The following is a 280395-nucleotide window of genomic DNA, read 5'->3' on the forward strand; positions in this document are numbered from 1 at the left end:
CCCAGTCCATATTAATGTTTTTGTTTTTTTTTTTAATATTTCTTTTTATGTTGGGCGGTGGTGGCACACGCCTTTAATCCCAGCACTCGGAAGGCAGAGCCAGGTGGATCTCTGTGAGTTTGAGGCCAGCCTGGTCTACAGAGCGAGATCCAGAACAGGCACCAAAATGACACAGAGAAACCCTGTCTTGAAAAACAAAAACAAACAAACAAAAAGATTTCTTTTTATTTGAGTGTATGCCACATGCGTTTGTGGAGAACTGCCACAGTCAGAAGAGGGGATAGGATCCTGCAGCGCTGGAGTCACAGGGGGTGGTGAGCATCCTGACGTGGGTGCTGGGAACTGAACCTGGGTCCTCTGGAAGAACAGCAAGTACTTTTAACTTAAAAGCCGTCTCTCTGACCCCAATCATGTATGTGTGTGCACCATGTGTTCTGTGTGAAAAACCTGACCATATTTTTGGAGGAATATGGAAGACTTTGGACTAGAAAAGCAGTTGAACTTGTAAGCAGGTCCTAACAGGTCCCCCCAGTGAGATCCCAGAAGACAGTTCTGAAGCAGTGTGGGCTCTGGAAGAGAGAAGGAAGGACTGGTTGGCTTGTCTTGAGACAATCTCTGTGTAGTGCGGCCTTGGGACTCTCCATGTAGACCAGGCTGGCCTCAAACTCACAGAGACCCACCTGCCTCTGCCCCCAGTGTGTGTGTGTGTGTGTGTGTGCGCGCGCGCGCAGGCGCGCGCGCGCGCGCGCGCCACCACACCTAGATAAAAGCAAAGACTTTTAACAGTAACTGGGCCAGAAGCCAATCTTGTGATATTTTGGCAAAGAATGTGGCTGCTTTCTGTCCTTGTCCTAAGAATTTGCCAGAGGCTAGATTTAAAGTGATGGACAAATTTTTCTAGCGGAGATTTCAAAACAGCCTAATACTGACTATCACATGATTATTAGTATGCAGGTCTACTATGAAAAGGAGCAAGTGGGGCAAAAATTAAGTGGAGACGTAGTCTAAAGTGGAAAAGGGCACCCGGAAATGTAATGTTGGAGCCAAGGCTGTGCTGACAGAGATGTAGAAGTAAAGGAGAGCCAAACCCAGGGCAAGACCCCACCCAGCTAAACTCCAGCTTGTGAAAGGAAAAGGCCTTAGGAATAAACAAAAGCTGCTATAAAGGTGATTCAAAGGGGCCGGGGCTCATCCGAAGCAGGCAGCCAACTTGGCAGTGTCGTCCATGTGATTCTGGCATCATGAAGGATATATGTGTAAAGAGATTATGGAATCTTCCTCCAAGGTTAAGAAGAGCCACTGAGACCAGACAGTATGTGGCCGGGCAGTTCACACATGAAGGCCCTGCGAGGCCATCGCATGAAGCAATGAAAATAAAGCCTGGGCTGTTAGAGCCCCCCATGTTGGAGGTATAAGAGTAGTGGGGTACCTGCCAAGAACTGTGGGGGAGCAGCTTAAAAGATGGATCTGCAGCCAAGCAAAGCTGGAGGGTAGGGCCATCCAAGTCCTCTGACGTTCGACAGGGTGTTACAGGACTTGAAGTTTACCCTGCTGGGTTTCAGTCTCGCTTTAGTTCAGTATTTCATCACTGTGCCCCCCCCCCTTTTGGAATGGCAATGTATAGTCTGTGCCTTTATGTGTTGGAAGTATGTGATTTGCCTTTTGAGTTTACAGGGGTTCCACTAAGAGACTGGCTTGAATTTTGGACCTTTAAACAGTGTTGAAACTGGGAGAGTATGAGGACTTTCTACATTAGACTAAATGCTTTATGTTAGGGCCACAACCCTATGGGGGCCAGGGAGTGGAATGTGGCAGTCTGAATGAGAATGGCCCCCATGGGACCACGCCTTTGAGTAGTTGGATCCCAGTTGGTAGAACTGTTTGGGAAGGATCAGGAGTGCAGTCTTATAGGAGGCAGTGTGTCACTGGGGGTGGGCTTTCAATTTTCCATTTCCAGTGTGCTCTTTCTACCTTCTGCTTGTGGTACAAGATGTGAGCTCTCACCGGGTGGTGGTGGCACACACCTTTAATCCCAGCACTCGGGAGGTAGAGGCAGGTGGATCTCTGTGAGTTCAAGGCCAGCCTGGTCTACAGAGTATTTCCAAGACAGGCTCCAAAGCTATAGAGAGGAACCTGTCTCCAAACAAACAAACCACAGAAGATGTGAGCGCTCAGATGTTCCTGCTACCAGGCCTTCACTTTGCCATCATGGACTCCAGCCTTCTAAAACCATAAGCCCAATTATTATTATTATTATTATTATTATTATTATTATTATTTTATTATTATTACAGAGTCTCACCATGTAGCCCTGGTGCCAGTAACTCACTATGGAGACTCAGAGGGATGGACTAAAGGTGTGTACCACCACACCTGCCACAAAAGCTTTTTTCCTCTTTTTTGTTTTTTTTAGACAGGTTCTCTCTGTGTAGCAGTCCTGGCTGTCCTGGAACTCACTCTGTAAAGGCGGGTGCCACCATGCCTGGTTACTATCACTTTTCCCCTTAGGACATGAACCCTGGACCCTCAGCTTAGAAGTCTGATAGTCTGATGCTCCTCTGACAGAGCGCTCCAGGATCTTTTTTTTTTTTTTTCTTTTTTTCAGTTGCCTCTGTCACGGTATTTTATCCCAGCAACAGAAATAAGTAACAAAGTAACTGAGACACCCTGTCTCACAAGAAAAAAAAAAAAAAAAAACAGTTAAGTACAGGAAACTGACTTCCACTTCCACATCAGATGGAGTCATTTAAGGCGAAATCAATGCTCCAAGAACCAGCGAAGCAGACACAAATGTAACAGTCTTCTCTACAAAAGCACCAGGCATGGCAAACGCAGGAGATGGCAGGTTAGAGCCCAGAGGGGTGGGGCACAGAGAGCAGAGCTGACCATCTGCAGCTGGCACTTGCCAAGTTTTGTCACACTGGGTTTAATGACAAGCCTAAGGTTTGAGGGGTATTTGACAGGAGTGGAGACTGGGCTGAGCACGGTGACACACACATTTAATCCAAGCCCTGGGGTTTTGAGGATAGCCTGGACTACAGTGAGATCCTGTCTCAAAAATGAAAGTGAACAAGAGTGGAGCCCGGAGGACTAATCTCTGCTTCAAGACTGCCAAGCTTCCCAGCGGTGGGAAGTGGCAAAAGGGCTTTCGCCCGCTGTGGCAGACCGGACGCCCTGGTTCTCAGCACACACGAGACTCAGGGGCCCACAGCACGTGCACTGCTGGAAGCCCTGGAGGATGGGTCACAGGACAGAAGGCAGCCACCCCTCCAGCCAGCTCAGTGCTTCTGGCGTGGAGTGAGGCAGCCAGTAGCTTTCTACAGGGGCAAGCTCGCCCACCACCAACCCTACTGGAATGAATGTTCCAGGGGTGTGGTCTGTCGTCTCTGAACTCTGTAGTGGCAGGAAAAGTCAGCAGAGCTGGTTGTGTGCACAAGCAAGCATGGTTAGGATCTAACACAACTTATTTACAGGGCCTGGGGAGGTGACTCAGCTGGGAGAGTGCTTGCCTAACACGCAGAATGAGTGCCATCCCCAGCCCTACATGAGCCAGGTGTGCTGGCACACAGCTGTAATCCCAGCATTTGAGAGGCAAAAGTAAGAGGGTCAGGAGTTCAAGGTCATCCATTCACTACATAGCGAATGTGAGGCCAGCCTGGGCTACATGTATTGTATCCCTGTCTCAAAAACAAAGGGGCTGAAAAGATGGCTCAGCAGTTAAGAGCATATGTTGCTCTTGCAGAGGACCCAGGTTTGGTTCCTAGGACCTCATGTGTTTAGAGGACCTGATGTCCTTTTCTGGGCTCATGCGGTACACACACATACACACAAGCAAAATGCTCAAACGCATAAATAAAATCTTTAAAAAATGTATTTTTAAAAACCCCATGCCAGAGCAGTTAACTCTGCAGCTCACACACGATTGAGCCTGTACAATAGTGAGTATTCAGAGACCAGTAATGCCTAGGCGGCACTCACCAACCTAAGACAGAGTGCCTGTGTGGCCTAGGCAGGCGTCTGAATGATGGGTAAGGTGACCTGCTGACGTCCCACGCAACCTAAGTCAGAAGTTCATTTCTAGTAAAAGGGGGACCTATTTTGGGTAACTGTTGTCTTGCTTGCTGACCTTGATATCCTCCCTATGCCAATTCCCTGCTGGGTTCCACTCTACTGAAAGCTTAAGGGAAGTTCCTTGTCTGTGTATCCTGCATAATGGGCGTTAACAGCTTAGATGCATAATTGTAAAACATCAGTAATTTCTGCCCTCTGGGGTTCTCCCATTGTGCTGTAAGCCTGTATTTAAGACCTCCTCCCTCCTTCAATAAATGGGAAAGAGAGAAAGAGAGAGAGAGAGAGAGAGAGAGAGAGAGAGAGAAGGAAGGAAGGAAGAAGGAAAGAGAGAAAGAGAGAGAGAAAGAGAGAAAGAAAAGAAAAGAAAGAAAGAAAGAAAGAAAGAAAGAAAGAAAGAAAGAAAGAAAGAAAGAAAGAAGCCAAGCTAAGGCTGGTCATTTATAATAAAAAACAACAACAACAACAACAAAAAAAAAAAAAAAAAAAAAAAAAAAACATGCCAGGCAGTGGTGGCACACACCTTTAATCCCAGCACTCGGAAGACAGAGCCAGGCAGATCTCTGTGAGTTCAAGGACAGCCTGGTCTACAGAGCGAGATCCAGGACAGGTACCAAAACTACAGAGAAAGCCTGTCTGGAAAAAGCAAAACAAACAAACAAACAAAAACAACAACCCACAAATACAACTTTGTAAAGACCTGTAGTGACCCAGAGGCTGCAATGTGGGGGCCCCTGGCTTCGTGTCACCAGTTTATCCCGTGACAATCAGCCCTGGGAATACCGGACGGAGGATGGAAGCTGCAGTGATAACAGCGATTTTCAGCTGAGAGCAGACTCGGAACTGCAAATTTAAGGCTGCACACTGTAAGCTCTGCTGGTGACAAGTCTGAGCTCACAGCTGGTGACTCAGACCTGGTCACCTAGGAGTGCAGCTGCTGTTGTGGCTCAGTGTGGCCTGAGGCCTTGGGGCCTTGGTGCTGGAACTGGGAGGGAGGGAGGGAGGGTGGAAACTCCCTCACCTTGGCCGGAGCTGGCCACAGGCATTCCCTTCCCCCAAAGCTGACGAGTTCTCAGGAATGACTGCCTGAGCCACATCCCTGCAGTCACCACAGCTTTGCAGGGACAGCATCTCTGCCAGGGCAGCAGCCCAGCACCCTGCCGCTCAGCCTCTGAGTGCCATCACCCTTGCTCACTTTTGTGATAACTGTTTAAAAATAGTTGATACTGTCCTCATTTTAGCTCAAGAGCTCAGGGACTTTTGACAGGATGAGAGTGGAGACTGGGTTGGGCGTGGTGGTGCACACCTTTAATTCCAGCACTAGAGGCAGAGGCAGGTGTGGATCTCTGAGTTCAAGGCTAGCACGGTCTACAGATTGAGTTCTAGGACAGCCAGAGCCACACAGAGACCTTGTCTCAGACAAACACATGGGTTGGGGATTTAGCTCAGTGGTAGAGCGCTTGCCTAGCAAACGCAAGGCCCTGGGTTCGGTCCTTCCACTAGGCCTGTGAGACAGGTAAGTGGTGGAGGTACTTGCTGTTAGGCCTGAGGCCTTAGTTCTACGCTTGAGACCCAGTGCTAGGAGAGAATCAACTCACGCAAGTTGTCCTCTGACCTCCACTGAAGTGGGAGTCAGCGGAGTCCCCTGGAGGCAACCCAGGCAAAGCTCCCTTGCTTATAGGAACAACCAGGCGGAGGGGTTGTGTGCAGGGTGTGGTGACAGCAGCAGCCCCAGGGGAGTAGTGGCTCTGGTGTGAGGGTGACACTGGGCTGCTGCTCTGCTTCTGCTGAAACTGCCGTCCTCATGCAGGACTGGAGGCTGCAGCTCTGTTTTCTGGGCCTCTCCCTGATGCCCACTCCTATTGGGAAGAGGCTATCGACTACTCCACCCTCAGGCTGGTGCCTGGGGGGGCCCACCCCGTCCAGGGCCACTCTTCTCCTTCCAGCACCCAGTGAGTAAGGCTCAGCTACTCCATTCCTCAGTTCCGGGGTGCTGTCACCTGGCAGGGAATGACCCGGCTCCCTGGCTGCTGCCTCTCAGCCCTGTCCATGCTAACCTGAGCTCTCACAAGTGTCTGTAAGGAGCAGGTGGGGACTTTTCCCCACCCAAATCATATGGCTATGTCAGTGGGCATCTGCCATGCTTCACCAGGTTTTGAGCTGAGGTCAGGTGCAAGCTGGTTGTCCCGAGGCACCTGCAAGCTCCCTCCCACATGAAGCGCTGGAGCGAAGGCTGTGGCTCCTGTTTAAAAAAAGACTCGCCGGGCGGTGGTGGCCTACGCCTTTAATCCCAGCACTCGGAGGCAGAGGCAGGTAGATCTCTGTGAGTTCAAGGCTAGCCTGGTATCTAAAGTGAGTTCCAGGAAAGGCGCAAAGCTACACAGAGAAACCCTGTCTCGAAAAACAAAACAAAACAAAAAGAGAGGACTCTTGTCCAGTCCCAAGTGGTCAGCCCTGGACATACGCACACAGAATCAAAGCTAAATGGACTCAGTGGGTTAGTTCTATGTGTGTGCACATATGTATATACACACATTAAATATATGGGTGACAGTAATTAAAGAAGAGATCGGGGCTGGAGAGATGGCTCAGAGGTTAAGAACACTGACTGCTCTTCCAGAGGCCCTGAGTTTAATTCCCAGCAACCACATGGTGGCTCACAACCATCTGTAATGAGATCTGGTTCCCTCTTCTGGCCTGTAGTCAGAACACTGTATACATAATGGAGTTGGGGTGTGCACTAGGAGTCATGTAGATGCATGCTCATGTATGAAGTTCTCAATGGGGTAAAATCAACAACAAAGGAGACCCGGGGGGAGGAGAGGCTGACAGGCCTCTCATCAGCCACCAGGGAAGTGGTAAGGAAATCAATGGCTCCACTCCTGCACACCAGGGTGGTTATGGTCTAAAACAACAGGGGGAGAGGTGTGTTGATGAGGACAGAGGGAACCTGGCAGCCTCTTGGATCCCTGAAGAGTGTAAAAAGGCAGCCAGCTCCTTGCAAGTTAAGTACAGTTACCACAGCGATCAGTTCTGGGCTGAGGACGAGGCTCAGCTAGGAGCGCGCTTGTCCATGCTGCTCAGCAGGCCAGGCTCGGCCCGCACTGTGTAAGTGTGCTCCATCTTCGATCCCAGCACCCACTCCTGGAGCCTGGGAGGCGGCAACAGGGGCATCGGGAAGTTCAACTACATGAGACCCTATCTCAAAAACGAGGGGACAACCAACCAACCCAAACGCAAACCAGCAAAAACAAAACCCCAAGGGAAAAGAAGAAAAATGATTTTGAACTTGGTAGACAGATGGTGGTGGGAACAGGCTATAAACACCCTGCCTGCCACTCAAAGGCACAGAACTGAACACCTTAAGAGGTTTATTAGTGTTAGGTGATTTACCTCTCTAATAGAAGATGTCACTGGGTCCTGAGAAAAGAGCATGAACAGTATTTCCCAGAAGCACCAGATTCATAAGGGCACGAGCTGCTCCCATGTCCCCTCTACAGGCTGGGGCACAGCTGCACGCTTCCTTTCTCCTCAGCCTGAAGGGAGGGTTTAGTGATCCTCTGGAGACAGGGCAAGCCAAGGGTCTGTGATTGCCCAGGTCACTCACCTCCTAGGTGCAGCCTGGTCTCACAAATCCCGAAACCTTGCACTGCACCTGCTAGCCACCCACCCGTGAGCCTGTAGCCTCCTGTGATGCCCTCAACTTCTGCCAGCCTCTCTCACCCGCTCCATGCCAAGGCTCCTTTCTTTGACTTCCCACCAGGGGGCAGTGAAGGGAACCTTCAGAAGGATGGAGACATTCAGGGATTCCTCAGCAAGGATCCCAGAAGCTTCAGTCGAACAGGCTCTGCTCCATCTGCTCTCAATGCCAACAGCAACAGTGGACACAGTGCTCAGTGTGTGTGCGCGTGTGTGTGTAAACTGCCAGGTAACACAGTTCAACTTCAGGGTTCTAGAGCTCTGGGCCTGTGTCCTGTTTAAGCCTCTGGAATCTAGAATATAGGGTTTTCTCCTTGGGAACTCTGGGAGCCCAGGCAGGCAGGGAACCACCACCAAGTTCACCGATACCAGCTCCAAGGCTCAGAAAGCCAACTCCTCAAGCGGTGTACAAAGGGTTTTGTTGGCTCTGCAGAAAACCCCTCCAGCTTAGGGTGGGAGTTAGCAGAGTCCACAGCGCTTTGGCAGCTCCATGTCTCTGCCAGCAGTGGCTGCAGAGTGACATTTGGAAAGGTCGTACAGCCGACCTTTGGGTGGACAGGGGGTGAAATGTCACGCATATCCTTTTAGAGCCATACTGGCAGGGACAGAGTATTCCTTTCATCCGGACAGGCAACAGCCAGTTTTCTACAATCCTCTTAGAGCTCTGTCTCCGACCCTGAGAGAAGAATCGAGCCTGCTGGAGACAGGACATTCCCAAGCTCCACACCCCGGCAGTGTCTGTCTCACAGTCCTCCTGACCAGACGTGCCAGGAACACCACCCCAGGCCTTCACACGGTCCTGTTAGAAACTCCCTGGCAGGGTCTGCAGATGGCTCTGGGTGAAAGCAGCACCCTTTCCTCTCTTGGCCTGGTGGCGAAGAGGCAGAGGTGGGTACGGGAACTTGGCCAATGTCTTAGAGCTCCCTGTGGCTTCCCTAGGTGCACACCTTCCTCCTGGAGCTGGTGCCACCTCAGCCCTTGACCAGTTCCCTCAAGAGTGTTCCTTTTTCACCAAAGCCCTTCTAGCACATTTCAGGGTAGCTGTCTGTGTGTCATGCAATGGGTTCATCTGTCTCTAAAGCATGCACCATGCCAGGGTTAGTCTTCTAGGTCCCAGAGTCAGGGCAGAGTTCCACTGTGTGTATCATGACACTGGGTAGATAAGACATGGGCAGTGTCTGCCTGAGAGCAGGACAGTGTTGTGTCAACATACCAGCCAGCGGGACTCGCATCCTCTACTGAACCCTAACCAGGAAGAGCCCTTCTAGGTGGACTTGATGTCCCAGAAAGCAGGAAGAGCCTGTAGGTGGCTTTCATGGGTAAGGGGAGCTCTGAAAGCCCGAGAGACGACTGGGGGATTGGCACTGGTCCTAGATACCTGGGCCACCCCAGGCTCTGCTGCAGGGCTGTGGGTAAGATGAGTCACCGCTGTCCCAGTCCGCTCCTCCTGCAGCACCAGGCGGCAGGGGAGCCTCTGGCCTCTGATCAGACACTCCACACGGCTTCCCCGTTTACATGGAAACACCAAGCATGTTCAAGGGATCTCCTGAGCTGACGCAACAGCAACAGGGTTGCTGTGAGGGGCCCTGGCCAGTTGTTCAAGCCTCCCTACACTCTGTGTCCTCTGTGTGTGTGTGTGTGGGGGGGGGGGGGCTCTGCTGCAAGAAAATTTCAGATTTCAGAGTTGAAGACAAGACTTCAAAATCTAGCTTTAAATAAACATGGAATTAAAAAAAGAGAGAGCACACACGGAGCCTCCAGCAGCCGAAATTAGCAGCAGCCAGCCCTGGGCAGGGAAGCCATCTGTGAGCATGAGAAGCAGCGTGTACATGTCTGGGCTTCTCACTCTGGCAGGACCAGCTGGGGACGGCGGCGGTGCAGTGGGGAAGGACCTGGAGGAACACACCGGGGCTCGGGGTTGGGTGTCTTTTGACTTCAGGGTCTGGAAAACAATTTCCTCTGCCACAACCGGAAAACACCTTTAGACCTGTTCGAGGCAACTTAATTTAAGAGGCAGAGCAATAAGAAAAACAAAGGGGATGTTTTGTTTGGGGATAAGCGAATCAGTGCAATGAGCAGGAAGCAAGGTTTGGCTTTCACCTTTCCCCAGGGAAGACAAGGGACCACTCTGGCCTATGGAGCAGGCGGGCACAGCCAGGTCTGCCTGTGCTAGGCTGCTGCTGCTGCTAGCGCTGTCTTCACGGAGTGGTCTCGCTCTGACGACAGGTATACCACTTTTTCAGTTTTCTTACTCACCCACTGATGGCACAACCCCACCACAAGCTGGGTATGCACAGGAGGAAGGGGCGTGCGTGCCTGACATGGGGTGTGCTTTCCATGTTGCCAGGGGCACCCGTATCCCAGCACTCTTAAGCCTGGTCTTGTGTACGCTTGGACTGCAGGCTGCAGCTGCACAAGGGTTCGGTGCAGAGGGCTCCACTGCAGCCTGTCACCTGCCCAAGTTATTTAAGTCTGCATTGTCAGTTAATGTATTCTAATAGGCAAGTGGGTGACCGAGCTGGCAGACGCAGAATGACGCTGAAATGTAACAAGAGGAGAAGCACCCAAGGAAACTTCGAGGCTTGTTTGCGCCCCTGCGCTCACCCCCGCGCTGCCTCCCACAGGCACCTGGAGTCATGCCGATGTGATGTGCAGATTACATAAGGGGGAGGGTTGCTGGGGAAGCTACCCCCATACCAGGGCGACAGGGCACGACGGGAGGGCACATTTCCCACATCTCTACCCTTGGCAGAAAGGCTCTGCCTTCCTGGGCCTGCCTGCAGGGGAGGCTCTGTGGGAGGTCACAGTCTGAGCAGACAGAGGCAGGGTCAGGTAACATTCTGGAAAACCAAAAGACCATGCTCACACCCCCATCCACCAGGCGAGTGCCCTGCCTGGTCCCTTCTTTCCAGCCAGGTGTGCAGGGCTGATCTGCCTCCTCCAGCAGGAAGCAGGACACACGTGGCGGCTAAGGAGAAGCAAGCTCTGAATCAGTCAGGTTAGGAGTAAAGCTGAGGTGCAGTCTGGGAGGAAGGAGGGGAGCACCAACATCCGGGAGAGCAAGAGAGATGAACTGCTCCACAGACTTCAGGGCTAGCTAGCAAGGCAAGATGGGCCCTATCCAGGGCCAGCTCCCAGCACCCTCTGACCTGTAGCCCAGGGCCCCGCAAGGTCCTTTGCTCTACATTTCCTCATTCAGAGCAAAGATACTCCACGTCCTTCTCTTTTTTTCTTCCTTGGAGTGGTACCAGGGACCAAGCCCAGGCCTCAGACATCCTGAGTCTGGCCCTGTGTCCACCCCCAGCTACTGTAGTTAGTGTGTTGCCTTAGTGGGATGCATTTACTACGGTTCAGGAGCCAGTGCTGACATATCATTAACTAAAGCCCACAGTTCATTCAGAATTCTCCAGATTCCAGTGTCCTCTTCCTGTCCAGGACCCAGCAGGCCTCCAGGGGACGTTCAGTCTTCCTGTCTCCTCAGGCTCCCCTGGGCTGCAGTCTCTCTGCCTTCAGTCATGATGGGGGACACGGCAGCATGCGGAACACTGGTCAGGGTCAGGGGTCAGGGGTCTACCGTACTGTCTCTGCTAGGCTTGGGAGGGAAAACTGAGGAGGAAGGTGCTCTGTTCAGGGCAGTGCCAGCCTCTAAAGTGTGGTGGATCTTCCACATGGCTCCACATTCCCCAACCCCTCCCAACACTGCTCAGCACACCCTAATCTCTGCTCTGGGGGCTCAGGGAGGCTAGGGGACCTGCCCAGAGCCACATAGTGTCGCCCTACCTTGCAAACTGACTGGTTACTCGACTGGCTTCCTTACACCCGGGCCTTCTCCTCACACTGCACCCTGAGCCTGCCAAGGTCAGGTCTCAACCTGTCCCCCTCCAGTGTGGCAGGCTATGCCTTGAAGGCCAGACGAAACCCAAGTGGCTGATGGCAGCTGAAATAGACTTCCTGCCGATAGGAACGAGCCTTCCACCTGGAGTTCCCAGCACATTCTTGCTGTTCTAGCCACTGAGCTGGCTAGCCATTCAGAGTGTCCTGAAACCAGAGCAGTACGCCCCCCCCCCAAGAATGCTTCTGCCCTCTGGCCTGGCGCAGGCACCTGCCAAGCAGTCAACATGGGCGACCAGGGTGAAGCAGTCAACATGGGCGACCAGGGTGAAGCAGGAGGGAAAAGGCAGGGTTTTCCCGAAGGCCCAGAGGCTCCTGTGCCTTTCGGTCCCTCCTACTAGAACTTTCTGGTTACCTATTACAAAAGCTTGAGTCTGGGAATGAAAACAGAAGCCTTCCCCTGGAGAGAAGAAAAGCTGCCGGGTGGGGTGGGGTGGGGTGGGGTGGGTGGTGGAGAGCTCTCCCTTAACAGGCACAGCTCTCCCACCAACTTGGAGACCTTAGATAATGGCTACCCTCTTAAGCCGAGCTCAGCAAAGTGGCTGAGGATGGAGGTGAAGGTGGGGTGACAGTCTGCTGGGGGTCACTTCCCGAAGGGCAGCTTCTGCTGAGCAAAGACTCCCAATCCGTGTGCCTGCCTTGCCAGGAGAACAGCTTGCTTGAAATGCAAAGGCTGTCATCCTGTAATTAAATCTGAGACCCCCCCCTTCCTACATGACGCCGAGATGAAGCCACTTATATAACGCAACTAAAAATAAGCTTGTGGAGACATACACACGGGCGCTCCCCACCCCCAGCCCGTCTCTACTGCTGCCCACCCTGAACCAGTGACCTGCAGCACTGTGGATCAGAGGTTATTCCTGCCGTGGACCCTGGGCTCAGCATTACCCATGCAGAGAATGGAAGGCTAGTGCTCAGGGGAGTGGACACGTGGATTATGGCTGGAGGGCTGCAGATCGCTACTCCGGGAAGACCGACAGTCCCAAGGGAGGAAAGCAAGCAGCATGTGGACATTGGTCTGTCTGTCTGTGCTTCCAGAGACTCTCCCAGAGCTGCCCATTCACTGAAACCTGCTCCCGTCCATCCCAGAGCTTGGACTAGTGAGCCCCATTCCCACCTCAGCACAGTACAAGAAGAGCAGAGGCAGCCGGTAGGTCCGGGAGGGTATGTTGGCCGGCAGTCGCCACCCTGGGTGGCACTTCTCACTATTTCTCCTGGGAAGATGCAGGAAGAGCCAAAGACAATGGTTTCCTCCGCCCCTGGTGGACGGAAGTGGGTGTAAGCCCACACATGGGCCACCGTTTCCTAGCTACCAGGCTGCCGAACCTTTAGGACCTAAGCAGAGTCCTTGGCCACCAATGTCATGGGAAAAGGTGTAAGATGAGGTTTGTAATGGGCTTTGGAAGAAAGGAGTCAGGGAAAGTGTGGCCTCATAACTAACTCCACACATGGAGCCAGTGTCTTGGCTGATCTGTGGATGCCCAGCTCACTCAGTGCCTACCCACCCAGGAACCTGAACTCTGGCTGTCGGTGTTCTTACTATTAAAGGAGCTGCTGCCTGGGTCAAAAAGGCTTCAGGGAATGCCGCTGAAATATGGACGCAGGCTAGGATCACCCACCAGAGAGCTGAAAGGAACAAGTCCTTGTAGGCTGGACGTAAAGACAGGTCCTGACTGTCTCTTTCCTGTCCCCGCCCCACTCCCAAAGTAGTCCCGTTTGTGCCAGCCATCGGTCACAGTGCCCTGAGCTGCAGGCAGGATGTAGGTCCACTTCCACCCGGGTGTCCTGACACCCCTCTTCCCACTGTGGGCTTCTGCTGCAGATGTCCAACCTCTTGCCACATGGACAGGCCTGAGGCTGCCAGGAAGCCAGCTGGCTTGAGTCTGTCACCATGCTGAGTGTGCTCCGGGGACAGAAACAGGGTGACTGTGGGTAGGCAGGCCCAGGAAAGTGCCTTGGGTTGTTGCAGAAGGGGAGTGGCCCAGGCCATGGGAATTTTCCCGGGGGAGCCACTTCCCGGGCTCCCAGAGAGATCTCCTGTTTTTGCTGCCAATGTCCACCTCTCATTCTCCTCTGTGGCCCCCGATCTTCTGGGGGCAAGAGTGAGGGGCTGCCTCTCTCCCTGTGCACCAGTTCCCAGCTGGCCTTCAGATCAGTAAGGGATCAATGTGTGGCAGGAGGGTTGAGCCGGCACACTATGCCATGCTGGTCTAGATCAGCAGGAACAGGGAGGGAGAGGGAAGCTGACCAACCAGTGGCATCAGTCAATAAAGGCCCCTATCTGACAGCCAGTTTAAGCTGGCTTTCGGTCACTTGTAACCAAAAGAACCCAAGAGAGCAGAAACACAGGGATACACACTAAAATCACACAGACAATTAAAAAAGAAAAGAAAAGAGGACACAGGGCCAGTGGCTGAAAGAACAGGAAACCAAATCTCTGTCCTGTGCTTTCTAAATCCCTCCCTTTGCTTCTTACACATGTAGCAAAGGGAACAGGAACCCGTCTGAGTTCAGTTCTGACAGCCGCGCCACGGATCTGCGTCCGTCCGCCGGGTTGTTGAAGGAGCGGAGTGACCAGCTGTCCAGGAAGCGGATGCTGCAGTGTTATGTTTAATTAAAAGGAAACATTCAGCTCTGGTGTTTTACAATGTAAAGCAAATAATTCCTCTATGTTCGTCTAATTTATGTAAATATTTCTCCAAAGGAACTGTGCTGGAACCCCGTGCGCCAACCTGGTCAGTTTCCTCAGCCAAGCCTTACACGGTACGGTCCTTAAACCACCAGCCGCGGGGCAGCTCCAAGCTGTGCGGGGAGGCTCCTCCCCCGGAGCTTTCCACCCCGTTCCCTACCGCACCACCCCCGAGGATTCTCTCCACGCCCCACGCGCGCCTCTCCTGGCTCCTCTTCCCAGAATCCCAAACCCAACCGCCTACCTCTACCCCTCCACCCTCCGTCCAGCGTCTGCCCACCTCCAGGGCCCGCCCCATGGCCCACCCTGTCCCGAGCCTGCCCTCCAGGGTTCAGGGTCCTCCCTCTAGCTCAGCACCCTCCTCCGTCTCCACCCACTCCCGCCCCGGGAGTCCTCCCTTCCGGAAGACCGTCGGGGTCGACGCACGCCTCGCCGACTCACCTGCAATAGCGCGGGAGCCACCGGCGCACTCCTGCGGGACCCTCGAGGGCCTGCAGCCCGTACCGCTTGCCTCCCGAGCGCCGCCTCCACGCGCGCTAGCGCCGGTGTCCCCCGCGCCGCCCACACCCCGCGCTTGCTCTTCCTGCGCCACCCCGCCCCCGCTTTCCGCCCCCAGCCCGGCTGTCGCTCCGGCCCCCTCAGGCGGCTCCGGGGCCTCAGCGCGCGCCTCGCCTCCGCCTCCCAGCGGCCGGCCAATCGCTGCCCGCAGCCGGCCTCCGAGTCCCGCCTCTATCCCCGCCCTTCGCCCCCGCCTCCGAAACTCACCAATGGGAAGAACGGCGCAGGAGCGGGCCTGGCGGTTGCCTAGCAGCGGCTGGGTTGGGCGGGGGCGGACAGCCGGGGGCGGTGATCCGGGCGCGGCGGGGGCGGGGCCCGGGGGCGGGGTCTTTATGGGGTGGGGCCTTCAGCGACTATAAAGGCTGCGGCCGCCGGGCGCCGCGCTCTGTAGTCCTGGTCTGCGCGCCTTTTCCTGTTGCTGCGGCTGTCGCCTTCCTCACCGTCGCCCGTGCCCCTTCTCTGGTCTGTGGTGTAGCCGGGACCCAGGACCATGTCGCTTTCACGCTCGGAGGAGATGCACCGGCTCACGGAAAATGTCTACAAGGTGAGTTTCCAGCGCGGCCCCGAGTGCGCCCCTGAGTCTTCAGGCCCGAGCAGGGCACCGGCTCCCGGACTGCGGGTGTGGTGGGCCGATCTTTGGTTGGTCACAGGTGGCCGCGCCCGCCCAGGGTCCTTACGCCCGCCGCGGCCCGCGCAGTCCCCGAGCACGAGTGGGCGCCCCCACCCCGACGGCGCTCAGCCCCCGCGCGCTCCCTCAGCACGCCCGTCTGCCCTGGCGTCCGGAGGGACCGAGCGGTGCGGGGCCTGGGCTGTGCTCTGCCACCTAGTCTGTCCGCTGCACCCTGAAGTGAGGGGAACAGGGAGCGGGGGCGGCGTGGGGGTTGCAGACTGCAGCGGTCGGTCGCCCTGCGCTTGCTTGGCGCGGTGGCACTGTAGGGCTCTTCTAGGCGCTGTTATGCCAGCCTCTGGGCACTTTCTCCTCAACAGGCTTTCCCTTTCCACAACTCCTTTACGGGTGTTAATGGACGTGGCCCGAAGTGGGAGGTCGAGCGCGGGCAGGTTGGATGGGTGGACAGATAATCCATCATCTTATGTAACCGCAGAGGGAGAAGACTAATTGTGTAGGAGGCTGACGCGCCTGCTTTTGCTTCTGATATGTGTTAAGAGTCGCATTCACATCCTCATCTGTGAAATGACAGTTTCTCATGGAAGAACTGCAGAGCCCTCTTCCAGCCCCCTCTGCAAGCTCCCTGCTGTCATGTCATGTCTGTGCCTTGGGTACAGATGGACGGGCATTCCCCGTGTCTTCAGGATGGGTTCTCGTAGTCCTGGCCCCCACCTCCAGTGACACAGCCTGGGGCTCCCTGATGGCACCAGGCCCACTGCAGTTCCCAGTGACATTTTTTTTTTTTCTCAAGAGAGAAATCCCTGCCCTGACCGGTCCATGGCAGTCCTCTTTACAAAGCTATGCTTTATTTCAAAACTGTGTCTGAAGGTTAAGGAAAAGGCTTGTGATTAGAGTCACTGGTTTTTTACACGGACTTGCTGGTTCACGGCTGAACGAGATTGTGCTCTCTCTAGAGCAACAGTTTCTGTTTGTATGAACCAACCATGGCTGCGCCTTTCTAGGCAGTGGCTTGTGAAACCTTCTTGCTGTGCTCACTCCGCTGCCGGCAGCAGATGGAAGCTTCTAGGGTGGCCCTTAGGTTTCAGCTGGAGTCCAGGGGGCAGATTATACTTTAATTCATTGTTTAATAAAGGCTTTAAAGTTGTAGTTACCTGGGTCTGGAGGAATCCTGAAGGTGGGTGGAGGGGCTGAAGGAGCTCCCCAGCCATGTCCGAGCTGCCGGCAAGCAGGATTCGGAACAGCCTTTAGGTTTTTATGTTTCCCGTCCATGGACTCCATGGTGTACGTTTCCCTCCTGTTGTTCTGTGGAAGCACATGCTGTCAGGGGAGGGAGGTTTATTAAATTATTAGTCATTAGTTCCATTACAGTTTGCTCCTTACTGCAGGGGATGGGAGAGACGTAATGGTCACAGTCTTTCCAAACTTCCCCATTTTTCCTGCTTCTTCACTGAAACCATTAAACAGGAACTTCCCTGTCGAGAATCATGCAGGGTGTGAGGAGTAGCTTTTGCTCTGGAGAATCCCACAGTCCTCCTTAATAAAGCTCATGCCTGGGCAGTCAGCCTGCACTTACAGCTCCAGGCTTCACCCACATGCTGCTGTAACTCATCTGCATGTCCAAAGTCAGAGCTCTGTCAGTGGCAGAAAAACTCTTGGCACTTGGGGCCGTCCAGCAGCGGCTGCAGGCCAGCAGGCTGGGGGCCCACGGTGGACTCCATGTGGGTCGTTTACTGTTTGGGGCAGTGGTTGGCGCTTCCTCCGGGTGAACGTGTGGTGATGAGATCTTCGTCAGCTTTTGAGGTGTTGGACACAGGTAGGCTGCAGATGTCTGAAGGACTTTCCTGCAGTGTAGGCAGGGGGCGCTTGTACCCTCTGGGGGCCTAAGAACTGAGTCTTTGACTCCTGTGCTCAGTTCTCATTTTGTATTTTGTCACTAAGGAGTCCACAGTGTGTGGTGGCGCTAGTACAGGTCGGGCAGCCTTGGCATGTGGGCCAAGAGATACCCAGCCCACACAGAGGCACAATCAGGGGAGAGCCAGAGCCACCAGTGTGCAGCTCGAGGCTGGCGCAGCCAGTCTGCCATGTTGTCTTCTCCTGGGACATGTGGTGGCTGACTCCCTACTAGGGGCTGTACCTCTTGGGAAGGCTGGGCTGTGGCTCTGTTCAGTGTCACCCGCCATGCAGCTCCGCTGTTTGCTTTGGCCCTTGCATCACTTCAGCTGCAGTTCTGAGTGCTGTTTGCCTTGGCAAAGAAAAATGCTTGTCCTTGGCCCTGCTGATTAAGAATTCAAGAATAAAATGTACAGTTTTGATTTTCCTCCTGGAAGAACGCAGTCTTTGACCTCTTTCCTGGTGGCTCAGTTCCCTTGGGAGCTGTGTCCTCGGGGAATTTCATGAAAGATGAAGGCAAGAAAAACAGGACAGCTTCATGACGTTCACCAGGAGCTTATCCGCAGGCCTTTGGGCCCTGCAGAGAAGGGGAGCCGTAGGCAAAGAAAACCCCCACCCCCACAATGCACAGGCAACAGAAACTAGAGTCTGACTGGTGTCCTCCTGGGTGGCACCTGGGTTGGGCATAGATTCCTGGAGGCAGGGTCTACTGCCCGGGTGAAAAAGTGAGCATGGTCTTCAGAATAAGTCAGGCTAAAGCCTCACAGCCTTTTGGGTCCCTCTGAGTATACAGAAGTGACTTCTTGAGCAGCTTGATGAGCCCCTGCTGGTATGAGAAGAGAGGGTCAGGTCAGCTAATTTGTTGTTGTTTCAAGACAGGGTCTCACGCACGCACGTGCTCATTCCTGTGCCACAGCTCCCATATGGTGATTAGAGGACAACTTATGAGACTATGTGTCTCTCCTGCTAAATGGGTTTTGGTTGAACTCTGACTGTCAGCTTGGTGGCAAGCACCCTTACCTGCTGGGCCATCTCAACAGCTCAAGTAGGGTCCCGTCCCATGTCGTCGTCCCCCACCCCCCCAGAGGGTTTTTCTGTGTAGCTTTGCGCCTTTCCTGGAACTCGATTTGTAGACCAGGCAGGCCTCGAACTCACAGAGATCCGCCTGCCTCTGCCTCCCGAGTGCTGGGATTAAAGGCATGCGCCACCACCGCTCTGCTCAAGTAGGGATATTTGTTGTTATTATTGGTTTTCTGAGACAGGGTTTCAGGTAGGCTAGGCCTGCCTCAACCTCACTATGTAGCTGAAGATGACCTTGAACTCCTAATTCTCCTGCCTCCACCTTCCAAGTGCTAGGATTATAGGCTTGTACCTCTATGCCTAGCTGAGTTGAGCGGTTTCTCAAAGATTGTAGTCCATGAGAAGCCCTGGATCCTGGGTAACCCCTTGACCCTTGAGGGCGGCAATTGCTTCTTCAAGAACAGCACTACCGTTCTCCATGCAGCCCGGCAGAAGTTGCTCATGGAATTGTGGATCCAGGTCTTGGAGCAACATGGGTGGGATTGTTCCCAGTGGCTACCTGGTCACCTTCCTCACACTGTGGTATTGGCAGAAAGCTGGCCTGGCCATGCTGTAGCCGTTGAGCTGAACACTGTATTATGATTGGTCAAGTCTGGCAGGGAGGATCCCCCCCCCCCCGCCATTCCTCCTACATCCCTCCCACTTCTCTGGGAGGATGTTTTGGGAAACTGGAAGTGTGGGACCATAACCTCTCTGCTAAACCAAAGTGATACTCGTCCCTTGTTTTAAGAAGGGTGGCCTGGGTAGTGACAGACAGTGAAGGGGAGTTTCTCAGACACTAACTGGCAGTGTGTGTCTGCTGAGAGGAGAGAGGCCACCGTGCTGTGTTCTTTTCTATGTGCACACGTGTATTATAGGTACTTCCGGGTCCGGCCTGTCGGTAGGGAGGCTGGCTCTGCTCTCACTGAGTGGACGGACCTGTCTGGGCCTGACTTTTGAGCACTTCCTCCATGTGTTACTGTCCTTGTCCACCACAGCATTTTAGGGATGGCAGTTCAGATCTTGTCTCCTTTGTAGATCAGCCAGGGCAACAAAAGGCATCTTGTTTGTCATGCTGACCTCTGAGTTGACCAGCTCTGCAGCCCATGTCCCCAGGCCTTGTCCTGTAGGTCATCAAGAGTGTTAGCTTATATAGTGCCTAGTTCATTGTTGCATGCAGTTGGTGTTTGCTATTGGAGGTGGCCATGATATTCCAGTGGCACCTGGGGCTCTAGGGCATGGTCATTTTTGTGTCCAGGCTGGTTTGGAAGAGTGCTTGCCTGGTCCTGCTGTGTGGTGGGTCTTTCCTGGAGTGTAAGTCTGCGGGGAGGTTGGCTTACTGTACACACTGACTGACAAGCTGGCCCTGAGGTCACAGTCAAGGCTGATGCGGCCCCCAGTTTTTGTCGGTAGGAGGGAGGTGGATGTGTGCTGCTAGGAGCTGAAGTCTTGCTGCCATTGTGTTCTTGGGTTGCAGCTTCTGAAGGGCCAGGCCCTCAGGTCTGCATCCTACCCTTTGGCACAGGGAAAGGATCTTGCAAGGGAGGGCCTAGCTTGAGGAGGAGCATGAGGAGGCAAGCCACAGGGAGGCCAAGGGGCAGTCCATCTTCTCGGTGAGTGAATGTGAGCCCTACACGAGACAGCTAGGTGTCACTGCAGGAGCAGGGGACCGTGTCTTCACTTAGCCCCTCGTGTCCCCTCTGTGCTAAATATCCTGGACTAGCATTGCCTGTGGCTGTCATTGTGCCAACACCCGGACAGTTGATTGCTGCTGACTAGAGCTGATTCCTGTACTCTACCTCAGTCCCCAGTGCTCCTGGCCAGGGCCTCCCATGCTGCCTTCCTGGACTGGTCTAGGGCTCTCTTAAGGCCTCAAGGTAGAGAAGCTGCACTCCCCTGAAAGACCTGTGCTCAGGGCAACTGAGCGACTATCAGCTTACCCCATTTAACACAGCGTTACACTGCGCTGTGTTGTGATCCCTGCCTGTGCCTGGAATAATTACTGACGGGCGTGGACCATTGGCACCTTCCTCCAGCTCCCTGCCACCCCCTGCTCTGAGTCATCCCAAGCCCAATTGTGCAAGTACAGCTGCATGGTGACTTGAGGAGCCTCAGCCTGGGGTGGTGGGGAGGTCGAGGGGCACAGCTGCATCCCTGAACACATACGAGGAAGCTTCAGACTGCAGGCCCAGGGGGCGGCTGGCCTGGCCAGTCTGAACTGCTCATGAATCCGTCCTGCACATGCCGTGCACTCCCAAAGCCCAGGCTTGAAAACTCAGAACCCATTTGGCCCTGTGACCAGGTGACTTATCTCTCCGATATATCCCCAGAGCCTGGAACAGTGGCTAGCTTCTGATGGGAACCCAACAGCGGTTGGGTCTGAGTGATTTTTATTTCTAGGTTCTGAAGAGGTGACATTGGAACTGCCATCTGTCCACACTCAGGGACTGCTCTGTAGCCCTTGGCCTGAGGAGCACTGGCCCAGCATGTGCCGTTTCCCTGGGGGTGATGGCCCAGGTGTGTGGCTGGCAAAGCAGGTCAGAACATTAGCAGCAAGAGCTTTGTCCTGCTGGGCCCTGGAGTCCCGTGAGGTTGGTCCCTTGCCAGAGAGAAAGAAAGTAGAGGGCGGGAAGGGACAAGAGTGGCCACGGTGGCATGGAGAGAGTGAAGAGGTGGGACATTAGCTGATGGTTTCCAAGGAGTCACCTTGAAAACCTGGGGCAGGCCCAGGCTTTGTCTGTGTGGGCGCATCCTGCAGATGAGCTGCTGCCAGCATTGACAGGAACCCCTTTCTCCCTGCTGGTAGGACCTGACACCCAGCTTCCTGGGCTACCCTCTGCCTTCCAGCCCTCGCTAGGGTCTTCTCTGCCTACTCCAGAGTAGGCTGCCGTAAAACAGTGTCTGGTCCTTGGACTTGGACACCAGCAGCCGAAAGCCTTGCTGGCCCTTTTCCCCACTTAACCTGAGCTGTGTGACCTAGGCTGTGACATGAACACAGGGATAATCCTAGGGTCCCTGGATACTCCAGGGCCTGGTGAAGCCAATCTTGGTGTCCTAGCCGGAGGTGAAAGCCCTGGATCCTGGTCCCTCTGGTGGAAGAGGGTGTGAGAAGTTCTACAGAGAATACCTCTGGTCCAGATACAAGAGACCCCGGAGGAAGTGAGAAAGCTTTCCTCTGGCTTGGGATTTTGATTTTCTGTTTACTGCAGTGGTGTGTGTGTGTGTGTGTGTGTGTGTGTTGTTTTGTTTTGTTGGTTGGTTTGTTTTGTTTTTAAGATTTATTTATTTATTATGTATACAATGTTCTGGCCAGAAGAGGACACCGGATCTCATTATAGATGGTTGTGAGCCACCATGTGGTTGCTGGGAATTGAACTCAGGACCTCTAGAAGTGCTCTTAAGCACAAGCTCTTAACCTCTGAGCCATCTTTCCAGCCCCAAATGTGTGTTTTTGAGACAGGGTCTCAGTCTATAGTTCTGCCTGGCCTGGAACTCATAGAGATCCTCCTGCCTTTGCCTCCCCAGGCATGGGTCACCACATGGGCACTGCAGCCATTCTTTTAGGATTATTTAGGTAGGGGCTGAGTATAAAGCTCAGAGGTAGAGCATTTTTCTAGCATGCTCTAGACTCCAGTGTTTCACACAGTGCCGGGGGTGGGGGTGGAGGGGCTGGACACAGTGGTTCATGCCTATAATCCCAGCTCTTGGGAGGCCAACGCAGGAGAATTCCTGTGAGTTTGAGGCCAGTCTGAGCTACACAATGAGTCCCAAGTCAGACAGGTTACAGAGTGAGACCCTGTCTCAAAAAAAAAAAAAAAAAACAGATGGGGTATAAATAGTAGTTTTTTTTAAATGTTAGGATTTTTCCAAAACTTACTTGCATTTGAAATCAGATCCTTTTGAGCTGCATTTTAGCTCAGGGATGTCAGCATCTGAGTATCCCCAACACTCACTCCTGAACATTTAGGGGTATTGATAATACTTTTGGGGTGTCTCTGGGATTGTCTTTCAAGCGTCCAAGGTGCTATCATTTTTGTTGCTGGTACTTTTCTGGTTTCCCGCAGCAGCTGGGTCTCCTCACCCTCTTCGTGATCTTTTAGTGGTTTGTAGCCTGAAATATACACTCATGGCAGGGGAAAGTCACCACAGGGGATGGTGTCAAGTGATCCACAAATGCCCCAACTACTGCTGGTGATGGCACAGAGAAATATAGAAATTGTCCCACTTGACACCAAGTCCATGCGGTAACCATGGGATGGGATGTGGGAGAAAGGCGCCCTACCCACAGAAGCCTTAGTCTTACTGAAGCCTTGTCAGGCCAGGGTAGAGCCTGTTCCTAACAGAGTAAGTGCATTGCTACTTAGCTGCTAGGCTTTTATACTGCAGGGAAAGGGAGCTAGAGGCAGAGGTGCCTGAAATGGACCAAACCTGGGTCCCTCTGCACACTCCACCCCTCTTCGTCTTTTAGACGGGCTTATGGAGCCTGGCTCTACCCTGTTGAACAACTGTCTCAGGTGGGTGAGGCCTGTTGTCCATCTTCACCCATGGTAGAACCATCCTGCCCTGGGACTGGGAATCTTGGGCTTTGATGACCAGGGGGGTAGGGCTGAGGGTAGAGGTGTTGGGAGCCTTGAGCTGTGGTCAGACCAGTAGTCTTGAGTGTCAGCCCTGCTTCTGGAGAGGGCCAGGTGCTTAGGCCTGGAATACTGTGTCCCCACTGGGTCGTGGGGCTCTGTGTTGTGAGAGGCCTCAGCTTTGCTCTCTGTGCGCTGTCTTGGATGCCTTCTTGCCGCTCACCTAGGCACATCTCTGGGAGTTCTGTATGCATCCCTGCTTCCTGAGGGAGCATCAGTGGGGTGAAGTAGCACACCAGCCTTCATTAGCTGGAAGGAAACTGAGCTGGGCTTCAGACAGGTGTTTCAGGCAGGTCCTCGGCTCCTGGGCCACCGCTTTATCACTGGTAGCCAGGGCCATTATCCCATGGGACAGAAGGCTTTTCAAGAACTGTTGGTGCTTCAGGCAGGGTGTGGAGCCAATCCCTGGGCATTCCTGTCTGTGGCAGTATGTGTCAGGCCAGCACGTGATAACTGCTTGATCGGAGGTTGTTGGAAAGAGGGATAGTCCAGAGCATTCCAGGTCTGTCTCCAAGCTTAGATGTTACCAGTGTATCTTCCACCAGTGGGCCTGGCCCTGGTCCTCAGCCCGCCTACTCACGGGATGGATGGACCAGTGAGTGGCCTTTCATGTTCTCAGAGATGAGCAGTGATCAGACCTCTTCTGTAATCTGTAGCAATGGGAAGACTGACTATCCAGCCCTGCCACGCTGGATATGGGAGTGACCCAGCACTGGTCAGCTCAGTACTGAAATACAATATTACAAATTGATGACTTAAGCAAGTCATTGATCCTCAGACAGCCCTAGGAGATGAGGGTAAGGCAAGTGGTTTCTCCTGAAACCTCTCCCTGGCCAGCAGACGGCCCTGGCTTCTCCATGTCTTCACATGGCCATCCCTCTGTATCTGTGTCATGGTCTCTTTCTATAAAGACACCAGTCAGATTGGCCTAGAGCCCTCACTGGTGACCTTGTTTCACCTCAGTGACCTCTTTAAAGACTCTTCAGATTCAGACAATGGGGCCGAGAGGGCAGGCTCGGCACACGCAGCCATGGCAGCACCTGCCCCTCAGGTGGAGGCAGTGTCATCCTGGGGGCTGCTATCTCTGTCATGGTGACCTGTCTTTCTGGGCTAATTGTATTTCTTGTTCCTTCCAATTTAAGCAAATTGCAGCCCTCAGTTTATGTCACTGGATCCCCAGGGCATTGTGTTGTGATATCATTAAGAATTTGGATCCAGGAACCGGGCATGGTGGTGAATGCTTTTAATCCTAATACTAGGGAGGCAGAGGCAGGAGGATCTATGTGAGTTCAAGACTAGTCTGGTCTATGTAGCAAGTTTGAGGACAACCAGGGCTGTGTAGAGAGACCCTGTCTCAAAATACAAAACAAAAAAGGGGTTTGGCTCCAGCTCAATAGTTTGAATTTGTCTCTCCCTGCACTGGCCGCCCCAGCCAAGTGGTGGTGGTCTGCAAAGTAAGTTCCAGGACAGCCAGCTACACAGAGAAACCCTGTCTCAAAAAAAAAAAAAAAAAAAAAAATCTGTGACCCAAACCAGGGTAGCCAATTTTGGGGGCTGTCTGTTGGGAAGCTGTGCCTTTGTGGAGGTTGGCATGAGCAGGACAGTCCTGTCACAGACAGGAAAGACACGGTTAGGCTGTTTGGTCTCCCGGTCAAGCTGCTGGAACGATGGGTGTTGACCAGTTCCTGTCCCACAGGGCAGATGGTGCAGACCTGGCTTCTGGGTTTCCTGGGGACTGTGGACCAAGCCCCTTCAGCACATGCGGACCAAGGACTTCTCTGCATAGGGCTGGGCTAGGTGCAAGGCCCTGGTACAGCTTTTGCTTTGGGGACCTTACCCCCGGGGGACTTTGTGCAGGAGAGGTCAGCCTTAGCGTGCCCAGAAGCTTTCAGAGTCTCCAGAAACAAGCTGGGAAGAGGGGTTCAGATGTCAGAGTTCTCTAAAAGGAGAGCGACTTGGGACAGCTGTGCTCACCTCTGTACCAACTCTCACCAGGAGAGTGACGGGAAGCTCTGGACCCTGTGAGTGATGATCACGGGGTGTAAGGCTAGCCAAAAGCGGCTCAGTGTTTTGGTGCCTGTCATCAGCCAAGAACCTGCTGCAGTCTCAGGTGGTCAGTCCTGGTGCTTCCAGTGCTGGCTGGCTGAGGGAGAGTCGGGGTGATAGGAAGAAGGCCCTTTCTTCTGGCTCTTCCTGATGGGAGGCCACCGTGCCTATCACATCCAGGCACCCTGCCAAGACACAGTCTCTTTCTTAATTTTGGCAGCTTCTCCAGGGGAGCTTTCAGAACTGAGAAACGAGAACCACCATGTTATTGGGGGTGGGTAGGGAACGGACATCTTTGCTCAGACTCTGCTGGAGCCCACTGTGTGACAATTGGGTCCCCTTCCAGCTCCTGGAAGGTACTAGGGTCTGTCCATCTCTTCTGATGCCTGCCCACCTCCCTAGGGAACTGAAGCTGGCCTTGTGGGTCTGGGGGAACCTTATCGCTGCTCCCTGAGGAGCAGGGCCTCCAGCCCTCTGTTCTGGAACAATCCAGGCTTCTCTTCCAGCTTCACAGAAAGATACAAGGTTCCTATATTCCACATGCTTCAGAGCACTTCCACAGCCTGCTGAGGAGCCCGTGGGCTGAGGCCTGTATGCCAGGAGTTTTCTCATTCATCTTTCTCATATTCACATTCACTGTCTCTCTCTCTTTGGATATCTGTTTCTTTTTCTCCTGCCCAGAATGGAGAGTGGTCTGGTCACAGCCGACTTCCTGCTGCCTTGGACAGGGGCACACTGTGTAGAAGTGACTCTGACCAAGCAAGGCAGAGCGCAGAGTCGCCCTCCTTCAGAAGCTCTTTGTGAATGCCTGGAGTTGATTTTATTCCCAAGGACATGACATCCTAAGCAGGCCTTGCTGGTGTTAGGATTCTGTACATGCGCAGCTTGGGTCTAACACCGTACTGCCGCATGGTCATGCAATCCGCGCCTTAAAAAAGTGGGACGCAGACCCCCCACCCCTCTCTTTCTGTGTTTCCTCTCTGCGCGCACTCTCTCTGCTCCCGCCATCTTCCTTTCTCTCCAGGCCTGGCTTCTTTCTGATAAAGCTCTTTCTAACCCTGGTAGTCGTGTCCGTGGCCCATGACTTTTCCACCGGTCATCAGTGCCACCAACCAGCTGGGTCAATCTGCACTGGAGCTACAGGGTGTTTGGGAGGTTCCCTCTCCCCTGGGTAGTGCCTTGGGCTGCAAAGCAGATACCTGCTTGTCTATTGAGTCCTGGCTGAAGGGGTGCAGCCACACAATTGGGCCTGAGCTGGCTGTGGTGGCACACACCTTTAATCTAGCACTCCAGAGGCAGAGGCAGGGGGATCTCTGGACTGTACAGAGAGTTCTAGGCCAGGTAGGGCTACACAGTGAGACCTTGTCTTTAAGGAGGGCAGGGGCGAGGCTGGAGTGGCCATAGGACACCCTGCCTGGGAGAGTCTGGCAGAAAGGCCACTGCAAACTTGACTTGAGCTCCGATCATCTTTTGGTGGTCTTCCTGAAGCCCCGAGCCCTTTTGAGACAGATGTGTTCTGCAGGACAATCTCCCATGAGTCTGCAGGTGCTCCAGAGCTTTATGTGGTGTGTGGAAGGTGTCTCTTATAAATACTGAATGAGCAGGTGAATAAGTAAAAGAATTGTGGTTCTAAATATATATAGTTCCTGGTCCAGAAAAGCTACCCAAGGAGCCACCTCACAGTCCCAGCACATTTTGGGGGAGGTGGGTCACTGACCTGGGTTTTAAAGAAAGTGTGGTGCTTGTTTATTGAGTAGGATTCTGTTTTGGCAGGAAAGAGATAGCCTGAGTTGCCTATCAGGACCTCCCAGCCCTCTTAATGGATTCCTGGCTTTAGGCTTTCATGAAGAAGGAGATTCTTCCTCGGAATCTTGAGTTTGTTTATTTTTACAAAGTCAAAACTTGCAGCTTCTGCTTTTCCTTTGTGCTCCTTGGTGTTGATAAGGAAGACGATCTCTTCCCCAGTGAGCAAGCCCTTCTCCTTGGGTGCTTGCGCTTCGGCCTTGCTGGCCTGGGCCCAGGCAGGAACTTGTTCTCTCATGGGAGCCAGTCTGTAGCAGGTGGGCGGGCACTGTACTCCCCCACAGGGACTGATGAGGTGGGGCAGGAGGGGCAGGCATGGCATACCATGTCCAGATGGCTTCTGCATGAACCCTAGAATAATGAGAATTGAGCTTAGAGAGACCCTGACATACACAAATGTATGTGTGCACCTGTATGTACACACACCCCAGATGGGTTCCCCCCTTTGTGAGCCGCTGCATTTCTTATAAGGTAGGTGGAAGTCAGGTGACCCAAAGAAAGATTGTGACATTGGCCAGGAGCCTGGAAATAAGCCTCCTTCAGAGCAGGGCCACTTTTCCAGCCAGGGCGGGTGTTGCTATGCAGACCTGGAAAGACACTGGCCCTCTATGGCCATAGAGTGTCAGCCCAATGGCATTCCTGTCCCTGCCACTGCCTCAGGCCAAGACAGCAGTAGCAGTGCGTCCCTAGCTGCCTGGCCGCTCCTGAGCAGGTGGGGGCTATAGCCATGCCTAGGTGTCCTAGCTGGCACCTCACCACCCACGTTACATTCCTCCTGAATGAGCTCAGCTGCACTGAGGAAGTGAAACCTTACAGCTGCCCTCTGTGTCCCGGGAGACATGACAGGTGCCTCAGCGGTCTGCCTTACTTGGCCTTGGGTGGTTTCTGGCATATTCTCCTGTCATTTAGGATGTGAATGAAGCTCAGAGGACTGATCTGGACTAAGCCTCCTCTTCCTCCCAGGACCCTCAAGGGTGTGCCTAGATCCACGTTCTTGGGCCTGCTCCTAGACTCAGCACTCCAGCATTTGGCTCATGTAGGGTCCCTGTCTGGTCCCCCATGCTCTTTGGATTACACCCTACCCAGTATGCACCCGGTTCCACCTCAGGGTCCTGTCCCCGTGTCTGCCTCTCGTTTCCCCAGTCAGGTCCCAGCTGTCCTCAGTCACTGCCTGGTGTACAGAACACAGGAATGCAGCCCAGCTAGGCGCCTCCTTCCTCCCTTCATAGTTAGGGTTGAACAGCAGGGAGGCTCCTCGCTATTTCCTCTTTGACCCTTGACTAAAATCTGTGCAGCCAGGGCCTTTCTGGTGTATCCAGCTTGGCTCTGCTCAGATCCTCCCAGCTTCCTGTCCTGTCTCCGGGACATTACTACACTCACTTCCTCTCCTGTTGGCGCCTGTAAGCCTATAGCACAGCTTGGTTTGGCCTGGGGTGTTTACACTGTTCTGGCCTGCCTGCCTGCCTGCCTCCTCTCTCAGTCACGACAGTGTGTCCTCCCTGCCTCTCACTGGGCTCTGCCCTCGGATCCCAACCCTGCTGGAGCCTTCCCCCCTCCCTCCCCAGTTGCTGGTTGTGGGACCTGGGGTTAGTTGGTTGCCGAATGCTCACGTTCTGAGGACTCAGGGCTAGCATGAAGAGGCACCTGGCTGGGAAGGCAGGGCCACCAGCCCTGTAGATTTGCCTGAGAAGTGTTACCATCTGAGGTTCCTGTGGGCTAGGAGCCCTCCTGGAGTGAGGGGTCAGCAAGCCAGGTCCACGTGTGACAGGCTGGGTGGTGGCAGCTTGGAATTGGAGTCCTCATTTCCCCAAGAATGAGGGAGGATCTTGAGGCCCCTTGGTGAGGATATCCTGCCATACCCCAGGGCAGGCCAATGCCGGGTTTTCTGGAACCAAGCCCTATTGTGATCACGGCCTGGTGTCCTTAAATGTCCTTCTTAGTTGTCATGCTGGTCCTTCACTGGGGCCGCAGGTTGGACTGAGTTGGTATAAAGCCAGGCGGCTTCTCTTCCTGTTACCTCGGGAAGAGTCCAGCTCCCAGCATGGCACCCTCCCCACTGGCTTAGGATCTGGTCTGGTCAGGTTTTCTTTCAAAGTTCCTCCTGGGGTCTTCCCTGGCTGGCGTAGGCTGTCGACAGTTTGTGGTACTCTGCTGGTCGATTCTCATTTGGCCGCTGTTTGTGTGCGCCTGTTTTTATGCCATGTAATTAAAACATTTATTTGGCCTTCACAGTGAAAATCTAATTTCTTGAGTCTAAGAACTGCCGATTGGCACGGGGACTGTGGTCCGTCGGGCAAACAGATCCGGAGCCTGTTGGATTATTCATAGTGTGTATTTGTAAATCAGGCTGTGCGCTGCTCTAATCAGGGCTGATGCTGGTAATTGGTGTGTTGAGTTAGGGTGGTGGCGTGGGGGGCGTCGCTGAGCATTTGTGTGTGGCCGACGGGTGGCCTCCCACGGCTGACTCAGCCCTGCCAGCTGAGTCCTGGCGCCTCAGAAGCCATGCCTGTGCGTGCTGCCTGTGCGTGTGGCCCTGCAAAGACCCTTGTTGCTCTGCAGACACTCTGCACAGAAGCCTCTGCCCACCCCAGGGTGTAGTGCTCACAATGGGCAGAGCTGGGGCTTCGACCTGGGGGGGGGGGTGTTTCTGGATCCCATCCAGGCTGAGCCCTCGCGGCTCTGGGTGGACGGTGGTAAGGTGACGTTGCTTTCTCTCTTCCTTTCCAGACCATCATGGAGCAGTTCAACCCCAGCCTCCGCAACTTCATCGCCATGGGGAAGAACTATGAGAAAGCGCTGGCAGGTATAGCTGGCCCCTGTCCTCTGGCTCACAGATGAACTTCCTCTCAGCCTCTTACTGCCTGGGTAGAAGCCACTAGGCCTTTTGTTCCAGAAACATCTGGTTGAGATGAGCAGAGGGTGTGCCCACCCGTGTGCTCTGAATGTGACCCTGCATTCACTGTGACCACAGGCCCTTGCCATGCAGGCTGGACGCCATGCAGGCTGGACGCCATGCAGGCTGGACGCCATGCAGGCTGGACGCCATGCAGGCTGGACGCCATGCAGGCTGGACTCCATGCAGGCTGGACTCCATGCAGGCTGGACTCCATGCAGGCTGGACTCCATGCAGGCTGCTTTTCTTCCACAGCTGTGGTAACAAGCAGGCTACTTGGAGACAAGGATGTAGCTGTCTGCTCTTTAGAATTTTATGCAAAGTACAGTATTGGGGCTGGTACTAAGTGACCCTGGGTCTAGGGCTTGTGTCCTCACGCTGGTGAATAGACATGCTGCAGCTCCTTTGGGGCTGGGGCAGCTGTGCTAGACCCTTGGCTCACAGATTCTTTAGACACCTTCCACCCCCAGCTCATAGAAGGAAAGGACTGAAACCCATCATTGGTCCTAGCATGCATCAAGAGAGCCACTCTTCCAGATCCTGACCCTGGGGTCAGTCCCTGTGACCTCACCTGTAAAGGTGGGCTGCAGTGGTCACCATCTTTGTAAGTAAAGCATGAGGCCATTGTTATTCCAAAACATGTACTACATCCTTCCTCCTCTGCGGCTTCACCATGCTGTGGCCCAGGTGTGGGATGAGCCCCTGGTTCAGTTACAGGTTTCAAGTACAAGGCAGCAGAGAGAGCTATATTTAGTTAGCAGGGTCTTGTTATGGCTCCCTCCCTGTAGCCTGTGGTCGCTTGAGGACAGAGCACCTGACTGATCTCTGGTGGCATGGGCCTGATCCTGGTCACACTGTCCAGTTGGAACTGTCAAGCCACCAATGTTCTTCCTACTTGCCCCACCCAGTGTGGGAACAAGGGCTTTCCCGCTTTAGTCGAACAGTCCTGCCAAGTGGCCTCCTGTACACGAGTCCTCCCAGGTACCCTAATCTGTTCTATTGATGGTTGTTCCAAGTAGGGCTGACCTGTAGCAGGACCATGGCAGCAGTCTCCTGCATATTCCTAGAGGTCACTGAGGCCACACCAAGGCGAGCTGTGGGAGGGGAACATCCAGTGGTCCTGGTCTATTGGAGCTCAGCACTGACCCCAAGCCCTGAGGCCTGGCCTCCGCATTGTGTGAGACTGGCCTCATATTCTCTGCCTCAGCCCCCAAGTACTGAGACTACGTTCGCACCACACCCAGCCCTTGCTCCCACTCTGTTGCCTGCTCACCCTCAGCTTCTTTTGTGTGGGAAGAGGAGGTGACTTTCTGTGTCTGGCTGTGGCTCCTGGAAGAGCCCTGGAAGTAGAAATGCAGCATGGGGACCAACCAGGAGGCCTCTGCCCTGTGTCCCAAGTGCCTGTTATCTCCAGGCACAGCACACGATGCTCCAGTTCTCCCGGCAAAAGAATTTTCTGGGACCTTGAATGTATCCAGCTGCTTCTTCCTGCTCTGATTTTCAGGTGGACTGTGTCTGGTGACATCCGAAGGCTTGGATGGCTCTATGCCATGACAAGTAGGAGAGAAACTGACACATTCCGCACCAGTGATGTCCCCTTCCAAAGCCATCCCTGTGGCGCTTGGTGACCTAGCCATTAGGAGTCTTTTGGGGGGGATTGCACCTCAATTTTATTTTATTTTTAGTGCTGAATGCTCTTTATTGAAGGAGGGAGGAGGTCTTAAATACAGGCTTACAGCACGATGGGAGAACCCCGGAGGGCAGGAGTTCTCTACCGATGTTGTACAATCTTGTATCTAAGCCATTAGGAGTCTTTCTGCCCTGGCACGGCCCTCCTCCATCGGTAGAGTTCTGTGACCCAGTGCCCTGAATTTGAGGTGTGGTCTCCCCTTCTCTGGATATAATGGAGGCTCTAGCGGCCCTCCTCTCTGATGTTACCCTCCAGCTCCTTGACGCTCAGGGACGGTTTCCTTCCAGACCCTCCTGGCCCCCCTGGTGTTCCTCATGGAGTTGTCAGGACTGTGTGTGGACAGGCTGGATGGATGGTTATTTCCTCTTCCTGTTTTCTCTGATTGTCTAGGCTGGGCTCAGTCTCACAGGCTACCCACACCACCTCGGCCGCTCAGCCTCCAAGTGCCCAACTTCTGCTCCTTCATCTTTTCTTCCATTTGTTTTAAGAGGTCCACCCTCCCAGGCAACAGAAACTCCTCAGTCCCCCAGGGACACGATCTCGTACCACAGAACAAATTGTGTGCACTTAATTGAAAACCATATAAAGTTTGATAGAGTGCCCAGTTACAACCCTCTAACGGAATTCCGTAGAAAACAAATTAGAAAGTGTAGTGGTGCCACTGGTGGCTGCTTCTCGTGGCCCTGCTCTCCACACCTGGCAGCCTCTTCTGTCCTCCCTGCTTTGAACAGTGAAGGATAGGTGGTTGGGGCCTTCCCTCCTCAGGTGGAGGAGTGTGCCAGGCACAGCAAAGGAAGTCTGGACCTGGTGGCTGGGGGGAGGAAAGGCAGGTGCTGAGCTTTCCACCCCCAGAAGCCCCTCTTTCTACGAAATGCGGATATGATGCCCTTAGCCTGCTGTGGGCAATGCACCTGCCCCTGGTTAGAGCCTGTTCTGAGACTGAGGACAGTGACTGTCTTTTGACTTGGAATCTTTGGCCTTGCAGAGCTGCCGTGACCTTGCCCAGGGTCTGCAGGCGCTGTTGTAGGCGCTGTGTCTGGTGTAGTACACTTGACGCTGCACTCCGCCCCCTCGTCAGGCAGCACATGACAGGGCGCCACGCTCCGCAGCGTCACTTGAATAGCTCTGGACCTGCACAGTACACTGTGTTCTTACAAATGAAAGGAACCCTCGTGCTGGCAGGGGAATAAGAGCATCAACAAGAAGCCGTGGCGTCCACAGCAACGACGAAGCTAGAGCACTCCTTGAGCTTGTCCAGGCTTAGGTGGGGGTGGGCACCACTGCCATCCGTGTCGGCAGCAGGCCTTTTCTGGGTTCTGTGCAGGAATTAACCCCTCTTTTCTGTCCCCGCAGGTGTCACCTTCGCTGCCAAAGGCTATTTCGACGCTCTCGTAAAGATGGGGGAGCTGGCCAGCGAGAGCCAGGGCTCCAAGGAACTTGGTAAGACCCTTGGCTGGGAAGAGGGCCTGGAGGCCCCCAGAATCACTGGATATATCAGGCAGGTCTGGAGAGCTGGTGCCAGACTGAAAACTAGGTTTTATCTGCTAAATAAGAAAAGTAGTTTTAAAATGTCAGAGCTGGTGAGGTGTCGAGCTCTCCGTTGAAAGTGGCATGTACCATATGGCCTCAGGGCGCTGCTTGGAGTCCCCCTTGGTGGGCTGCCTTCCCTGAAGAGCATGGCTGGGCACCAACAGACACAGGCACAGCCACATCGAAAGGCATTGGGGCCAACACTTAAGTGGCAGATATAGGGGGCCTATGTGGAAGGTTGGACTGAAGTGGTCACTAACTTACTGAGTTGCTTCTGGCATGAAGACAAGTGAGAAGGGTGGGCCCCGGAGGGTGCACCCCACATCTACAAACCTCACAGTACAGGAGACTTAGAAAGTGCTAGAACTCAGGTGCAGTTCCCTGAGTCTTGATTCCTGTGCCTGCCTGTGTTTTCATGCACTCGCTCCTCTGAGGTGATGTTGCAAGCTGGGCGGGCCTTAGGGGGGAGGTGCTAATGTGGCTGAGGGCTCCCGAACTCACAGGGATGCTGGGCTGTGAGGCAGGCTGTGCTGTGCTGGCCTTTGTTTATCTGCAGCTCTCAGGCTGGCCTTGGACACTGAGAAAACTAAAGTGGCCTAGAACCACTTGGTTCTTCCAGTCATGGCCACAGAGCAAGCTTCTGCATCTAGGATCCTTGTCCATGGAGGCATCCCTATGGGGACCATTCCAGAGTGTGGTCCCTGTGTCTAGTTAGCAAGGACACCAGGTAGAGGTGCTCAGAAGGAAGCAGGCGGTTATCCTGGGGGGATCAGGTTTGGGAGCAGTAGCTCCCCTGGACGGACAGGAGGCCTGGGTTATATTGGTAGGTCGGGAACTGGATTTCTTTGTGCATATGTGAATTCCAGCTCGAAGACTTGTCTCCCTCATGCCATGGCCTGTTGACAGAGACCCTGTGTGCACAGCTCTGCCTGCTCTCGCCCTGCTTGTCCTTTTGTGCCTTTCCCAGCCTCCTGCACAGGAGCCAGGCTTTACACTCAGCCATGCCACTGAGACCCCCAGAGTTCGTGAGAGACTGCTGTGTTGACCAACACAACCATGGGACCTGCAGGGTGGCAAAGCCTAAGCTGTACATGGAGTGACCCGTCATAGTGGCTGAAATGGGAGAAGAGAAAGACCGGCCAGCTGACGGCACTAGCAGAGGGAACCTCTGGCCTCTTGCAGATGCAGCACTGCCTGGGAGCCTCTGGCAGGCTGCAGAGTGAGGGCTGAGGGTACTGCAGTGGAGATGCCAGGTGCCACACTGTGGTCAGGCCTGTAGGCTCAGCTGGCTGGTGAGGACAGTGATGTTGTTCAAATCTTAGATGGTCTTATAATAAAAAGCCCGCAGCCAGATATCAGGAGAAATTCAGAGAAGTAGAATTGCCAGCCACTGGTTCTAACCTCTACAAAATCCTCAGTCAGTCTAAATAGAGTGAGTTCCTGTTTCCTCACACCTTATATACCTTTCTCTGCCCAGCTATCACTTCCTGGGATTAAAAAAGTGTGTGCCACCACTGCCTGGCTCTGTTTCCAGTGTGGCCTTGAACTCACAGAGATCCAGACAGATCTCTGCCTCCCAAGTGATAGGATTAAGGGTGTGTGTGCCACCACTACCTGACCTCTATATCTAATCTAGTGGCTGGCTCTGTTCTCTGATACTCAGGCAAGTTTATTAGGGTACACAATATATCACCACACAATGGGGTGGTAGAGGCCTTGCCTGCAGGGCCTCATTGGCAGGGGGTGGCCAGTTCTGGGTTTGGTGGCCATACGGAGGTCCCACAATGGAGCTTCTGAACCAAGGTCCAGGTTTGTAGGTCTGAGAAGTTACCCTTCTTCACAGTCTAGCTTTCTTAATGCCTCAGAGGACACCATAGGAGGTTATGTGAGCCCTTACATGTCTATGTGAAGTTTTCTGATTCTGTGCTAGACCATCAAGTGTTTTCTCCGTGGTCACATGGACGGTGAGCCTATGCTTAGAGAAAAGCCAGGCACTGAATGCTCTGTAGTGAGCAGTGGGTGTACCTGGGACTGCTGGGAAACTCCAGAATTTTTTGCTGGTGTTCCTTGGCCTCACATGGTACTACAGGATGGCGTGAGTGGCAGGGGAGGGAGGCTCAGGGCTTTGATCTGAAGCAGGGAGCTTCTGTTTGTGTGTGGGCTGTACAGTCTCTCGGGCTGATTGTGGAGAGCATCCTTCCTCAGTGTGCTACCAGGTGTCAGCCTGGCTCGAATCTTTGATGTGATTCACACGCCATATATTTATTTCACCCCTGAAAGTGAACAATTTACTAGGTTTGTTCCCGTCTCTGTATCTAGCTCCAACTTTTCCATCACTCCCAGAGAAAACCATAAGCTGTTAACAGCCATTCCCTGTGCTCAGAGCAGCAGCAGCACTGGGAGCCACCCCCCTGTGGTCCCCCTTTGGATTTGCCTGTTCTGGACGTCTCCTGTAATGAACTGTTCAGCTTATATCTGACTCTTTGGCAGAGTGTGTTTTTGAGGTTCATCTGTGGTGGCATGTGTGTAGCAGGATTCTTAAAAGTTCTTATTAATAAAATCAAACCTGAGGCGAGTTATTGGGGTCCATGCTGGTAGATCAGAGAGACAGAACAAGCCACAGCTATCTCACCTCGCCAGATCTTCAGCTGGTCTTGTCTCCTCAGACTGGAGGCCTCTGAGTCCTCATCTGGAATGGGTCTCAGCTGAATTACTGCTCAAAAGCCTGAATGCTTAACCAGCCAAAATCTTCTTGTTTCTGGTTCTCACGCCTTATATATCTTTCTGCTTTCTACCACCACTCCCTGGGATTAAAGGCTGGCTTTCTGGGATTAAAGGCGTGTGTCACCATGCTTGGCTATTTCCAATGTGGCCTTGAACTCACAGAGATCCAGAGGGATTTCTATCTCTGGAATGCTAGGATTAAAGGTGTGAGTGCCACCATTTTCTAGCCTTTGTATCTAGTGGCTGTCTGTTCTCTGACCCCAGATAAATTTATTAGAGTACACAATATTTTGGGGAACACAATACCACCACACATGTGTCACAGTTTCTTGACTGTAGGGCTCACATAACTCCCCTGAGGAGTTAAGAAAGCTAGACTGTGAGGAAGGGTACCTTCACGACCTACAAGCTTCTGACCTTGGCTCAGAAGCTCCATTGTGGGACCTCCGTACGGCCATCAAACTCCAGAACTGGCCATCTACTACCAATGAGGCCCTGCAGGCAAGGTCTCCACCACCCCATTGTCCTTACCAGCCAGCTGAGCCTACAGGCCTGGCACAGTATGGCACCTAGTATCTCCACTGCAGGTAATAGTCCAGTGTGTGATGGACTTATTCTGTTTTGAGCAGCACCTTTTGAGACAGGGTCTCACGCTGGTCCTGGCTGGCATGAACCTCAATTCTCCTGCCTCCTCCTCCCAAGTGTTGGTAGTGTTGAGATTACAGGCAGGTGTCACCACACCTGGCCTGCTCATCTGCTGGTGGGGTGGCTTCTGCCCTGATTGCTGTGGATAGCACTAACTAGAGCATGAGTGTGAAGCATTGGTGTGGGCTTATATTTCATTTCTCTTGGGCAAATACCTGGGAGTGGAATTGCTAGAGCAAATGGTTGGAATTTGTATTAAAGCAGCACTGCTTTGCTTTGAAAATAAGTCGGCCCTGTTCCCACCCCTCCCTGCTGCCTCCCACCCAGTCAGCCGCTCCGCTCCATGTGCTGATTGTCCAAGTGTCTAAAAGACAGGCCCATGCCGTCTCTCCTTTTAACTTCACGCTAAGGAGTTCTTAGGATGGAGTTTGCTTTCTGATCCCATCCTCTTATTTGACCCAACGTAACTCTTAAAATCTTTGCTAAAATCAATACAGTGTTTCAAGGTAGAAGTAAATGTCGTCTTCCCAGCTGAGACCCGCTGTCCGTTGGGACTGCTTGATTTCACTGCTTTATTGGGAAATGAAGCATCAGCTGCACATATTGGAACATACTGCGTGGAGTTTCCTGTGTGTGTGATGGTGAATCTGTCCATTCCTTCTACAGTCAGGCCTCCCCCGAGCCCGGCCGTCTCTAGTAACTGATTGCAGGACGGGGTAAAGGCAGTGCTGCCGTCGGCGTGGCGGGCCCTGTCTAGCCCCTCCTGACACTCCTGGGCCGCACCATGCTGTCGGTGGAGTTTGGCACAGTTCATTATGCCCTCATCTGCCAAGCACTATTCGGGTTGCTCCTAGTTTGGGTTATTTCCAGATTTACATTTCTCTAATTATTGATGTTCAACATCTTTTCACATGCTTATTTGCCATTTATTTGTCTTTAGTGAAGTGTAAATTCAGGTGTTTGCATCCTTTATTTTATTTGGGTTCTTGTCTTTATACTGGTTTATAAAAGTTCCCTATATTCTAGATCTTGTATCAGATGTTTATTTTGAAAATATTTACTCTGAGCCTGGTGGCGGTGGTGGCACACACCTTTAATCCCAACACCCGGGAGGCAAAGGCAGGCGGATCTCTGTGAGTTCAAGGCCAACCTGGTCTACAGAGCAAACTCCAGGATAGCCAGGGCTACACAGAGAAACCCTGTCTTGAAAACAAAAATTTTTTTTTTTTTTAAATTTCTGAAGAGGGCACCAGATCTTGTTAGAGATGGTTGTGAGCCACCATGTGGTTGCTGGGAATTGAACCCAGGACCTCTGGAAGAGCAGTCCGTGCTCTTAACCCCTGAGCTATCTCTCCAGCCCCCAAATAAATATTTTTAAAGATTATTATACTTATTTATTTGGTGAGAAGGGGTGAGCTAGTGTGACAGTCCAAGAATGACTTCTAGGAATTGATTTCTTCTACCAAGTGTGTCCCTGGGAGCTAACTGTCAAGCTTGGTGACATGGGACTTGCTGAGTTATCTTGCTAATCTGGCCTTTCATTTTGTGATTTATTTTTTCGGATACTATAGCCTCATGCATATTATCTTTTGATCTGCTTGTTTTACTATGTATGGAAGATGGCCTTGTCCCACCTGCACCTCTGGAGAGCTAGAATTATAGGAATGCACTAACAAGTTGGCCTAATAGTATTTTTAGGAGGAAAACCAGTTCAATTTTAATTTTGAATTTAATTGTTGACTTTAGTTTGGTAGCTTATTAAATTTTTTAATTTTTATTTACTTTTTATTTTATGTACATTGGTGTTTTGTCTGCATGTGTGTCTGTGTGAGGGTGTTCGGCCCCCTGGAGCTGGAGCTATGGATGGTTGTGAGCTGCCGTGTGGGTGCTGGGAACTGAACCTGGAGCCAGTGCTCTTAACTGCTGAGCCACCTCTCCAGACCCAGCTTATTGATGTTTATTATGGTTCTGGTCACTATTTTTATCACAACTTCCTTTTCTCTGGAATGCATCACAGCCCTCAAGTTCTCATTTGATGCTAACTGACTTGTTCCCTGCCACTGGCTGCCCTGGAGTCTCTTGTGTTGTCCAGTCTCTGGGTTCACACTCCCATCCGTTTCTTCTTCCTCCCTCTTGGAACCTCTGGTCACCCAGCTTCCTCCCAGGTGGAGCCCCTGTTCTCTGTCCCTGTTTGCTCGTGGGGGGTCTTGTTTCTCCTTTAAGGTTCTATGCAGGGAAATGGGAAGTGGTTTTGGTGCTGTCCTATCTCACGCTGGCTTGGCTGGTGAATCTCAGGTGGGGAAGGGTCTTTGCTAGTGTTTGAAGCATCATCTCTCAACGGCTCCCAGTGGCACTGCTGAGCTCAATGCCGTTTCACTTGATTCTGTGTTCTTGGTCTTCGCTCCTTGGAAGCTGTTGAGATCATCCTGGGTGCTCTTAAGTTATCTCGATGCACTCGGGTGGGGCTGGGAATGGTGACAGCCTCAGCAGAGGGGTGGTATATGATCTGCATGGTCAGGCATCCTAGGTGAAGAGGACCAGGGGCCACTCAGCAGGGTGGAAGATAGGCGCAGGGGAAGTGTTTCTGCAGAAATGTTCATAATCTGGAGCAGGGTGGTGAGCCTAAGAGGGGAGCAAAGCTTTAGATAAGCAGGAGCTTGCGATCCTCATGCCGCAAGTCAGCTATAGGGAGATTGATGTGTACAGCCTGCTGTTCTCCTGTCCTCGCCCATCTGTGTTATTGTCAGCAGTGGGAGCATTCATTTTCACTGCTGTAGAATATTCCATAAACACGGAATTAACCATCTGTTTTACTGGTCTTCTCTTGGTTATAACTGAGTTATTCCCACCGGATTTCGCTGTTTTGAGCAGGCTGGTTCATGGAAAATGTAAGACTGCGCCCCTTTAGAAGATAAATGCTCTAAGACACCGTGGCCCTTGGCAACAGCCACTGTGAAATAGGCTTGCTTCCCGGTACCCAATAGTGGCAGCTCAGCTCTTTTTCTGACTGCGTCTCCTACATATTTGTAGGCTGTGCTCTCAATTGCATACATGTGCTGTCTGGTAAGATAGGCCACATTATCGTGAGATGACCTTCTCTATACCAATTAGTCTTATTTGTAGTCGTTTTGGTTTTTCAAGGCAGGATTTCTCTGTGTATCCCTGGCTGTCCTGGAACTTACTCTGTAGACCAGGCTGGCCTTGAATTCACATAGATTCTCCTACCTTTTCCTTCCAAGTGCTCAGATTAAAGACATGCACTACTATGGCCCGGCTTGTAGTCTATTTTTAGTACCATTTGTTTTCTCCTCCTCTTGTTTACAACTTTGCTCATTTCTGACCTCTTGGTCAGCATGTCCAAGATAGACTGATCTAGATGTGTAAGGTCCCCATTGTCTTAGAGGTAAATCAGAGCCCTCAGAGAATGTCGCCCCTTGCAAGGTGAAGGGATCTCTGGTCTGTCCAAGTATGGAAACAGTCTATTCAGACCAGCCTCTATTGGTCTCTGATTGTTTTCAGGGTTTTCTCTTTCTTTTTTGAGACAAGGTTATGCTGTATTGTCTGCCTGGTCTTGGACTCCTGGGTGTAAGAGCTCTCTACTCTCCCACTTCGGCCTGTGAAGTAGCAGGGACCATAGGTGTGCACCATAGGTGATCAAATCCTGACATCCAGCAGAGTGGAGCCTATAGCCTACCCTCTCACTGCGGTCCTCCTTCCCGGCCTTTCTGGCCCAGGCCCAGGCCCAGGGCGGGGTTGGTTGTCAAGCATACAGGAGACCTAACCTGGCTAATTCTTTCCTTCCTCCTTTTTCTGTCCAACCCTCCCCACTTCCTTCCTCCCAGAGCTTCTTGTCTTTGCTTTTCCACATAGAGTGGCCAGGGTAAGCCTCCAGTGGCTCCCACTCTGCTCACTGGGCAGACACCCTTGTTAGGAGTGTGTGGAATTTCACATGCTGTGGACACATCTGTCCCTCCCGCCTCCCCTGTTCCCCTTTGGAGCCCTGTGCTTCATTCATTCTTCTCGTGAGTCACAAGGGTGACAAGCAGCCCCTTCCCGTGCGCGCGCGCGCACACACACACACACACCAGTCTCTGTGGAGAGCACCTCTGTGACACTGGATGCCCAGGGAGTCACTCCTGCTGCAGGTGACCCCTAGAGCCACCTCTTTGTTCCTTTCTTTCCTTTGGAGTGAGTGAATGGCCTGGGCAGTGCCTGCCTTTGATCTTCAGTCTTTCTGTACTACAGACTCTGGCCTCACAGCTAGAGAAGGGCCCCGAGACTGCAGACTCATGCAGGAACCATCCTCTCATCTCCACTTGGAGAGTTATTTTTTCCCTGCAGTGAGAAAGTCTGCAGCCTGTCAGGGCTTTGCTTTGATATAGCGGGCTGCTTAGTTAGGGATGGAGGGCAGTTCTGAGCTCCACATCTTCGCACAGCCCTTCTGATGCCCTCGCTAGTAGCCACCCACCTGCTTGTCTGTGGTTGCCTCCCATCTCTGGATCCCCTGCCTCTGCCTCTGCCAGAGCATTCCCTGGTGCCAGAACCAACTTACAGCAGGTGTAATGGGCAGGTGAGCCCCATGCCGCTTCTGCTCTCTTGGGACTTTTTGGTACTGGGGCTGACCAGCAGCTTGGGATGATGAGAGTATCCATCTAGGTATGAGCTCCAAACTATTCATGAATTTGTGGATATGCACCATTCCCATGGCCAAGGAGCCCTGGATGGTGGTCTGATGGTGGACAGGTGGAGCTGGAGACAGAATCTCTGCTGTGTGCATCCCCTGAGCTCCTACAGAGGCTTACACTCCTCTGCCCCTAACTGAAATCTGGGATTTGCTGAGATGTGACAGCATCTATCCCTCTGATCCACAGCTCTGCTAGCTGGCAGCTGTGGGGCTGGTGTGGAGGACACAGCAGGCCTGAGGGCTGCATGCCTTGTTGCTGGGCCCACCACGGATGTGGCTCTGGTGCTTTGTGTAGGTGAAGGCACCTGTCGTGTCTGTCTCCCAGCAGCTTCACTGTCCATCACAGCTCCCGCAGCGGACGGTAACACCGGTCTGCTGGACAACCATCTGCAGCTCTTCATCCCAAGATGACTGGCTGCATAGAACCAGGCTGGATCTGACACAGGGAGAACACTGGAGCGCTGATGTTCATGGTGGGTGTGCACACCTGAGCCGCTCTACTCACCCGTGTGGAACAAGGGTCGATAACCTGCCTTTGGCCTGTCCCCCGCATTTTACAGTCTTGGGGACCTGGGAAGGTGTGGTGTCTGAAGTTAAGCAGCCACTACAGTGACTAAGGCACAGCCTGACTGAGAAGGCTTCTCATTTCCCTCATGTGGTCAGGAGGTCTGTTTGAGGCTCCTGTGTCCCAGAGCCTCAGCGTGGATGTGTTTGATGTTTGCACAGGGCTCGCTAAGGGCTGTCCCCTGAACTGACTGTTCTTTTCAACCCTTGCCTGTCCCCAGAGGCTTCTTTTATGCTTTCCTTTAAAGGACTGCTTTGTACCTGCCAGGGCCTGCAGCATACTTGTTTGTGATCACAGGACTTGTGTGTACTTGCTGGGGCCCCACTGTCTACTAAACCTCACAAGTCTCCAGGGGGAGCTAGCAGATGCTCTGTGCTGGTCACAGCCTCCAAGTAGGGATGCTCATAGACAGGCAGCTACAACCCTGCCTCAGTGTGGGCCTGGCTTCAGTCATTGAGTCTCTGAGCAAGGTGTGACCCTGTCATGTCCTGCCTGGAGTTAGTCTTCTCAAGTGGTCTAAGACTGTCCTGAGGCTAGAGCATCAGTTATGTGGCCCCAGACATCCAGGTCTCTGGAATGTAGGGGCCCAGAGGCTTTACCCCAAGAGGCCTTCCAGCTGTTCCAGTGAAGTCTATTGGCCTAGGTAGTTTTGAAAGTGCCAGCAAGTTGGGCTCCAGTGCTTTTTGTGAGGCTGTGAGGTGATCTGGCTGCGTCCTGCTCCTCCTAGGTCAGGCAGAGCCCATTCACACCTAATCAGGTGTTCAAGGACATCCATCTTCCATTTCAGGGAAGAGGCTGGGACCACAGCCTCTCCTTTGGGCATGTGATATGTTGCCAGTTGTCAGACCCTAACAGAGCAGGCTTCATTTTAGAGACTGCTAAATCCTAGAGGCTCTGTTTGGAGGCCTTAATGAAACCCACTCACAGGAACTTATGGCCGTTGTACTTCCTGAGGAGCCTGACTCTGAGGTCCTCTCTGGGTTAGCTGCCTGTCCAGGTTAGGGACAATAAAGGAACAAAGGGCTTGGCTCTGCCTGGAATGGGTGGGGCTTCCCTTCCCAGCTAAAGACACCAGCTCCCTTCATTCTTCCATCTCCATGGTAACAAATGAGGACCACAGGGTCCCTTAGACTCCAGCCAGGGTCCCATGCTTTACCCTACAAGTACACTGTGGAAGTTGCTGGGCAGTTATCAGGCACCTAGACTCAACTGAGGCTCTGGGGCTGCCAGCAGGGTGGGCTCAGGTGGCCAGGCCTTTTGTGTGGCAGCCCTGGCTACCCTGCTGAGAGCTCTGTGGGGCCTCACCGAGGCTTTGGAGAGATTAATAGCAGTCTGAATTCGATTTGCCGAATCCTGGGCAGTGGCTGTGTGATAAGACGCAGCAGGTGTCCGTGTTCTTCAGCGCCAGTCTGCTCTGTGGTGGGAATATCAATAAGGACAACGGTGACCGGCCCGGTGACGGCAGGGGCCTCCTTCTGACTGGTGGTTCCATCCCAGCTGTTGAAGAACAGCAGGTCACCTGGCTGGAGTAGGGTGGGCTTAGAGCCCAGCCGGGGCCCGTGATGACAGTGGGTCCCCTTTGCTGGCTCTGTTCCTGCTCTGAGCAGCTCAGCTCTACCTGGATCCCAGGATTGCCCAGAGGTGGGGTTCACCTTCCCTCCCACCAGCCCAAAGGCCCCCAGGGGCACCACCGAGTGTGAAAGCCAAATCATGAGGACTGGGCTGCCCTGGAGCAGGGACAGCTCTGGGAGCCGCTAGGAGGCTCACAGATCTGTGCTCAGCCTTGTGTCCTCAAGTCAAAGTCTGTTTACCTCATCCCATGTTCCTGTGTTGCAGCACCAGCTCCAGGGAGGGTTAATGAGGGAGAGCACCAGCTGCTCACTTTTCAGTCAGCAGTTGGCACAGGGTGCTCCAGGCGTGGCCGGCAGCCTCTGTGGGCAGGTCTCTGTCTTCCCTGGGCTTCCCCAGAGCACTGGTTGTTAGGAGTACGGTCACACCAGGCATCTGCATACGGACCACAGTAGCTGAGAGTGGGGACCCAGCTTCCCCAGAGACCTCCGCACTGAGGAGAGACTCAGTGGTGCTCAGAGAGACTGGGTGCTGTCAAACATGGGCAGGTACAGAGAGGGCCAAGGAGCTGCTAGTAACCCTAGGTAGCAGACTTAGTGCAGGGTTCTTCAGGGCCAGTAGCTGGACTGGTCAAGAGTCCAGTCTGAGATGGGAGAGGTCTAGGTAGCCCTGTCCCCTAGAGAGCAGTTATCACAGGGGTTAGGTCATGGGCATCTGGGGCCTGTATACAGGAGGGAAGTGGGGTGGCCTCAGTCCAGGGACCTCTGAAATCACATTTCTGTGACTTAGTTTAAAGTGGTCTCAAAAATAAAATAAAACAGTCAAACAAAAGGTCCAGAAGGGGAGAGGGGGAGCAGCCAGGCTTGTCTGCTCACACCCACGATCCCAGCACTGGGGAAGCCGAAGCAGGATGATGATCAAGAGTTTGAGTCTAGCTTAGGGCTACATGAGATTCTGTGTCAAAAAAAAAAAAAAAAAAAAAAAAAAAAGCCAGGCTGTGGTGGAGCATGCCTTTAATCCCAGCACTCGGGAGGCAGAGGCAGACAGATCTATGTGAGTTCGAGGCCAGCCTGGTCTCCAAAGCGAGTTCTGGGACAGCCAGGACTACACAGAGAAACTCTGTCTTGAAGAACAAACTAATTAAACTAAACTAAAAGAGGGCTGGAGAGATGGCTCAGCAGTTAAGAGCACTTGCTGTTTTTTGCAGAAGACCTGAGTTCAGCTCCCGGCATCCACATAGTGGCTCCCAACCATCTGGGGGCCTTCATGTGGTACACATGTAAACAAAACATGTGTGTGTATGTGTACATAATATACATAATAAATCTAAAAAAAATTAACTAAAACTAACTGATCCAAACTTTGTAGTAACTGAAGGCTTTTAATAACTCTGTGGGCTTTTGTTATTTGTCCTTGGTGTATGTTGTACATTGGAAGCATTTCATCACTGACCCAGGGTCTCTTGAGAGTAGTCACATCCCTGGAGCATGGGCTGGGCCATGTGCCGGATAGACTAACCAGCTGAAGTGAGCATGTCAGACAGTACCACATCCACACAGTATTCAGGAATCCCAGCTCCATCTCTGCGTGTCAGAGGACAACAAATGCTGGAGAGATAATGTCGTCAGAGAGGCGTGGTCCACGGGACAGCAGCCCTCAGGAAGGCTTTCTCTGAACTGCCCATCTGCCTTTCACCCTCGGTCTATCTGCTGGTCTCAACACGGAACTTTTGTCAGATCCAGAGCATAGCAGGATGGGTTTGAGGATGTTCGGCAGAAGTTTCCAGTGTCTTCCATCTCTGGAGCACATCTTTCTGTGCAGGACACAAAAGTTATGGGGCCTTCATTCTGCTGAGCTTGTGTGGAAGTGCGAGTGGCCTGGGTGTCTGTCCCTGTGAAGGAACTTCCTCATGCCATCCCAAGCCCGGCCAGTGTGTTTCTGGATACCATTGAGCGCATTTCTGCTCTCCAACGCAGGGGTGCTTTCTCAGGACTCAGAGATGGTGCCACACAGGGCTGACAGGAGCATTGCGAACCAGGTCTTTGGGGTACACTTGTTCTTCACTTGGATCAGCTGCTTCTAAGGGGTAAATCTGCTCAGGAGTGCAGTAAACTCTGTTCTAAGCTGTGGGCAGGAGCTCATCCTCTCACACTGAGGTGTCAGACCGCTTCCTTCCTTGCCTGGCATCTGGTTTGCTTTACCAAAGGAGCTTGGTCACCATGAATGGGAGTGGGGACGTGGCAACTTCCTTCTCTGGTCCTCACAGACATCAGGTACAAGAGAAGACAGACAGGCCTGAGGACCAGCAGGTCTTCCTGAGAACACAAGAGAGCCTGTTCCCATGCTGTTGGAGCTATGCTAAGGCTCTGGCCACCCATCTATGTGAGGAGGACATCAGATCGAGCCTCGCCATCTTTGTGTCTTTGCCACGGAGAGTCCCATGTGGCCGCCACCTCAGAGCCTGTAGCTGCTTGTGTATCATGACTCAAAGACGTGGTCCATGACCAACCAGGGCGCACTGAACATTCTCAGATGGGAGCAGTCTCCTGGATGACACTGGTCCAAGGATCTGAGTAGGCAAAATGGGAAGAGTGGCCAGCGACTCGGGACCGGGGGACACTGCTTGCAAGCCTGGGCGTGGCCCTACCTCTTCCTACTTTCCTCAAAATCCCCAGCATCCACAGCCCAATTGTTGACACAACGTGGACAACCTGGGTGGCTCTTTGGACTTGTTTTGTTTCAGAACAGCATGCCTGTAAGCTCTGCTGTCTGCTCTCATCACCATGGCAACACAGCCATCGATTTTCTCTTGGTCACCCCCTGGCCGCATTCCACTCTGGCCTTTCCATAAGTGGGAGAAGAGCTGTACTTCTGAGGAGCTGGTGTCTGGAGAGTAGCTGAGGGAAGGCAGGATTGGTAACTGTCCAAGGGGGGCCCGGACTGTCTCACCTTCTGTCCGCCCCTCTTCCCTCCCAGTGGTTTTCACAGCATGGGGCCCTGGCAGCCCCCTCAGCTGTCTGTCTTCACCTAATGAGAGCTCTATATTCGGGCCTTGCTCAGGCGTATGTTAATTAGCTCTCAGAGGTGCCTTTCCGCTCTAGAAGCCACCAGAATAATTGAGCATTATGGATGTTTGCTTTAGAAGGCTCTGGAAGGTGATGTGTGCTTACAGCCACGTTTGAGCAGCTGACCCCTTGGTATAGAGCCCCTCTGCCACTGCAGAGAGGATGACAGGTCTGGATCCTCCCAGAATGGCAGGGGTGCCCAGCAGTCGAGCACTGTTGTGCCTTAGTACCCATTGATGACACTCCATAGCCACAAGGGTCCTGCTGTCAGGCTCTCTACCATGTTCTAGGGACTGGAGCTAACCTCCAGGAGGGCTATGGCAGCTCGGGTCACCTGAAGGATACAAATGCCCCCTCATAGGCCCTGCAAAGCTCTACCTGGGCTGCTGGCTACAAGGAGCTAGTCTCCTGTTTGCCATCCTTTAAGACTTTGCTGTGGGAGTCTGCTAGAGTCCAGCTCTGACCTGTCGATGGGTTCTTGTGGGGAGGAGAGAGGAATGAGGAAATGATAGAAAGAAAGAGGTGGTAAGAAAGACAGAGGCGCAGGACAGCTTCAGGAGGACCCTGGGTCAATACCCAGTCACCTCAAGGTTTAGTCCAAAGGGCTTTTTATATAGTGCCAAGGGGCGAGGCAAAAGACCTCCCCCTTTCAAGATCAAAGCACAGCGTACAGCCAAGTGCAGACCCTTCCAAACACCTGGTAACCACGCCTGTGCCAAATCTTCCCATTATGCAGCTCTGCTGGGTAAAGCAAGTTCAGAGTCTCTGACCTTGAGTAAGGTCTTACTAGGGAGCCTCTGTGAGCCCCCACACATTGCTAAGGATATATGGAGCATTTCAGGCACTTCCATGCCAAGGAGGGTCTGAGACCTGTCCCTCTTCCAGCATGAGGCACACTTGCCAGTGTTAGTTTCCAAGTCAAACGGTGCTTGTCATGTCTCTCCTTCTGGGGTGGTCTTCATGTGCTGGTAAGGTTGGGCTCACGTGGGCTCTTGTGCTGGGCCCAGTTTCCTGAACCAGAAGGGTTTAACTGATTCCTCATGTTCTACTAGACTGCATTGGCACTCCATTCTGCCATGCTTTGCATTTGAGAGGGTCCAGGGGCAGAGTCCCGGTGGTATGAAGAAGACTTAGCTCTCCTTGATCTTGATGCCTTCCATCTATTGAGGCTCCTCCATGAGGTGTAGGGTGCCTGGCCCAGTGGTTCCATTGAGAGCCAGGACACGGGAGCAGTTCCCCCCCCCAGACTCTGCACTCATCTTTGACTGCATGAGCGTGTCTTGGGGTGGGTCTAGCTGGAATGCCTGTAAGTTTGCCACCACACTCATCCTGGCACCTGGTGGAAGCATGTCAGACGGGGCAGGGCACAACCTCGTCTCTAGGCGAGGGGCACCAAGGGACCTGCTATTTAGAGACCCTGGAGGCTCTTTTTTCTACTGTTTTCTCATGCTTCACCTACTCTGGCTGCTCTGCAGAGGGGGCTGTCCGAGGCCCAGCCCTCAGCAGGGGTGCTGTACCTATGGTAATGGAGGCAAGTATCTTCCAGCCCTTGCTCAGCAGGCTGAGCAGTTGCCTCACCAGCCCTATCCCAGAATCAGGAGACCTAGTCCTAGTGACTCTGGCAACCAGGTGTGCTCGCCATCCATTGCTTGGACACCTGCTATCTGTTGGTCTGCAGCCCTTCCCTATAGGCCCTGTAGTGGGGACAGCTTTAGCCAGCAGGTGGGCAGTGGACCAAAGACCTTGCTGCTGGCGAAGGTAGTCTGCTTGGGAGACGGTGGCCTCGGAAGGACCCTTGGTGGACCACCCTTTGTGTGTGATGTTACATGTCTCCTCACATCTGTCTTGTTCATCCTTTCACACTGCCTGTAAGCCTGGGGTGGGAACTGACTCCCCGTGTCTCCCGATGCTGATGTCCCTCCTTCTTCCAGTTTCTTCTTTCTTGAACAGGGCATGTTTGAAACTTTGATAACCTGAGTGGCCTTCTAAGACCTGCCTGGCTGTTGGCCCGGGCCCAGGGTACAAGTGGGTCCCGGACTTTCCTACTGCACACAGAATGGGATGCATCTCTGGCCTGAGTCTTCCACAAAATGTGCTCAGCCCTGCAGCGATGTGCACCCCAGCCATTGCTTCACTGTGGATTTGCTTTTCCCCACAGAGTCGTCTCACTGACCAGGTGTTTCCTTTTAAGCTCAGGTCTTTTTGAAAGTGTCACTCTCTCTCCATGTAGGATCAGGGGCCCCTCATGGGGCCTGGAGGGGCCTTGGGTGGAGTCTGGTCTTCCCTTGCAGACTCTACACATCTGCAGGTAGCTACTGACAGTGTCCTGAGCCCAGGCTCGTGTCGATGCACCAATCCCTGCCTCCTTCACGGTCTCTCAGGCTCCCATCCCCGCAGCGGCCTGTCATCTGCACACTGAGAATACTGTAGTTCTGAGAGAAAAGAGTAAGACTCAGTGTTTTACATGTTGATTGCATTTTTATTTTTGTGTGCACATGAGCGTACGTCGTGGTGGTGGTGGTGGGGGGGCGCTGTCAGAGGACAAACTGCCAGGGTGTATCTCCTTGTTCCATGTGGCCCCCAGCATCACTCAGAGTGTCAGGCTCCATGGCAGCACCTTTACCTGACGAACTGTTTAACTGGCCCAGGACGGGTATTTTAAGGCACAGTTGTTATGAAAGCACAGTGTAGGGACACGCCACGATCGATGATGAGAGGTTGGGGCTTGGTGTGCTGCTCTTCACAGCTCCATAGGCTCGTTCAGCATGGATGCAGGTGAATGGAGCCTCGGTGAGGCACTGGGCGAGGAGACAGCTATCTGTGCTCTGTGGATTTAAAGGGGACCGGTGCCAACCTTATTCTCAGGGTAGAGGTGTCCCAATGTGGCAAGAAGTCCTTGCTCCTAGGACACAGACTGAAATGATGAGCTAGAAGCAGAGTCACAGTGTCAGCAACTGGCGGGAAAAAGATGCGCACGTGCGGAACCTGTCTGAAGAGGAGAGCTGAACAAATGGCAGCACTAGCCCTGGGAACTGTGGGAAACCAGCGGCGTCCACTCTGCCGTCCTTGCAGCTTTCCCGGGACTCCAGAGGGTGGGGCGGGAAGACTGTGTTGTGTGCCTGTCTTCCTCTCAGCCACAGAGAAGAAACAACAAAGCCGTGGCAGCCCCCTTTTGATCTCCAGGCCACTTCCCACCATGTTGACCCAGCTCTGTTTCTGGGAGCTCCTGGGAGTGGCTGTAGAACCAGCCTGCCCAGGACGCACCCACAGCTGTAGCCAGTGGTGTGGTTGGGTCCCCACTGCCAGCACTCAGTGTCCCAGGAGTCTTCCTGGTGCTTGCCAAGTTCAAATGGAAGGCGAGGTCTGTACCTGGGCTTGGTTTAGAACTGGGAGGAGCAGGAAGGCGGGTCCCCTGCTGCTGCCTGAGGCCTCTGCCACTGTCAGTCACAGGTGTCCCCAGAACCCACGCCCATCCCATCTCCTGTACTGCACTTCTCTCCCATCCCTTGCTGTTCTGTTCCAAGTCTCTACGGCCTTCCCAGGATTCTCTGGGCCTCTCACATGTCATTAGGATGGTTTTAAGCACCTGAATTTCTTTTTTGTTTGTTTTGTTTTTTGTTTTTCGAGACAGGGTTTCTCTGTAGCTTTGGAGCCTGTCCTGGAACTCACTTTGTAGACCAGCCTTGAACTCAGAGATCCGCCTGCTTCTTCCTCCTGAGTGCTAGGATTAAAGGAGTATGCCACCACCACCCGGCTAAGCACCTGAATTTGGTTGGAGATGCCCGAGATCTGCCTCTGCATGAGCTACTCCCTCAATTTGAGTCTTTCCAGAGGTTCTGAAAACAGTAACTCTGTCATCTTGTTCATGTACATTTGCCACTACCAGGCACTTGCCACATGGGAGTATCTGTTTTTCCGTGTCCAGTGCCCTTCCTCTGACTGAGGGCTTGTTCATGACCCTGTGTCCTGCATTGGCTTGGCAGGCTGACCCCTAACTTCACCTTAAACCTTACTTGAGGTATGAGGGCTCCCATAGAGCCCATGTGGCCTTAGCCCTTTCCCTGCCTCCTCTGGACTCACCGGGCACCCAGTGGTGCCTACACTGCTTCTTGAGTCCCACCATGTCCTTCAGTTTTCCAGCTACCAGTCAGCTTCAGACTCCATGTGTAGCTCTCAAAGCATTGCTCCCTCTTCTATGGGGTCTTGTTATACTGTCCATGTTGGTCTTGAACTCCTGGTCTCAAATGCTCCTCCTTCCTCAGCTCCCAAAGTACCAAGTAGTATGACACATCACACTGGGTTTGTATAACTTTGAGATCAGCCTGATTCCTTTTCAGCAGCAGTGGAATTGGTTAGGAATAGAAGCAGGCAGGACTGAGTTCTAAATCTCAGAATCCGAACACTTGGCCATCCCAGTTCAACCACTGGGAGGAGGTTGAACCTCTAGGGAGAACTGTGTTCTTGTTTTATCTTCGAGATAGTCTGGGACTAACCAGGACAGGGACAAGGACAGGGTTCTTAGGGAGAATCCAGGCCAATTCAAACCCCTTACCCATCTAGAAGGGTTCCATCTCTGTGTGGGGAAACCCTGAGTCTTCTAAGCTTTCTCTAGTCTTCCAGATGGCCCTTGTACTGGTAGAGATGTCATACTGTCTACTACCCATACACTAAGTTCTGGCAGCCAGTAACCTGTCTGGTTATATAGCTAAGAGGGCCTCAAAAATGTACATCATGCCTGGCATGGTGGCACACACCTTCAATCCTAGCAGTCAGGAGGCAGAGGCAGGTAGATCTCTGTGAGTTCAAGGCCAGCCTTGTCTACATAGTAAGTTCCAGGACAGCCAGATCTACAGAGTGAGACCATGTCTCAAAACAAGAACAAAAGAATATATATCACAGGCATTGGAGAGATAACGAAGAGGTTGAAGAACACTGGCTGGTTCCTGGCACCCACATGGCCACTCACAACCATCTGTAACTCCAGTTCAGTAGAGTCACCAGCCAGTCTGGCCTCCATGGCACCAGGCACACATGCGGTGCCTAGACATCTGTGTATCTATGTACACATTGAGACAACACACACAATGTTAAGTGTGCAGCAGGGAGACTGAGCGTGTGACTAACACTTAGGGCTGTCATGAACCTGAAGACCTTCCATCACAGCTGCACTGTTTACAAACAGTTGTGCTGGGTAGTTTTCTGTTGATTTAACACAAGCTATAGTCATCTGAGAGGAGAGAACGTCGATTGAGAACATATCTCTGTAAGATTATGCTGTAGGCAAACCTGTGGAGCGTTTTCTTAATTAGTGATTGATGAGGGAGGGCCTAGCCCATTGTTGGTAGGGCCATCCCTGGGCTGGTGTTCCTGGGTTCTATAAGAAAGCAGGCTGAGCAAGCCAGGAAGAGCAAGTCAGTAAGCAGCACCTCTCCATGGCCTGTGCATCAGCTCCTGCTCCCAGGTTCCTATCCTTTTGAGTTCCTGTCCTGGATTCCTTTAATGATGAACTCAGGGTTAGACGTGCAAACCAAATAAACCCACAGCTGCTTTTGGTTGTGATGTTTCATCACATCAGTAATAACCCTAAATAAGATAGAAACTGGTACCAGGAGTAGAGTTTAAGAACAGATCTTATAGAATGAATCTATATATAGAGAGAGATGATGTAAAGAGAGAGAAGGGAGATTTATTAGAATGGCTTACAGGCTATGGTCCAGTTAGTCAAACAATGGCTGTCTACCAGTGAAGGCCCAAGAATCCAAGCTGTCCACGAAGCTGGATATCTCAGCTCGTCTTCAGTATACTCCAGAATCCCAAAGAAGTAGATTCTAATGTCAGTGAAAGGGTGGACTTGCCAGTGAGAGCAAGCAGGCCAGCAGCCTAGATACGTGTTCTTTCCACCCACGGAGTATTAACTGACCACAGAAAAGGAGTGCGTGGTGGTGCACACCTGTGATCCCATTGTTCAGGAGGCAGAGGCAGGAGGATCGGGAGTTCAAGGCTCTCTAAAGCTATGTCGTGAGTGTGCGCCTGACACCAGTATCTCAGAGAAACAAAAGGAGAGGGAAAGGAGGGGCTTTCTGGCCTCTGCTGCAGCACAGGTGGGCATTGCAGATGTACCCCAGTCCCTGTGCTATCCCCTAAGAAGGGGACATTTCCACGTGGACCAGATTGCACACTAACCCTCCAAATGTGAAGCCAGGTTACTAATAGTACCAGAACTCTTTAAAACTGAGACATTGGGGTGACATGCAGGGTGACTCATTGGTGGCTGACCTTTCAGCTACTTGACTCACACTGTACATTGGTAGAAGCTGAGGAGGGTGTGGTCTCCTGCTATGGCTGTCTGTTTTTCAACTTTTATCCCAAATGAAATGGGTTGTCTCTGGCACCCACCATGTGCTTTTGGGGGTCTACCTCCTAAGTTCCCAAATATTTGGGGTTCTGGAATCCTCCTGCCTCCAGCTGTCCCTAGCCCCATCTCACTCTCCTAAGTCACTGCTTCCCTGCTTTGATGTGCTAAGGCTGACTCAGTGCCCTGGTGTGCCAGGGGCTCCCATCCCTCTGTGCCAGAGCCCTGGGACAAGCTATCTGGATGAACCTCTCCAGGGAGTGGAGTATCATCAGGTGGCAACTCTCTGTAAAGATTTACCCTCCCTCATTTGCTGTTTGCTCTGGCACATTGGGCCTCCTTTCCCAATCTGATCCGGTTTTTCAAGTTTAGGGCCCACCTGTGTTGTGTCCCCAGAGCTCTAGGTCCCCGGGGCTTGGGTGGATTCTGCCCTGACTGAGGCTAGATAGAAAGCCTCTTCCTGTGGCTGGAGAGATTGCTCAGTGGTCAAGAGTCCATACTGCTGTCACAGAGGACTCAAGCTTGGCCCTGAGCACCATATCAGTAGCTCACAGCTGCCTGTAACTCCAGCCTCAGAGGATTTAATGACCTCTTCTGGCCTCCAAGACCACCTGCACTCATGTGCACATACCCCCCACCATAATTAAAAATAATAAAAATCTTTTTTTAAAAAGAAAGAAGGCCTTCTCCTCACAGCACAGCACACCTGAGAGGATCTTTCTAGAAAGGGAGAGGATGGGGGATCATAGAAGCCACAATGAGGGCTCAGCCCCTGATTCTCTGTCCCTGCTGGCCTGTGCAGCCCTTCAGATGCAAGAAGTATGTAAGGGCCAACACACAAAACTTCTGGAGGCTTCTGGCAGAAATCAATACCCCTGGCCAGGGACTCCACCTCCGTAGTGGGTGCTCAGGGTGGCTAGGTGTGCTGCTTCTCCTTCATGCTGTGCTCATGGTACTGCAGGGGTTAAGTGCTGGCGGCTGTGCACGCTCAAGCTCCGCTGCACGTGGCTTCCTGCAGCTGCTTGTAAAATGGAGTTTAAAAATTCACCATGTGGGCTGATTTTGCACAGCACCAGCTTGCAGCTAGAACACACACACTCATGCACACACACGTGTACCCTCTTCTGTGCCTCTGCCTAGGTGGGCCCCTGCATACATACTCATTATATGTGGGGCTTATACCCAGCTAGGGCTCTGAGCTGAGGGTTCTAGCGGAACAGGGCACTCTGCTCTGTGTCTGAGTGTTGACACATCTCAGATGGAGTATAACTGCTGCCCTGTTGGATCTGACACCATCACCAGAACAAAATCCTATGAGAAACTTCACACACCCTTGGGCATCACTAGTTCCCCTTTAAGGATTGCTATTTGATTACACTGCTTTCCAAGGTTCTTGAATTGGCGTGTGCTGCTTTTGTGGGTAGGGGAAAGTTTTCTGTTTGGTCTCGACATTAACTTGTAATTCTGGGTCTAAAGTATGTAGCCAGAGAAAAAAGCAGCAACCTAAAGGGAGATTTCTGGCTAAGTGCATAGTTTGGTTGCTACTGCCCCCTTCCTCCTCTGTAGACCTCATGCCCCTTGAGGAGTTGGTCGCATAGGCATTGTCCTCGGGGAGGGTGTGTGTAATCCAAAGCTGAGAGAGTAGGGCCAGTGCTGCCAAGGACTCGGTGGGTTCCCTGCCAAGCCAGACTCCATGCCCATTGTGGTCGCCTGCTTTCCACTTGGGTATAATTATAGCCCATTCCCAGGTGTCTGCAACCTTGAGAGCCAGGAGATAGATCCAAGACCCTCTGAGTCATGGGAATGTGATCAAGCAAAGCCCAGAGTGCTTCCCTGGGTGCTTCCTTGTCTCAAGGCCAATGGGTTTCCATCCTATGGAACTTACAGATGCAGAAAAGCACAGAGGACCCTGGGACTTGCCACTTGTGTACTTATATTTCTTGTTTGCACACTGGTGGCTTTGGGTTTCCTGTGAGCCCTGTTCTGAGCATGTGGGACACTGCCCTGATGACTCGCTGAGTAGTTGGCATGCCTGTGCGTGTGTGCTGGTGGCAAAGCCTCTTCTCCTGGGGACTGGGCCTGTGGCCTTGCACCTCTCTCTCCCCCGGCTTCACCAATTATCTCAGTGCTTCTCCTCAAACAGGGATAAGGGACCAGGCTCCTTCACATTGAATTCTGTCCCCATGTGGTCCCTAGTCCCCTCAGGCATATCAGAGTCCAGGTCCAGAGTGGGCTACAAGTAAGTAGGACTTCATCCTCTTTAGAGGGGTCTGGAAAATCTGAGGCTGCTTGCTCGGTCCCCCTGTGTGTAGGTTATCACTGACCTTGTGACCACAGCTTCCTCTTGGCCATACACAGTTATTGCAGCCCTGTCATCTCTAGGGATACAGTTTCTGGGGTGGTCATCGTACCGTTGCCATGTAGGCTCCATCCAGGCCTGTGGTCATAGACACTTAGGGTGTGACGGTGGGCAGATGCCGGTGCTGAAGTTTCTACCAGGTGACTCAGGTGGTTTGTACAAAGCTCCAGGCAACTGTTGGGTTTGTCCTTTTTTTTTTTTTTTTTTTTTTTTTTTTTTTTTTTTTTTTGGTTTTTCGAGACAGGGTTTCTCTGTGTAGCTTTGCGCCTTTCCTGGAACTCGCTTTGGAGACCAGGCTGGCCTTGAACTCACAGAGATCCGCCTGCCTCTGCCTCCCAAGTGCTGGGATTAAAGGCGTGCGCCACCACCGCCCGGCTGGGTTTGTCCTTTGATCACAAGGATGACCTGCAGGGAGGTGGTAAGCAAGTAGGGTGGAGCTGGTGTGGTAAGTCATGGATCTGGCTGCTGACCACCCTGCTGACTTGGAGAGTCCTTTTCTACTGACTGGGGCCAGTTGGCTGGTGTGGCCTTGCAAACTATGCTAACTGGTGTAGGAAATCTTTCCAATGCCCTTCACTCAGTGTTCAGTGTCCCTGTGGTCATTGGAATTAAAACAACAGCTCATGGGATTAAGAGGATTCCCAAGAATCTGACCTCCTTGGGTCCCAGATGAACTCCCAGGGGAAAGCTGATGTGCTAGAGGAAGATACCCTCCAGCTATGGCCTCTGTTGTCAGAGGATTTCTTCTGGTTTCCAGCTGGCGATAGTGGGTACCAGAAGAGGGGCTCCTGGAGAGAAAAGTCCTGCCTCTGGAAGGACTCGGACGCAGCTTAGTAGTACATACTCCAGCCTCCAGGCAAAGGCATAGCCTCTCCTTCTCGGTTTATGTCTATAGTACCTAGCCAGTGTCCCAGACTCCCCCAAAAGGACTTAGCAGATAGTTGTCAATCAGGCAAGTGGAGCCAGACACGTGAGGAAATGGGAGTTTGCTCTACAGGTGAGGTGGGCCTGTGGCAGAGAGGGCAGGCAGCCTTGTTGGTCTTGGTTAGGGGCATTGTGTACCTCACCCCATTACATGTCCCCTGTGGCCACTGAGCATGAGACTCTGAGCATGGCCTGGGGTCTCAGGCCCCTGAAAAAAGGACAGGAGCTGGGAGTTCATGCTCAGTTGACAACAGGCTGTATGTGATGGTCAAGCATACAGGACACCTAGCCAAGATCCTTGGGGCTGCCTGCCTGGCCTGGAGCCCTCATTGTAGGTGTGAGTGGGAGATAGGTGCTGGGACCCAACTTGATCATTGCTGGGCTTAAAAGAAAGTGTGCCTGGCCCTTGGTCTCCAAGGCTCCTCCTTTCTACTTCCTTTCTGTTGTATCCTTGTCAGAAGCAGGAGGAGGGTATATGGCAGCTCAGTGATGACCCTGCAGACTGTTGGGGCTCAGCTGAGCCCAACATTGAGCAAACCCAGACATTAGTCCAGCCTGGAATGTGTGCCACAGGCAAGTGGGTATGAGCTAGGACGTCCAAGCTGGAAAAGTCCTGGATGGTGTTGACTGCTGAGCTGACAACCTCTGTTGTCTCGGTCTACCCTTCACAAGTAGGCCAAGGCACATCAGTGTCCCTGGAGTGTTGATGTCCTGAGGAAATGCTTATGGAGTCATGGCTATGCCCAGTGCTCTGTGGCATGTGGACCTAGGCCTCCTGCTAAGCTGGTCCACAGCAGCAGTCCACCTTCCTGTTCTGGGCCCACCAGCTCTGCTGACTCCAGAGCCACTGGCATGGCACTGGTCCAAAGGGCAAGTGGTTCTGAGACCACTTTGTCCTCCCAGGGCTAGCGCCAGATGAGGACCCAGGGCCCAGAATGACATTCAGCCTTTCCCTTATTTTCCCATGGGAACTGGCAATGAGGCCTTGGGTCAGAGAGGGTGGTTCCTGTGCCTTGCACGGGGAGGTGTGTCTGCCCTCGTGTAGGGCTCAGTCCATCATTGGCTGATCGGTGTGTAAATGAGTGTGAGGTCTGTGTAGGTGCCTATTTGTGCTGTGCCCAGGTAAAAGCCGGTCTACACAGGTCCTTCTGTCCCATGTCTCTATCCTAAGACATGCTTTTCAGGGTGGACATTTGAGCTCCCCACAAGGATGCCAGGCACTCTAAATCAGATTCTAACCCTCGTCACTTTAGACTTTTCTGTTTCTTCTCCTTCCACCTGGCTTTGTTTCCCAGAAGCTCCTCTGTCTAGAGTCACAGAACTTCTGTGGTGTCCAGGGTTTGGTCCTGGTGTAGGCTCAGTCATTGGAAATATCTAACCCACTTTCTTTTCTCCAGGGGATGTCCTCTTCCAGATGGCTGAAGTCCACCGGCAGATCCAGAACCAGCTGGAGGAGATGGTGAGTGTGGCCTCTGGGACCTCCTCCTTGGGCTCAAGGAACATACATGTGTGAGCAGGGAAATCAGGTGTCAGAGGACTGGCTATGTGCTTTATCCGTGTGTCCATTGGGACTTCCATAACCATGTAGTCCAGGACAGGGACACAGGTCACACGGGTTACAGGAAGATGACTGGGAAAAGAAAGGAAACCAGGGTCTCATGCTCAGTTGGCCACAGGGACCTGTAATGGGTCAGTAGAGTTGGCTCCATGGAAGAGTCACCTGTGCCTTGATGATAGCCCCAGCCAGGTCCCAGTTCTTGCTGCTGATGGGTGGCAAAGTCAAATTTTTCTCTAGACTCAGGTCCGGTTCCTTCAACCCTTGCTTGAATGATCCAGCAGAGGGAGGCTGGTGGAAATGGGATGTCAAGGCTTTGAAAAGCTTCTGTCTAGTCCTCACCTTTAGGAGCCTCCTAGCTCCATGGGGCCTGTATGGCCCTGGAGGGTTCTCCTTCCATGGTACCTCATCCAGGCTGGCTCTGCTCCCATCTCCTGCACCATGCCTCACAACTGCCTAATGGTCTATTTCCTCCCTGCGTCCAGCTGAAGTCTTTTCACAATGAGCTGCTCACACAGCTGGAACAGAAGGTCGAGCTGGACTCCAGGTATCTGAGTGTAAGTACACCCTGTGCCATCCCTGCTGGGCCACCGGTGCCAGGCTCTACCTCTGCCTGCACATCTGTCCCCTGGGCCTGAGTTTATTTTCCCTCTGGACTCCCACCCTAGTGGCCTAGAGAAGAGCCTATTGCATGTGGTGTTCATGTGCAGCGTCCCTGCCTCTCAGCCCCTTGTCATGCAGCTGATGACTTGGCTATACGGTAGAACCCACACAAGGGCCTTGTCCATGCCTCACTGTCCTTGCCTGTTAGCCAAGGCTACTGTAGTATTCACCACATGAGTTATGGCTTTGCACCTGCTATCAGAGCAGGGAAGGAGGACAGGCTGCTTCTCAGGTCTAATTTTGGTCTTGGAGACTGGGGATCTGCCAGAGGAAGACAAGGAGGAGGTCTGCAGCTGTGACCCCCTGCCTCACTCTGGCCAGCTGCAATCTGCTGTGGCTAGGGAGCACCAAGCTGCCTGTGAGGCTCACGGGCCTCCATGGTTGTATCATGGCTCTCCAGGCTGCACTGAAGAAATACCAAACAGAACAGAGGAGCAAAGGTGACGCCCTGGACAAGTGTCAGGCTGAACTGAAAAAGCTACGCAAGAAGAGCCAAGGGAGCAAGAACCCTCAGAAGTACTCGGACAAGGAGCTGCAGGTAGGGCCACGGCTGCATGCACAGGAGCTGTTGTGACTTCTGCCCCTTTCTTAGCAAGGAAAAGCCTCCCCATCTGCCCATGACTTTACTACGTGTCTGTCAAGGGAGGGGGAGGCCCCCAGTGGTGGCAGGGCAGAGCTGGGTTTCTGGAGTGACTTCCCAAGTCCTCGAGCTGGAGGGATGCTTAACTTAGCCAAGATGCCAGGAAGGTTCTCAGCTGCCAAACAGAGGCTCCGGCTGAGCCCTCCCCTCCCCTTATCCCTCTGGATTCTTGCCCAGGAGCCAGACCCCAGACTGCTATTGTAATCAATCTGTGATCACCCATCCAGGCTGACCAGTCAAGGTCATCTGTGGCAGATGGCCCTGGAGGCTTCCAAGGGCCGGCTTCATTGCCATTTTCCCTACAGTTCCACCAGCACGGCGGGTGCTGTGAGCTGATCACGTTTAGGATATTGTGGTCAGACTAGCACTTGCGTCAGAACCACAGGCTGTGTCCTGACACGGAGCAGTCAAGAGACCCTCACCTGCTCTGGCAGCCCTAGTTGCACAGATAAAAAGGTGTAAACGGGACACCCAGTGTTTGTAGAGGAGGCACCGGGAAATACGGTCACAGGGCCGGAGAGGACAAGGCATGGCTCCAAGGCCTGGGGTCTGGTTTCTTTTTCAAGACAGGGTTTCTCTGTGTGGCTTTGCACCTTTCCTGGATCTCGCTCTATAGACCAGGCTGGCCTCGAACTCACAGAAATCTGCCTGGCTCTGCCTCCCAAGTGCTGAGATTAAAGGCGTGCGCCACCACTGCCCAGCCGGGGTCCCCACTTTTTAGCATGAGACAGCACCCATCACCCGAGGCATGTGATGTTCCTGTTGTGCCCATGGTGCCTCTGACTTCCCTCCTGGGCCCAGGAGAGTGGGGAGAACGCCAAGCTGTACTTCTTCCTTCATCGATCGCGGTGTCAGAGCAAGTCAGCAGCTCCAAGGCGGCCTAGGAGAGCTGTCTCTAAGCACATGCGCCTGCAGGGGGATTTCACAGGCCAGTGGGGATCCTGCCATGAGTCCATCTGCCCCAAACGAGAGCGCAGGCCCGACAGCACTCTTGGTGTGCAGAGGTTGCAATAGCAGGAAGCTTAAGGTCCCTGCACCCTGCCCTGCTACCCCAAGTGCAGCTCTTGCAGTGACGTGCCTTCCCACTTAGGTGCATTTTTCTGAGTCCAGGGTCTTTGTTTTGATGACCTACATGCATGTTTGTGTGTGTGAAGGTGCATGTGTGTGTAGACACATACATATTGTGCATGTGTATGTAGAGGTCAGAGGACACTTAGGTCATTCTTTCTTAGGTTCTTTCTACCTTCTTTCTGAGAGTCTGGCTGACTTGGAACTTGCTGAGTAGGTTAGGCTGACTGGCCGGCGAGCCCCAGGATCCCCGTCTCTGCTTCCCCCGGGCTGGAATTATAAGTGCAGACCGCCACACCTAGATTTGTGTGTGGTTTTGTTTTGTTTTATGTGGATTCTGGGGCCCATACTCAGGTCTTCATACTTGCAAGGCAAACACTTTAACAACTAGTATGGCTCACACCCTACTTTAGTATTTTTTGTTTGTTTGTTTTTCAAGACATGGTTTCTCTGTGTAGCCCTGGCTGTTGTGGAACTCTTTTGTAGACCAGGCTGGCCTTGAACTCAGAAATCTGCCTGTCTCTGCCTCCTGAGTGCTGGGATTAAATGCGTGCACCACCACTGCCTGCCTTATAAAAATACTTTAGTATTTTTAATGACCATCTGTGACCCAGGGCTGCTTCCAAGGACATGTACAGGCTGAGGTTGTCACCCAGGGGAGGCTGTGAGTCATCTGGAGTTGTTCTTGGACAGATTTCTCAGGTGAGCTGCAGGATTGAGGAACAAATGCACACCACAGGGTCCACCGCTGTGCCTTCTGTCGTTCTCCTCTCAGAAGAGATGGCCAGCAGACGTCAGCCTGCTGCCTGGGAGGGGAGGGCTCTTCAGGGCAGGTGTGGGCTACGCTGGAGGGATTTCCGTGTGTGAGTACACAACCTGGAGGGACCTCCGGGCACTGGCTCAGCAGCCCGGTGATGGGGTCTGGCTCCCCTTGTTTTCCCCGTGACAGTCTTATTTAGACATCACACACTATGGAACACACTTAAATCCCACAACACAGTGGGTTTTGGTATATTTGTAGAACCGCACAACCATTGCACCCGTCGGCAGCAGTTACCAACCTAAAAAGAACCCCTATCCAGCAGCCTTCACCCCCACCTGCCCCCACCCCCACCCCATCATCTACCTACTCTCCCCACTCAGGAACACCTACCTGCTTTCTGTCTCTGTGGATCTCCATGTTCTAGACATCAGCTGTGACTGAGTCACACCGTGTGACTTTGAGTCTGGCTTCTTGCACAGAGCATGTTCTCAAGGTCTGTCCACGTTGAGCATGAGTGTGTCATTCTCACTGTCGAATCAGTCTTTTCCTACCCACGGTTGATTGGCTTGCCTTTGCAGGGGTGGCCAATCTCTTCTCCTCACTCCCAGGCCTCTCCTTTATTAGCTGGCCCTGCGCTGTGGCAAGATCACTGAGAGACACCCCGTGAGTCTCCATCTAAGACTGTGATATGACTAGGACCTAGCTGAGGGCATCCTCGGGCTCAGGAAAGAGCAGAGCCAGGGGTGAAGGCCAAGGCCGCAGGCTCTGTTTTCATCTGTTTTCATGTGAATACATGTGGCTCAGCGGGCTCATCTCCCCCTTTTCACTTTGCTTTCCTTCTCTTTCTCTCAGGCCTGCCCCTTCCCCACCCCCCTAATGTCAACCGTCTTGAGAAAAGCCCCTGACCCCCTCACTCCAGTCTCTGCTGCTGGCCCGAGAACCAAGGGTAGAGCTTGCTCCCCTAGCTGCCTGTGGCTATAACTCCAGTCTTCTGTATGGCACTGGGAAGGCCTTTTCTCACAGACTGCTGCCCTTTGTTTACTCCGGCCCTTCAGGGGCTGCCCAGAGCTTTCTGGGTTCCTGTTTCCCGTGAGGCTGTAGTGGCCACCTCCTCAGTGGGTCCTGGTTTGACCTGCCAGGCTGTGTGGAAGAGGCTTGGATATCTTGCCCTGCTTCAGCACGTGTGGGCTTCATGGGTTAGAGCAAGGTGAGGCTTTTCGCCTCCTAACCCGAGTCACACCGTGTGTCTTTGTGTCTGACTTTCTGCACTAAGCATGCTTTCAGGGTCTTCCGTGGTTTTCCATTTTGTTGATCGTGAGTTCATCACTCCTTTTGACACGTATGAAGCATGGCTCCTGCTGCCTGTGAGGATGCCGTAGGTACAGGGTGTTTGGCAGTAGAATTGAAGCTGCTGGGGTAGGTCATCCTGATCGTATGAAGGCATCTCAATAAAACACGAGTAACCCCAAATTCAGCCGCCTGCCGCCCAGGCTCCAATGATTGAGTGTGACAGTTTAGCTCTCACAGGATGAGGGTGTTTGTGCCCCTCCAGTAGGTGTCCTTGTAGGTCAGAGCAGATGCTGGTGCGCTGGGAAGGGACAGTGACGTTGTGGCCAGTGGTGCTTGCCCGACCTGAGTTGACTGAGACTGTGAGAGAGCATGGCACTGGGCTCCAGGTGATCAGAAGGTGGCCTCCGGCTGAGTGCTGCCCGGGGAGTCCTGTGCAAGCAGATGGAGGTGGCACAAGCAAGTGCCGTGATGGCACCCCAGACTTGGGGATGTCTCATGCCAACCTAGTTCTGGTTTTGATGGTCAGCCTTATCCAGAGCTCCCTTTGGCCTGTCCCAGAGCATGAGTGTGTAGTTCTGACAGGTCCTTCTCTGCCCAAGCCCAGGGCTCTTACTCAGCTGCCTCTTTGCTCAAGAATTAGCTCTTTGCCTTCCTTAAGGTCACAGGTGGCACTGAGCTGGCCTGTCCTCTCCTGGGCACGGCCTCTAGGTCCTCTCGGAAGCTCCCTATTGGTGAGGTAGAGCCGTCTGCCCTGGCTTTCCCCCCCCAACATGGACAAGAAGGGCCTGCTCCACCCCCCCCCCCAACATGGACAAAAAGACCCTGCTCCACTACCTCCCCCCTGAACATGGACAAGAAGGGCCTGCTCCACTGCCCCCCCTGAACATGGACAAGAAGGGCCTGCTCCACTCCCCCCCCGAACATGGACAAGAAGGGCCTGCTCCACTCCCCCCCCTGAACATGGACAAGAAGGCCTGCTCCACTACCCCCCCTGAACATGGACAAGAAGGGCCTGCTCCACTACACCCCCCTGAACATGGACAAGAAGGGCCTGCTCCACTACCCCCCCCCCCGCCCAGTGTAAATGAGCTGCTCTCTTCTTGGACCCTTCTCCTTCCCGCTTCTCCAAACCTCCTCTTCCTTGCCTCTCGGTGGCAAACAGCACTTTGACCCTTAACAAGCAAAATGTTTCGTATCTGCATCTTCCCCTCTGGGGAAGACCCACGTCCTGTGTCTCTCTGGTCCCTCAGTGGATAGCCTATACCTACCCAGTTGTGTCGGGTTGGATCTACACGAGTTGTTGCTGTTGTTGTCAGGCTGTGTGTTGGGGGTGGGAATTAGAGATCGAACCTAGGGCCTTATGTATGCTAGGCAAGCGCTCTACCTCTAAGCTATGTCTGTCCATCTGTACTTATATCTATAGACAGTCCTTTTGGGAGGCTTGCCTAAGTTGTCCAGGCTAACCTTAAACTCACTCTGCAACTCAGACAGGTCTTGAACTTGGATTCTTCTGCTTCATCCAGCTGTGTGCAGGCCTGTGATACCACCATCCCTGACTGTTTCCTGAGGTTAGCAAGGGAGCACCAGAGACAGTATTTCTGATGCCCAAGCAGACAGGCAGGGGTGTTCTTGCAGTCTCTCACCTGACACTTTTGAGGGTGGAGAGTATTGGTGTATGGCTGCCCTGGTTCCTCAGAGCTGGGTGAAGGCACACTGACTACCATGTTAGAGTAGCTTGTCAGCCTTGCTGTAACCAATCAGGCTACTCAAGAACCCTTATCCCTGGTACAGGTCCTACAGGCTCCCAGAGCCTTTGCAAACTTGGCCAGGGATCCCATCTAACCTATGCATCGGGTGTGGCTGCTGGCGCTAAGCAGGGACCTGGGGCCCTTCAGAATGGCAGCATCTTTCCCTTCGAGGAATGGAAATGCTTGAGCATGTGAGCTGAGCTGAACCCCTCTCCTCTGCAAGGTCCAGACCCTCCACAGTGGCCCCGTCCCTGCTCAGGCCCCATCACTCCAGGTTGGCCTCACAGGGGTTGTTGTGGATCTAAAGACTTTGGCAAGGTGTTGGTTACTAGAGAAAGATCCTTTGCTTCCCATAGTTTCCTATTTTTTAACTCCTTCCAAGCTGGCCTGCAGGTGGGTCTAGTAGCTGAGTCCATAGCCCCTAGTCAGCTAGGGACTCAGAGGTCTTCACTGGCTCTTGTAATGTTATGTCCACTGGCAACATTAGCAGAGGTGCCCACAGTCTGTTACTTGGGTGCGGACAGGATTACAGTCTTTTAGGGCTCCTAGAACTGCTACTTAACCAGGAAGGTGGGGACTTGACTGCCAATAGTGGGAATTGACCCCATGCCCTAGGATGGCCTGAGTGTGTCTTAAGGGCATAAGTGTCATAGGAACAGAGGCCTTGACTCAGTGCCTCAGTTCATCTGGTTGCTGCAGCCTAGAGAGGGCTTCCCTGCTCCCTTATATCTGAGGTTTCTTCAGTCTGCGTGCCTCTCTGTCCAGAGCCAAGCAGGGTCAGACCATGGTAAGCCTAGGGTTCAGAAAGTCAAATGTAGGCCATTGTGGACATCTCCTATGAGGAGCACATCCTGGGACAGGCACAGAGGCCCATCTTGGGATCCATGAGCCTCACCAAAGCCTGGGGCCTAACAACAGCCACTGTTGGAGAAGGAGGTATGTGTATTTGGCTGCCATAATCCCCGCAGCCCTGGTCTTGTCAAGTCTGTACATTGTTGGCCTTAGCGTGCTTGTTGAGTGTGGTCCCCTTCCCTGCCCCTGAAAAGTGAACAGTATACCTCAAGACCTGGTTCCACTGATCTTCCAGCAGGGTCCCTGGTGTGGTTGGTGCCTGACACAGTGGAACACTCCTCAGCCTCATGTGCAGGGGTTCTTAGAGTTCTTGGGAATAGGAACTCACTGAGCGAGCCTGAGGCTACCGAACATCAGGAAGCTGAGCCTCTGGAGCTCATGGTGACAGGCCCCAGCCTTCAGGAGTGCTGACCTGGCATACAGCCCCACCATGTGCTGACCTCTCTTACAGCCTCCCGTCTTCTGGGCTCTGGCCAGGCTGGACCACGTAGGACCAAGGACAGGCTGTGTACCAGAGGGTGGTCACTGAATGCAGATGTTGTAGGAGACAGAACTGCCCGGGGCTAGGGAGGTGTGAGGTTGCCAGACTGGGGAAGCGGGGACCCCAACAGCAGTGTCCAGGTTTGCAGGTGAGAGCTGCCTGGTAAGAACTGCTCAGAACTGAGCCTGCGTGTTGAGAGTGCCAGAGGAAACTAATTTTAATTATAGGTCAGATAATGGGAGCTTAGAAGCATTTGGGGCACTAACTGGGACGGGTAGTTTTACGAGAATAGGGGAAGTTCTGAGAGCCATCGCTCACGGCCTAAGGGTATTGCCCTGACGTGGCCCTTCCCTGCAACACAGTCTGCACCACAGGGTTGCCAGCAGCCATCGAGAATCGCCTGCACACGTGAGGTAGGAAAAGGTGTCCCGTCCCCGTCTCCCCCCCAGAACAGTGGACATGACATGTATCCTGGGGTGTGGCCTCTGTCCCCAGCTCAGAAACTGAGGGGTGTGGCCATCTCTCTGGGATTCTTGCCTTCCTCTCAAGGCAAGGGAGGGGGACCTGTGACTCAGTCCCCCCCCCAGGTGAGGGGGAGAGCAGCTCCAGAATATGAGAAGTACCTGGCTCCCTTTTATCCAGCCTGTATCCTCCCTCCCCTCCTCCAGGGATGAGGTGGATGTGAGTGGTCATGCTGGCCCAATAGCCTCAAAGCCTCTGGTAGTTCTAATAGTCGCCCTACCAGCTGGTATCCCAGGGACTCCCAAGCAAAGAGACTGAGTGGATATGGTGGTGTCTCCCTTTCCACCATGTCACTCACGGGCAGCCCTTACCCCGCACCCTGGGCGGAGCTGGGTTTTTGTTTGGGCCTGGATTCCTTCTGGTTTTGACCCATTTGACTCCTCTCCCAACCTAGCTCTTGTCAGACAAGACAGGCACAAATGGCAGCCTCTGAGAACGTGGCGCTGCCTTTGCTCTTCCTGCTCTGTGACTTGCCATCCCCTGCTTAACCGGCCCTCACCCCCCAGGAGAGTGTGGGGAAGGCCTAGGAGCCTGTGGGGCAGAGGGCCTGCCCGTGCGGTGCCCTTGGGTGTGTGCTAGGCTTGGGGGCGCAGTTTGTCTTTGCTCACGCCGGTGCTCACTCTGAGGGAGAGGCAGCTGGGATGCAGCTTTGTGCTGAAGCCCCAAAGACCATGTAAGAGCCCAGAGAAGCAGCTGGAAGTGGGTGGGCAGGCCCGGCCCACTCAAGATCACCCTGCAACGGCTCTGACCCGCTGTCGGCCCAGGGTTCGACTGCTGGTCGAGAGCTCCCAGGTCCCCTGCTCAGGCCAGCTGTCCTTGGCCCTCTCTGAGAGACATAAGGAGGTGAGCAGGTGCAGACTGGCTGTGTAGAAAGAGGGGACCGGTCAGTGTCCTGGGCGGGTGCCTGCCTCAGGGTGGGGAGGGAGTGTCCACAGCACCCTCCCAGGGATCCCTGGGTCTGGGTGACTGGGTGTCTGTTCACCGTGACACGGGCCTTGGCACCTCTGCGGTTTTCCCTTGTGTCTCTTTGTGGGGTTTGTCTGTTCTGGGGGCCTGAGAGAAGGGAACAGCTCGTTCTGTTTAAAGGGCTGTGTAATCAACAAGGCAAAGATCAAATAACCATAGCTGAGATCTTCATAATAGCAGAGGCTGGCCCGCCCGCAGTGTGACGGGGTCCAGGCGATGTGCCCGCACTCCATCAGACCACACCGAAGCTCTGTTCTGCTCCGGCTCCCGGAGACAACCAAGTGCAGGCCTGGCACCCAGCGGGGCCTCACACTGTAGCATCACCCGGTCAGATGAGGAAGGCTGCCCCGTCCTGTCCTTATAAGGCTGTCCTGGGGACCGCCCCATAACCACGCCATCTCTCGGGGCCTCCCGGGGTCAGCCTTGGCTGGCCTGTCCCACTTGGCTCCATTGGCGGACAGTTTGAAAGTTGAGTTTCTAACACATTAATTTTGCCATGGACTAAAATGTCCCCAAAGGTAATGTGCTAGAAACCATTAGAATAGCTAGTCCTGCCATCTGCCAGTTGTGGGCAAGATAGCCCCAACCCTGTCTACCCATGGTCAGCATCTGCTGGCTCCATGCACTGCCCTGGGCGCCAGGCCCTTCATACTGGGGAGGCTTTTCCTTGGCTTCTGTCTCGTGACTTCAGACAACATGGAGTGTCAGGTGCTTGCTGTTCCCTCCTACCCAGCACAGCCCAGGGGCTCTGAGTTGTCTCCTTGGGAGTCAGGGCCCCCAGTGGCAACAGTGGGACCAGGCCTCCTGAGCTCATTCGTGAGCTGTAGGGACCTTGGGCAGTCCAGCGGTTTGACAGCTGTGGGAAAGCCTCGGTGGTCATTGGGTAGGGTGAACCACAGCAGCTTCAGATTTTTCGAGAACATCCTTCCCCCCTCTGAGTCACCGGCTGGCTCTGGAGCAGAGGAGACACACTTTCCAGTCGCTTCTGTCTTCTCAGATTGCAGGGCTGTTCCGCTGGGGTGACTAAGTGGGAGCGTTTCTCTGTGGGTCTTCAGTGCTTCAGCTGGGCGTTTCTATAGTGCCGTCTCCATAGCACCCAGCTAAGCGAGGAGCTGTGAGGCAACGTGGGGCGGGTGGGGACAGCGGGAACCTGGCCGCCGTGGGGACAGGCTTAATGCCATTTTAAATGGCCCAGTGCCAAGCCGTTGGTAGTGCAGGCTCGGGTTGTGTTCTGTGCTCTGGGCTCTCCAGAAAGTGTGGGTGTTCCACCACTCCGGCGTGCCCTGTCCACTCGACTGATGGAGGGGCTTGGGGACCCGAGGGCCAGCCGCCACCTGTCCCTGTCCTCTGCCGTCTTCCTTGCAAGGGGACACTTCACTTGGCCCAGATTTCCAGGATCTTCCTGGCAAAATTGTGGTCTGTCTGTGAGGAGTCAGTGGCCTGGAAAAGGAGGTCAGGGAAGTCGGTGGTTATTCCTAGACAGAAGTGGCAGCCACGTGTCACTGGCAGGCTTCACTGTGCTGCTGCCCGATGCCTTAGGACCAGGGCTGACTGGAGCTGATGATGTCAGCCCAGATGGGTGTGTGGTCCAGGGCTCTTCCCTGCCTCCCAGCTGGGAATTCTCAACGGTCCCTGAAGTGTACTGCTCTGAGGCCATTTCTCCCTTTCCTTGAACCACCCTAGGTGCCCAGGCATGACCTGTGAGGTTGCTTTTATTCCTAGGGGTACATAAGTAAGTGGAAATCTTAAAAATAAAACACCATGCCCTCCTAACTCACCGGCTGCCAGGCCTGCTAATGAGGCCGGGCCCCGTACCGGTACCCTGCTCTCCGGGGAGCCGAAAGCTGGGGTAAAGGTAGTGCGCAGCCTACAAACCCAGAAACCGCCAGTGGAGGGCTGGCTTCAGGCCTCAGTTTGGAAGGTGCTGTTCTCGGGGCAAGGAGACCCAGAGGGCCCTGTGGCCTGGTTTATACTGCTGTCCTAGGTGACAGTTCCAAGTGGAGCCTCTTTTCTGAAGTCCCCTAGATAATGAAACAATGCAGATCATCACTGGCACTCTGCTGCTGAGCCCTTCTCTGGCTACTGTTGTCCTTGAGAAGTCTCTGGAAGAGAACAGTGGCCCCAGGATCCACCCTAGCCTCAAGAATCTTGGACATTCCTGAGCTGGCCACCAAGCTGAGGTCCGTGTCCGTGTCCATGTCCGTGTCCGTGTCCATATCCCTGTGCCCAAGGTCTTAGAAACTACTTGGACCCTAGTTGCTCCCTGAAGGCCGGAGTGCCCTAGTCCCAGACAGTTGCTGGCCTGGGACGGAATGAGCGAGACCCAGGAGGCCCACTGGTGTTGCCCTGTGTGATGACTGGCAGGTGTGCTCCTCCGTGACCCCAGTATGCCTGGTCTCATCTCACCAGTCTTTCCTAACACTCAGGAAGGAGCTCACACCCTGGCTGAGCCTCCTCCAAAGCTCCCTGGAGTCCTCCCAGCACAGCTCCTCTGGGGACAACAAGGCTGCATGCCCCACCCCCTACTTCCCAGAGGACCCTGGAGTGCATGGGAGGTTCAGGGAGCAGGAAGCCCTGGTAGGCGCACGTTGCATAACCAGAGGAAAAGTACTTGGCGCTGTGGAGGAGAGAGAGGAGGATCAGAGAGAATTGGCCCCGCCATCACGACAGCGGAGCCCAGTCAGGCTGGAAAGTCTCTCTCACCTGGTATTCTGACTTCTCTCTTTACAAGAGAGTCCCACCTGGCAGACCTGTGGCTGGGCCCTGCTGCCCCTTGAGAGGACCACTCACGCTGGTGCTGCCGGGGAGAGGGCTGGAGTTTAATGTGGGGCTGCAGGGGCAGGAGCCTCAAGATGTTAGGTTTAATGACAAGGGTATGGCAGGCCTTGACCTTGGAGGATATGTGCTGGCTGTTAGGCAGAGCTGTGCCTGCTCTGGTAGCCACAGTGAGGACCAGCCCCCACCCAGCTGGGCTTCCCCCTCTTCTGTCCCTCCAGCTGAGCCCTGTGTGGGGAGATGCTAAGGGAACAGCCTGCTCCAACCCCCTCTGTCGCCCACGGCTCAGCCGCCCACCCACGCTGAGTCAGAGCTCGGAGGTGCCTGTGAGTCAGCTGTGAGCACCCTGGCAGCTCAGGCCTGCCCCCTGCTGGAAGATGGCCACACTCGGAAGCACTTAAACAGCTGCTCCTGGGCCCCAAGGCTGGCTGAGCACTCTGCTCCAGGCTGTACCCCCGTTCAGCCTTAGTGGGGTGGGTGCAGGATGTGCACTGGAGAGGTGTCTCTGGTGTTTCGTAACAGAAAATTCCAGCCTGCACCTGTATGTGAATAGGCCTTTCCTGACCTTCAGACGGTTTGATTATCACAGCAGGGTTTAGCTATAGAACCAAGTTCCACACACTGCTACCAGGCCTTGGGTGCATACCGTTGCAGCCAGGTACCACAGAGGGACCAGCAGAGAAGTTAGAGGCGTGGGCATACTCCTCCCAGAGACAAAGCCATGGGCTGACCTGTAACCATTGTGTCTTCTCCATCTCAGGAAGAGCTCAAGGAAAGCTGGGCATGGTGGTGTGTGCTTCAGCCCACATGTGCCCCTGACCTGGGGTGCCGACACTGGCCATTACAGTCCTCTTAAACTGTCGCTTTCCTGGTTTTCTGCCTATGGCTGACTTTCTTCAGTGTGGCCCTTTGTCCAGTAGTTCCTTTTGGTGTGGATGGCTTCTATCTCTTTTGAGGCTTTCTTTCAAATTGTGAACTACACATAACTGATACAAGTCACCGTTTTAACCATTAGGTGAACAGCTCAGCCGCAGGAGCACTTTCTTTGGCTGGTTGGCTGATAAGGTCTCAGGTATCCTAGGTTAACCTTGGACTCCCTGTACAGCTCGGAAGACCGTCAGGAGTGTTGGGAACACGGGCCTGCAGCCGCACTGCACCTTTACACTGCGCAGGGGTGGAGCCCAGGCCTGTGCTGCAAGGCAAGCCCTCTGCCAGCTGAGCTCCATCCCCTTTTGTTTTATTTTTGTGGTGCTGTGGGGGGTGGAGCCCAGGGCATCTCTTGTGCTATGCAAGTGCCTACCACTGAGCTACACTTTCAGTCCAGAGCACCTGTCTTCATGGCATGTGTCAGCACGTCCATCCATCCCCAAAATCTCTTTATCTTTACAGTGTGAGACTGTCCCCGCTGAATGTCAACTGCTACACTGATGCCATCTTTTCCCTTCTTGTCTCCATAAAATTGACTTCCCTGAGCTCTGGATTCCCCGGTCCTCTGTCTTGGCACACTTAGAATGGGCGGTTTGGTCTGGAGGTTTGCACAGGTCTTGGGGGATTTTTGGCAAGAACCTTCCTGGGTAGCTTATGTGTCCCCAGAATGCTCAAGAGAGGTTGGGAAGAGACAGCTATTGGTGGCCAGAGACAGCCCTGTGACCTCAGGAGTCTCTAGATGGGGACGGGGTGGGCAGTGCTCTCCGAGTTCTGTGTAATCACAGTGACCACATCTCTCTCTTGAGCCCAGAGTATCTGTGAGGGTCTTACAAAGCCACCCAGATTGGACACCCAGGTGAAACCCAGGTAACCCAGGTGAAAAGGCAAGAGCTTAGGTCATTTTTCACTTCCTGCTCTATGAGGGCCCTCACCCAGGCACCCCCTCTTCCAGTGACGGTGACCTGTATGTTTCTGATGAGGGGCCTCTCAGCCCCAAAGAAGGTCTCTCCTCACCTAGGTATGGTATTCATGGAATAATCTAGGATGTGCCCCCCTGCCCCTTCCCACCTCCTCATTCCTGGGTGCCCATGGTCTCTCTAGCCACAGGCTTACCGGAGTCTCCTCTGTCAGTGTCTCCATTCTGTATCTTCTGCTCAAGCTGAGACTCGGAGGCAAGAGAGACTCTAGGTGACACGAGACTAAGAAGCTGCCGTGTGCTTTGTGGAGCCAGGACACGAGGGAGCATTGCAGAAGCCCTCCACTCGGACGTGCCTGGGCTGGGTGTAGCGGAAGCCTGGGTAGAGCTGACCTGCCACTGCTACCTTACTTTCGCCTTCTCAGGAAAAGCCCAAGGAAGGCTGGGATTGGTTGTAATCGCAGCATAAGAGGCAAGACAGAAGGATTACTCAAATTCAAGGCATACTTGAGTTTTATAGTTCAAAACTAGCCTGGCTACATGAAGATCCTGTCTCAAAAATACATTTGTAGCTGGGCAGTGGTGGTGCATGCCTTTAATCCTAGCACTTGGGAGGCAGAGGCAAGCGGATCTCTGTGAGTTCGAGGCCAGCCTTGTCTACAGAATGAGATCCAGGACAGGCTCCAAAACTACACAGAGTGACCCTGTCTCAAAAAAAAAACAAAAAAAAAATTTTTTATATGAGGGTTGGGGAGTTTGTGTTGGGCTCAGTAGATAAAGCACTCGCCACAAAAGTGTAAGGTCCATGGTTCTGATCCCTAGCACCCACATAAATGCCGGGTGAGAGTGGTAGCATATACCTGGAGTTCCAGCATCTGGGAGGTGGAAACAGGGTCCCCCAGGGCAAGCTAAACTAGTAGAAACGGGGAGCTCTAGGTTCTGTGAGAGACTCTGCTTCAGTAAACAGAGTGATCAAGGAAGACACCAGTGTCAGTCTTTGGCTCCATGTGCACGCTTATGTATTCACAGTGTATGTTTATAAACCCAGAGATCCTCCACCTGGGTCCTCCACAGGAGACAAGATCCTGGGCAGCATGCAGGCATGCTGGAAGTGGCCTGCAGGGATGATTGGATATGTTGCCTAACTAAACCCTAGCAAGAGCTGCCTCTGCTCACCAGCCTGTCCTTCTGCCCCCAGTACATCGATGCCATCAGCAACAAGCAAGGTGAGCTGGAGAACTACGTGTCTGACGGCTACAAGACAGCGCTCACTGAGGAGCGCAGGAGGTTCTGCTTCCTGGTGGAGAAGCAGTGTGCTGTGGCCAAGAATTCTGCTGCCTACCACTCCAAGGTAAGCTAACACCGTGGGCTGCAGGCTGCCTGCCAGTGCAGCTGGCGCCTTTTGCAGGAGGGAACTAGCTGTGCATGGACCCAGACTATGTTCATGAGTGTCCGAGCTCCCAGAGAAGGCACTAACAGAGAAGCGTCCTTGTGCACCTCAGACTGGGGAGCAGAGTTCTAGAGGAAGAACTGCCAGGTCAAAGGGCGTGGCATTTTGAAGACCAGCATTAGAAATTGCTGGATATTTTGGGAGACTGCAACTGACTGCCTGCTGAGGAGAGCTCAGAGTGGGGTAGGTTTGGGGCCTTTCTAAAATCAAATCACCCTTGGCCTTTCTGCTGCAGCCAAGGTCTAGCTAGGCTGATGGCCGGCCCGAGAGGGAGTGGCCACAGCCCTCCTGGCCTCTGAAGTGTTAGCTTTTTGCCTTCACTTAATTCTCCTGATCACATGCTCATCTGAACACCTGGGTGACCCCTGGGCCAGTGGGTCTGCAACTGTGAAACTGACGACTCCTAGCCTCTAAGGCCAGACCATGTCACTAGACATACGGACCTGTGTGGCTTACTGTCTGCCAGCTGCCATGGTTTGGCTGTTCCACATGGAAGTGACCACCCTCATCCCACACCACACCTCCCATCTATGGTCCCTGTCTACCCCCCAAGTCCCTCCCCTTTACTGCTCCAGGTGGCCTCTTCAGAGCCCAGACTGGTCACATGGGTGTCCTCAGAGTCCCTCCTTGTCCCCACTTTCTCTGGTGCCATCAAGCACTGGGCTCATTTATTTAGCCATTCCTGGTTCCTCCATGACCACTGAGAAATGAACTTCTTTCCACTAATTCTAACGAGGACCCCTTTAGACACCCCCATGTTCCCTCTCCCTGCTTACAGCCTATTCCATCAGGGGACACACACACACACACACACACACACACACACACACACACATACACACACACACTTCCTGGGAGGTGCCACATTCCAAGACCTAGCCCAGCCTTGCTGAACAAAGAAAGTTCTTGTAAGGAGCTGCCTCCTCCAGGATGGTCTGCCATGAGTTCCTGAATATATGGCCTGGGCTTGGGAGGCAGAGTTCAGAGGCCCAGGGCATTCAAAGGGCTGACATAACCCCCAGGGGTAGGAAAGGCACAGATGTTAGACTCTTGCTGGAAACATGTTGGGGTGAATGGAACCCTGTCATTCACTACATCTGTAGGAGCTAAAGTGGGGTCAGATTGTGTCCCCTGGAACATTTAAGAACACTCAAAGACCTTAGATGTGATTAGGCAGCCCAGCCAACCACAGAGACCCTGGTCATGTCCTGGTGAGGGAAGGTGGTCTAGAAACTGTCACTATACACGCTGACATGTGTCCTTCCCACACATGTACACACATGACCTACAACCTCTGCTCTAGTCCTCAGGGCCTTGGGCACCAAGAAAACAAAAGCCCAGAGGCTGCTTTCTACCTGGGCTGTTGCGGCTGGAAGCAGGGACCCAGCCAGGTCCTGAGAGACATGCTGTCTGTGCCTCCTCCTCTTCCACTGTGCCCCTCAGTCCCCACTCTGAGAACTACTGGTAGTTTAACTAGCTGGGTGCACTTGCCAGCACAGCGCTCTGAGGCTGGCAGAGGCATCTGCGCCCTCTAGTGGGAACCAGACTTTGTGTCAGGACTAGAAGGGCTCTGACCTCCCTGTGTGGGCAGCTGGCTAGACTGCGTGCAGGCACTGAACGCAGGTCCTGATGCTGTTCTGCAAGCGTGGCCCTCTCGGGATGTAAGGGTTTGACCCTCTGCAGCACTGCGGCCCTGGAAGCCCACTTGTCATAATGGCTGCGGGGGCAGGGGCTGCCTCACCTGTACCGGATGCCAGGCAGAGCTGTACTGCCCATTCAGGCCTTTGAGTTTCTTCAAACAGACCCAAGGCCCTAGAGCAGAATTCATGTCACGTCCATGCTCCCTCATCCTCTGCACATCCTGTATGCTCACGGGGTGGGCTGGACCCGAGATAGGCCTTCATGTGCCCCAGAGACAAGCCAAGCTCTTGACCCCTAGAGGTGGGTAGGAGTGGCGAGCCTGTCTCCAGACAGGGGCCACCTTTGCACATCTCCAGCTCGTGGCTTGACCATGACTGGGCAGCTCTGTCCTGTCTCCAGTTTTAACCTCCTCCCTACCTGCCAGATGGCTCTTTCCTCAGTGCTGTGTAGTTTTGCCCACAGAGGAGCTGCCTACCCTGGGGCTGGCTGTGGAAGCTGTCCACTTTGTTTCCTTCAGGCCCCTGAGGAAGCACTTGCCACAACAGGGCCTTCTTTGGTCTGATCTCATGCCTGGTGTTCTCAGTGACCTAGCACCCAGGTGCACGCCAGGCCCTTGAGCAGGTATTCCCTTTGGAGATGCAAGGCCTCACAGGTGGCTGTGGAGTTTTGAGGAACCATTGATGAAGAACAGCAGTGGGCAGGCCAGGACACATGTAAGCAAGGTGATGGTGCTCAGGGAGACAGTTCTGGCCTGTGCCCGCTGCGGGAACTCATGCCGCTGCTGACTCCCTTCCTGTCCTGTGTCGTCCACTCTAGGGCAAGGAGTTGCTAGCCCAGAAGCTGCCTCTGTGGCAGCAAGCCTGTGCTGACCCCAACAAGATTCCAGACCGCGCTGTCCAGCTGATGCAGCAGATAGCCAGCAGCAATGGCTCCATCCTTCCTAGTGCCCTGTCAGCCTCCAAGTCCAACCTGGTCATCTCAGACCCCATTCCTGGAGCCAAACCCCTGCCAGTGCCACCTGAGCTGGCACCGTTTGTGGGGGTGAGTTCTGGGCCTTCGAAAGCTTAGGGGTGTTCCCTTTGCTTAGGGTGGCAGCATGTTCTCTAATGGGCAAGCCCAATGTGCTGAGCCCAGGCCCCTGTGGTGGGTGCAGGGTTACTCCCGAGGTGGCTCCCAGCGACGCCCTGCCCCTGCCTCTTCCTCCAGCGGATGTCTGCTCAGGAGAATGTACCTGTCATGAATGGCGTCGCAGGCCCGGACAGCGAGGACTACAACCCCTGGGCTGACCGCAAGGCTGCCCAGCCCAAATCCCTGTCTCCTCCGCAGTCTCAAAGCAAGCTGAGCGACTCGTACTCCAACACACTCCCCGTGCGCAAGAGCGTGACCCCGAAGAACAGCTATGCCACCAGTAAGGGCCTGAGGGTACTAGGCTGAGAAACCAAGGCTTGTGAGTGCGTGTGCGTGCACATGACTGTGGGAGTATGTATGTAGGTATATACGTGAACATGTGTTTCTGCATGGTATATATGTACATAGACCTGTGTGCATGTCTACAAATATCTATGGATGGTTTGTGCATGGGGATGTTACGCATGTGTGAGCATGTAGTGTGTATTGATTGGTAGAATGGCATGGTGGAATGAGACCAGGACCCTGTTTGTAGCGGACAGACAGGCTGGAGGGTGGAGGGAGTTTCAGTTGATCATGGGACAGCTCCTGTGTTTGGTCCATGACTATTGTGAATCCTGTTTGCCGGCTCCATCTGTCATGAACAGTCTCTCATGCACATACCCGTTGTCCCGGCAGCTGAGAATAAGACGCTACCACGTTCGAGCTCCATGGCAGCTGGCCTAGAACGTAACGGCCGCATGCGGGTCAAGGCCATTTTCTCCCACGCGGCCGGTGACAACAGCACTCTGCTGAGCTTCAAGGAGGGCGACCTCATCACACTGCTAGTGCCTGAGGCCCGTGATGGCTGGCACTATGGCGAGAGCGAGAAGACCAAGATGTGAGCACCCACCTGCAGGGAGCAAGTGTGAAGCAGCCTGCCCACATAGCAAACAAGGGGGTGGTGGCACTCAGGTGTGCTAGCATCTACCGGGAAACCTGAGCAAGAAAGACAAGCACAACACATAATCTCGCATATCCTGGCCTTTTCCCCACTAGCCTAATCTTTACAGAAGCCCTTGGCTGTTACTTCTGTCTCTCTGTGATTGGCTATTCTTTGCTGCTTATTTGGCACAGGACAGTTTTCTGAATGTATGTGTATGGTGGCATACCTGGCCATTTTCAAGGTGGAGGCCTATGTATGGTTTCCCTGGTAATATGTGGCAGAGCAGACTTGACCAACCTGAGACACCTCCCCAACAAACTCCTGTAGGTCTGAATAGCCTTTGGCAATGTCACCAAGTCTTAGGGCCACCCAGCTCAGCCTGAGACTCCCTGTCCCCCAACTCTCCTGTAGTTCCAAATTCCCTCCAGCAACATCACCAAGTCTCGGTGCCACCTGGAGGCAGCCTGCATCCCCAGGAAAGCAGCAAGTTTTTGTCTGAGTGTGTCTTTGACCCATATGACTAAGCAGCTCTGGCCAAATCGAGGCCAAACTGAGCTTTGCTGTGGCCCAGTAGCAGCTTCAGAGTGGGCAGAGAGCCTCCAAGAGGCTCATTGCCTCTGTCCCAGTGGTCTCCTGGTCTTTTTTTTTTTCCCCCCTTGGTTTTTTGGTTTTTTCGAGACAGGGTTTCTCTGTGTAGCTTTGCGCCTTTTCTGGAACTCACTTGGTAGCCCAGGCTGGCATCCAACTCACAGAGATCCACCTGCCTCTGCCTCCCGAGTGCTGGGACTAAAGGCGTGCGCCACCACCGCCCGGTGGTCTCCTGGTCTTACAGCTGTCACCATCATGGTAGTGGGCTGTGTGGCAGGTGAGGTACAGGTGCTCAGACCCATGGCTCCTCCAGGCTGGACTGCCTCATCCTTGGGGCTCGGTGCAGATCCAGCACCAGCCACTTGGTTGGTCTCCTTGAACATGAGCACCTAGCCTTACACAGAAGATAAGGACAGGCTGGGGAACTGCTAGGACTTTGGATCTGACAGTGGTCAACGGGGCCACCATTCTGCCCCGTCATGCATATGGAGGGCCTATAGAATGGATTCTGGGCTCTCACCTAGGACTTTTTCTCTAGGCGTGGCTGGTTTCCCTTCTCCTACACTCGGGTCCTGGACAGCGATGGAAGTGACAGGTTGCACATGAGGTAAGCATACTGGCTAGGCTGGACCCCTGGGCACCAAACTGGGCAGGCCTTCTAGGTCTTCCTCTGCCCTCCAGAGCCGTCTCATAGGCCCTGCTGTGTGTCTGAGACTATACGTGGGAGGATGTGAGATGCTGCAGTGTTAGGAGGTGTTCTGGGGATGGGTCCCGAGAGTCCTGGGGATGCTGGAAAGAACAGCGGGTGCAATGTGGGCAGTTGTTAGCCCATCATGACTCTGCTACACCTCCACTACCTACCCCTAGAGCAGGGTTGGAGGGACCCTTGAAGACTCCTAGCTGTCTTTGGCAAGGTGATTGGGCTTCACCGGGAAGCATTTGGCAGTTTCCTCCTGGTGTATCTGTATGCACAGTTCAGGAAAACTGGGCAGGGAGGCCAGAGGGGAGACCTAAAAATGTCACTGGCTACCGACAGCAGCCCAGGGCAGCTGAGTGAGAACACGGGCTGTGGGCTGGACTGTCTGGCCAGCCGCTGAGTCCCTTGTCCCCGCAGCCTGCAGCAAGGCAAGAGCAGCAGCACAGGCAACCTTCTGGACAAGGACGACCTGGCCATCCCTCCTCCTGACTACGGCACGTCCTCCCGGGCCTTCCCCACCCAGACAGCGGGGACGTTCAAGCAGAGACCCTACAGTGTGGCAGTGCCTGCCTTCTCTCAGGTGAGGCCTGAGGCCTGGGGCTGAGATGGATCTGCATGGCAGGACCACGGACTTGGCTGGCAAAACTTAGAGGTTTCTCCAAGAACCCGGCACCTGGTGCTAACTGGTGTCTGGACCTCTTGGCTGACAGGCCTGAGGCAGAGGCTCTGTGGCTGGGGACTTTAGCCACACACCCTACCCGACTTGGTGTATTCACCACCCTTCTGCTTGGTGTGCTGTGGGAACTTGGGCGTGGCTGGCCTGGGGATCATCCTGGAGACCCACTACCACCTAGGGGACAGGGAATCAGAACTCCTTCCCTAAAAGCTGCAGGGTGCTGGTGTCTAGATGGTAGTGTGATCTGCTGCTGTCCAGTGTTTTCTAGTCAGTGTGAGACCATAGGTGGCTGGCTAAGGCCTCTAGGCCCCGAGAAGGGTCCCCGTCAAACCCCTGTGCAAGTGGTAGTCAGAATGTCCTAGGTGGTTCCGGCTTTGAGTGCAGCCCCACGGACGTGCAGGGCTGGATCGTAGCTCCTGTAAACCTGGGACTCCCGTGAGAAGGAGGTTGGTCTGCTCTAGCCTTGAGTGCAGAAGGGATAGCAGCTTGTCTGTGGCTCCATCCAGCTCTAGGGCAGGGCCTCTACCCGGACATAAAGAAAGAAAGAGAGCCCACCATTTCCAAGTCTTAGACCACCTGAAGACAATCATGGTGTCCTAGAATCTGAGGGGTCTGTTGACAGTATTACCCAAGAATGTGCTGTCATGTTTGAGGTAGGCAAGATCCTTCTTTTGTCTGTACCTGTCCTGCCCTAGAGCCATGGTGATGCTTTGGAAGGGCTGCCTCCAGGGAGTCTGCAGGTCAGGCAATGTGAATGTGATTGGGGGCTTGAGTCTGAGGAGGTCTAGATTATAATGGTTCTTGGCTAGAGCCTTCTGGATCAGAGCCACACTGGAGTTGGTACTCAGAGCATGTGGTGGCAGCTCTGAGTGGGTGTCCAGTTGGAGTTATGGACCTTGGCATAGGCCAGCCTCTGGGAAGCAATTGGGTCAAAGCTGGGAAAGCTAAGGATGGTGAGTCTACTACCCCTTAATGCCTGGTAGAGATGGGAAGTCATCTGCAGCTAGCTTTAATCCATGCCCAAGGTGTCCCCTCCTGGGCAGGATACCCAGGCCAGAGCCAGCCCAGGCATCTGTGAGGTAGGCTGGCAAGCAGTGGTCTCCTGAAGCATCCTTCCCATTGCTCATCTTTCTGTCTGACTCCAAAGTCAGCCCACCAAAGTCCCTGGCTTTGCAGGAAGGCCCTCTGCCTACGGAGACCTGACCTCTCCTTGCTGTCCCTAAAGAAACTATTTCTTGGGGAAGCGCCATTACAAGGGAGGCATTTACAGTGATGTCATTAAGTATCTGTCCTGTATATACAGAAAGCATACATGGTCCAGTCTACAACTGGCCAGATGGCAGGTGTCCCTGTTAATGAGAGAGGTCACCACATCCAGGTCACCATTCGGAATAATCGTCTCTGGAAAGGTCCCCAACCACAGTGACCAAAGAGAGGGTAGAGAGTGGTAGGGAAGGAGCCAGCTTTCTGGACACCCAGCCTGGACCTCAGCATGGGCAAAGCCGTCTTTTTGAGGACTGTACCAGGGACACATTGTCCGTAAGAGTGCAGGTCTTAGTCTCTGGGGCCCAACCTGATTGCTCTCTTTGCTCCCTAGGGTCTGGATGACTATGGGGCACGGTCTGTGAGCAGGTAAGAGGCTTCAGATTTCGTTGTGGGTGGGTGGGTGGGTGGCCATGGGCTCGGGTAGAGTAACTTCTCTCTTGGGACCTAGAAAAATGGCTTTTCTTACTTTGGGAACCCAAGGCTTGACCCTGAGCCTGCCACCAGAGTTGGACCCACCCACCTCTCCTGGGCTCCTACTCTGCTCTTTTCTAAGTAGAGTGAGCATATCCTGCTGGTTCTTGGTGTCTTGGCCTGCTCTGTCCATCCCAGCCGGCAGGACAGGGTTGGGAAGGGTCGTCAGCCCACCTCTAGGCCTTTTCTCCCTAGAACCAGGTAGGACCACAAGGGCTGGAGCTGCTGCCCTGGGCACAGTCTTGTCCTGGCTTCATCATCCTCCCAGAAGCCAGGTAGCCTGGCTGCTGGCCCGGGCTGTTGCTGGGTGGCGGGCGGGCGGGCCTGCTGCCTCTGGCTGACGGTGGGCATGCATCTGGGCAGCTGTCCTGTGCTTTGTTCCACAGTGGCAGTGGCACGCTCGTGTCCACAGTGTGAGGATGCTGACCCCAGGCAGCTGCTCTGAAGAGCTCCTCCCCCGTCTCCATCGGTTTCCCTCCTCAGCTCTCGTTGGTTTGTTCCCGGGTTCTTTTCTTTCCCACCCGCTCCTGCCTTTTGGTTGGTGACCCCAGACTCTGAAGCTCCTCAGGGTCCATGGTGCTGCTCCCCGCGCCCCGTGCTCCTGCCCCCAGCAGGGTCCCTCGCCTTGAGCAGTACCTGCCAGGTGGGGCCTGCTGGCTGGGTGGCAAAGCAGTGTCCTTACCTGCTGCCCTAGCCCTGTGGTGTTCACGATGCACATCCCTTTTCTAAGGCTGGCCACGAGCCAGGTCTAGAGTTTGAAGAAAAAGAAAAATCTTAAAAAAAAAAAAGAAAAAAAAAAAGAAAAAAGAAAAATAGGAAAAAGGACTTTTTTTTTCCTAAAAACAAAAACAGATATGCATGGACTCCGGTGTACGTACTGTTATTCTGCATCTGACCCCCAGAGTGCTGGCATCTTCTAGAACAGGAAGGGGCTTAGGGCCCTGGGGGCTCAGGCCCAGGGACCTTGGCCTGCCTCAGGCCCCTTCCAAGGGCTGCACCGAGAAAAGGGGCTTACATGGGCACTCGGGAGCCTCCTGAGGAAGCTGGCCACTCCTGTGATGGAGGCTGCAGCCCCAGCCAGGCCCTGCCCATCCCACAAAGCCAGGCACTGGGCCTCTTTCCTTGGCAGATTCTGCTGGGCAGGTACATGTAGAACGGAGTGCGGCGTCCCTACAAAGGGTGGCGTTACCTCATGCAGTGCCCTGGCGGGAGCTGGGGACAAGAGCAGGTGCTGCCCGGCCACATGCGGACATTCCAAAGACCTCGAGACCAACCCCACCCGTCCATCCACACACACACACACACACACACACACACTTTTGGGGAATCATTTCTATAACCAGCCTTTGAGGGAGTCACGGCCCTGTTGCCCCTGGGCTGCAGGGGGCCGGGGGGAGAGGCGGGCCCTGGCCCAGCTCCTCCTAAGCACTCTCGTCTTTTGTGTGTCTTGGTGACTTTAGAAACAGGCACACTGGACTCAGTGGCTACTGGTTTTGTCTCTTCACACACTGAATTCTGGGCAGCGGAGCCCAAGGCCCAGCGGGCTCAGGCCTGCACCTGGCGGGAGCCCTTGGGAAGCAGCAGACGCGCCTCTGATGTGGTTAGCAAAACCTTCCACAAGCCTGCCGAGGACTAGGGCGTGGCTGGTCGAGTCTGACGCAGCAGCTCAGACACAGACAGACAGACCCTGTTTTATATTTAAGGAAAACACAGCCAGAACTTGGACCTGTGTAAAGAACTTTCTGTGTTGTTCTAATTTTGCTAAAAGTTTCAAATCCAGGGGATTCCATGTGCAATGGATGAATGTAGACACAAACAGCAAACTTGTATGAAGATGTAAAGTGCTAAAAAATATTTTTTCCTTTTTCCTTTCCTTTTTTTTAAATCTGAACTGTGCCCTGTACTGCAGTCAACTGTTGGAATAAAGGTTTTATTTATTGCACTGAGTTGGTCTGGTGCCTCCTTCCAGCTCCCTGGCATGTGTTGGGGCTGTGTGGGCCAGGCCACACCTCAGTGCACCCCGGCTTGTGGCCCAGTGCAGTCTCTTTGCTCATTTGCAGGTCATTCTGAGACCAATTCTAGGTTTGCAGATAGCGCCAGCCCAGCTGGCTCTAACGATGACACCCGGGCGGGTGGCTGCCACCCTGGCTGAGAAAGCAGGGCCTATAAGGGCCTGGCGCCGACTCCAGGAGAAAACGTGCCCGTACTGCTGTGCCCCTTAGCCCCCTTCTCTGCCAAGGACTGGAGGTTCCTCCTGGCAGCCTGCACCTGCTCCACCGGTGTCCGTCCCGTCTGGCCTTCTGCTGCCCAGTGTCCTTAGATGTGCGTCCGCTGCTCTAGTTTTACCAATAAGCCTTGTGTTTCCTTACAGTGCTGATGTCGAAGTGGCCAGATTTTGAGCTGCCCCTGACTAGCGTTAGTAAGTTGCCCTGGTTTTGTGTCCATCTGTGTGCATCTGCAGTGGTTATGGCTGGGTCCTTCGGCCTGAGTCTGCACAGCCTCCACAGGAGGGGTCTGCTGCCTGGCAGGGCCTGGGCTCTGCCAAGTTGCCTTGCTCTGGGCGCTGGACCTTCCTTCCCCTGGTTCCTCCTCGGCTTGTGGTTCTCCTGCCTTCCTTCTGCCTGGAGGCTTGTGGTTCTAACTCTGCCCCTTCACTGCCTTTGCTGCCAGACACGGGGCTGGCCCAGATCTGTTCTCTCCTGCTCTGCTGGGTGCTTCACCACAGTCAAAGGGAGACCCAGGGGAACAGCCGCCCCCCGTCACTCAGCATATACCTGGGTGTCCCCTGGGGTGTCGTGGGTGTTGGTCATGAGCCCAGCTGTTGAGTGCCGCAGCTGAACCAAGCCTGGGCCTAGCGTCAGGTGGACCTCTGTCATCAGATCTTGCCTCTTCTGGTTCCCTCCACTTCCTCACATGGCTACAAGACACTACTAGCCAGGCTGCTTTTTCCCTTGGTGCTGGAGAAGTGGACCAACATGGAGGAGGGCACTCTTCACAGTGCCTGCCATAGTGGAAGGGGCTTTTATTCCCTTCCCACACTACGGAGGGGTGGCATGAGAAGCCAGGACCTGTGTTCCTTAACAGGAGTGGTCATTATCTCCCTGAGAGTCACGGTGATGTATCCTAGCCCATGGGCAGCCAGGCCACTCAGGCAGACCCAGAATACCTTTTCCTGTTGTTACCATCTTCCTGGGGATCTGTGATGTGAATTCTGTAGGAGTTCTGCTGAAGTTTACAGAGAGGGTGAAATGCCCTTGGCTGACTCTGGGCTGGCCACCTTTCTCTGGCCTCCATCTGCACACCCAAGATGTTCTTTGGGTGGGAGGCCTACATTTCCTGCCCAAGCCTGCCAGACCCCACACCTTACTGCCCTCTGGGTCCCACTAAGCCAGTTAGGGGCCATGTCATCCTCACCTGCAGAGGCATGAGAAAAGGCTCGGAAGGCTGGTGCAGCCCTTCCTGGGACCAAGTTGTGCTAGGACCAGGACTTGGGTGTGACAGGCACAGGACAGAATAGGTTTGCAGACCCTGAACGTGTCCCGGCCACAGTCTGCCTTGCCTTGCGGCTCACCTAGCTGAGAGTGAAGGGGGTGTTCCAAAGCACTCACACACAGCTTCACCCTGAATTTAGGACTGCAGGAGGGTTGCTACCACACTTGGCTTGGTTCTGGGGGGTGCCCTAGCCCTGTGTAGGTAGAAGAAATGGAAACCCACAGGTATGCACAGGTCCTCCATGAGGACTTGTCCTCGGTGGTGGCCAGCCTCTCATTGCCTGGCTGTTGAGGAAAATAGTAAAGATGGAGCTGGGAAGGCAGGCTGTGCTGCTGCAGGGGGTTGAGCCTCTCCAGGTTTCTGGTCACAGCGTTGTCCATCGATGGGTGTCTGCAGAGCTGGGGAGAGAGCTGACACTGGCTGTTACCCAGCTGGTGTCCCACCATGCTGCCTCAGCCAACTCCATCCTGCATAAATGCCGTTTGTCATTCCTGGATCCCAGGCCTGGATGCCTGGTCCTCCTTTTCTGTTGGTGCAGGTTCTGTTGTTGAGACCTGCCAATGTTGGTGATAGTTTCTGCTGGGCACAGCATGTGCTGGCCATGTCCCCCGCAGGTTAATTTCACTAGTCTGCTGAGTGTCTTTGAAAGGAAGCATGTCCCTGGATTCTGCTAATGGGAACATGTACAGAGCAAGACTTTGCTGTGGCTTTGGCATCTGTGGATGGTTCTCTGTGCTCCAAATGGCCCCATGGCTTTGGGGGGTGAGAGAAGAAAGAGTTTGAGAACAGAGGGCCTCTTGGGTGGGGCACTCTGGATCTGAATTTCCATTCTAGTACTAGCTGGTGATAGATTCTTTCGGTGAGTTAAGGAGCAAGGCAAATGGACAGGAATAAGGCATGTTCTGCAAATACCTCAGCCATTCTGCTCAGGCCTGGTCCCACGATAACCCTGCCCTGGGACCTGGGGCAACCTGCTCGTTGCTCTGCTCTGTCCCATTCCCTCAACAGAAAGACCTGTCCTCATTCCAAGTGTCCCCAGGGCTGTTGCCTTTGCCGGGCTTGAGAGCCCTTCTGTAGAATCTGGAGTGGGCCAAGGACAGCCTGGCCATGCCGGAGGCTGCAGCTAACACCCTTGCTGTAATGGCAGGGTCTGTATCTCACGCCTCAAACAGCCACAGTGAGGGCTGCAGAGCAGAGGAGCCCAGCAGGGGGCAGAGCTCACGCTGCAGGCAGAGCTGACGGTGGCCCCCAATCTCTGGCTCTCAGCAGAGGTGAGCAGTGACAGACACCAAACCCCACAGCCACCAGGGACCTGTGCCTCGCTGTACTTCATTAAAACTTCACAGTCCGAGTGTTTCAGACTTTTAGAAAATGTAATCTTCAGGAAAATGTAGGGTGAGACTCTACCTATGTAGGTCTTCCTGGGGACCCTGAATGGAGAGCCTGCTCGCCCACCCTGGGCCTACCATCAACCCCCAGGCTTCTGAGAACCCACCAGGCACAGAGGTGACCCATTCCAGGTAATGGCTGTAGAGCCAAGCACGTCTCCCTGGAAGTGCAGTCCTGTGCCTTGCGAGTCCCCGTGTCCACGCGCCATCCATGCTGTCACTGTGGAGCTGCCTGGCCCCCCCACCTACTGCCCTGGGCTGTTCCTACTGGAGTGGATCCTCCCAAGCCTGACAGGGACTGCAGAACAGGCTGCCGGGAGGGCCGGTCTGGTGCAGCCTGTCTGTACTCATCTGTTTCATTTCCACTTCTTGTCTTGAGTCTTGTTGTGTATCAGCTGTGGCCTGAGGGCACTTGGGTGGCTCAGCCACCACTCAGGAAAGTATCTAGTCCCTCAGCAGAGGGAACTGTCATCTGGCCAAGGCAGTGGCCTTGGTGTCCACCCCTAGCCTATGGAGTCAGGGCTCATGCGCCCCATGTCTGTCATGTCCGTGTGTCTACAGTGTGCCTCCTGTGGCACCCTGCATGCTTGGGCTGGTTTGTGTGACCTGTGAGCTGCGTCCTCTGTGTACGGGAGAACCACTCTTTGGGCACCACCTGGGGGCGGGGGCTTACCAGACTCTAGCAGGCCTTCCTTAAGGACGTTGTCAGGCCATTCACCCCAAGTTGGGAAGGGAACAGCCAGTGCTCACCCTCACCATCATGCCCACGCTGCTGTCCAGCGTGGAGCATGTAAGGTGACAGTGGGTAGACATGGGAGGGGCTGACAGGCCTTGGGACAGCACCCAGCTCCAACCCTGGCTCCAAGAATAGGCCACTGGGATCTAGTGCTGGGGTCCCAGGAGTGGCCTGGTAGCACAGCTTAACTGGAACACCTGCCCAAACTAAAACTGCTCTTCTTTCCCCAGGAATCCCTTCGCCAACGTCCATCTGAAGCCAACAGTGACCAATGACAGATCAGCCCCTCTGCTCAGCTGACGGGCTCATCTGCATCCCCGCGCACACAACCGAGGGTAACTGCGGTGTGTCCCTTTCTGGAGAAGACAGCCTTGCCCCACTCCCTAACATGGCCTCGCATCAGCCCAGCCTGGGCTGGATCCCAGGTGTCCTGGGGAGGTGGCTGCCTCAAGAGGTCAATGCCCGCTGGCCATGGGTGTGCCCCAACAGAGGGGCCAGCATCGAGGGGGCAGGCATCTCTGATCCCAACTGTGGAACCTTGAGTCCCTCTGAATACAGAAGAGGACATTCTGTCAGCTTGTAGCTGGAAGGGATCCTGTTCCCATGCTGATTTTTTTTATTTTTAATTTTTTTAGCTCACATGTGTCTGGTCAATAAACATGCCCACCTGTGTGCAGTGTGTGATCTGTCAGCCTGGTGGCCTGACCAGGAACAGGGTGGGGCACACCCGTACCCTTATAAAAGTGATTTCTCATGAGCACAGACGAGAGCCCGGGCCCAGCCCAGCCCCAGCCGATTCCCTGCGTCAGCTACAACGCAGGACCTTGATAAAGCTTCGTCAGACCTTTGAATGCAGCAGTGTGGTGAGCTGAGTTGATGAGAAGTTCTAGGGTGCAGAGAAGACCCAGGCAGAGCTCCTTCATCGGTTACCCCAGGAAGAGCTCTGGGGCCACCTACCCATCAGGCAGGCTCATAGGCTAGCCTCGGACAGGGCAGAGTGGGAGCACAAGAGTGCAGTTACCAGTACCCTGCCTCCCACCCCACCACTGCCAGCTGAGGACGGGCTGTGGGGGGGGGCTGCTCTGGGGGGTCCCCTTGCATCTGACCTGAGAGAGCCTTCTTGAGGGATAGGAGAGGACTGAAGGGGCGAAGGAACAGAGGTGACTGCTAGGTTCCCCATCTGTCATCCCCCCGAGGGTGTTAGCTGCAGACGGGAAAGAAAACACTGAGCACAAAGGCTGTTTTTTCTTAGCTTGGTTTCTCTTAAAAAACAAGGAACAAGAAAATCATTGCACCAGCATCCTAAGCCTCAAACTAAAAACAAAAACAAAACAAAACAAAAAACATTGCCCCCACCCCCAAAGCAACAATATACTTTACATGTCTTTGGCAACAATAACTTAGAATCACCCCATTTCCATTCACTCCAGCAAGTTACAAAAATATTCCCTGTACAGCCCACCCTAGCCCTGTTTTCTCCCAGCCCTGCCTGCAGGCAGGAGCCCCACAGTGGCTGTAGGGTACACCCTATTCTTCTCCGACCAGGGTAGGGGCAGGGCACTTCTCTGTAAGGGAGTGTTTCCCACACTACCCTGTCCGTAGAGGGCATCTCTGGGGGCAGTCCCGCTGCGGCCTGGAAGCCTCTGCTACATGGCAGGACCTAGGCCAGAACAATCCAGACAGACCCTGTGGGGGCTTCTGCAGACGCAGTGAAGGGGAACCGCCACAGACTCTGAGACAAGGGCTTGGAGCCCAGGGGTCCAACCTTGCTCTGAGCAAACCTAGACCCAGGTAAGGGGGGTGGGGACCCAAAAGGGACCTGCAGGCTTAAAGCCATCTTGAAACCTGGCCAAGTGTCCTTTGAACACAAGGCAGGACGTAGCCAACAGGGCATGCAGGCCCTTGGACTGCATGATCCCGGCCTGCAGCCAGTTCACCAACGGCCATCTAGGAAGAGTGGCTTCCGGGTGGGGTGGGGGTCTGTCAGGAGTGAAGAGCCACCTAGGGTTGGGGGGCCCTTCTTGAGTGTGTATGTGTATGCTTACGGACACCCACCGGCCCTCAGGCTACAGGTACATCCCGGGGCTAGCAGCAAACCCCAGTGTCCACTCAGGACACATCCGCCATCAGGCAGCACAGAGGAGGTGCACGCCCCATCACGTCCAGGGCTAGACGCAGGCTCTCATCCCCCTGCTTCTCCAGGATGCTGTGGGCGTGCCGATGGTCCCCATTCATTCCCGGCCACCATCCTCGCTGCTGCCTGGATAGGATGGCAGGGGCTCCAGGGACACCAGCCTCCGAAGGGTGGGACTACCTGGGTCTCAAGCCTCTGTGTATCGGCCCCCAGCACTTGCTGCTGGGCCTGGTAAAGGGGACGCTATGTGAGCACGTGGGGAGGTAACCAGACACAGGTTCTCACGCACCCAAACCCACCCGCCCCAACTGCCTGGCCCACCAACAGGTCTGTTCAGTGTGGTAGACCTGTGGGTGGGTGGGAGATGGGCCCATTTCTCCTCCCACGTCACCCAGCTCCAGGGCCAGCAATGCTTAGCAAATGCCCTCCGTGTCCTTGTACACATGGGAACTGAGGCCCAAAGAGGACATGGCCACGGTCATCTCCTTGTGCCAGAGAGGAGGCTGACAAGTCCCCTCTCAAGGCCACCTACCACAGCCAGGGGAGGGTAAGAAGTAGACAGAAAGGACTTCAAAACTGTGGGTAGGCTACAGGAGGTAGACCTGGCAGAGGAGCCTGCCCTGCTGCGCGTAGTGGAGGGACACTTGACTGGGTGGGCCGTGGTACCACCACTTGGGTAAAGTCCTGACGGGCACCTACCTACCAAGAACCTCAGATCAGAAGTATGCCAGTAGATGGCAGTAGGAGACCTCCGTGCTGGGACTGCTCTAGCGAGCTGGGGGAGGCCAGGGTGGGGCCGGGAAGTGCAGAACAAATGCTCGGTGCCAGCAGTCTGCTGGGGAGGGTAGACTGGGCAGAGGGTGGGCAGGTTCTGGGGCCCAGGAGGCAGGAGGCCAGTGCACCTGGACACAGTGTCTGCCCAGAGGCCAGGGGCCACCAAGCCTCCCCTGCTGACGCCTCTCACAGATGCCCATCCGCAGTGTCCCACCTCAGCCCCACCTCACTCACCTCCCACCGACTGGGCATCCGAGTCAGACACGTGAGTGATGGAGAAGCGGGAGGCAGGTGTGGGAGACACGGTGAACCGGGAGAGGGGTGCGGCTGGCGTGGTAGGCGTGGCCAGGACAGGGTCAGCAGGGTCCAGTGCGGTCACCATAGCAGCCTTGCCCGGCGCCGGCGGGAAATCATCATCCCATTCGAACCTACTACCTGCAAGTCAGGCCACAGAGTCACTTTCCTTATTCCGTCTCCCAGCCCCCACCCCCCTAACCCCCCCACCCCGCTTCAGGTGATATCACGTTCTGAACCCGGCCTCCCATGACGGTGATGTCACGATCTGGCCCCCAACACCTGGCTCACCCTGTTCAGGAGTGGAGCTGTCCGGCAAGTGGTCAGCTCGCCGCGGCAGGCCAGGGGCACTGGGCGAGCCGGGGCTACCCTCCAGGAACGTGGGGAGTGATTCCTTCGTGCTGGGGAATGGCTCCCCAGTCTCTCGGGTGGGGCTCTCCTGGAGGGGCAGAGCAGTGTGTGATTTGGGCTGCCCACCCTCTCCCAGCCCCGTGCATACCCACAGCAACAGCCCACCTGGTCGAAGAGGTAGACCGTGACGTCATCAAAGAAGGACACGGCCTTCTTCTTGCGCTCCAGGTCCTCGCAGAAGGCCTCAGACAGAAGGCTGGGCATCTTCAGCAAGCTCCGCAGATTTCGGGCACTCTGGCTCTCAGCCACTACCACAGGCACCGCTGGCGGCTCCTCCTCACTGTCCTCGCTGGGCTCCTGGATGCTGTAGCATCGAAGCTCCTCATCAGATTCGTCACTGTCTTCACTGTCCTCTTCGTCCTCTGGCCGGCCCTCCAAAGCCCCAGCGTGGCCAGGCAGGGCCAGGCAGAGCGGGGATCTGGGTGTGCTAGGGCTCCCCGTCCGCCCGAGCTGGGCTGGCCCTGACAACTGTCCTGGGGGCCCCTGGGGCGCCATGCCATTGCCTTCTGAGCTCAGGGGGACTGAGGTCAGCAGGAAACATTTGGAATGACTAGGGCTGGGCACAGGCTGCCCCTCAACTGGGGCTTGAGCCCCAAGAGGCTCTGGCCCGCGGCCATCTGGCAAGGGCTCCTCTGGCTGCTGTGCTGGAGGCAGCGTCTCCCCGGGGCTAGTATCTGGGTCCTCCCTGGGCACGTCAGGCCCGGGGAAAGCCTGCACAGACTGGTGCCCTGAGCTAGGTGGGCTCTTCAGGTCTTGCTCCTTTTGGGAGTCCTGGACCCCACTGCACTTCTCAGGGCCAAAGGTGGATTCGGACTCAGCGTCCAGATCCGAGAAATAGGCAGAGTCTCGGTAGGGGTTCTTCTTGCTGAGGCCACCAAGGGAGACAGAGAGCAAAGTCTCCGGCCCTGGGCTCTCACCCTCTGAGGCTAGCTCCCCAAAGGCCTCAGGCTCACTAGACTCATGTGCCTCTTTGAGCACAAACTCTGGAGACTCGTAGTTCTCTGTATCATAACCACTGTCCACGGCACGGGGCTGCCCAGCAGGGGGACCAGCAGCCAACGGGCTCAAGACCTCACAGCCGCCATCGCTGGCTGAGGACGGGATGTCCAGAGAGTCGAGGGAGTCGGGGGTCCCCACCTGCTTCTGCAGACAGCGCAAGGCTGGTGTTATGCCTGGCTTCTCAGGGTGAGGGCCATCACTGGACAGGTCGGTGAAGACTCCTGACGTAGCCTCAGTGGCGTCCTCGTCCTCACTGCTAGGTGCCTCTTGCCCCAGAGAACTGCCGCAGCTGTCCAGGGTGAGGGCCGGCATGGGGACAGTCACCCGGCTGCCAGCAGCGGGCGTGGGAGGGGCAGGCAGGAGGTCGGGAGCGCTTGCCTCCTCCGAGGGAAGTGGGGCTCCTTCGTGGGATGGGGAGGGGACAGAAGGAAGAGATAGCTGGGATTCCGCAGAGCTCTCTGCCTCCTGGGCAAGTTTGGGTTCCACCTGGGGGTTATCGCCCCCACCTGCAGCTGCCTCTGTCCAGGGGCGTGTGGCCAGGCAGGAAGCAGGTGCCAGGCCTTTGGCAGGACACAGAGGGAGCAGGCTGAAGCAGTGGCTTGGCTCCGGACCAGGGGAGGCTGCTGCTAGCCCAGGCAGGAATTCTCTGGGATCCTCCTGGGACAGGGGGTGGCCCAGCTCAGGGGAGGCCCGTGGGGTCTGCTCTAGGCTGGAGAGGTCATCCCTGTAGCTGTCTGTGAAGCTGCTCACATAGCCAGGATCCCAAGATTCTGGGTCTCGGCTGCCACTGTTATTATTGGCTGACACGTTAGAGCTCCAGTGTCCACACTGAGCAGCAGCCTTCCCTGTCTTTTCCCCCTCCAGCTCCTCATCGCTGGGAGATGCCTGGGCCTCAGGACTGCCAGAGGGAGATGCACTCAGCGGGTCATCGAAGAAGGGTGGGCAGAAGGTAGCCACACCCCAGTCTATGTCTTCAGCTGGCAGCATCGGGGTCCCGGGAGAGGGTGAGCGTGAGGGGCAGGGTGGCTCCTGCCTCCTGCACGAGTGGTGGTCACGGGGCCCCCACAGGCCCCCGACGGGGGGTGCATGGCCCAGCAGCGGTTCCATGACGAGGGATGTGGTAGTGCTGTCCTCTGAGTTATTGTCTTGGTCAGTCACAGCTTCGGGGCTGGGAGCGCAGCCGGCACAGTCCGGATCATGGCCAGCGGCAGGCACTGCCCCCTCTAGGCGGATGAAGTACTCGCTGCCCACCGAGGGGCTGTGGGCACTGAGCACCGGCACCACTCCCGGTGGAGAGCTGTCAGGTGCACACAGCTCCTGCAGGCGTGAAGCCGAGCCTGGGCTGGACACACCCCCCGGGGGTGGGAATGCCTCCGCGCCACAGCCAGCCTCCCACTTGTATTCAAAGTTGAGGCCGTGGCTTGTTTCGGTTACTGTCAGCACGTCGTCGCTGTCCACGTGAAAGCCGTCGCCGGTGAACTGCTCCAGCAGTGGGAAAGACGAGGCAGCGGTGAGCTCGGCAGCAGCAACCGCTGGCCCGGTGGAACCTGACCCCAGGCCCGTGCCGCCACCGGGCCGCAGGGAACGCCAGCGCCGCTCAAACTCCTCCTCCAACTCTGTGGTGCCCTTGGCGCACAAGTAGGACAGCAGCAGGTGGACCTCTTCGGCTGTGGGCCTCTGCTCTGGCTGTAGCCAGCAGAATTGCATCACTTCGTACCTGCCGGGAGGCCCTCATGGGTGGCCCTGGCCACATCCAGAGGCACACTGGCCAGGAGTATAACCTACCCTCCAGGGAGAGTCAGTTCCCACATGCTCAGGGCACTTTGGGGACAGTTAAGGCAATCTCCCAAGGCAGACCCAGTAGCCTGGGAAGGGGTCTAGGGTGGGGTATTTCCCTGGGATCCCCCATGCCTGTTCAGGCTGCAGAGACCCAGAAACCATATAGAGTTGGACCAACCGGCCCCAAGCTGTAGAGTTCAGCCACCTGTGCCCCTCTGTCCTGCCTGTCCGGGTGTGGGTGTGGGGGATGGGGTCCTTACCAGCGATCAGACAGAGAGAGCTGCAGCTGGGGCTTGGGCAACTTCAGCTGCTGCTCTCGGACGGCGTAAGCCAGCACCTGCCGGTCCGAGTGCTGGGGATAGGGCTGTGCACCCAACTCAAAGAGCTCCCAGATGGTCACACCCAGGGACCTGCAGGGGCAGCCACAGAACACATGGCTGAGCATGGCTGCACACGACCCCTGAACACTTGCCATCACGCCAGCCAGCCCAGGACTGGAGGTCACTATGCCTATGCCACAGCGGCCCCTCTCTAGGGGCACAGGTGCAAGTTAAGGCCCTGTGTCCCATAAGGACACATGGCCTACAGCAGTAGCTCATGAACAACCTAAATGTGCACTTCAGCCCCAGTATCGGTGAATGTCAGTTGGTCCTGTCCTGAAAGCTCCACACCCTTGACTGTCCAGGAAGTCCCTCTACCAGAGCAGGGACCTCACAAGGCCACATGGTGGCAGGCGTGAGCACACTTTCCCTGGGTGCCAGCCTGCACCCTAGCCAGAGAAGAAAGTGGGAATGTTGGAGTAGGAGGCAGAGCTGAAAGGCAGCATCCCCACCACAGAGCAGCTGGCCCTGCAGCTTCTGGGCAGGCGGCATCCCTAGGCCCGCCCAGCAGCCCGACCTGCACTCACCACACATTGCTGGTCTTGGTCTGATCTACCACCAGTAGGTTGCCATGCACCTCGTCTACCAGCTCTGGCGCAATCCAGCGCAACGGCACCCACAGCTGGTCAGTGGTCACGAGGTAGTCTTCCTGTAGCACACAGGGACAGGATGGGAGTTAACTCCAGTCCGCAGCCACCCCTGCCTACAGGCTCTGCCTGCCCTCACTTACCCTGTATTTGCAATGTGACAGGCCATAGTCACCAACCTTCACCGTCAGGTCAGCCGTTAGCAGGCAGTTCCTCAGGGCCAGGTCACTGCAGGGTGGTAGGCAATGTCAGCAAAGCTTGCCAGCCTGGGGGTGTCCAGTACTGCGGGTCCTTTACCCACAGCACGGTGATTTGGCTCCTGGGCGTAGCCAGGCAGGCAGACAGGAAGGGATGTCTGAGGGCCACCTGCCTGTGTTCCAGCCCTGGCTCCACACCCTGTGCTGGCTATCTCGGAAGACCTGTGTGGATGGCACTTTGAACATGGCAATGCACGTGAAAATAAGGCTGGAAGATGCTCAAGGACTCCCAGCAAGGGCTAGAACTCCAGCCTCTTCCAACCCTTTTCCTGACCTGCCCCACAGGGGCCATACAGCGAGGTCCTGTGTATCTGCAGTGCCCTTCCGGGACCATCACCCTTCCAACCTCACTACACCACACCATCGCCTAAGTCCTCGGGAGGTTAAAATTAATGGGGAAACTGAGGCCAAGAGTGTCGCAGAGGGTCCTGCCAACAGTCATAGCCCATGTTCTAGAGTGTAGGCCTGCCCTGCTACACAGAGCTAGAACTCAAGTCTAGAACGGGCTGGACCACAAAGCACCACCCCGGACCTCCTCCAACTCACTGGCAAGCCTGGGGTGCCAGCTTTCATGCGCTTGCCTGGCTGGAGGCCACACGAGTGTTTGGGCACAGGACCACAGAGTGGTATGGGATGTGCCTGCCTGCATTTGCCATACTGTTGCTATGCAGAGGGTCTCGGGGTGAAGATGGAGCCATCCTGGAGCCTGCCTCTACCCCAGGAGGGCTGTGCCAGGGGACAGCTGCGGGGCGGGGTGGCCTGGGTCCATGCCCATGGCCGGGGCAGCTGGGGCAGCAGGCGGGGCAGCAGGCGGGGCAGGAGGCTGGCAGCTGCCCTCTTCAACAAAATCACTGATGCTGGAGTCGCCTGTGTCATCATCACTCAGCACCAGGATATTGTTGGGGAGGACGGCCTGTGCCGTCACTGTGCCGACGGCCTGTGCCGCGTCGGGGCTGGCAGGGCCGCTCGTCCATCGCCACTTCTTCCAGCACGTGCCCCCGGCTCACGGGACGCTGGGCATCCTGGCCTGTCTCTTGACCACCAGAGGCAGGACAGAGCCGCCCCTTCCGCTGCAGGACCAGCCCAGCCGCCCCCTTTATGGCATGAGGGGAACAGGCTGGGGCCCAAGTGTGGCTGACCGCTATAGTAAACAGTATGGGCTTCTCCGTTTAATTGTCTACAAAGTGAGTTTCAAACTTCAGTCTTTGCAATTTTTATTTATTTATTTAGAGGCAGTCCCGGCTGTTCTGGAACGCACTCTGTAGACCAAGGTGGACTTGAACTCACCGAGATCTGCCTACCTCTGCCTCCGGAGTGCTGGGATTAAAGGTATGAGTCACCATGCCCAGCTAGTCTTCGCAATTTTAAGAACTATAAAATTCCTTGCAGAGTAGCTATTGGATGCTATGTAGATGAACTCAGTTCATGAGGCAAAGTGGGATCTCACCATATGACTTTCTCATACAGAGAGGCATTCTGTCTGAGGATCAAGGCACTGGGGACCAATGGCCTGTGTGGCCTCATTAGCCCTCACCTGTGCACGTAGTTGTGACGATGTAGATGCAAGACCCCACAGGCCACCTCACAGGCCATGCGTTGCAAGGTCAGCGGGTCAGGCGCCATGGACTCTGTCACCCGGCAGCTCCGTAGATAACCTTTGAGGTCCCCCTGCCGAGAGAGCACACAGTGACCTGCTCGCTGTGCAGTCCACATCCAAGAGAACCTGGATCTGGTGGCCTGAGGACCAGCTGGCAGCCCGAGTGGTCTCAACTCTGCCACGGTGGCCTCCATGTAGCAGCCCCAGCTAGCTTCAGAGCAGTGCCTGTAAAGGGGCCCAGGGCCAACGAGAAGACCCAGAACTCAGGCTCTGCCCTGGGAGCTGTGTGAGCCCAGTGGCTGGCCCTCCCGCTGAACTGCCCAGGCACCCCGTGTGGCCCCTGCTGCTGTTGGCTCACCCTTTCTGAGCAGGCCTCCTCTGAGAGCGCAGGGCAGGGACTACCAGGACTCCATTTTAGGGGTGTTAAGGGTCCCAAGAGGCACAGCAGGAGAGGAGCCCCACCCCACCCCTACCCCTGCTCAGAAAGGCCTCCCACTTCCCTTCAGGACAACCGGTCGGAACAGGACCGGGAGAGCCAATGCTGCCTCCCACAGACTGCCACTTACCAGCGGACAGAACTCCATAACCAGCAGGTAGGGGGTCACCTCAGCACACTGGGCCAGGCACTGAAGCAGGTTGCTGTGCTGCAGAGCCCTGGAAGAGCCCCGGGCATCTGAGTTGGAGGGCAGCATGGGGCAGCCAGGCCCCAGCACAGTACCCCCCTCCCCACAGCCGCCCAGTTCTCCCGCCCCCACACCCACCTGTAGGGCTGCGCCTCCTCCAAGAACTGCATCTGCTCCTGCACGCTGGCGCTGGCCTTCAGCTCCTTCACCACCACCTGTGTGCCACTGACGCCCGAGTGTACCTCCCCCAAGAACACCTGCCAGAGGTGACAGGCATCACCGGGGCCCCTTCCGGTCTCCATAGGAAAGGCATTTGGCTCCTGGTGCCTCGGCTTGCCACCAAGACCTCTGGCTGGGACACTCAGCCCGGGTCCACCTCAAGGCTCCCACTTTTCTCACTCTCTGGGGTCCGCGATGAGGAAGGACCACTCGGGTGCACAGTCCAGTCAGGGTGTGTGTGTGTGAGAAAGAGCCCCTCCCCAGGGGACTCCCCGGAGAAGCAAGCACACACCTTGCTATTCCCACCACCCCGAGGTATGCTTACCTTCCCAAACCAGCCGTGGCCAATCTCCTTCAGGTACAGGAGGCTGTGCCGGCCCAGGTCCGTGGACTTGAGAAGTTGCACTATATTAAAACAGGAGACTCAGGGACTTAACCACTGCTACTTATCCATCTTCCTTACCAGGCTCTCCAGAACCCTAAGTCCCCCAGCCAGGGAGGCTCCGCTGAAGTGGAGGCCACATTTGAGGGCTGCCATCAAGGGCCAGTGTCTCTTAGGCTCTGGGGTGACAGCTTAAGCAGAGCCATAGAACTCAATCCACATCCAGGCATATTTCTGACCAAGCCTGGGGAAGTGTACTCGGAGCCACAGGGAGAAGCCAAGCCCAGACAGCAGCGCCTGGAAGGCAGTTTTGGATGAGGCAAGAAGCTGGTGCTGAGGCCTGGGAAGACACCAGAGCGGCCCACCCCCCTACCCCTGCCACAGGCTGGCATTCAAACACCAGTCACACCAAAGGCGCCTTTGTTGGGGGCTGCTTGGCACAGCCCTGTACGGGACACACTGGGCCCATTCTCCCTGTAGGCCAGGCCGGGTGAAGTCAGTGGAGAAGGGTCAGTATGGGCAGAGAGGAAAAGGACTGGGACTCATTGCACCCACTCCTACCCCTCAGATTCCCTGAATTCTGCTCCCACGCTGACAGTCCAGAAGGCCAGAGTCAGGGCTGTTGGGAGGGCCCAGGGAAAGCAGGCAGCCCTCAGGGACTAACAGACTCAGGGAATGTCGGCTTGGTGCCCAGTTCATGGGAGAGTCTCCCTGGGCCTTGTGTCCTAGGACTCATGCTCTGAACCCCAGTCTGTCTGGATGCCTGTCTTCCACCCTGGGGCTCTCTAGGACCTTGGTTATCCCAGAGCAGGTTCAGGGTCCAGACAATGGACACCAGCACAGCAACAGGTTCAGGAGAAGGCTCGCACACTTGGAGCTGGAGACGGGGGTCGGGCTCAGGCGGGGGGACCCATCCTCACTCCAGATTTCTCTAACTTGTGAGAAGCTGCTCCCCCAGAAACAACAGAGCTGAACAGTGGAGAAAGCATGACCTCTGCCCTCGCCTGGATCCCTGTCCACCCTTGTCCTATGTCTCCCAGGAGTGGGGGCCAGCTAGGATGTGTGGGGCCTCAGCTATGCCCTTCTCCCTGGACAGACAGGTCCAGGACCAATCCAGGATGTAAAACTTCCTGTGAGCCCTGGCTCCCCACTCACTGCTAGCAGCATCTACAGTTAGGTGATAGCGTGAGGCCTCCAGGGAGGTCCAGGCCCCTGTGTGGCCAAGCCTGCCTGCCTCTTTTGAGGTGCTAGGGATAGCTGCAGGCCTCTAAGACAGTGAATAAATGTGTTCATGACATGGACCTCCATGCCTGGATCCTGCCTGACTTTTTTGTTTGTTTGTGTGTTTTGAGACAGGGTTTCTCTCTGTAGTTTTAGTGCCTATCCTAGATCTCACTCTGTAGACCAGGATGGCCTCAAACTCACAGAGATCCGCCTGGCTCTGTCTCCTGAGTGCTGGGATTAAAGGTGTGCGCCACCACTGCCCGGCCTGCCTGACTTTTGAGCTCTCCCCCGTGAGACTCCATGGGCCCCAGGAGTATGCATGCAGCGTTGGGCCAGGCTAGTGGCTGGAGGGCCCATCGAAGTCTCTATTGGCTCAAACAGGTACTAAGACCCCTCGCCCTTGAGGGAGGCTGCACCCCTGATGGGAAGTATTGAGAGCCTGGTGGGGCTGGCCCAGGGCTGAGGTGGAGAGAGTGGCCTGCTTGTCACCCACAGTGATGAGACCTCGGGGCCAGCAGCACTCTGTTTGACTCCCGCCTCAGTATCCCTGGAGCCATCAGATGGACATCTTGACTAGGGCAGAACTGGGCTTCTAAACCTCAGCCATTTGCCTGTCACCTCTAGAGCCTGGAGGAGGAGGGACTGCCTTAGAGGGGTGACTCTGGAGGAAGCCAAAGACGGGGGTGGGCAGAGGGCAAAGGACGGGGCCCTGCCTACACTCGCCCACAGGTGGGACAGACCTCCCTTTGCTGTGCGGGCAGGCCCCCTCTGGCAGGCATAATGAGGCTATGTCCCTATGGGGTTGGGCACAAGGCAGCAGGAGTCTAGGGTAGGTATGGTGGAACCGCAGAGAAGGGCCAATAATCCCAGAGCCAGCGTGCTGGGCCACCGGTTACCGCCCCTTCGCATGGCAGCCCCGTGGGTGGAGGAATGGCCGGCGCGAGGCTGCTCTCAAGCCTGCTGACAGCTGGCCCCCAGATCCAGAAGGGGCTTCGTGCACCCCCTACACAGCCCAGCCCGAGATGCCCAAAGAGGCCTTGGCCACCGGCCGCACATGCCCCAAGAGTCCCCATGCCAGAAGCAAATTCTCAGGTTTCCACAGCCTGCTGACCCCAGACACAATGGAGGGAGGGAGGGAGGGAGGGAGGCCACTTACCTGAGCGGCCGGGCTGCTTGGCCATGGGCAAGGAGACCTCAGTGAGGGGCAGGACATACACATCAGGGCCGTTCTGCGCGGCTGCGGCCGGGGAGCCCTGCTCCGAGAAGTCGGCCACATACTCGTCCCCCTCGGCGTTCTCAAACTCCTGCAGGTTGGGCCGGCACAGGTGGGCAAGCAGGGGTCACAGGGGGTCAGGGGGGGTGTGACAGGGAGCAAAAGGCCAGTTCCCCAGTGCCCAACTGGACCAACACAGAGCTAAAGGCCCGTTCCCCAGCGCCCAACTGGACCAACACAGAGCTAGGGCGTGTCCCCCTGCTGGAAGGACCCCGAACACCTGTTCATAGGCCCTGACTCCTCCAGGACACCAACCCAGGGAGGGCCAAAGGCATCAGTCTCAGGTGGGGCTGCTGCCCCCAGGCTGAGCCCTGCCGGGGACAAGGACTAGAGACAAAGGTCAAGGCAAAGAAGCAGAGCCACCCTTCATGGATCCCATGAGTGGTCCCCTCCTGGCTTAGAGCAGATTCACGGTCAGGGGCTCCATTGCTCATGCCTGGGGAAAGTAACTAGGTGTCCCCATCCCTGGCTGGACAGGGAGCAAGGAACCCAGGGACTTGTTCACTACCCCCAGCTCCACACCTGCCTCTAGGCAGTGGTGTACCCTCACCCACGGTACCACCGCTACCACCACCAGTGCCCAGACCCCCTGAGAGCTTGCGGCTGGACACCCTGGAGGCCACTCCTGGGACAGGCTGCTCTTTTGAAGAGTAGAGGTCACCCCACCCCCACCCCCTGCATCTAGAGCATCTTCCAAGCGGAGCTAGTCTGGAATGGCCACAGCCTAGTTTCGAGTGAGGACAGGATTAGTGGCCGAGCCCTTGCCTAGAACCACACACAAACAAAACAAAAACCAAAACGGGGACAGAGTGAAAACAAGGCCAGCCTGTCCTCGGCACTGGGCAAGTCTCCCGGCCATGCTGTCCCACCCACACCTCCCCAGGTGGGGACCCGAGGCTCTGAGGACCGGGCACCAACTAGAGCCTGGCTACCCACTCCAGGCCACATCCCTGAGGACGGACGGTTAAACGTACCCTGGGGACCTCTTCTTTTTCTAGGTCATTTGTCTCTCTGTAAAGGGGGTGGCCCCGTGTTCCTGGTGGCCAGCCCAGGTCTGCACTCTGAGAACAGAGTCACTGACATCGGAGGGAACTCTCCCTCCCCAGAGCCTGGAAGGCCACCTTAGGGTTTCCTCTAGTCCCACACACCTGGGCCTGGGATGGCCACCACCTCCCCCTTTGCATTAGTTCTGGCTCCAGCCGTTACCTTCCCCTGCCGGAGAGCCAGCCGGGTTCCCCCAGCGCAGCGGGCGATCAGGTAGCACAGAGTGAGCATTGGGGCTGCCAGCCCCTGCCCAGAACAGCTCCAGCAGGGAACCCACCGTGGAAGCGGGAGGCAGTGACCCTCCAGTCAAGGCGCACTGGTGCTGGAATGTTCTGGGCACCATGTTCCCGAGGAGGTGAGAAGGGCATGGGTAGGAGGGGCTGGAGTAGGAGTCCTTGTGTGGGGCCTTGTTCTCAGTGCCCCAGGAGGGGCTTGCTACACAAAGGCCACCAACGTGGCACCCTGGGCTCCCATCCCCACCCCCACAACCTCGAGGCTCTGCCCTCAAGGTCCTCCGGGAAAGCAGCTCTCCTTGATTGTCCCGCCTGTGGTCAGGAGACTGTCCCCTGGGGTGGGGGCACCAGAGCAGTGCAGACCTGCAGCCTCTGGGAGCCACCACAGTGCCCACTGCTCAAGTCCTCGGCTCCCCAGTTTGGCTGGGAGCCCGTGCTACAAAAGGATAACAGCGTTTGGTGCAGGTCACCCCATAAGAGGTGCCCCCCAAGATACAAGCCATCCTCCCACCCTGACCTCTGCAGTGGGGAAACCCCACCTTCTGCCCAGCCTGCCGCCCAGCGTGGGTGCAGGAATGGCGAGGCTCCGGCCGGGCTTCAGAGTGCTGACAGGCAAGGCTGTAGCCTCCGCAGCCCCGGGTGGCGCCTGCTCTGGGGGATCAGCCCTGCGCTACCCACTTTCCGTCCTGCCTTCCTTGTTCAGAGCCACCCGGTGACAGGAGTGGCCACAGGGCTGGAAGCGTGCAGGGGTGCCCCTGGGGATGCCCCTGGGCCTCCGTCACTAGAGTGGAGGCCTCAGCTTGGAGTCTAGTCCCAGGGAGGCTGTAGTGAAGGGCACACGGCCTCCAGTGGACTGTCCACAAACAGGACCGCCGCTGTAGCTGCAAAGAGGTGCCCTTGTGTCTGGAGCCTGATGGGTGTTCTCTGAGCAGAAGCTGCCCGAGCTAGGGAACTCCCAAATGATGGTGTGGGTGCTGGGGAAGGGTGTCTTGTGGTTTCACCTTCCCTCTGACTCAGTGAGCAGAGACCTAAGGGTCTCCTCACCGTGGGTGAGAGCGCTCTCGAGAACCCTTAAAGGCTCCTTACAGTCATGTCAGTCTCGCTGGACACGGGCAGGCCTGACCTGGTGCTGGAGTGTGACAGCATGAGGCCATGTCTACAGAGGGGGGGTCCCTTAATGAGGGGCAGGGTAGCAGGCCCAGGAGCCCCCAAAAGCGAGGCTGTGGGATGCCAGACAAGGGGTTCAGTTGATCCCAGATGGCTCCAGAAAAACCAATCATCCTGGCAGCCCCAGGATGGAGGGGAGCTGGGTGGTGGGTGGACATAACAGGCCCTTAGGACCCTGTGCCCTCACCTTGAACCCAATGCCGCCCTTCTTACAGCACAGGCAGGCCAGCATGAGGACGATGACAGTGAAGAGCCCCGAGAAGGATACAGCCACCACCGCGAGGGAGGACGACCAGGACAGCTCACTGAGCGGAGCGCCGTCTGCAAGGAAGGAGAGCACACGCCTCCGCTCAGCCTCGGCACGCCACGACCCCTGCTCTGACCCAGCACCTGGACATAGCCTTCAACCAACGGACCCAGGGACGGCCTTGCTAGCCAGAGCCTGCAGCCCTAAAGTGGCCAGCGTGGGCTCAGCTCCCAGGTCCAAGGTCCATGGAGGCCTCTCTGTTATATCAGGGTCTTACACCATACAAAGACTCACTACTGGGGCTGGAGAGGTGGCTCAGCGGTTAGGAGCACTGGCTGCTCTTCTAGAGGACTTGGGTTCAATTCCCAGCGCCCACATGGTGGATCAGAACCACCCCAACTCCAGTCCCAGGAGATCCAATGCCCTCTCTGAACTCCACTGGCACCAGGCACACACATGGTACACAGGCATACATTCAGGCAAAGACATCTGCACACATAAAAATTTTTATTTAAAAAAAAATAAGATCCACACTCCTCTCTGGACCCTGCTCTACCACTCTGTCCACTCTGGGGCTAGAACACCAAGGCAGGGCAGGCAAGGGAGATCAAGGGTCTAGTTCTCGAAGGTGCAGGGATCCTGCTGGCGCTGAGAAGCTGCCCTGCTCCAGCTGGGCAGCCGAGTGCCCCACAGTCAAACCTCTGCTTGTCCCCCAGGTCCCTTGGAGCTGCTTCCAACCGGGGCAGCAGAGACTCCTCCCTTCCTTAGCCCCTGATCTAAACAAGCAACAACATCTCAGATGGGGAAACCAAGGTACTCAGGACACCACTCCCACCCTCACTGCTGAGTGTCTAAGCTGGGGCTCCTCAGCAGACCGTGGCTGGGGGAGGCCTGCTGTGTGACTGAGCTGGCTCATGGGGCCAGCCCAGCGACACTGACCGGAATGCATATGCTGGGGGACAGTTCTGCCTCCTGGGCCTGCCCTCCCTCAGCACACAGGCTCTGAGTCACCCTCTTCCCCAGACGCCTTCTCCATCCATGGGTCCTCATTAAACCCGTAGGAGACTAACTAGAGCACCCAGCACGTCTGGGTGCTGAGTCTCTGCAGCCACCGAGTCACTTTGTCACACCTGGGAGGACCCAGACTGCAAAGACGAGGGCCCTGTGCTTCTGCCGGGGATTCTGACTCACAAAGCATCTGGGAGGGCTGCCTGGGGGAAGAGTGAACCTGAAGGCCAAGAGATTCAGGTTGGAATTTCTACTTGGGGAACTGTGAATACTTCCCACTCTACACCTAGAGACAAGGGGGTCCTTGTGAGCTAGAGTGGAGGCCAGGCAGGCCTAAGGAACACAGGAAGAGGGCAGCTAGCAAAGCAGAATGTGGTGACACCATGGCAGGGTAAACAGCTAGCAGCTAAAAGTCCACAGGACCAGTCCACATCCTGAGCCAATGCCCTTCCAGGGGCCTTGATGGGCAGGGTTTCTGGGTATCCCTCTACATGTGTGTGCCTTGTACATGTGTGTGCCTTGTATACGGGTGGCCCTGCATGTATGTATATGAACTACTCCCATACCATGCAATGGCACTGGGTGCTCACACTTGAGTGTCACATGAGTGTAAGTGCAGAATCCACAACAGGGTGGACATGAATGAGCATGTTGTGCACCCATCCGCACCTCCAGAAAGCAGTGAGCCCCTTCAGATCACGCTGTTGCCATGGTGAGCCATCCCTCCTTTCTCTGTCTGGTGCTGCTGTGGTACCAGTCCTCTCTCCTCCCACACCCACCGCTACCGGCACTCGTGGGCCCACCGATGGCCCTGCAGCCTGGAGCTGGCCCCCTAGTCTTCAAAGGCACGTCTGGTACCTCAGCTCGCCCGCTGCTTACCCCCAGGCTGCATGGGCATGTGCCAGGTAGAAGCAACCTTGGAAGGGGCCAAGCTCAGCTTCCATTGCAGGCTTGCCCTGGCCTCCCATCGAGGCCACTGGCCTTTCTGTGGGTCCCTTCTGACCTCCTGGCACACGCAGGATGGAGATGCACTGGGAATACGGACCAGCTTACGAGAGAAAAGGAGCGTTGCTGAGGGGTTGTGGGTGTGGACAGGGTGGAGTGGAGGGATGGAAACATTTGGGATGAGGTCCTCGGGAGTCTAGCAAATGGGAAGTAGGAACGGGTGGGAGGTGAGTAGCTTGGAGAAAGAAACGGAAGAGGGGCCAGTGTCTCCGCAAATGAATCTTGCCCTAAAACTGGGTTTTGCTGATCTTGAAGTTTTCACCTGAAATTATTTTTGGTACAGCCTGAGAATCTGTTACATCAGAGTGTCTGGAAAATGTAGTAAACTAGAACCTTCCAGCAGGTTCTTCTTCCGTGGAACTATTATACTTTGATAAAGTTCACGGTTTGGTTTTGTTTACAGTATCGGCCGGTAAGCGCTTTGATGCTTGTCCAGGAAAGCAATTGTTTTCTCCTCCGGGATTTTCTGTGATTATTTCTCCGGTACTTCTAAGCACCCTGTTATCTAGTCTTCTCCAGATCAGAGTTAAAATTGCCCTGAATTTTGAAGATCCCAAATCTTATGTAAATAGCTTTAGGTTTAAATCTTTAGACGTTAATGACCATTGTTAATTAAATAGGTTTGTTTGCAGTTTAGTTTTGTGCTTGCCTAGGTCTGACATAAATGACCAGACTCTGACAAGACCGGAAGTTAGAGGAGGCTCACGAGAGCCTAGCCTATATTAAAGGCATAGTTTACACAGTATTCCAAGCTCCTAGTGCATAATTGGTAATGGGTGGTTCTCACATCAACCTAACATCTGGAACTAGGTTGTATGTGTCTGGGGCCTTCTCTGCTGTCAGGTAGGGACGTGTGCTAGGGTGCAGTATAAGCACTCATGGTGCCTCTCCCTAACTCATCGGCTGCAGAGCATGCGGCAAGCATGGCATGGAGCCCTGGGGAATCCAGGAAAATACCATTGTGTCATATCTGGAACTTGACTTTTCCAAATGGATCTTCATGCATTTCCTTCCTAGGGTCCCATCACAACTGAAAGCTGATAATGACCTTACTTTTCTGAGCATGGTTTAAAGAATTTTGCAATTTATGGAATATTAATTATGTTACTGAAATTCCTTACAATATACAGGGTCAAGCTATTGTGGAATGACACCATCAAATACTTAAACAGCAGATTTTAAAAATAAAAAGGGGTATAGACACCCACCTACAGTCCCACATGCTATGCTCCTTTTAGCCACGCTAACTTTAAATCTTTTCATTTTAAAGGATAATGCTTCTTCTACTACCCCAAAGCATTTTGCCCAAAGGAGACCCAGCCTAAAGTGTATGTTAAATGGAAAGACCCAGAAATTAATCAATGGAAAGGGCCTGAGGTTCTAACATCCAAGTGAGGTCATATCTGTGTTTTTCCAGAAAATGACATCAGTCCCAGAAGGCCCCCACTCTGACGTATCCGACCAGGACAGCATCCCAGAGACCACTGGACGGTGAAGTGTCTGGAGGCAGAAGGCAAACCCATCAAGATGAGACGTCCCAAGAAGAAGAGAAAGTCTACAACTTGGAGAGACAACAAGGAGACAGAACTACTGACCGACTTACATGTTAATTCTCAACTTGTCAAAGCAGAATCCAAATGCTTTTTGTCCAGGGGATAAAAGCCATGCCTTTTTATAATAGATTAACAGGAGACAGTATGATGTTGTTTTGCTATGCTACGCATTGTTTTTAGTTTTTTTTTTTTTTTTTTAATTACCAGTCCCAGGAGTGACTACTGGAATACAATGAGAAATTTCAAATATGGCCTAATGATTAGTAAAACTACTTTAGAGCAAAAATATTAGCAAAAATTAGTCAAGAGATGAGAGGATTGAGAATCACATTTTTACAAAATAGAGCACCTTAGATTATTTGTTGCTCAAGCATATTGGTGGTTGTCAACAATTTCCTAGTATGTACTGCTTTGATGTGTCAGATTTCTCTCATACTATGGATGGTCAAACTAATGATCTGCATAAGGAGATAAACAAAATCTCTCAAGCGACCTTTGAATGGCCATCATGGTTAAGATGGCCTCCCCTTTCCTTGGTCCTCTGTTAGCTACTCTTATAATTCTGTTAAGACTGCCTGTGTTGGACTGGCCATGCAGGCAATAAGCCTTGGTCTCCTTTACAGCCACAATTTTCTATTTAAGAAATAAAAAAGGGGGGCTGGAGAGATGGCTCAGAGGTTAAGAGCACTGACTGCTCTTCCAGAGGTCCTGAGTTCAATTCCCAGCAACCACACGGTGGCTCACAACTATCTGTAATGAGATCTGGTGCCCTCTTCTGGCCTGCTATCATATATGCTGTATACATACATACATACATACATACATACATACATACATACATACATACATACATACATAAATCTTTAAAAAAGAAAAAGAAATAAAAAAGGGGAGTTGTGGGAGACACGGAGGCCCTGTACTCACAGATAAGCTCTAGGAGAACCAGGAATATTAAACACACAGGGTTGTTCCTTCAAAGGAAGGGATGCATAACCTGTGAGCAGATGTGGTTAATAGCCTAGTGGTCTTTGTGCTTCCTGTGTGGCCAAGACCACACCGGATCCTCCCCCAGACCCTTATCATGAGCTTGTCAACCTATAGACCCTATCTTTATGGAAGACGTTACATATACTTTACAGAGAGTTTAGATGTACTCACATTTTCAGCTTTATTGTGCACATGGATTGCATTCATTATCACCAGGAAAATTTTCACCAAATTGTGCTGTGCTTAATTATGCCTAAAATAAGCCGGGCAGTGGTGGCGCATGCCTTTAATCCCAGAACTTGGGAGGCAGAGGCAGGAGAATCTCTGTGAGTTCAAGGCCAGTCTGGTCTACAGAGCTAATTCCAGGACAGCCAGGTCTGTTACAAAGAAACCCTGTCTTGAAAAACTGGAAAACAAACAAACAAACAAACAAAATATGCCTAAAATAAGCTACTCGGTGTCTCCAGGACTCCAGGAGTTTGAACCAACATCAGCTACTTAGTCATGTTGAGCTGAACTCCCTTCTTGTGTCCTGCAGATCATCACTCTGCTGGCTGTGGTGGTCTGAGAGCCCCCAGGCCTGTCTTTTATAGTGCCGGCGTCTCTGGGGGTGGATGGGAAGGATGAGGAGACAGCCAAACAGGCCGGCCAGAACCACACGGCCAGGGATAGCCATTGTGTTTGGTTGGCTGGTTGGTTGGTTTTTGGTTTGTGGTTTTTCGAGACAGGGTTTCTCTGTGTAGTTTTGGTGCCTGTCCTGGATATTGCTCTGTAGACCAGGCTGGTCTCGAACTCACAGAGATGCGCCTAGCTCTGCCTCCCGAGTGCTGGGATTAAAGGCGTGTGCCACTGCCGGCCGACCAGGGATAGCCATTTTTGTTACTGTTTTTGTTTTCTTGTTTTTCGAAACAAGGTCTCTCTGTGTGGCCCTGGCTGTCCTGAAACTCACTCCGTAGACCAGGCTGGCTTCGAACTCAGATCTGCCTGCCTCTGCCTTCCAAGCACTAGAATTAAGTGTGTGCCATCACCACCCAGCAACCAGAGATGGTCTTAAACTCCCAAATCTACATGTTTACGTGAATTTCTGAAGCCCTGATTCAGCAGAAACCCTGCTTCATCAGAGGAGCCCAGAGACTCCTCTCCAGACTCGGTCTTGCCCCTGCAAACATGGATGTCAGGAGACCTGGCTAGAGTCACCCACAACCCATAACCTCCCCTCCACAACCACAGAAGTCACTCGGCTGACTCCACCCTGGGTCCCGCTCATGCCTCTCTCATCAGCAGGGACACCTGCCACCCACCCCACTGGATACCAGCTCCCAGGACAGAAAAAGTTCTGCCCCAAATACAGAGGCCAGGCCCATCGAGGCACAGAACACACAGGCAAACAGGTGCTCACACACACCCAAGCATTGTGGAATGTCTTTCTGTATGCTGTGAATATGTTTTATTGCCATTGGTTAATAAAGAGGCTGCTTTGGCCTATAGCAAAGCAGGATAGAGTCAGGCAGGAAATCCCAGCAGAGATACAAGGAGAAGAAGGGTGGAGTCAGGGGTCACCAGCCAGACACAGAGGAAGCAAGATGAGAACACCACACTGAGAAAAGGTACCAAGCCACATGGCTAAACATAGATAAGAACTATGGGTTCATTTAAGAGCTAGTTAGTATTAAGCCTGAGCTACTGGCTGAGCATTTATAATTAATATAAGCCTCTGCATGGTAATTTGAGAAGCAGCTGCCAGGTGTTTGGAAGTTGCTGGCCAGACAGAAACTTCCACCTACACCCAAGCATGTGAACACATGTAGACATGTGTCCATCAACACAGGTGCACATATGCATGCCCTCACGTCTACCTCCGTCTCTACCCAAAACCTGTTCCATAGACATGATCCACAAATCACAGCCAAGAGACTAGAGCTGGGGCTGGAGAGCTGGCTCTGAGGATAAAAGCAGGGGCTGCTCTTCCTGGGTGCAGTTCCCAGCACCCACATGGCAGCTCATAACCATCTGTAACTCCAGCTCCAAGGGATCTGGTGCCCTCTTCTGACCTCCGTGGGCACCAGGCACAGGTATGGTGCTCAGACCCACATTCGGGCAAAACACTCACACACCTAAAACAAAACAACAACCAAAACCCCACACCTCAGTGTAAAGAAAGAAGGAAGCGGGGAGGCGTGGGAGAGCAGTGGGCAGCCTGCCGAGGCTTCCCACCTCTGTCCGCCAGGGCTCTGGGAGCACAGGTCCGGAAACCGTGCCCAGCTAGGGCTCACTGACAGGACCGCCACACTGACAGGAACGCCACACTGACAGGACCGCCACACTGACAGGACCGCCACACTGACAGGACCGCCACACTGACAGGACTGCCCTGCCCACCCTAGGATCAAGCCCACCGTCGGCACTGGCACAACCTCGCCCCTCCCGTTCCACACACTGAATAAAACAAAAGCTGTACCTGGCTTTGTTGTTCTCACAGTGTCTTAGGAAGCGCTTAAACACCAGCCACACTGAGGCCTTGGCCCTGCTGAGGTCACCAGGGCCTCCTACACAATCCTATGTGAGTCATGGCCTGGAGAAGCCCGCTTCACAGGCACCCCCACTCCGGCCATCCCCACAGACACCCTGTCCTCCATGCTCCATCTCAGCACTTGGCTAAGGGTGTTTCCCAGGTCAGGAATCAGCACCCTCCACTAGCGTGCAGGTGGGACGAACTTGGCCTCACAGAGCCACATTCACCCAGCAGCAGGGCCTCACAATGGGGGTGAGCGTCCCAAACACTTCACCCAGATGTCTACCAGTCTCAGCTACTTGCACCCAAATCCACCGCCACTCAGATCCCCAGGGCAGCTGCGGGGTGCCACTCCTGTCCCTCTGAGGTGGCCACACCAGGGAGCTGCTGTCCCCGCTCCCATGCTGGTGTCAGCCCTCAGCACGTGAGTTCTCACTCCGGTTATTTGCCCCCACCCTCCTGGGTTTTCAGGGAACCAACCATGTTGGGATAATGACGGGCTGTGTCTCACGTGCCCAGACTTGGTGCAAGTGCACCTGCAGTTGGCAGAGACACCCCAAAGCCGCCCACCTCTTCCTCCCTCAGGCCTGGAGCCGAGTCACCATGCCTGGCCAAAGAGACTTTGCAGACAAGGTTAGGAGATCTCCCCACAGCCTCCAGGGGCGGCCCCTTCCACTCTTCAGTGTCAGCCAATGGAAGTGACTTTAACCTTCTGACCCCGGTTGTCAGGGCGGCCAATGAAAACAAACACATTGGCCCTTCCAGCTGGTTTCCACCTCAGGGGAGAAGTCTCTGAGGTAAGCCGGAGGTAGCACTTGCCTGAGATCCCCTTTGCCTGCCCGGTGACACAGGACAGGCCACTAGGGGAGGAGAGGTACCCGTAAACAGGCAGGTGTGTCTTGCCAGTAGGGCAGTTCCCCCGGGGCCCTGATTGGACCATGGCTCCAGGCGATGTGCAGAATGCACCGGGCAAGGCTGGCCGGCGGCCAGTGCTGATGCGAGTGATGGAGGCCTCTCCCACCCTCCCTCCCTTTTGTATGCTAGGCAGACGCTGTACGCTGCTACCTGGAAGGTTCTGGGCACAACAATTTACCTTTCGGATCACGTGCATGTTAGCTTGGCCAGACTGACCCCTCACATGCCTCATGCGCTCAGCCACTGTCCTACCCTGGGAACATGGGGACCAGCTGAGACGCAAGAGGAAAGACCTTCCTCCAGGGCCAAGGCCGTGGAGGAAGGGCAGAGAGGCGCCTGCACATACTCTTGCCTGTGCAGCTCGACCCAGCGTGGTCCTGCCCCCCCCCCATATCCATGCCCAAACCCATACCTACACCTTTGACTAGCCCAGAGTCCAAAATATCTGGGGTCCAAGAGGCCACCTGGGTCTCTACATCGCACTTACCCAATTTAGGTCACATCCCATAACCCAATCCTGCCACCAGGGGGCGACCCCTGGACATTTTACAGTACTGGCTGAGTGGGGTTAAGAGCCTCTCCACTGCTTGGCAGGGGTGTGGAGGGACCAGGAGGCCACCTCAGGCTGGGTGCAAGCCCAGCATCTAATGCATGGGCAGACCAGAGAGTGGCCTGCTGGAGGGCAAAGGTCAAGGACAGGAGATCGGGGTGGAGCAGTTCCCCAGCATCCTGACACACAGCACTTCCTAGGCGGTTGGGGGGTGGCTCTGCCACCTCTTCTATGTGGTCATTCTGTCACACTTGATGCCTTCAGGTCCCCCGTTCCACAGCCCTGTCACAAAACACCTTGGACCTGGTTCTCAGACACTACGTTCAGAACAGTAAGGAAAAAAGACCCCACAGAGCGGTGGATAGCACCCAGAGCTTAGTCTCTTCTCTGACAGGCTCCCTCTGAGGCCCCCAGGGCTTGCTGGCTGGTGCTAGGTGCTCACCAATCCCAGTGACTTCACCATGCACAGCTCCAGAAAAGCGTGTTCAGGAAAAGCCTCGCCTCCTCCAAGAAGCCTCCTGTTCGCTCAGGCCACTGTGGTTGTCTCCTCTGTCCATTTCAGGAACACCCCCCCCCCCAAGAAATGTATACAAAAGGCTGTTTGGCCACTGGTCTCCACACCTTTTCATGGGTGATGGAGAGGCTCCTGGTCAGAGGGAAGAGGAATGCCCACCTGTCCTCTACAGGATGGGATGAGCCAACTCCGGCAAATGCAGTTCTACCCAGGGTCCACCACCTAGGAAGTCCTGCCAGGCTAGAAGGGGCAGGTGGGACAGAGGTTGGAGCCGGGGGCCCAGTATAGATCAGGTCCGCTACCTCCCACCATGAGGCCCTGAGCTCATGAGATTGAGGGTCCTGTGTTACCAGGGATGCCCACAGTAGTGCTCTGAGTAAGCAATAAAAACATGTCATCCTTCAATGTCACCTGGGCCTGACCTGTACCCCAGTTTCCCCACACTGAAAAGCCCTGCTCCCCTACCTAAGATCAAAGCTTACGTAGGTCCCCTGGGTCCCTGACAAGCTCTGCTGAGGGGATAGCCCCTTCCCAACCTCTCTTCAATGCAGCCCCCAACAGTGGGGAGGGGCTTGGCTTGGGGCCTGAACCCTGCACCCCAAGAACAAGGGGCTGTGCATGGAGTGACCTCCTCCAGGGCCCTGTGACCCCTGTCTCCTCAGCACCACATGAAGAATTATCCAGACACACCCGGGCCACCTGCTTAGAGCTGGGGACCTGGATACCCCCACCTTCTGTACAGCCTGTCTGGACTTGGCCTGTTTACTCTGAGCTCCTGGTATAAGCAGCCCACAGAAGTTTCCAGCATGCAGATGACAGGGCTTGGCCACCCACCCACAGATACAGGCGAACACTCTGGAACCTTTGTCCAGCGGTGCCTCAGACAGTTACCTGGCCTGCCCTAGCTCTGCCTGATTTGTGCCAAGGACCAAGTCCACCGTGGCTGTTCTTCGCATCAGAGAATTCTCTGTGGAGGATCCAAGTCCATTCCTTGCAGGCCTGCAGCAGGCCACCTGCCCATTAGACTATCAGTCACGGACCCGAGAGGAGGAGGCCGGCATGGTAGTCTCTGGGGAAAGGCAAGGCTTTCAATATTGGAGTCTCACTTCCTGGCCCTTGGCCTTCAGGGTCTGCAGGAGCTGCTGGTCATCAGGCCTGCCCATGAGCTTCAGGTACAGGGTGAACCCTCAAGCCTGGACACGGTTTGACCACTCTTTCCTATGCAGAGCATGCGTACAGTGAGCACCAGCCAGGCCCGGGGGGTCAAAGCATGCCTCCTCTAGCCACATGCTATCCGCAGGTGCCAGCAGCCACCACAGAAAAAGAAGAGCGTCTTGGAGCTCTGGGGTCCCTTGGAAGTGGCTGGTGACATCTATGTTACCTACCCAGTGACAAGGATCTATCCCTCCAGTGACACAAGACTCCTACCCCCACCCACATGAGGTGAATTACAGGGAGTTGCCCCAGTAACTTAGAACTCCCTGTAATTGAGACAAGACTACCCTCCAATAACAGAGGTCTGTCTTCTTCAGTGACATGAAACTCCCCCACAGCGATGGAGGTTCTCATCTGCAGGGACACAAGGGCCCCCTCCAGGGACACAAGGGTCCCCCCCCAGAGACATAAGGCTCCCCCCCAGGGACACAAGGTCCCCCTCCAGGGACACAAGTTCCCCCTCCAGGGACACAAGGCCCCCCCTCCAGGGACACAAGGGCCCCCTCCAGGGACACAAGGGTCCCCCTCCAGGGACACAAGGCCCCCCTCCAGGGACACAAGGTCCCTCCAGGGACACAAGGCCCCCTCCAGGGACATAAGGCCCACCTCCAGTGACTTGGGTGTCCCCTCCAGGGGCATGGGACCACCCTCAGGTGACATGGGACCCTCATCAATGGTGCAGACCTTCCCCTCCTTTTTGCCTTTTGTGGCCTCAGTAACTAGGGTCCCCTGACATTGACTCAGCCTGGACCACACCCTAAAGTGTTCCTCTAAGTTTCCCCAAAATGTATGTAGATAAACAAAGTGGCAGACAAGAGCTGGAACTCAAGGTGTTGGGGATCCTGTGGTCAGCACCTGGCAAGAGGGTGTCCACATGGTCTCCCTCAGGGCTCGTGGGTGACCCCATGAAGCGCTGCCACAGTCGTGGGTTGTAGGGGACTGGAGGACTGAGGTCAGAACCGCTCACTCAGTGTGCCCACAGGAGGACTGCAAAGGCAGTCGGTCCCAAGTGTCTCCGCCCTCTAAAGAGGAGGAAGGGGTAAGACAGGGCACTTGTCTGTCACGTGACACAGGTTACAATTCATGGGGATCAGACGGGGAACAGATACAATCAGGCTCGACTGTAAAGCAGCACCTGGTGGAGCAATGGCTGTGGAGGCCTCCTACACCTGAACTGTACAGCATGTCTCAGTGGATCACAGAAAAGAGGGGATGTCGGAGGCAGTGCCTGGGGTGAACCCAGGGCCTCACGCATGCCCACTGAGTCCTATACCACTGAGCCACACCTCAGCCCAGCTTCCTCAAGGAAGATGGAATGTTAGAAGTTAAACAAAAAATCACAGAAGCAAAACTTGGATATATATATGTGCAAAGTATGCTTGATTTTCTTTTTTAAAAAAAGACACCTGTAATCCCTCCACTGGAAAGAACCCAACAAGGAGGCTCCCTGGGGTCTGCTGGCCAGCCGGCCTCATCATACTGGTAAGCGCCAGGCTCAGTGAGACCTTGTCTCAGAACTCAGGTCTTGTGCTCATGTTAATCTCTGGCCTCCACATACATGTGTGCACACGTACATGTGCACATAAACATGTACACACATACACAACAGAACAACTGAAAACATTTAACTGAAGTAGCTACCACTGAAGATGTAAAAAGCCGGTGTGGTAGTGCATGTCTGTAATCCTGGCACTTGGGAAACTGAGGCAGGGGAACAGAGGTTTCAAGGCTAGCCTGGCTGCATAGCAAGACCTTGTTTCAGGAAAATGGGATGGTGGTGCACATCAGTGGTAGAGAGCTTGGAAGGTCCCGGGTTCAATCCCCAGCACAAGACTGGAGGGGAGGGGAGAAGGAAATGACAGAGGAGGAGGAGGAAGAGAAGGAGGAAGAGGAGTGGAGAAGTGGAGAGGAAAGGAGGAGAGGAAGCCAAAACTTGCCCAGTTCTGTTCCGTGAACACACATCTTCATCTGGACCAATTGCACCTCAGCACAGTGAAGAGCACACAGCACTGTTTAACTATCAGCAGCAAGAGCTGTGAAGAGAACACTGAGGAGGAAGCATCCAGGTGTGGGCAGTGGCAGGCGCTGGGTGGCCTCATTCCCTGTGCTTTGTGGCAACTGGTGCACTGCATCTAAAACCAGGGTAGGTAAGTTACTTCTCCACCAAGACAGAACTCTTTGTTTGTTTTTTCTTTTTTTTTTTTTTAAGATTTATTTATTTCTTATGTATACAGTGTTCTGTCTGCATGTATGTCTGCTCGCCAGAAGAGGGCACCAGATCTCATTGTGAGCCACCATGTGGTTGCTGGGAATTGAACTCAGAACCTCTGGAAGAGCAGTCAGTGCTCTTAACCGCTGAGACATCTCTCCAGCCCCTTGTTTGTTTGTTTCAAGACAGGGTTTCTCTGTGCAGCCCTGGCTGTCCTGGATCTCACTCTTTAGACCAGGCTGGCCTCAAACTCAGATATCTGCCTGCCTCTGCTTCCTGAGTGCTGGTATTAAAGGTGTGTGCCACCAACACTCCCACCCACTGAAGACCATCAGTCCCTCTTTAAAGAGCCCAAGAATAACATTCAAATCTCCACCTGAGTCTCAGAGTAGCAGTCCGTCTACCCCACCCTACCACATTCAACACCCCAGGTGCTGGTGCCTCAGATGATCTACCCCTCTGCCGCTGGCCAGGGCCCTCAGCCAGGAGTAAAACTAACTCCCATGCTGCTTTTGGGGTCCACAGACTCCAGACCCTGCCCAGCCTTTCTTTGGGCCCAGAACCCGGAGGACCTACCCTCATCACCGGATGAGCCACACTTTCAGGACCGCCACATACGAAGCTCGTGTGGGCTACATGGTACTCTAGGACATTTGCGGTGTCTTAGAGGGCACAGAAGGGCACAATGGGAGAGAGAGTGCCTCTGCCAGCCAGGGTGTGAGCAAACACAGGCATGTTCTCCCTCCCCCCCCTCTCTCACACACACACACACACATTCATAGGCATGTACACACACTCACTCATGAGCCCACAGATAAATGCATGCACACACTGAGAACATTCGTGCAACATACTCACATTCATACATACTCATTAGCTCACACTTGGTCACACCTATGCACACACACACACACACACACTCACATTCATGTCTGCTTACAAGGGCACTCATACGTGTCCTTACACCACACACAGCCACCCTTAAACATGTGCACACACTCATATCTGCATGCACTTATGCACACACTAGTTTATGCACACAAATCACGCATGCATGAGCAATTGCTCATGCTCATGTACACGCTAATGCTGTTTGTACATGCATATGTACACACCCATGCTCACACATAACACTCACAAGCACTTTCATTTACACACACTTGCATTCAAATACCCATGAAAACTCACAGAAACAATGGCTAGGAAGAGAGGATAAATGAATGGGTGGGCTCTCGCCCCCTGGAGCCTGAAGGCCTCAGTTTCCCCAGTCCTGCAAAGGATGCAGTCATGCTGTCTGCTGGCAGTTCACTACTCTGAAGAGTGGTGTTGATGAGGAAGCTGCAGATAAAATGCTTTCTCAGAGCCCCAAATGTTAGATCCAGTTTGGTGCTTCCTCAGTGGGCACTGGAATCTCACACCGTGAAGGCCAGCAAACCACAGAGGCCTAGGAGGGCTCAGAGTAGCCAGGGGTCAGAGTGGCACCGGGATTCTTCTGGGATGATAAGGGTGTTCTAGAACCAGACAGGAGCAGCACCATGCTACCTGACAATAGCCTCAGAGGCAGCGCGTCACTTCCTAACCCTCACTGTGGGTCCTCTGCAGAGAGCAGTATAACCCTGAGGTGGCCTCCTGGGCTAGGGGTTCTTTTCTTTTCTTTCTTTCTTTTTTTTTTTTTTTTTTTTTTTTTGGTTTTTCAAGACTGGGTTTCTCTGTGTAGTTTTGGTGCCTTTCCTGGATCTCATTCTGTAGACCAGGCTAGCCTTGAACTCACAGAGATCCGCCTGGCTCTGCCTCCTGAATGCCACCACCGCCTGGCTGCTAGAGATTCTTATGGCCAGCTCTGCCTTACCCCAATGTCCCCTTGGGGCCCATGTTCCTCCCCAGATCTCCTTCCTGCCCTGCTCCAGTCCCAAGCCTTGTTCTTCACCGCCCGCTCACAGAAGCCACCTAAACCTCCTAGGACAAAGGCCACACTTGTGCAGATACTGTCCCGGGGACTCCCTTCTTGAAGGTACAAAAGTCACCCCTGACCCAGCACTCAGGGTCCATGGCAGTGCCATTGTGGGGTTCCCAGGACAGAGCATCCCTGACCCTGTCAATGCAGCTAGGCTCCAGCCTGTCTCCACCTGGAGATGGGACACAGGGGCTCCCGGCATCTGAGGACCCCGGCACCAGCCCCACTCTCACGTGTGATGCGAAGGGGTTGCAAACAGGAAGAGAGCTGCACAGTCGGAGCAGGCACAAGACTGAGCCTGGGGGCCCCGGCAGCAGGCATCCCGGGTGTCCAGGACAGGGACAGGGACAGTGTCTGTCCCAGAAGCCCCTTCCTGCTGCAGTGTAGTGGAGGTCGGGGGTCCCAGGCAGAGGAGAAAGGAGGAGGAAAGTCTTTCCCCCAGGTGGGACATAGTTCCTGCTCGGGAGGAGACACAGAAGCCAGTTCAGCAGCCTGAGCCTAGGCCCCTGGCACCACTGCGTCCTCTTACAGAGACGGCTGTTTGGTTCCTGGTTCTCCATCCTCATGGCCACCCAGGATTCAGGTCCTCTCCATAGGACACCCAGGATTCAGGTCCTCTCCATAGGACACCCAGGATTCAGGTCCTCTCCATCCTCATGGCCACCCAGGATTCAGGTCCTCTCCATAGGACACCCAGGATTCAGGTCCTCTCCATCCTCATGGCCACCCAGGATTCAGGTCCTCTCCACAGGACACCCCAGGCCCAGAGCACAGGTGCTCAGAATGTTCCCACAGCTTCATGGGCCCTTCCTAGGTTCACATTCTGCCCTGAACACCAATAGGGGGAAACTGAGGCAGGAGTAGCAAGGCATAGCAGTCCCCCAGCAGGTAAGATAGCATTTGAGGGCACTATGAGAGAAGACTGTGCCCTCAAAGGCCAAAGACTTAACACTGTCCACCCAGTACCTCCCCAGCCTTCTCAGCCCCAGCACACAAGGCAGGTACAGGCCCTCACATGGAATGCTGGGGTGTGTGCAAGGATGCTGGGTGGGGAGCTGGAGTTACTGTACAGCCTCTCCCAAATAGCCAACACTGTGCCCAATGGCTACAAAGTAGCTGCAGCCACTCGCCAAATGAGGTGCAAATAAGCACAAAGTATCCTTGGGCCAGAGCCCACCTGCCCCAGGACTGCCCCTCTGCAGACAGACCTGCTCCCCTCCAGGCATTCCAAGGACACCTTCCACAGCCCTGTCTGGTGAGGAGGGCCTGCAGGAGGCAGGTACAGCTTGGCAGGGCTAAGGGGACAGCTGGTTGGCAGGTGGATACAAGAAAAAGACTACATGAATGCCTGACCTGGTTCATTATTTCCAGATCAGCTCTAGGAGGGCAGGTCATTCGTGAGACCCATGTTGGCGCCCTCTCTGTCATCCATGTGAACATGGAAAATTACAGAATTTTATATATAAATTCTATATAAATTATAGAGGCCTAAGAGAGCAGTTAGGGATGGGGGCGTGGAAGGCTTCTGGGGGGAACACACACTCCTCTAGCCTCACACTTGCAGTCAAATGCATAGACACATACGCACTTACACAGATACACATGTGTACCCAACAGCTACACACATGTTCACCCACCCTCATCCCTGGGTCATCATGCGCTTGTGCTCAAATACATGTACACATGTTTACAGTCCTTCATGCATACACAGGCACACAGCACCTAAAAGTACATGTTCCCCATGTACATGTACTCTAACAGACATACAGGTGTGCACATGTGCTCATATGAGCACTCACCCGCAGGAGATCTCCTCAAGGGTGAGTGCTCACACATGTATTCTCATCCTAAGGTCCCCATGAAGCACGCACTGGGGGTCAGCATTGTCACCTCTGCTTTGGGGCTGAATACAGCATTCACTCTTTACAGCGCCCCCCAGGACCCCTAGCATTCTCCTGCAAGACCCCAATGCCTGCCCTCCTGGACTCTCCCTCCAGAGGTCACCTTGGAGTCAAGTCTACCAAGAGGACGGTGAACAGAAGGAAATTCCACAGCATGATGCTCACAGGTGACGTCACCTCCACGGACACGTGTCAAAGCTAGAGCAAGTCTGGTCTCCAAGCCCCTCACCCCTTTCTCTAGCTTCTCAGGACCCTCCCCAGGCAGGTCCAAAGGTGGAGTAGTTATTCAGCATATCCCTGTTCCCCACATCTGAGAAACCCTTGACAGCCAGCCGGCTCAGGTGACTTGGTGAGAGTGACAAGGTCAGAGTCACACAAGGTCCCCATAGCTCCCTTCCCAAGCTAGTCTCCGTTCCACACACGGTCTCTTCCTTCCACAAGGACACGCTTCAGCCTCCTGACACACACCCCTTGGCCTGATTTGCTGGTCATCTTGGGGCCCCCGCGCCCCACCCCGCCCCGCCCATTTCTCACACACACATGAGATGCCCAACCCAAGCAAGAAACCCAGCTAGACTGACAAGCACACAGACCACCCTGGCTTTGGCTGTGTTTTGACAGGACTTGTAGGGAAAATAAAACAGATGGACAAGGCAGTTCCCGCTCCTGAACAGCTGCCACAGTGCCACCCTCTGTAACAGGAGGCCCTCGGTAGAGAACGAGGCGGCTCCATGTCGATGGGCTGGGCAGGAGAAGGCCTACATGGCAGAACAGGCCTAAGGGCAGAAGTGGGTCATCCCTTCCTGTCATCCACCCTCAGGAGCCAGGAAGTGCCTGCCACTCAGCAGTGACTAGTGAGTGCCAAAAGGATTCCAGGCAGCTTCGGGATAAACAATGGCCTGTACCCAGTGGTGCCCAGAAGTGGTGAATTGAGTGGTCAACGTGGCTCACTAGAGCAAAGAGGGTGAGTGCCAGGGCCCAGAGCAAAGACTCCCACCCTGCCTTCCAGTGAACTGCAGTCACCAGAAGAGCACCATGGCAGGGAAGAGGACAGGCTGTCACCACACACACGACTAAGGGGGCAAACCTACAGACGGGTTCCCAGAGCAACCAAGAAAGGGTTTGTGAGTGCACACAGGGCCACAGGATAGGCCAGCTGACCCCCACGCAGCTCCGGAGGGGCCTCAGTGCCTCAGTGACCAGGGACGGGCATGCCAGGCCACAGCGCTCCCGGGACGGGACCTTCTGTAGGGTTAGGGAAGCCACACAGCAGTGTCAGGGCAGCCCCTGTGGTATGTGCTCATCAGAAACAGACCGAGGAGACCAGGAGGCATGGGACATGGGTCTGCGCCATCGTGAGATGGATAGGGCGGCAGGGTGGTGAGAGAAAATGGCCATCCGGGTGTTTGGTGATTATTAAGGAGACAACATGTTCCCAAACGGACTGTAGTAAAGACTGCACAACTCTAAAAATACTGTCATGAATTCCATGCTCTCACAGATGAGTGTATGGTATGCAAATTAAGTCACAGTAAAGGGGAGGGAGGGGCTAGAAGGTGTAGGTGGAGCAGGCTAGCAGAGGTAGGGAGAGGGCAGAAAGAGGGGAGGGAGGGAGGGAGAGAAGAAATGAAGGAAGTGGGGGGTGCCTTTCCAAAATGCTCACAGGAACACCATGAGGGACAGCCCAAAGCTGGACAGACCCGAGCGCTTACCTCCAGAGCAGATGCCTCTGATGTTCCTAAGGCGTGGTGACACACCACGGCCTGCAGAGGCCTGGGGCAGCCATAAGGTGGCTCTGTGGGACAGGACCAAGGGGGCTGCCAGGACCCGGAGGATGGTCACATGGGTGTGTCCAACCGGAGCAAAGTCACAGACCTCACAAACACCTAAGCGTGTGTGCACCACTTAGCAATCGATGTGGGACTCAAGGAAATCCCACACATGGTGTCCCACGAACAGCCCCATGTCTCCAGTTAACAAATCAAAGAGATTTGACTGCTGATGAGAAACACTGACAAGAACTCCTCTTGCCTAGGTCAGCCCACCCAGGTACCCTTGCCGCGGCCCGGAACAAAGCACAAGCTGCAGGATTGGCCAGGCGCCGTGGGAAGGGAAAGCACTGGGTACTGGCCATTTCAGGGCCAGCCATGCAGCTCAGGAACGGGTTCCTGACGGATGCACACGTTCCTAGGATCCCTCCTAAGTGCCACAGAGTGGAGGAGAGGCTTAGGAAATAAGGTACGTGGGACGCCAGAAGCCCCAGAGAGCGAAGGACTCTATTTCAGCCTTGCAAGACTCAGGACAGCAGAGTGTCCACAGATGCCCCACGGACCTCAAAGCTCAGTCTCAGAGCCCAGCCTGGGATGCTGGCTCCCCATCCCATCAGACTCACAAAGCAGGCAGGTGATCCCTACAGGAAGGCCATGGCTAGCTGGTCAGGGCTACCTGATGTCATGTGCCCAAGTCGGTAAACCAGTGACCAGAAGGGACCTTCCCAGGGACCTTGGTGGGTAAGTACTGCTGGACTCTGCCCCTTAGTAAGAAGGAGTGACTCATGCAAGCCTTGGGGTGGTGGTAGAGACAAAGGGAAGGCATGGCCATCCCCATTGTGAAAGGCACCTACTTCATCTCATCTACCTGTGACAGGTGACCCTGGCTGCCCAGCCCACCCACTATAGAGGCCTCGCCCACTCTGGAGACTGCTCGTGACCTCTGGTAGGGTCCTTGCTGGATCAGAGTTCTGATGAAGAGTGCGTCCTCCCCCACCCTGGGCTGACAGGGACAGGGCGGCCCTCCCAGAATCCCCACATACCGGCTCTGGCGAGGCTCCTATGAGGTTCCAGCTTTTGCTCCACCCACGGTGGCCTTCTCAAGAGCTCTAAACCACACCCCACTCTCGTGTCCCAGCCCCCTGACCCTAGCTCTGGCCCTGGCCCTGACGGAAGCAGGCAGGGGATGCCACGTGACCTTGCCTCCTGTGACAGTCCTCAGGCAGCGGTCCACCCAGACAGTCAGCCTGGGAACTGGCTGCGGCCTCGGCCACTGCTCTCATTTCCTCTGCCGGCTTCCTGAGCTGGGGGTGGGGAGGCCACGGCTGGTCCCACTGCCTCTGGTCCTCTGTGACAGGCAGGCAGGGCCCACACTCCAGGGACCAGAAAGCAGGGCCCCAACAGACACTATGACCCAGATTATCACGAGACAAGAATAAGGGGTAACATGGGCGTCTCTCCACCATAGACATGGCATTCGGCCTACCTGGGAACAAGACAGCAGGACAGGACCATCGTCCTTTGGACAGTAAGAGAGGGTCCCCTGATGATGGTCTGCATCAGTCTTTCCTCCAGGTGACCCTAATCCCTGTCCCAAGAGCCATGAGAAGAAGGCAGGAGGTCACAGTCCCAGGAGGAGGGCCTGGCAGAGGACTGGGCACAGTCCACCCTCAGGAAGTACTCCGTGAGGTCAGGACGGGGGTCAGAGACGACAAGGACGTTACTCACCAGGACTCGCCGTGTATATGCAGACACGTGGCCAGCTGCAGATTTGCCAGCTGCTGCCTCGACCCCAGACCTGAGTGGGTACTACACCTAAATTCTTTGGCTGCCTGGGCGAAGCTCCCCAGGCTGGCGAGAACGGCCCTTTCCTGGCCCAGTTTGGCAGAGGTGGGTGGTTCGGGCCTCGCTGGCTCTTCCAGCTTCGGGCCCAGGCAGCCCTCTGCTTGAACCCCTTCGCTCATTTCCAGTTCCTCTCCCCGCACCCTACCCTGTCTCCTGCCACCTCTGTGTCCTCCTAGCGGGACATCTGCCACCGGATTTAGGGTTCACCCCACCCTGAGGTCCTGGGGGACAGAGACCTGGTGACACCTCTCAAGTGAGCACACACTTGCAGAACCCTCGAGATGGAACAGTGGTGCTCAGGCAAAGAACCCCGTGGCCTGGAGAGCAGGAGCTCACACCCACAAGAATCCCCACAGAGGTGTGCACACAGGTACATGTGTGCGGGTACACACTTGGACATAGACAGGCCTGTGCCCTGCCAGCCTGAACATACCTGCCTCATTCGCCATGTGGGAGGTGCATGTTGCAGGTATTTTTATCTCTGTCTGTGTGTGCCACACATGTGCAGGAGCCTGAATACCTGAGGGTGTTGGGGGGAATGGCAGAAGCTCCACATGTCCCCTGCCCCGGGTTTCTACGACTACTCTGGTGGTCCCACTGGGTTGCTCCCAGAGAAGCGGCCTGTATGTAGCCACTGCCAGCCAGGCCACATGGGACCCTGCTGAGGCACCTCTCAGCCTGGTCACCTGTAACCTACAGGCTTTGATGATTCATCAAAATGAGGTCATACTGAGGTAGGGTCTGCCTTAAATCCAGGCCCTAAACTTCTTGCCACTGGGCCCAGAGACAGGGTGACAAGCCAGAGGCGGCATGCTAGTTGCTCTACCCTAGGTTCCGCTGCTGTGAAGGCCTGGCCAGTGGTGCCTTCAACCAGGTCCAGTGATGTTCAGGTTTGTCACTCAGTGAGTCACAACTTTCCATATTCCAAGTACATCTGTGAGCCAGCGTCTAGTACTCCTGGGGACTCCCTGGCTCATTGCCAGGGCCGCCTTTGGCCCAAGCCCCAAGCACACCCATCCATGCGCCACTCAGACCAAGCTCTTCTTCACACTCACCATAATCCCAGGAAGGCCAGCCCTGTACCCTGCCACATGTGGACACCAAGGGAGCAACACCCCAGAAAGGCACAGCCAGGCTCTTCTTAGGAAGCCAACATGGGTGAGGACTTGAGCAGGGACCGGGACTGAGGGCTGGAGACAGTGAGCAGTGGGGCGCAGCGCAGGGTGAGTGGGCAACAGCGGACGGTGCAGTGGGACAGCCATGCGTCCTCCGAGCTTCTGGGAGCGGCCCGTACGGCTGCCAGCTCCATACCCTACCTGCCTCAGGCAGGACCCTGGCAGAGGCCACCTTGACCAGCCTTGCCTGGTGGTCATCCTTGCTCAGTGTTCCATGCTGCACGGCCACATGACCACCTTACAGATAAGCAAACTGAGGACCAGAGAGGGCAGACAGCAGGCAGTGAGCAAATAGTAGAGAGGGGCTAGGGCTCCCCCACCCCAGCATGCGAGGCAGCCCCAAGGTATCCTTGGAGTGCAGATTCCTCCACGGGAGGTCCGAGTGAAGACCTCTTTGGATCCCCACACCACTGCTGGTGGCACCAGGAACAGCACCAGGCCCAGCGACCATAATGCCCCGACTGAGGCCTGGCCGATTTTAGCTCCCTTAGCTGTACCCGGCACGCTGAAGAGGAGAGTGAGAAATAAGGTCAATCCCCTGCCTCAATGAGAGATGACTACCATTCACTCAAGGTCATCAGCTCCTGCTCCTTCCAGCTGCTCTTGTCCTCCATGGAAACCTGTCACTCTTATTTCTTGACTTTCATGCTCTGTCTACCTGCAGAGGGACCTCGGAGAGGTTGAAAAAATGGCCCAAGACCACACAGCAAAGAGGCCACTGGGCCAAGTCTGCCAAGAAATCCTTCATGATCTCCTACATCCTGGATGCCAGAGAACAGGGCACAGAGTCAGACTTCACAGCAGGCCCTTCTGAGTGCTTGTCTGGTCATGACACCCCACAGTTATGTTCACCCAGCACCCTGTCCTGTCCAGTGTGGCTGTGGTGGCCAGGGGCCCAGCATGCTAACAGCCTCAACCTCAAACTCATCTTCCAGTCCTATAATGCTCGAAGCCCTGGCCATAGGTGCAAGGGCTTGTCCTGAGGACTGTCGGGGAGCCCTGGGCAACCCATAAACACGCCCTTCAACCGCTGCAAATATGAACCTCTCTTTGAGTTTTGGTGGCTCTAACATGGACAACCTGAGAGAGACCTTCTCTCCCTATTACGAAGATAGAGAGAAGCCATTTAGCTTCCACAGGCGCAGGGGCCTTTAGACACCAGTCTGCCCATACCTCCTCACCCCCACAAATGGCTCACCAGGTACCTCCACCAAACCAGACCTGGACATAGGCATCACCTTTCCATTTTACAGATGGGGAAACAGAAGCCCAGGGAAGCAAAGACAGACACAGGGACCCTGATGGGAGACAGTGGGCCTTGAGCATAGGTTTAGTGGGAGGACAGTGACCCATCTTTCCTCTCCAGCACACACAGGGCCAGGGCTTGTTACCCCAGGAAGGTCCCCCTATCACCACTATCCAAACTCTCGGGGTAGTAAAGGCGTAATGTCCACAGGCATACAGCTCTCAGGAGACCTCCCCTGCCTACACTTCCCCCTAGATCATTACACCAACACACTGTAATTATACTGATCCACTGCACCAGAGCTCAAGAGCTGCCGAGTCCTGCCGTTTCTCCACGGTGGGGGAAGGGTGCTCCTGTCCTGGATATCCTGGAGGAAAAGGGTGATAAACCACCAGGGCAGGTCTGAGCCCGGAGACACCATGACCACAGGAGAGGCAGGGGGGTGCAGGGATTCCTCCCTACTGTGAGCAGTCTAGGCCCCACCCCTACCCCAGCATCTCCAAGGCCACCTGTCTGTAGTCTGAAGTAGCCTTCCACAGGATGGGCCAAGTGCTGGGTAAGGTTTGCCATGGGGGGACATTCTGGAGCCCTGATGCTGGCCCCTGGACATCCATCTGTCCCTAAAGGTGGTCTAGGCCTGAGGCTGCTTCACAAGGCCACCTCCACTCCTGCCCTGGGTTTTGTGGGTCACTGACATTGCCGCTAGGTTCTGTGCCTTTGGTCGGATGGTGAAATGGTGACCTCCAAGCCCCTTGGGTCACCCAGGAAGTCATTTCTGAGCAAGGGACACTTATAGCCCTAAGCCCAGTAGACAGCTCCTATCAGCTCCCTCCCTAGGAGCAAATGCCTTCAGATCCAGCCCTGCCCAGGGGACTCAGTGCATCACGGCACACACTGGCCCCACTCCAGGAGGGAGACCCAGGAGAGCCATCACGTGTGAGCCAGGCTTTGTTTGGGCTGTGCAGCCCAAGCCAAAGCCCCAGGGACATGTGGGTGGGATTCTAGGCTCCTGGACAGAGGTTCTTTCCCTCCCACTCAGGACAATGAAACAGAATCAGGGTTAGAAACAGCTGCCCTAGCTCCCTCTGCCCACACAGAAGTCCACCCTGGTCAGGCAGCCGGGGTGGTAAACACATTACCCCTGTGTCCACTCGCCAGGTGGAGCAAGAGGTCCACCCCCAGGTCCTGTGCAGACAGCTTGTCAGCACCACCTCGCTAGAGGGGGATCTCAGGTGGGCTCAGGTTAGCGGTCTTCATCGGCCCCCACACCCACCACAAGCTGCCGCGGTGGGGGTGGGGGACTGGCTGGACAGGGATTTGTAGAAAACAGCGCCAGGTTTGGGAAGGGGCCTTCCACACCAAAACATGGATCAGCAAGCTCCCACAGCGGCCCTGGGCTCCTGCCCTGCCTTGCGGATCACCCCTCACCTCCCCAGGGCCCTGAGTCCTGGCAACCTCTCTCCGGGACACCTGGGGCCAGCACGGGCCCTCCTGTCCCAGTTACCTGTGCCAGGGAGGCATCCAAAGAGACAGGGGCTGATGCTGCCAGCCAGAGCTGAAGGGGCCGGCTGTGCAGGGTCTGGCCCCACGGCCTGCCCACCTCCGGAGACCTGTAGTGGGTCCTCGCCGGTCCCTGTTCTTCTGCGGGGACTCAGGGCGGAGAAAGGGTTAATTTCCAGGCAAAATGGGAAACCGTGGCTCCAGCAGCATCATGTCGGCAGTGAGAAGACAGGTGGGGGGGCAGCCGCAGCCGCAAGGCCGCCTCCGAGGGCGCCGCGCGGACTCACCCGGGTCGAAGTGGGAGCTGAAGGCGAAGCTGGGGTTGAAGAAGGACGACGACATGGCCAGGGCCGGCAGCGCGATGGGCATCCCCGGGGCCGGCGTTGCGCTCAGGCTCAGAATGCTCGCGGCCTGGGCCGGCGTCCCGGCATCATCGCCCAGCGGCCTCCGCAGGTGCGGAGCGCACGGCCCCCGCTCCTAGCGCCCCCAGCCACCGCCGCAGCGCGGGCACCGGTGGGGGCGGCGACAGACGAGGCGCCTCCGCCCGCCGCCGCGGCGCCGCGGGGCTCCGGCTGGTGCAGTCCGAAAACACGCGGGAGCGCGCGCGAGGTGGGGGGGACGGAGTGGGAGGGGGGATGGAGGAGGGGGCACGGGGGTTGGGGGGTACGGAGCCGGGACAAAGCAGGGAAGGGGCACGCAGGTCGTGGACAATGGGGAAAGAGAAGGGGGCACAGAAGCAGGGGGCTATGGGGTGAGGAGATGAGGACTTGAGGGCACAGAGGCTGGGGCGCGGAGGTTGGGGACACGGAGTGGGGAACCGAGGCCGAGGAGGAGCGCGTAGGTCGTGGGACTCTAAGTGATGGGGAGGGGGCACGGAAGCCGGGACTACGGGGGTAGGCAGGATGAAGACTGAGGAGCGCGGAGCAGGGGCTGGGAGTGCGCAGACGGTGGGGCTACGGAGGAGAGGGATGGAGGCTGGGGGGCACAGGGACTTGGGAAAGGGTAGGGGACAGAGGCAGAAGGAAGGGCATACAGGCTCCGGGACACCAAAGGGTGTAGGATGAGGAGAGGGTACGAGGCTGGTGCTTCGGTAGCTGTGGAACACAGCGTGGAGACACAAGCCTAGAAGGGACACGCAGGTCCCAGCAGACTGAGGGTGTGGGCGGGGGAAGGGGTATGAAGGCCTCGGCTACCGGGATGGAGACCGGAGGGCTCAGAGAGGGGAGAGACACCGAGGCTGTGAGACATGGCGTGTTGAGATGGAGACAGTGGGGGCACCGAGGCTGTGGGGATCCGAAGGGGTCGGCACGGAAGTGGGGGGGCGTTGGAGGAGGGAGCCAGATGGATGAGGGTGATGAAGGCCAGGGGGCACCCAGGAAGGGAGCTGTGACAGAGGCGGGAGGCATGAAGGTCGGAGGTCGGAGGTCTCAGGGGCCTGAGATGGAGATCCAGCCCTGGATGAGGGAGCGACAGACTGGAAGGCTGCCAGGCATAGTCGCTGTGGGCGTCTCGAGGTCACTGAGGTCGTGGGGATTGTCACAGAGGCCAAGAATCATGGAGGAGGTTGCGGACAGGAGTGGACATGGAGGTGCGGAGCTGGGGTCCTGCTGAGTAGCGGAGGGTGCACGGAGATAGATGGGGGACCCAGGAGCTTGGGGACACGGGGTCACTCTCAGGTTTCGGGGGTAGCTTGTCGGGAGGTGCTTGCACTGGTGGAGGCGGAGGGGAAGCTGCTTTTGTATTAACCGCCTGCGGCTGTGCCATGCTGCGACGGACAGCCGCCCCCACCGGCACAGAACAGCCAGGGCGCTTGGAGCGGGCGGCGGCGCCCGCACGGACGCTGCTGTGCCCTGCGCCCCTCCTCCTCCCGCCGCAGCGCCATCTTGCAGCGTTGCGACGCAGCTGCGGGCCTGGCGGCGGCTAGGCAGGCGGAGGCAGGCAGAGGGGCTGTCACCTGCAGCTCCGGGGTCCTAGACAGCCACACCGCTGTCACTCATTCATTCTTGGGCTAGTTACAGAGCCCCTCGGGGCCCGCAGTTGGAAAGCAAGGGGACTGTGCTGGCTGGAGGGGCCCTGCTGGCGGGAGGACCTGAAAGCCTCAGGGAGAGGCGGTGTTTGAAGAGGGTCTGCAGCGACAGGAACAGAATGGTTAGGTCAGCAGAGTCGGAGGTATCAGGGCCTGCCCTGGTTTTTCCAACGTGGCCCTTGTGAAATTTGGGGTGGTCATCTCTGCCCATGCTGTCAGCAGCAGTGACCCAACCCAGCTCAGCTGGAGGGCCAGTGGGCTTTGGGTTGGCCTCGAGTTCATGGCTGGCCAGGTATTAGAGAACTCTGAGTTTCCAATCCTCTGGGAGCCCCATGCATGGAAAGGGTGGTCTGGCACTCCTGGGGATCCAATGCCCACTGGTCCATGAACCAGCTTCTTCCCATCCTGGGGTGCAGGGGAGTGGGTGGGAGAAGGAACAAAAAGCACCTGTAGGTGGGAGGAGGCTGAGGTGAGGTTCCCCATACCCTTCAGTGTATAGACACTGATGTTGGAGAACATTCTGTAATTCTGCCCCATGCAAGGGGTGATGGGTAGCGTAGGGGCCGTCCCTGGAAGCAGCAGCTGACTTCAAGGGCGTGGCCTGGCAGGGGCCACGTTTATGGAGGAGGTGGCCCATCTAGGAACTGAGGCATCGTGGAGGCCCTGGAGAGGAAGGCTGGATTGTGTGAGAGGAAGTTGGAGGGTGAGAGGCTAGACCTAGAAAAGAGGGAGGTAATGAGGCACCCACCTCAGAGAAAAATTGGGGTGGGGGCCCCAACATCTGGCCGTCATGTCCAGGTGTAGAGGACTAGATAAGGGTTACGTCACACAGTGCAGTCAGACTTGAAACACTGACGTGCTGCATGGATGGGCTGAACCACAAACACAGGCTGCTCACTGAGGAGGCCAGTCAGCAGGCTGCAGAGGCTGCGATTCTGTTTACAGGAACGGATGTCCAGAGCAGCACCGTCCGCAGAGACCAGCCGCAGATGGGGATTGCCGGAATCCCTGGGGAGGGGAAGTGTGGGGTGACCACAAGGTCCTTGTGGGGGTGATAAAAAATGTTCTGGAATTGGGTAAAAGTGACATTATGAGCCCAGTGAATATACAGAACAGCACGAGCCGATCAGAGGCAGCGGCGGCAACAAAGCCTTACTGAATCGTCAGCTTTAAAAAAGATACTACGTTTATTTACCGTGTGTATACCACATGGGTATGCGTGTTATGGCACATGCGTACAGGTCAGAGAACAGCTTTTGGGGGGTTTCTGGGATCAAACTTGGGTCAGCAGGACCAGGGTCAAGTGCCTTTACCCACTGAGTCATCTGGCCATCCCTGAATTAGACTTTAAAATGTAAGTGTTCAAGCTGAGCAGTGGGGACACACACTTTTAATCTCAGCATTCAGAAGGTAGTTCCCTGAGTTCAAGGCCAGCCTGGTCTAGAGAGTGAGCTCCAGCATTGCCAGGGCTACACAGAGAAACCCTGTCTGGGAAAACAAAACAATAAAGTGCTCTTTGTGTATTCTTGAAACAGGGTTTCAGGTAGCCCAGGCTGGAGCTAATGTTAACCTTCTTTTCATTTTATTTAATTAATTGTATTATTTATTTGTTTGTTTGTTTGTTTGTTTGTTTGTTCGTTGGTTTTTCAAGACAGGGTTTCTCTGTATAACTTTGGTGCTGTCCTGGAACTCGCTCTGTAAACCAGGCTGGCCTCGAACTTGGAGATCTACTTGCCTCTGCGAGTGCTGGGATTAAAGTTGTGCACCACCACCACCACCACCACTGCCTCCGCCACCACCTGGCTTGACCTTGAACTTCTGATCCTTGTGCCTTTACTTCTAGAAATGCTGGGATTACAGCCAATCACATCACGTCACCCAGCACAATGGCGGTGAGTCTGAAGGTTTTTGACATCTCAATAAAGCTGTAGGAACCTAGTAATCGAGTAATTGTGTCTCAATGCAGCATTCTAAAAGAGTCCATTTTTATGTTAAAGAACCAAAAACAAGACAAGTAAAATATTCCATTTTTTAGTAACTGCAAGAACAGAGAGGCAGCTGAGCCCCTGGAGCCCCAGACCACAGCCATCAACCAGGATCTATCTTACACCTGCGTGCTGGCCATTCTGAGCAGAGACACAGGCTAGAGACACAGCCTGGGAAGCCTGGCGCTCTCAGTCACCTCTCCAGGCCTTCCAGACCCCACGGCCAATCACAGTGAAGAAGAAGAATGTCCTTTCCTAGCATAGGATCCAAACCTTCCTGCATCCTGCCTTCTTCCTGCCCTGGGGTTGCTCCAACAGAGTCCCCTGTGGCTGGCTGAGACCAGGGTGCTCAGGGAGGAGGCATGGTCGGAGAAAGAAGGCATGAAGAAGGAGCGTGGGGAAGCACGTGTCCCGGAAGTGTCCTGGGGCTGCCAGAGCAGAAGGACACAAATGGTGGCTTGAAACCACGGGACTCATCTTTCCAAGTCTGGACTGAGGTGTCAGGAGGGCCACAAGGGCTTCTGGCCAGGGTCCTTCCTGTTCTCCTGGGATGCAGGTGTCCCTTGTTCAGCTGGAGATCTCAGTGTGATGCCACCTTCTGCCTCCACGGAGACACGATGTTCTGTGTATACACTCTTACAAAGCCAACAGTCACTGGTTTAGAGAGTACCTCAGGCTGATCTCTCTCTCTCTCTCTCTCTCTCTCTCTCTCTCTCTCTCTCTCTCTCTCTCTCTCTCTCTGTGTGTGTGTGTGTGTGTGTGTGTGTGTGTGTGTGTGTGTGTGTGTGAGAGAGAGAGAGAGAGAGAGAGAGAGAGAGAGAGAGAGAGAAGTGTAACGGTTCTGAGGATCAAAATCCAGAGCCTTTTGCTTTCTACGCACTCTAAACATTTATGGGGTTGGGGATTTATCTCAGTGGTAGAGCACTTGCCTAGCAAGCGCAAGGCCCTGGGTTCAGTCCTCAGTTCTGGAAAAACAAAACAAAACAAAACATTTAAACCCCAACACACTAGCATTTCAGCGTGGTTGCTAGGCTCCCTTGAGTCAGCAGACAAACCTGTGTGCTGGATACCACAGTGGACATCCAGGGGTACCCCTGCCTGGAAGGTCCACACCTTACCATGGGCACCAGGCACATCCCTAACTCAACCAGTGAACCTCCTGGGAGCACAGAGAGAAACTGAGGCACTGCAGCATGTACATAGCAAGATGAAGCCAGGCCTGGGATTCCAGCCCAATGCTGACGTCATGAGCCATAGCCTCTGTGGAGAATGAGTGGGATACCAGAGTAACCATTGCACTCAGATTGTCCCTGTCTTTGGGGAGGGGACCGTCTTTTCCCAACATGCTCAGAGACAGCGCCCAGCCCTGGAAAAGGCCCCACTCACCACAGGTGTGCTCAAGAAGCTGGTGCCTTGGCCAAAGAGCCAGCAGAGGGCAGGGGCAGCCGGGCAAAGGGGCAAAGATGCCTGGCCCCTCCAGGAAGGAAAAGCTCTTGCTCAGAGCTCAGAGCTAGTCAGGAGCCATCCCACTCTCCCCCAGAGGGCAAACCAGGTCTAAGACTGGGGGGACTTGAGGGCTCTGTCTTTTCATAAAAAACGGCTCCCTAGAAAGAGCTCGTTCCCCTTCCAATATGTACAGGGCAGGCTGCTGGGGACACTGGTGTTGGGGAGGCAGGCTGCACCTGCTGCTGCTCCAGGAGAGAGGGTATACAGTGTGAGCTCCATAACAGCCTCCCCAGGGGGACAGGGAAATAATAGTGTGGTGTCCCCACAGCTGTGAAGTGGTTCCTGTGGGTCTTGTAGGCCAAGGCCAGGGCAGCAACAGAAACAGCAGCTTCAACAGAAGTGAAACTAGAGAGGCCCATAGGAGACAAACCATGAGGGCCAGGCATGGTGGCGAATGAACGCCTTTAATCCCAGCAGAGGCAGGCGGATCTGAGTTCAAGGCCAGCCTGGTCTACAGAGTGAGTTCCAGGACAGCCAGGGCTACACAGAGAAACCCTGTCTTGAAAAACCAGAGGGGGGGGGGGCGGTGGAGTCTATCAACTGAGCAATGCTAGTTCTAGGAACCTTGAAGAACTGGTGATCCCTGCCTCTCGCCTCCCTTCTCTGAGATCATCTCCTCTCTGGCACCCTTGGCCAGGCCAGGTGCTGCCCCCCAGCATCCAGGGGGTACTTGTTTCTTTGACTTTCGCTTTACTGAAAACATCAACTCGTGCATTGTCAGACGGCACTAAGAAGACAGAGGCTGGAGGATTGCTGCAATTTCAAGGTGAGCCTGGTCTACAGAGGACATAGCAAGACTGTCTCACGTAACAAGAACAAATAAGGAGTGGGGGTGATTCAGTTGGTGAAGTGTTTGCCTGGCATGCATAAGGACCCCGGTCCCATCCCCAGTGCTTTGTGAATCAAGCATGGTGGTGCACACAGGCCAGCCTAACTTAGAATAAAATAATAAAAGAAAATAAAACCATCCCTTCCCACTCCGAATAATATGTGCTGAAATCCACATAACCTAAAATTGACCACCTTAAGGCAGAGAGACCAGTAGTATGTATACATTCAGGTCACTGTGGGACCATCACCACTGCCCACTACAGAGCAGTCCTCTCATCCCAGAAGGAAACTGTCCCCAGCAAACACCCGCAGCCCATCCTCCTCCCCAGCCCCAAGCAGCTGTGATCCCGGCTCTGTCCCTGTGGATTCGCCTGTTCTGGACATGACTTAAAAATAGAGTCCTATAGCGTGTCGTGTTTCCTGTCTGGCTCTTTCACTCAGCACGGAATTCCCGAGGCTCTTTCCCATGGTGGTTTTAATGGCAGACTGACTCCTTCCACGGCTGGGCTGGGCTGCGTTGGTTTGTGTGTACCAGAGGCAGCTGCTGCTGCCTGGGGAGGACTAGCCTGCAAATATGACCAAGGCAGTGGAAGTCCTTGTGAGACAGACGCAGGAGTGACAGCTCCGTACAAGGTGACACAGTAGAGATGCAGTCAGGGAAGCTTCTGGAGCGTCTTTGGCTGACTGACATGATGCGGGGGGGGGGGGGGGGGGTCACCTCATAACCTTGCAGAGTGCACGTGTTCTGTGCAAAGATCAACGAGGCATCTGGACACCGTGACTCAAGCACTTAATCCCAGCACTGAGGAGGCAGAAGCTGGCAGGCCTCTGTGAGTTCAAGGCCAGCCTGGTCTACATACTGAGTTCCAGGACAGTCAGGGCTACATACTAAGACTCTGTTTAAAAAAAATTGGGGTACAATATTATTTATGTATAAAGTAAACCTGAAGCTGACCAGATGACAGTGAGTAGAAGCACTTGGCACAAAGCCTCTTGCCCTGAGTTCCACACGTGGGACCCACAGAGAGAAGGAGAGAGTCAGTTCCACAAAGGTGTCCTCTGACCTCTACATGCACACTGTGTCGTGAGTACCACACTCATACACACATCACACACACACACACACACACACACACACACACACACACACACACACATTATTTTGTTTGGATGTTGGGTGTAGACAATACATACACATAGCCCAGCATGCTCAACTATACTTATAGTCCTCAAAGACTGAGGCCAGAGGACCACTTCAAATTCAAGGCTAGCCTGGGCTACTGACACCTTACTTCACACAAAGAAGAGAAAGAAAGCAGATGGGCCACGAAGAGTCTCCCTCCCACAGATCTCAGCCAGAAGGAGCTCGTGGCAGCGTGGCTTGGTTTCAGTCCCCAAGGTCTCACTTAGTGACAATCCCCAGTTAACCCCAGCGTAGCCACTGGTAAGTTGTCCATACTCTACCAAATAACCCCACTCAAACCTACTTAAACACAACTCGATGGGTTATTAAAACAATAACTAAAATTTAAAAAGCTGTGTGGTGGTGGCACACACCTTTAATCCCAGCACTCGGGAGGCAGAGACGGGTGGATCTCTGTGAGTTCGAGGCCAGCCTGGTCTACAGAGCAAACTCCAGGACAGCCAGGGCTACACAGAGAAGCTGTCTCAAAACAAAAACATAAAAGAAGGCAAAGGAATGTTGGGGAGAAAGAGTAGGAGGGTAGGAGAGGGTAAGGGAGGGAACAGAGGAGATGGTCCTGGTCAAAATACGTTGTACAAATGTATGGAACTGCCAAGGAATAAATTAAAATCATAAAATAAATATTTTAAATAAAAAAAAAACAGAATAAGACAAAATGGGCAAGGACTAGAATAGCCTGGAACTGGAAAGATTAAAAATGCTGGAAGAAGACCAAGAAATGTCTGAAAGTACAGGGAAGACACCCAACCCATCGACTGTGGTGGTACTGTGCTCCCCTATATACTGTGCACCCTAATAAACTTATCTGGGTCAGAGAACAGAACAGCCACTAGACATAGAGGACAGAAAATGGTGGCACACACACCTTTAATCCTAGCATTCTAAAGGCAGAGATCCATCCGGATCTCTGTGAGTTCAAAGCCACACTAGAAACAACCAGGCATGGTGACTCACACCTTTAATCCCAGGAAGTGATGGCAGGAAGCAGAAAGGTATATAAGGTGTGAAAACCAGGAACTAGAGCCTGGTTAAGCTTTTAGTCTTTTAGCAGCAGTTTAGCTGAGATTCATTCCGGTGAGGACTCAGAGACTTCCAGTTTGAGGAAACAGGATCGGCTGAGAAGTTGGCGAGGTGAGGTTAGCTGTGACCTGTTCTGCTTCTCTAATCTTCCAGCATTCACCACAATATCTGGCTTCCGTGTTTTTTATTAATAAGACCTGGTAAGATTCACGTTACAATCAATCATGAGGGAAAAGCAAACATGACCAAAACCCTACCTTGTGCCCACCAAGCAGATTCTCAAAAACCAGGAAGTAGCCAGTGTGGGTCAGTCATGGACAACCTGAGCTACAACTGTGAGCTGGTGTGAACTGGTGCAGCTGTGTGGAAAAGAACACCGGATCTCTTCAGACACTAGATTTTGGATTACTAAACCATCAGCAATTCCACTTCTAAGCATCTCTCTCAAACAAAAATAAATGGACTCCAGGAAATGCCGGACACTATGCTCTTAGAGCAACAGGTGCAGAAAACCTCAGCATCGTCAACAGGGCAATGGCCAATAAACAAAATGTGGTCTCCATGCAATGGGCTCTCATCTGGCCTTGAAACCTGCTGAGGGGTTGGGGGTTTAGCTCTGTGGTCGAGTGCTTACCTAGCAAACACAAGACCCTGGGTCAATGCCCAGCTCAGAAAAAACAAACAAACAAACAAACAAAAAGCAGTTATGGAATTGTTTGGTTCTGGAGAAATAGCTCAGTGGTTAAGAGCATTTGTGGTTCTTCCAAAGGACCGAGTTCCCAGCACCTTCATCAGGTGATGAGATATTTACAGCCACCCGTAACTCCAGTCCCATCTGCTCTCCTGGCTTCCACAGGCACCAACATAAATACAAATGAAGTCTTTAAAAGACACATACTCCAACATAAGTAAATCCTGAGGATATTATGACAAATGAAAAACTCAGTCACAGAAGGGCAAATGCCACACACCTACCTAAGGTGTGTGTGGGGGGGTGAGGGTCCCCAGAATCGTCACATTCATAAAGACAGAGCAGAAGGAGGTTTCTGGGACCTGGGGAGGGTGAAGAATAGTACCCAGACATAAATAGCATCCGAATCTCTCCACACACTACATTTTGAATTGCTACATCAGCGATTCCACTTCTAAGCATCTCTCTCAAACCAAAATGGACTCAGGAAGTGCAGGCCACTAATGCTCCTAGAGCAACAGGTGAGACAAACCTCAATGGCTGTTGCGAATAGTATCCAGAGGAAAGTACACGGCGGGGACAGACTATTCATGTGGGGAGGTGAGACGCTAGGATGGGGCGGTGATGGCTGCACAGCACTGTGAATGTGCTGGGCACCACGGAATTGGCACTAAAGGGAAGATGGGCAGCTGGGCAGCATAACAAATGTCTTTAATTGCAGCACTTGGCAGACAGAGACAGGCAGATTTCTGAGTTCAAGGCCAGCCTGGTCTACAGAGAGAGTTCCAGGGCAACCAGGGCTACACAAAGAAACCCTGTCTCGAACCTCACCCCCTAAAAAAGGAAGATGGTTTATCATTCACTTTTCTTGTTGCTATGTCCAAAATCTAACAATAACAGAGTAAGGGAGGAAGGATTTGTCGTGGGTTTCCTTTAAGGAGGTACGGGATTACAGTCCATCAAGATACAGCAGTTATGGCCGCAGGCTTACAGTTAGGAAGCAGATGGTTGTAGCCAGCCTGGCAAGAGTGAAGGTATTGACATTCTGAAGAGACATTTGTGTCCCTCCCCTTGGGTGTCAGAGTGTGAAACGAGGAATCCCAAGGGAGTGGAATTCCCCGGAATCTCCCTCTGGGAAAGGAAAGGGCTGAAGCCTGAGGCAGCCGGAGGAGACCTTCAGGGCCTCTGCCGCATCTGGAGCTGGGACAAGGACGTGGACCACACCTTGGGCACTGCTTAGCTATGTATAACTCTGGCCTCACTGAAACCTCAACCTCATGTCGCTGCTACGACCGGGCAGCTCAACCCTTGGCAAAGGGAGCTTGGGGGACAAACTGATGTCCCTACCCTGTTCTGGACTACAGTCTTTAAAGTCTTCACTGCAGCCCTGGGTGGCTCCCTTCACCACTTAAATGTGACTAGGCTGGGCCTCAGTCTCTGCAGGAATCCGAGATGGGGCTTGTTTTCTTACCTCCCTGCAGTGTCCGGCAAGAGTGACAGTGGGGTCGCCTGGGGGCTGCTGTGAGTGTCACTGAGTGTCACTGAGGCCTGGGGCAGGGCCCACCATGGGCAGGAGCACATCCACTGTCACAGGTCGCTATGATGTGACGCTATGGTCACATCATAGCGACCGCCTCCTTCATTAGTGAGTGAGGAGCCCTCACACCACAGCTTGGTATGTGACCCTGAGCCAGGGACTTCTGAGGGAAGGCCACACTCCTTCAAGGACTCAGGCCAGCTTCCCTCCCCCCTCGCCCTGCCAGCTCAGGGTGACCACCGTTAGGTGCCAGGCTCCATGCAGGGTGAAGCCATCTGGAAAGAGATGAGTAACTAGTGTTCACAACAGCAAGGGGCCTCTTTCCTGGGGGTGGGGCGGGCAGGAGAGACTGATCTGGGGAGAGGGTGTGGCTTGGACATACAGGACAAACTGAACCAATCCCTGTACAGTCCGGAATTCTCACCAGTCACCAAAACCTGCTGTGCTGAGCCTTCACCCAGGCCCAAGTCTCAGCCCGAACACAGTATTCACCTCTCCACAATGCCTCCCTCCCCCCACTGTGCCGGCCAGTCCTGCAGCCAGCAGAGTCCTGTCTGCCCCTCTCTGGGGGCTCCCACTGCATGGCACTCCTGCTTAGTACCTTTGCCTTGCGAGCAGCTCAGGGCTCCAAGTCTGGGTTCCAATCTACGGCTTTGGTCAAGGCTCCCGTCCAGACACCATGGAGGCCAGGTGTTGCTGATGGCCGGGCTCCCCAGCCTAGTGTGGACGTGGAGAGGCCTGTCCAGAGGTAACTTCATGTGCTTGGTCTCAGACGTGTGCTCATGTTCTCAAGAACTCTGTATGTATGAGGGTGGCCAGAGGCTGGGCCTACTTGGGAGTCTGAGACCTTGCTCACTACTCTCTGGCCCTGGGCACTGGGTGATGCGAGGATCAGGACTTGCAGGGCAGTGGGCCCAGGGCCTCACTGACCCCTCTCCCCCTCCTGCCTTTGAGGCCTCTCTCTCATCTCAGCCTGTGACTCAGCATCCTTGGCTGACGCTGGAGTAACCTCTCATTCAGAAGGCCATGTGGACTGTTGTGGGGGACTCGTGGGGCGGCTGGCAGACTGTGAAACCAGCCAGCTCTGATGGTAGGATGCCAGCTGGGGAGAGAGAAGGGAAAGGAGGCCTTTGCAGAGGACAGGAAGCGCTTCCCAGGCTCCGAGAGAGGCATAGGGATCTGGGAGGACCTGGAGTTATTTGGGGGTGAGGATCCGGTGAAGTCCATCCAGGCCTGGTTGCTGGAACTATCTATACACAAGCCCAGGTCCTGACCCTGTCTGTTTCCAGCACTGTGGGAGAAGGGTACCAGGTCAGCAGTCCGATGGGTAGAGGGCAGAGGATTGACACAGCCCAGGGGCACCAGCACTCAGAAGACGGGACATTGATTCCTGGTCTAGCTACCTCCATAAAACAGGAGACATGTTTCACGGTAGACAGGCATTCCCACCTGCAGAACAGACCTCTGACATTTCAGAGTCCTCACTGACCACATGTCCTTGAACTCTCAAGAAAGGATTTGACCTCTTGGAGCTGAGTACCAACATGCCCCCCGATCCCCACCACCGATTTCAGATCTGTCAGTCCATTATTTCACCCCTTCCCCAGGCCACATAGCAACTGGGGTGCTCACGCCCAGGGTTAGGAAGTAGGACCCCATCCTGGGTCTGTATCAGGAGATTGGAGATGACCCCAGCCATCATCCAGTCCTGCTCAGGACCACAGACTGTACTTCCTGGTACACACACACACACACACACACACACACACACACACACACACACACACGTTCTAGAACGCTCCATTATATGAATGTTATGGAGGGTCAGGAGCCTCTGACACCTGCCAGTCTTGCAGCCAGGGAGCTCAGAAAGACTTGTTTCTATGTGCACCCCAGAGCAACACCCCCTGGGGGTGCAACTCAAGAACTTGGTGGGTCATAAGGTACAGCCCAGAGGGACACAGGATGCTGGCCTCCACCTCAGTGTATGACGTATCCCTTGCCTGCCCACTGGAGGCCCAGTCGTCCTTGATGGCCCTGGCATGACATGGTCTCCCTGCAATGGGTAGGCAGTGACATCCCTTCTCAGGCAGGAACAAGTACCACGTCAGAATGGCACTTTCATGAGTAGGGGTTCTGCAATCACCTTTCTCTGTGGGGAAATCAAGGCAGGAGTAGCTGAGAGCCCAGATCCTGTGCAACTCCCTAGGTCAGCTGCCCCTTTTTGGTCTGTGGCCTCCATCTACATGCTGAGGTTTATGGGTTTGCAAGCCCGGGCAGGCAGGACAGCCACAGCTGGGCGGGGCCTACAGCCTTCATCTGTTTTTGTCCTGTCGGGGCCAGGGTAGACAAGGACTGCTCACCCAGATGAAGATGCTTTAGGCATGGGCACATCACTCAGATGAGGACATAGTTACTCCCCTCAGACATGAGATATCATGATACTGTGCCCCAACTTGATGGTGTCCAGTGGGGAGGTATGATATAGGACTAGGCCATCCCGACCCCTGAACCCAGGCCTAGTGCCACCCACCAGTCTGCCCTGTAGCAGGTAAGAGGTTAGCATTAGGTGACCAGAGCCCTCCAGTTACCTCAAGTGCCCTGAGTGTGCACAAGTCCCAGGCCTCGGGCCAGCTGGAGAGTGTCACTCAAAGGACCTTCCTGACCCTGGACAGGGACAAGGGTGCTTCACTGAGTGGGGTGTCATCAAGTAACTGGTGGCTAGGGCAGTGGAGCCGGAGCCCGGGTCTGCCCACGCAGCCGCCATGCCTGCCTGCTTTGTGCCTGTCTGTCCCTGATGGTCTAATGGAGGAGAGTCAGGCTGCTTGAGAGGGAAGACCTGCCAGGCCCACATCCTGCCTCACAGCAGCTAACAGGCAGGGTAGAATGACTCTCAGTGATGCTGAATGGAGCAGGTTTTCCCCAGTCCAAGGGGTTTCTGAGCAGAGGGGGGTTGGCCTTGTAGGCTGGGAAGGTCTGTTGGGGGCAGAGCCAGCAGGGGAATCTCCGAGGCTGCCCCGAGATCTGGCTCATCTTGCCCTCACGCCCAGCTTCTGGCACAAACATATGAAGTGGCCACGAGCAAAAGTCCCCAGGGTGCCACTACCAGCTGTGGCCCATCCTCACCTGCCTGGTCCAGTCAATGCCACAGTTTCAACTTTTAGGGCTGCCACAGGTTTAAAATGAAGGCGGCTGGGGGCTGGGGATATGGCTCAGTTGTTAGGAGCACTGGCTGCTCTTTCAGAGGATCCAGGTTCAATTCCCAGCACCCACATGGCAGCTCACAACTGTCTGTAACTCCAGTTCCAGGGGATCCAACACCTTCATATGGACATACATGTGGGCAAAAACACCAATGCACATGAAATAAAGATAATTTTCTAAGTCAGCTGACCATGGGGTCTACTCAGGCTCAGGCTCTTAGCTGCTCCATGCCTCAGTTTCCCTACTGAGAAGGGGGTGTTGATTACAGAGCACATTTTCAAACAGGTCTCGTGTGAATCCTTGAGAGTCTCTGAAAAAAACTGGGGGGATTTGCTTAGAAATGCTAAGGGGAAGCTTTATCCTGCTCCCTCCCAGGGCAACCACGAACTGTCACCCTCACAAGAGCCACCTTTCACCATATCCAGGAAGAAGGCCGAACTTATAAAACTGGGGTATTTCCTACAAATCAGTTTCCTGCTTTAGAATTTTCCAAATTGATCAGGGGAAAAATCCCAAGTAAGCTCGGTGGTGGTGGCACCTGCCTTTAATCTCAGCATTTGGGAGGCAGAGCCAGACAGATCTCTGTGAGTTCTAGGCCAGCCTGGTCTACAGAGTGAGGTCCAGGACAGGCACCAAAACTACACAGAGAAACCCTGTCTTGAAAAACCAACAAACACACACACACACACACACAAAAAAAAAAAAAAAAAAAAAAAAATCCCAAATAAGTAATGGCCCCATGAGGAGCCCCTCCCTGGAGAGGTCCCCATGGGCTGCAGAGTGAGCCTGCGCCTGAGTGGTCGTTTCCAGGAGGTGCCTGAGAAGGCCGATGCCGTGTGCCAGGAGAACAGAAAGACAACTCCACATGAAAGCTGTCTTACGTATGTTTATGTGGGGAGTGCACGCGAGCGGGGCGGGACACAGCTGGGAAGAGGGGTGATGAACCTTCAAGTGTCCACCTGTCCTTCTCCATCCCCGTTTCCACTTTACTGTGGGCACCCTGAAGATGGTCCCATGTCTGGCAGGGCACTGGGCTGCCTTCCCTCAGCCTGGTGCTCAACTCCTGAAGTCCCCTTCTCCAGTTTTCCCTGGGCCTGCCTGGCACAGCAGCGGCCATAGCATGGCAGGTGCTGACAGGTGCGGCCTCAGAGGAAGCCAAGTAGTATGTGCCGTCAGGTAAAACACCTGCAGCACCAGGTTGCTGGCTCCTGCCAGTCCTTTGTCTTCCGGATTGCTAGGCCTGGCAAGACCCCTGGCATCCAGTCCCTGGGCCTCTGACCCACCCACATTCAGCCCCTCAGTGGGCGCTGTCTCATGGCAGAAACATCATCTGTGTGCTGAGAGTCCCCAGACCAGATCCTGTCCGTTCTGCTTGTGCAGAAGCAGCGGGTGACAGCAGGGGTGAAGGGCACATTAGCTCTGCTCATGGCGATTGAGTGCTAAGATTAAAGAAAGGCGTGCACCACCGTCACCGCCGCCGCCGCCACCACCACCATCACCACCACCTCCACTGCCGCCGCCGCCACCGCCACCGTCACCACCACCACCACCACCACCACCTCCACCACCACCACCATCACCACCACCACCACCTCCACCACCATCATCATCACCACCACCACCACCACCACCACCACCTCCACCACCACCACCATCACCACCACCACCACCTCCACCACCATCATCACCACCACCACCACCACCGCCACCGCCGCCACCACCACCACCACCACCACCTCCACCACCACCATCATCACCACCACCGCCACCGCCACTGCCACCTCCACCACCACTGCCGCCGCCACCGCCACCACCGCCACCGCCACCACCGCCACCGCCACCCGGCAACGAATAAATCTTCAAAAGAAAATAAAATTCAGAACAGCCTGGGCTACATAGTGAGAGAGACCTGTCGCAAAAACAAAACAAAACAAAACCCCAGACAGATGAAAACCAACAGCAGAACCAAAGACAGGCGATCTCACTGGATCACTTCAGCCAAACTGGGTTTGTATATTGTCTCTGGCTGCTTCTGCATGATGCTTAACTACAGGTCATAGAAAGGTTGGAAGTAGAAAGGCAAAGACACCAAGCAAACACAAAACAAGGAAAGCAGGTATGGTTAAATGAAAGACTCCAAGGGAGTCAGAGACGTGGCCCACGATGAACGGTCGCCCAGAGACTCAGCTGCTCTAAATGTGTGTGCACACTTACTAACACAGCTCCACACTGCATAAAGCAAAAGCGTGTTAGCTGAGACAACGATGGTGGGGTGTGAGCTTCTCCCCTCAGAACTGATAGAGCAAGGCGGAAAGAAATTGGTAAGGCTGCAAGTGACCCAATGCAGTGAGTTAACCGGACCTTGTGGGTATGGGTATAACCAAATCTACCCAAACTGCAGCACATTCCTTTTTCCTTTTGCGTGTATCTGTGTGTGTGGTAGGAATACTTGTACATATGTGTTCACACGTGTGTGTACATGTGCGTGGAGGTGTGCTTGCACATATAAGCATGGATGTGGCGGCACGATGCTGATGGGGGTCCTCTCTGATCATTTCCACACTGTTCTTTGATGCAGGATTTCTCAGCGGAAACCGGAGCTCTCCCATGTAGCTAGTCTAGCTAGTTAACTTGCTCAGGTGTCCCCAGTCCCACATCCTGAACACCAAGTACAAGCACCACGCCTGGCTCGCAGCTGTCGTTTAACGCCCTCCCCGAAATGTCTTCCAACAAACAAAAACTACCGTAATGTATGCGTGCACTGTGCGTGTGTGCACTGTGCGTGCACTGTGTGTGTGTGCGTGCACTGTGTGTGTGTGCGTGTGCGCGTGCACTGTGCGTGTGTGTGCGTGCACTGTGCGTGTGTGTGTATATGCGTGCACTGTGTGTGTGTGTGCGCGTGCACTGTGCGTGTGTGTGCATGCACTGTGTGCGTGTGTGTGCGTGTGTGCACGCGCAGCAGTGTACATGTGGGGGTCAGAGGACAACTTTGTGGAGTTGTCCACCTTTACATAGTGTGTGGCTAGTTTACGTCAACTTGACAAAAGCTAGAGTCACTGGAGAGGAGGGAGCCTCAACTGAGAAAATGCTTCAAGATCCTGCAGCAGGCAGGCCTGTAGGGCATGTTCTTAATTAGTGATTGGTGGGGGAGGATCCAGATCATGGTAGGTGATGCCATCCCTGGGCTGCTGGTCCTGGGTTCTATAAGAAAGCAGGCTGAACAAGTACACCCCTCCATGGCACCTGCTTCAGTTCCAGCCTCCAGGTTCCTGCCCTGTTTGAGTTCCTGTCCCGACTTCTCTTGATGAACTGTGATGTGGAAGTGTAACCTGAACAAACCCTTTCCTCCCCACGTTGTTTTTGGTCATGGTGTTTCATCGCCGCAATAGTCACTCCAACTAGGACACGTGGGCTCTGGGGACTGAACTCAGGTTGATTGGCTCATGTGAAAGCATTTTATCTGTTAAGCCATCTTGCCAACCCAAACAGAACCACACTCAAGTCAAAATCCAGTTGCAGCCTCTGAGGCCAACCCTGCAGCTGACATCAGCCTCCTCTTGTGCCCAGACCCCTGAGGACTACCTGTGCCCTGAATTCACATCTGCCTTCAGGTTGTGAGCAGTCCCACCTCTGGTCCTGGACCCTCCCTTCTGGTCTGAACCTCTGAACAATAAGCTGAGGTTCCTAGAGCCTACATACTGAGCTAATAGGAGATGGGGGAATGATACTACACCATATGCAATCTCGTAACCAGCCTTCTCTGAGGTACCCAGGCACAGAGCAGGCTGGGGACTCTCTTAGCAGGTGGCACTTTGCAGAGGAGCCATGGACTAGTCAGGCCCTTAAAGGCAGCAGCTTCTAGGAAGCAGCAGGGTAGACTGGTAGCCAGCTACACCCCACAGGGTCTTCCAGGGCCATGGCCTGTCTGGGAAGATGTTGGTTCAGTGAGGCCTGCTCAGAAAACCTTGTCCAAGTGCTCCAGGATGCTGCTTCCCATGTATGGGCTACAGCCTTCACCTCCCACTTGTGCGGTGAGGCCACCTAGGCTGGGAAGTATCAACAGCCCACCAAGCAAGGCAAAGGGTACTGAGAGGTTCTTGGGTTCAAGTCTCACACCCTCACGGTGGTTCAAAACTGTAACTCCAGTTCAAGGAGATCCTATGCTTTCTTCTGGCCTCCGCGGGTATCAGGCACACAGGTAGTACACAGACATACACAGACATACATGGAGGCAAATCACACACACATGTAAACTTTTTAAATGAATAAATACGCATTTAAAAAGAAGAAGCCGAGGTTTCTAGACTGGGCTAGAGACATAGTTCCTTCCAGGAGGTGAGTCTGCTATCCTCTGGAGAGGCCGAGGTGGGGACAAATGGCCACTGCCTGCTGGAGACGAGCTGAGAGCAGAGGATCTGGCTGCAGGCCATTCCACTTCCCCGTCAGCTTGGACAGGTGGGAAGAGGGCGAGGCAAGGGCCGGAGCTAGTCCTACAGCCATGAAACGGGGCTCTCTGTGGTCTCCAGCTCCCTGCCCCCCAAACCCAACACAGCAGAGAAAGACGAGCCGGTGACATGAAACACTAAAAAACAAAAAACAAAAAAACTAACGTGCTTTACTATAAAACAGCTGCAGGCAAGCTGACAGTAATGTCCTGGGCACTGGAGTTCCATGAGAGGGTGCCTCTCACACCAGCTGCTGGACTACCCTTAGTCCTGTGTCTTGGGACGTAACCTGGACACCAGCTGCAGGGCTGAGCATCTGCCTCAGTCTTTCATCCCAAGAGTGATGTCATTTAGCATTCAAAGATGGCCGTCTGTGTTGCTCCAGCAGCTCCTCTAGGTGGTTCGCCCGCTTCACAGCAGCCTGCAACACATTTCAGTCAGGCCATGGATGCCCCGACCCCAGGCAAGGCCACCACAGACCCAGAGGGACCCACCTCATGCTGCTTCCGGAGACCGTTCACGACCTCCTCTTTCTTTGCCAGAGCCGTCTTCACCCTGCAGGGATGTGCGGTGGGCGTCTGTGCAGCCCCCAGCCTGAGCCCCAGGTCAGCCCGAAGGGTCTCAGCCCTGCTGGCCTGCACCTGAGCAGCTGGCCCTGGGCCACTGTCTCCGTGGGAACCAGATGCTAAAGTGGTTCTTGGAAGGAAGGGGGTTGGGCATGGTGCTGTGCAGACCAAGACAGGTGAGCAGTCACCTCGTGACTTTGTCTTATTGTCTGTTAGCCACACAGGCGGGCAGCCTCAGCCTCGGGAAGGCCTAAGAGTCTGGGTGCTCACTGTCACCCTCCCTGCAGCTGGCCCTCTGCTGAGCAACAGCTGCCCCAGCCAGCTGTTGGGCCCCAGCCCCTGGCCCACCCTCTTGGAGAAGCACAGTAGGTCCTTGCCAGCCCTGATGCTCCAGGTCTAAGTGACACCCAGAGGGACGATGCCCAGTCTTCCGGAACACAGAGCTGTAAGCCACACCAGCTCCTGCTCCTGGGCGCTGTCTGCATATGTGGAGGAGAAAGGAAGCCGCCACTGCTCCCTGGGCCCCACCTGAAGTCCGGACCACCCACCTCCGATGCACCTCATCTAGCTCCATCTGCTGGCGGGCCCGCAGCTCAGCAAGCTCTGCTTTCGCCCGCTGGCTCTCCTCCCGGGAGGCTGCCAGCTGCTCTGCAAACTCCTGTCGGATCACCTGGGCCAGGCTGGCCCGCTCGCTGCTCATCCGTGTGTTCACCTGGGCAGCAGATGAGGCTGTGAGCAGGCTGACAATGGAGGGCTCCGACGGAGAAAGGGCCTGGGCTACTCACCGCACGCACGTCCTCCAGTTCCTTCTCCTTCTGCCGGACCAGGGCCTGCAGGCGCTCCTTCTCCCCCTCAGCCTCGCCGAGGCGCCCTTTCAGCTCTGTGCACTGCGCCTGCAGCTTCCGCTCCGACTGCTCCAGCTCCGAGAGCTCCGTCTCATACTTGTCCCGCACACGCTTCACGCTGGCAGGCAGAGGCAGGTGGCGGTATGAAGACCCCACCCCTCTGCTCTGGGCCTCCCCATCTGCGGGACCAGAGGCAGGGGGCGGCTCACCGGCTCTCGGCTGCCCTCTCGCTCTCCTCCTTGGCCAGTGTCATGTCAGCCTCCAGCCGGTGGATGACCAACTCGATCTCCTGGTCCCGGCCTTTTCGGATCTCCTCCTTCAGCTCACGTTCCCTGGTCAGCAGCCACGCTTCCTGCAGGACACACAGCGGTCTCAGATCCTGCCCCCAGGACAGAGGCAGGACGAGCCTCACAGGCTCTGGGGAATGTTCCCTGCTTTGAGCCACAGGGAGATGCATAGGTCAGGGCTGAAGGGCTGCCCAGACCCCCAGAGGACAGTGTCGTGTTCTCAGGGCGTCCTGTGAGCACAGAGATGGGTCCTGGGTAGTATGGCTCCTTGGATAAGGAGGTCATCACTAACAGGCTGCTCCTCTCTCCTAGAGAACCAGAGCTGAAGACAGTCAACTATCCTGTCTGCTGGACAGGCCAAGCCACAATGGTGAATCTGCCCTGTGGCCAAGGGGCCTCAGGAGCTGGGTATCAGCCGACTCTGAAGGGGACAGAAGGGCGACCCTGGAGAGGAAGGACAAAGCCTCTCAGATCTCCAGGATCTGCCCAGCCCCATTTCCTCCTGGTCTGATTCTAACCTTCCTGGATCCACACGCAGACAGAGCAGCACGGCACAGCTGGGAAGGACCACCACACCCCCAGGCAGCTGGAGTGACACCCGGAAGCCAGCACCCCAGGGCCCTCAGCAGCCCATCTGGCTGCCCTACCTCCTTCTTGGCACAGTTGGCCACCCACGCCTGTCTCTCAGCTTCCAGCTGGTCCTTCAGGGCTTTCAGCTCCATCTGGAGGGGACAGGCTGTGAGCAGCCTGAGGGCCACTCCAAGGCCCTGCCCACCCTGTTGAGGGTCAGGCATCAGAGACCCCCTCCTCAGTTCCACGCCAACCTGGTGCCTCTGCTCCTGCTCCTCCCGGCTCCTCTCAAAGTCGGCTCTCAGGGTTCGAGTCAGGGCTGCACTGCTCTCCTCCAGCTGCTGCCTCAGCTCCTCCAGCTCTGCCCGCTGCCTGCAGGCCGGCAAGAGTCAGGGAACAAGAGGTCAGTGTGAGAGCAGCTGGGCAGGCCGGGGGTCACGGGGAGCAGAGCGCCCCAGCTGGGCAGGCCGGGGGTCACGGGGAGGAGAGCGCCCCCAGCTGGGCAGGCCGGGGTCACGGGGAGGAGAGCGCCCCCAGCTGGGCAGGCTGGGGGTCACAGGGAGGAGAGCACCCCAGCTGGGCAGGCCGGGGGTCACGGGGAGGGGGTCACGGGGAGGAGAGCGCCCCAGCTGGGCAGGCCGGGGCGGGGGGCATGGGGAGGAGAGCGCCCCAGCTGGGCAGGCCGGGGGTCACGGGGAGGAGAGCGCCCCCAGCTGGGCAGGCCGGGGGTCACGGGGAGGAGAGCGCCCCAGCGGCACCTGGCTGCCTGCTGGCCCAGCCGCTCCTTCTCTTCAGCCACCTCATTGTAGAGTCGCCGCCGTTGCTGCTCCAGGGCCCGATGTTCCTGCTCCAGGTGCTGCTCAAACCTGCAGGACAGCGAGGACGCTCACACTACGTCACCCTGCTGGCCACGTCCGCTCCCGGGGTCGCTCTGTTGTCGGAGGGCCGCAGCCTCCTTCAGCTGCAGGCCCAGACAAAGCTGTGAACTGGCCTCAGCTCAGCTGAGTCTGTGGCTCACTGTGTCCTCACACTGGCCTCTCTCTGCTCAGCTCCACTCTCAGGTGAGAACCAGGCACCTGGTTCTTGGACCGGAGCAAGCTCCTGCCATGGCTGGTACCCTTGGCCCTCCTGACAGGGTCAGTGGGTCATGGGAGAGGAGCCAGCCTGAAGGCACTGGCAGTGAAGGAGGGGCTGTACACTGGTGGTCACTGGTGCCTAGGCCATCCCATGTCCCCTGGCCACCAACTCCCAGGCTCTGATCGCCTGAGGGCTGAGGGAATGAACGAGGCTGGCCTCTGCAGCAGAGCGGCCGACACATCACTTTGGGCTCAGCTTAGCAAGTCCTGGCGTCTGAGTTCTGTAACAGCAATCTCATGTGAACCCACAACGGGATCTCAGCACTGGCCCAGGAGGTGGACTGCACAAGTCCCACACAGACTGCTGCCCTTCCAGGGGAAGCCAGTGGCTGCCCTAAGACCACAGCCGCCAGGGCCCGCCTACCGCTGCTGGGCGCGCTCGCGCTCCTGCCTGCCCAGCGCCTCCTTCTCCCGCTCCAGGTGCTCCCGCAGCTCCTCCGCCTGGCGCAGGTGGCGCTGTGCGGCCTGCTCATCACGCTGCTGCAGCTCAGTCTCGTGCAGGTCTCTGAGCCTCCTCACTTCTTGCTTGTGCTTGGCAATGAGTTTCTGGATCTCGGGCTCCAGACCTGCGGGGGCGGGGGTTGCACCAGAGACAAGGCTGCCAGACCCTCCCACCCAGCCACCGCCCCAAAGCACAGCTAGCCTGATCTACTGCGGAGAGAAGGGGCAGGGCCTGCACCCCAGAGACCTAGCTCCAGGCCGTCCTGGAGACACCGCCAGACCACAGTGGCTTTCCCAGCCTGTGGTACACACAGCTACCCAGACCCTCGGTGTGTCTCCCAGTGACACGGTGCTCAGGATCCTGGAGGTCTTGTGGGAAGGCCAGGTTGAGAGTGCTCCCTAAAACCACCTAAGGGTCCACAGTTCCTTCCCAAACCAACTCTGTCAGCTTAAGGGGCCCTGGTAGTTCTTTTCTATAGTTCTCTGTTTTCTGCAGTGTGACCTACACGCCAGTCACCTACCGCCTTGACGTTTCACACTAGCCTCCAAGGGATGGGAGACCCCGCAGGCATCTGCGAACTGGGAGCCAGCAGCAGAGTTGGCATCTACCTCCCACGGCACCCTTCACCGGGGCCTCACCAGGGACACCTACGCTCAGTGCCACACATATGGGACTGAGGTTACCACTCTCTCTGGAAAGTGTCCCCACCTCTGACTGTGATCTCCTTGATCTTTTTCGTTTTCTCATTGATCCACTTCTCGCGGCGGATTTTCTCAGTGGCACTCATGAGTTCTTTGAGTTTCTTAATCTCCTGAGTAAGAACACAGGAAGTCAGAATGCAGAGATAAAAGGGGCATCCGGAGTCCCCTGTCCCTTTGCCACCTTCTGGGCCTGTACTCTGCAGAGCTCCTTCCTTTCCCCAGGGGTGGGGACCACCCTACTGCACATATTCCAGCCTGAGGCATGAGGTAGGGTGGTTACAGCCCCTGGCTTGTAGAAGTTCCACCCCAAGAGGGATGCCGCCACCCCCTGGAACTGAGGCAATACCAAAAGGCAGAAGAGAGGAGCACACAGGAAGGAAAAGAAGCCCTCCATCCGGGAACTGGGGTGCCTTTCCTGCTGACAGACAGCATCAACAAAGCCCAAACTGACCACAAGGACAATGCGTGTGTTCCTAAGGACACCTCCAACAAAAACATTAGAGACGGTAAGGAAACTAAGGCAAAAATGATTTATGACCCTGTTTTAGCAAGTCTCTCCCCCCACATCTAAGCGATAGCTCTCATGCTACACCTTACAACCTCACTTACAGGAAGAAACCCTTAAACCTTGCACACGACATGCTCTTAACGATGTGACGTAGTAACTAGGAATCTATAGACACCCACTGTGAAGAAAGCCCGGCTCTGTGGGGAGAGGTCACACTCACACCCGGAGCGCTCCGGAGCACCGCTATTAACCTCTGTGCTTAAGATCTACAAGTCCTGCCGGGCAGTGGTGGTGCACACCTTTATTCCCAGCACTCAGGAGGCAGAGCCAGGAGGATCTCTGTGAGTTCGAGGCCAGCCTGGGCTACAGAGCAAGATCCAGGACAGGCACCAAAACTACACAGAGAAACCCTGTCTCAAAAAAAAAATAAAATAAAATAAAAAAAAACCCACAGACAAACAAACAAAAAAAGATCTAAAAGTCTTAATGAACTCCAACTCTGTTAGGTACTGAAGTTTTTTTTCTGCAGGGGAGCCACGGACCAAGGGAGGAGGGAGTTCCTGGGCTGACAGGGCCACTCGACAGCTGCAATCTCCAGCCCTGGCTGGCTGTGGGCTATGGATGCCGGGGTCTCTTTAAACAGAGCCAGCCCACCCTCACTTGGGTCTAGGCTCCAGTCTAGGGCGCCTTCAGGGACGCCAGCTCTATGCTTTGGGGAGAAGCACAGCCAGGTGGCCGAGTCAGACTTTTTTTTTGGGGGGGGGGGTTGTTTTTCGAGACAAGGTTTCTCTGCGTAGTTTTGATGCCTGTCCTGGATCTCGCTCTGTAGACCAGGCTGGCTTTGAACTCACAGAGATCCGCCTGCCTCTGCCTCCCGAGTGCTGGAATTGAAGGCGAGCTGAGGTGCCTGTAGAGCGAAGATGAGTGGGTTCGGTTACTCAGGACTTCCCTGGAGTAGGCCAGGCTTGGACTCGTGGGTCCATGGCCATTCCTGTGATAAGGGTGGTTTATGCTTACCTGGGATGTGGCAGCCCACACCTCAGGACCTGTCCCTGTTGAACACTTGAGTAACAGTTCAAGAAGAGGGAGAGGTGCACCAAAAGAACAAAGAAAAGCCAGGCGGTGGTGGCGCACGCCTTTAATCCCAGCACTTAGGAGGCAGAGCCAGGCGGATCTCTGTGAGTTCAAGGCCAGCCTGGACTGTTCATAGAGAAACCTGTCTAAACAAACAAAAAACTCAAAAAGAGGGAAGGAAACAAGGAAAAGTGCTGGGAATCTTGATCTGCATCCTCAGGCCACAATGCCATGTGCCCCGGGAACTTGTTCACGAGCTGGCATCGGCCAGGGAGCTCACCAGTTCGTGCTGCTCCTGCATCTGGGCCACGCGCTCCCGACACCGCTGGTCCCCTTGCTTCAGCTCAGTCACCACTGCCTCGCACTTCTCACTCAGAATCTTCTTGTCTTCAATCAGCTGTGATGGGGGTGGGTGAGCTTCTGATGCCCACCTAGGGCACCTCTACTAAGCCAGGCAGCTGGAGAACCCCTCTGGGGCCTCGGGCACAGTGGTCCTGCAGTTAGCACTGCACCCCGACGGAGGGACAGCGACGCCAACCCTGGGTCTGCAGATCAACGCCTCTCACCCCACAAGCCCCCCAGAGCGGAGTCACCTGGTCAATGAAGGACAAGTGCCGTTGGATGGTGGCCTCATAGTGCTCCTTCTGCTGCCGCAGCTGCCGGTTCAGCTCCTTCTCTGTCTCCTTAACACGTCGGATGGTGAGGTCACGCTGTTGCGCCTGCAGGGGGTATGGACAGGAGGTACTGTCACTGGGTCCCTGCCAGAGACCAAGGGCCATGTGGGAGAGAAGACAGAGACAGAGCCTTGGGGATGACAATGGCCCAGGCCTCTTCAGTAGGATGCTGGCAGTCCCCATCCCAGCTAGAGCCCTGGGGTGGTGGCTAATGGACTCACCAGAGCTCTCTGCAGGAGAATCATGGCCTGCTTCTTTTCCTCGACCTCCAGCTTTAGCCGCATCATGAATGTGCTCCCCTCAGACCCCAGTTCCAGGGGCCTTGGGCCCGCCTCCGGCACCAGGCTCTAAGGATAGGACAAGCCTCAGACAGGCCACGCAGCAGCTACCACCCACTTGATGCTCACGGGAAGTCACTCCATGCCCCTGATCTAGCCTGCTGTGAGGGAACAACAGCTGTACAGGGCGTCTGGTCAAGGGTCGGTGGGTGACAAGTCAGCCCAAGGAGACGGTATTCGTTATTCAGTGCAGAAGGAGGGCTATGGCCTTGACGCTCTAACACACATCATCAGACATGATCTACCCACTCCTGACCTTCCTGCCACCCATGAAAACAAGACGTCACTCCACTCATCGTGGTCACCAGTGTTCACTCAGGAAAGAGAGCCCAAAGAGCCCAGAGCCCAGGGATGTCAGGACCATCCACCTAGACAGGACAACCCATCTCGACAGGAGCCCAGAGTGGGAGAAGACGGTCCTGTCTGCCTTCACCTCTGTTCAGAACTCAGGACCGGGGCTGCTTGCTGCATAACGGTCTTGCAAGTGATCACTTCCCGCTGGGAGCCACCCAGGGGCCTGGTGGCTGACTACCTCCCGCTGGGGTGCTGGCCGGTCCTGTCCCGACTTCTCCATCTCATCCAGGAAGCTCATGATGCTCTGTAGCTTGGCCTCTGAGAGCAGAGTCCCGTCATCAGGTGGGCCTGGGGGTGCACTCAGTTTCCCAAATTTCTCCAGGTTGTCAGCCGTCAGGGAGTTGGTGTCATCCTCCTGCAGGTGGCCCAGCATTGGAGGCTGTTAGGGAAGCCTGAGGACTTGGGGTCCCTCAGGGACGGCAGGCAGTGAGGTGGAGGGGCAGTGAGGTGGAGGGGCAGAGGGCTGGCTATGGAAGCCTCCTGCTGCTCAGACCTTTGAGAAGATTATGCAGCAAGAGAGGTGTGAACCCTCATGGGTCACTGTGCGTCAACCTCAAGGACCAGAAGGGAAGGGAGAGCAGAGGTCAATAGGCCACATCTGGTCCTTGTTAGGGTCCCAACTAAAACAGGAGTATGGCGGCACCAGCCTTCCCTGACCCCTACGGAGGCCTCCTGACCTACGCAGATGATGTCAGTCCCAAGTGCCTACTCACCTCATCGGTCCAGGCATATCTGTCTTTGTGATAGGTCTTTGGGCGGGGCAGCGGCTCAGGCTCCTCCTCCAGTAGCCTCAGTGTGTCTAGCAGCTCATCCAGGGTTGCTCTGGCCCTGATCTTGCTCCTGGTAGTGCCCAACACTTCCAAGTCCCCTCTGGCTACATCCTGGGAATGGATGTCCTACAGCAGTCAGGCAGGGAGGGAGATCAGCAAGGCTAGTGGTGACTTAAAGCCACCCACATGCAAGGCCCACCCAGCGCTACCCAGCCCCATGGATCAGCACATCTACCTGTTGGCACATATATCAAGATGCCATCCTCAGAGGAGAAAGGGCCCGCCCAGTCTCACACTGAGCAGTCTTGTGGCCTTGCTGTACTTTTTTTTTTAAATAAGTTTTATTTATTTATTATATATACAGTGTTCTGTCTGCATGCCAGAAGAGAACACCAGATCTCATTACAGATGGTTGTGAGCCACCATGTGGTTGCTGGGAACTGAACTCAGGACCTCAGGAAGAGCAGCCAGTGCTCTTAACCGATGAGCCATCTGTCCAGCCCTTGCTGTCCCCTTTGAACTTCCAGTTCCTCTTTCAAGGAGACGGACACAGTACACACACACACACACACACACACACACACACACACACACACACACCCCGCGCGCGCACAACTATGAACTCCTAGTAGAATTCCAGAGCAGTTCTGTGAGACCTCACCCCAGTGAGATCACCTCTGGGCATCCTTTCAGGACAAGGGACCCCAAGGCTGAAGAAAGGGCAGGGAAATGTCAGCTTAGGCCACCCAGGAATGACATGCCCCGAAGCCAAAACCAGAGGTGAAAGGGCACTGTGTCCAGACCTGTGGCTTGTCCTCTGGAGGCTGCTGGGGCTCTGGGGATGACTCAGAGGCAGGAGGGCAGAGGTCTCCAGGGCCTGTGGGGTAGATGCTGGCACCTATAACACAGAACACAGTGTCATCCCTCCCAGGGCCTGAACGTGGAGGTTCCCTAGGAAGGATCCAGGTACAAGCTCACAGAGACAGTGAGTGGTCCCCTGGCCTTCCAGGGTATAAAGCTGTGGGGGAAGAGGCACAACCCCATAATGCTGGGCCTCAGTTGTACAGGTCCCACTGGCAGGATGATCTGTCGAGGCCTGGGCACCCTCAAGTCCAGCACCACAAGTGACCCAGGCGGAAGCAGATGTGGGAAGTAATGACCTGGGGCCGAGATCCTAATCCGGCAGGTGAAAGTCACAAAGCCTGGCTACAACGTGAGGACTGAGCCTGGCAGAGCCTGCAGCTCCTTCCCACCACTGGCCTCCCAGAACACGGTAGACCGAGAACCACTCACTGGCATTGTTGGCCTTGAGGGCCTGGTGGGCGGTACTGCCTGGCATCGAGGGTGGCTCCTGGGTGGGTCGAGGCTGCCCCGGGGCTCTGGTCTCTGGTCTGTCTTTAGGCGGCCTGTGCTCAGCCTCACCTGCCTTCTGGGCTCGTTTCTGCTGCAGTTCCTGACAGAGGAGCATCTCTGAGCGGCTGCCCAGAGCAGTACGTCCCCTTTCCCTTCTGCAGCCCAGCTGTCCAGAGCTGTTGGATGCTGCCTGGGTTCCCGGTACCTGAATGGCTGCCTGCCTGGCCCGGCGAGCCTTCTCTTCCCGGGCCTTCTTCCTTGCTGCCTCCTCCTGCCGGTGCAGGTCCAGAAGGTTCCCACTACCCAGCCGTTGCCTCTGCTCCTGCCAGGGAAGCCAAAGCCATGAACTTTACAGAACTAGACGATGACAGAGCCCTGGAACCAGATGGATGGTCTCCACAGGACCCGAGAGTCATGGGAATCTGCAGAGTCCACTAGCAGAGAAGAGATCAGATCCCCAGGACACTGGATCTGCCACCTTGGCTCAACAGAGAGCCAGCCCCACCCTGAGATGCAGCGAGGTGTGTCAGGGGTTGGCAGCTCTGTAGCACTTTGCCAGGACCTTGCTCAGGGGGTCTCCTGACACATCAACCCCAACAGAGCTTTAAGAACCAAGCAAGGCCCACAGAGGGGGTATGCACCTGTGGGTAATCCCGGGTCTGAACTCCATTTGGTTTGTCTTAACAACTCCACTGTGTGCTGTGAGCCCCTGAGGACTCTATGCCCAGCCCTTGGGTGAGCTTAGGTTGGCTTACACAATCACACTGACCTCCCGCTTAGACGCCAGCAGGTGTTCCAGGCTTGCTCCTGCTCGGCGCCTCTGTACCTGGCGGCGGTACCAGCGTTGGATGGTGACTGCAGCCTGGTTTACCTGACGGATAAACCTGTCCAAAGAACCAGATTCAGCACCAGAAGGGGTCCCCACATCCCTGTGCCCTAGAACAAGAACTTGTTAGTCAAGTGTCCATATGGAAAGAGGCAATTGTGGCTACATAGAGCCCCGTCCCACCAGGCTGTGATGTGGAAGGCTAGCCCTTCTGGATTCCTTTAAAATCTAAACCCAGGGGAATACAAGTGTCAGTCTACAATAGGTTTGATCAACAGAAAGTGAAAATGGCCAATGACAACTGACCACCGAGCAAACGGTGATGCCTCCAAGCAACAGGAGACTGCTCGGGAGCAAGAACAAGGACCAGAGAGTTGTGCTAGGCACAGAATCCGGGGCTGCAGAGAGACGAGAGCATCGGAATGGACAGGTCAGTGGTTGCTGAGGTCAGGGCAGAAGAGGACACACAGGGTGGGTGGGCTGAGGGAATGGAGGGAAGTTGAAATAGTCTAATTATTTTTAGTGTTATTTATTCATTTATTTATTTAAGATAGAGTCTCTCTATGTAGCCCAGGCTGGCCTTGAACTCACAGAAATCCGCCCCCTCTGCCTCCTGAGAGCTGGGATTAAAGGTGTGCGCCACCACACCCGGTCACTGATTTGTTTTTGAAAGTCTCATGTACTCCACTCTGGCCTCAAATTCACCATGTAGCTGAAGATGACCTTAAACTCCTGATTCTCCAACTTCTATCCCCCAAATGCTGGGGATGTAAGCATGTGCCACCACATACATCTGTCAAATGGGTACATTTTAAACTAAACCCAGTGGGCTGGGGATAAGGCTCAGTGGTACAGCTCCTGCTGAGCATGTGCAAGCCTCTGGGTCCCATCCCAGCACTGTAAGGAAACAAACAAAAACTCAATAAAGCCGACTAACAAAAACCCATCAGCTCAGGGTGGGGGGGGGGGCGGCGGGCACACCTTTAATCCCAGCACTCAGGAGGCAGAGCCAGGTGGATCTCTGTGAGTTCGGGTGCTGTGGGATGTTCTGTATGTCCTGTGGGAGCCCTTCTTGGGTTCTTTGTGGCGTTACCCAGCAGGTCCGTATAGAGGATGATTAGGACCATGGGCCTGAGTGCAGGTGTTTGAGATGGTCTGCACTTGGCTGTGCTGGGGGATGGTCTGTATGTCAAGTTGCTCTGATTGGTTAATAAATAAAACCTGATCGGCCGTGGCTAGGCAGGAAAGAGAGGCGGGACTAACAGAGAGGAGAAATAAAAGGACAGGAAGGCAGAAGGACTGGCTGCAGCCGCCGCCATGACCAGCAGCATGTGAAGATGCCGGTATGCCACCAGCCATGTGGCGAGGTATAGATTTGTAGAAATGGATTACTTTAAGATATAGATTTATGGAAATGCGTTACTTTAAACTATAAGAATAGTTAATAAGAAGCCTGCCACAGCCATACAGTTTGAAAGCAATATAAGTCTCTGTGTTCACTTGGTTGGGTCTGAGCGGCTGTGGGACTGGCGGGTGACAAAGATTTGTCCTGACTGTGGGCAAGGCGGAAAACTCTAGCAACATTCGAGGCCAGCCTGGTCTACAAAGCAAGTTCCAGGACAGACTCTAAAGCTACACAGAGAGACCCTGTCTTGAAAAAGGAAAAAAAAAAAAAAAAAAGGCCAGCAAACCAAAAATAAAAAAATAAAAACAAAACAACACCCGTCAACTCTGACGGGAAGGGCTTTAAGTAGGATCCATTTACCAAGGATGACATCAGTGGTCCAAGTACCTTCAGCTGCCTGCAACAGGAGCCCATCCGCAGAGGAACACCAAGATGGAGCTTTGGGGGGCCGCCGGCTCCCAGCCTCACCCCTGGTGCCCTCTCCCACTGTCTACTTGCAGGACCCTCCCCTGTGCTCAGCCTGGAGTCACAGGCCGGGTAGGTGGTCTGGGTGGGAGTCCTGAGGCCACCTAGGAGGCTCCAATGCAGCCATTCACCCACTAAGGGGGCCTGGCAAGGAGCCAGCGTGGCAGCCCGGGCACCTCTGCCCGTGCCCACCCTGCAGCCCCAGAGGGAACTGTCGAGGACAGCCCCACAGGCAGGTGGTTTTGTTCTCCTCAGTCTTTTATCTTCTTTCTGCTAAATGTGTCTTTAATTACCAGTTTTACCGAGGTATAATTACCATACTATAAACCCTCCCATTTGTGGCATACAATTCAATGCTTTTTAAAGCAAATTTACAGGGTTGTGCATCCATCAGCACAATCCAATTCTAGAACATTCCCATCACCCTAAAAACAATCCCTGTGGGATCCTGGTTCCTGCCAAGTCCCAAGCAACCACAGCTCCCCTCCCTCTATAAAACCATTTTGTCTTTGCACTGTATACACATGGAGTCTCACCAAGCATGGCCCTCCATGTTGTCTAAAAACCAACTATTAATGGAAACTCTTAACACTGGAGTCACAGGTCCCAAGTCCCTCGTCCCCCCTCGTCCCTGTGAGCAGTCACCTCTCAGCTTCCTCCTCAGTCACCTCCTTCCGCCTCAGCAGGCCGGTGGCACCCCGGGTGGAGTGATTGCCACCAGAGAAGTTCTTCCGAGGCTTCCCAAAGTCACCGCCCTCACCGCCCTCTCGAGCTGCAGCCTTGATGATATTGCTGACAGGAAAAAAAGAAGAAGCCCAGCTCTGTCCCCAGCTCTGTCCCCAGCTCTGGGCAGGCTCCAAGACCGGAGGAGACCCAGAGGCCGTGGTGCGAAGCTGGCCTTTGGCCCCACCTTGCTGGTGCCCAGAACTACCTGTATGCCAAAGTCCCACTGACTGCCACCCGGGTAAATGTATTTTACATTTACAAACAGAAAAAGGCTCTGAGAATAGGAGTCCACATCCAGAGGGACTCAAGAATTCTGAGGACCACTGACCCTAAGTGAAGCCACCCTGTCAAGGTACAGGGCTTCTCTGCTGCTCAGTTACCCCAAACTGTGGTACCTTTTTGGTTCTGTATGTGGGCAGGAGCTTCCTTCCAGGGCTCCACCCTGAGCAGAGACCTCAGTTTCCCCAGTCAGCTGTTTGTTCTCCCTAGGAAGCTGCCTTAGCCCAGATGGGAATCACTAAGAGCCAAGAGCCCTGTCCCGGGGCCAGTGTCCTCACAGGAACACAGGGCACCCTACCTGGGGCCCACCCCTGGGTCACATGCTCCCTGCGTGCATGCAAGCAGGCCTCACTTGAGGGAGGGGGCCATCTGGTTGGAGCTCTTGGGAGGCGACGCCTTCTTCAGGGAGGCGTAGTGGTTATGCACCATGGTGGTGACACTGTTGCCCACGGTTCCTTTGTTGCTCCTGGCAGAGAGACAGGGAAGAGGACACGGCCAGGTTTCGTTTGCAGCACACGCTGCTGTAAAAACTCACATTGTGGCAATGATCAAACACCCCTGGGACCCATGGCCCGCACCCCGCGGCCAAGCCTTTTTGGGTTAGAAAAGCCCTTTCTTGTACCCAGAGGAGGTGGATAGTGTCCCCTGACCCCGAGGTCAAGGGATGCACACTTGCTTTGGAGGTGACCTAGAGTATGCTTTCTCCAGTGGCTTCTCCGTCTATCAGGGAGGCCACCGCACCAGGACCTGCCACCGTGGCTACTGTTCTCGGACATGCTTTGGTCTGTCGTGTCCCTGCTGAGCATGACCCCAAGAGTGACAGACGGAGCTCCGACACAGGCTCACCCTTCCTTGGCAGGCAGGCCGGGAGCCCCAAGGTGACACAGTCCCACCTCCCCACATCTGATGAACCTTCCAAGTCAGGTACAGCCGGCCCTGAGGGCGCCTCCTAGACCTGGAATTTCCAGAAAGCACAGCTGGGTGATTCAGGCCTCTAGAAGGAAAGGCTGCCCCAAGGGAGAGGGGCATTCCAGAAGGCCCGCTGGGCCTGAGCACAGCTGCATCCCTTAAACAGTGGTCAAAGGTCCCTTCTGCGCAAGATATACCTTCCAGCCTCCTCCTTTGGCTGAGGGGAAAGCCATTCATTACAAAGTAGCTCGATGCAGCTACAGGAACTACACAAACAACAGAGTTCCTGGACCAGGGGCACCTGGTGGGTGGTACCTGTTGTTAACAGTGAAGCTGGGTGCCAGGGCACACTCCTTCCTCCGAGGGCCCAAGGCAGAGTCAAGGGTGCTGGGACTCTGGACGCTGGCTGGCAAAGCAAAGCCCCTAGGCTGGTCATCCTGTGGATCACACAGACACTTCTCAGCCTGGGGTACCGGGAGCATACCCCAGTACCAACAGCAGGCCTTACACACCCAAGGGACCACAGTTAGGATCAAAGCTCACCAAGCCCAAGACGCACCCTCCCTGCAGCTGCTGCCCTTTCTTTGCAGAGGAGGAAGGATGTGGAGGGAACCAGACGGTGACCCCGGCAGGAGTTCCAGGACTCGTGGCTGCCGCATACTACCCTTACCAGGACGTTCCACGAGGCTTCCTTCTCGCTGGACGCCTTGCTAAGACTGGCCACCCTCCTCCTCCCACTGGTGCTGCCCTCGAAGAGCATCAGGAAGTCGCTGGGCTCTGCTGGCCTGTGTCAAAGAGAGGTCGGCACACAAAGTCCACCGTTAGGACGCCAGGAAGGAAGGCAGGCCCGTGTCTTACGGGGGCAGGAGGCGTGGCTCCAGTACAGGAGTCTGGTCTCAAGCCCAGTTTAAAAGAAGATTTCTTAGAGGCTGGAGAGGTCGTCCAGAGGCTAAGAGCACTTGCTGCTCTTGTACAGGACCCAGGCTTGGCTTCCAGCACCTACACAGAGGCTCACAACCCTTTGTAACTCCATTTCCAGAGAATCTGACACCTCCTTCTGGCCTCTGAGGGCAGCAGGCACACACATGGTGCACATCAATGCATATAAGCACAGATCATATACATAAAAAAATGTTTCTTAACCCTGACCTACATTCCTACCTGGCAGAGATGCCTCAGGGTCCTCCAGACAAGGTCTGGAAGCCTGGGGAATCTGGGTAGTCATACTGAGTCTAAGGACCAAAGGACAAAGATGTGTGCTGCCAGCTACTGCTACTACCATCATCCCCCTACAGACAGAGAGCCACAGAGAAATCAGCTCAACAGAGTCAGGGGTGACAAGGAAGAGCTGATAGACAGCAGGAACTCCCCCAGGTGGCCATGGACGTGCCAAGGTCCGAGCCTGAAGGAGTAAGAGCATCTGGTGCAATGCCCTCCCTATGTGAGGCCATTGTAGCTCTGACGGCAAGTATAGGCTGTGCATAGGATGGCACAATACAGCAACACGCAAGAGTGAAGCACAGACATGCCATCACACAATGAGCCCTGAAAACAGGACACTCAGGGAAGGGCCAGATACAGGAGGCCAGGCTATGTCTGATTTTAGTTATAAGAATGTCCAGGCAGACAGATCTACAGGGGCAGAATGCAGACCGGTGGCTGGTAGAGGCTGGAGGACACAGAGGGCCTTAGCAGATATGGGGTAATGAATGCTCTAGACAGGACCATGGTGCCAGCTGCACTGAAAATAATGACTGAGCCAAGATCTGGCTCAGGAGCAGAGTGCTTGCCTAGTGTGCATGGCCCTGGGTTCCATCCCTGGCACCAACAAATAAGCACACCTTTGAGGTGTCCTTGAAACGTAAGCTGTACGGCACAAGAATTACACCCCAACAAAGTGGCCAAAAAAAAGCAGCAAAGTTGGCATCACTTGGCTCTGGCTGCCATTTCTATACTCTATAGGGAAAAGGGAGGGATGATGGGCAGCCAGTTTCCAGAAGGCTCCTGGGCTGTGGCCTGTCTCTTCTCAGCCCAGACATATCCCTGCCAAGACTGCCACACTGACAGACTCCACACCCTGTTACAGGCTTCACACATCACCCCTGACAGAGGCCAAGGCACAGTGCTGGCATCAACAGCCATGTTTCCAGGCCACAGAAGAAGGTACCACAAAATCCACTTCCATGTGGAGAGGGGTGGGCTCATTTTGCACAAACACACAAAGCAGGGAGGTAATAGGGGAGAGACGACTGTCCTGACTCATAAACAATACAAGGGACTAGACACAAGGCGGTGCTGAAATCCAGGGATCTGACATCCTACTCTGAACTCTCAAAAAAAAAAAAAAAAAAAAAAAAAAAAAAGAAAGAAAGAAAGAAGAAAAAGCTGCAGTCTCTCAGGAATGCTCTGCTGCAAACAACCAACTAGGGAAACATTTTTCTGCATTTAGCTGCTGAGGTCCAGTGAAGGCCAGCAGAACATGCAGAATGTAGGAGTTACAATAGAGTTACAATAGGGTTCCAGAGGCCGTGTGCAGTGAGGCTGTCCAGTGAGCAAGCGACACATGAAGATGTCATGGTGAAGACCTGGTCACAGTGTGGACCCGAGAATCTGCGTGTTGGGGGGACCAAGCCTTCTGGAGCCCAGCTGAACACACTATGAGCCCCCAATGCCAGATATGGCTGCAAGACTGGCTGTTTGCCCTGCTGGGTTTCGGGTTTGCATTGGTGTGACTGTTTCTTGTTGTGCCCTGTCCTTCCATTTCGGAATAGGAATCTTACTCTGTGCTCTGACGTGTTAGATATAAATAACTTGTTTTTTATTTTACATGAGCTCCCTGTTACAGAATACAGGGACTGAAAGCATTCCAAATTATGACATGGTCAGGAACTTATGAAGATGAGGAGTGGGAGACTGGCTTAAATGATGTATTTAGGTATCACGCTGATAAGAAGTGGAGTTGTATTGGGTTTTGTCAGCCTGACAAAAACTACAATCACCTGGAAAATGGGCCTTTGAGTGTGACTGTGTGAGACATCTGTGATCCCTTAATTTGAGGCAGGGGGATATGCCCATTCTTTCTTCCCAGTGTGGGTAGCACCGTTCCTTGACTGGGATCCCAGACTATATATATGGAGAAAGAGAGCTGAGAAGCATGTGTCCATCACCCTCCTCCAACTGCAGAGGTGATGTGACCAGCTGCTTCAGGTTCCTGATACGCTGATGTCACTGCAGTGACGGACTGGACCCCTGAGTTGTGAGCCAATAAACACTTCCTTCTTCAGATGGCCTCTGTCGGGGTATTTTATCAGAGCCAACAGGAGAAGAAACTAAGCCAGACATTCAACTGCTAACACATGCAGGCCTGCTCTCCACCAGCCAGAGAAGCTCAGGTATGTCTGCAGAGGGTTTCCTGGAGGTCTTTAGTGAGCACAACCACACCGCACACACAGACACGCACACTACACACACCAAGCCCACTACTCACACTGCACACCCATAACTCATACCATCCATACCACGCAAACACACCACAAACTGAATACTCCATAACACATGCCACACATGAAGCATACCCCACAAATCCATATGCCACAGACATGTGTATGAACAGCCCCCTGTACACATCCCCACGCCCAGCACTGTCACATGTGCCGCCCCACACCCCCAGGAGATCCTGCATTTTCGGCCACTGGTAATCTGGCCGGGTGGACATCTGAGAGTACGGCACACCGTCTCTGAATCAGTGCGGCCTATTCTCTGCTACATCCTGGGCCCTGAGGCTGCTGCTTGGTGGACTGTGAGCTGAGGATGTCTGCTTTTGCTCTTAGTGCAGCTCCTGTGTTCCCAGAGGAGGGTCCACCTTGGTTGGCTCAGAACCTGAGTATACGATCGAGTCTCATTAAGTCTCACACCTGCTGCCTGGGGACAATTCATGCAAGAGGGCCTTATTGTCCCTCTCGGCTCAGCAGCACTGGCCACTGCTGGCTCTTTGCTGGCCTCCCCAGCACTGAGGTTCCAAGACAGTTACGCTGGCATGGGTCAAAGGGAAGACTCAGAAGTGTCCCAAGACTGATGCCGCCTACTTACTAACAGTGCGTTTTGACATCCAAAGGCAGGAGAGGCTAGAGCTGAAAGATGCGTAGATAAAGGCCACAGGCAACCTTCCTGAGTACTCCTGAGGAGGTAGGCCGGAGAAGAGGTGGAGGAGCGGGTGGGACTGACCCTGAGGGCCCAGGATCTCATGTCCAGCAGAGATGGCGCAGGACAGAATGAATGCTCTTAGCTGTCCTGAACCCTTCTAGCTCAAGAGAACAAAGCCAAACGGTGTCAGAGTCACCAGATCCCACTGCCCAGCAAAGACCATGACGGATAGAGTTGGAAAAGGAAGAGGAGCAGCTGGAGGTTGCAGGTGACCTGGAGTCACCGTGGGTTACCTGGGCGAGCCGGTCCATGACTGGTTGACCTGCGTGGTGCTGTTAGATCTTCGAAGATTGTTGATAGCGCGGGAGCCCCCAGGCCCTGTGGCATCCTGGAGAAGGGAAAAGAGAAGCTAGTTAGCAGAGAAGACTCAGACACTGGCCAGTGGCTCAGCCAGGCCAGGCCTGGGAGGAACCATCGGGAACAAAGGAGTGTCAAGGCCACAGGACAGGATGGATGGGAAGCAATTCTAGGCCTAGCCATCGGTGGGTGTGTGGGGCAGGGCCCCAGCCTCTGGGAGCTAGGTGTACTGACAGAGTAGGGAGCCCTTTACCCCTGCAGTGTGGGAGGGCACAGGAAGTGGCACCAGGCCCGACTAGGAACTGCTCACCATGTGCCACTGCTGTCATGAGCAGTGATGGAAATATCAATAGTGTAGAAATGTCACACTGTAGGGACGGGGAGGAAAGCAAGTGGCGCATGGCCGTCTGTGGACCAGGGGTGGCCACGGCACCCCAGCGCATGGCCGTCTGCAGACCAGGAGTAGCCACGGCACCCCAGCAGTGGGCTTACCTCTCCCTTCCTTTGCCCTCTGCACTTTAAACACTGGTACATCTGACCGACTCTTTTGTTTTTCCCCTTGGTTTTCTGAAAGAGGGTTTCTCTGTGTAGCCCTGGCTGTCCTAGAACCCACTCTGTAGATCAGGCTGGCCTTGAACTCACAAAGATTATCCTATCACTTCCTTCCAAGCGGCTCTCCTCAAAGCCCCAACCCCTGCCCATCTGCCACCCACCCAGTTTCTACAAGGCCACAGTAGCACGTCACCCTCCCAGTGGTCCACCCACTTGAAGAATCTAAAGAAACCTAAAGGCCATGGAGCAAGAGGGGCAGGGCCTGATGCTAGAAGGATGCAGGTCCACCCCAGGGCAGCTCGACAGGCTTGTAAGGTCCAGCTCTCCCTGCCCAGGGGATAACCACGGATATGAGATAGATGTTCTTGGGAGGAACTATACCCAGAGACCAGATGTCACTCCAAAAGGGTCCTGGCGCCCACACTCACCAACGCCTTTTTTCTCGGCTCACTGCCCGTGGCCACAGACACGGAGCGGACAATGGACTTGGTGGCAGAGGCACTGCTGGGGCGCTGGGACATGGGTGGAGGGAGGCCAACCAGACTCAAGTCCATACCTTCTGGACTGCCTTCAGGAGTAGCACTGATGGTCCGTGAACCTTTCATGGTGGACCAGGCTAGCTCTGAGACAGAAATGAGAGACACAATCAGACACCATGGTAGGGGCCAGGGATGTGGCTTAGTCTCCACTTAATCTCCAGCGTGGCACAGAGCCAGGTACGGTGATGTATGCATGGAATCCTGGCACTCAGAAGGCAGAGGTGGGAGCACCAGAAATTCAAGACCATTCTCAGATACAGTGAGTTCAATTCAAGGCCAGCCTGGGCTACATGAAGTCTTGTCTAAAAAAATGATGGGGGTGGAGCTTAGAGAGGTGATCCGGTACTTAAGAGCACTTGCTGCTCTTCTAGAGGGACAGAACTTGATCCCCAGTATTCATATCAGTGTTCACAACTGCCTGTAACTCCACCACCAGGGGATCTGACACCCACACACAAATTAAAATAAATATAGTTTTTTTCCAAGACAGGGTTTCTCTGTGTAACCTTGGCTGTCCTAGAGCTCATTCTGTAGATCAGGCTGGCTACAAACTCACAAAGATCCACTTGCCTCTGCCTCCCAAATGCTGGGATCAAAGGCGTGGACACCACCTCCTGGCATAAATAGATTTTTTTTTTTTAAGATCCATCTGCCTCTGCCTCCCAAGCACTAGGATTAAAGGAGTTCTCGACAACCGCCCAGCTTAAAATTTTCTTCTAGAGACAAAAGAGAAAAGACAAGACACCATGGAGGAATCTCGGCCCTTGCACTCACCACCTCAACCAGCCCTGGACACCTCAGTCTACCTGCCATCCATCTAACTCTGGAAGCTCCCATTAGGGATGGGAGCTCAGTCAGGAGCATAGGACTGCTCTAAACACTAGCAGGTTTCTGAATGGTGAGAAGTGAACGGCTGTGGCATGGCCTTGTGGGCACAGGCCAGCACTCCCAGAGGGTGGTAGCAGCAAGCAGTGGTGAGTGTGAGCCTGGCCCTGCCACTTACACCAGCCCTAGTCCTTGATCAAAGGACTCCACCTGTTCAGGGCATTCTCTGCATTTAAAAAAGTACATCTTTCTGGGCTAGCCTGAGGTTCAAATGTGACTCTGAGGTTGGACCTTGGAGATCCCTCAATAGCTTTGACCGACTGTAGCAGGATGTGAAACCATAAAAGTTCCTGCATCACCAGAGAACAGAGTTCATGGGCGTTCTGTGGTCTCTGGTCTCTTCCACACTACATCTCTGGTCCAACCACTGGGTCCTTGCCTTGAACAAGTTTAGCAGCCCCACCTGGCCAGGGCTCAACCTCACATCACTCACTGAATCCTTCTGAACTGTTCTCAGCTCACTTCACACCCTAGGGGAAACAGCTTAAGACAGAATAAATCTGAACAGCTGACATGTCCAGCTCTGGCCCTGTCCTCTGCATTAACCACTTTGCATTAACCAAACTTGACTTCCTGTTCCCCAAACCCAGGCAGTGCATCACAACACACCTCTGCATCTGCAATCCCCTTGCCTCCAAACTATCCATCAGTTTTCCTTCTATCAAATAGCTTTGCTCTCTAGGACACCCTTGAGAGGACAGGGACCATGCAGTCTCAGCGCCTGGCATGTGGAAGGCACTGAAGTGGTGAGGACTTAGGTGAGAGACAGGGACATGGGGCAAAGTGACTACAATCCCCTTGCAGAGTCCAGGGAGCCAAGAGCATACACTCACCATAGTCCAAAGTGATGCTGCTTTGGTCCTGACATTGGGGGGGGGGGGAGACAGTGTCCCTATCTGAGGCTGCTCTGCCATCAGTCTGGCCGGTGTCCTCAGTTACATATTTCTGGTTGTGTGGGTGAAACCTAACACCTTCCCCTACTTGGCACTGGCCAACCTGGGTGGACTCTGGCTGGCTCCTGAGCTGGTGGACGCGGCTTTCCTAGCCCCACGTGCAGCCAGTGAGGTTCTGGGCGGTAAACATAGCCTCTCCATGGAAACCTCCAAGCCAGATGAAGGGAGGCTGGGGAGGCCAATCTCACCCCGGACAAAACCGTGCCGCAAGCTCGCAGGATCGGGAGGGGCAGGAGCCTGCTCCCAGGCCCTCGGGGGCCAGCTGACCCGGAGAGGCAGGGCCCTTGGGCAGTGCAGTGCTGCGCTCCTCCGCGGGCGACCTGCATCTCCCAGGCCCCTCGGGGCTTAAGGCAGGGGTTCCGGGCCGCCCGAATGGACCCTACGGCGATCTCCCAGGGCGAGGGGTACTGGGCACAGGCCATCCTCGCTGCAGGGCCCGATCCCTCACCGCGCGATGCCCCTCACCTGCGCGGGCCCGGCCTGGGGCGCAGGGCCCGTGGGCTCGGCCTGGCGGGCACGACTGCAGAGCCACCCGGGGCCCCACGGGGCTGGCCTCGGCCGTGGGTGACAATAAAGAGCCGTCCGCAGGGGCGAGTGGCGGCGGCTAGCAACCAACCTGGCGCCTCCCCCGCTGTCCGTCACGCTGGCCCGCCTTTACAACGCGCGCCGCTCAGGGATTGGCTCTCCGGACGCCCTCTGATCGTCGGGCAGCTCATTGGGCCGCTGGGCTGTCCTGCAATTTCCGGCGTGGGAGGAGCAGCCGAAAGCTAAGGCGGAGTGGAGGCGGGCGGAGGGGCGGGGCTTCAGGGAGGCGGAGCCTGCGGGCCCCTGTGCCCCTGAGGTCGGGCTTCTGGTCACGCTTCCCGGCTCACCCCGGGTCCTCTGCCAGGCCCGACAGGGCGACCTCTTCCCGTGCTTTCCTACCTGCTCCTGGTGGCTCCACTCACTGCCACCCGGTGGTGGGCTCTCCTCCTTTCGCCCAAAGGGCTCAGGACACCGAAGTTCAACTGCCCACTCCAACAGAAGTTAAATAATAGCTTTATAAACTCAAATGCTCTAAAAAATTATCCGCGTGTGTTTACTAATTTGTGCGCACGCGCATATGTGTGTGGGGTGTGTGTGTTTGGGACGGTAGTCCAGGGGTTTGCACACACGAAAGAAGGGCCCTGCCACTGAACTCAGCCATCTTTGTTTTAAGAAAGGGTCTCGGGCTGTGGTGGTGCACGCCTTTAATTCAGAGGCAGAGGCCAACCTGGTCCACAAAGCGAGTTCCAGGACAACCAGGGCTACACAGAGAAATCCTGTCTCAAAAAACAAACAAAAAGGATCTCGTGTAGCCCGGGTGGCCTCAAACTCACTATGTAGCTGAGAATAGATCGAACATCTCCTGAGTCTGGAATTACAGGTGCCACCACACCTTAGCCTTTTCTTTCTTCCTCCTCCTCCCCCTATTAAAGTTCATTATGGGTATGTGTTTGTCTCTGCACCACGCTGAGGGTGCTGGATCCTGGAACTGGAGTTAATGGATGGTGGTGAAATGCCGTACAGGTACTGGGAACCAAAACCTGGGTCCTGTGCGAGAACAGTGCGTGCTTTTAAACACTGACGGCTTCTTTTTAAAAATTAACGGAAAGCTTTGATTTATACATATTAAAATTCGCATCCTTTTGTGCGCAGTAACCACCTACTCAGACGTGGTCCCTCTTCACCTCCACACACACACACACACACACACCACCCCCACCCCCGTGAAGCCTTTGTCTAAGGCTTTGTCTAACGTCCTGCTTTGGGCACAGGCTGGCCAGGACCTTCTGTTTTACCTCTTGAAGAATGTCAGGGACGTAAGGCACATGGCGTCTTCCTGTCGCCCCACCGGAAAGGTCCGGGATTCATCTTGTCTCTCTCCCCAGTATTCCTGCCGGTGGTGACATGTTACCGTACTTATCTCTAGAATGACCCAGGGCTTGTTCCATATTTGAGTAAATATGGAAGCAGATGTAGACACTGACTTTTACGTGAACATAGCTTTTCATTTGTCTGCTGTGAATTCCTATGACAGAAATCAGTGTGGTTTAAGAAACTGCCAAGACGTTTTCCAGACATAGCATGGCCAGAGTCGTGTAAGCTCTACTTGGTGTGTGTTCCCTCAGCTCTTGAAGTGGCTGGAGTCTTGTTTAGTCACCATAAGAGGCGAGTGGTTGTAACCACAGGCTTTGTCACCTACTCAGGCGGTGAAGATCTGTGTGTGCTGATCTGCCATGCATTCACCAGGTTCCTTCATGTCTGCCCAGATCTTTCAGACACTTTGTAATTTGGGTGGTTTACTAGTTTTGAGTTTTAAATTCCTGTGTATATACATGTGAGAGCACACTCATGCCATGGCACACATGAGGTGTTTAGCCCGGGTCCTCTGAAGTCACAGAACTTACGGAATGAATTTCCTTTCTCCTCTCTCATGTGTGTGTGTGTGTGTGTGTGTGTGTGTGTGTGTGTGTGTGTGTGTGTGATGTATTGGAATAAATTGCAGGCTGCAGTCCAGCTAATCCAACAATGACTGGCTGTGAATAGAAAGTTCAAGAATCTAGTAGTTGCTGGGTGTCTCAGCTGGTCTTCTGTGCATGCTGGAATCCTGAAGTAGGCTCCAATGACAGTGAAGGAATGGATGTGCTAGCAAGGTAAGCAGGCAAAGAGCCAAAGCTTCCTTCTTCTATATCCTTATGCAGACTTCCAGCAGAAGGTATAGCCCATATTAAAGGCCTGTGTCTTTCCACCTAAAGATGATTAAAGGTGTGTGTCTTCCTATCTCAAAGGTCTGGACTAGAAGTGGATTCACCCACTTCAAACCAAGCAGGAAACCTCTCACAGCTGTGCCCTCCACTATTCTGGACTGTAGTTCATTCCAGATATAGTCAAGCTGACAACCAAGAATAGCCATCACAAGAGGTCAAAGGATAACCTTCATGTATCAGTTTTCTTCATCCACCATGTAGGTCCCAAGGGTTGAACTCCATGTGTCAGGCTGTGTGTGTGGCATGTGCCTTTACCAGCCTAGCCATCTCATGGTCTTTGTGTGTTCTTGACAAGGTCTTCACATTAGTCTGCATGAAACATGCGTCCTAAAAATCGTCTCTCTCAGTCTTTGGCTCATCTTTCATTCTGTGGCATTCAAAGCTTTTTTCCTGTTGATAAAGATCTTTTTTCCCTCCACAGGGTCTTACTATGTAGCCCTGGCCAGCCTAGAAATCCCTATGTAGAGCAGGCTGGCTTCAAATTCAGAGAGCCGTCTCCCTGCCTCCTGGGAGCTGGAATTAATGGGGCACACCACCACACCTAGCACGTCTGACACTTAGGCTATGGTTCACTTAAATGTATGTGTAAAGTCTGAGGTATGGGCCAAGCTGTCTTAGGTCTTTTAAACACTGATAGCTCCAGCACTATCACTGGAGGTACCACATCCTCACTGAACTATCACTACAGATGCAGAAACCACCGACTAGGAGTGTGACTGGCCGTGCTGACACACGGAACATCCCAGGTTCTACCTCCAGGATGTGGACGCTGTTGTTGACCTTGTTTCTGTAGATCTATCATCTTTTTTGTTTAAGACTTCCCCAACAGCAGTCTTGGCAAGCATAGCTGTGGTAAACAAATCAGCCACAGGAGTCCCTCACCATAACAAGTCTGTTACCATTCCCTCACAGGAGGGTTGGGATCGCAAGTATCTCCCGCCACGCCCCACAAGCCATCAACAGTTACTAGGAAAAAGGACACCCCAGTGGTACAGCAGCCATAAGCCTTCCCCTGCTCCTGCAGCCCTAATGGAACCCCGATTCACCAGCTGAACCTAGTGCAAATGTTTCTGTACCCAGGGTTAACCGAAAGACTCCCAGAAAAAGCCACACTGTAGGAGCTGTGAGTAACACCCTGGGGTGGGGAGACGGCTCAGCGGTTAAGAGCACTAGCTGCTCTTCCAGAGGACCTGGGTTCAATCCCCAGCACCCACGTGGCAGCTCACAACTGTCTGTGACTCCATTTCCAGGGGATCTGACTCCCCCACACGGACATACCTGCAGGCAAAACACCAATGCACATCAACTATTTCCTGTCAACTTTGGTGTCAGTTCATTACTACAGAAAAAAATGACTACAGCTCAGTGGTACACACAAGGCCTTGCTTTTGACACAACTGAACCCCCTGAGACTCTGGTGGGGTTTAGGACAACACCTCTTTGAAAATGCTCCTCTCCAGCCTTGTTCACTGCGCATCCTGGCATGGTGTAACCACAACTTCCGTTCAAAATATCCTTCTAGCCCCTCGAGGGTGAGGACAAAACAATACCACTGAGAAGTCCCCCCAAACACTTAAGGAGAAAACATCTGTTCTACTTAGGAGAAGTCCTTGAAGTGTACCCCTTATTAATAAAACACCAGCCGCAGCAGCATGGGCTGTGTAAACATTGATGTTTATTGGGAAAGTGCATGTCCCAGCTCCACAGGCTCTTCTGAGAAGGACAGGAAGGGTCACTAGACTCTCCCATGGTCTGCAGAAAACTGTGACAAGCTGAGCATCCATGGCAGGGTCCTACAGGGACCTGACACTGGAAATGGCCACAGGGCACTTGGCTAAGGAAGCTGAGAATCAGACCTTTTGGGTCACAGGCACAGGCACAATCCCACAGTGCTGTGACCCTGAAGGCTGTGGCTCCCAGCTGCTGTGACCTCCCTACGGAAAGACCCGAGATCAGAACCTTAACTAAGAACCAAGTCAGTGTTTCCAACCCTTACAAGTGCTCACTTTGAGGGTCAGGCAGGCAGGGCTTGCCCAGTACCCAAGGTCAGCCCTGCAGCCCTGCTACTTGCCAGTTGCTACCATAGGCATTCAAGTCCATACAACCATTGCCAGCACCTAGCAAAGGGACGGGTCCAGACGGGGACCGAGGTAGCCCGGGGGTGGGGGCGAGGGTTTGGCCTCTGTGTTCAGTCTCCTAGAATCAGAGCAGCATGGAGCAGAGGGGCTGTAGCCAACGGCCCTGGGAGAGCACTGCCCTGTAGCTGTACTACATGAAGCAAGAAACCTCTGAGGTGGTCTCCAGCCATGGACAGACCTCCAAAAAGGTCTGTGTGTGTCTTGCCGGGAAGAAGACGGAAGCCAGTCTCAGGGGCTTCCCAAGAAGCGACGAGTGTGCAAACATCTTTTGAGGGGGCCTCTTTTTCCACACTTCCGCCTTGGCTGGTCAGCACTTCCGCCTTGGCTGGTCAGCACTTCCGCCTTGGCTGGTCAGCACTGAGGCCCGTGTGTCTTCTTCAACAACCCTTCTGACCACTGGGAGGCCCACACCGGGCTCAAGGACTGCCTTACCACAGCTTTCTAGGTAAAGAGAGGGGCCAGAGGGGGCAAGAGGATACCCAGAAGACACTCAAGGACCACTCCTTGGTGGACATGAGGCCATGAGGTCTTGGGGGCCTCAGTATGAGGACCAAGGGACTCTGAGCAGCTGGGTCCAGAGAGTCACATGTTCAAAAACGCGAAAGCTGATGGCTCTGAGACGGAATGTTCTGTGGTCACCTTCTGTACAGCTGGCTGGAGACCCTGGGAGCTGGGGCGGGGCAGGCGGGGGCAAGCCACCAGCTCCATCCCCTCAAACAAAGAGTTGGGGCGCCACAGGCACGTACTGGAGCTACCCTCTGGGGTGTCTGTGTTCTCCGGGCTCTGCTCAAACCCTGCCCCCTGTTCACTGGAACATACCAATTGGGGTTTGACCTCACTGGCATCCTCTAGAGCAGGAAGAAAGGTATCTGGGGGTGGAGCGGGCACAGGATTCCCGGGCACGATGGTGGTGGAGCTCAGAGGCTGGAGGAAGACCTGGCTCCCAGGGGGAGGCACAGGGCTGGTCAGCAGGTCAGCTGGGCCCACAAGGGCAGCTGCAGAGCTGTGCTGGGCACAGGGCCTTTGGGCAGGGAGCTGCTGTCCACAGGAGGCTTCAAAGTGTCTCAGGATCTAGAGGGAAACAGGAAGGAGGCAGTGCCCGCTCAGTGCTGGGGACAGCAGGGGACAAGGCAGGGACCCAGTAATCTGCTGTTGGAATGGTGGGACACATGAAACAAGTCCTACTAAACAGATGTATGGGCAGTCCCAGCCTCAGAACCTCCCAGGCATCAAGGAGCTGAAGGTACCAAGGAGACCTCATGTATCTAGTCACTCTGGACATGTGTTCCTGTGATGTCACCCCACGCTTACCAGGTGCTGTGTTAACTAAAAGGGAGTTAACAGTGCTAACAGCACAGCCAACCTGGACTAAGTGGCCGAGACACTGCAAGTTTAACAACCACAGAGAAAACAAGACCCCAGGTATGTGGTGCATGCTTTAATCCCAGCACTCAGAAGACAGAGGCAGAGGCATGGGCATCTCCGTGAGTTCGAGACCATTCTGTTCTACAAAGAAAGAGAGTTCCAGGACAGCCAGGGCTCCACAGAGAAACCCTGTCTCAGCACAAACAAACAGAAGCAGCTAGGAACGCAACCAAGTAGATAGGAGGGGGCGTGAGGGGGACCCTGGAGATGTGCGAGGGTGGAGAGCTGCAGTCAGGGAGACTTTCTGGAGAAGGTGGAGTGTCGTGTAGGACACAAGGTAGTGGGTCTCACACGGCGGCAGTATGGGTGGGTGGGGGTCCAGGAAGGGGAAGAAGCCAAGGCACCCGCAGTGCCAGAGCCCAAGGGAGGGGGGCACCACCCACTAAGCAGGGCTGTAGGAGTGTGCCCATCAAGCGCTGATCATGGCCAGCTAGGGGCCGAGATAGACTCTGCCGTTCCCAGGGCCCACTGCCCACCTTGGTAGCTTTGTTGGTCACAGGTCCGGGGTTGCCTGCACCAAGTTCCTGCAGCTGTTGCCGGCAGAGGAGGAGGACGTGCTCCTGAGGCAGGAGGTCAGCACCCCCAAAGGAGGCAATGGCACACAGTGCCCTCTGTGAGCGGGAAGCAGGGAGGATGGAAGTCAGCTCTCCCGGCTCCTCACTTAGGGAGGCCTGCATGGGGCCCACCCTACCCCTCCATCCTCCGTGATGTCCTGCTGCCTGCGCTTTACCCACACAGCACCTGCCCCTCGCTCTCAGCCTTACCATCTGCTCACACTCACTGGTCCCGACCAGCTGGCGGAGGAGCAGCTCCAGCACGGCCTCACAGTTGAGCAGCCCACACCTGCTCAGGGGACAGACAGGAGGGGTTGGGGGCAGCCACAGCCAGCTCCCTCCTCCCTCGGGGCAGGTGCAGGGGGGCAGCTCACTCTTTGATGAAGTGCTGGGTCTCCTCACGGCTCAGGAAGACACGTGACCCCTGGGTCACGGTTCTCACTAGGCTCAGCTCTTGCTGACAATCATTTGGGGCCATGGCCTCAGTCCTGGAGAAAGTAAAAGGATAAGTCAGGATATCAAATCTCAGGTAGGGGCTGGAGAGATGGCTCAGCAGTTAAGAGCACTGGCTGTTCTTCCAGAGGTCCTGAGTTCAATTCCCAGCAACCACATGGTGGCTCACAACCATCTATAATGAGATCTGGCGCCCTCTTCTGGTCTATAAGCATATGTGCAGATAGAACACTGTATACATAATAAATAAATCTTAAAGATAAAACAAAACAAAAAAGAACCTCAGGTAGACAGGTGGGACAACACCCCCTAAGCTTCCACACTAGAAGAGCCTGTTGACAGCCCCTTTGGGAGGTGGTATGGTGGTTTGAAAGAAAATGGCCCCCAAAGGAAGTGGATTAGGAGGTGTGGTCTTGTTGGAGGAAGTGTGTGACTTTGAATTCTCATATATGCTCAAGATAACGCCCAGTGTTTCAGACCACTTCCTGTTGCCTGAAAGATGTAGGACTCTGAGCTACTCTCCAGCACCACGTCTGCCTGCACACTGTCATGTCCCACCATGATGACAATGGACTGAAATTCTGAACTGTAAGCAAGCCACCCCAATTAAACGTTTTCCTTTATAAGATGTGCCATGGTCATGGTGTCTCTTCACAGCAATGGAAACCCTAACTCAGAGAGGTGGCCACCTATTCCACATACCTTTCTGTCAGGTCACCTGGCTCACGGCTGGCCCCAGAGTGGCTCTCACTGCCTGACCGACTGCCTGAGTCCGAGGCCCTGCTCGGGTTGCTGGTGCAGGAGGAATTCTGGGAACTCGGACCACTGTCCAGCTCATCCCAGCCTCCTCCTGCCTGCCCAGGCTGGTGTCTCACGGCTGAAAGACAGAATGGCAGGCAAGGTCCCAGGGCTTTCCATGGGCCCCATGCCATCTCCTGAGGGACTCGGGCTAGGAGACAAGGGGTTGTGTCCTGAGCTTACAGGGCAGCTCTAGAAACTCCAGGCACACAAAATGGGTGAGTGCTTCCTGCCGGGTCAGAAGCCTGGGGCTCCTGCCAGTGAGGGCAGCGTCAACATTTATCACCACATCCATCAAGTGCCCGTTCCCCGCCCCAACACTTGACACGAAGGAATGATCCAGATCTGCAAGGGTGGCAACCCTTGCCTCCATACCTCTGGCCCCAAGGATTAGAGTCCCAGGGTTGGGGTGTGTGTGGCTAGCTGAAGGTGTCACTGCGGGCTGATAGGTGTCACCACGTGGCAAGGGGCCCTGGGTACTGGGGTTCTCAGGCCCAGGACGCACCGCATTAGCCACTGCCTCTGCGGCCCTCTGGATTGTAGAGAGGAGGGCTTCGCCCGCAGAGCCTGTGCGCAGAAGAGGTGGCATCAGCAGGAGAGGCAGTGCCGGCACCCAGCCCACCTCCCCTGCCTCCAGCCACATTCTCCAGGGTGGGGCCAGAGCTGCTGCCCACTCAGAGCTGGGAGGTAACGACACATGCTGCAGGGAGCAGAGTTGCTGCTGCCACAAATCCCAGGCACTGTCGTCTGGACTCTTGGCTTAGAGCTGAGATCAAGGGATGTTCTGAGGAGGGAGGGTGTGGGAAGTGAAAACGTCCTTGGCCCTTCACTCAAGTGTCGGGGCCACCCTTGCCTTTGAAGAAGGGACTTACAGGTTAAAGCACCAGTCAGAGGCCCCAGAGCTGCAAAAAGGCCCATCTGTAGCAGCTACAGCACACAGCTGGGTACAGCCTAGCATCCGGCCCCAAGGATAGCTGAGGTTACTTGCTCTATTATGTGCTGCTGTATAGCCCTTCAGCCAACAAACCTCAAGCGTCCGCTGGCACAGGTACCCACACACACTACACTGTTACAACCTGCACGGTGACCCTTTGGGTTCCTGTCACGGCCTGGACCCTGGTCCATCAAGCAGCAAAAATGGCCAACACAGCCAGCTGGATTTAAGTCTAGCTCCTCCTCCCTGTCCATCAAGTAGAGCTGGCCTTGTCATACCTTCCTCCCCGCTAGGCAGAGGAAACAACACAGGGGAGCACACCAGGAAAGAGTGAGTCCCACATGTGGTAGAGTTGGGGGATAGCTAATGAGATGCCAGTGAGGCCTGACCCTGACCCCTTGGTATCCCTACCCAGGAGCCCTGTCCCTTACCTGTCCGGCCCCACTCCTTAGTGTAGCCGAAGCCCTGGAGAGCACTATGAGGTCTGGCCTGGGCACCCATGCCTGAAAGAGGACACTGGCATCAGTGCAGGCCTCCCCCGAGACCAGCCCCCATGTACAAAGACGCCTAGGAGACCAAGAGGGACCCCCTCTGCCAGACCGGCCGGAGCCGGTCACCAGAGCGGCATACCTGCTGGAGGCAGGGCTTGGGGTGGCTGGGAGGGAGGCAGTGGCACAGCATCTGAGAACAAGGTGCTGCCCAGGTCCTAAAGAAGAAGTGGGTGCTCAGAGTCCCCCCGAGCCTGCCGCTCTGCCCACCCCACCAGCCCCGCTCTTTCAGACACCTCGCTTGAGCCGCCCAACCAGGCCCAGGGGCTGTGGCCCCCCAAGGAGAGAGCTGGGTCCTGTGTGGCAGGAAAACAGCAAGCACCTCACAGAGACGCTCTGGGCTTTGACCCTGTCCTGGGCTCACCTGGGCAGCTGCCCGCACCTTCTGGTACAAGCTGTTTCCATGAAGAGGGTCAGGGGGGCCTGCAAAAGCTGCAGGGCAGAAGTCAGACGGGACAGGCTGAGCCTGGGCAGTGCTCCGGACCCAGAGTAAACCAGCCCCTCCTCAGCCCTCCCAGATAGTAAGTCCCCAGCCCCTCCTCAGCCCTCCCAGATAGTAAGTCCCCAGCCCCTCCTCAGCCCTCCCAGATAGTAAGTCCCCAGCCCTCCTCAGCCCTCCCAGATAGTAAGTCCCCAGCCCCTCCTCAGCCCTCCCAATTGTATGTCCCCAGGCCCTCCTCGGGACCCTTTAACATGCCCTCTTGACCACTCACGGTAGCAACTCCACCGTCTACCATCACAACGGCCACTGTGTCTGCCAGAGACCACTCCACCTCCCCCACACTCTGGAGCTATGCCTACCTAACTGCTTCTTTGGGTCCATTCTCTTCTACCTGCCTGCAACAGGAACCTTCTAGAGGTTTCTCAGGGCCCGGATGGTAGACCTGAGGTCTCTATCAGGGCCTTCCAGGTATGAAATAGCCCCTGATTCCTAGGCTGGCTTGGCCTGAGCTAAATTCCCTCTGCTAAAAAGCTTCCATCATGGAAAATCAGGTTTTCTTATATCACATTTAGCCACAAGCTTTCCCTAGCTCAGGGCCTTGCACATACTGGGGATTGCCATAGCACCCTGTACATGCCCGTTCTGCCTCATCCTTCCAGGAATACTTAGTGGGGACCTCCAGCGCAGACACATTTCCATTTATAAGTCTAGACCAGTCAGGACCCCAAGCCCCAAGCACAGCACTCGAGGGTTTAGTCTCCCCCAGGGCACACCTGCGTCTTTCCATACCTGTGGCTTCCTGGATGAGAGCAGAGTTTCGTCTGAGGATGAGCAGGAAGGAGGAAGAGCCATGACCACATAGGTAAAGCAAGATCTTCAGCACCTGGAGAGTGGACAGATTCGTGGGGCTGGCCGCTCTGGTACAGGACACTCGGTACAGCTAAGTGCCTGTCCTCGGCTGGCCAGGAGCTGAGGCCTGGTCTGCTACCTACCACTCAGGGACTCACCTTGAGCTTGACGTGGCCAGAGCTACTGTCCAGGCGGTTCAGGAGGTACTCCAGCAGGCACTGGCTGCTGCCCAGTGACTCGTGGGAAATTTCTGAGAGTCATTTGAGTTAGGGAAGGAGCAGGCAGACACAAGACCCACTGCTGAGACAAACTCACCCTCCTATGACCATGACCCTTCTCGGGTCACACTCCCTGAAGACCATTACCACAGGCTTTGGTTTCGTCAACACTGGAACTTTTAGGGTGTCCTGGACTCTACACCATTGGTATTGCAGCTTTTAGTACACCCCTGACACATACATCTGGATACTAGGAAAAAGAAGTTGGTGGTGCTCCTGGGATAGCATGAGCACCCACCCCTGTCTCAAGAACACTTCCTGCTAGGTCAGGATGCCCACTCTTTACTCGTCCCCCACCAACAATGCAGAAGGATACTGGCAATCTCTTCAAACAGGTAGCCTGGACACGGGATGTCATCATCTGAGGTCCCCTTCAAGAGAATGGGGAGCTGAAGAGGAATGAGGACCATGATGAGCTACCATCTCGGTAGGTCCCAGCCACCAACCAAAATGGAAGCAAGCCTTATGTCCACTGGTGCTAAAAATGCCCAGGAGAATGCCTAAGAGGGACCAGAACCATCCTAGTGGTCACAAAGCACAGCTTTAAGCAGGCTCTGCTCTGGCAGGGATGAATGGCCCCAGGAGAGAGGACAGTCAGTGAGAGCGCTCTAAGAAGGTCAAGGTAAGGCTCAGCCCCAGCCTCTACACTCACAAGTGTAAGGATAGTTTAAATGTACCTACTTATCAAGCACCAACAGCAAGAAGCTCAGGGCTTTCCATGTATTGGACGGTGCGGTGCCAGACCCAACGAGTCAGAACTGCTCGGCTTGATGGGTTTTTCGGCTCCTCAAGAACGGCTAACTTAAATTTTACATAGTCATGCATCAGCATGGTCGTGTTACTGCAAGTGTTTATCTGGTTGAAATCTGGAAACACCTATTTCTCATCGCTCAGTGTCTGGGCAAAAGGGTGGGGTTTAGGAATATTTAAGACAAGTATACGGGCACTGCCAGGGTTCCACACAGCCTCACTGTACTATTTGTCCACAGTGCTTTTAAGGGGATCTGGAGGAAGCGATCAGCAGAGCTTAGTACTTAAGAACTTGTCCCAGCCTCTACATGAGAGATCTGACCTCCTGTAGCACGGCCCCTAGGGGCACTCAATACCCTCCAGCTCCAGTCAGGAAGCTTAGGGCAGTCAGTTTGTTTCACTCAACAGCTGGCAACAGGCTCCGCCTTCCCCACCCGGTAGCCGCGGCCTTTCAGATGCCTCCTGTCTCCTTAAGCAGCACGAGTGTCCAGGATGTTTCTCTGAATGAAGCCGGGGAAGCCGGGCTCCGGCCCGGCGGAGACCGCCCGCCGCCCTTGGGCTCGTCCTCCAACTAGCAGAGCAGGCTCTCTCGTTCTCAGCAGTGGCTGGGCAGCCTGTCCCCGCTAACCCGGCGGGGTCCCCGGGCGCCGGGCGTCAGCAGACCCTGCGAACTCCACTCACCCTGTGTAGGAAGCTCAGGCGGTCCCGCAGCGGCGGCGCCGCCGCCATGGTCCAAGGAGCCGCCCCCCTACAGCTGGCCCCGCTTCCGCCAGGCTTCGGTCCTCCAATCATCGCGCTGCTCTGGCTCCCCCAGCCAATCGGTGGCAGGAAGGGGGCACAGAGGTCCAAAAACATCCGAGCTCAGCCAGTCCAAAGTCCCAGTTAGAGAAGGACAAGCACCAGTGCCAATTACAGAAGAGCAGGCCCGCGACTCTGACCAACCAGAAGACAGTATGGGCGGAGGTGCCGGATGTTCAATTATTCGACGCCGGAAGAGGCGGGACCCAGCATGGCGGCGTCCACGGGGGCCTGGAGGAAGCGCTCATGTCCGCCAACGGAGCCTTATGGGGGCGCGTGCGGAGCCGTCTCCGGGCCTTCCCGGAGCACCTGGCGGCCTGCGGGGCTGAGGTAAGGGCGGGCGGAGCTGGACCTGCAGGTTAGCTGGGAAGGGAGGGAGGGCGGCGGTCAGGTCAGGCCACACTGCCGTCAGGTCTCCCCTCAGGCTTCGGCGTACGGCAGGTGCGTGCAGGCCTCCACAGACCCTGGAGGCCGCCTGAGGAAGGACCTTTGCGTGCGCGAGTTCGAGGCCCTGAGGAGCTGCTTCGCCGCCGCGGTAGGTGGGCGCGTCCCCCGGCGTCGCGCCTAGTTGGCGTTCCTTTTCCGGTGCTTTGGGGAGAGACCAGACATCCTTTCTCCTGCCAGTCAGCTCCGGGGAGGGTCGGCGAAAGGGCAGACTCGTTAACTGTTGACCCCGTGGCCGAAGGGCGGCCTGCCCAGACCGCCCCCAGCTGCGCTCTCCCTGTCCGGGGGTTTTGGGATGTCTCGGGAGGGTCCTCCTAGGCAGAGTCGGTAGCCGGTTCCCAGTGTACCACAGAAGTGGTGAGAACCGCTTGGGTCTTGGCCCTTGTCTTCTGCCTATGACCCCTCCACCGCAGGCCCCTCTGTTAGTTGCTGCCCCACTTACAGTCTTGCGAAGGTGGCCAGGGTTAGCAAGGCTGAAGACCTGGAGTGTGGGGTGGGCGTCCTGGTAAAACCTCGGAGGAATGGTGAAACAGACCACAGCGAGTGTCCCAGAACACAACTGGTGGTGCCACCAGATAGTGGGGACTTGGACTGCCGAAGTCTTGGGCCCTCATTCTAGAATAGGTTCCTAGAATGTCACTAATGCCGACCTCCTCCTGGGGTACTGCTGATTCAGTGGGTCTGGGGTCGGTCACACCACAAGTGCTCCTGAGCTGTTAATGCAGAAATAGGACTAGAGATAGGGTTGTTGTTAAGAACCCAGAGCCATACAGTGAACCTGAGGCAGTTTGCCGACATTCCAGAATAGCCGTAGGCAGAAAGAGTAGTGTTTGGGAGATCTAAACGTCCCTTGAGTTTACTACAGCCTAGCCTCACCTAGCAGCCCACGACTAGTTTCCCATCAGACACTGTTCCGTCATCAGGTGTTGCACTTTTCTTGTTCCGTCTGATTTGATCCCTGCCTTTTGGTGGCTTTCCAGCCCTACATCCCTCCCTGAGGGGAAAGGCAACAAGACAAGCCTTCATTCTTTTGTGGTTGCTAGCCAGGAGCTCTTTCTGAAACCCTAGACCCACTCCTAATGTTCACAGGCTTCTGCTTTCTGTTACCTTTGCTGTGGTTGACCAGAGCTGTGTGGCTGGCAGGCTGTTGAGTCCATCTCCTCCTTCTCCTGGGCCAGGTGACGGAATCCCACTGTGATTCCTCATTCATCCCTGCACAGCACCTATAGATCCTCCACTTAGTCGCAGGGTGCAGGCTTCATCTTTTAGGTGAGCTCAATCAGGTACCCCCACATACACAGCAGCACCTCAGTTCTTTAAGGTGTTTGGGAGAATGTGGCATTTGATGTGATCTTGCTTTTACGCCACATCTAACTTGGAAATAAATGCTTTCTCCTTCAGGCCAAGAAGACCCTGATGGGAAGCACCTAACTAAGAAGGGCTGTGGGCACAGGTGCCTTATCCTGATGGCACACAGTGAAGAGCTCTGGGACTGAAAGAAGGTCTGGGCGGTGAAATTCCTGGTGTTTTTGTTTGTTCTCAGCTTGAACCTTGGGCAGCACAGGGTTTGTTTACCAGCAGTGTGTATGTGTGAGGATCTGGATTCCATCAAGATGTAACAGAAACAGCAATGAAGGTTATTTAATCCAACACAGTTTCAGGCTTTTATACACGAGTATGGTATAAGGAACTTGTCTCCCAAAGACAATGCATCCAGGACACACCTGCACTGCATCCCTCCCGCCCCCCCCCCCCAAAAAAAAAAAAGCGGGTGGTATGTCTGGACCACAGGACTCTGCCAAAGGGTCCCCGTTTAAAACTTCTCAGCAAAGGCTAAAGAGATGGTTCAGCAGTTAAGAGTACTTGTTGCTCTTTTAGAGGACCCAGGCTCAGTTGCCAGCACCTACATGGCAGCTCACAACCATCTTTTAAGTTCAGTTCCAGGGGATCCAACATCCTCTTCTGGCCTCTGCAGGAACCAGGCACACATGTGGTACAGACATGAATGCAGGCAGAACACAATATAAAATTATAAATCTTAAAACAATCCCTACTATTCTCATCAAAATTATTTGATCTAAGCCTAGCACACCAGGCCCTGGATCCAACTGCTTATGAGCAAAACACAGCAAAGATAACCCAGCAGCAGCCCACGGGGAGTGAGCCCACAGGGGAAGAAGTGCCATAGAGATGGCTGTCCAGGAATCGGGCAGAGGCTTTTCCGGACAAAAGTCAACAAGGGGGTTCTGCTTGGGACTTTCGGTGAGGGACAGCCATCCCTGCAGCCTGTCACAGACATGGCTCCTGGCTTTCCTTCTTTCCCTCCTCTTCACATGGTGAGTTTAAAAAACTTCCAAGTGTAGCAAGGGATTCTGTGTGTGAGTGCCACCTGCTGGGAAACATAGGAACTGCTCAGTCCTACTCCGAGTGGAGGTCATGCTGTCCTTGAACCAGTTTGCACCTGTCTCAGAGCCTTGGTACAGGGAACAGGGCCAGAGACCATCATGCCCTACACTTCATGCCAAAATCTGCCTCCCTGTGGCATCTAACTGCTACTCTGGAACTAGCCTGGTTTACCAGAGTGAGAAAACCAGAGTGTTTTAGTTTAAAATTTATTTAATGAGTATTTTAGATGCATGTATGTATGAGCACTGTGTATGTGCCTGGTAGCCAGGGAGGCCCAAAGAAGGTGTTGGATACCCTGGAACTGGAGTTATAGTTGTGAGTCACCATGTGCTTTTAACTGCTCAGCCATCTCTTCAGCCTCTAGAATACCTGTTTGATAGATACTCTGAGTCCACCTCAAGACAGGACTTCTTAGCTATGGCAGAGAGCCAGGTTGGATAGATTCTGTCCTAGTGGACAGTGATGACGGGTCTCAAGGGACCTAATGGTTTTACTGGACAGTCCACCCCTCCCGCTGCTGCCAAGGTAGCAGAATGAGTGATTGTCCAGGGTATTACTAGGTTGTCCTTCACAGTCAGAAGCACTCCCTACCTACTCAGTGTTCTTTCTCCATGTGTTCAGACGAGCCTCTCCAGACTGATGGCCCAGCCTGCCACAGCATCTTCAATCCTCTTGATAGCTCAGACTATAGCTTCTTCAATCTTCCTCCTGAAGACTTCCCAACTTTGGGCCCCACTGAGCTCAGATTTGTCTGGCAAAATGTTCTCCCTGGCTGTCTCTTCATCCTCTCCTCTGAGGTGGCAGACATCCATTGCTTTCCACGGTCCAGCACAGCCAAGGGCTCCAGGACCACTCCACTCTGTCACTGTTTGAATATTAGATTCCTCCACATGCACAACCCTCTTCCCGTGGACTAGTGTTAGTGAAGTCTCGGTCCCCAGTGCTAGTGGTTCAATTTTGGGAGGTTCTAGAAACTTCAGGAAGTAGGTCATTGCAGGCATGCTTTTGAAGGTTGTGCCTGATCCCCAGTTCTTGTCCAACAGGATATGGAAAACCTCTTCCATATGCCAGTGTGCTCCAGCTGCTGTAACATCCTGATCACATGGGCCAAGCATCACAATACTGAAACTGAGCAAAATAAATCAAGTTGTTCTCAGGTACTCCGGCCACAGCTGTGCCGGCACCTTTGGCCTTTGCACCTACGTTATTCTCTGGTTTCCAGACTCAGTCTCAGGAACACTTCCACGGTTACGGTAGAGACAGTCTGCAGCTGTGTCAGTCACACAGCGCTGACCACTCGAGCATGCTGTCAGTCCACTTGGGCTGTTGGGGTGGAATACTGAACCAGGGGATTTACAAAGAGTGCAAATGTAGTCCTCACAGCCTGGAAGCCCAGAGGTTAAAGGTCAAGGTTTTGTACTGTGAGGGCCCTCCTGCTGAATTTTCATGGGGCAAGAGACCACAGTACAAAAGTTGCCTCAGCAAGGATACTACCTTTGTATCCTAAGCACTTAAAACTTCCTCCTGGTACTCTTGGAACTCCTGGTTTTTATAGAGGGGCCACACTGAACCACAGCAAATGTCTTGGCCTCAGATGGGATCTGTTGTTCCTTTTTGTTGTTTTTTTCTCAAGAAAATGTTTCTCTGTGTAGCCCTGGTGGAACTCAGTATGTAGACCAGAGTGGCCTTGAACTCAGATCTGCCTGCCTCTGCCTCCTGGAGTGCTAGGATTAAAGATGTGCACCACCACGGCCTGGGCTATCTGTTGTTCCTTTGAGAACCTGAGCTCCACTTTCTTCTGCCTTGCTCTGCTGCTCTGGGGGCAGAAGCATGCATCCTGGCCTGGCAGCCCTGCGAACAAGCATAACTGTGCTACAGCAGAACCCTCATGGGCAGGCACCATGTCCCAGTAGCCTCTACCAGGTGATTGACACCTACTGAAGGCAGCAGCTCAATTGGCAGGTGGCTCCCCGGTGCCCCCGCCCTCACAGGACCCAGATGGAGGTACTGTCTGCCTCAGCACTAATGCAGTTGAGTAGCAAGACCCCCCACCCGCAGGTCTGTGCCTTGTGCGGGAAGACGTCCTTATCTGAAGGCTGTTGACAGGAGGGTTGGGGGTTAGCTAGGAGGAGGGGCCCTGCCTGCCCAAGAACACAAGTCAAGGGAGGGTATTCAAGAATATCAAGTTGTGCGAAAACCCCAGTTCCAGCAAGGTGATAAGAGTTCCGATCCAAGAGGTTGGCCAGATGACATCTAACCACCACATAATAGCTTGTTTGGAACTGTTTTTAGAAAGAAGGGCTGGGAGGAAGCCCGAGGACTGCCTTGCACTGGCACATCCCTTCTTTGGGCCTGTGGAAGCTTCCACCGCTGTCATTTTCTGGCTTTTCAAGCTGTCCAAGGACATCTTTTTAAAAATTGTAACAAGGGCCTGAGAGATGGCTCAGTGTTTAATGAATCTTCACTCATTCTCGTAGAGGATCCAGGTTTGATGCCCAGCACCTATATGGCAGCTCAAAACCATTTGTAACTCCAGTTCCAGGGTATCTGACACCCTCTGTGGACCTCCAAGGGCACTGCATGTATCTGATGACATACGTCTGTGTGACACTCATACACAACCTTTTTTCCGGTTTTTTGAGACAGGGTTTCTCTGTGTAGTATTGTCCAGGATCTCGCTATGTAGACCAGGCTGGTCTCAAATTCACAGAGATCTGCCTGGCTCTGTGTGCACCACTGCTGCCTGGCCTAAATCTTAACTTCTTAAAAAATATAGGTGCAGAGAGAGCACACAGTGGGGTGTGGCCTGGTTCATATGACCCCACTGAGACTCCTGGGCCTTCCAAGCCTTTCATAGCAGGGCGTGGGGACAAACCAGGTTCTTGTCCCTTAATCTCACAAGTGCCTTACTTGGTAAGCGAATGAAGACAACACAGTCACGTATTTCTGTTCTGACTCGGCGACACAGCCTGACTGCTCTACCCTTCGAGCTTGCGGCCATAGAGATGCACAAGACATCCCAAGGCGTGCCCTGGTGGCGTGCCTGTCAGTGTTCAAGCTCCCTACAACAGGGGTCAGATGACACAGGGAACTAAGCTGCCTGCAGACTCCCCAACTGTTCTTACCCATCTGAATCCAGCGATGATGGCTGGGGAATGTACCCCATGACCTCTAGGTCCTGTTTGGTACCAGGATCTTGAATAGGTGTTCAACTTGACTCACTAGATGTTAGTGGTGTTTTATTTTTTGTTTCATAATCAATTTCAATGAATGTGTATGACAGGAAACCAGGAAGGCCATGTACCTCCTTCCCCAACCCAAGTCAAGTTATACCCAACCCTGGGCCTCCCCAGGGGGTTTCCCACACCATGGAGAACATGGGACAGTCTAGTCAGAGTGGAATCTGGCTGTGACAGGTTGCAAATTCGATGAGGACTTGTAACTTCAGAGTCGCCTCCCTGCTGCCAGTGCTGAACAGACGAGAGCTGCCGAGGTACAGCAGCAGCAGCGCTGAACCTCAGCACTGCCTTCCCTGGGCGGCTCAAGGCCCAAGCCATACTTGGGCCAGCGAGTGCCTTGGAGCAAGTGACACCACCAAGTGACAAGATGTCTGGGTTAGGCTTTCCCGGCGCATCATGAGGGACTAGATACCAATCCCTGGGGACATAAGAATGTGGCCTCCAGTCGCTGCTGTCCAATGTCTGGTTCTCACGCTTCCTCTAGGTCTCCAGGCAACTGTTTAATTTGCCGGCTGTGTACCACCTGTAATGCGGCCCCTGCAGCCTGACGGAGCTGGGTGTCCAGGGCACCGCGAAGGTCGTTACCCTGTACATTAGGCAGGGAGTTAAAGCTAATGATGACTCCATCCTTCGGAGCCAGCTCCTGCTCTGGATGAGAGGCAAGGTCCCGCCGTCTCCTCCGGAGGTCAGAGCCAGCCTGCACTTTCAGGTCTCGGTTGGGTTTGGCATTCTCTGGCTTCTGACCCCCAGGCACAGAATTAGAATCTGGCCTCTTCTTTGCCTCCAGGATGGTGGCATCCTCCTTTGCTCTGTGCTGCTCCTCAGCAGGTATGTGAACCCCTTGGGGAGCCTGACTTCTTACCTCTGGGTGAGAAGCCTGACCTTTGTCAGAGATGGCCTGGAGTTCTTGCTGAAACCTAGCTTGGGGCTGAAAGCCTGTATCTGCTGGCCTAGCTGGGACCATGGTGGGTCCTGATTGCCTGGACTTGGTGCCAGAGTCCTTAGCCTCTGCCCCTGCCAAGGGCTGGGCAGCCTCTTTGGGAATATTGGCACCAGCGGCCATTGCTTCCTTTACAGTTTCCTTCCTTTCTTGGGAACCTCCACCAAAGGCATGTTGGTGCTGCCTGGCTACTTCCTCTGCAAACTGCTTCTCTGGACTCTTGGGTGCCCCAGCAGGGTCTGGCTTGAGCACTGGTTCCAAGTCCCCGGGGGCCAGCTCCCTCCCAGCTCCAGCCACCTTGAGCACAGCTCCCTTCTGGTCTTCTCTTAGCTTAGTCTGGACCCCCTGGAGCTCTGTGTCAGAGCCACCAACAGGAAGGTCAGCAGGGTCTCTGCCTGGCCCTGCCTTGGCTTCCTCCAGGGTTTGCTGGCCCATCTCTTGGGGTGAGGCAGGGCGACCTCTAGGAGCTCCAAGCACAGGTTGCAAAGGCTGTGGGGGCCCCTCTTCCACTGTCTCCCCAGCATGCTCCTTCCAGGTCTCCTCCTCCGGTCCTCTGAGTGCTGCCATCCCAGGCTCTGGCTGCATGTCTGCTGCAAATGAAGGTGAGCATCAGTTTGGTCACAGAAATGATTCACTGACTGAAAAGAATCTTTCAAGCAGTTAAGAATGACTAAGAGAGCCGGGCGGTGGTGGCGCACGCCTTTAATCCCAGCACACCCGAGGCAGAGCCAGGCGGATCTCTGTGAGTTCGAGGCCAGCCTGGTCTACAGAGCAAGATTCAGGACAGGCACCAAAACAACACAGAGAAACCCTGTCTCGAAAACAAAAACAAACAAAAAAAGAATGACTAAGAGCTGGAGAGATGGCTCAACAGTTAAGAATACTTGCTCTTCTTGTTGAAGACCAGAGCTACATTCCCAGCACCTAGTCAGGCAGCTCACAACTGTCTGTAACTCCAGATCTGGGGGCTCTGACATCCTCTTCTAGCCTACACACACATAATAAAACTATGTGGTGGTAATCTAATTGTACTGAATTATTATTTTGATTGTATGTTAATAAATAAAGTTGTCTGGGGGTCAGAGCTATTAGAGCCATAGCAAGAGTGTGGCGGTGGTGGCACACGCCTTTAATCCCATAAGATCTCTGTGTGTTCAGGGATACAGCCAGCATTGGAGACATATGCCTTTAAGACCTAGGGGGCTGTACATTCAGACAGTGACGAGGCAGTCACATGTTTGGGTTTACAACCAATGAGAAGGCAGAACAACATACTATAAAAAAACGAACCGACAGGAAGTAGGTCTCTTTTCGCGAAGCTGGGACAGCAGGAAGAAGGGTGAGATTTTAGCTCTGAGTTCTGACTTCTCGGCTCTCTCTTTTACATTGTTTCTGTGTTTCTTATTTAATAAGACGGTTGGATACATCTACAAAACTACTTCCTGCCACCCAGCCTCAGCTCTAGCCCCAGGCTTGGCCTGTCTGGCCGTCTGCTCCCCGGGACTCTACCTACCAGGCTTAGCCTTGTCCTCCTCGTCCTCCTGCCGCTGCTGCCGGATCTCCTTGTGCTGCTCCTCGATGACAGCCAGCAGCTTCTCCTGCTGGTCCAGGAGGCGCTTCTGCTGCACCTGCTGCTCTTTGATCACCTGCAGCAGTACCGCGTGGTCCAGCATCTCTGCCCTGCCAGCTTCTGGGGGGACACACAGTCAGATGGACTCCAGGTAGGGTTGCCAGAAACCCGCCAGACCAATGGCCTTGTGACGCACACAGTGACCCGTGGGGAATTGGCCCTGCCATGCCCATATCAGCACCACTGTCTGCATCACCTCGGTCCCACTGGCACAGCAGTGAAGCACTGAGCTAAGGCCGAGGGGTAAGCCCTAATCAGGATGAGCCTCCAGGGCAGCCTTCCCGGCCAGCAACAGTGCCGCCTGCTTCTACTCTTATCTCAGTGGTTCAGACACACTGGCAGATGCCAGCTCCCTGTCTGTTGCTGCCTGAAAGTGCACGTGCAGACAAAAATTAAGAAGGAATGTACCAAAGTTACAGGTTCTCTGAGCTGCGTGATTCTCCCTACTACCTCACATAGTTGTTCTAGGACTAACACAAGGGAAAATAAAACCTAAAAGCTATTTAAAAAAAAAAAAAAAAAAACTTGATATTTTAAGAAGATTTCTTCCAAGATGAAGAGAATCTTAAAAACAAAAGAAGTCTTCAAGTGGAGCATGAGAACCTATCGCTGTGGTCCAGACACTCAGTGGCAGCCTCAGGAAAGAAGGGGGCTCCAGATCAGCAGGGGTGGGGTCGAGGAGGGTTAAGACACAGAACTGTAGACAGGGAGGGTGAAGGCCTTCCTATGCAAAGTCGCTATGTCCCATCCTTGTGACACTGGTGGGGAATGGCCTAGTCTGACCCCAGCTGCTTCTGGTGGCCACCACCAAGTGCAGCAGGGGCTGGCTGGCTGGCCTTTCACGACAAGCACCTTAGCACTGGGCCAGTTTATCCACAGCAAGCAGCTAGGGCAGGTTCATTTTCACAGGTCATACGTTTTAAAATTGGGCATCTTTAGAAGATGGTGGGTGAAGGACCAGGTGTCAGAGCATAAAAACATCTTGTGTAGGGGTAGGAATGGAGCTCACCTCTAATCCTAGCACACAAGAGATACAGACAAGCAGATCTCTGTGAGCCAGCCAGGGCCACATAGCTCCCAGGTGCAGGGCACACACTCACAGGCTCCACACCAGGAACTAGCTGAAGCAGTTCCTGGTCAGCATCCTTTCAGGGGCAGTGACGAATGGCCATGAACACCTCTAGGGTCCCCCCAAAGCCCTCAGTAGCTAATGCAAGGAGAGAAAGGCAAGTCGAACGGTGGCGAGGATGCTGGGGCCCGCCATGAGGAGGAGGACAGAGTTGACCTAAGAGGACAGTGCTATCCCTTTTGCCGATACCTAAGGTTCAGACACTGGCTTGGGAAGGAAAGGCCTCCTTTCTTCTCCCTTCACAGGAAAAAGCTCAAAGCAGTCTCCCCAACAGGCCACACCTCACCCTGACTGCATGATCATAAAACTACCAGTTATATAAAGACAGTTACACACGTTGCTGGCACTTCCCAACCACTGAAGCAAGGTTCTGAAGAGCAGACCCCATGTCTCAGGTACTCCTTAGTGACCAGCTGAGTTGGTTCTGGGAGAGAAAGATAGGTACCACGTCCAGCTGGAAGCCCCATGTGGCAAAGGTGAGACGCCACAGGGACTGGCTTTTCCCAGCCAGAACCTACCAGGACCAGATGGGATGGAAACCCCCACACTAGACACAGTGGGATACATGGATGCAAGCCACACACAGCATCAGCAGGTACATGCAGCCCCAACCCTGTCTCCAGCTCAGGTGGTACCGTAAGTTACTTATAGACACCATCTGGCTGTCCTCTGAGGACAAGGCCACAGGCTGAGAAGAAGTAAAGCTGAAAGAAGAGGGAGCTGGAGTGTCAGAGATGCCACTGGGGGCTGTGCTGCATCTGGAAGGGCACCCTTCCTCGGGACTGACATGTATTCATGCAGGGCCCTCACAAGTGGAGTATGCCACCTAGGTGCTGTTCCCACACTGTCAGAACCTCCACACACATGCTTCTCTTGCAACACAGTCCTGAGCCATACCTGCTACTAGCTTTTTAATCTCAGCTGTCCATCCCATTGAGAGGCATATGGAAGAGAGGCACAATAGGGAATAATAAAAAGTCTCTTCTTCAGAAAGAAAAAGAACAAAGAATCAAACATGTTTAAGTGACAGATTACAGAAACTGCAACCAACAAATACAGTCAGACTAAAACCAGAGAGGAAAACAGCAAGCGTGGGGAGTTCTCCAAGCCATTTGTAAGCTCCAGTGAAGCAGAGGGCGCCTGTGAGCTCTGCCTCCCAGGCCCGCACCGCCGGTCAGCCGGGATCAGCCCCATCTCAGCTGCAGCTTGCTGGGCAGCTGCTCGAGTCTGGCCTGCAGGGCCAAGTGAGAAGCAAACCCTGGATCTTTTCACATCCATTGCGAGGTAGAGTATGAACACTCAAGGCAGGCCCGGTTCAGAGATGGCCTGTGCAGTACAGAGAGTTTGACCCAGGAGAGCCAAGCAGCTCACTGCCTGCAACTTACGCCAGACCAGGGGTCAGACTTCAGGTGGGCTTTGTCACTGGAGGGCTCCTGGGAGGGCCACCACCATCACCTTCCCTGTACACTAAATACCATAAACCATATGGGATCAACCATAAAAAGTCAAAATCAACACGGAAGTTTAGAGAACTCCGGGCGAGTCAGCCACAGTGAACTCCGGATGCCAGAGCAGGCCTTTACTTGAGGACACAGAGCTGCTGCTGACCACCAATGCTGCCCCAGCCCACTAATGCACAGTTCCACCTAAGGCACAGCTTTCAGATGATCTTCACACCTGGTGTCCTAAGGCCTCACCCCAGCTGGCTTTACACACCCTGAGCTGGGGAAATAGCAGCACACATGCTTTAAGTTGAAATAAAAATGGTAATCAAAAACAAGCCAGGCGGTGGTGGCACACACCTTTAATCCCAGCACTCGGGAGGCAGAGGCAGGCAGATCTCTGTGAGTTCGAGGCCAGCCTGGTCTACAGAGTGAGTTCCAGGACAGACTCCAAAGCTACACAGAGAAACCCTGACTTGAAAAACAAAACAAAAGACAAACAAACAAACAAAAGCCATGTAACTACGTGACACTTTTTAAGGGGAAAAAGGGAGATAAAAACGGTCCTGGAGAGGTGCCACAGGAAAGCTACTGGTGGGAAATAGCCGGGGTCACTGAAGGTGCTTCCTTGGCATAAAAACCAAGGAACAGGAATTGTGGAGCAGGAGGGATCCAGGAGCACCCACCCCACCCCGCCTCACTCTGGGGCTCCTCCTGAGGGTCGGTGGCAGCCTCACCTTCCAGCTTGCTCCCTGCCTGGTCTCCACCTGGCTGCTCCGCCTCCTCCTGCTCCTTCTCCTCGGCAGCCCCTGGCCTTTGGGCAGGGAGGCCCGCCTTCCCACCTGCACACAGAGAGACTCAGCTGGTTTGTGGAAAGTCAGGAAGTCAGGGGTGGGGTGAGGGGCTGGCAGGTGTTCCCTAAAATGACTCCACAGCTAGCCCCCACCCCCCAGCACAGTTTATATTCAACCTGATGATTACCAGGGAAGTAATAAAAAAATATTTAACAATCTCACAAGCTGATGGCAGTGAGCCAATGTTAACTACCTTCGCCAATTAAAATGCAAGCACCGTCCTAACCAGCTCTTAGACGGGCACTTAACAATGTGTTACCTGTCAAGCGCTCCTGCACTGTCCCCCGTGTGTGCCCAGACACACGAGAACAGCATGGCACCTGACATTTAGTGGTCTGGCAAACAACTGTGTGACAGATATTACAGAATCTGTCAGGCCACCAGGCTCTTCTTTACCCCACCAGCTGCTGAAGGGGCTACGACTCTCACATGCTAATCTCGAGAAATGAGAGCTGGGGGCTGAGGACGACTAACGGGTTCCTGCAGCACCTACCAAGGGGTTTCCTCTGAGAAGATCTCCAGGAGGCTGACACTCACCAATGTTGCTCTCCAGGTCACTCTCCACAGGCTTCTGTGGGACCCCTGCAGCCCTCTGCGCAGCCTGGACACCTTCACCAGCCACCAGAGCATTCTGCTCCACAGAGAGCCTGTACTGGGGGACCGGATGCAGATCCCTATTGTCTGCTCTGGAATCTTCCTTCCTGGGCTGGACAGGTGGCTGGCCATTTACTTCTGGAACTTTCTGGGGATGGTCATCTTCCCCCATTGCCGGGGCTTGCTCAGGTCTTTTCCCTTCTTCTCCTCTCTCAGGTTCCTGCTTTTCCTTCTCTGACTCAGGTGGAGGTGGTGCCACCTGCCCCCTGTCCCCAGGGTCCCCTTCATCTGTCAGCCTGGGAGGTGGCTTTTTCTCTTCTGGCCCTTCTTGGTCTTGACCTTCATCCACTACCACTTTGTCATGAGGAATGGGAGGCTCATGGCGGTGGGCCTCGCCCACAGGGACAGCAATACCTGGAAGGACACAAGGACAGGCTGAGATCAGGCTGAAGAGAGGTCCCACTTTAACCTCCTAGGGAATTGGTCTCTGGCTCCTAAGAGTGTGACATGGGCCACTGCTTCAGATCCCTCCACAGCTATCTGAGGACTGGCAGGATTCCTAGGATGTTAACGTTACAAGGGGAACAGCAGTAGGCAGTTGTCTGGGCTGAGGGATGACACGCAGGCCACACAGGGCTGCTGAAGCCTTTCTCTGTCAGGGCAGCGAGCGCCACTTGGCCACTTACCTTGAGCAGGGCGGTCCAGCTGTGCAGCTTCCTGCTTCTCCTCAGGGGTCTCCCCTCCAGGCACATCTACAGGACCCTTAATCTGGGCCTGCTCCAGTACCTCTTTGTCCTCTGGCAGCTTTGGCTTCTCCCGACTATCCTCAGCAACAACCACAACGGGATCCTGGACTGCAAGCACAGCACAGTGAGCCTCTAGCAACCAGTCCAGACTGGGTCATCCTCCTAAGATCAGGACCACATATCGAAGCCGAATGGCAGAGTGGGGGTGAGTTTCTTCCTGTCCAATCATTATTACCAGCTAAGGCGCACAGAAAACATTCTTTCATTCATAATATAAAAAAATGTCAGCCGGGCGGTGGTGGCGCACGCCTTTAATCCCAGCACTCGGGAGGCAGAGGCAGGCGGATCTCTGTGAGTTCGAGGCCAGCCTGGGCTACCAAGTGAGTTCCAGGAAAGGCGCAAAGCTACACAGAGAAACCCTGTCTCGAAAAACCAAAAAAAAAAAAAAAAAAAAAATGTCAAAATTCAATTTATAGCTATAGGCAATGACCATGCTATGTAATACTTGTCCACAACCACCAGGTGGCAGTATGAGCACACAGCCGATGCCTGTCCCTTGGGTCTCCCAACAGGCACCAAACTGCCTGCCCTACTGCCTAGACTGAGGCCTTTAAGGAAGAGTACACTGGATGTGGTTGGGCAGGCCTGCCAACCTCTTGCTGTTGGTGGGGAAATGCACACCACAGGTGAGAACAAAAGGAGAGGCCACCAGCGTTGCCCTTCACACACCCACACATGCATGGGATCCATGCTCTATCAAGAACAGTAGTGTCACAGAACTGGAGAACACTAACTTCGCAGACTACCTTTGAGAGCTGGGGTTGGGGATCTAGCACAGTTGGGAGCATGCATAGGCCTGGTCAGGGCTCAGGCTCAGCAGGGTATAAACTAGGGACAGTATCATCTTAGTATTTTGGAGGTAGACTCAGGAACATAAATTCAAGGTCATCCTCAGCTATATAGAGTTGGAGGCCAGCCTGAGCTACGTGAGATCCTATCTAAAAAACACAAAACAAGCTGGCAGTAGTGGCGCATGCCTTTAATCCCAGCGCTCGGCAGGCAGAGGCAGGTGGATCTCTGTGAGTTTGAGGCCAGCCTGGTCTACAGAGCAAGTTATAGGACAGCCAGGGGTACACAGAGTAACCTTGTCTAGAAAAACAAACAAACAAGGAGATGCTGCTGGCCTCCAAGTTGTTTACACATCCAGCTCCAGACAACATGGGGCCCAATTGTACACAGTTCTGAGGTTCTGCTTCCCCAAACTCAAGTGTTAGTTTGGCCATGCAAGGCTGACTAACGCAGGTGGCTTTCCTCATTGTCCTCTGCCAAGGGAGATGATCCTACCATATCACTATTCTGATGGGCCCTTGTGTGATACCCTGCCCCCTGCCAAACACCGCCCCCCCCAGTCCTTATCACATGGTGACTCCCTGGTAACAGAAAGATGCACCCATAAATCAGGAGGGAGAAAGAAACAGAAGTTCCCTGTCCAAATCACAATCCACTCTGAATGGGGTCTTCTTCACTTTCAGGTGAGGGGTAGCCTGCCGCTCACTGTCTGGAGCCCAGGGGAAAGTACCAGGGGATAAGTGACCATGCAGGTGTGGAGTGGCCCTGAAGCTCCTCTGGGAGGCCTCCCAGGAACTGGACGGACAGGGAGAGGCTGTCCGGGTTCTCTAGCCTGCACTGCCAGCAGATGAGCCCGCAGCAGCGGGCATGGCTTCTCCAGGACGGAGACAGACCTTTCATCATGGATGGATACCGACAATGCCCTCAGCCACAACAAGACAAACTTTCAAAGCTGGCAGCTCTGAGGAGCACCCCCCAACCCCCACCCCACCCCTGTGCAATCTACTTCCAATTTCAAGGCAACCACAAGGTGCAAACAGGAAACAGTGCAGTGGTGACTGGCTCACCTGTCCCACAGGCCAACTGACAACCAAAAAGTGAAGGCCTAGTATGGCTCCAAGGAAGGACACCAATGCTCAATGGGCAGGCAATACCCTGTCCACCACAGACCCCTCTCACAGTCTACAGCTATCCCATAGTCACCAGGCCTGCGAATAACACTAGTAATTGGAGCCAGCAAAGATCTCCTATGGTGGCTACTTGCTGCCACATTCCAGCCAGGTCCTGGGCTCCTCCTACACACAGGAATGGACCAATGAGGTGACAAGTCATATGCTCACCTGCTGCAGTACTTCCCTAGGGGTCAGACAGGAGTCTTGCCTCATAGATAGCAGATAACAGCTTCATCAAGAGTGTCCTTCATTCAGTGAGAAGAGGGCCCAAAGGCCTGCCTCATGAGGCCTTGCTCATGGAGCGAGGCCCGCTGCGGGCTGTAAGCCCTCTCCTTGTCGTTCCCCTCCCTGTCCTCCTGCCCTCCTAGAGACAACCTCTACCAGTCCACCTGATGGCCGGGCTTGAGGCTGCTTCCATCTCTCAGGGCAACCAGGAACTGGACAGCAGGCTCCGCATGCCAGTGCAGCTCTGCTGGCCTCACCGGTGCTCCCTGGATGTCTCGCTGTCGGTAGAGATGGGAATGTCCACCCTGGACGCTGGCATCCACCAGATGCCAGAACACTGTGTCCTATGGATGGGCCCCTGGTGGTGCAAGAGCAGGCCGACCTTTAGGGCCAACAACCAGGGCTCCTGAAGAAGTAAGAGAAATCGCCTAACACTTTTCTGAAAGCCAGACCCTGCTCCAGGGAGCTTCTGCTTTGTTCTCCAGGCTTCGGTGAAGAAAATGACACTTGCTGAGGTCTGACTTACAACCCAATCTTCTGGGCTTAGCGGGATGGCTCCATAGCTCACCTTTCCAAATATGGCTCACACCATAAGCTCCTGGGAGCTGGAGGACTGGGCTGATGGCCGGGACCAGCACTGTGGAGCCTTGGCATCACAAGAAGTCTCCCCTGTTCTTCATTGCTGATTCTTCCTCAAACTGGCATGTGTGGTGGGTGGCAAGGGAGAGCCAGCACTGTGCCTCTCAAGCAGCACCACAGCCCTAGATTACACTCAGATTTGACACAGGCCAGCAGCTACCCAAGGGGAGTCCTTCTAATCCAGCAGGTCCCATGAGTACCATCACCACAGAGGAAGCTAGCGAAATGAGCCCACTGATGTCTCCTGGCACACCAGCAGAAACACTGAACAAGACCATAGCAAGATGGTGGCACATGCCTTCAATCCCAGCACTCCGGGAGGCAGAGGCAGGAGGATCTCTGTGAGTTCAAGACTAGCCTGATCTACAGAGTAAGATCCAGGACAGCCAGGGCTACACAGAGAAACCCTGTCTCAAAAAAAAAAAAAAAAAAAGATTTTCATAGGAGCAATAAGCAGGCAACACAAAGAATTTTTAAAACATCATCACCGCACAAGGGAGAGGTGACAGGACCCCCTCGTCAAGGAATCAGCCAAGGAGAGGGGCATACAGCGGCAGGGTCTCTCCAGGACACATCTTGATACTGTCAAAGGTGCTGGGGCCCATTTCACCCCCACAAGAAGAGTGGCCAAGACAGGCAGCGACAGAAACCACGGAAGGTCCCCGAGAGGGGGTGACGACAAGACAGTGGGAAGGTCTACCCACAGGAGGACTCCTCAAGTCACCCATGCCCGGTGCCCATAGCACCCCATGGCTGTACAGCATGCCCCCCTAACTTCTACTTCCCACTAACCAGTGCTGCCCCCATGCTGCAGGAGAAAGGGGACCGGGGTGTGGACTTGAGCTGTGCTGCCCCATGGTGCACAAGGTGGGTGGGCAAAGGGAGAAAGAAAGCAACCAGGGTGTAGCAGGGAAGGAGCCGCACCACCACAAAATCCAAATCCATCCCCAGGACCATCTAGGGAACCATCAGGCACAGAGAGAAATGGCCTAATTAGACTTTTTAAATGGATAATTGTCTTCTTGAGCTTTCACAGGGACTCGGCCAGGCTCACCAATGGCCCACAAGACCAAGCATGGGGCCCCAGGCTGCACCTGATGGTCACGTGTGCCATGTGAGGGTAGGACACAGTCACAGCACATGCTGGGCTCTCACCAGAGCAAGCAGATTCTGTCTGTGACCCCACAAGATCAAAGAGACCAATTAAGGAGGCTCTCCTGCCCTGAAGGTGCAGCTGACAGGCCAGTCGGAGAAGCCCTTAGCCCGAGCCCTGCCCAAGTGGGAGAAGCCCTCAATTAAGAGAGGCTGGGTGGCTAGAAAACACAACTAGCTAAAAACAGACGGCATGCGGTTCTGAGAGGAGCATGTGTGTTGTTATAGCCTCGTGAAGAAATGGAAACCAGATGTGGCCTTGGAGAGCACAGGTGAGCAGGCGGCCTGTACATGCTGTAGAGACGGGACACAGCTGCTGGCCATGACTGGAGGCTGCACGTAGGAGCCTGAGTGTGGCCTGAAGAGAAACCCATTACTGCCCTAGTGAGACAGAACTGCACAGGGTTCTGCTGGGGTGACCTCAAGGCACACAGGGTCATGATGTCCTTGCTACCCACAGCAGGGCACCACATTCACCTCCACTCACCAGACACCAGCCTCACCACACACCTCTTCCCTTCCATGCTGCCATTCTCACGTCAACGTCTGTTCTCGGCCTGGTGGCACGGGCAGTGGCATCAGACCGGCTCTTCTGCAAGGAGCGGTCCATTAGCTAGGATGGGCACATGTGCACCTCCTTCCGCAAGCAGACTTCTTCTCAGTCCAAATGACCCGTCTACTGCCGCCTAAGACATGGCACCCTGCAGCTTCTCAACATTCCATCTTCAACCTCTGAGACCCCAGCTGTCCCCCAGGGCCCCCAGGGTCCCCAGTGACCTCGTCTGTCCTTTGCCTCTTGATTCCTGGGAGCTGGGAAAGGAGGACTCTTCTCTGCCTTTGCCAATCCAAGAAGACAGAGGAAGCATCAGCAGCTACTTCCAAGCCCTGCCTGGGCTGAATGAAGGCGGTGGGGCAGCCCAGGAGAGCACCTTGGAGCAGCTACCAAGGTGATGGCACTGGATGTGGAGCCCTGACAGAGATGACAGAAATCTGAGACCTCTGTATCAAAGGTGCTAAAGCTCCCAGCAAGTGCATCAGGCTGTGCCCTTCTCTTGTGTACACCACAGGCAATGTCTCCAGGGTGAGTGCCCAGCCAGCACCTACACAGCAGCCCAAACTCTGCCAGGGAGGACGGGGCTCTTCCCTGCCCATGCCTCCCCAGAGCCAGAGCTAGTCAGACCCAAACCTCCCTGACTTCTAGTCTCATGTATGACACCCCACCACTGCCAGAGACAGAAGCCCAGGGTTACTGTTATCCAAGACAGCACCCACCACAATGCCCAGACCGGCTGCTACTCACAGCTACTAGGCAGGCATGGGGCCTCAGCGTGATGGCTAACGCGAGCTCTGTGTTACCCTTACAGCTACACCTGGGAAGGCCTGGGGGTACATCAACCACCCCAAACAGACATACACAGAGAATGACACTCTGAAAACATACATCCTGTACCCCATCCCACCCACCGTCCCGCCCTGTGGCACGGCCACAGATGGGAGTAATGGAACACCACAGACTCTTGCTGAGGTAGCCTGCCACTGTGTGACGAACTTGTAATTCTGCCAAGAGTGAAAAACATAAAACAGCAAACAAAGCTGAGACAGACTAGCTGGTTTGTCAAGGGGAACACTGGCTCAAATTTACATCTTCAACCCCCCCCCAAAAAAAAACAGATGTAGGCAACACCCATAAATTTACATACCTTTTAGTGTCCACAATGGCCAGGCATGGAGATCTGAGCCCAAGCTGGCACTGTGCCACCCCCCATGTCACCTGCACTGAGGTGGCAGCACACGGGCCAGCCTCCATGCAGACAGCATACCTTCACGGAATGGAGTTGGTGGGGCCCAGGGCTAGAACCTCCCATTAGCTCCGTCACTCACAGGACAGAGGCAAACTCCTCGAAGCAGAAATAAGGGGTTTCTTGGAAAGCATTGCCCGTGACCCTGAGTTGATGCTGTGGACACTCACACCACGAAAATTCAGGGGATTTAGGGTGGGGTCTGTGTATGTACCTGACAGCCGGGCAGACTCCACTTTCACCCCGCCCTCGGCATCTCCTCGCCGGCCACCTCGAGCTTCTTGTGTCAAGTCCAGAGGGGCTTCTTCGCTCACAGACAGGGTAGTGAGTGTGCTGACCACCAGGACGCCCAGGCCGACCCAGAGCACCACCTGGACCAAAGACCCCAAGACAGGAGGAATGACGACAGTCCCTGGACCCACTGGAAGCTATGGAGACTGGAGCTTCCTCTCTGTTTCTTTTTCTGACACAGTCCAGGTTAGCCTCAAACTCACAATCTTCCTGCCTCAGCCTCCTGAGTGTTAGCATTAGGTGTGTACCACAAGGCCAGGCTGAGGTCAAGTTTCTCGACTGCTGTGGCAGGAGAAACAAGAACTCACAGTGACCCCTGTGCATGCTCCCACACGACCCCAAAGAGCAGGGCTGTGCAGGGGATTTGGGTCACAGACCGGATATGCTGCCACCATGTGACCACAGCAATGCCAAACAATGGCTGGGCACACTGAGCTGGCAAGGCAGGATGCCCTGCTGGGCTGCACAGGAAGTCAGGGCCTCACCTCTCATCTGAGGTGGGGTGATCACTGGCCACCCAGAGCTTCACTGGACGTGACTTTCCTGGGGCCTTTCCCTCCTGAAGGGCCCTACAAGTACTGATAAATTCTGTGGTACTGCGACCCCTCATCGTACCCCAGACACTGCCTCCATCACCTCTCCACTGTGCGTCCGGGGTGACCCCAGTACAGGTGCCGCTATTTCTGACTCGGCCTGGCCTCCTCAAGTTTCCTGAGAGGCAGTAGTTCCTGGTTCCACACTTCTGTGACAGGAAACAGCAAGGTGGCCTCTTGCCTGGCCAGAGGACCTTTATTGGTTCCCTGTCTTGATGTCTAAGAGCCAAATCTCAAAAAGCTTTTCTGAATGGCTTCTGACTTGTAATATTTATTTACACATGTACGTGTGAGTGTCTACACACACATGTGTGCAGCACACGCATGCCTGGTACCTGCAGAAGACAAAAGAAGGCGCCAGACAGCTCCGGACTGAAGTTACAAGCACTTATGAGCCACCAGGGAATGGAACCTGGGTCCTCTCTAAGAGCAGCAAGTATTTTTAACCACTGAACCATCTCTCCAGTCCTGGCCTACTCTTTAGAAACAAATAAATAAAAATCAGTACCAAAGAAGCTGGGTGGTGGCGGTGGCACACGCCTTTAATCCCAGCACTCAGGAGGTGGAGGCAGGTGGATCTCTGTGAATTTGAGGCCAGTCTGGTCTACAGATCAAGTTCAGGACAGCCAGGCTGTCAGAAAAACCTTGTCTTGAAAAAACAAACAAACAAAAGAAAAAAAATCAGCACCAAACAGCTGAGAGATGTTCCCAGGTCCATCCAGTACCAGAGGAAGAAAGAACTACCACTCTCAAGTTTGAGAAAAAGCCCATCTGTGTCCAGATACCTCAGCAGGCTGGAGCCTGGTGTACCTCATGAAAGTGTGGGGCTCTTTAGGAAGCCCTGGCTCTTCTGGCAGAAACCACGGCTACCTAGTGTGCCAAGTGGAGATGCTATCTTATCTGTGTCCCCTTAAGTCAGTACACCCGTCCTACGGGACTCGGGCTCAGGGCCCCTGGCCCCCATCACACCCTAAGCTCCTTTCTTAAGCTCTTTGGAGACCCAGTCCTGAAATCCAGCACACTAATCCTTCTCATGAAGGAGAGATTTGGGGACAATGCTTATGGGGGTGGCATACTAAAACAGGTAAGGTCGCAGTCCCCAGGGGCATCTGCTCTCCAAAAGGCAGTGGTGAAAGCTAGCACAACTGAGGAGGACTTCCCCTGCTGTGCCCTCACGGCCTGTCCTGTATCAAGGTTCCTGTCCCCTAGCACCACCATGGGAAAGAACAGAAACCTGGCTCTGGACACAAAGGCTAGAGGATCCGGATGGAAGTTTAAATCAACCACTGAAGGAAGCTGGAGAGGCTTTACATCATGGTCTGCAGGCCCAGATAAGTCCTTCTCAGTGTGGGCACTAACTCTTGCAGCGTAGCAGAGCCAGCCTCCCAGGCCACTTTCTGACCCGGCTCAATGCATTCTGTATCTCTCCAGCTGGTGGCAGACATGACCTTTTCCAGGAGCCACAGAAAAGACACTTCTCCCTAAATGCACTTCCCACCCATCAGTGGAGAAGGCCTTGGAGAGTGCTGAGTGGGCTGGGAGACAAAGGGCTGCGGCACCATCGTGGAAACGGAGCTCCCTGATGAGAACAGAGCCCAGGGGACGCTGGCAGGCCCTGGTGCTCTGTCCCTATGGGCCCAGTAAAGTAGGCTCTCCTAAATGCTCTGGACCAAAGATAAAGACATTTGTTGGTCATTTTACGTCAGTTATTTTCAGTGGGGATTATCATTTACCCATGAAGACTGACAAGGAAAGGCAACACCTCATCCGTGACTTTGAATGATTTATTTCAACCTTCAGCTTTTTGAGCTTAACAACAACAAAAACCACCCAGAAACATAACTCTGCTGATGCTGGGAGACAAGCTTCCTGAAAAACTCCCATTAAAGGCCAGGTATGGTGGGGTACACCTTTAATCCCAGCACTTGGGAGGCAGAGGCAGATGGATCTCTGTGAGTCTGAGGCCAGCCTGGGCTACATAGTGAGTTCTAGGACAGCCAGGGTTATGCAGAGAAACCTTGTCTTGAAAACAAAACAAAAAGAAAAATCCCCATTATGGTCTGCCTTAGAAAACGAGTTCCCATTACAAAGTTCTCAAGACAGAGTGGAGCTGACAAGAGGTCTCCAACCCCCACTTGCCCCCCACTTCCTGAGCACAGGTGGGAAAGCCAGCTCAGACCAGACAGGCACACTGAGAAAGGCAGTAAGGAGCAAGTTCCGGTCAACTTACACAGGACCTGTACAGTAAAGGACAAGTGTGTATTCCAACAAAATCTATGGGACCCAGAAAACAGACTCAGCTCCACCTGGTGCTTGAGGGACCTCTTACCCCAAGGTACCCCCAATTTGCACTCTGATAACAGATGCTGGCTCCTGTATCCCTGAGCACAAGGCCAGCAGGATGCATGATCAATCAAATTGTTTCTTGAGACAGGGGAAAGAGCTCTGCATGCTGTAAGGATGTCTGCTGGAGACCATGTACACACTGATACACCACGCTGCAAGCTGTTGGCTCTGTGGGCATTGGCCTCTGTCTGTGCAACTGCTGGCCAGGCCCGCCTCACCCACCCTCTCCTCTGAAGCAGCAGTAAGACCCCAGGGGAGAGCGCTAGAGCTACTCAGCTTGAGAGTCGAGGGAACCAGGCTAAAGCCTGAGATGAGACTGTCTTCTCCCCCGCGTGACATCCTGAGCAGGGAGTGTGCCTATCGGCAAACACCTCTTCTGTCGGAGCCACAGCCAGAGCAGAACAGACCCAAACAGCACTCAGTGCTGCTGACCACAGGCATGAGGCTTCCATTAGTGAATGCAACCAAGCGGGAACTAACTTCCTGGGTAGTGTGGGAGGCCAGGGGTCCCAGACTCTCCCAGAGCTGTACTAGGTTGAAGGTCGGTGTCCCGACTGGCGACCATGTGCAGTGCAGCGGTAGCAGCTCCTTTGGAGTTCTGAGCAAGGGAGTCCAGCCCTGACTGTCTTCTAACAGTCAGCTGCAGGGAAGACCAGGAGTCAGGGAGGGCTCTCCATCCCAGGGTAGCCTCAGGCTCAGGGAGGAGACCAGCACGGCCTCTGGTCAGGCTAGCTCCCAGCACTGGGCCACAGCTTCCTGCAGCGGAAAAGCTACTTTTGAAGCAGGGATCTTGGTCGATAAGCAGGATCCGGTGTGCCAGACATCTGATTTCAGAGCACCCTGCTGACTACAATTCTGGCATCGATCCATCTTAATGTAGTCCAGAGCCAGCCAGGAGAAAAGACACAAATCTACCCCCTACAGTTCAGCTCAGGCTTGGGAAATACAGGGGTCTGACCAAGGCCACAGTCCACAAACATCCTATAGCCCCTCCCCCTAGCTACCCGAGGCTGTGGCTCCACAAGGGGCCCTGACCCCTAACACAGTGGAGTCCGGACAGGCAGAGAATGTTCTCGATAAAGAATTTCAGAGACAGAACAGACACCCGAGGCCAGCCTCCAGCTACTCTGCCGTCAAGCTCCTTGCCAGGGCAGACAGTGTGTGTATCGAGGCTCCTTCAGGCGGCCTCATTCTGGCTGGCTATGGGACAAAAGCCAACCTGCTGGCAGCTCACTGCTATACACACAGGTGTGCACCACTCACACTTGCCCAAGATCCGCTGCTTCCCGGAAGGGGCCAGCAGGCCGTCTACATGCTGATCCCTGTGCAGCCTTTCTTGCTAGAGGAATCCACCCCTCTTGAAAGGTTCCTTGGGGCTCCAGCACCCCCTGCTGGCTTCATGGCCCAGGATTAGAGACAAAACACGCTGTCCACCAGAGCCACTGTCATGCTTCCTAACTAGTCTCGCTTCGGCCACCTTCACACCAGCTGCCCAGCAGGCATGGACTCCTTTTCTGGCTCTTTGTGAGGTCCCTGAGCAGAGAGCAAACCATGCACCAGCCAAATGCTTGCTCAGTTGAGCTGAGGAGCTGACTCAGCTTGTCCTTTCTTCAGGAGCAGCTAGAGTTCCTGGGACAGGGCCCGGCTCCCAGAATGTGTTCTTCACAGTACAGAAGCTACAACATGCCCTAGCCTGGTTGAGAAGGGTATAGAGGTTATGTGGTGGGTTCATGGCAGTATCTTCCTACCTCAGTCAGAAAGCAGTTCAAACATTTATGATCCTAAGAAACAGTTAACCAGGCCCAGATCAAGCCTGGTTATCAAGCCTTGGCATGATGCAGTATGTTTACATCTGTAGCACATCAAGCTGTGACCATGCTTGCTCATTCTTATACATGAACTCGAAAGGCTAGCCAACAGAGGCAGTCCCAGCTGGGTAAAGACAACACCAAATTGCCCACTCCGACCACAGGCACCATGACAACAGGCACACAATGGCGTACACGACAAAAGAAACGGAAATGTAGCGATGGGAAAGAAGGAAGTGAACCAAGAGATCCAGGGAAGGCTCAATGAAGCGAACAGGAAAAAATTACTATAGGAAACCCACAACTTCCCTGCACACAAACAGCTACAGTCAGCATGCCAACGAAACAGATCCCACACAGAAGCCAAGTCCAGAAGACCTGAGATGACAGCTGAGTCATCAAAGCCACGGCCACCTGCTGAACAGGAAGCACATAATGTGCACAAGAGCTACTATACAGGCACACATTCTCTATTTTTTTTAACGATTTATTTATTTATTATGTATACAGTATTCTGCCTGCATGTATGCCTGCAGGCCAGAAGAGGGCACCAGATATCATTACGGATGATTGTGAACCTCCATGTGGTTGCCGGGAATTGAACTCAGAACTCAGGACTTCAGAAAAGTCAGTGCTCTTAACCACTGAGCCACCTCTCCAGCCCCCAGGCACACATTCTTAAGCTCATCTGAACTATTAATGAATTCCAATGAGAACAAAAACAAAAGGGAAATTTAGGTTTCTTAGATTCAATGATTCAAATATTTATTCATAAAATAAATCAAACAGCATCCAGAACATTAATGAGAACAATGAGGAAGGTGGAGAATTTAATGTTAAAGAGCCAGGCATGGGGGTGACCACCTTTAATCCCAGCACTTAGGAGGCAGAGACAGGCAGTTCTGTGAATTCAAGGCTAGCCTGGTCTACATAGTGAGATCCAGACCAGCCAGGGTTCCACAATAAAACCCTACCTCAAAAAAAAGAGAAGGAGGCTGGATTAGGCAATGAATAACAGATCAAAATGCAGAAAGTAGGGCCAGAGACAGGGCTCAGTTGGTAGACATCTTGTCTGGCATGCATGGAGCCTTGGGTTCAATCTCTAGCACTGCATGGACTAGGCATGGTAGTGCCCACCTGGGAGACAAAAGCAGGAAGATCTGAGGTTCAAGGCTATCTTTGGTTACATAGAAAGTTTGAGGTCAGCCTGGGATATGTAAGACCCTGTCGCAAAAACCAGATTATAAAAAACAAACAAAAGCGCAGCAAGTGCTAGGTTGCCATAGTGATAAAAACAGTTCAGAAGGAAGAGACCAACCAGCAAACTAATGTAAGTACCAACCAGGGCTCGAGAGACGCTCAGCAGTTAGGAGCACTGGCTGCTCTTCCAGAGGACCTGGGTTCAGTTCCCTGCACCAACATGGCAGCTCACAACTGTCTGTAACTCCAGTTCTGGGGATCTGACACTCTCACACTGACACACATGCAGGCAAAACAACAACACACGCAAAATAAATATTTTTTTTAAAAAATTCCCAATTAGGAAAAAAAAAAAAAATAGCCAAGCGAATGGAAACACATGAACTATGAACCAAAGGCTGAGGGGCCCCCAGCTGGATCAGGCCCTCTGAATAGGTGAGACAGTTGATTGGCTTGATCAGTTTGGGAGGCAACTAGGCAGGGGGACCGAGTCCTGTGCTCATTGCACGAGTTGGTGTTTGAAACCTGGGGCTTATGCAGGGACACTTGGCTCAGGCTGGGAGGAAGGGACTGGACCTCCCTGGACTGAGTCTACCAGGTTGATCGCAGTCCTTGGGGGAGGCTTTGCCCTGGAGGAGGGTGGGAGGGGGGAAGAACAGGGGAACCCATGGCTGATATGTAGAACTGAATGGTATTGTAAAATAAAATAAAAGGGAAAAAAAAAGAAGCAAAAAAAAATCCCAATTAAAGGGCTGGAGAGATGGCTCAGCCGTTAAAGGCTAGGCTCACAACCAAAAAAAAAAATTCCCAGTTAAACCTATACACTAAGAATTTATTATATGACACAAAGATCTTTCTGTGAGCCACCCATGTGGGTGCTGGGAATCAGGGAACCAGACTCAGGTCCTCTGGAAGACAATACTTTTTTTTTTTTTTTTTTTTGAGACATGGTTTCTCTGTGTAGCCCTGGCTATTCCAGAACTTGCTCTGTAGACCAGGCTAGCCTCAAATCCAGATTCACCCGCTCCTGCCTCCCAAGTGCTGGGATTAAAGGCATGCACCACCGCACCCAGCTAAGAAGTAAATACATTGAACTAACTCCCTCGCTCCAAGAAAGTCTTTCTTTAATTTTTAGATTTTTAAATTTTATGTATGAGGGCTTTGCCTTCATATATGTGCACCATGTGCACCATATATATGCACATGCCTGTGCCCTCTGAGGTCAGGTTACAGATGTTATGAACCACCATGCAGGTGCTGGGCCATCTGCAAGAGCCACAAATCCTCTTAATTGCTGGACCAACTCTCCAGCCTTTCTAACTAGGATCCTCTCCCACCCCATTCTACCCAAAAACACATGATGGGGTTAAAAACTAGGACTTGACAAACTAGGAAAAGCATCTGCAATCCAACAAGCAATGGGCTAATCTCCTTAACCTCACCACGGAATTGCTACATCAATCTAGAGCAGAAAAGCTGGTGTCACACTGGTCTTCCCAGATGAAAACACTAGGGTAGGCCAGTTGAAGACGTGGGCAAGGCCAGACTTACTGCCGACAGCACAGTCCACAGTCTCGACTCCAGAGTGACTCATCAGTGGGTACTAAGAACTAGGAGCATGGGCTCCAGTGGCCACATGTTCCTAAAGAGAGGAACAGAACCCCACAGAAGTAAGCTGCTCCTATGTACCCCATTCTTCTGAGGTACAAGCCAGCAGAGGGCAGAGCATGTAGGGAACAGAGTAGCTACAAGATGAAAGCTAAGTGAGAATTAGCAGCATGAGGGCCAACAATATTTAACCAAGGTCCTAGGAATGAGGGCAGACTGAATCCATGTTTACCCCAGCTAGCTACAGCCCCTGCCCATGCTGTCATTGGGCACACCAGGAGTTACACCACTCAGAACTTCCATAGTTTCTTATTAAAGACCATGACTGAAAAATACCAAGCATGCCAGCAAACAGGACGAAAGGACAGAAAACCAAGGACCAAAAATGGAACATCAATCAGAACTGAGGGCAGCCGCTCCTAGACTTACAATGGGGTTATATCTTGATAAACCTAAGATAACTTGAAACTACCTAAAGCTGGAAACAGTAGCTAATGCCCTTGGCTGACCATCTATCTGCCTCAGTTTCTTTTCTGTTACTGACAATGGCAACTGAAGGGAGAAGGTTTATCCTGGCTCACAGTTTCCAGGTCCAGTCCACCAGAACAAGAAAGGCATGTGGTAAGGGCGTGAGGCAACTGGTCAACTGCATTCTGGGGCAGGGAGCAGAGTGAGATCAATGTTCTTGCTCGGCTCACTTCTCCCTTCTATGGAGTCCAGTACCCCAACCCAGGGATGGTCCTGGCCCACTACTGGAACGAGTCTTTATTTCCACTTGATTGGGAATGAAGATAATCCCCCACAAGCATGTACAGAGGCTAACCTAATCTAAATAACCTAGCGCGCGCGCGCGTGTGTGTGTGTGTGTGTGTGTGTGTGTGTGTGTGTGTGTGTGTACACGCCTGGAGGGTGTGTGTGTGTGTGTGTGTGTGTGTGTGTGTGTGTGTGTGTGTACACGCCTGGAGGGTGTGTGTGTGTGTGTGTGTGTGTGTGTACACGCCTGGAGGGTGTGTGTGTGTGTGTGTGTGTGTGTGTGTGTGTGTGTACACGCCTGGAGGGTGTGTGTGTGTGTGTGTACACGCCTGGAGGGTGTGTGTGTGTGTGTGTGTGTACACGCCTGGAGGGTGTGTGTGTGTGTGTGTGTGTGTGTGTGTGTGTGTGTGTACACGCCTGGAGGGTGTGTGTGTGTGTGTGTGTGTGTGTGTGTGTGTGTGTGTACACGCCTGGAGGGTGTGTGTGTGTGTGTGTACACGCCTGGAGGGTGTGTGTGTGTGTGTGTATGTGTGTGTGTGTGTACATGCCTGGAGGCTTGTCTCCCAGGTGATTACAGGTGCTATCAAGTTGACAACACTAACCATCACACCATCCCTAGACTTGAGTGTCACTGACTTCTCTGGTAGTGGGCTAGAAGGGAGCTGCAGCTTGCCATTGTTGCCCAATGCTGTTGCGGGATATTTGATCACAGTGTTGGGATATAAAAGAAAAAAAAAGGGGATGAGGGATGAAAAGAAAGAAAAGGGGGGGGATAGAGAATTGACAGGATAAAAGGATAGATTATTGAATCTACCAAAAATAACTACCAGTCTCAAATATTTTACATTGGTATGGATTTTTATATATTGATACAAATTTAAGGTTATTCTTATTATACTGTATATATGTTTCTATGTATATCTTTTTAAGGTATTACATCTATGCACCTCATTTAAATTGTGAAGTTCTAGCCCTTGAAAGCTACTATTACAAACTATTTAGGATAATTAAGAAATGAAGGTTAGTAGTTAGTCTTCTATAACAATCAAACTTATAGTCATGTTAGGTATGTTTTCAAGGTTAAACAGATACATTTTAGATGGATAGGTGGTCTTCAAACACTTCCGAGATCTACAGAATGTGGCATTTAAAAAGTTTTAATAACATAGGCTTTTTATGACAATGGATTCATCTGCTCCTGGCGGCACCAATCTACTTCAGAGAAGATGATGGCCATCGAAGAACCTCCATATGGAGTTTGCTTTCATTGTGACAAAGCTAGCCACTGGGCAAAGAAACTGCCCTGGCCTGACTACTGACAGTATGCTGTCCAAACTGGACAAGAGGACACAAAGGAAGTCGACTACCAAACTTTGCCAAGAGAAGGCAGGCCAGTCCTTCAAAATCCAGCTTCACAGAAAAGTCTGTCAGATAGTCTAGGCCTGTAGGCTAAAGATGGATGCCCAATGTTGCAGAGGAACCTTGGGGTGACTGTCCAGGCAGCCAGCTGTCTCTGTCATTTCTAAAGTTTTGGAAGTTGCTTGCTCTGCACTTCCTGTTTACTTAGGTAATATTTTAATCCTTCTCAGGTCTCTGATGGGGTTGAAGACTAGATAGTTATAGTTTTACCATTTTCTTTATTACCAAATTAAAAAAAAAAAAAACTCACAAAAGAGATGTAAAGTTCATAAAATTGAGACAAAAAAACTTAAGCTGTTTATCTAAGAAAATGTTTTAAGGTCTAAAAGGATATTTTTAGGTTGGTAATAAAAGTTATGATAGAAAATGGCTTAGGTTTAAAACTTGGACTTGCCGGGCGGTGGTGGCGCACGCCTTTAATCCCAGCACTCAGGAGGCAGAGGCAGGCGGATCTCTGTGAGTTCGAGGCCAGCCTGGGCTACCAAGTGAGTCCCAGGAAAGGCGCAAAGCTACACAGAGAAACCCTGTCTCGAAAAACCAAAAAAAAAAAAAAAAAAAAAAACTTGGACTCACCAAGATAGGATGGATAATGGAGTATTTTCTCTGAATCTTCTACATACAAATGGACTGGACACTGTGGATGCAATTCTTACCTGATAATTGTTCCTTATTGTATATAATTTTACTGTGGTAGAGTTAAAACCTTTCCTATTTAGACAAAAAGGGGGAAATGTTGCAGGGTATTTGATCACACTGTATGAAGATAAGTCTCTGTCCTTCCTCGCCTGCCTAAGGCACCTTCTGATTTGTTGAATAAAGAGCTGAATGGCCAATAGCTGGGCAGGAGAGGATGGGGGGACTTCCAGGGAGAGAGGGAAACCTGGAGGAAGAATCTGAGAGGTGGTGATCCGCCAGTGAAACAGAGGAAATGGCACATACAGTTGTAGGAGAGGTAACAAGTCAACGGCAGAATATAGATTAATATAAACAGGTTAATTGAAATTATAAGAGCCTGGGAACAAGCCTAAGCTAAGGCCAAGCTTTCATACTTAATAAGAAGTCTCCATGTCATTATTTGGAAGCCAGCAGTGCAAAGGAAGACCCATTACACAGTGCCAAGGAAGGATATTACAGATCACTGATGTCAGAATACCAAACTTCCAAGTACAGCTTCTCCTGAATGTGCATGAACTTCACACCACTGTAAAATCAAAAAACTGTAGGGGTATGTTGTAAGAAACCATCCATAACAGAAACAATAATAATATTGAAGGGTTGTGAGATGGCTTAGTTGGTATAGTGCTTGCTGCACATCCATGAGGACCTGGGTTCAAGCCCCAGCAAAGATGTAAAAAGCCAGATATAATGGCACACACTTCTACCTGCAACACTGGGGTAGAGATAAGCAGATTCCTGGAGCTTTCTGACCAGCCAGCTAGCATCCCCTAATCAGTGAGCTCTAGACTCAGTGAGGGAACTACCTGTCTCAAAAACAAGGTGGAAAGCAATTGAGGAAGGCATCCAATATCAACCTTTGGCCTCCACACATACATATGTACACACAGACCTGTGAACATGCACACACATACATCAGTAGGTAAAGTGAGCTGGAACTTGGAGATTTTGTAAAAAACTGAGCATGGGGGCATATGTTGTGATCCTGGAGCTCAATGGTTAGTTATTCTTCCACAAACAACAAGGTCCAGCTTCAGTGAGAGAAAAGGTAGAGGATGATAGAGGAAAAGATACCAGAAGTCAATCTTTGGCCTGCATACACACAAGTGAACACAGTACACGTATACGTATAAACCCCCATCCTACTCCCCACATTGATAAATAATGCCCTGGTGTGGTTGGAGCCGCCTTTAATCCCAGCAATCAGGAGGCAGAGGCAGCCTGGTCTACATAGTGAGTTCCAGGACAACCAAGGCTACATGGTGAAACCCTGCCTCAATAAGATGAATGGATGGATGGATGGATAGATAGATAGATAGATAGATAGATAGATAGATAGATAGATAGATAGATAGATAGATAAAGCTGGGCATGGTTGTACACCACTTGAATGCTAGCACTCATCAGGCAGATCTGAGTTCAAGGCCAGCCTGATCTACAGAGTGAGTTCCAGGACAGCCAGGACTACAAAGAGAAACCCTGTCTCAAAACAAAACAACAACAACAAAAAAAAAAAAAAAAAAAAAAAGGAAATGAAAATCCTTGCCTAAATCAGTGGCTGCACCAACAGTCAACAACCCTGACTCTGTAGGTAGCAGGCAGGGTACCCACATTTGCCCTTACACGACTGCCCTTGCACACCAGAACACAAGTAGGAAGGACACATGGAGGTCGCTGGCCACTCTACTTCTTGTTGCTGTGACAAAGCACCAGATAAAAGCAGCTAAGGACGGAGGAGTCATCAAGGCTCTGGGTGGAGGGCAGTCCACCATGGCTGAGGCATGGAGGCAGGATGTGAGGCAGCTGGTCACACAGCAGCAGTCAGGAAGCAGACAGGTAAGTCCTGACGCTGAACTCATTCACCCCTCCCTAGTCAGTCCCAGACACCAGCCAACAGATGGCGGAGAAGAGCGGCTCTTCCTACATCAATTCATCTCATCCAGGCTTGTGTCCTGAGTGAGGCTAAATCCTGTTGACAATCAACGGAGTCACCTCAGAGACACCCACACCCACACCCAAAGAGAAGAAAAGGCTAACCTGAGCAGAACAGAACTGAGACACCTACGTACGATACCACCTTCGGGGGAAATGTCTCCACAGACACACGGGACACCTCACAAGGTACAGCGTCAGTTAACAACACAGCTTCAGACTGAAAAGCAGAAACTGCAAGAGCTACAAGGAGACATAAATCGACAATTAGGAATTATTTTACCTTTCTCATAACTGATAAGATTTTTTTTTAAAATATCAGTACAAAAACGTTAAATCTCAAGTCCTCAGTTTGTAACCTTAGGCCTAAGCATTCACAGAACAGGCCGTGTATGAGTCCACAGGCTCACTTCAACCAATAGTAAAGGGCCGGAACTCCCCAACGTGCATTCAAAGAGCTACTAAAAATACCCCAAATATCTAGAAATGGTTATGATTTGGATTTGAGGTATCCTCCAGAAGGCTCATGTGTTACATGCTTGGTCTCCAATTGGTGAAGCCGATCACCAAAGGAGACCAGGCTCACAGAGGCTTTCTTTGCCTTTATCAGGGAGGAAGCGACCCACTGACAGACACTGGTAGAAACACTGGGAGGTGGTGCCCTCTATCTCCATTGCTCTCTCTGCTTCCCGGATGCCACAAGGTGAGCAGCATCTGGCACACACAGGCCACACTGTAACAACTGTAACTCACACCTAAAGATGAGGCCAGGGACCACAGCCCAACTCTGAGACTGTAAGACAAATGCATCTTCCTCCTCCTAAGCTGCTCTCAGGCACCTGTCACAGTGATGAAAAGCCTAAGAGGCTGTGGGTGAGAAGAATCAGCAGGAGTCAGAAGATACTGTGAGGAGCTGGAGCAGTGGCTCAGCAGCTATGAGCACACACTGCTCTCTCAGAGGCCTGAGTTCAAGTCCCAGTACCCATGTCAGATAGCCCACCACAGCCTGTAACTCCAGTTCCAGGGGAACCAATGCCTCTGGCCTCTGCTGACTCTTGTACTCAAATACACACAAACCCACATATATGTACATAATAAAAATAAAATAAATCTTTAAAAATAGAAAATACTGTGAGCTGAAGGATGATGTCACCTCTTTGATCTAGTCTTGATGCAACCCCCAATGAAAATGTCAGCAATTATTCTGGAAGAAACCAAAAGGCCATTCTGGGAGTTGCTCAAGCATGCAGAGGACCACTGATGAGAAGGAACACCTTGAAGAGGGAGAGAGAGGTGTGTGCCCCACGAGCGCCGTGCCCCCACGAGCGCCCGTGCCCCCACGAGCGGCCGTGCCCCCACGAGCGGCCGTGCCCCACGAGCGGCCGGAGAGCGGCCGTGCCCCACGAGCGGCCGCGGCCCCCACGAGCGGCACCGCGGCCCCCATGAGCGCCGTGCCCCCACGAGCGGCCGTGAAGGAAAGCACGAAGGCCCGGAACGTGAAGCAGGCAGAACTGGCCTGGGGACCAGCACACCAGCGAGCAGAGGCGTCCCCAAGAGCCTCAGACGGACAACAGGGGCCGAGAAGGAGACAGCAGGGGACAGTGTGGATCAACTGGACAGCCACATGAGTCCTGCCTCACTTAAGCTGATCCCAAGTGGGGTAAAAGATAAAAGCCACCAGAATAGATCTTCAGAACTTAGGGTAGCAGACATTTCCACTTTTCTTAAATAGAACCAAAAAAGCACTAAAGGGGAAAAAGTCAATAAACTGGGCCAAAGTCGAATTCACAACTTCTGTCACCAAAAGACGTCCAACGCCAGATGAAGCAACTAACCCTGTAACCCAGCACTGGGCTACAAAATGAGATGGTACCATCGAGATGGCTCAGCAGTTAAGAGCACCGGCTGATGTTCCAGGGGACCCAGGTTCAATTCCCAGCATGGCAGCTCACAACTGTCTGTAACTCCAGAGTCTGACAGCCTCACACAGACATACATGCAGGCAAAACACCAATGCACATGTAATAAAAATAAATAATTTGAAGAGAGAGAGAGAGAGAGAGAGAGAGAGAGAGAGAGAGAGAGAGAGAGCGAGCGAGCGAGCGAGCGAGCTCGGTAGGTTAGGGACACACAGGTTCAGTCCCGGCACCCACATGGAGGCTCACAACTGTCTACATCTCCAGTTCCAAGGAAACTGCCACCTTCTGGCCTCCGTGGACACTCGGCACACCCACACATACACACCAGTTAACAGTAAGTTTTAAAAACGTAAATGGGGCCAGTGCGATGGCTTATCACACAAAGGTGCAAAGCCTGACCTCTGAGTTCAAGTCTGAAACTCAAATGGTGGAAGGAGATAAATAACTCCCACCCATCCTCCGGCCTCCACGTAAGAGCATGTGCAACTCATGCAGACAAACAAGACACATAAATGTAATTAATTAAGGGGAAAAAGAGATGTTCTTAAGAAAGAAAACAAAACAACAAACCCAAGTGTGAAGTACATGTATTTGAAAAAAAAAGTACATATAGAACCCATTAGAGGAACTGTAGTTGGTATGTAAAATGAAAAATAAATAAATAAAAATAAGAATCCATTAAAAACCCCTACAATCTCAAAAAACCAAAAAGAAAAAAGAAAAAAAAAAACCCTACAAATCAGTAAGAGAAGGACAACAAACAGGAAAAGCCTGAACTGCACCTAGAAGACGTCCACAGGGCTCATCAGCACACCAGCAGTTCAGAACACCAGTCACATGGAGATTTAGGGTGTTTGGTTAAAGACCTCCAGGTGCCTCCACACCTTCAGCTGGAGTGAATATGTAATGTACATATGTAAGTATGTTTATATTTAGAGACAGAGTCTCACTATGTAGATAAGCCTGGACTCAAACTCACCAAGATCTGTTTGCTCTTGTCAAGATGTGTCTGCCTGAGGGTGTGCATGTGAACCACATGCGCGTAGGTGCTCAAACAGAGGCCAGAATGTTACACGTTAGGAGTCACAGGTGACTGTGAGCTGTCGGATTTGGGTCCCCTGCAAGAACAGCAAGTACTCTTAGCACCTGAGCCATCTCTCTAGCCCTGGCAGCTGCAACTCTTTTTGTTTTGTTTTGGTTGAGACAGGGTTTCTCTGTGTAGCCCTGGCTGTCCTGGAACTCACTCTGTAGACCAGGCTGGACTCGAACTCCGAGATCCGCCTGTCTCTGCCTCCCAAGTACTGGTATTAAAGGTGTGTGCCACCACTGCCCAACTGGCAGTTGCAATTTTTAAAAGGGATGGATGGTACATGTGAAGTCTAGGGACACTCTTAGTGCTACAACTAGAGGCACTGCTGTTTCAACCCCAAAACATGCAGAATCTACAAAAGCTGACTATGACACCCCAGGAGCCAAGTGCCTCCTGGAAAGCATGGAATGACAGAGCTGCTCACTCGTGGGCACCCAAAGGAACATCCGAACATCAGATCGGACTAGACATGATCTGTCACGCCACAGGGGGTAGGTGCGATGGCCGATCTTGGCTGTCAGCTTGACTACATCTGGAATCAACTGAAACTCAAGCTTCTGTGCATTCCTGTGAGGAATTTTCTTAATCAGATTTGAAGCAAAGACCCACCCTAATCTGTACCACACCCTCTGGTGGCCCACACAGAAGGACACAAAAACCTTTGCCTTTTGCCTGCTTGCCCTCACCCTGAGGCAAGTCCACCTGTCCATCTATTGCTTTGGCATTCCTTCACCAGTATCAGAACCCACTTCTTTGGAATTCGAACAAAGACTGAAGACCAGCAGCTCTCCAGGCCTCCAGCACCAGACTGGGACTGCTAAGACACCCATCCTCATGGACAGAACAACCACCAGATCCTTGGCTTTTCCAACAGCCTGTAAGCCATTCTAATAAGCTCCCTTTGCCTACACATATTACGTATATATATTATATATTATATATTATATATTATATATATTATCCTATCAGTTCTGTTTCTTTGGAGAACCCTCGCCCACACAGCAGGTTAACGTGGAGCAAGTGAACAAGTGCAAAGCCCTCATGCAGTGGCTCTAAGCACCACACAGGCCAGGCATGAGACCCCACTGCATCACGCTGAGGCCACCAAGAGATAACAGTGACTTTGAGAGGCAGGGTTAGAGGATGAGAGGGGCTCACAGGCGCTCTGGGGTGGCAAGGTATTCAGTTTGTCCTGGATGGTGGTTTTGGCTAGAGTCACACTGCAAAAATACATCAAGTTGTACGGAAGAACTGTGTTTTTCTACATACATATTGTACTTTTTTTCAGTGTGTGTGTATGTATATGTGCATGTGGAGGCCTAAGGTTGTTGGTAGATACCTTCTGCAATTGCTCTCTACTTTATTGAGGCAGGGTCTCTCACTGAGCCTGGAGCTCTCTGACTCAACTAGTCTAGCTACCCAGCTTGCTCCTGGGATACCGCCTCTGCCTCCCAAGTGCTGCAATTACCAGCTGGCCACCACGCCCACCCAGCTTTTATATGGATTCTGGGAATCCAAGCTCCAAGCCTCATACTAGCACAAGTGCTTTATCCACTAAGCCACTGTCCAAGCCCACACTTTATTTCTTCTTCTTTTAATATATAATTTATTTGTATTTTATGTTCTTTGGTGGTTTTGCCTACATGTATGTCTATATGAGAGTGTGGGTTCCCCTGGAACGGGAGTCACAGACAGGTGTGAACTGTCGAGTGGGGTACACTTAAATAAACATCTACCGGTACGCATCCAAAAGGAAACATTCAACAACCCCTAAAAAGGAAGCAAAGACACAGGCAGTTCACAGAGAACGAACATGAAATGGCATTTGTGCCTTTGAAACAACCTTTCCCCTCACTCTGAGGTACTCTGAGGGACAGATGAAAATGTTGGCATAGTGACAGACACACCTTGGAGCCGTGACCTCACCAGGCACAGGCTGAAAGGCTCCCATTCTGACCAGGAATCTCATTTCTGGAATACTTTCTATAGACACAGTCTCATGTATAAGGAAACACCTGTGGGCTGCAACAGCCAAAGGCTGGGGCTGACTTCGTGGGAGACTAGGCTTATGGAACTTCCCTGTAGTGAACTCCCAGGAATCAGCTAAGACAGAAGGCAGTAGTGGGTGCCTGCATCTGTGGTCAGGAGCAACCTGCTAGGGATGTTAAGCAAAGATAGCAGGAAGCTGCATTACCAAAAACCAAAACAAAACAAAGAAGATGGAGCATGCCCACGCATGTGCACATACATTATCTTCCTGGGACATCCCGCTAATCCAGCAATGGTGTTCTCTGTGGGAGTATCTGGGGGAGGGTAGACAGTCACAGTATAAACACACTTCAGTGTTTTGTGCTTAGGTATGGAAGAGTAATCGTCCTCTCTGGGGAGAGTCCACATACACAGGGGCAGAGACTGAGCCACCTGTTTGGCCCACTTCTCACATCTCCTTGACCAAGTATTTCTTGTAATAAAACACTGAAAATGAGTGGACAGAACCTGTCTGAAGACCCTGGGGCGGTGACTGTATTCTGCTACTTCTCCCTGACTAGAGTGACTGGCCAAGGGTCAGGCCATGTGGTGGGCAACACTCACCTTCATCCAGGGGATAAGTGCATATGGCCTGGGGAGGGACACACTTACCTGGGCTGAGGGAGCATTCTTGTGGGCTTTTTTATAGATCAGAGCCGGGCAGATGAAGCAGATGAGGCTCCCCATCGTCGCCCCTGTGAGGCCAAGGATGGTTTCCACTACAAACGAAGAGACAGCAAGGTGTGACTGGCAGCCTGTGCTCTCCTGGCATAAGGGCAAATAGGGCCTCCGTAAGGCCGCCCGAGTGCCTGCCAGTGGGCGGATGTCCGCTGCACCCAAGGGGCTCCACGACCTGCCAGTGAGCAGATGTCCACTGCACCCAAGGGGCTCCACGACCTGCCAGTCAGCGGACGTCCGCTGCACCCAAGGGGCTCCACGACCACCTCCACTTTTCTCCTCCTCTTCATACACTAAGTATGTCAGAGCAGAGCAGCCTGGGAAATTCTGACAGCTCATCTTTAAATGGCCAAGCATAAGCCAGGTGATCATGTAGAGGCAGGCAGATCTTTGAGTTTGAAGCCAGCCTGGTCTACATAGTGAGTTCAGGATAACCAGGGCTACACAGAGAAACCCTGTCTCAAAGACTCAGTAAGTAAATAAGTAGACAGACAGATAAACAAGTAAGTGGCCAAGCACAGGGGGTTTCCTACCAAAATCAGATGTTGGCTCCATGTGGCCTAGTTCACTCTATCATCACTTGTCAAGTAACCCAGTGCCTTGTCCTAAGATACGTGTGGAAAAGGCTACAATGTGCTGGCTGGCTGAAGCCGTTACTCCTGTGTGTGGTGACAGCAAGCTACAACTGGTCTCCTGAGGAACGGGTATGACCTTGAATTTCTAGGCGGTTTTTAGGATACCAGAGAAAATGGCCTGAGACTTTGGGAGCACTCTCAGCTAAATGCTAAGCCTGGGCTAGGGACATCTCGGGTCCCCATGCAACAGGAAGAACGGAGGACAACGAAGGGCAGAAAAGAGGCAGCAGGGCTGCCCACCTTACCATTGGGGATCAAGATTCCACCGACCATGGTTCCAAACACCACCGAGAGGGTGAGGACTTTAAACCGGAGTGGGGGCATGTAGCCTCCTGCAGCAAAGGTTCCATCTTTTTGCTATATGAAAAACAAAAAACAAAAACAAAAACAACCAGTTTTGAAATGACTACTTTGCAGTGGCACAAGGCCACACAGGGCTCTGCCAGCCAAGCCTATCTCTGCATGGGTCCAGGCAGGAGCTCACCTGGCCGGTGAATGTTGCAGCATAATCAGATTTGGCTGAGCAGCATTAATGGAAGCCTGCAGAATGCCAAGAAGCTGTAAGCTTCACTCCAGGTGTGGGCTGGACAACTTACAACTTTGTTTTGAAATGTTAGTATTATGCCCTTCATTTTCATATTTGCTCTTGGGGCAAAGACAAAGCAGAGACTTAAAAGACACACAAACCAGACAGCAGAGTAGAGAGAGGCTCCAGAGGGACAGCCCTGTGAAATGAGTCAGCTTCTCCTCAGTGTGCAGCTTCAGTTACGTGTTGAAGCCCTACACACACACACACACACACACACACATACATGCATTCACGCACACGCATGCATTCACACACACGCATATACTTGGCTGCTATCGCCATTCCCAACAGATCCATGGTGAGCACTTAACAATTTCAAAGTCCAGGAAGGAGGAAAGTGGAGAAGGATTTGAGGTGGCATAGCCCAGCACCCCACCCCACCTGGCACACAGGACACTCATCACAAGTGTAGCAGCGTAAGAGGAGGTGAGAGCCCCACACTCTACATGCTAAGAGCCCGACACAGCCCGGTTCAGATCCGTTTCTTCTCTGACAACAGAAGTATCTCCTCCTCAAGCTGCTGATCCTCATGTGAACTGGCACACAGCAAGGGTTGACCATAATGATCATTCCTGGGTTAGGAACAACGGAACCTTCCAGAACTAGAATTTCAAAGCAGCTATTTTCACAATGGACACTAACGCAAGATGGACTGAGGTAGCTGGAGGTGAAATCTTTTGTTGAATGGGGATGACAGTTTGTCCGTAACCCAGGAATCCCAGTTACAGCCCTGGAAGTTGACCAAGAAATTATCTAAAGGAGGAAGTGGGAACCTGTGTGCAGACAGGCAGAAAAGCCATCAACAGAAGAACGTCTACAAGAGCAGATGAGCAAGAGCAGAGATGCTGTGGGTTTCCATGGATACACATACAGGCCCCCAGTCAATCTACTGAAAACAGAGGAAAGGGAAGGGAAAATCACACTGTAAACAGACACAAAGATGGGGATGTGACCACATGCATGTAAACGAGAAGCAGGTAAGCTAACTTTCTTTCTCTTTCTTTTCGGTTTTCCGAGACAGGGTTTCTCTTGTAGCCCTGGCTGTCTTGGATCTCACTTTGTAGATCAGGCTGGCCTCAAACTCAGAGATCCCCCTGCCTCTGCCTCCCAAGTACTAGGATTAAAGGCCTGTATCATTATCACTTGGTGGTAAACTTTAATACTTCTCTTTGTTCTATTATCGGTGTTTAACTTTACAAAAGTTAGATGCTAGCACTTGGGAAACAGAGGCAGGCAGGTCTCTTTGAGTTCAAGACCAGCTTGGTCTAGACAGCAAAGGCCAGACCAGCTAAAGTTACATAGTAAGACCCTATCTGAAAAACACAACAACAACAACAACATAACAAAAGAAAAAAAAAACTTTGCAGAAGAGGGGGACATGCAAAAAGCACCAATGCTGCTTCAGTCTGAAGCACCTGGACACACCAAGCTCACATGAAGCAGTGAGGGGTGGTTTTAGCAACCCACAAAGTGGAGGTGGTACAGCATGAACCAGGGTGGAGGAGGGTGAACCTTTGGCCACAGAGCTGGTCTCATCTTTGCCCCTTGTGGCAGTTTGAATGTAACCAGTCCCCATAAGCTCATAGGGAGTGACACTATGAGGAGGTGTGGCTTTGTTGAAGTAGGTGTGGTCTTGTTGGAAGAAGTGTGTCACTGTGGGGGTGGGCTTTGAGGTTTCCTATTTCAAGATATTGCCCAGTGTCTCAGACCACTTCCTGCTGCCTTCTGATCAAGATGTAGCCGGCATCATGTCTGCCTGCACATCACCATGCTCTCCACCATGATGATAATGGACCGAACCTTTGAAACTACAGTTTCAAAGCCACCACCTCAATTAAATGTTTTCCTTTATAAGAATTGCCATAGCTGGGCGGTGGTGACGCATACCTTTAATCTCAGAGCTAGGGAGGCAGAGGCAGGTGGATCTCTGTGAGTTCAAGGCCAGCCTGGTCCAGGACAGACTCCAAAGCTACACAGAGAAACCCTGTCTGGGGGTGGGTGGGTTGCCGTGGTCACAGTGTCTTTTCACAACAATAGAAATGCTAAGACACCCCTCAAGGGACAAAGTCCAAAATCCTACTTTGCATGGCATCCAGGTACATGAACACTAGCAGAGAGACCAAGAGCTTGGCCTGTGAGAGGCACTTGGCCTGTCACAGGCAGCAGAGTCCACAGGAAAGAGACCCGAACAACAGCACTGCATGACTGGGCAGCAGGGCAGCTGTGCCAGCTGTTTCTCCCGAGCCCACACTCTGGGACCACTGCCGTTTCCCTTACTCCAAGTGCTTGTGACCTTGTGTTTCCAGCCACCAGGAGTCCTGGCTGATCACACAAACCAGGTGCTAAGATGTCAGGCATTGGAGCCAAAGAATCTTGATCTAGATGGCAAAGTCCAGTCATCACAGAAAACAGCCTGGACAGTGGACCATCTTACCAGACTCAGGAGAGGGGGCCCCTGTGAACAAGGGTGGAAAGAAAGCTGAGATGGAGAAGCGCAATAGATGTGAGGCAACCCAGGGCAACAGCAAGCAAGGACCAGAGAGCTTTTGAGTTTCAATCCCTGTATTTTAAAGTTTCTTGTGGGGATCTGGAGAGATGGCTCAGCAGTAAAGAGCACTGGCTGCTCTTCCAGAGGACCTGGGTTCAATTCCCAGCACCCACATACATGATATCTCACAACTGCCTGTAACTCCAGTTCCAGAGGATCTGACTTTTTCACACCAATGCACATAAAATAAATTTAAATATATTATTTTAAAAAGTTTCTTGTGAAGTGTGCGCGCGCACACACACACACACACACACACACACACACACACACGGGCTCTACCAACACACTATACTGAAGTCACTACAAAGTACAGAAGCAGCACAAGCCTATCCCATGATTCCAGTTGTGATGATGTTGGCCAGTGAATTTGTGACCCGGCTACAGCCTCCCCAGGACTGCTTCCACAGCAGCCCTCATGTCTCACCATCTCTCTGACTTGAGGTTGCAAGCATCAATGCTGGCAAATCCCATAGATGAACCAAGTTGCCTACACAGCTGGCATGGCCCAAAGGGCACTCTTCTGTGTTCTTTTTACCTAGGTTAATGCAAGCCGTGCCTGGTCAGGGGGCTGGGAGTACATGCAGCTCAAGAGCCGTGGGTGTGCTTTAGCATATACAAAGCCTTAGGTTCAATCTCTAACAACAAAGGAAAGAAGAAGAAAGGAAGGACGGATGATCTCTATTAAAAACTTCCTGCCGGGGCCAGCAAGAAAGGCTCATTAGGTAAAGGCACTTGTCACCAAGCCTGACAACCTGAGTTTGATCCCGGAACCCACACAGTGAAGGGACAGAACTGGACCCCACCAGTTTCCTCTGACCTCCATTCGCACACCAAGGCAAAAGAGCCCCACTACCACACTAAATAAAGAAAAAATTTAAATTACACACAATGACAAAAACCACTTCATTTCAGCTGGGTATTGTGGCACACACCTGTGATCCTAACACTCAGAGAGTGGTGCTAGGAGAGAGAGGAGAGAATCCTGAGTTCATGGCCAGCCTGGAAAACACTCCCCTCAAAATAATCCAGGACTTCATTCCACTTGAAATTTGTCTGGGTCAACAAGATGCCTCAGCAGGCAAAAGCACTTGCCACACAAGCCAGACAACCCCTGGACCCACAACAGAAGAGAATCAACTTCTAAACGTTGTTCTCTGACTTACACACACCCACCCACCCCACCCCACCCCCAAACACATACACACACTGTTTATTGTTAACTAGGAAAAGCTCCACCTACCATGGAAACAGAGCTAGCCCAAGAGAATGAAAGATCATACCTGTTGCTCGAACAGCAGTGTGTTCAAGGCCTGTCTGCATGGCAGAATCATCATGGGGAAGCCCACAGCCACGGACATGACGAAGCCCACTCGGATCATCTCTGTCACCAGGTTGGAGGGGAAGTGTATCAGCACGTTGCCGGCCGTGGCATCAGTGAAGCTGACGTAGCCAAAAAACCCCACCTGTCAGAGGGACAAAGCAATGTGGCCAGCTGTCTGTCTGTCAGTCTGTGTTGACTGCCTGTCTTTGTCCCAGAGTGGCCTCAGAGCACCTCCAAGGAAGCTGGCACAAAACCCACCCACCCCAACACAAAAGCCCTCCTCATCTCCTCAGACATAAAATTCTTGATAACCGAAGGTGAACTGTTCAAGCGTAACTTCAACAAAACTATAAATGAGGCAAAAATGGAGTTGCCAATATGGAAAGGAAGGTTCTAGAATACCTCCAAGCCTTTCAGAGGAGCCTTTTTTTTTCTTTTTAGTTTTTTGAGACAGGGTTTCTCTGTGTGGTCCTGGCTGTCCTGGAACCCACTCTGTAGACCAGGCTGGCCTTAAACTTATGGAGATCCTGCCGGGCGTTGGTGGCGCACGCCTTTAATCCCAGCACTCGGGAGGCAGAGCCAGGCGGATCTCTGTGAGTTCGAGGCCAGCCTGGGCTACCAAGTGAGCTCCAGGAAAGGCGCAAAGCTACACAGAGAAACCCTGTCTCGAAAAACCAAAAAAAAAAAAAAAAAAAAAAAAAACTTATGGAGATCCTCCTGAGTGCTGGATTAAAAGGAGTCACCACCAGAGCCGGGCTCAGAGGAGGCACTGTTAATCAGGAGCTGGGTGTAGGGCACAGGCCTGTGATCCCAGCTTTCGGGAGGCAGAGACAGGAGGATGGAGAGAGTTCCAGGCCAAACTGGGCCACACAGTGTAACCCCGCCTCAAAAACCAAACTGAAATAAAATAAAGCCAGTCAAATAGCCGTGGGCGAAGAGGATGGAGGAAGCTCCAGGACTGGATGATGCTCCAGCGACCACGCTGAAGACTGACGCCACAGGCAAGGGCAGGAGCCGAGCTGCAACCCCAGCACATTCACATCCTCTTCAGACAGCATCTGTCCCCTCCACGGTTCTGGGGCTCAGACCAAGGGAGTCATGTATGCAAGGCACGCTCTCTCCCAACTAGGCTGCTTGTCTAGCTCTGTATTCTTTTTTTTTTTTTTTTTTAAGATTTATTTATTTATTTATTCATTATGTATATAGTGTTCTGCCTGCATGTCTGCCTGCACACCAGAAGAGGGCACCAGATCTCATTACAGATGGTTGTGAGCCACCATGTGGGTGCTGGGAATTGAACTTAGGACCTCTGGAAGAGCAGTCGGTGCTCTGAACCTCTGAGCCATCTCTCCAGCCCTAGCTCTATATTCTTAAAGACAACAAACAGAAGCCAGATGTGGTATAATCCCAGCTCTTAGGAGGAGGCAGGAGGATCTGAGTTCAAGGCCTAAGCTACATGTGAGCTTCAGGCCAGCTTTGGCTACACAATGAGTACCTGTCTCAAATAAATAAACAAACAAACAAACAAACAAACAAACAAATAAATAAATAAATAAATAAATAAATAAATAGGGAAAGAGAGAAGGGGGAGGGAGGGGAGAAAGGCAGGGAAGGGAAGGGAAGGGAAGGGAAGGGAAGGGAAGGGAAGGGAAGGGAAGGGAAGGGAAGGGAAGGGAAGGGAAGGGAAGGGAAGGGAAGGGAAGGGAAGGGAAGGAAGAAAACAGCAAGGATATTAATAAGAGCCGGGCAGTGGTGGCGAATGCTTTTAATCTCAGCACTCAGGAGGCAGAGGCAGGTGGATCTGAGTTCAAGGCCAGCCTGGTCTACAGGGCAGCCAGGGCCACACAGAGAAACCTTGTCTTAAGGAAGTGGGGGATGAGAAACGACTGAAAACGTTTCTGATGTTTGTGAATTGGGATATTCTCTCACACTGGCATCCCATGCACCCTCATTTCTTTTTAATTGGAATGCTCCTCTGTAGAGAATTAACAATGGCCATGGAGAAGGGAAAGCAGGCCCCCCAGTTAAAGCAATCTGGAACCAGCCCTGGTCAAGATGCCTGAGTTCTTCAGACTGGATAATGTTCATAAAACTGGACATTGTGGTGCTCACCCACAATCCCAGCACTTGGGAGGCAAAAGCAGGAGGATCACCCCAAGTTTGAGATCAGTCAGGAATACAAAGTAGGACCCTGTCTTAAAAAAAAAAAAAAAAAAAAAAAAAAAAAAAAACAGAAAGAAAATGCAACATGGTCCAGGGCAGAAGCAGCTCCCAGGTGCCCAGGCCTGGGATACCTGGGGCTGAGGAACTGAACTGCTCTGGGTCACCGTGAACAGTGACCTCCAGACACTGGCATGGAAAGGGTGGGAGCCGGTTATGTCTGCGACCCTGACAGATGGGCAGGCGACAGGCGTCTTGATGCAAGAGGCGGTGTGCTGTGCTACTGTGCATCAAGGAGAAGGTGTGGTGGCTCCTACCATGACATAGAAGGCAGTGACCACGTTGAGGGAGGAGGCAAATATGGAACTCATGGTCTTCACCGATGGCTCGTCCAGGCTGTCATAGGTAGGCAGGACCTGGCTGTGTAAAGACAATCGAGTTAGCAGCAGCACACTCCTCCTGACAACTCCTAGAACCTCTACCAAAATGGCCCAGGCAACAAACCCCTGGCACTTCTTTCCCAGACCATCCTCCACAGACCATGATTCATGGGGCCCGGGAGAGCAGCTGGATGACGCTACAGATGGTAGCACCATGAGACCCACCAACCTACCCTGAGAGGTTCCGTGGAGATGCCTTCACAACTAGCACCATGCTGTGGGAGTGCAGGTGTGACTGGGCAGGGACTGAAAAGAGGTCTGAGGAAGGAGCCGACAGGAAGCCAAGCAGCACCACTGCCAGGGACGGCAAGTTCAACATCACGGGCTGGCTGGCTGCAGCCACCTCAGCACCGTCAACAGACACGGCAGTGAGCACAGACAAGGAGACAGCCTGCGCACATTTCCCGACTCGCAGCCTCTCTCCAGTGAAGAGAAAACTGGCTTCTGTCCTAGGTCTGGTGCCAGGAGTGTGCTGCTGCTGGACATGGAGGAGGGACCCCATGTCAGGACAGGGATATGACAACCTCACGAAGGTGCTCTGCAAACAGCATGTCTGAGGACTTGGGACAGAAAACCCGACTGAGGAGAGTATGCAGGGCCCGGGCACCAGGTGACTGTAACTAGCAGGGGGAGGTCCTTTGCTCCACCCCTTAGCATCATTGTAAATCGGCCTTTGGACTAAAGCTCTGGGCCGCTGGATAAGGATCCAGGCCTGCCCGAGTCTATCCTGCGTTTTCTCTGTTTCTCTTCTCTCTATTTCTAACTAAGTCTCTTATCCCTCATTCTTCAAGAGTTCCTGTGGGGGACCAGCCCCCACACTGCATTTGAGATGGTTCAGGTTAGAACATGAGTTAAAGAACTAAGCTAGAACAGGAGGGGAACCGGGTAGTCACCCTTAAGTACTTCCCAGGTGGCTATAAACTTCCAGGACAAGATCAAAGGCACTAAGGAAACCAGACTAGGAACAACCAGGCAAGTATGTGTGTGTGTGTGTGTGTGTGTGTGTGTGTGTGTGTGTGTGTGTGTGTGTGTGTGTAACCATCACATGTGCATACCGGAAATCAGCAACCAATAAACAGATCAGCACAAGGATGAGTGGAGCTATGCACAAAAACGTCTTTAAAAAGTTCCAGGAAAACAAAGAGACACACTGCTTTGATCAAAAAGCAGGCACGGATACGTGGGAGGGCCTGGCAAGGCAAGTGCAACCCCTGTCCACCCCCTTCTCACCAGGAGTCAGCCACACCCTGCACAGCCTCAGGGGCGCTGAAGGGAAGCTAGCATGAGCCCTGGGCTCAGCTCTGAGGCCGGCAACAGCTTATCAGGCTGACCGGACTCTAGTCAGAGCAGGAGGCCCACCAGGAAGGGAACTTGAACCAGATACTCGTGCACAGACACAGACGCCCGTACCACACACAGGCAATGGCACTGCGGGTGCTGTGAAGAGGTGGGATGTGCCTGGACACCGTGGAAAAGCTGGTTCCATAGGTTGCCATTCAGTCCCAACTGCCCTCCCACCTGGCCCCCACTTCAGAGAGCAGCCCCTGTGGCATCACACAGCTCCTGAGAGTAAGCTCTCCAGGTGCACGCTCTTCTACCGAGGCCCTCTATGTTCCATGTGGCCATTTCTCCGGATCCAGGGTGACAGTTCTGTATAACACAAGGTCTATCTACCACGAAGTGAGATCGAAGGGGCAAGACGATCACAGCAAGAACTACTCCAGGCACCAAGTAAGGGGGCTGGCTGCCATCCCAGCTGGGACAGGCCACTCACCTGGCAAACACTGCGTGCTCACAGCCTGGGGACAATATGTGACCAACACAGGAGAAGAGGGCACATTTATAGCCCCCAGGTCTTCATGGAAGGGAGATGAACCCGGCACTTAGACAGTGGCATGCTTCCACCCTCCAGGAACAGTAACTTGCACTAAGAACCGACCCACAGAGTTGCACTGCCTGCTAGGCGGCTACTGCCAAAGAAGCCCAACCACAGGCTTGCTTTTTAAAAAGCAAGCACGCAGGCAGAAAGGACAAATGGTAACTAGGTACGCCTCACAAGAATGTAACTTCTGTCACCGACGATAATGGGGACATTAAACAGCGAGGCTGGAGCACGTTCTGGCGGAGACAGAGCTGCCAAGAGGAGCCGGTAAGTGGGAAACGACGATTTGGAACTCGCATGTGGGTGTAAACACAGCAGTGTGAGCAAATCTTCTGTCACACTAGTTTACGATTGGCACAATACATGCCCACTGACACCACAGGAGGGGGCTTCTCTGCCAGCCCCCCTCACACACATGCTGATGGTCTTTTCCCATTGATGTCAGGTTTCCGCTTACTGTTCCCACCCGGGCGTGCATCACAAGCTCCTGCCACCCTGATGGAGAAGGTAGCGCTGCTGTGAAGGGGGAGCAGCCCGTTCTGTGTTCACAGAGCCCCGCACGCCAGAGAGCCCGCCTGCACACACAAGCCTCAGAGGCATCGCAGCAGCAGCCTGAAGTCAATGTTTGTGCAACTTCTTTTTAAATATTCTCAGAAGAACAGCTAAATTCTGGCAAAACACTCGGGACTCTGCACAATCAGATGGCTGGGTTGCTGCTGCACCCCACAGCCAACTCTCCTCTCATGGGATCTGGAAAACTAGGTGCCCTTGCCAGTCAGTCCCCGCAACAGTTCATTTCCCAGTTACAAGAGGTCTGGCCCCTCATCCTAGAGGGAACAGCCGTACTAGAACAAGCCGTCATTCCTCGGTGGCCAGGAACAAGCAGCTCAAGCAACGAGAAAAGCAGGACTCTGATCCCCACGCCTCTACACCCTCGGCCCCACCTCCAGCCCCGCCACCTCAGGGTACTTACGACTGACAGGCAAAGGACATGCCGAAGATGGGGACGCAGCGGAAAATGCCCTCCCAGCGGATGTAGCTGACTCGCTGCAGCCACTGCCCACTGAAGAGGCCGTGCTTAAGGGAGGACAGCACAATCTGGACCGGAGAGAGAGCAGGGCAAGGGTCAGGAGTCAGCGTGCAGCGTGGACCACTGGACACCTTGCCACAGAGGAGGTGCAGGAGACATGCAGTTCTCTACATCGAGGATGGCTTACTCCTTCCTACAGCCTGGACCCTGGCTCACACTCAGTCCATACCTGAAGCTGCCTGAACACCCCTGAGGGGTATACCTGGCTGCAGGGGGTTTTCTACACAGGATGGAGCAGCTCCTATATTGGGCCTCTTAGGGGAGACAGAAGCAAAGCCTCACTCGCCATCCCAGCCCTGATGTCTGTCTCCAATTACAGAATGCTGTCCCCTTGATATGGCATGTCCTTCCTTCCCTCACCCTGGCCCAGGCAGACATAGCCATCTTTCAGCAGCTCAGCCACTGAGGATGTGGCTACCTGAGTAAGGAGTTAACTGTCCCTGGGCTGGTCCTCAGAGAGCTGAGGGGCACTGGCGGGGCACTGGCAGACCATGGCTGCAGTGAGAAACCTGCAGCCCAGACTGTACAACCTCCTGCAAGGACGCCTGGCCCTGCTCTCAGGAGGGGTAGCTTCTTCCCTAGCCAGGGAGAGTGATTAAAGGGTTCAGCAGGCTCAGGCGGCAAAGGGTGAGGACCCTCTCGGAAGTCCCCGCACCTCGTCGTCCAGACTGTCCTCCAAAAGCTTTTAGAAAATGACAACTGGCACCAAAAATGACAAGTGCCACCATGGTGGCACCATGGACCTGGTCACACGCGCCACATGAAAGATCTTCCCACAAAACACACATCTGCTACATTTGCTTTTTCTAGAGCCTTGGTAAAGGGATGATGGTCTCAGCGTCCCTCACCCTGCTATTCAACTGCCGGGCCTCTGATACCCACTAGTCAGACATACATATGGCCTTCATGACAAGGCAGAAACTCAACCACAGTTGTAAGACTCAGAGCCACCTTCCCCTGCCCCCCACAAGGTAGCCAATGGCTACACCAGACTCAGGCATGGACATTCCTGGTTATGGGAAGGACTAAGCCACAAACAACGCCCTTAACCGTGCATGTGGTGCTCACCACAAACATGAAGATGGTGTAGAAGAGGAGCGCCATGGCACTGAAGGACTGGATGGAGGCCATCATGTTCCTCTGCAGGCTGAGTGGGAGCACAATGCACAGGGACACCGCGAAGAGCAGGAACACGCGCAAGCTGTTGGTCACCTGAAAGGGAACCAGCAGAATCCTCACGGTCTGCGGCGCTGAGTACTCACTGCCGAGGCTCAGCTTACAGTGTTGCCAGGGCAGGAGTCGCCGCAGGCTGGGGAGCACCTTGAGGCCTTGAAACAGCAGGAGGCGGGGTCAAGCCTGGCATGCTCACTCTGAAAGCTCCCCTCTCGGCAGCTGTGCCATGTGGATCAAAGTACTAGACACCTCTGGCCCCAGTGTGGCCCAGCCAGGCTCCACAATGAGAGCAGTCAGGACAGAAAGGTCAGCTGCCCCTTTACACAGGGAAGGAAGGTGCCAAGAGCGGGTAGGGACCCGCCTGCTCTGGCATACCCGCACAGCTAGTGCCGGGGGCTGGTAGGAGGAGCCACCACTTCTCCATACGACTCAGAGCCAACTCTGCTGCAGAAGGAAATTTTGATCCAGAAGATTCATCACAGAACTCCAGACTAGCATCTACTAGCAAGCAAAGGCTATCTACCATCTAACTCAGCGGCAGCCCGCACTCGGACTTCCTGGATCCTTCGTCACAGCTGACAGCACAGGTGGAGGCCAAGAGCTTCTACTGCCCAGCTGCAGGTACCTGCACACCTCCAACAGCCCACAGTGCTGAGCAAGGGCGCACTGGACACCATGGAGGAAGAGGACAGACAGGCTCTGTGCACACCGGCTCACTGCATGGGAAGCACTCGCAAGGTGCAGAGGCCAATGCTGTCCTGCAAGTCTCTCAGAACTACAGGTGAGACGCCTGACCGTGCACCGGTCAATAGGTTTTGACCCAAGCACCTGTGTGAGGGACTGAACCACAGCTCTGTGAACCCACAGGAAGAGCGAGAGATGGAAAGCAAAATGGGAAGATACCTTCAGAACACAGACCAGGGCCAGGCTCACGGGATGCTCACTGGAAAGCTAGCTCTCCAGCACCATAAAAAATCCAACACATTGTATTCATGAGTAGGGCCACCCCTCAGCTGCCATCTTTACAAACTAAAATCCATCTCTACCTATCTGATAAACAGATACGAAGAACTCTTCACAGAAAAGACCCTCCAGGGCCATGTGTGTACTCTCCCTAGCCAGTCACTGGCTACAGCTCTTGTTCCCCTGTAGGAGAGGAAGACTGTGTGGGGCACAGTTCACAGGTGGTACCCCTCAGGGACAGGGAGGGTCCCCTGAAGGATGCACAGAGCTATGTCACAGGCCCTGACTGGCAGTGCCCTCCTCCCTTCCTCAGCAGGGTAGAGACCCAGCTCCCTGACTCAAGGTACTGGTCAAAAGCCAACCCAGCAGCCACATGAGGGCCCGGCCTCTTCTGCCTGTTGATGAGCAGCCCTGGAAGGCCGAGGCCTCTGGGCTGCACAATGGTGTGACCTGTCATGCCCCTCCTCCCCCCTGCCCTTCCTCCTCCTCCCTGCCCTCACACTGCAGGCTGTATCACAGCCTGCTCTCCCTCTCCTGGTATCTCTCAGACACTACCCCAGCAAAGCCCCTGAAATCCAAGGGAACCTGAGTGGCTGGCAGGCATGGGAGCTCTCTGGGCCCAGGACACTGGTCTCAGCTGGCTTAAGGAGAGGAGACAGGGGTGGCAGCACAAGTATCACCACAGGCCAGACAGTGAACAGAGCCTTACCCGTAATCCAACCAGCGGGGCAAAGAAGTTGGAGCCCAAGTCGCCGATCACGACGTAGAAGGCGATGCAGGTCCCCAGCATCAGCCCAATCATGCTGTGAAGACAGACGGCACAGGGCTTTGGAGTCAGATTGGACAAAGTGCTGCTTTGTGATGAGAACATGGCACCTTTACGAGAATCACGACCCAGGCACCCCCAGTCTGACACCCAGGACCAGATCCAGTCCCTGGCCTGTGCTGACACGGCATTGCCAGGAAACTGGCTGAGTGACAGACAGTTTTGTATGTCCACACTCATAGGACTGGATGTTTGGGGCCCTCTCCATTGCACTTGGGGTGAATACTGAGCCACACTTAACTATTCTCTGTGGGGTAGCATATTTTCCTTCCACAGGAGCTTCAGAAATTCAGGTGCAACAAAAACTCACAGTGATGTTAGACAAGTTAAAGGAATAATCAACTGCTTCCCGGAATGTTTCCTTCTGTTTTCACAATTCCCTGATTTAAAAGCCTAAAAGTGTAATTTCCCAACAATTTTTTCAACTCATAAAATTTTACTTTCAATGACAACAATGTGACATTCTGGATTAGTGCATCCCTTCTGCAGGAGAATTGGGGACCATCTACAGAACAGCACTGAGATTAACTATCCAAGGGAACTATTTGCTGTGCTCCCCAAGTTCTCCATTCTCACGCACGAAGTCTCAGCAAGACTTAAACAGGCTTTCAGCTTTGACAACCGTCATTTTAAGGGTACAATAAACCGACTTCCAGCTATTCTCTAAGTAACTCTTCAGAAGCATAGTAGGCGTTATCAGCCAATCCTCACGTGAAACGCAACGTTCATTCCCACCAGGCTCCAGCTCCTCCACTGCTTCAGGAAGAAGGGTGGGACCCAGCAAGGCTGCGCCGCTTACCTGGTCTCCACGAGCATCTTCCCCGCCTTGCCGTAGGCATGGAACGCTAGGAAAGACAAGAGAAGAAAGCTCAATCCAACGGTGAGAAAAAAGGCTGCCCAGGAAAGCTGTGAATGGCAGTTTGACAAGCATCCATTTGTTCCAAGTTTCATGGATAATGAAATACTTTCAAACTCCAGTCCCTCGACTTTCTTTAGACCTACCATCCTCAAATGAAACAACGGGAAACAAGGACAAAGCAAGGGAAGAAGGGAACCTTGGGCGGGGGTTTCGTTGTTGTTTCATATGAAACTTTAAGGGGGAAAGGACTCCAGGACCCTATAAAGTAGTGTTCTCTGCCCACGACAGCGATGAGTAGGCCTGCTTGGAGCAGTGCCAATACAGCAGAGGTAGCCCCACTTAGGGCAGGGGAAGAGGGAGAACTCAGGAGGGATCCAGTGGGTTCAACCTCTGCCCCAGAACGCGGAACTCATGCCCTGTACCACACGGACACTGCTGAGGGCTTCATATCTGTCCTTTGACTATGATTTACAGAACAGAACAGGATCTTTGCAAGCATGGCACTCTGAGAAAGGAAGGAACAAGGGCTCTGAGCCTTGCCAGTGCCCAGGACAGCCAGTAAAAGAGCGCTGATAACGGCTGGCACGCATGGCCGCAGCAGGGTCCAACCAGGAAACGGGGCTGTCTTTCACTTTCTGATCCAAAACTGTTTCCAGCAGATGGGAAGTTAAAAGCTGACTCAACAAGGTTCTTCACAGGACCTTAACAGTTATCCGGTCAGCCAGTGTTTCCCCCCATAGTTCAGCCAGATGAGGGCAAAGGGAAGTTCTGGTCTTGTGGGAGCAGCCAAAGGCAGTGCACGTGACAGGATGGCCTCAACCTTGTCACAGCCCCAGCTTCCTGCCCCTTGTTTCCTCCCTCACTCTGGGCCAGCAGCCCTCTGAGGTTGAAGAGCAGGAAACACACATCCACTGGGTATGAATGAACCAAACAAAATCCTTGTTACTTTTAACTGAGGGAGAGGCACAGAGTTGGCAAAAGCCAGACAGTTGGCATCAGCCTCAGCCTGGCCTGAGAACAACAAGGACTCCAGCCTCCAGGGGTCACTCTGGTCTTTCCCAGACTCAGTTGCGAAAGGAACCAGGTATACCCCTCAAGTTCATCTAGCAAGGACTGAAACCCAGTTCAGAACATTACCTAAGGTCTAGACTGAGAATTTCAAAAAACTGAAAGAACTCCAGAGGCAGTATCAATAGCTGCCTGCCATGTCACCAAAGGATACCCACCCTCTAAGCCCTGCGCCAGAACACGCAGCATAAGACACAGAGGGCCTAAGCACTGACCCATTCCAGCTCCCACTATTGTTCCTTTGTACTCTCTAAAAGGAAAGTGGGCCTACTGCACACTTCAAATACAGAAGAGCCTGCCTGCCCTAGAAAATTCCAGAACACACATGCTTCCAGGTGTGAGAAAGTGGAGGTCATCAGCTAGCCAAAAGACCAGCAGGAGGGGGTTCTGTCTTCTCCCAGATCACTCTCAACAGAGCCCAGGCAAGACCAGGCTTTCTGCGCACCTGCCTGTCCTTATCTTCCCTGAGCCCTGAGAAACAGGGCCACAGGACACCAAGCAGAACTGACTCTACCTCCACTGCCCACAATACCAGCAACGGCAGGGCAAGAAAGGAGTGCCATTCAAGACGGGACACAGATGAGGCAGGGAAGAGGTTGCTGCTCATGACTAGGGCAATACAAGGTGGGGAAGGCTGGCCAGTGACTTCAGTTGGGCCGCTCCCGGACGAGGTGTAGGAGGAACAGCCCTGGGATCCCCACTGCAGCATGGGCACAGGGCCAACAGACTGGGCAGGTGCATAATACACATCGTCAGCTCCGGGAGGCTGGGACAGCATACAGAACAGGTGTCAGAGCTCCACTTCAGAGTCTTGCTCACCAAACCTAGGCCACACCACTCAAGGACACGCAAGAAGAGGCATCCAGCCAGCATGCCCCTGCAGTACTACTCTAGGCCCGTGAAGAGTGAGGCACACTGACCATGAGCCATGGTGAGTACCAGCAACATCCACTATTCACAGCTGAAAAGACCAGAAGCCACAGGGCCGTCATACGGTCTCCACTGCTAGAGAAGGTGGCTTCCATCCCAGAGCACACACTCCTAGAGCAGGGTCTGAAGCCAGAAGAGTTTCCCAGGAGTCACTGATGTGGCTGTGTTTCCTTCTATCATGTTCTTGTTTTTGTCAACTTGACACAAACCTAGATAGGTATATTTAGGAGAGGGACTCTCACCTGAGAAAACACCCTTATCAGACTTCCTGTAGCATGTCTGTAGGGCATGTTCTTCATTAGTGACTGATGTGGGAGGACCCAGCTCACTGTGGGTGGTGACACATCGGGACAGATGGCCCTGAGTTGTATGAAAAAGTGAGCTGAGCACGCCATGAGGAGCAAGCCAGTGAGAAACCCCCTCCATGGCCTCTGCTTCAGTCCCTGCCCTGCCTTCCCTCAGCGACAGTGCGACTTGAGAGTTGTAAGATAAAATAAACCTTTTCCTCTCCAAGTTGATTTGGCCATGGTGCTAACTAATACACCTGAAATGAAATGAGGTTTAAAAAGGCCATGTGGAATATAAGCTGGGCACAGAAGCAGGAGGTGTGGAGTTTATAAACACCATCCAACAATCACAAGAGCCAAAGCAAACACAGCAAACTGGCGTCCACATTCACCATCAACCCCACTGTGTTGATTCTCCACTCTGCAGACATTCATTCTCCAGAGGGGGGGGGAGTTTGCCAGGGAAAAGAGGCCACTGCCACAGCTGGTGGTGTGGTTAAGACTTAAAAGGCAAAGGGGCCAATATGAGAAAGAGGTTCCCAGATTCCCATGGAGTACAAATGGCAAACAGGCTCTTTACTGAAGACATGACTACCACCCTGGAAGTTCTTCACCTTCTTCCATGGTCTCCAAGTGAGGACATAGGCTATCTGCACATTTCATCTACAGAGCCCAAGTGTCCATGACCCAACCCAGGGTCCTCTCATACATCCATAGACACAGGCCATGTCAGGTCTGCTATATCTTGAGGGAAAGAGGGGCACATCTTCTGAGCACCCTGATGGGCTGCAGCATAAGTAGACAGTGAGTCCTGGCCCATCAAGAGGACAAAGGACAAGGGAGAAAGGCAAGTGTCTGTCTAGCTATAGAAGAGGGCTCCACACTACCTGTAGGGCCAGACCATGGCAGGTGGTGGCACAGGAGAACCTCTCTACCACTCTGGCTCCCATATAGCTAGTCACCCCAACTTGTAAACAAAAGAAAACTGGTGCTGAGCTGACAGGTCCAGAAGACCATCTGGGGACCTGACAGACTGGGGACTAGGGAGATCAGGATTCCAATTCCAGAAATTGTCTAGGGGCTCGAAAAGCTCTGGGGACCTGGGAGACTGAGGGCCCAGAAGATTATCGGGGGGCTCGGGAGAGTGAGAGTCTAAAAGACTCTCTGGGGGCCCACACAACTAAGCCGTCTTGTTTAGGACCCAGGCGATGGTGGCACACGCCTTTAATTCCAGCACTTGGAAGGCAGAGGCAGGTAGATCTCTGAGTTCAAGGCCAACCTAGTGTACAGAGTGATTTCCAGGACAGCCAGGGCTGCACAGAGAAACCCTGTCTCAAAAGACAGGAAAAAAAGGTGGGGGGGGGAGATAAGCTAGACTACGGGAATTTTTGGGAATGTGTTGTTTCCAGTAAGTTACCACATTCAGTTAAAGCTGCAACCCCAGGCAGCCAGCATTCAGAGGTGTTCACTCTGACAATTTTCTTTCCATTGCTCAAATCTAGACAAACCAGTTTGACTTCTCAGGGGCTTTCGAAGAATAACTGACTGGCCGACCAACTACAAGAAGCCATGGCTGCCCCAGCCCAGGGCTAAGCTCACATCTTCTTTCAGGACACAGGATACAGAAGCTGGAACTTCAGCTACAAAACATGGACAGAGGTCTCAGAGGGAAAGGACCACACACTGCAACATGGCTCCACACCACCAAGGGCAACCCCCAATCACCTCACCTCCTGCTTCCTGGTAGGGCAGAACTAGGCTGTCTCAGTGTGGATCAAGTTTAACTGATAAACCTCACTTCTTCAAATGGCAGTAAAAGACAGAACCAACATCATCACAAAAGAAAGAGAAGGAACACATCCCTTGGGTTCTGAGGCCAGAAATGAACATCAGGGTACTGGTACCACCGCAAAGCAGACTGGAAAAAAACAAGAGACCACACTGCAGAAGCCCATATGTGCATCTAGAGGAGGGCAAGACGGAGGCATGGTCTCAAGAACTACTTTACTTGGCACTAGTCCATCGGCCCCCACACGCTGCACCACTTTCCTCGCTTGACGGTGAGAGCCAGGACCAGAGGCAGGCGCTATGCAGGTGAGAGCAACATTCCAGCCACACACTGGTGGGGAGGTCAGGAACATCCCAGGAGGCTAGAAATTTTCTTTCCACATTCCCCCACAAGGTAAGTACCAAGAGCAGAAGAGTGGCATTCCGACCCCATGCCAAAGAATTCCAGAACGAGCTACACAGCAAGAAGGTCCAAACCTGGCGGGCAGAAACAACCAGGTTCACATGCCGACCTGAGGGGAGGACGGAGAGAGAGGCACCCTCCTGCTCTTGAAGCCAAACTACCTAAAGACAAGCACAAGCGCTGCATTTAGTCCTTGTGGCTGAAACTGAGAAGAAGTAGAGGGAACAGAGCTGCAACCAACAGTCCTGGGAGAAAGGCAGATGAGGCACTGAGCCCCAGACACAAGCTAGACTGAAGCGTTTCCATCGTGGGGTTCCAGGGGTTGGGAGTTAGCGGCAGCAAGTCAGCAGAAGGCTACGGAGAGGAAGTCTATGGACTTGAAGGGCGGGTATGCGCATCTGTAAAGAGGTAGGAGCACAAGGGGGAGAGAGAGGGGCCTGATGCTCTCTACCCTCCACCTCAGCCCAGTTCTGACCAGGTGATTCTACCTTTTTTTGTTTTTGTTTTTGTTTTTTTTTTTTGGTTTTTTGAGACATGATTTCTCTGTGTAGCCCTGGCTGTCCTGGACTCACTCTGTAGATCAGGCCGGCCTGGAACTCAGAGATCCATCCACCTGTCTCTGCTTCCCAAGTGCTGGGACTAAAGGTGTGTGCTGCCAGGCCTTTTTTTTTTTTTTTTTTTTAAATTTTTGAACAGTGTTTTTGATTGCGTGTTTTAAAAAATTATATTCAGCACTTAAAAAGCAGAGGCAAGTAGATCTCTGTGAGTTCTAGGCCAGCCTGATCTACATAGCAAGTTCCAGGCTAGGTATACCTACCTACACAGTGAAACTTTATCTCAAAAACAACAGGCCAGGCAGTGGCAATGGCTTACGCCTTTAATCCCAGCACTCGGGAGGCAGAGCCAGGAGGATCTCTGTGAGTTCTAGGCCAGCCTGGTCTACAGAGCGAGATCCAGGACAGATAGGACTATTATACAGAGAAACTCCGTCTCAAAAACAAAACAAGAAAACAATAATGTGTGTGCATATATATGTAATTTCATTCATTATCATGTGTGCATATGTGTATGCGTGCATTTGTACCACACTGTGGATGTGTAGCTCAGAACACAACTTTGTGTAGCTGGTTCTCTCCTTCTTATATTTTGGTTGTGAGCCCAGCCTTTAACTGCTGAGCCATCTCTCCAGCCCTGGTTCTCTCCTTCTGTTGTCACCTTTATGTGGGTTCCAGAAACTGAACTCAGGCTGCCAGGTGTAGCAGGAATCTTCAAAGTTCTTATTAATAAAATCAAACCTGAGCCAGGTATTGGGGTGAACTCTGAAAGATCAGAGAGACAGAACAAGCCACAGCTACCTCACCTGGCCAACTTCTCAGCTGATCTTGTTTCCTCAGACTGGAAACCTTGGTGTCCTCATATCTGAATGGATCTCAGCTGAACTGTGCTGCTCAAAGCCTAAAAGCTTAACCAGCCAAATTGCTTAACTAGCCAAACACCTCTAGTTTCTAGTCCTCAAGCCTTATATACCTTTCTGCTTTCTACCACCACTCCCTGGGATTAAAGGCGTGAGTCACCAAGCTTGGCTGTATTCTTGAACACATGGATTTCTGCCTATGGAATGCTAGGATTAAAAGCATGTGCTACCATTGCCTATCCTAAGTATCTAGTGGCTTTTCTGTTCTCTGACCCCAGATAAATTTATTAGGGTGCACAGTATTTTGGGGAACACAATACCACCACAGCCAGGTTTGTGCAGTAACTCTTACCAGACCTTGTTTTGTTTTTTTGAGATAGTTTCTTCTTTGGTTTTTTGTTTGTTTGTTTGTTTGTTTGTTTTTCGAGACAGGGTTTCTCTGTGTAGTTTTGGGACCTGTCCTGGATCTCGCTTTGTAGACCAGCCTTGGCCTCGAACTCACAGAGATCCACCTGGTTCTGCCTCCCAAGTGCTGGAATTAAAGGCGTGCACCACCACCGCCACCACCGCCGCCACCACGCCGCCGCCGCCGCCGCCGCCGCCGCCGCCGCCACCGCCGCCGCTGCCGCCCAGCTTGAGATAGTTTCATGTAGCCCAAATTGGCCTCAAAATTGCTATGAAGCCAAACAGAGGCTGTCCTTGAACATCCTCCTGCCTTATCCACCCAAGTGCTAGGATTACAGATAAACACCACCACACCCACCTTGCACCAAAATTTAAAAAAGCCAGGTATGGTGGCACACACCTTTTAGTCCCAGTATTTGGGAGACAGAGACAAGAGGATCTCTGTGAGTTCGAGGCCAGTCAGGTCTACAAAGCAAGCTCCAGGACAGCCAGGGCTGTTACAGAGAGACACCTTGTCTGAGGGTGGGGGAATTAAAAAAAACAAAACAAAACAAAAACAAAAAACCAACAATATTGCTCTAAAAACAAAAAGAAAAGAAAAAAATCCAGAAAATTCCTTAAGAAATAGAAGAAAAATAACTAAACAAGAGGAATAAGACCCCCCCCCAGACCCTCTTCCTCCTCTCCCTCCTCCATTGATTCTCATTTTTCCACCCCTGCTCTCTTTCCCCCTCTTCCTCTTCCTTATTTTTTGTCCTCTCTTTCCCAACTCCCCTCCTCCTCCTTACCCCCCTCTTTTTTCCCCTCCTTCCCCTGCTTCCTCCTCTTCCTCCCTCCACACCTCCTCCTACCTCCCCTTCTGTCTTCTCCCGTATCACACACACACACACACACACACACACACACACACACACACAAGACCCCCCAGACCCCCACAAGCAAAAGCATCAAGCTTCTTGAGAAGGGCCTATCAGCTCTGCCAGCATTCTGAAAGTCGGGCCTTACCCAGGCCAGCATAGGTTCTCCTCTTGCTCAGGCTGGCCGACTTCACCAAGAACATACATGACTGATGTGTCATCCATGAGCAGAAGACCAAGAGCAGGGCCCCCAGGATGATGCCACACTGTAAGATGGAGAGAAAAATACACGTTTGCAAAACCAGACCTTCTTCAAGTCTCCACTTCATACATCCACAGCACGAGGGGCTCCTGTAGGCCCTCACTGCTCCGTCTGTGACCTCCTGTGGATGGCACCTGAAAATGATGTTTCCATAAAACCGAAGCAGGAACACTGAGTGTCGTTTTAAAGTGGCCTGTTAGTCCTAGGTCTACTGGGTGAGGCCATCAGCTAGCACCCCACGTTCCCTACACCCACCTCATCTTTAGCTACCTTTCTCAGTAGCCCTATGGAAACATGGTCTAGAAAGATTAGGAGTGATGTATGCCTTCCTTATAAACAGATGATGATCACATGATCCTGTGACTACTCTTAGGTCTTTCCCCAACAGAAATGAAATATTTATGCACAAACCTGGACATTTACAGTGGGTTCAGCCATAACCCCCAAACAAGAAAGCAACCCAATGGCCTTCAAAGGTGACTAGAAAAACAACTGTAGTCCAACCATGCAAAGAAATATTATTCAGTATTAAGGTTTAGAACTCCCAACCTTTCAATGGCACAATGCACCATGCTGTAGGAAGGAAGGGGCCATGAAGGCAGCATACTGTGTGTTGCCACATTCATAGAAAAGACTAGTTGTGGGGCCAGGCAATATGTCGGACGGCTGAGGGAGGGAGAACTGTTTACTGCAGAGGGGCAGAGGAGACCTTTGGTATAAAAGAACTCTCTATTCCATGTCCTGACCACAGTAGCAACACAATTGTATACGCATGTCAAAACCCAAGGAACCACACCCTAAAATGGGTGCATTTTATTTCAAGAAAACAGCCCCTCAATAACTCTGACATTTAAGGCATCAGTGATTTTGGCAAGGCATGATGATCCACAGACTTTTTGTTTTTTTGTTTTGTTTTTTTTTCTGAGACAGGGTTTCTCTGTGTTTTTTTTTATTTTTATTTTTTTATTTTTTTTTTATTTATTTATTTTTTTTTTTTTGGTGCCTAACCTGGATCTTGCTTTGTAAACCAGGATGGCTTCGAACTCACAGAGATCCTCCTTACTCTGCCTCCCAAGTGCTGGGATTAAAGGCGAGCACCACCACAGTCTTAATCCCAGTACTCAGAACACAAAGGCAGGTGCATCTCTGTGGGTTCAAGACCATCCTGATCTATATAACAAGTTCCAGGGCTATACAGTGAAAGCCTGTCTCAAAAAAAAAAAAAAAAAAAGCCAGGCGGTAGTGGCATAAGCCTTTAATCCCAGCACTCAGGAGGCAAAGGCAGGAGGATCTCTGTAAGTTTGAGACCAGCCTGGTCTACAAATCAAGTTACAGGACAGCCAGGGTTACCCAGAGAAACCCTGTCTTGACATTTCTTGTATAAGATTAGTGGGACCAGCCTTAATATTATACATCCCAGGGGCTCAGGATAGAGAACTACTAACGGCAAGGACTATTTTCAGGAAATAGAATCTCAGCACACCGAGCTCTATAGTCCACTTGCTTTAATTCTTCTGGCATAACATCCTTTATACACAGCTTCAGTTCTGTTCTCGTGCCTAGCTCCTTTCTTGCCTGATTTCTCTCTATATTTATATACTGCTTCCTCTAAGTTCTATCTTAATTCTCTTGTCTTAACTCTGCCTCATCTAGGTCCTTTTCATCTTGTTCTTACCCAGCTAGTACTTCCCCATCTGACTCTTCCTCATCTTCCATCTCGTTCCTCTGGTACTCTCTTCTAGCCCTACAACCTAGTTCTTCCCCATCTCAGTTTGTTCCTCTCAAGTTCTTACCCGTCTAGTTCTTCCATTCTCTTTCCTCTTCTCCGTCCTGTGCCCTGGAAGTCCCAGTATATAAAGGGAAGGTCCGAGCTAAATTATTACTTAACATCCACCTCTCCTAGGTGGTGTCTCCTTGTGGAATTTTTCCTTAAGTCAGGAGACTCGCCTGTGGGTTGTTATCACTGTTAGTCCTCGGAAGTTGGGTGACCACCTGGGCAGTGTCTCCTTTAGTCCTTGAAAGTAGCTAGGGGAGATATCTGATTCCAGAGAAAGCCTTTCCTGAGGCTGTTCTCCAAATGCCTGGAATGTATATGTCCAGAGAGTGATCAGTCCACACTGTTAGCCCTTCTTAGCGAAAAGTCAATTGGGAAAACTATGAAGGCACACATGATTTTTATAACAGAAGACAGCTGATATATATCAAGCCAAATAACACCAAAAACTCCTTGGGATTTGGCTTCCTCTGGAGGAATTCCCTGATCCTTCCAGGTAGTGACTTTGCCATAACCAGCTGAGTTCTTATGATGTATTCCTGCGGCCTGCAGCAGACGTTAGTGGTTTGAGGATACAGCTCAGCAGTAGGGTATTTGCCTGGGATTCGAGCCTCAGGACTACAAAAGATTAAAAAATAATAAAAGTAAAAATAAACAAAATAAAATATTAGCACCACTAGACCAGTTCAAAATCTGCTACCAAAGGGGAACTGGGAGGAGGGACATGGGGGCTTCCTGTACTTTCTACTCAGTTGGCCATAAAGCTAAAATTACTAAAAATAAACAAACATATCAATATAAAACACAAACCACAAGATATCAAATTCGGGGCTGGAGAAATGGCTCAGCGGTTAACTGCACTGGCTGTTCTTCCAGAGGACCCGGGTTCAATTCCCAGCACCCACATGGCAGCTCACAACTGTCTGTAGCTCCAGTTCTAGGGAATCTGACACTCTCACACCAATGCACATAAAATAAAGTTAAATAAATTTAAAAAAAAGATAACATCAACTTCTTACCAGAATGGTTCAAAGACGCATGATACCAAACACTGCAGAGGACACCTGTGCCAGCAGGCTCCCCACCCCCTCACTCCCTAGATCCCAGGGCAGGGTCTGTGTCTCCCAAAGGAACACTGGCAGGGTCTACACACAACATGCAATATCAACCAGATGCTGATTCCTACACACCGTGATCCCACCTCCGCCAGGTCAGACCGGGCCATACCAAGATCTGGCACAAGCCAGCAGTAGGTGGTAGTCCTCTGGTGAGCAGGAGCAACTGGTAAGTGTGCCAGCACTGGGAGATTCCTCAGTGTACAATAGGGTGCTATATGATCCTTCACTTCATGAAAATTCATCAAGAGGACACTTAAAGTGTATGCAGTTTCTACTCACTGAATCACAATAAAATGTTTCTCTTTTTTAAATTGCCAGGATCACTAAACAAACTAGCACTACACCCGAAGTTTTTTATTGGTACGGCTGCTAAGCACTTGCACACATCCCCCAACACTCCACTGGGTCAGATGGCTCTGCCCCAAGGTCCCTAGAGGGGACACCAGTGACAGGAACTGACAGGCTTTAGGCACATGGTGTGACCGTTTCTAGTTTGCACATTGGGCTCCCCTACTCAATTCCAAGCTCTTCCCAAACAGATCTCCACCTGGCTCATCTTCGCATGCTCTAACAGAGGCCCAGCACCCATGCACAGCAATGTTCCGATCTCGAAACTGCTCAACCACCTGAGCTCAAACATCTGTCTTCCCAGGCATCTACAACAGAGCCCAGTGAAGGGCTCCTCACAGACAGGCAGCAAAGATGACAGGGTTCACACGAGATCTGAAACCAGCCAACACTCCCTATCCCAGGATGCAGTTCTGTTGACAGACAAGTTGCCATGGACACTGGGACACGTAGACACTTCAGAAACACCCAGAAGTGACTGACTCAGTACTGGGGTTCACAACACAGATGTTACCCCCCCCCCCCGAGGGTCTAGCTCTGTCCTGCCTACATTCATCAACCATAGCAGACCCCACACAGGAACCTAGATGCATTCTCAATCAGGATAGTATGCGGAGAATCAAAAATTCCCTAATCAAAAAACTTTTTTTCTATTTTACTCTGTGAAATATAAAACATGCAAAGTGGTTTTTAATCTAATATTAAATTATCAACAACCCACTTTCACTTCCAAAATGTCTTGGGCGTCATCAGGTAGAAGTAGTGGGTCTTTGCCCTGAGGTCTGGCTGTCTCAACAGCAGAGAACAACAGCACACACGGCATGAATAAGTGAGTGGAGAAGGGATGGGGAAGACCCACACTTCTTTTGTTAACAGTCATTACCCAGTTTGATGCTTCCATCGGCTTCCGCAAATCACTGGTAGAGTCAACAGAGCCACGTAGAAATTGCCATCTTTTCATGTGGCATTCAACGTTGGAATAACACCAAACTTTTTTGTATGCCGGTTTTTCCAACTGGGATGGTATATGCACAGATCGGACCAAACGTACAGTGTTTGTGCAACACAGCTCTTAGAAGTAAAACCTAGATAATGCTTTAAATCACCTTGATTAAGCCTTGTAAGTCAGAGCTGAAGACTGCGTGCTTCCGTACAGTTGGTCAGAGTCAGTAACAGGATGAACACTACCAATTCGCTAATTTCTCTTTCACTGTGCCCTTCCTTAGGGTGTTGTGAGTGTTCACGGAGCGCGCAGATTCAGACTACACGCTGCGAGGACGTTGCCTGGGAGCCTCTTCCTGCCCGCTGGGTTCACACACCCTTCCCACCGGCCGAGCACTTCAAACTGACGCCCCTCGCGACCCCGACTCACCTGTTTGAAGCAGAAAGGCATGGTGAGTACGCTGACGCCCACGATGCTGTTTACGACGTTCGTGACTAGCCCCCATTTGGAGGTGGAGGCTGCGGTCATTTTGAGGGTCTGGGGGCCGGGACAGCGCGACCCTAGCTAACCCTAAACTTGGAGCAAGGGGCCCGTGGACCGGCGTCGAGGATGTCAGCCTCCAGACCCTGTCAGGCTACGCAGCCGCCTCACAGCCATGGTTCCAGGTTCCCGCCTCCACCTCGCGGGAGTGGAGCAGAGAGACCCGGAAGAGCCGCAGGCAAAGCTAGCGACACCTCAGCTCCGCTTCGTTGCCTCCGGCACACAAACTTCCGCCTTCCAAGTGTACGCTGCCAGGAAGTGACGGTATCGGGGGCGGGATGAGGCGGGACGCCATCCAACAAGAAGCGGATGTGTCTGCCTGGAGGAGGCGTGGCCTGAGACAGGGCGAGGCGGGACCCTAGCCAATAAGAGGTATGTAGGAGCGGGGCGGTGGGATGTGGTGGGCGGGGCGGTGGGATGTGGTAGGCGGGGTCGGAGTCAGGGCGGGGCGGTGGGATGTGGTGGGCGGGGCGGTGGGATGTGGTGGGCGGGGCGGTGGGATGTGGTGGGCGGGGCGGTGGGATGTGGTGGGCGGGGTCGGAGTCAGGGCGGGGCCCACACGTCTGTGTTCCTTATTCCACGCTTAGTCTGTGAACGTTTGCTCCTTTTCTGGAGTCTGGAGCCGCTGGAGGACAAGTGACTTTCAGGGTACAGCCTCTAAACTGGAAGAACAGGAGAGAAAAGGAAGCACTAACCTTCGGGTGAGGAGTGGGATTTTGAGGGTTTATTTTCAGGTCTTAGCCCACAGGAAGGATTTTGGGTCGCGATTGGCGGGAACCATAACTTTCTAGATTGAAAGCCAACTTACTGGGACAAAATTGGCATTTATGGGGGTTTTTTGTTTGTTTGTTTTGTTGTTGTTGTTGTTTGTTTGTTTGTTTTCGAGACAGGGTTTCTCTGTGTAGCTTTTGGAGTCTGTCCTGGCCTCGAACTCACAGAGATTCACCTGCCTCTGCATCCGGAGGGCTGGGATTAAAGGCGTGTGCCACCACTGCCGGAAGGCATTTATGTTTTACTAGTGAATCTCCGGGACACCGAGAGGTTCAGAGACCCAGCCAAAGTCACACAGCTTGTAGGAGGGAGCATAGAGATGTGTGTGCTTGGTACCCAAAGCAGCAGGAGAAAATAATCTACTGCCCTAATATGAAAAAAGCAAAGAAAAGGAAGAGGGAGGTCCCAGAGAAAGCTAGGAGGACTTCAAGAGAAGGTGGCTTCTGGACTTGAAGGACTACTGATAATTCTTCCTGGAGTAATGGACGTTAAGGAGATTTAGAGAAGAAAGAAAAGTCCAACACATCAGAGGGTTACTGGCACCTGGCAGTGTCTGTGATAAATGAGAGGACCTGAGATCTGAAAACGACCTCACAATAATTCCAAGTGGCCAGAGGTGTGCACACAAGGAGGAACTACAAGCTGCTTAAATAGGCTCTCCTAGAAAACACGCTTGAGGCCCTTGCAAGACCATGCATCTTAGACAAGGAGCAAATTCTTCAAGCTAGAACAGCCTCTGGGCACAGAGCTGTACTCCCCCTCAGGTGGGAGAGGAAAAACCAGGATAAAGAATAATTGAATACAAGTAAATGTATAATTAAATACAAATAAATGTCTATATTCATTTTTTGTAAGTGAACAAAGATTGTTGCACTTGTCTCCTTAATGTGTGGATGTTAGAGTTTATCTCAGGTTAACACCTAGAAGTGGAATTGCAGATTCAAGTGCATGCATACCTCCCACCTCATTTGGGTCTTGCCCGATTGCTCTTCAAAATCACTAGAAGGCTCCTGATTGGCATCAAAGGTGGTCAAACTTCCGTTAGGAGTTAGGTGGGCGCTGCCTCTCTTCCTCAGCTCAGGAGCAGAGCACTTGCCCTGCGTGCACGAGCCCTAGGTTTGATCCTACAGCTCTGCAATAAGTTCAGCATTGAAATGGACTGCCTTTGGAATGGCCTCCTTGTAAGAGTCATGTGCTTCTCAAACGTTACAGTCTCTGTCACAACTACCTCAGACACTGCCATGAGCAACATATAAACAAGTGGGTGGGTATTCCAATAAAGCTTTATTTATAAAATCAAGACCTTGCCCAGTTTGGCCTTTGGGCTCCAGGCTATGGGCCCCCTGCTCTATATTGTCCCCAACATTTGTTATCAGTTTGGCCAATCTGATGAATCAAACAGAACTTCATTGTTCTTTGAATTTCTCTTTCTAATCATGAGTGGGGTTAATCATCTATTCATATTTTTACCATCTAGTCATTGTTCTTTGGTGAAATGTACGCTCTTTTTTGTTTTCTTTTTAGCAATTTGTTCTTTGGAATTTTGAGTTCTTTTTGTGTGCTTGATAACTAACCCTGTGGCTCTCCACTCTGGTTTGTCTGCTGTCTCCCAACATCCCATTAGGTTTTCATTGTTGCTGTAACAAACGGTCACAAATTCAGTAACTGAGGGGCTGGGGAATGAACTCAGCGAGTAAGTGCTTGCTGCAGTGGTATAGGACCGGAGTTTGGATGGCCGTAGAGACCGGAGATCCCCAGAGCGAGACAGCTAGTTAGACTAGTCAAACCAGCAAACTCTGGGTTCAAGTAAGAGACTGTGTGACTCACCATAAAAGGCAAGGAGAAGGAAGACATCCGATATTAACCACTGGCATGCACACACACACATGTGCACACACCCTCACACAAATGTGCCCACACACATGTGAATATGAATACACACACAATTTCAGCAACTAGTTACAAGGTTATTATCTCTTGATTTGGAAGTTAGAAATAAGTTTAGTGTCACTGAACTAAAATCAAGGTGTTGGCACGATTCATTCCCTCAGAAGCTCAGGGAACAGTCTGGTTCCTTAGGATTTGGGGCCCATTTTCTTGCCAGCTGAAAGCCGAAGGTAGTTACCAGCTCAGGGATCCCTACCACAATCTTCCAAGTTAGCCGCAAAGGGAGGCACAATCAAGTCTCTTTGATGTGACATCTTTGGCTCAGCTGGGGAGTTTTCTGATTACAGGGCCTCATGCGATTATCAGATGACCCATGAGAATCAGCCTGCAGGGCCTAGCACCTCAAATACACATGCAAAGGCTCTCTGTGGGCATGTTCTCACAGGCTCTGGGAATTAAAGGGTGCATAGTTTCCGGGGGCTCTTCTTCTGTAATTGCCCTCATGATATGATTTGTGTCCCTTTCATAGAGGGTTGCTATGTTTTATTAACAGGCTCCTTGTCCACTGGACTCATCCCAGGCTTCCTACCCTCCGGTCTGTAAGGGCCGACCATTGATAAGGAGCCTCTACCTGCACCTCCAGATTCACACACTGAAGTCTTTGTTACCTCAGGATACAACCTTCTTTAGAACTTGGTTCTTTGCAGATGTCATTAGTTAGAATGAGGTCATAAGGTCATTCTGAATTAAGGTGTCCACTATCTGGAGTGTAACTGGTATCTTTAGAAAAACAAGAGGCTTGGGGACTGGGAATAATAATAGCTCAGTTAATACAGTGTTTGCTTTGCAGGCTTGAGGACTGAGCTCAGTCTCTAGCAACATTGTAAAAAAGTTATTGGAGTGTGGGGGTGGCAGAGAGAAGATCCCTGGGATTTAAATCAGTGAGCTACAGGTTCAATGAGAGACCCTGTTGGGGGACATTCGATCACACTGTGAACCCCGAGTTCGCATTTGCATTAATTAAATAAAATTAACCTTGGGTCAGGAGGCTGAGTGAGCAACTAGTTGACAGAAAGTAATCATAGAGCATCAGAGGGCATCCGGGAGAAATAGAGAGATGCACAGGAAGTAGCAGGGAGGGATTTGGAGTTGTGGCTCTTTCTGGTTTGGCAGAGCAGAAGCAGGGATCTTTCTGAGATGCCAGCAAGGAGAAGGGGTTAGCTATTTGCTACTCAGCCTCTCTGAGCTTGCAGGTTTTCACCCCAGCCTTTGAATCTCGAGTCTTAGTTATAATTAGAACGATAGAGATTTAGTTAAAGCTGCCTTTGGCGGCAGTGACAGGATGGTGGCTGTAGCCTGCGCGGCCTGGCCACTGCTAGAGAAGCAGGCTGGTGGCTGAGTTGCGATTGCCTGAAATAGCAGTAGATTGAGGCTCAGCCACTTGTGCCACAGTTAAAACAAGATCCTGTCTTGAAAAACAAGGAGGGGCTGGATCAATGGCTCAGAGATTAGGAACACTGATTGGTCTTCCAAAGGACCCAGGTTCAGTTCCCAACCCACGTGGTAACTCACGACCATGTGTAACAGCAGTTCTAAGGGATCCAGCACCTCTCTGGCCTCTGTGGGCACTACAAACATGGCACAGGAAAAACATCCAGAAGCAAAGTTAACTTTTTTTTAAGGTGGATGGCTCCTGAGGAATGATATTTAAAGCTGACATCTGACCTCCACACATGTATGCTCACACGTGCACACCCCTGTACACACACGAACACACACTGAATGAATGAGTAAATAAACAGGGACTGGGTCAATGGCTCAACAAGTAAGAGCACTTGTTACCTAAGCATGAGAACTAGAGTTCAAGTCCCCAGTACACATAAAAAGCCAAGCATGGCTGCACATGCCTTTTGTCTCAGGCTCCCAGCTCACATGGCTGTGCATGTGTACATGCAAGGCTCCCACAGTCATCAGCATCTGTCACAGCCTTCCTGTTAAGTCACCTGACCACCATGTCATCCCTTCTGCTCCTCCAGAGCTCTCCTGTGCATTCACCCTTTCCCCAACTTGGCTTCATCCCCAATGACCAGACCACTTAACCGCAAACCAGTAGACACTCTTAATGCACCCAAGTTCACAACACCCACATATTCGCCAGAGACACCCACAGAAAGCAAGAAGCAAGCATTGGCAGGGAGAGAGCCCTAAGCTTGAGACCTGGGGCCCCGAAGGTTGGGAGAGGCCTTCCCCTTCAGATTCTGGGGGACCTTGCCATTAGGCCTCTGCTTCTTAGATAAGAAAGGAAAAAGCTTGTCAGTCTGGGCTCCTTCACTGAGCAGCACCAGGACACAGGTACAAGAGGATTTCAAGATAAAAATGTCTTCCCAGGAGAAGGGCAAGTGTCATCTGCAGGGGAACCCAGCGAATGCTCCACTGTCCAGGTGGAAGGGGAGAGGACAGCCAGGCAGTAGGGCAGGCGTGGTCCTATGAGGAAGACCTGACCCGCAGAACCAGAAAGGTAGGGTGGGTTTCAGTGAGGACTTTTCAGCTACCCCTGGCTCTTCCTCCATTCCTCTTTTGTGCTGTCCGGAGAGCAGATGTGATGTTTGGGGTTCTCAGAGCCTCTGTGGAATCCTCTTTGACTTCATTGTCATTTCTACCCCCTCATCCAGAAGCAATGGGAAACCCTGGTTATCACATCTTCAGAGTCCATTACCTCTGCTGTGATGCCATCTCTGGATCTGGGCTATCATTGCTGTCATACACTTTTGATCTTAAATGACCCCACAAAGGTCCAGCTGTGTACTGAAGGTCATGCATGGGGCTAACAGAAGGCAGGAACCTTTAGGAGGTGGAGCCTAATGTGAGGAAGTTAGGTTGTTGTGGGTGTGCCATTAAAGGAAAGAACCCCTTCTTTTCCTCCCCACGTCTCTCTTTGCATCCTAACAACCATGAGGTTGAATAGGTCTCCTCTACCAGGCACTCCCACCATGATTGACTTTACCCCATAATGCCAAGGCAACAAAGCCAAGTGACCATGGGCTGAACCTCCGATACCAGGAGCCAAAAATAAGCCTTTTGGGTTGATAATCTAGGATACACTGCATAGTCATGGGACACTGACCAGCATAGTCCCTCTCTCTAGGACTGCGTCTCTACAGTACTATCCTCACTTCGCTGGGCCTCCTCCACTCACCACGCAGAAGCCAGCGTTAGTCTCCATCCTTATCATCCCCTAGCCAGGTCCCTGCGGGTGACCTGCACAGTCCAGAGTCTGCCCCAAGATGTCCCCAGCATCCTCTCCTGCCTTAACCCACCTCCTCCTCACTTGTACTGGTGTGCCCTTCTTGGGAAGGTGCTCTAAACCACACAGGTCACGATTCTAAAGTCCCCATCCCTGTAGGCCACCTGCGTTTAACCTTGCCCTAAACTGAGCAGATTTCCAGTGACTTGGCTGCTGCCGTATGCAGGTTCTCACTGACTGTGCCCTGTGCTTTAGAAAGGAGAGGACAGGATGAACATATCTTTAAACATTCAGACTTCATCCGGCTGGGCTGGGGCAAAGCCTGGGACCTTGGGGCCCAACTATGTAGGCCTCCAAATGAAGTGGAACCTGGACCCTAAACAGCCTCCCCCGGAGTGGTCTTAAGGTTCAAGCCCTTGCCACTCCCAGAGGGTGGAAGGTTGCCATGTGCCAGCAGATGCATATCTTTGTCTTTCCAAGTGGGGCCTGAGGGTGGTGGCCTACCCCCACTCCTACCCAGAAAGCCACACAGGGAAAGCCTGACAGTGTGACCTTTGCCAATGTCCCCTGCTCAGACAAAGGCTGCAGATTATAATCTTGGCCACCAGGAGGAAATATCCCCTGAACCTTCCATTATCATGCTGTAATTAGTGGGGGCCATTGAGAATTCGACAAGATGGAAAACCTGCTTTCATCTACATTTTTTCCCCTCCTTTTCTTAAAATTCCAGATGAGAGAAAGGAATAGGCTTGGTCTCAGTGTAGGAAGCCTGCTGTCTGCTCATTGGACATAGAGATACAACATGGTAAGTACACACAGCTGCCTGAGATTCTCCCAGACAGTCCTGATGAGAAGGGGTGCCATCTCAGCCCTCACTCCCCAGCAAATTCACATGCCATGTGTCTTGAGACAGAGCCTCACAAGCACAGGGACAGAAAGGACAGCATATTCTCCTCCTGATACCCTCAGTAAGGAACAACCCTGGCCCAGAAATACCGCCTCCAGCACAGGCCTCAGTCCTCCCTACGTTAGGGCTGCAAGCTGGAGGCAGCTGGGTCACCTTAGCCCAGCCTCAGCCTAGGAGCTTGAGGTGTTGCCGGGGCTGAGATCCAGCATGCACTCAGCTTCCCGTGTTCCCGACCCGGGGACCCTGTGGCCAAGGAGCGCCAGGGAGGAAACATCACAAAACTCAGAACTGAGACTTCCTACCCCTCTAACTGTACCACAGATAGTAGGGGTGAGGTAAAGGGCAGAGGGATCAAAAAGCAGTAGTGGCCCCCCCACAAACATCCCCAGGAGTGCCAGGGAGAGGTGTCCCCCAAGAGCTCTGGCCATGGATAGAAACAGTGCTGCATTTCAGAAGGGACAGAGTACCAAGCCTTCCATGCCTTGCTCAGGGCTTCCTGAGATGTGGGTGGAAAAGGCCTGGGGTCTCTACTCACTCCCTCTTTTTCCCCCATGGTGCTTTGGGATACAACCCAAGGGTCTTCATGTGCTAGGTACCTTCTTTACACTGAACTCTATTCCAGACCTTGAAAGAGTCATTCTGCTGAGTTCTGGCTTGCCCCATCGACAGACCAAAAGCAAAGGTCTCTCCTGTCTCCCACAGAACTGTGCCCCAGTCAGGACTCATCTAGAAAACATGAGTCCTATAGCTCCAGGGAAGGGATGACCTTATGGTACAGGGTGGCTAGACCTCAGAGAGTCCCGCCTTACGAGGGAATTCCTGAATGCTTGCTGGATCCCTTTTATAGAAGCTTCTGGTGTCAAACCCCCAGGCCTCCTCCAGGTGCCCCTTCACTGTTAGGTTGAGAGACGGGGCCATGTTGGGGGTCCAAGGATCAAGTAGACACAGCTGAGAGTCCTGGGGCACAGTTGGGCTGCATCCAGATCCCCATGCATCAGCAACTGCAACCCTGAGCTCCCTGCACCTCCCTGTGCTCTCAAAGGTGGCTGGCTACACAGTGGCCCCAGGGAGGTATGCAGGAATGTAGCAGGCCCAGGCCCAGCTCCTTCCCCTCCCCAGCTGTGCCAAGGACCACGCAGACAGGGCTGGTGTGAAAGCCTGTAACAGGCAAGGAGAGGCCGGAACAACAGGGCTCCAATAGGCGTACACTGGGGACAGGGCTGGAGTGGACACGGGGAGGTGGCCTGCATGAAGGCAGAGCCTGGGCAAGAAGAGAACAGGGGTTGGTGGGTCATGGACCCCTGAGCATAGAGGACAGCTCCTTGAAGGAGAACCCCAGGCCCTAGGGAGATGTGCTAAGTGTGACACCTCCCATGCCTGGGAATGATAGTGTCAATTTGGGTATTGTGTTCAAACCTATAATCCTAGCAGCCTTAGGGAGGTGGAGAGATCAAAAGTTCAAGGCCAGCCTTGGCTACATGAGACCCTGTTTTGATTTTTTGTCCTTCCTTGGCTTTTTGTTTGTTTGGTTGGTTGGTTGGTTTTTTCTTAAACAGTATGATCCCAGTATATGAAAACCACAGAGAGCTGCTAAAGGAGAAATGAGATCCCACATTCCAGAATTCTCCTTGAGAAAAATTAGGGCTCCTGCCGGCAGAAGAGGCTCAGCCAGGGTCTGCACGGGCCAAGCTCTTTCCCTCCCGTTAGCTACTTAATAGCTTTTTAAAAAAATTATTTATTTTTATTTTATGAACGTTGGTTGGTGTTTTGCCTGTATGTATGCCTGTGTGAAGGTGCCAGATCCTCACACAGGATGTAAACTGCCATGTGGGTGCTAGAAATTGAACCCTGGACCTTGGAAGAGCAGCCAGTGCCCTTAACCGCTGAGCCGTCTCTCCAGACCCAAGCTTTCTGCTGGGCAGTGGTGGTGGTACACACCTTTAATCCCAGCACTCAGGAGGCAGAGGCAGGCAGATGTCTGACTTTGAGGCCATCCTGGTCTACAGAGCAAATTCCAGACAGCCAGGGCTGAGAAACAAAAAAAAAAAAAAAAAAAAGAAGGAAAAAAAAATAAATAAATCAGAGCCTCCAATCAAAGATTGCCTTTTTCTCAGGAGTAACCTGGAGCTACCTCCTTCAGAAAAGAGGGGGGCAAGGATCCATCCACCCCTCTTGACGGGCAGGGGCCCAGTCTGCATGACCGAGACCTCTGAGTTCAAGAAATGAAAACTTCCCTTGTATCATTTCTTTCTTCAGTACCCTCACAGGCTGAGAGGGCAATCCTAGATCCTGTCCCTGTCTCTGCAGGTGACCATGACATAAAGCCAGGTGCTACCAAGAAGAAAACACCCCTGAACAAATACATGCTGCAGAGCAGCGTGTGCTGTGTAGTCTGTAATCCCTGCAGTCGGGAGCGGAGACCGGGTGTGGGGAGGTGGGGGGTGTCCATAAACATTCAAAGCCAGCCTGGGCTACCAAGCAAAACCCCGACTAAAAAAAAAATTTAGGGGGGCTGGAGAGATGGCTCAGTGGTTAAGAGCACTGGCTACTCTTCCAGAGGACCAGGGTTCAATTCCCAGCACCCACATGCAGCTCACAACTGTCTGTAATTTCAGTTCTAGGGGACCCAACACCCTGACACAGACATACATGCAGGTAAAGCCCCAATGTACTAAAAACAAAAGTAAATTTTTTAAAAAACATTTTTAAAGAAAACATGCCATGAGGGCCACCACAGATGCTTTATCATGTCCCATGTCAGAGGTGACCTCTGCACCCAGCAGTCAGTTCTTGTCCCTGGAAGGAGCCAGGGCAGGAATTTCCTCGAGAGAGGAGCCCTCAGACTTTGACAGGGTGGGGCAGGAGTGAGGGTTTGTGAACAAAGACCAGGTGAGGACATAAATCAGCTGCCCTATCACATTTCCTGCCCTGAAAGCTCCTGTAAAACACAAGAGAAAATTGACCTGTCAGGGGGATAGATGGGCAGCGCCCGCACTACCTCCAGGGTGGCTTCCAGTCACCCTGAGGTCCCACCGGCACCGTATGCCCCCACACTGAGCAGACTGCCACTGCCCAGCAACACTAGGGAGAAGTGGCATGGCCCAGGCAGCCTGGGAGGCTTGGCTCCCTACCCTCACCCCTCCACCCACCCCTGGAAGACAGGCCCAGCTGCTGAGCCTGAAAGCTGTAAACCGGATGGAGACCAGGCATGGTGTCAGGAGACAGCTAGAGTGCCTTTTAAAAAATGTAATCTCTTTTTATTTCCCCCTCTCTGCCCTCCCTCCCTCCAGACCATAACCTCCAGTCACTCCTCCCCTCTTCCTGTGCTGCTGGAGGTGACCTTGGTGCCAGGACCTTAGTGTGCAGCCGCTAGAGCCAGCAAGGACACCCTTCTCACCTTGAATATCTGTGTTGGGAGCCTGCTCACGGTGTGGGAAGAGAAGGTGGCAGGCTGTGGTGTGGCCAGAAACTGCCCCCTCCAAAGTGACCCACCACCGACAGCTGCCCAGTTTGAGGGTCTGGAAACCTAGGATGGAGCCCTGGAGGCTTGAGGTGAAGTGCAGGGGCCTCCTGCAACCCACTCCTCTGGACAATGGAGGCCGACACCTCTGGACTCCAGGAGCTCGGCCAAGCTGGGCCTGACCTCTTGCGAACTGCTTTCAATGCAATCCAGCTGTTTGCTGCCAGCCCATCTCATGGTAGAGAAAAGGCAGCCAGGCAGCTCTGGAGGTTGCCCGTGGCCAGCTAGTGGACAACCAGGCTGGGCTGGGATCTTGTTAGTATCTGTTTGTGTCCCTCACAAACTCCTGGGGTCTCCGTGCTCCCCAGCTGTGAGCTGTCTAGCTGATCCCTTTAGCCACTGGGCCACAGCCACAGTGCCCCCAAGGCCTGAGGGTCACCACCTCTCACACTCTAGGGGGCCAGGTGAATGTTCTCTGTGGTGACAAAAACCAAGAGAAGGGAAGAGAACCTTAACTTAGCAGCCCGGGCTTCCCTCAGGACCAGAGATGAAGGAGATGCTATATGGGACTAGTCTCAGAAAGGTGCTGGATGCAGCAAAGCTCCCAGACTTTGGAAGCCAGTTTATTAGAGGAGAGGACCGTGACCTCCCAGGAGAGAGGAGCTCATGATCTCCCAGGCAGGTATTGGTGGCCAAAGCAACAGACCATGGAGACCATGTGGCTAGGGAAAGGTTTAGAGAGGGTTGAAGATCTACCAAGAGACACAGGCAGATGAGAACTCGAGACACGGAAGCTGGGCAGAACCAAAAGGGGAGGCAGTGATTGTGCCGCCTGAGCCAGCCTGGTTTCCCTCCCAGATGAGGAAGTCATGACAGAAACCCGTGTGTGGACGGTGAGTCTCCAAGACTCAAGGACACAGCTGCCCAGACCTCCTCTCCATCCTGTCTTCTGAACCCTGCATGTCTGGATAAGGAGGGCTCTGGAACCAGCCTGGGACCTGGGGCTTGGAATATAGGCCATTGAGGGTATAGTCCAGTCTCCTGGGAGAGCAGTACCAGAGACTGCCCAGCCTCCAAGCAGGGAGCTGAGGTGTGTCCTTCTCAGGGCTCAGCTAGACAGAGTTCCCGCCAGGTGTGAGCCTGGACTCAGATCTGCAGGTGATTACTAGGGACCACACACACCACTGTCTCATTCCTACGTCCCTCAGCCAAGAATAAGAGGCACCTCCAAACACAGGCTCTCTCAGTAGCTGCTCTGAGGTCTGATTGGTCTAGCTGTTAGCACATGCCCAAGGTATGCTGGCACAGCCATAGGCTCCCAGCCTTTCCAGTCATGTCCCCTAACTACTAACCTACAAGGTCCCCAGAGGTCCAGGTTTTGACACCTCATCCCTAGTATTCCCAGCTTCCCCTGCTGAGGTCTCTGGGACCCTAAAACAGCCCAAATCGCCTGGCTTCCCAGCTTCAGCTTCCCCATCTTCCTGGAAGCTGGACTTTCCACCCCTCTTTTGACCTGGCCTCTCCTGTGGCCCCCACTCTCCTGCCTCAGAACTCTTCCCCAGTGCTAGTACGGTCACACCCTGCCAAGCTAAGCAGCTTGGTTGTCCCTGTACCCCAGGGGCTGTGCATCCTTCTCAATGAAAATGCATATATACAAGTGCACACATGTGCACATGCAAGCACACACACCCACTGTCCTCTGTGCTTAGGCTCTCAACATAGGTCGTGGAGACTTGTCCTGCAGCTATCTATGTGTGCTCAGCAAGAACAGGATAGTCAAGGAGGCTGTGAAGCCGACGCCTTTATCCCACAAGATGGTTACTTGGGGTAGAGGGTAGAGGGGGTCCCTTTGCTTATCTTTCTCCCCCCTCCATTGCTGTTCTTGTCTACCCTCTGGCCAATAGAATGCTGGAGGGAACCTCAGAAGGCTAGACTGTACACCGCTCCCCTTCTGTCCTGTGTGGGCCCTCTTGCTGCCTCCCTGAGATTGCCCCAAAGTCAGAGTGGGTAGGTTTTCTTCCCTCTCCTGTGTGAATTAACCTTTTAACCTTGCAGCCCTGCACCCTGAGGACGACTAGCTTGTGCCACCGCGTCACCCTAACTCAAGCTTTGCTGGCTTTGTCTGTCATCCTGAGCTAGACATAATGGTCACTGCCCTTAGATCTGTCCAACTCCCCCTTTTCTCTACCACACCATCCTGCTCTTCCTCCTCTTCTTCCTCAGCTCCATCTGACCTCCAGGATATTAAGCACCAGGTCCCCCCACAGCCCAGGAATAGACTTATGTAGGGCAGCTTTGGCTCATGGGGCCACCTGACATGGAAAGCAGGTTTCAGCCACCAGGCCTGAGGCCAGCCTGCTCTAAGAAACAGTGAGTAGCCATGAACAGACACTGGGATTTGGGGCCTGCCCAGGGCATCCGAGAAACCCCGAGGGTGACTGGGCTTGACAAATAAGCCATGCCAAGGTTACTCAGGACTTTCTGTGTTCTAGGTTTCTTTGGCCTGCCCAGGGCTCTAAGGCAAATAGGCATGGAACATAGTCCCATTTGGTTCCAAATTTTTTTGTTTTGTTTTGTTTTTTCTTTTTAAATTTTTTTTTCCTGTGTCTCAAAAACTGTAAGTTTTCTAACTGATGAAACAAAAGAAAACTTGGGAAGCTTGCAAGGTTGGAGCTCATGTGGGCTGGAGGTTTAGGTTTGGAGAGCCTCAGTGCAGGTAAGGGGGTAACAAGGCTTAGAGGCCAAAGATCCGAACCATAGTGGCTTGCAGCCTCTGCTTCCGTCACTAGGGAAGGAGACCTAGTGGTTCTTTTCTCATCTTCTCTCAGGACTGAAGATTTGAGTCTGTAGTTCTCAGCCACCAGGCCCCTGACTGCCTACACCTGACTCTTGTTCCTCAGTGGGGCTGGACAAGGCGGCCTGGACAAGGCGGCCTGGAGCTTTTTCTTCCCAGATATACAGCTCTCTCCCACAAATAGTTTAATGCAACTTAATGGCTTGAAGTTGATGTAAAAATTACAGGCACACGGCTGGGGTGGGGTGGGGGCCTCGTAAGAAATCCTTTAGAAAATATAATTGAGTTAATGGAGCCATAACTGCGGCTCATTTTGGGGGTAATTGGCCCGCTTTTTGTCACCCCGTCCATTTACATACTCCTGTTTTCTTTTTGCGATTGATTTTTTTCTTTATAAAGTGGGCCACTTTACTGCAATTTTTAAAGCCCCAGTGATGAATAAAACCTCATCTTCCCGCTCATTAAGACACTGGAATTAGCTGGGCCCAGGGCCCCACCAGGCAATTTGCTTAACAATCCCAAGGCTGCCGGCAGCAGGAGGGGCCAACCTCCGGAAGGTGGGTCCAGGACCCTGATCCACCTCCCCGGAAAGAAAGGAGGACAGAAATCTCCTGCCTCCAGCTGCCCAGCCTTGAACTTAACACATCCTCCCTTCCCTCTCCTCCCGCCTTCCTCTCTTGCTGAAGGCTTCAGCCTTGGACTCTCCGCCCTACGGCCTGCCAACTGAGGCTGTCACTCAGAGGCCTCACCCACCTGCCTCTGTAGATCAAGGTCACACTTCCTAGAAAATATTTCTTTTTAATTATAAAATCCATATACACACAGAGTAAGTGAGCCTGGTAGCACAATGGAACATAAAATGGAAACTGAACTCTGTGGAGAGCATGCTGTTCCAGCATTTAGGCATTCTCTCTACAAATGGGGGACAGGTAGGCATCCTTAAATGTGTCTGACCCCACTTACCCGCCACTGACAACATGGTGTTTGATTTTGATTTTGTTTAACTTACTTTCCTCTCCTTCTGGTCCTATGGATCAAACCTAGGGCCTCTTGGGTGCTTTACTACTGAGCTCTGGCCCTGCTCTCCATTTACCTTCTGTTTTGAGACAGTATCTCATTAAGGTACCCAGGCTGAGCTTGAACTCTCTGTAGCTGGCAGGCCTTGAACTTTCAACCCTTCTGCTTCAGTCTCCTGAGTAGCTGCAGCCTCCTGAGAGGCCTGCAAACACCAGCCACAAGTATACCCATTGTCAGTTGGCCATCATCCAGAGTGGCATACGGCCGGTCTGAAGAGGGAGTTCCAGGACAGCCAGGGCTGTGTAGTGAGACCCTGTCTCAAAATCAACAATAACAACAACAAACACAAAGCAGACTCTCACAAAACCAATTAAAGGAGAAAGAATTCCTGTGTTCTGTTCATCCTACAGTAGCTGTACAAACCTCCCCTGGCCCCAGACACTGGCCAGACAGAGCATTTCTCAGACGTGTGTTTCTTAATTTCCTGGCCCTGAGTTTTGTTTTTACAAATATACCTGCCTATTCCGTGCAGCCCTGGCAGTCTCAGCTCTTTGAAGGATCCTGTCTTCCTGGCCTTTAAAGGGCCCCACCTATTACCCAAACGTGGTTCGAACTCGAACAACACCAAAGCCCAAATACAGGCCCAGCCAACCCATTTCCACTCTGGGCAGCAGACAGGATCCTGTACTAACAGGGCTTCAGGACTTGGGTGACAACCGTCGGAACCACACTCATGACCACTGCCCCAGGCCAAGTCCTCTGTGGAGGCCTTCAACACTGTGCACAGTGACCCTGCTAATACCCTCTCTTCGCCTGTGCTGGGGTGGTGGGGGAATGTGCATCCTTAGGCACAATCCCCAGAAACCCAGCACTCCGCTATACAGGAAAGGAAGACTGCACTCAAGGCAATGGAGAGTCAGGAGCTAAACAGACAGGGCTCCTTACCAGAGAGAGGCCTTATCTCTGCAGCAGCCCCAAAACAACTGGGCCCACCCACAAATGGTGCCCTCTGCTGGCCACCCCAGTCTCTTGTGGGAAGGCTGATGGGCTCAGGATCAAGCATAGTTCGCTCTGATTGGTCACACTATGCAGGTGAGCTAGGACACTGTGATTGACAGCCCGATCGATCAAGAAGCGGTCAGTAAGAAAAGCTGTCTGTGGGTGTATTGTTTGGATCAAGCTCTTCTTGCAGACATGAAAGCCTTTCTCCTTTCTACCTGTGCAGCGTGGCAGCACCCCACCTAGTCATAGAGCTGGAGGTACTTCTGGCCCAGAAGCCTCGAAGCATGCTCTGTCTACAGTAGGGTGTCAGGAGGGCCTCAGCCACCCTGAGAAAGCTGTTTGGTCGTCAGTGCAGAGTCTCAGGGTGATGGACCTGTTCCAAGGAGAGAGCTTTGCAGGTTACCTCTGCTTCCTTGTTGTCCTGGGGATTGTGGGGAACTCGGGACACCCAGAGTGTCTGTGCCCTTGTAGGCACTGTGACAGACATCCTCTTGTAGGACAGAGAATGGACAGCTGTGTCTCTGGGGACAGGTACCTACTTCCTGGATGAGGATGAAGGTGTGGATGGAGACAGGAGTTATTTTCATTCATGATGAGGCCTAGAGACACTGTGGGGTATTCAGCGGCTTGGTCTGTGCCACTGGGAATCCAAATATGTTTACTCATGTCACCCCCTTCGAGATTTGAGTAGAAGGGCTCTTTGCCAGGTCTGCATCCTTTGCCATCCTTGTGCCAACCAAGGCCCCTCCAGCCTGGACTCCTTGCTGAGAGGGACAAGCATCCCCTAGCTTTCTGTGTTCTGGTCCCCAGGGTAGGAGAGGTACAGAAGTGTCTGCCACACCAAGTTACACCCCTTTCTAGGTACTTGGCCCTAAGCGGGTGGCCCTAAGTCTCTACCCACTGTCCCCACCCCACCTGTCTGTCCCAGTTGCTACACACAGTAAAAAGGGAACTTATCAAACAGGCCTTCATGTCCAGCAAGGCCTCAGACAGTGGTCAAAGTGGGGCTCAGGAGGGCAGAGGCCCAGGCCACATCTGGGACTGGCAAAGACTGCCGAGATCCCACACCCCAAACCGCAGGCCCAGAAATGGGGTGGCCCAGCCCAGTCTAGCACATTACCCTAGACTATGGCCCTCAGTTCATGGAACCCCAGCAGGGCTCAGAGACTCAGGCTGTCTCATAGAGTTTATCACTGTCTGATGAGCAGCCATGAGGTCCTGAATGTGTCTCCAGATCTGGACCCTCAAAATAGCAAGTCAGACCTGATCAGGTCCTGTAGCAGTTGGGGCACAAGATGAACTGGGTATAGCCACTTCGACCCTACTCGCCAGCCATCCAGGAAGCTTTGCCAGAGGGGTTGAGGCCCAGGATGGAGTCCCAGCTCTAGTGGGCTGAGCTGGGGAAGCCAGGGCCTTCTTTAGCTTCAGGCCTTCACCTGGAGGAGGCCTGAAAAGGCTCAGGCTCAGGCTGGGGAAGGGAAAGGCTGTCTCATGGAGTGAGGCTGCTCCTGGGCCTGAAAAGTGGCAGAGGGACCTTGTTTTTCACAGTCCAGACCTACCCTACTGTCTCTCCTGAAGTCAGGATCGCTAGAGGCTGAGCAGGCTCCATAGCCCAAGCCCTGTGCCCCAAAGCCAGGGGCTCCTCAAGATGGAGCCAGTGTGTTACCCCGAGGCAGGAAAGAAGAGCAGAGCAAGGGGAGAGCACTGGGGCCCCATGGTAACGCACGGCTCAGCCCTCCGTCCTCCCACACCTCAGCCTCGAACCCTCACCATGCTCTCCGTCTGGTCATTGGTGAGCCTGTGTCACATCTGGGCAGGCAGGGCAGAGAGCTGCAGACCCTTGAGGAGAGGAGGTCAAGGCTGAGGTGAGGACAATGAGGAGAACTGTAGAAACCCCATTCCACAGCCTCCCCGCTGTTCAGGACACCGTGGCGACCCCGGCCACCCCACCAGAAGGCAAGTAGACGCCTGAGCCTCATTGGAAGCCAAGGATGCCCATGCTAAAACTGCCTGGATGCTGGGGATGCCTGAGCTCTCCCCTGGCAAGCAGAGTCAGACTCCCCATACTCCACCTAGAGTTTATCCCAGGATGCTCCCAGTTGGGCTGATTCCCTACAGTGTGAGCTGACACCTTAGACCCCCTCACAGTTACTCTCCCATGGCCCCTCTGCTCCACAAGGTTCCTTCATCCCTTGATCCCTCCACCTGCCCTCGATGGCTCCACAGATCTAAGTAGACGTTGTGGTCCCTGCATTTGGAAGCCCAACTGCGGGAGCCCTGTCCAGGTATGACTACTGATCCTGCTGCCTGGGGCAGGTCTGGTTCCCACTCAGGCCCCGATGCCTAGTTCTTGTTGGCTATAATTCCAAGGACCTCCCTCCTCACAGGAGGACAGATCCTCTGAAGAGCTGTGCAGAAAAGGAGGCTACAGTCTCCAGCCCCTCTGCCCCGGGCTAAGGGTGAAGAGAGTGCACAGGAGAAGCCCTCCAGACACCTGGTGTGTCTTCACCACAGGATTCTGACCCACTTTCCTGGAGAAGGTGTGGTGGGTAGGGACATTGGGCAGGGCTGGAAGGAGTCTGTGTTCTCTTCCTGGGGGTTGGGGGTGGGAAACGGAGCCGTGATGTGATTGTTGGGGGCCAGACATCCCTCCACAACCAAATCCTACTCAAGCCCCAGGCTGCCTGTCCCAACATGTCCCAAGCAACTCCCAAAGTCTCACTGTGTAGCGATGGCTGGCCTGGAACTTACAGCAATCCTCCTGCCTCAGCCTCCCAAGTGCTGGCATTACAGGTTTGCACTGCCATGCACAGCTCCAGCAGCTGTTTTCTGGAACAACTGGAGGCTGAGGTCACCCAGAGGCCAGCAGGGTGGGGGAGGCCTTACCCCTCCAGCAGGCGAGTCCCCCTGCTGCCCCCCCTGGCCTGGCTGGCCCTGGGCCCCAGAGGGTTGGGGGTGGCTCCACAGCCCAGGAGCCGCAAAGGGCAGAGAGAGTGCAGTGTGGCGGCCAGCCGCCAGCAGAGCCGCCAACAATGTGGTTTCAATCTAATTGTCCCAAAATATTGTTACAACACAAACCACGTGCCATCCATTCACCTGCAACTGATCAGCTGCAAAGCTACCGGATAAACGGGCTCCGCACACCCCGGCTGGACTCTGTGTCTGGCCTACTTTCTGCCAGGGCAAGAATGGTCAGGACAGGGGCTAGGCTCTTTCTCTCTCTGTGGTTCTCTGGTCCTGTGGTGGGGTAGAAATTCAGCACACTGGGCCTTAGAGTGTCAGAGAGGGAGCCAGGGACTGCACTACAGCTAAATATTGGTCGGCAAAGCTACATGCAGGTTGTGTGGCCCAGGAGCCTTACTGTTCTTCTCATCCCAGTATGGTATTGCCGGGCTCTTCACCTCTAGGGGAGCTGTCTGAATGCACACTGCAGTGGCGGCACGTCAGGTCTCTCCATCCACACGGAAGACCGGAGTGACTGCAGCAGCTCGTGGAAGGAACTGCCCTACTTAGCCAAGAAGGAAACTGAGGCTCACAGCAGGTCCAGGCACCCCACACCCAAAGACAGAGGACCCAGCCTGGTACCTTGTGCTCCAAAGACACAGGCCCCCATAAAGGAGCCTGGAAGCTTGACCCCAGAGGGACAGGTTACAGGAAATGACCAGCAAGTGCCAGCAGCTAGAGTGGCCAGCAGCTCTGACCGTCCTCCTGGAGCTCAAGAGCAAGGAAGGTCCTAAAAACTAATGACGAGGCCGGGCGGTGGTGGCGCACGCCTTCAGTCCCAGCACTCGGGAGGCAGAGGCAGGCGGATCTCTGTGAGTTCTGGTCTACAGAGTGAGATCCAGGACAGGCACCCAAACTACACTGAAAAACCCTGTCTCGAAAAAACCAACAACAGGGCTGGAGAGATGGCTCAGCGGCTAAGAGCACCGGCAGCTCTTCCAGAGGTCCTGAGTTCAATTCCCAGAACCCACATGGTGGCTCACAACCGTCTATAATGAGATCTAGTGCCCTCTTCTGAGGTGTACGAATATGTGCAGACAATATTATATACATAATAAATAAATAAATCTTTAAAAAACAACAACAAAAGAGAACTAATGGTGTGATAGGAGGTGGGGAACTGGGAAAACAACAAACCCAGATGGGTCACAAATACACCCTGGCAGGTGGCTGGGGACAACCCAACATCTCACAGTGACATGGGTTCTTCCAGGAGGAATCTCCATCAGATAAGGGTACAGGGGCTCATCTCATGCCACAAGCTATGGAGGGAAGCTGGGGAAGGAACATCTGGGGCACAGTGCTGAGAACGATGGGACCCAGGCATGCTGGGTGGCTTACACAGGATTTGTCCTCTAACAAGCACGAAGCAGAAGTCCAGCATCAGGGTGCTGTGATGGCACTGGCTCCTGGGGAGCTCCGGGTCACCTACTCCTGTCTATCCCAGCATCTGGAGCATCTCAGTGAGCCTCACGTACCCTGGGTTCTGTGAGCATCGCTCCAGTCCTGGCCTTGGCCTTTATGCAGCCCTCTTCCCTCATGTGGACCTTTTCTCCATTTCTCGCCTTATTATAACATGTCCTATTGGATTTGGGACCACTCCAACCCAGCATGACCTCATCTCAAGATCCCTAAGTGAGAGACTAGAAAACTGGTTCAGCAGTTAAAAGTGCTTGCTTCTCTTGCAGAGGACCAGAGTTTAGTTCCCAGAACCCATGTCAGATAACTCACAACCGCCTAGAACTCCAGCTCCAGGGGATCTGACAACTTTTTCAGGCCTTCATGGGCACCTGTGTGACCATGGGTATGCATGCACACATGCAAAATAGAATAAAGTTGGGTTTTTTGTTTGTTTGCTTGTTTTTGTTTTTAATCCTTTAAGTGAGACTTGGAGATGGCAAGCAATCCACCTTGAGGCAGCACAGCTGTGAAGTAGCTGATTTAGAGGCCCGTGCTTTGCTGTAGAGCAAAGCCTGAGAAGTACCAATAGAAGCTTGGTGCTTCCAGGTGCCAGAAATATGGGCATGAATGCCTGGCAGAGAGGAGAACAGTGTCTCCAGGTGCCACTGTGAGCCTGTGTGTCTCCTGTCTGTACGTGGAGGTAGTTATTCATCCGGACAGCTCTGTGCAGACTAGGCAGCCCAGAAGGGCTGTAACACGACTCAGCATCACACAGTGGGCAGAGACAGAAGAGGCACTGATGCAGCTCACACTCTGGAGACTGCCTCCCAAAGCCATGGACCAGGACAAGCGTTCAGGACTGCAGCAGGCAACTCTCACAGCATGGATGGAGCTGAGCGTTTCCTTGGCAGTGGGTAACAATGAGATGTGGGCTGAACAGAGAAAAGATGCAGCTGGGCGGTGGTGGCGCACACCTTTAATCCCAGCACTCAGAGAGGCAGAGGCAGGCGGATCTCTGAGTTCGAGGCCAGCCTGCTCCATGACCAGGGCTAGCACTTCCTGGGGTCCTGAAAACTACTTGGGGTAGCAGCAAAGTAATACAGCCACAGCAATGACGCTGCGTGAGAAATCATGGAGGACCCATACCCCATCTGCACTACCAGCAAATGCTGCTTTCCATCCAGTCTCTGGACACACACCAAAGCAGTCAGGGCTGCTTTGAATCTCCTGTTGAGGCAGAGTTGAACGCTGGGGTGGGCTAGGAGGAGGCTCTGGACTCCCAGCCCTTAGAGGGAACCCCGGGAAAAGCCTCAGGCAACACTTTCATGCCTCTCATGGACCTCTGTTTTTTGTTGGTTTTTTTTTTTTTTTTTTTTTTTTGAGATAGGCGCTCATGTAGTCAAGGCTAGCCTCCAACTTTCTGTATAGCTGAGGATGACCTTGAACTTTTTTTTTTTTTTTTTTTTTTTGGTTTTTCGAGACAGGGTTTCTCTGCGTAGCTTTGCGCCTTTCCTGGAGCTCACTTGGTAGCCCTGGCTGGCCTCGAACTCACAGAGATCCGCCTACCTCTGCCTCCTGAGTGCTGGGATTAAAGGCGTGCGCCACCATCGCCCGGCGACCTTGAACTTTTAATCTTCTTGCGTCTACCACCCAAGTTCTGGGATTACAAGCAGCCATCAGCACATCAGCTTTATGCTAGGCAAGCACTCTACCAATCTGAGCTATGAGCCCAACATCAGGCATTTTCTTTTTAAATCTCTTGTTAATGTGTATATATGTATGTGTGTGTGTGTGTGTGTGTGTGTGTAGCAAAAGTAGCCATTGTGGCCGCTTTTCAGGGCATGGCCGGTGGCGCCAGATACCCACACTATTGTTCAGCTGCTGCTAACACCATTTGCAGAACTTTTCATTTTCCCAAACAGAAATTCAGTTCCCATTAGGCAATGGTGTCCTAGTTCTAGTATCTTCTAATCCTCACTCGTCTCCATGAATTTGCCTGTTTCAGAGATTTCACAGGAGTAGATTCTGAGGTGTCCATTTTTGCCTGTTTTCTTGCACTTAGCATAATGTCCTCAAGGTTGGTCCATGTGCTAACAGGTTGCAGAATTCCTTTCCTTAAATTTTTTGTTTTAATATTTTTTAAATTTTGTGTATGCATATGTGTCTGTGTATGAGTATGTGCACATGCATGCAGGGGCCTGTGGAGGCCAGAAGACAATGTCAGATCCCAGGGAGCTGGAGTTACAGGCAGTTGTGAATTGCCCCACATGAGAGTGCGGGGAACCACACTCAAGTCCTCTGCAAGAGCAGTATGCACGTCTAACCCTGAACCATCATCTCTCCAGTCCTGATTCCTTTCCTTTTCAAGGCCAAGTACTAACTATTCTGTTGTCTGGACCACCACATTTTGTTATCCACTCTTCTGTGGACAGGCACGTGGATGGGCACGTGGATGGGCACGTGGGTTGTTTCCATCTTTCAGCTCTTGTGAATAAGGAGCTCTGCAGAGAACAGTGTGGTCTGGGTGGTTATGTGCAAGTGGCATTTCTTGAGTTGTGATAATTCTGTGTTGAACTTCTTAGGTGACACCAAACCTCTCTCCCTTTGTTGACCCAGATTTTGTCTTATTATTATACATTACCATTTGCAGTACTGGGTGGAACTCGGGACCCTGTTACTTACCAGGTATGAGCTGGACCACAGTCTAACCGTCGCTGTGGTCTTTGCAGTAACTCTTTCCTTCTCCATCCCTTCTCTGGGTCCAGAGGGTTCTCTGGAGGTGTGAGGTGCTCAGGAACTACAGCAGGGGTGCTCAGAGTGTTTGGGCAGGTCTGTAGCTCAGAACACGTGTGTCTCCTCCATAGCTGCAGGGCCTGAGCCTCAGTTTCCTCATCTCTCTGTCAGTTGGGGGCAGGACAGCACCTGCACCTCAAGTTATGAGCACAGGGCAGACAAGACCAGCACTAGCACAGAGTAAGCCCTCTGTGAATGGCAGCCCTGGCTACTCACAGCCCGGAGCAGGGAAAACAGACCACAGGGATGCTTCCTCACTTTTGTTCCCGTTTATATCTTCGTTGTTTGAATTAGGGTCTCACTACGTAGCCCAGGCTAGCCTCAGACTTACTATGTAGTACAAGCTGGCCTCAAATTCTCTATGTAGGGCTAGAGATTGGCTCAGTGGTTAAGAGCACTTGCTGTAGAAGAGCAGGGTTCAGTTCCCAGAACCTGCATGGTGCCATATATACATGTAGGAAAATACTTATACACATAAAATAAAATAAATAAATCTAAAAAAAAATTAAAAAACAGAAACCACCTCTCTGTAGTGGTTTTTGTAGACCAGACTGGGATTACAGGCATATGCCACTAAGTCTTGCCTGTGTTTGCAGGGCACCAGGCCTGATAAACTAAGATGTGGGAGGCTCCTCTCCAGCTCAGTACCTTTCCCACGCTACAGGTGCCTGGCTGAGGAGGGAGGAGGGTACCTGCCCTGCGGGAGCTTCTCTGCCTTGCAGGGGAAAGAGCCACCCAGCCCCAGAAAGGATGCTCCTCAGCAGACCCTTCCCACTGGTTTCGCCTGTTTGTCAGGCTAGTGGAGGGATGGATGACGCATGGCTAGGCGGGTGCCCCTTCTCTGCACCCCTACCCCAGGTGAAGCGAGAAGCAGATGAGAAACCCCAGTCCAAGGCCTGAGGCAGGACAGGTGTGGCTGGCTGCAGCTTCCCTCCCACACCCACACAGGCTTCAGGCCAGTGTCTGGGGCCAGCTTGGCTGTCTCCCAGGCTCTGAAACACCAGCTGCCTCTCCCCAGGCCTGGAACAGGAATCTGGGTGGGCCTCGGGCCCTCACCTCAGCCTCTATCTTTCCTGGAGCACCTGTCTTGACTTCTGGCCATGACCTGGCATTTCAGCCGCCTTCCACCTGGGAGTCTGTGGCCTTTGACAGGTTGTGCCCGTCTCGGGGCCCCGGTGTCTTACCTCTGGGTGTTTATTGGGTCCATGGTCACCTGTGGGCCCTGGAGACTCAGAGCTCCTTCCTCTTGCCCCCAAACCCAGAAGCCAGGCACCTTACCCCGATCATGAGGGCAGGCGTTCTGGGTCAGGAAACCAAGACAGTGTCAGGTGGAGGAGTCATGACCAGTGTCCAAACTGTGGTACTCTCTTCTATAGGCAAGTGGCAGTGGCACCCCAGGACCGTGCACCCCAAGACTGTGCACCCCAAGACCCTGCAGTGTTAGATCACCAGGTTCCAGGAAGTTGGAGCCTTCAAAAGGAGAGTAGGACAAAGGACAAATTTCCACAAAGGGAAAGCACAGGCTCCTAGCCCAGATGTGGCCTGCAACAGGGATCAAGTTGAGGATGTTAAGCAGGGTGGTGGTGGTGGTGGTGGCGGCGGCGGCGGCGGCGGCGGCGGCGGCGGCGGCGGCGGCGGCGGCGGCAGCAGCAGCAGCAGCAGCGCACGCCTTTAGTCCCAGCACTCGGGAGGCAGAGGCAGGTGGATCTCTGTGAGTTCGAGGCCAGCCTGGTCTACAGAGTGAGATCCAGAAGAGGCGCAAAGCTACACAGAGAAACCTTGTCTCAAAAAAACAAAAGATTTGGGGATTTAGCTCAGTGGTAGAGCGCTTGCCTAGCAAGCACAAGGCCCTGGGTTTGGTCCTCAGCTCCAGAAAAAAGAAAAAAAACAGGATGGTTAGTGGTCAGTGCCCACTAGCAGGCTGGACCCATGCCCAGCCTCCCTCTCAGGTTTAATCTAATATTTTGAGGGCATCCAGTGGTAGGGTGTCGTAGTCCGGTGAGGAGAGAAGCAGGACTCGGATACTGCGATGGGTTTAGGCATGTGTTCTGTCCCTGCCTCCCCACAGACACCAGTGCAGAAAGCATCCTGGGTTCCAGCCCAGCCACCACTCCAGAGAAGCACACACTCCTGACTGGGGAGAGGATGCAAAGGGGTAACGAGCTTGCTGAGCAGATGCGGAGACCTGAGTTCGGGTCCTCCGCACTCATGTAAAGGCCAGGCAGAATGTCTGGGACCCCAGCACTTCGGGAGTCAGGCAGGGGTTCCCAGGAGCTTGCTGGCCAGCCAGTCTAGCTGAAATGGTGAGCTCCAGTCCAGAATCAGTGAGAGGTCCTGCCTCAAAATTAAGGTGAAAAAAGGTTAAACATTATATAAAAAACAGGAGAAAGGGATTTTGATATCAATAAATGTTGAAAAAGAAAAAAAAAAGATAGACTGGGGCCTGGAGAGATGACTAAGCAATTAAAAGCACTGGCTGCTCTTCCTGAGGACCTGAGTTCAGATCTCAGCACCCACATCAAGCAACTCACAATTGCCTGTAACTCCAGATCCAGGGAATCACACACACACACACACACACACACACACACACACACACACACGCACGCACGCACGCACGCACGCACGCACGCACGCACGCACGCATATACACACACATACACACACACAAATAAATAATATATTTTATAAATATGGTGGAGAGTGATAAGGGAAGATATCTGGCATTAGCCTCTGTACACCACATGCATGCACCCTTGCATGCACACACACATGCATGCACCCTTGCATGCACACACCATGCACACACATGCATGCACCCTTGCATGCACACACCATGCACACTTAATAATAGGAATGTAAGCTCTTTCCTGAGCCTGCTAGCTATAGCCAGGGGACAGACAGATGAAGCAATACCTGCTTGTTTAAGGCACTGATCAGAGCTTGAGACCCTGGATAACATTACCAGAAGTGGACTAGGAAGAGACTGGGAGGGGTGAGGCCAGATGGTCAGCCACTGCTGTGGCCTTAGCAAGAAGAGTGGGTCTGAAGAAGGACACCCCACATGCCATAGCACTGGCCCCGAGAAGGCCAGGCTGCAGAGAGCACCGAAGGTGTCGGCCTTGGAGGTTGGAGAGGCGACCCTGGGATAACCAGGCCCTGCGGAAGGCTGGAGGCTTCTGTGGGCTCAGTGTGAGCTGAAGGAGCTGAAGGCCCCCAGCCCAAGCCTGGACAGTGGCTGAGCAGAGGTGGTCTAAAGCACATCACCGTGGGGGAGGAGCACATCCCAGAGACTGGTCAGTCCTTAGCAGCAGACAGGCTTTGGGGGCACTGACTAACAGGACTAAGCCCCCTCCCTTGCAGGGATCCTTGGGCACTGTACCTAGAATTCTGACACTTGAACTTTTCAATCTTCATTTTGGTTTTATTGTTGTTTGTTTGTTTGTTTCTCCCAGACAGAGCTGCTCTGTGTAGCCCTGGCTATCCTGGGACTTGGTCTGTAGACCAGGCTGTCCTTGAACTCACAAAGACCTGCCTGCCTCTCCCTCCCGAGTGCTGGGATTAAAGGTTCCAGACACCACTGCCTGGCAAACTTTCTGGTCTTTGAATTGGGAATAACTGTAATAAACAGATGGTCCCAGACTAATGATGGTTTGACTTAAAATTTTTCATCTTAACTGGATGTGGTGGCACACGCCTTTAAACCCAGCACTCAGGAGGCAGAGGCAGGCGGATCTCTGTGAGTTCCAGGCCAGCCTGGTCTGAAACCCTGTCTCAAAAAAACCAAAAACCAAACCAAAACAAAACAGAGCATTTTTATCTTCTTGATGGCGTGAAAATGGGACACATTCAAAAGCTGTACTTTGAATTTTGATCTTTTCCTGACTTTTGCTAAGAGGTCTAATCCTGGGGACCAGAGAGTTGGCTCAGTGGTTAAGAGCATTTACTGTTCTCATAGAGGACTCGTTCAGTTTCCAACACCCACATAGCAGCTCACAACTGTAACTCCATCTGTACCTCGTTTCCCAAGCCCCGGGATGCAGCCTCCTGCTGCCTCAGGAGCACCTGGGGCTCCAGCCACACCGGCTGCTCAAGCCTGCTAGCATCGACATGGTGGGATGACCCGAGCCCGCCTTCTGCTGTCCACCTCAGTTCCTGAGAGGTCTCGCCAATCCGGCACTGCTCTCCTGTGCTTTGACACAGCAAAGACATCCCTGGGCCTAGGGCAGGTCATAAAGCCAGACAGGACTGAAGACAAGTGACATGTAGCCGTTTGAGGGAAGCCAGGGCCAAGTTGGGGCGCTGACTCCACGAAGCACAAGAGACCAGGCTGAGAAGTGACCCTGAGTGTAAAAGAGACATCATAGGCAAGGCCAGAGTCCAGTTAAGGATAGGGAGCCCCCAGTATGGAAGAGGGCTGGTCTGGGCTCTATAACCCCACAGTGCCAAGATCCTCCAGGAATGGTGACTGAGCTGCTGCATCCTCACAGTGCCTGTCAGCGGGGAGTGTCCTTTTGAGGCTGGAGACACTGTAGGGACAGGATCCTCCAGGCACAGAGGCCTTCAGCCACTGCGGCGGAGCCGCTGGATAGGGGATCTCATTCAGAACTGCTGTCATGGCATGGAAAACTGTCAGAATGTACCTGTGTTACCCTGGGGTCTCAGGCCCCAGAGCTGCCAGGCAGGGTGTGAGCTGGGAAAGCTGGAGGTCCTAAGACCACAGGCAGCACTGGGCAGGAGAAAGGATTTGTTGGGGGGGGGGGGCTGAGAGGTTCAGCAGTTGAAATTGTTTGCTGTTCTTACAAAGAAATGCAGTGTGCTTCCCAGCCCCTGTGCTAGGCGACTCACAACTGCCTGTGACTCCAGCTCCAGGGGATCTGACACCTTCTGCCGGACTCCACAGGCCACATGTGAGTGTGTGTACATGTATATGCATGCATGCGTACGCGCGAGCACACACACACACACACACACACACACACACACACACACACACACACAAAATGTCTTTTTTAAGGAAGAGATATGTCAGGTGCAATGATGATCCTAATTAATCTTTAAGACTGTATCATACAAAAAGAGTGCATTTCTCAATCAGACAGACCTGCTTCAGATTCTACTATGTGGCCTTGGCCAAGTAACTGACCTTTTCTGTTCTCATGTACAGTGATATGTCTCTGTTGCAGAATAGCCACGAGGCCCTAGAGTTCCCTTGCTACAGATATATCAGGCCAGGTACTGGTCAACGAAAGCCTTCTCTTCCTTCACATCTGTAAGCCTGTGGCTGAGGGACACAGGCTTGTCAAGCTCTGGAAAGCTGGCACTCTGGGCTGCCATGAACCCAGCAGATCCTAGGAAGGGTTGGGACTGCCTGGGGCAGACTGGCGTGGCTGAGGCAATGCCCTGCCCTTCTGTGGTGCTTGCCTGGAGCCAGCAAACTAGAGGTCAAGCCTCTAACCATACCTGATGCGGTCTTCCCTCCTGCCACGAGCATGTCCCGGCCCCTGCAGGCCACATTTACATGTGGAGCTGCAACCAGGCCACCCACATGCCTGAGCTCTGTTACTGTAAACAAGCTCTGCTATCTGGTAGGGTCCAGACGGGGCCTGGAGGTCAGTTTGGTTGGCAGCAAGCAGAGTAGCCTGTCAGCAGGCGAGGAGGTCATCTTCAGTCCTCAGAAGCCCTCTCCCATCGATGCCTTCATCCATGCGCCCATGCATCCATCCTTCACTCTAACACCGTGTGTGTGTGTGTGTGTGTGTGTGTGTGTTTGTGTGTGTGTGTGTGTGTGTGTGATTCTCCCTTCCCTGTGCTGGTGTATAGTCCAGTCCAGGCCCTAGGGGGTGACTCTTGGACCGCCTGGGTCAGAACTATCCAGTTCTTTGGTGTCCACTCCTGTGTCTTGTAGGCTAGCTAGACTGTCCAGATGTATCCCTGGGAAATGTTCCTGAGGCTATAAAGGTGCAGCCAGGAGTTGGCAAAGCAGCTGACAGCAGATGTCTGTCGGGAACTCAGCCGTGCCTCCCAAGGGCATGGAGAAGAAGCCACCTGAGCCTCACACACAATCCCATTCCTGCCGGCTGCACTGACGGGCCCAGTGAGCACTGATGCATCCGGGGTAGATCATAAGACACTGGGGCTGCACTTCCTTCAGGAGAAACCTGGAGCAGTTTCTGCTGCACCTCAGGCCTCTACCTTGGAGGACAGGGGGACAGGATGGTCCTCGGGGAGGAAGGGTAGAGGGTGTGGTGGCAGGCTTTCTGGCTCTCCTCAAGCTCCTTTTCTGGGGCCCCAGCCTACCCAGCCTGCAGCTTTGTCAGGGCCCCTCCTTTCTGTCTGCTGCCACTGGTGAGGGCCTTTCTGGGGTCAGTGAGAGAGCCCACTGGAAGTAGTTGAGGTGACCTGCTGACCCAGATCATGTGGCCGGGGAACAGGCCGTCTGGCCCTGGGGCAGGGATGGCTGGACTCCTTCCCAAGCATCCTAACCCCCAATGTTGCTGTGCCCAGCAATGAAACTGCACGGGGGACTCCTCACCCCTGGAAGATCTTGTTCATGTTAATGGCTTTTCCAGGGTCCTCTCATATGCTCAGGCCCCCTCCCCCCGCTGGCCTGATTAGCAATGAGTACAACACTGGGAAAATTATTAATTTTCATCCCTCAAGTTTACTTCTGGGAAAGTTTGCCAATTAACTTAGCGCACCAAGACTCCCAGAGTAAAAAGGAGAAAGAGGCAGAGGCCCAGACCAGCCCGCCCCCCCCCCCGGGGGGGGGGGGAGGGGCAGCAGGTGAAGAATCCATCCTAAGGACCCTGGAAGGTCAGACAAGGCCAAGGCCTCTGGCCAGGAGGCTGCCCCAGCCCACAGCAGGTAGGGAAAGGGTAAGGCTGCCCCAGTCCTGGTCCTCTAGGGCTCTGTGATGTTCTGCAAATGTAGAGGGCAAAGCTGAGTGGGAGACACAGGGACTTGGGGACCCTGGCTCTCATGGCTCCCTGGATATTGCTGAAGAAGCTTAGTGCTGGTCTGGAACACCAGAACCAACAGTGGCTGAGATGCTATGACCTCCATGGCCAGGGTACTTCAGGCACTTAAGATGGCCCACCCCGCAACCTCCAGGTCTGGCCCTTCATACCCTTTACCCCCCCCCCCCCCTTTTGGTGCTGTTTTAGAATCCAGGTCCTGCCTGGCTAGGTGAGCGCTCAGCTCTCAGCTACATCCCCAGCTCCATCTTCTCCAGTTCTTTTGTGCATCCCCAGCATCCCCTGTGCTGGCTCATCGGGATCTGTGTGCGGTTGGGGAGGGTCAGAGGGCAATGCTCCCTTCCCAGCAGGATCCAGGGAGTAGCCCAGAGTGTGAAGGAGAGCAAGGAGACACCTGCAGAGGCCATCTGGGCTGCCAAGCCCCAGAAATGCATGTGGCATCCAGGCCAGGCAAGGGCCCCTAAAGGGGACACTGACTCCCTAGGCGACTAGAGGGACCAAGAATCCAGCTGCACAAGAAGGAAGCTCAAAGCAGAGCACTGTCCCTCCTCCTCCTCCTCCTCCTCCTCCTCCTCCTCCTCCTCCTCCTCCTCCTCCTCTCAGACCCAAGAGGGGTCTCTGATGATGGGAGAGACGGAGAGCTCTCCAGCTATTTCTGGACTGAGGAACCTGCCCAGCAGCCTGTGGGGTGGAGAAAGGCAAAGCCACCTCGCCCAAGGCCTGAGTGTCTGTTGGGCACTGTCTTCCGGATGTGGGCTCAGGAATGCCACCCCAGGCCTGCAGAGCAACCCAGGAGACAAGGCCACTGAACGGCCTTCCTCTGTAGGCCCCTCCTGAGCTGCCTCAGGGCAGGGATGCCCCAGCACCCTCAGCACCTCCTGCTCTTCTGGTCACTTCACCTCTGGTCCCTGTCACCAGGTCCAAAGGTTCCCCTTGTACTCAGGGGTAGAACTGTGTCTTTAAATTGCAAAACTGGGGCCATTTTATCTTTTTGTTACCACACAACCGTTAATAGTGCCTGCCTGAGCCGTCATCATCCCCCCCGTGGAACTTGGCTTCCCCGTCTGCCACACACCCCGTGAAATGGAATTGCAAGTAAGTTGGCAGGCAGGACCAGGTGCCTGCTGCAGGGTAGGAGGCAGGGGCATGCAGCTGAAGGGTCAGGTGAAAGGTTTTGGGGGACTTGGGACACAAGAGACCTCTGCCACTAGGGGAGGATGGCCTGCCCTTCCTGACCACACAGGACTCCTGCCGGGAAGAGGGGGGAGACGTAGACTGGGGCTTGGTTGTGAGGACTGCTCCCCAACACAGCAAGCACATGCACACTCCCTACCCAGAAGGCCAGCCAACCCTCCTGTCCCGCTGGGGGAGCAGCCAGGAGGGCCAAGGCCTCTCTCCACACTGTGGGCATGCTGCACTTACGGGGGTACATGGAGCCAGAGGCTGAGGTTACCGACTGTAGTCAATAACCAGGGCTGCCAGTTCCCCTCTACAGACAAGGGACCCAGCAACTGCCCTCTTGGACCCACACACTGCTCGGCTCTCCAGATGGGGGCAGGGCAGTGACACTGGGGGACTGTAGGCAGAGGCTAGGTTTCTGAGGGAGGGGCACTAGGAGGGACAAATCTGAGCCAGAGTCCCGGGAAGGCCCTCTGCCCCTCCCCCAGGCCTCTTAATCTTTAACTGCTTCAGGGCTAACCCTGACCCCTGAAACAAACAGGGCCGGCTCTTCCCAGTTCTAGGCACCTCCCTTGGGAGGAAAGAGCTTTGGGCTGGAAAGAGACGTCTTAAAGGAAGGCTGGAGGAGGACCACGTGGAGCACAGGACAGGATGCCCCCACAGGTGCTGAGGGCTCAGCTAACTTTACCCCATTTTCTCCAGTGTGAGCTTTGTCCGAGAGTCGCCAGAGGCCAGCCAGCAGGAGTGGGACAAGGTGGACTTAGGACCCTGACTGGAGTCTGAAGGCCAAGGAGCAGAATGGTCGAGTAGAGGTTGCTCCAACTTCAGTCAGAGGATACCGTGGTCCCTGGAGTATGCAGGGGAGGGGGCTTCCTCTAGAAATCTGCTGGGCTATTGTTGCACTTTCCAAAGCCATGGAACATTTCCAGGAGGCAGTGACAACCCCAAATAATAATAATAACGCCCCTCCCCCAGCAGCAGGAATTCTGGAAAAAACAGCTGCTGCCGTTATCGCCCCAGGAAAAAACAAGGTCAGGCGCTGCAAAGATTTAATTTAAGGTGCGCCCCCGCGGCCTGCGGGCCACGTACCAGCACGCACGCGTCCTTCGAGCGCGGGGGTCGAAGCCTGTGGGAACCCGGGGGCACCCCGGCTGTCTCTGCATCCGCCGAGAGCCGGGCGCAGCAGACCTAGCTCCAGACGTCTCAGCAGGGAGTCTGGGGCCGGCCCACTGTCGCCTGGGGCCGTGAGCGGACCTCACTCAGGCTGCTTGCTGCCCCGAGCTTCTGGGGGGCTAAATCAGTCTCCAACAAAGCATTCTGAAATGAGGGGCTCTGTCAGGAGAACACAGCCCGACCTTAATCAGAAGTGACGGCAGAGTGGGCCGCGGGCGCTGGCAGGCCAGGTCGGCTGGAGCCCAAAGACCCTTGTCCTTGTCGGCTGCGGCTCGCAGGACTGGCTCCGGCGCACAGGGGAGGGAGGCTGGAGAGCGCCTCCGGCCGCCGCCCAGTCCCCACCGGCCACACTTGCCGAAGGTGGAGAGAGCCCAGGTGGGGCACACAGAGAGGCTGGGGCCAGCTCCGGGTACAGCCGCCTGCGGAGCCTTGGTGGTGGCCTCTGGCGCGGAGGACAGACGTCCACACCACGCAGCACTCGAGGGGAAACTCTCTGCGATAGGAGCGCGGTGCGGCTAAGAGCGCGCTTCCTTGGCGCTCGGCGCCAGCCTGGGGAAGCCGTGAAGTCGCCAAGGTGGGCAGAGGCTGCAGGACCTGAGTACCCCGAGATTCCCGGGCCTGTGCTGGGAGTGTCCATATTTCCGACCACCAGAGGGAAGGGTCTGGCCTGGGCTACCAACAACACCGCGTGCGCCTGGCCCTCCAGGCCGCCCAGCCACCGCCGGCGTCGCCTATCTCCCAGGCAGAAACCAACCAACACCAATGATTCCCTTATTTCCCAAACTGGGGAATAAGGAGCAGGGGTTAGGAGGAAGGCGGAAGGGGGGAGGGGATAGGGTCGAACCCGTTGGTTTTTTTTACTTCAAAATTATATATTTTATGTCACAATCACTTTTCGTTAAGACCACAAACATCCAATTTGGCTCGGCGTAATAAAATCAGCCGGAGCTCCCTTAAACGGAGCCATTGCAGAGAATTAAGTTGTGAAATCTAATCTATTATATCCATAAAGGAGAATGCTTTCATTGTAAATTCAGGTTATAAAGAAACTATACCTGGGCCGCCAGCCTCCTTTCGGATTTGCTACTTGAAGGCTTATCAAATTACTTCGAAATGTTGGGCTCCCCTCTCTATCTCATGGCAACCAAAATTAAATGTGGCAACATTTCTTTAATACCCAAGGTCGGAAACAACTGGTTCAACAATAGGATATAATTTTTAAGACATCTCCATTCGCGTTGGGAGGCACCCTGCTTCCCCAATTATCTCAAGTTTTTAAAAACTAAACGCAAGAAGGCTCCTTAAATTCTCTCCTGCTCAGGCGGAGGGCTCTGGGGTGCAATCCCGGGTGGATCGCACGTGGACCGCACACACCCGCGGCTCGGACCTGCATCAGCCGCATTAGGCGATTCTTGGCGCGGCACACTTGAGGGACCGGCGCCGCGGAGCCCGGCTTCCGCGCCCCAGCCCCAGGCGCCCCGCTGGCTCCAGGACTGGCTGGACCAGACAAAGGAGTAGCCAAGGAGGGGTTAAGCCTCCCCTCACCCTTCTCAGAATACACTCTTCCAGGCAGCTGGAGCAAGGGAAACGTAGCACCCTAAAATCTCTCGGTTTTGCATGCCGGGTGGCGGCATTTGCTGCCCTTCCCGGGAGGGAGTTGGGCCCAGGCCGGCCCCTCTCCCTCGGACGCCTTCTTCCATTTCTGAAAATTAATTAACTCCGGGCTTGGGCTGGGGCGTCCTGGGCTGGCCAGAGTGGGGGGTCACCAAGGACTCTCTGCCCTCGATCTCAAAGAGGGGTGTTTGGGGGACGTCGAGGAGATCGATAAGTTTCTGGATTCCCAGGGAACCGGCGGACGTGGCTTTTGTCAGGCCTGCGAAAAAGATTTATGAGGCGCCGGCGGAGTGTTGGGCCGGCTTCGCCCGGGCGGCCAACGCACCCGGTCTAATCTTTGATTTCCATCTAATTATTTTTTTTTCCTGCCACCTTCAACTCAGTGTCCGGAGAGGCGAACAAAGGGATGAGGATGGGGGATGGGAAGGCAGGCAGCGGCGGCTCGGGATCCCCCCCATCAGCTTGGAGCCCCCAAGACGCCCGAGGCTCGTGCTTCTGTGAGCGTTCCGGGCGGCGGAGAGAGGAAGGGTGGCCGGACAGGAGCCGAGACCGTGGGCGACTCGCCACGGGGCCTGGGTGGGCGTTGCAGTCCTCAGAAGGGGCCCAGAGCCTGAGCCCAGCAGGGTTTCTAGGGCAGGATCCGTGGCGCGGGAAGGGCTGGGGGGGGAGCAGCTTTCCCCTAAATTGCAATTAATCGGGGAGTTGGTGGGGGGAGTCAGCCCTTGGAAGAGGCGGCACAGGAAGGATTTCTTTTACCCCCGCCCAGAAAAAGAGCTGCACAAGCGGGCGCCAAGAGCGAAACTTGAATTTTTCATGTTGGCGAGAAAAAAAATCCGAAGTAGAAAATGATTTTATTGGTCACTACCCATAAGTCAACTAAAAACAGGGATAATTAGAGAGTGGGGAATTCAGGGGAGCCATAAATCCGCGGCGCCTTCTCCATCGGCGTCGGGAGGCTTTATGGCTTGTTGAGTTTTATTTTGAGAGAAACGAAGCCCCGCGTTTTGGTGGAAGCGGGACTACCGGCCGAGCGCCGCGCGGCAGCCGGACGCCCGGGTCTCCCTCCGGAGGGGGGCCAGTTAGGGCTCCCGCGGTCCCAGAAAGAGGGGCCTTCCCCAACACCGGGACCCTCCTCTCCACGGCGAAATCGGTGCCCAACCCGCCTCTGGGCAGGGGAGTCACGTTCTTCCTCCACCCAAACTGCGATGCAGACAGACAGTAGCTGTGCCTGGGGTCCCGGAGTTTTTATAACGAGATTCATTCCACTCGCGGCTTCCAAACGTCCGCCAGGTCCTGCTCGCTTGGGGGCCTTTTGTTCTAATTTACAGGGAGGAGGGGATGGAACAAACCAACACACAACAAAAAACAAAACCCACCTTACTTTGCAATCTTGCGCAAAGCGGCTGGGAGTGCTTTTCATTCCATGGGGGTTTTTACCCCACCGGCCAGAGGCCCCTTTCCTCTTCTGAAATGGTCGTCTCACGAAGCCACCCTTAGCAGACCGCGTAAAATCCCATTATCAGGTAAGACAGTGGGGGCACTTCTGACTCAGCTGCGGCTAATTTGGGGAGAAAAGAAAGTGAATTCTTCAGGAACTCCAAAATAAAAGCGCCCCTTTCCCTGCAACTCGCGCCAAGCTTCCCCTTTGTTTTAAACACGCACACAAAACCCTTGTCCTTCCTAGGAACGGGGGCGGGGAGAACGGCGCGTCCACATAGAGAAGAGCTCTCCCCCTAAAAACTGCTCTCCCAGGAGCTCTTTTGTTTGAAGTGGGTATGGGGGAGGGGACGGGACGGGGCCGCTCCAGGCCCGCTACCGGGCTCTTCTGACCCAGGAAAAAAAGAAAGAAAAGAAATCCTGCCTGCCGCGGGAGTCTCCTAACCGCGCAAATCTGAGGTTTCCGGGTCCAGGAGGGGTTCGTTCCTGGACACCCACCCAGCAGTAGCCAAGGCCAGGGCTCCCCACTGCGAGTTCCCCCCAAATGGGGCCCCTAGACCTCCAAAGTAAACAGCCCGGATCTGAAAGCGAGAACCCCGGGTTTCTGGGTGGGGGATAACCGTAAGAACGACTACGAACGAAACAGAGCCATAGTGCTGTGGTACCCAGGGTGTCCTGGGTGAATCCTGTGGGACTCAGAGGAGAGCGACGCGCGCGCTTCCACAGGGGCTTCCAGGCCCCGCGGTGCGGGTGGCGGAGAGCCCGGGAGGGGTACCCCGAGTTCGGCTGCCGTCCCAGTACCCCTCAGAAAGACACGTTTGCTGCGAAAATCTTGCACACACCTCCTAGGTTTTTATTCGTCCCCTCCCCAGAGTACGCTCCGGGCGAGCGGGAGACAAGGAGATCGCACGTACCTGGCGGCGCTCCGAGGGCAGTCTCGCGGGCCCTCCGTGGGCGAGGGAGCCCCCCAGAAGCCACTCCCCGCCCGGCTAGTCGCCCCAAGGCCTTTCCCTCCCTCCCCGGCCACGCACACCGCCGAGCTAATTCTCCGGGAAGCAGGAGCGGGGCACTGGCCCGCCTCTCCGGGAGCAGGATCCATTTTCTAGCGCCAAGGCCCGCGCCAGCTCTCAGGCCGCCGCCCGCGCGCAGGGTTCCCCGTGGCCCTTCCTCGGGATCAGGAGAGAGTGGTGCGGCCTGGACGCAGGGCTGCGGTTCGCGCTGCAGCTCCAGGCTCCCGCGCGCCCTTCTGCATCCAGGCTCCTGCGTGTCCACGTTCCCAACGGCGAGACCGGGACGAACTCTGAGGCCTCCGGGAAGAGGCGGCTGCAGCCGCGGTCCAGGCAGAAGCCCCGGGCGGGAGGGGTACCCGGCGGAGGGGCGGGCGAGCTACCAGCGCCCCGCGGCCACGGCCCTCGGGGGCGCCCAGCCCCACCCACGTGGAGGCCCCCGCCCCGCCTCCGCCAGGGCAGCATCCCCCGCCTGGTCCTGCGCGCCCGCCTAGCTCCGCCCAATCGCCTCCCGCAGCGGCCGCTCCCTTTGTCTGGGCAGCCGGTGCAAACCAATGGCGTCGCGTGGGCGGTGCGCAGCTTGGCCAATAGATGATCTAGGAGGTGGGGCCCAAGGGGAGGCTCTCCCGGGAGAAGATACTGCAAACCCGCAAGCTGCTGGACCCGGGCTCTGGGGCCAGAGTACGTCTACAGATTGGAGCTGGCTCTGCCATGGAAATTTGAATTTAGGATCCCTTTCCACTATCAGGAAAGATGCCCCAAAGTCGAGAAGGAAGTGTGAGAGGATGACGTCCGACCTGTGGAGAGCGGGAAGGCGGTTTAGACGGAGTCAGTCCCGAAGCCCCAGGGGACTTGATTTAGAACAGCCCTTTAGCACCCTGGTCACGCCTAGCCTTGCACTTTGAAATTCAGTGGGTACAGCGTCCCCGGAAGTCAGGAAGGTGCCCTGAGATCGAATGGTCAATAACGTGATGTTCTGACTCAAAGGCATCCCAGAGTTAGGGGAGGCGCATAAGCCCTCCCAGGGAGGCTCTAGTATTGGGGGCCACTGCCCCAGGATCACCTGAATGGGCAGCGACCCATTTGCCTTCTGAGCTGGGAAATAATAGGTCATGAAGGAGACTCAGACCAAAATGACCACAGCCAGAGAGAGCTACGTTGCTGGCTTGCCCCTAGACAGAGACAGTGAAGGAAAGCTCTCGGGTGTCCTCTCCACCGCCCTGTGGGGCAGCAGGTGCAGAAAAAAAAGCCCAGAGCCAAGCTGATACCTCCTCAACAAGCAAGCACACCGCGTCTCCCCCGGAAGGCTTTGAGTGGTAAACAGGAGAGTCCACTGCCTAGTCCTGCTCTCAGACCTGGAGGTGTTTCCCAACCTTTTCTCATTTCCTACACCTTGGCTCAAAGTGAAATCACAAACCAAGTAGAAAAGGAAACAGCCCTCTCGTGTGGGGGCTGCAATCTGCTGCCGCCAATGGAAAGCTGAGCTCTGGAAGTAAATGAGGTGCATTACATCCCTGGCCCCGCAGGGCTCCACCTGAGAACTATCAATCCCCACATCTCCCACGCTGTTGTCACAGAAGCCAACATCTAATTCCTTGTTGCTAAAGGCAGTACTCAGCCACCTTTATGGCTCTGTTTTGAAAGTCCTCTTTTCAAAAGTCCAGGGATACTGAGATGGCCTGTGGCTAACTGAAGGGCAGACTGTAGCACTCAGAAGCTGTGGTTGCAAGCCACAGACCTGATCAATATGGCCTCCAAGCTCCCAGGGATTACGCATCCCAGGCTGGACACAAACTGGATTTTGAGACCAAGAGGAATTGAATCAAGATAATGATCTAAATGATTCCTAACAGCCTCCCTTCCCACCCTCAATCCCTAGAAATGATAGAAAATTTTAAAACTCGATTACAATCAGAGAATAAGGATGGTGCCCGTGGAGGCAGGAGAGGGCAGTGCTCCTGTGGGAAGGGAGCCTTGGTGCACAGAAGGAAAACTGCTGGCCAGTAGGAGGCCCAGGGAGAGCTGCTCAGAGGACGTCGTGGGATCCTGGGATAGCGTCCGTGGAGACATTCTCTCCCTGGTCTGTGCTCTGCCGCAGTGGCTGAAGCTAAACAGATACCACTGGAGAATAGCACCTGGAGGAGGAGATCTCCTGTCCACTCGCGGATGGACGCACCGAAACCTTACACACAAAGAGCAGGGCTGGTTAGAACCACTAACCGTGGCTGGAGAGGTGGCTCAGTGGTTAAGAGCACTTGTCGCACTGGCAGAGGACACAGGTTCATTTCTCAGCAGCTACATTGTGGTTCACAACTGTCTGTAACTCCAGTCCCAGGGGAATCCGGTGGCCCTCTTCTGACTGCAGAAACCAAGCACACACACTGTATGTACGTGATATAAACACATACATGCAGGCAAAACACTCATACACATAAAATAAATAGACCTCAAACAGTTTTTTAAAGGAGTCACTAACCTAAGAGAAGCGCCAAACAGGTCAACCTGAGACACTAACGCCTGTCACCACTGTCCTGTCTCCTTCCTCCCGTGGAGGGGGAAGGGGCGGTGGC

At 53.7% G+C, this 280395-nt stretch overlaps 6 protein-coding genes and 4 long non-coding RNA genes across 39 annotated transcripts; 5 read left to right on the forward strand and 5 right to left on the reverse strand.

The window, feature by feature from the left end:
- Positions 1 to 8517: 8517 nt before the first annotated feature.
- Positions 8518 to 12809, forward strand: LOC121831561 (uncharacterized). Its single transcript, XR_013042004.1, has 3 exons — positions 8518 to 8655; positions 9878 to 9993; positions 12697 to 12809. It is a non-coding gene; the product is annotated as an uncharacterized LOC121831561 (long non-coding RNA).
- A 2383-nt stretch (positions 12810 to 15192) lies between these two features.
- On the forward strand, positions 15193 to 86261 carry Baiap2 (BAR/IMD domain containing adaptor protein 2). Of its 6 annotated transcripts, none has more exons than XM_016006241.3 (15): positions 15196 to 15449; positions 29693 to 29768; positions 32902 to 32988; positions 57363 to 57424; positions 58006 to 58077; positions 58584 to 58721; positions 72330 to 72482; positions 75039 to 75263; positions 75429 to 75630; positions 76029 to 76230; positions 77402 to 77470; positions 77978 to 78140; positions 79834 to 79868; positions 82345 to 82392; positions 85820 to 86261. In XM_016006241.3, exons 1-14 carry the CDS (start codon positions 15396 to 15398, stop codon positions 82370 to 82372), a joined length of 1566 nt encoding a protein of 521 aa, XP_015861727.1. In that variant the 5' UTR covers positions 15196 to 15395; the 3' UTR covers positions 82373 to 82392; positions 85820 to 86261. The 6 variants fall into 6 exon arrangements, with proteins under 6 accessions (XP_006987768.1, XP_015861727.1, XP_076400010.1 ...); XM_076543895.1 differs by having other exon boundaries at positions 15275 to 15449; positions 75549 to 75630; XM_006987706.4 differs by lacking the exon at positions 82345 to 82392 and having other exon boundaries at positions 15193 to 15449.
- A 577-nt stretch (positions 86262 to 86838) lies between these two features.
- Aatk (apoptosis associated tyrosine kinase) lies at positions 86839 to 125576 on the reverse strand. Of its 3 annotated transcripts, none has more exons than XM_016006240.3 (14): positions 125076 to 125576; positions 101154 to 101287; positions 98406 to 98553; positions 95969 to 96048; positions 95563 to 95681; positions 95368 to 95455; positions 94739 to 94872; positions 93091 to 93175; positions 92888 to 93009; positions 92241 to 92390; positions 89308 to 91918; positions 89083 to 89230; positions 88732 to 88932; positions 86839 to 87951 (listed from the first exon to the last, which is right to left on the reverse strand). In XM_016006240.3, exons 2-14 carry the CDS (start codon positions 101196 to 101198, stop codon positions 87911 to 87913), a joined length of 3972 nt encoding a protein of 1323 aa, XP_015861726.1. In that variant the 5' UTR covers positions 101199 to 101287; positions 125076 to 125576; the 3' UTR covers positions 86839 to 87910. The 3 variants fall into 3 exon arrangements, with proteins under 3 accessions (XP_015861726.1, XP_006987767.1, XP_076400009.1); XM_006987705.4 differs by having other exon boundaries at positions 125359 to 125575; XM_076543894.1 differs by lacking the exons at positions 101154 to 101287; positions 125076 to 125576 and adding an exon at positions 99729 to 99919.
- Positions 125577 to 126400: 824 nt separating this feature from the next.
- LOC121831560 (uncharacterized) lies at positions 126401 to 131555 on the forward strand. Its single transcript, XR_006075103.2, has 3 exons — positions 126401 to 126659; positions 128941 to 128989; positions 129133 to 131555. It is a non-coding gene; the product is annotated as an uncharacterized LOC121831560 (long non-coding RNA).
- A 12119-nt stretch (positions 131556 to 143674) lies between these two features.
- Positions 143675 to 165842, reverse strand: Cep131 (centrosomal protein 131). Of its 6 annotated transcripts, none has more exons than XM_016006233.3 (26): positions 165643 to 165842; positions 163229 to 163422; positions 162185 to 162279; positions 158419 to 158533; positions 158064 to 158185; positions 157192 to 157305; positions 156480 to 156626; positions 153908 to 154022; positions 153344 to 153460; positions 153079 to 153238; positions 152589 to 152683; positions 151729 to 151911; positions 151194 to 151370; positions 150545 to 150670; positions 150243 to 150368; positions 149930 to 150046; positions 148075 to 148177; positions 147289 to 147490; positions 146547 to 146654; positions 146043 to 146160; positions 145866 to 145940; positions 145141 to 145283; positions 144872 to 145049; positions 144635 to 144798; positions 144015 to 144075; positions 143675 to 143941 (listed from the first exon to the last, which is right to left on the reverse strand). In XM_016006233.3, the coding sequence occupies exons 2-26, from the start codon at positions 163403 to 163405 to the stop codon at positions 143867 to 143869; spliced, it is 3213 nt and encodes a 1070-aa protein (XP_015861719.1). In that variant the 5' UTR covers positions 163406 to 163422; positions 165643 to 165842; the 3' UTR covers positions 143675 to 143866. The 6 variants fall into 6 exon arrangements, with proteins under 6 accessions (XP_015861719.1, XP_076400013.1, XP_076400011.1 ...); XM_076543898.1 differs by having other exon boundaries at positions 144646 to 144798; positions 165794 to 165835; XM_076543896.1 differs by having other exon boundaries at positions 165794 to 165828.
- A 3779-nt stretch (positions 165843 to 169621) lies between these two features.
- On the reverse strand, positions 169622 to 178139 carry Tepsin (TEPSIN adaptor related protein complex 4 accessory protein). Its single transcript, XM_006987703.4, has 13 exons — positions 177817 to 178139; positions 176702 to 176774; positions 176266 to 176357; positions 176048 to 176141; positions 175181 to 175248; positions 174899 to 174974; positions 174700 to 174771; positions 173710 to 173901; positions 173239 to 173413; positions 172458 to 172571; positions 172294 to 172372; positions 172006 to 172140; positions 169622 to 171175 (listed from the first exon to the last, which is right to left on the reverse strand). Exons 1-13 carry the CDS (start codon positions 177988 to 177990, stop codon positions 170687 to 170689), a joined length of 1833 nt encoding a protein of 610 aa, XP_006987765.2. The 5' UTR covers positions 177991 to 178139; the 3' UTR covers positions 169622 to 170686.
- On the forward strand, positions 178132 to 180027 carry Ndufaf8 (NADH:ubiquinone oxidoreductase complex assembly factor 8). Of its 2 annotated transcripts, none has more exons than XM_006987702.4 (3): positions 178132 to 178263; positions 178358 to 178468; positions 179779 to 180027. In XM_006987702.4, exons 1-3 carry the CDS (start codon positions 178180 to 178182, stop codon positions 179806 to 179808), a joined length of 225 nt encoding a protein of 74 aa, XP_006987764.1. In that variant the 5' UTR covers positions 178132 to 178179; the 3' UTR covers positions 179809 to 180027. The 2 variants fall into 2 exon arrangements, with proteins under 2 accessions (XP_006987764.1, XP_015861718.1); XM_016006232.3 differs by having other exon boundaries at positions 178141 to 178263; positions 178346 to 178468.
- Positions 180028 to 184005: 3978 nt separating this feature from the next.
- On the reverse strand, positions 184006 to 242543 carry Slc38a10 (solute carrier family 38 member 10). 15 transcript variants are annotated; one of them, XM_006987697.4, is made up of 17 exons: positions 242049 to 242414; positions 237323 to 237440; positions 229963 to 230008; positions 229047 to 229140; positions 227270 to 227413; positions 226085 to 226209; positions 223107 to 223209; positions 220589 to 220771; positions 216414 to 216525; positions 215468 to 215574; positions 197408 to 197564; positions 191298 to 191465; positions 190555 to 191025; positions 189901 to 190005; positions 188619 to 188642; positions 186476 to 186652; positions 184006 to 185552 (listed from the first exon to the last, which is right to left on the reverse strand). In XM_006987697.4, the coding sequence occupies exons 1-17, from the start codon at positions 242145 to 242147 to the stop codon at positions 184492 to 184494; spliced, it is 3294 nt and encodes a 1097-aa protein (XP_006987759.1). In that variant the 5' UTR covers positions 242148 to 242414; the 3' UTR covers positions 184006 to 184491. The 15 variants fall into 15 exon arrangements, with proteins under 15 accessions (XP_006987759.1, XP_042139228.1, XP_006987760.1 ...); XM_042283294.2 differs by having other exon boundaries at positions 184006 to 185549; positions 186476 to 186649; positions 242049 to 242399; XM_006987698.4 differs by having other exon boundaries at positions 186476 to 186649; positions 242049 to 242399.
- On the forward strand, positions 242415 to 262987 carry LOC121831557 (uncharacterized). Of its 3 annotated transcripts, none has more exons than XR_013042006.1 (4): positions 242415 to 242531; positions 242747 to 242860; positions 248792 to 248866; positions 252259 to 262987. It is a non-coding gene; the product is annotated as an uncharacterized LOC121831557 (long non-coding RNA). The 3 variants fall into 3 exon arrangements; XR_006075096.2 differs by having other exon boundaries at positions 260649 to 262987; XR_013042005.1 differs by lacking the exon at positions 252259 to 262987 and having other exon boundaries at positions 248792 to 252252.
- Positions 262988 to 276213: 13226 nt separating this feature from the next.
- On the reverse strand, positions 276214 to 278314 carry LOC121831556 (uncharacterized). The gene is made up of 2 exons (XR_006075093.2): positions 277733 to 278314; positions 276214 to 276939 (listed from the first exon to the last, which is right to left on the reverse strand). It is a non-coding gene; the product is annotated as an uncharacterized LOC121831556 (long non-coding RNA).
- Between the last annotated feature and the right edge of the window lie 2081 nt (positions 278315 to 280395).

Source organism: Peromyscus maniculatus, chromosome 8 (assembly GCF_049852395.1).
Source record: "Peromyscus maniculatus bairdii isolate BWxNUB_F1_BW_parent chromosome 8, HU_Pman_BW_mat_3.1, whole genome shotgun sequence".
Lineage (NCBI taxonomy): Eukaryota > Metazoa > Chordata > Mammalia > Rodentia > Cricetidae > Peromyscus > Peromyscus maniculatus.

Bases quoted from the DNA above. Each gene is read 5' to 3' on its own strand.
- Slc38a10 (XM_042283289.2), bottom strand. From the start codon at position 242,147: ATGACCGCAGCCTCCACCTCCAAATGGGGGCTAGTCACGAACGTCGTA. The intron at 237,441-242,048 runs GTGAGTCGGGGT...TCCATCTTACAG, and splicing joins TGCCTTTCTGCTTCAAACAG to TGTGGCATCATCCTGGGGGC. The intron at 186,653-188,618 runs GTATGGCTCAGG...GTGTCCCCCCAG, and splicing joins GATTAAAAAGCTAGTAGCAG to AAGCTGGCAGGGCAGAGATG.
- Aatk (XM_006987705.4), bottom strand. From the start codon at position 125,440: ATGCCCATCGCGCTGCCGGCCCTGGCCATGTCGTCGTCCTTCTTCAAC. The intron at 98,554-101,153 runs GTGAGGGCACAG...CCCAACCTGCAG, and splicing joins AGGGCGGCATTGGGTTCAAG to GAGTTTGAGAACGCCGAGGG. The intron at 87,952-88,731 runs GTGAGTGAGGTG...CCCCTTTACCAG, and splicing joins GGATGCCCAGTCGGTGGGAG to GCCCAGCAGCAAGTGCTGGG.
- Cep131 (XM_016006233.3), bottom strand. From the start codon at position 163,405: ATGAAAGGTTCACGGACCATCAGTGCTACTCCTGAAGGCAGTCCAGAA. The intron at 157,306-158,063 runs GTACCACCCACC...TCTCTCTGCCAG, and splicing joins AGCTTCACTGTTAACAACAG to GAGCAACAAAGGAACCGTGG. The intron at 151,371-151,728 runs GTGAGTAGGCAC...GGCCACCTGCAG, and splicing joins GATATGCCTGGACCGATGAG to GAGGATGACACCAACTCCCT.
- Baiap2 (XM_006987706.4), top strand. From the start codon at position 15,396: ATGTCGCTTTCACGCTCGGAGGAGATGCACCGGCTCACGGAAAATGTC. The intron at 29,769-32,901 runs GTATAGCTGGCC...CTGTCCCCGCAG, and splicing joins CTATGAGAAAGCGCTGGCAG to GTGTCACCTTCGCTGCCAAA. The intron at 58,078-58,583 runs GTAAGTACACCC...ATGGCTCTCCAG, and splicing joins TGGACTCCAGGTATCTGAGT to GCTGCACTGAAGAAATACCA.
- Ndufaf8 (XM_016006232.3), top strand. From the start codon at position 178,180: ATGTCCGCCAACGGAGCCTTATGGGGGCGCGTGCGGAGCCGTCTCCGG. The intron at 178,264-178,345 runs GTAAGGGCGGGC...CACTGCCGTCAG, and splicing joins TGGCGGCCTGCGGGGCTGAG to GTCTCCCCTCAGGCTTCGGC. The intron at 178,469-179,778 runs GTAGGTGGGCGC...TTTCTCCTTCAG, and splicing joins GGAGCTGCTTCGCCGCCGCG to GCCAAGAAGACCCTGATGGG.
- Tepsin (XM_006987703.4), bottom strand. From the start codon at position 177,990: ATGTTTTTGGACCTCTGTGCCCCCTTCCTGCCACCGATTGGCTGGGGG. The intron at 176,775-177,816 runs GTGAGTGGAGTT...ATTCCTCTTCAG, and splicing joins GCCTGAGCTTCCTACACAGG to CTCCCCATTCTCTTGAAGGG. The intron at 171,176-172,005 runs GTGGGCAGTGGG...GTTTCCCTCTAG, and splicing joins TGACCAACAAAGCTACCAAG to ATCCTGAGACACTTTGAAGC.